This window comes from Ixodes scapularis, unplaced genomic scaffold (assembly GCF_016920785.2).
Source record: "Ixodes scapularis isolate PalLabHiFi unplaced genomic scaffold, ASM1692078v2 PGA_scaffold1__304_contigs__length_218370807, whole genome shotgun sequence".
Taxonomy (NCBI): Eukaryota; Metazoa; Arthropoda; class Arachnida; order Ixodida; family Ixodidae; genus Ixodes; species Ixodes scapularis.
The window spans coordinates 108,937,047-109,225,404 of NW_024609846.1; the positions used below are offsets into that span (position 1 = coordinate 108,937,047).

At 45.3% G+C, this 288,358-nt stretch overlaps 1 protein-coding gene across 1 annotated transcript; it reads right to left on the reverse strand.

The window, feature by feature from the left end:
- Positions 1–42,365: 42,365 nt before the first annotated feature.
- Positions 42,366–230,578, reverse strand: LOC120837655 (neprilysin-4-like). The gene is made up of 21 exons (XM_042290885.1): positions 230,549–230,578; positions 218,745–218,879; positions 218,518–218,565; positions 199,888–200,049; positions 199,401–199,490; positions 195,294–195,490; positions 168,889–169,083; positions 166,900–166,986; positions 132,403–132,533; positions 127,938–128,163; positions 97,094–97,192; positions 96,962–97,039; positions 93,455–93,567; positions 93,303–93,361; positions 80,935–80,986; positions 74,303–74,370; positions 68,031–68,161; positions 54,689–54,754; positions 54,505–54,591; positions 52,924–53,000; positions 42,366–42,531 (listed from the first exon to the last, which is right to left on the reverse strand). The coding sequence occupies exons 2-21, from the start codon at positions 218,872–218,874 to the stop codon at positions 42,432–42,434; spliced, it is 2,196 nt and encodes a 731-aa protein (XP_042146819.1). The 5' UTR covers positions 218,875–218,879; positions 230,549–230,578; the 3' UTR covers positions 42,366–42,431.
- Between the last annotated feature and the right edge of the window lie 57,780 nt (positions 230,579–288,358).

The window sequence follows — 288,358 nt, forward strand, 5'->3', positions numbered from 1 at the left end:
AGGAAAATTCCTACCCTTGACAGCTATTTCAAAATAAACTGTACAGGCCACAACTATTGTCGATTAACGTTTTATTATAAATTTTGGGACAAGGCCGCTATCAGGGCGATTCCTCATTCCACGCTGCACGAAAGAAAAATATAACTCGGTGCTGGAGGCAAATAGCACTTGCAAAGCGGCAGACCAGATGGTAGAAATCTGGCCTCTCGGCGACTTATAAATAAAAATCAAGGAGGAACTGAAATATGCACTTCGTCAATGCGCACAATCTTGCACGAAAAGTATGTCTAAAAAAGGAAAAAAAAAAAAAAAAGCTTTGCGTGTAAAATGGGTTCGAACCACGGCCACCGAGACGTGAATAACACCAGACCAGCGCCTTCTACCACTCGTCCACGAAACGCGCGGAGTAACACTTTTTTTATTTTTTCATGCGCACCACTTTAGTACCTTTGACAGCGTTGCACGCTAAGTATGAAACAGAGTATAAGACACCCTACTGTCTGGTACAGAGACCATTTATGAACGCTTGGGTGTTTAAACGATGTACTACATATTTTACAAAAAGAAAAAAGAAATCATTGGGTGTTTCAACATTGTACTACCCTTTTTTCAATAAAAAAAAGCAACAATAAAAAAAACACATTTCAGAAGAAAAAGTTAAGGAAACGGAATGTACCATTATGTTCAGTGAAGTTTGGTGACAAGACTCGGGACTCGAGCAGGAATGCAGTTATCCTTGGTGTGACCCCATGAGACTGTCTTGCTGCCTTTGCTGGGGTTTATGTAACTGAAGCACCTGTACGAAAAGTAGAACACATGTGCATAACACTCATTATTCACAAGAACATTTGTCAATGTCCAAAATGATCCATGAAGAAAATTATGCCAGGAACTTTCAGGCTGCGTTGGCCGAGTCACCTCTCGTGGCCAATGTTTCATAGCAACTTTAATTGTAGTGAACAGTTATAGGGTATATTACGAACAAAGTGCAATTTAGTTTTGTAGGAAACTATAATACAGAAAACGACACTTGAATACAGTATGTTGAGGTACCTCTAAACAAACTCCAGGGTTTCATGGCGCCTCCTTCAGATACCCGATGTTGAACATGAAATATGTGCACCAAGGAGTGAGCAAACAGCGACTTCAGATTTGTCTCTAACACCAGCGACATGTCGACAAGGAGTGCAACGTGTAGAAGGTCGTCTGGAAGTGTGCCAAGATTAAAAAGCAAGATGTAACGATATCAGAATAAGATCACACCAACGAGGCACCATTGTGGTGAGACAATCTATGTGTAGAGACGGTAATCGGGAGTCAACCGACGTACGGCCGCGATTTACTTTGCGGCGACTGAAATGAAACATGGCAAAAAAAATTAAAAATGAGAAAACGTGTGTTTTTTTTTTTTACCTTATTCGTTGAGCGCAGTCGGTGGCAGAGCAGTTGGGCGGCGTCACGAAAATCTGACAGACTCGCTAGCTTTTCTCAACTTCGTACGGCGCCAGTCGGCACCACAGATGAATGGTCGGCACTCTTAGTCTACCAGAGAAGAAAAAAGTACGAGCTCAGAGCCCAGCGTCGATCGCGACTTTCGTAAAGAGAAGCTCCAGTAACACTTCGGCGACTCGTGAACGTTAAACAACGCCTCTTCGAACGAGCCCACAAATCCAACACGTCGAACGGTTTGCGCCGGTAAGCACGCTGGGAGCCAGGGGGCTGGAGGTTGAATATCCGAAAGAGACGAGGCGCTGGTTTCTACGTCTATTTCGCACATGAGATAACAAGCCGAGTGATAGCTAGCCGGTGCAAACACTGACTGACGTTACATCAGAGTACACGCAGTCGAAATGACGTCTGCAACAGAGCACAGCCAGACGCTTTCAGCAGGGGACGCGTGCGTTCAAATAAGCTGCGATTTCAAAACATCATGTCTCCCTTCTGTCCTTCAGTGTTCACTTTGATCTGTGTATACCAAAGCACTCAATGCTGCAAGTAATAAAGTCGTCTATACGTACCTTTCGAAGCGATTGAAAGTGCGTTGGTTTCACTTGGAACCCAGAGGCAAAGTGCGCGACGAACTTGACGAGCTGTTATCCGTCGGTCCCGCCATCGCCGCCGTGTCACCGGGATGGCCCGGTCGCGGTCGCTGCGCAATGGCGCAATCTCGGCGGCTCGGCTAGGCTTGGCAGGATCGGCGGATTCAGCCACTCGGCGGCTCGCTCAGCCGCTCGTCTGGCTCGATGGGCTACTCGCGGCTCGCTCAGCCAATACGCTCAGCCAATACCACCTAGAAGACAAGGCCTAGCTCGCTCGGCCCGCCTCCCTTCGGAGTTCGAACTGCCTTCGAAGCTCGAGCGCTCGAGCTTTAGCGCGCGCGGGTTGACGATGCAAACTTTCCTCATAAAACGAGTCTGTAACGTATCGTTTAATGGCGCAAATGCACGTATTTTTCCTGTCGTTTTTTACAGTGTGTGAATCTTGCGAAACAGGCGAAGAAGTGTGGTGGGTGAAATGTTCTCGTGTGTGGTTGTGGATTTTGTGTACGACGTAGGATTACCCAGAAAGGTGGGTCAATATTGATAAATGTGCGGGTAAGAAGCAGGTGACCTGTCAAGCCCATTAATCCTCATTATTTTATCGTGCGAACTGACATTGTCACGCATCGCGTTCGATTTGGGTTCCAACATCGGTAACCTAACTTTTGTTGCATTAAAACTGCAATAAACATTTGTTTGAAAACGATCACTCCAATGAGCACGTCGTTATTGGGCTTTCTCATTGAAAGGTAGGCCGCGGGTGTCCCAGCTAGTTATTCTGAATGGTTTGGTGGTTGTCCAGCATTTCAAGCGCTCGAGGCTGCACTCTAAGAAAAAAGGGAGGAGAAAGGTAACAAAAGCGACTGTTCCTCCTTGCTGCGGACAAGTTGCCCAGAGAAGGGAGGAACGGCAGTTCAGATGAAAGGAGGAGGGCGAGTTCCTCCTTGTTCAGTTGGCGCAGGGGTAGAACATCGCGCTACTGACCAAGTGATCAACGGTTCGATCCCCCGGAAAGTAAGTTTTTTTTTTTTTTTTTTTTGCAAAGTTTTTTTGTTATTTTTGTTTACCAAAACACATATAAACAAACCCAGACCGATGAAAGGAAAATTAAAGTCCTTATTATTCTCCGAGACGTTTTCCTCCTTTAGGCAGACCGGAGAAAGCTTCCGCCCTCCCGACCAATCTTCTTTCGGTTTCGTTTTTCGAGCACATCGCGCACGTTGTTTAATAAATTAATGTTCAGTTGATTGAGCTTCAGCGGCAGCGAAGGCCGCCTGTAATTCCGTCTTCTAGTCCAAACGTGCAGAACATTTCGGTTGCATTGACGTTTTTACCACTAATTTTATCAAACGAGCTAACGAAGCCGCTAGAAACAGCGAAGTTCCGGAGCAGTGCCAGCAGCGCTACATACACTGGGTAAGACGGCCGTCTCCAATTTCCGGGACACACGCGGAACTACAGCAGCGAAACCACGAGGAACTATGTCGACGTTTTCGACGTTATGGAAATCGCGGGAACTGCGTCCAAGGAAGGCAGGTTTTCCTGCCGGCTGCCTGGGTGCCTTCCGTGCTGAGTTCGGTTCCGTTGTCCCGTGCCGAGTGCCAACCGGCGTTCAACGTGATTCTTCTGCGTGTCAGCAACATCGTCAACGTGGTTCTGTATTTCTTCGTGTCAGCGACATCGTGATGGCAGTGTTGTGGGTTGTGAACAGAAGACTGGAATTATCGCCGATGTGACCGTGTGTTCGCGTATCAGTGGTGTAACAACAAGATGAGATGACGTAAACTGTCGGGCATTGATGCCGCTGGTCGGGCCGTTATCGGAGGGGCCGGGGTGTCGCAGGATGACATTCCGCTTTACATTAAAGAGTTTAAAACCACTTGTGGGATTAGGTGCAGTCGATCGACGTGTGGATAGTCATGTTGGAACGCTGGTCTGAACGGTAAGCTCCTATCGTGCAGTGGCCAATGTGACTGTCGGTCCCCGAGAGCGATTGCGCTCTGGGGAAAAGACAACACTACGAAAGTATGACGGAAAGTAAGTATATTTATAATGGAAGTTTAGCATAAAAAAAAGACGCTATCCTTTATTTTACTGTTTAAATATATTACGGTTCCAGTAGAAACTGCCCTCTAAGTGGCGCGCTGGGATGAGCGCTAGAAGTTTTCGAGCTCGCAACGGCGCAGCTCCGTACACTTAACAGTTGTCGGAAGTCGCGGCTTTGACTGCATTCAAGTTGATCGAAAAGCGATTTCTGTGCCCGTGAAGCATCACTTCCAGCTGAGTGGATATCCGCTCTACAGAGATTAATTCAAGACGGCAATTGCAGCTTTGCGCGAACAGCACAAATAGAAAAACGAACACTACAATATAAATACTGGCTACGAAGGGCCATGCGGGAAAACAAACTCATGGCTTGGAACCACATTGGAGCGGCTCGATTTATTGGCTTTCAAATAATTATGGCATGATCGAGCGTCTTCTTTTTAATAAGAGATTCATCCCATGAGCCATTACAAATAGCCTCAGATGCATGACATTGCTGGAAAAAAAATGAACATGTTCGGAATATTTTTTTTTTTTTTGCTTAGGGAGTCACCGAAAAATTCCGTACGTTCAAAACGACCACTATAAAAGACGGAAACGCAGGGCTCGGTAGTAGTGATCGGGGTAGTGTGCTGTTGTATTGATGTTTGTATGTGCGATGCCTGTGTATGCGTTCAATATATGTTGACCTGATGTCTGTAGTGTGCGCAACGTGTCTGCATGTGTTAGAGATTCCGAAGAAAAGGAAACGCAATTGTGGCGTAAGGAAATAAAAATATTTTTTTGTAAAACATGAATTGGGCGGTACCTAGCGCCACCTAGCCTAGCTACTTGCGATGGATGGATGGATGGATGGATCTGGCTAAACCCTGTGAATCGGGCGGTGGCTTGCGCCACCTAGCCAACATTATAAATCTAATTATATGTTTTGAATTCCAAGATTAAATCTCACCCCTGCCTCGATTTTAGCCACCAGTCTGATAACCTCCGCTTGGTTATTTCTACCCGTGTAAAGTCTATTTTTCCTTCACTGTCTTTAAAACCCAATTAATGCTTTGATTAAATCCGCCCGGTCACTGTTAACTGTTGGGTGAAGCCCTTTACAGAAAAGTATTAAGTGTTCAGCCGTTTCCTCCTGCTCCCCACACACACTACATAAAGTGTCCATCTCCTGGTACTTAACCCGGTACGTCTTAGTCCGCAATACTCCTGTCCTGGCCTCAAACAACAAAGAGCTTCCCCTAGAATTATCGTAGATATTTTCTTTGCAAATTTCCTGTTTGAACATTCTGTACGTCTCCAGTGCTGGTTTTGTCTGCATACCCGTTTCCCACAGACCCTTCTCTGTTTCTTTTATCCTTTTCTTAACCCGTAATTCCTGGTTGGCGCCCCCACTGCCGCCCAAATATTTGCTTGATAATTTTCTAGTTCGCTTTCTCTATTTGGTATCTACATTCCTCATGTACAAATAACTGAAAACTTTCCTAGCCCACTGCTCTTCCTCCATTTCCCTCAAACGCTCCTCAAATTCTATCTTGCTGCTAGCTTCCCTGCCCTCGAATGACGTCCATCCCATGTCGCCTTGTACCCCCTGATTCGGCGTATTTCCATGAGCTCCCAAAGCAAGCGTACCTACGCCCCGCTGTTTAATTTCTAACTTGGCTTGAATATCTGGTCTCATGCACAGGACCGCATTGCCGAAGGTCAGGCCGGGAACCATGACCCCTTTCCAAATCCCCCTCACCACTTCATACCTACTGTAATTCCACAGAGCCCTATGTTTCATGACGGCTGCATTCCTGCTACCTTTCATCGCTACATGTTTTTCATGCTCCGTTAGATACTCAACACCATTATTTATCCATACCCCAAGATACCTGTACTTATCCACTACCTCCAACATGACCTCTTGTATCCTATGCTCGCCACCATCTTTATCATTAAAAATCATCACTGCCGATTTTTCTTGACTAAATTTAAGACCTAGTTTATCTCCCTCTGTACCACAGAGGGAGATGGCAGGGTCAAGCGATTACTCTGCTTGACCCTGCCATCTGGTGGCAAGCGATTTAACATCCTTTTACGCTACGCGGCTACGCCATAATTTCGTGTTACCGTGCTGAGATAAGCCAAGAGGTTGCTTCGGATTTGCTTTTTTTTTTTTTAGAGCGGCTTTTGGTTTTGCGGGCGAATGATTTTCACTCCTCCGTGATGTGCGGTTGACGCAACGGTTGACGAAGGAATTGTGGCTCGAGGAATTGCAAAGGTAGGACATAAAGTGCGCGAACTGAGTGCCGGTTGTCTCCGTTGAACATCGCAGTGCTGACGATGAGAAGACTGAGTGACTGCATGCTTTCGAAACGTAAGTTTCTTTACCTGCAGGGGTAAAGAAACTTCGGAAATAAATACAGTTCGCGGAAAGCTCGTGTTACGTTTTTATTTCCTGCTCCTCTCGCTTCGTGCAATAGACTTAGTGTTCTCGTTAAGCCTTACCGAGCTCGATTTGCTCGATTCGTGGCCGCCATAATGAGATGCAGTCGACGGAGGAACTTTTCCTCCCCTGCTTAAGGGACGAAAGTTTCTTCCTTTCTGAAGGAACATATGTGTCAAAAGCGTTCCTCCCTTTAGGGAGGACTATACTGACCCTTTTTTCTAAGAGTGTGTGTGTACTGTGTGCCGTACGTACACTTGCGCTTTCGATCAATGTGAATGTGTTTGCAACGCGGAACGTTTGTGTTCTGTGTGTATCCACCTCCAATATCGTTCTCTCTCGTATTGCCGTATGGTAACTCCTGCTGTTCTACGATATCATTCACGCGATGTCGTATATGTGGGCGTACCGATATCCACATGTTGCTTCACGGGCGATCAATACTGTGTTCCGTATCCTCTCAGTCCGCGGTATATGCCGACGTAATTCATGCTGGTAACTTGGAATTCGTTCTGAGATTTATCCACGCGATATTGTATTCTCCTTTGGGCCCGTGATCGACGACCGATATTTATATATCGTGTGGCCGCACAGTATGTCCATGTCGGTCACCAATATGCACGCGGTGTCGTATTCTATTCCAATAACCATAAGTTCTGTCGGGATATTGTGCTTCGATATCGTGTTGTATACCAATAACCGCAAGTTATATCGGGATATTGTGCTCCAATATCCTGTTGTATACCAATTACCGCATACTATATCGGGATATTGTGCTCCGATATGAATTCCCATCGTGCGTATTGGGCTAATCGGATAACAATAAGTTTTATTGGTTTCCATCAACTTCATTGGAATACAATATTTCCAATAATCCGAGTTCATATTGGCCTTTTTCAATAGGGTAGACAAATAAAATCATCAAGCTCGGCTGAAAGCTGAAACTCATTTTTTTCCTTTCAATATTTTGGAGTGTTTATGCTACTGTTTTCTGCTCGCTCCGCAGACGGCGCCACATGGCGCTGTTGAGGTAGACTCCAAAATGGATTGTCAGTGTAAGCAATAAAACAAGAAACAACGCAATACTATTTTTTTTTGTGCCCGTATGTGCGTTAGGCCGCTTGTGCGAGCGCTGAGGCTTTCAGAAAGGTCCCGACGGCTCCACAAAGTCTTGTAAAAGTAATTGTAATTGTGCCTGAAATGTTGCAATTAGTGACGCCAAAAACTAATTAAATTACAATTAGAATTCCCTTTAGCCTAAAGTAATTATTACAATTACAAATTACCACGAAAAGTAATTAAATTACAGTAATTCAATTACTGTAATTGAATTACTACCCAAGTATAATGGATACCCACTGACCTCGGCTTTGAATCTTTATATAGTGTGAAGCTGCCAACCCATTGCACTTTGGCTCGGCATCTGGATGCGCTGGTGCGCTTGGTGACAATACTTGGACAACTCGGATACCGCTTGCCCGCCGGAACTTCCCGACGCACTCAACACTGGATACTGTGCTTGTGCGTGCTGTGTTTGTGTTCCGGGCACTGTTTACTGACGACGCGACGACGCCTGGACGACCGTGTATGCCGCCTTAATTACCGCTGCGCTCACCACTGGACTCTACAGAAGTCTTTTGTGCGATGCCCTTAGCTGTTACAAGCGAGAGATCGTCGCGATTTGAGACCCAGTCCGCCTGGGTCTGAAATCGCGACGATCTCTCGGTTGTAACGGCTAAGGGCATAACACGAAATTCTTTTGTAGAGTCCAGTGGTGAGCGCAGCGCGAATTCGGCGGTGGACCGCCTGGGTTTAAAATTAGGGCTGGAAATTCGCGGTTCCAGGCTGGATACAAACTGGTGCCCAAATTTTGGGTCTAGGCGGAACCGGCATTTTTCATTCCGGCCTGAATCTGACATTTTCGCACGGGTTCCTCCAAAAAATAAATGTCGCTATTGCTGCGTGAAAGACTGTCACAGTCACGAAGGCGACTCAAGCGTCAAACTATACCGCTTCCCCTCGAGATCCTCGGAAATGACACGGCGACAAAAGTGGATCACTGCAGTGCGACGTATCAGGTAAGTAAATTCTACAGTAATTGTTGCTGTTGAAGTGAACGAAAATAGATGTACAGGCTTGGAAAGTGGCCTGACGAACTCGTTTTGCAGACTACTCAGCAAAATAACAATTTTATACAAGTTCTACGAGTCACTAGACACCCCATAAGGAAATACGATAGGAACAATTTCGCCGATTGTTGCTTCGCTGTGACGTCCAGAATTAGGTGATCAGGTCTTCAAGGAGCATGAGGCCCGTCCCGGCAGTCGTAGTTGTATGTGCGCATAGCCGTTCGGCACACGCGCGGTCGTAACCAAAACCTTCCAAACCTGCGAGTTCTCAAATAGTAAATTTTCGTAGCACTTAAATCTTTGTTTGTTTTGGCAACCAAATTTAATGCTAAATCTGGTAACAAATGTGAAGGCATGCAGAAATTAGGATGCGTAAGTTTTTCTTTAGAAAAAGCTCAAGTGAAGCGTAAATATTCTTCTCACATGTGCACTTTGTTGCCTGTCACCTTTTCACACCAGGCTTGCATATCACAGTACAGCCATTGTAACGTGCATACTGTTCTCTAGCATGCAGAGTATGTTTCTAATTACTCACATTTTTTAGCCGGGGGCGAGCTCGAGGAAACAGGAAGCCCTTACAAAAAATTTATATCTGGCCAGATCTGAAGATTTCAGATATGGCCATATCAAAAATTGGCCACATATAACCTGATATGGTATATCTGCCAGATATAGCCTCATAATGCCAGATATAGCCTGATAACCCTGGTCAGGTATGGAAATCACAGATCTGGCTAAGTAAGGAAATTCCAGATCTGACCAGGCATTTCAAAAGGACACAAGCCTGAAATCAGCACTTTATAACTTTTCATTGTCTACAATTTTCCCAAGTGCCCCCGCCCGCACTCGAGGAGTTATGGAAACGGTGATCCTTCCTTAGTGATCGCTAGTTTTGACCAATTCCATGGTTACACAGTTTCGAGTGTAATTCGTAGTCACCCTGAACATGCGTCCCATAGGGCTCAAGTACCTGTCATATCACTTTTAAATTTTCTCGCCAATGGCAGCGTTTATGATACTGTGCATTCTGTCCAACCTTCAAACAGGCTGTGCCGCCGAAATCTCTACCATATTATCATTCTCGTGATTGTTGTTTTAGCTGGAATTACTTAAAAGCCGAGAAATTACAACAACCAAAACCGGGATTTAGCTCGGATTCAGCGGAGCTGTTTATGACATTTTTAGCGTTTCTAACTTAATATAAGCGTCTTTGAAGCTGTACGAGAATGATAATAATATAAGAGATATGTCTGCAACTCATCCAGGTTGAAGGTTGGACAGAATGCACAGTACTGACACTGGCGGTACTTGGGTTCTGTACCGCACGTGTTCAGGGTGACTCCGAATTACACTCAAATCTGTGTAACCATAGAATTGCTCGAAATTTTGGATCACTAGGAAGCTGAAGAAACACCGTCCCCATGATTCCTCGAGTACGGGTCGAAGCGCTTGGGGGATTTAGCAAATCGTCTATTCGGGCGTAATGTTAACACTTTGAAATAATTAAGCTACATTGAAATCCTCGTGAAAACTAGCACAAATAATCTCAAACTTAAGCTCGTCAAAGCTGAAGTTTGGGATTATTTGTGTTAATATTTAGCTCGCGAACAATGAGTCATTCAGAGTTTGCTAACAAAAAAATTATTTTTTTACTTTTTTTTACTTTTTGTTATATTGAAAACCGGCCGGCCAGATAAGTCTGTATATACGGCATATCAGGCTGTATATACGCCAGATAAGTCTGTATATACGCCAGATATGTCTGTATATACACCATAACAGGCTGTATATACGCCAGATAAGTCTGTATATACGCCAGATAAGGTTGTATATAGGCCGTATATAATCATATAATGTTTGATATGGCCAGATATGGCCCAGATATAAAATTTCCATACGGGAGAGCATGCCGCACCAGGCTGGGGACGCGCAGGAACGATGGAGCCCTTGTGGCTGGTCTGGCTCATGGCGACTCCTGGAGCGTTCCGCCAGCGAGGTTCGGATCAGGACCGGCGGAAACGGCGAGCCCTGGCCATACCGGCCTAGGCCATGACGATCCCGGAGTGGTTCCGCAGCGAGACTCGGGCTGTGATGGCCTGGAACAGCTTGCCTACGCAGCGCTGGCGTGGGGAGGACGATCCGCAGACCTGGACACGGACTGCGACGGCGAGCTCTGAATAACGGGCGACAACCTGGCTCGGCGGGCTGGAGTGCCGGCTCTCGAAGACGGACAACTGGGAAGTATAGTAAACCGATTCGGGATCTTCTCGTTGTATTGCGTCACTCCCTGGGAGACGAGCGAAGCACATGCCGATCGCGCGGCGATTATAACAGAGCGACCCCACAAGTGGTGAAGACAACTAAAACTGGTGTCCAAATGACAACTCTAGAATATGCTTGCGGGCTAGCAATGCTGGGTAACAAAAACTTTCGAACTGATAGCCGCCCGGAAATTTTTCTTCTGTAAAGCTATACATTCAGGCTATAATCGTTCACTGAAAATAAAGCTAAAGTGTCTCAGCAGACCTAATAATGGGAAATCCCAAAATCGTAATGCAGCAAGCACAAAAAGAAACAAAGAAATATCCTTAATCCTTACCTTTTCTCCGATGATCGTTTTTTCCTTCGCGCTCAGCAGCTCGCTGCCGGGGCAAGTTGCCCAATGTGCACAGACGCCGCCGACGATTCCTAGCACTTCTAGCAACATAAAAGTTGTCCTTTCGTTTTTATTTTATTAACCCTTTAAAGTACCTTAAAGGGTTAAAAAATGTGTGTGTATTTTTAGAATATATTCAATATAAAAATAGCGTTTTTTAACGTATCTTAGGAAATACAATTTCTGGTTTCGGTTTCGCGGTCTCGAATTTTCGCCGCGAGGGGTTTCCAGTAGGGATGCCGCGAACTTTTCTCGAATCGAAGTTTCAATGATCGATTCAAGCGGTTTCGAAAGGTTTAACATGTTCCAATTTTCGATCTTTCCATATCGAGAAATTCGACGAAAGTCGAATTGTCGAACTTATTAAACTAAGAAGTTCGACGCGTTTCGAATTTTCGAATTTATTACGCTGCGAATTTCGATGCTTTTCGAACTTTCAAACTTGATAGACTAAAAAATTCTATGATTTTCGGACTTTCGACCTTTTTGCACTAAAAATTAAGCTTTTCAAGCTTTCGAACTTCCTACGCTAAGAAATTCGATAACTTTCGAACTTTCGAACTTATGAATCTAAAAAATTCGAAGATTATCGAACTCTCGATTCCTGAAAAGTGAAAAATTCGACGAACGTCGAACGTTTATGGTAAAAGTTCGAAGTTTGTCGAACCTCGAAAGAACGACGGGCGGTTTCATTCGGATTCAAAAAGTAAGGTACATTAGTAATTTTTTTTTTCGCAATTTTACTTGGGATGCCGCACTCCTTGCGAAAGAAAATGCCGTTTATTTCAATCATCTGTCATGCTCGGTTTTAGAAAAATAGATTCCCGAAGGAGCGAGGAAGGACGACGGGTTTTTGACAATTGTCGTTTGTGCCATATTTGAAGCGCGCTACAGCCGAAGCTATTTATGGGAGAGATGTTAAACGTTTTTTAGAATTATCTATATATAGCCTAAGTGAGTGTCGTCTTAAGATATGATTATTGTTGTTCAAGACGAGTTTGGAATAAATATCCAAAAGATGTACCTACGGACAATTATGCCTTAAACATGATAATTTTTTTCGCCTACACTGCTTGGGTGTCGCATTTAAATTAACACCAGAGACAGCACATATCATTACCATCTGCAGAATACAAAATAATGTATTTATCGTTTTTTTTCACGTTTAGGAATAAATTTACTCATGGGGGAAGATTTCTAAAATTGTTCAAGTTCAGCGCGCCACAAAAAAAAATTTTTTTTTTCTCATTTTACGTTCTTGGGACGTGTTTCTTTTGGCCTGTACACATTTTGTTAGGAGAAACTTGTTTCATAGTTCTGGGCCTCTGAATATGCAAGAATACAACACTTCCGGCGGGTTCTTGATATTTTTTTTTCTCTCCAGCTATTTATTTTTGCATTTATTGTTATGTTTATTTATTGATTATTTTTTTTTCCAATCTGACAGTTATTTAGGTCGAAAAGACATAGCTTTGAACTTTCGAGCCACCGAGCATGTGACGAGTAGTGCCTCCTGACAACGAGTTTCTAAAGGCTTCTTCACACATGCAGCGGTGCGCTACAAGCATAGCGCTGACCTCGTGCTAAGCACGTGCCAACGGGAGCGTTCACCAGATTTGTATCGCACCGTCAAAACTGTTGCTCATGGCATACGATAACTACCTGACGGCACGTGAACAGCGTTACATCAGCGCTTCGCTGCATGTGAGAACCGGCCTTAACAATAACCATCTACGCAATCTTTTATGCAGTGAAGAGCGACAGTAGCTATACATATGCATAAATAATCTAAGATTAAAATAAGCTCGACCATGCTCTCTTTCCCCGTATTGTTTTCTTTAAAGTCCGAAATATCTGGGAGGGGGCCGAGAAGGACACTGGAGCCCCCCCCCCCTTCCCTTCCCCCCCCCCCCCCCCCCCCCCCCCCGCTTTTCCTCTTCCGAGGCCACTGGTATGGTATAACGCTCCTCGACCTCAAGTTGCGTCAGCTTCTGTGCTCTTTGCTCGGCGGTTCTTCCGCCCCAGAAAATAAACCTCCAAAGCAATTACAAACAAAAAAAAATGTCAAGGTGCAGGCGAGTTGGTGTATGTTGATCATGATGAAAAATCCCGAGACTGGGAATGAAATTCGAAAGAAATGGTGCAAGAAGAAAGAAAAAAAGGGGACAGGACAAAGTCTCAAACTCAGTTGAGTTGAGTTTGAGACTTTATTCCTAAACTGAGTTTTCAGCTGACTTGAGTTTGAGACGTTGTCCTGAGCTGAGTTTGAAACGTTGTCCTGTCCCTTTTTTTCTGTCTTCTTACACTTTTTCTTTCGAATTTAATTCCCAGTCTCAGGGTTTTGCATCATGTACAAACTAAACTTACTATATGCCAGCGTCACTTGGGCGGAGTTCGATCGGATTACTACCAGCGTGCAAGGGGGTAGGTTGGCAGTTTGCCAGATCACTTCAAGGTTTTCTGAACCTCAATCACCTGCCTGCCCCTGGCCGTTTCGAACTGGATGAGTATAGTTAAACAGTGCGTTCGTAGGATCACTACTTCGTAATGCACGCTAATGAACCACCCCGGGCTGCCGGTCACAATTACTGATCTATTGTTACACGTCACTGCACTTGCAAATATTCCAGCACATCCGGGGAACTCGTCGTCTCATTCAATTGCCTGACCAACTTCGCGCAGTCTAAATATCACACCCGAACTTTTCTAAACCTGATATCGTGAAAACGTTATTTGAAACTGAAACTGTGGCGGAACATGAAAACCGGACTTTGAACTTTGCGCACTTGGACTTAAAGAAATCAAAAACCTTCCAAGTTTCTTTTTTTTTTTTTTTTTTTTTCGATGTTAGCATTAAAAGAGAATCGAAACCTTCGAACTTTTCGACCTTTATGTAGAAAGAAATTCGAAATCTTCAAATTTATCAACCTTTATGTCTTTAAAAATTCGAAACGTTCGAATTTTTCGATTTTAAATTAGGGAAGGTCGAAATCTTCGAATTTATCGAACCTCAAGTAAACAAATATTCGAAATAATCGAACCCGAACTTTTAGAAACCGTGAAAGCTTCGATCTTTTCGAATTTGAAACCGCACGATTTTGGAAAGTTGCGAATTTTTCAAATTCGAACTTCCCTACGGTCGAAAATATCGAAACTTTTCGAAATCGAACATCAGTTTGGTTAAAAAATATCGAAAGCTTTCGAATTCGAACCTAGGGTGGTTCGCGGCATCCCTAGTTTCCAGATACTCCGTCGCTCCGTCGGGTCCGATGTGCATGGCGACGCCCAGGACGGGTATCGTCCGCGCCGTGCTACGCACTTCGACCTGCTGTTAAAAAGGTAAGCAGTAGTTTGCTCTGAAACGTATGAAAGTTGGGGAAAAAAAGTACATAGAAGGTATGCGAGGGCTCTTTCACATGCTGCGGTTCTCGCCCGAAATCGGTGAGATTTCTAGTAAATGTGCGATTAAAATCGCAGTCGCACTGTCGCAGCGGCTCTGCAACTGGTTTCCACCAAGTTGGTATTTTGCCGCAGAGCCGGTGCGATCGCTTTCTCGTCAAAGCCGTTCATTAGCAGCTTTCATCCGCGAAAATAAATGTAGGCACATAAAAGCTTCTGGTTTAAAGCTTCATTATTAGAAATTTCTGGTTACATATTGCATTCCTAAAACATGTATGCATATTAAGACGTTTTTGCTGTATTTTAGACAAAGTAAAGTCAAACGCGTCGCGTCCGTGTCCGAAGCGGCGGCCGCTCCGACAGAAATCGCGCGGTTGTTGGAGCATGTGAAACCAAACATTGCGATCGCACTCGCCGCGTCGGCTGTCGCACCGATTTTTTTTTTTTCGCACAGTCGCTGCATGTGAAACTGGCTTAAGATAGGAGTCGCATAGTAGCTCTGTGATTTCTGTGGTGTTCCCTTCCGTGCTTAGATTTGGCAGTGTTTCAGTAGTTTAAAGCCGATACATGTCTAGCCAGGTAAATAGGTTGGGAGATACTTTAGGGGCGGGCGTTTACTCTGAATTTTACATACCTGTGCACGAGGAATCGGCTGTAATTGTCGAGAGAATGCTTCCTGTTTGGCGTGGTTTAGTACATCCCTGTGGCCCTGTTTACTGATAGAATCTGACGTGGTGCTCTTTTCTTTTAGGCTTCGTATTCTACTGCTGCCTGAAGGAAATTCCAACAGGATCTTTCTATCAGACACAGTGTCGCGATCGTCCCTGTGTGGTTTTGATTTCAGAAAGTGGAACAGTGTCCGATGAGGGATCTAGCGATAGTGAAGTGAGTGACAGTGACCAGGACAACCTGCCAACGAAGGGCCTTACAACAGAACGTCCAAGCGATAACGAAACTGAAGGCAGAACGCCCGGCTGTCCACTTGTATCAACGTCAAGAAAGAAGCAAACGTCACCGCCGCAGGTTTTTGACTGGGGAAAAGAAGACCGGTGTTTTTTGGAGCCTGCGGAACCCATGTTTACGGCCTCTGATGATAGCAAATGCCGACTGAAATATTTTCAAGTTTCCATTGATGACACGCTGCTGACGATTGTTGACGAGACAAACCTTTTTTTTTAATCAGGCTGTTGCGTATAGGTAAACGTTTGTTACACTTTGCCAACATGTTTACGCAAAGTACATATTAGTCGAACTGAATCGTTGCATCGCCCCTTCTATTACGCACCTTATAAAATAAAATGTGGTGTTTGAGCTCTATACACCTTATTAAGTTTTACAAGAAAACATGTTTTTATTCAACACCAGACATATATCCGTGATGTGTGCTCATTAGAGGCACCCTGTTGTGCGTGTCAAGCCAATTAAGTGTACCGTGGTGGGCACATTAGACTGGTCTGGTGTGGAATAGTGTGCACATCAAGCCATTCTAGTGTGCTGTAGTGTGTACATCAGACCAGCCGAGTGTGTTTTGGTGTGCACAACAGACCACAATAGGATGATGTGACGGGCGCACCAAACCAGCCTAACTTGTTCTGGTGGGGTCACCAGAACACATTAGGCTGGTCTAATGTGCGCACCGGAATACACCAGGCCGCTCTGATGTTTACAACCGAAAACACTAGGACACACCAAACCGGTCCGGTAGATTTTTCAATGGGGCGTCGACTTTACGCTGTGTCGAAAAAAGGCGTGTACTCACTTCCGCGTACTGACGACACATAGGACCGGCTGGGCCACTCACGGTAATTTTTGTCAAGATACCTGAAAAGTGTCTAATGTGTGATCGAAGTCGTCTAACGGGGTTGCGAGAAAACTGCCCTGGTTCCACCGGATAGACTATACGCGTATAAGGTGATGCCTTTTGGATTATGTACAGCACCAGCGACGTTCCAGCGGGTCATGGACACCTTGCTGGCAGGTCTCAAATGGCAAGGTGTCCTTGTATACCTCGACGGCGTCCTAGGTTTTTCGCACAAATTAGACGACATTTCGAAACGACTTCGGAACTTGTATCAGGCCGTCAAGACCGCTGTGCGCGCTCCAATACCTACGAAATGGCGGTTCGCCTATTGGTGAATTGAAGTTTCTCGGCCACGTGGTGAGCAACGAAGGCGTTCGTCAGGACCTTGAGAAAATGCGCGCCGTAGCTGCATGTTTACCGCTGCTGGACAAGAAGGCTGTAAGAAGATTCCTGGTATTTTGTGCCTGCCATAGGAGAGAGCTTTGTCCGGAATTTCGCCAAGCTGTAAGCGCCACTGACGCACTTCACGAAGGATGCCGTAAGATTCGAGTGAACAGAAGAGCAACAGTGGACATTCGACCAAATGAAACCACACCTTCAAAGCCCTCCTGTCCTTGGCCTTTTTGATCAGTTTGCAGAAACAGGAATCCGCACCGACGCCAGTAATACCGGACTTGGTACCGTACGGATCCAAAGGGAGGAATGCATACACCTGTAGGTCGCTCTCCAGGGCAGAGAGCAATTTCTCAACGACGGCGAAGGAATGCCTTGCCGTCATCAGGACGATAACAAAGTTCATCCCGTATTTGTACGCGAGTCCGTTTCGGTTCCGTCAATTGGGATAACCGGTTGTGAGTATATAAAAATATATAAATTTGTTATATTACAACGAAACTATAGCCATAATAATGTTTGACTATTGTATCTCAAAATGTTACTGACGTTTCTTATTCGTCAGATAGAGGGGTAACTCACCTTAAAACAAAACATTTCGAAAATTTCAGTGCAATATAACAACATTAAGACCAGACTAGAACGTAAACCGTTAAGATAACGAAATTAGTTGTAGTCCGGTACATTTGTCAGTAATTCTGAAAGTTAATATTTATATATTTTTCACAGTCACTGTAACGTAATTTCTTTACTTATTAAAATAAAATAATTATTTTAACTCGTTACATTTCGTTTTTATCTACAGAGGAACAAAACGAGAATTGCAAAAACCAAAAAAAAATCGAGATTTTTTTTTGTATGATGAGTTTAATTGGAATCATAGCGACCTGCACTTATGAAACGCAGTGCCTGGCAGTTCTCTTGAAATGCGCAAAGCCTTTCTTCACGACGCCTAACACTTCAATTATTTCTTTTTTGTGATCTGGTTGTTTGCTAAATGCAGCTTGCTCGCCCACACCGATGGGAGAAGCACACTTATAGAAGGAATTGGACTCTCGGTGGAAAAAATATAAGACAAGCTCGCAAGGTCAAGATGTTTACTTCTAACAAGAACAAAAAAAAAAAAACGAAAAAATGTCGAAGTGCATGCTCCTTGGTCTATCAGATGGGTGCGCGCCTGATTTTCTTATTTGTGTTTTGTTTCTTCGTTCACTCTTTTTTTTTTTTGCTTTCTTAGATACGAGGACGAGAACACCAAAAAAATTGCGCGCCTTGCAAGAGCACGAGATAGTTAACAATGCCCTTTTTGGTTGTAGTGACTATGGCAGGTAGTATAATGTCTCAACAGGACAGGACATTTCCGTCTTCCGCTGAAATAAAATTTGACGCAAAAATTGACTGAAAACAATGTGACAATAACTGGAATGCAGCTCAAAAATTATAAAAAACAGCTCTTATCATTTGGAAATAGAAATATTTATTTTAATTCTGTGTTTTTCTCCACCTATTCCTCTAAAAGCTCGGGGGTGCCCACATTGCTCTCACCCTTTTCGTGCACCAGCTTTTTGTGAGCAGATAAAAATGGCGAGGTTCTTTATTCTTGACGCTTTTCTAGAAATTAGAGCGCGGTGTCGGTAAAACGAGCAGTTTGACGGGGAACAATTTCCTTGTATTTTATTATCTTTAATAAAACTAAAAAGATTATATATATATATGACGTCAGCTTTTGAAAATGTTTAGCAACAATGTTACGTAGTAGATTCCAGACTTGGCTGTCGTTGGCTGTTACCGCGTCGCAGCGCGTTGCCGTTGCCTCACCTGACATTTACCTAAAGAGCACGGAGCTGTAGTGCGGTCGACCCGTGCTATATACGTTTTGCACTGCGCGCTGGCATTCGATTTTTGTTTACCCTAGGACGTAAGGTTAAAGTAATATCCCGAAGGCAGGGGGTCGCTTTTTGAAGTAACGGTTACTTACTTTTATGGGAGAGTAATTGTAACAGCAACGAGTTAAAATTTAGCCTTAGGTAATTTTAAATCTAATTCCCTAGTTTTATTTAGTAACCTGTACAAGTCTGATTAAGACAAAAAAACAACAAACAACCAGAGCAGGATCACCAAATCAACCGTGTCTTCGGCATTATACGAAAAATTAAGTACGGTTGCATTACCAGTCTGTGACGAGACTCTAAAACCTGTGCTCAAGTAGTCGTTATTGTGATATTTGAGCGGCGCGGCTACTGAGGCGTTCGTGACCGATTTAGCATCACACGAGTTTGAAAGGTGGTACGTTATTTAAATTCCGGTGGTTTAGTTTTTTTTTTTTTTTTTTTTTTGGTTTTACGAGACGTTTCATCTGGAAGGTTAAGGCTAGCGCATATATAAAAAGGAGCGTAGCGCTTTGTTTCGGGTCAGTCTCCCTTGTCTCGCAAGATTTAGGTGCACGTTTTGTATTGGTTACTGTGACGAGTTCATGTTTTTGTTGAATTTTGCATTCATGTACATATTTTTAGTGACGATAGGTTATTGAATGCCAACATTTGTTTCCTTCTGCACGCGTTTTGCACTATATTGCGCATGAGTGAATCTCGCATCTCCTAAGGGCAATTGTGGTTTAGCAATTTTTATATAATCTAATGTAAACCAATGCACGGACATAAAAACACTTGTTATTTTTACAAGTCTAGCTTAATTCACCTTATTTCTACTAGATATTTATGATTGTACGAACATTAAATTTTTATTGGGCATGTAATCACAAACCTCACCACGGATATTCCACGATCTGGTTGAAATCTTTTGCTCCACTACGCTGTCTTCACGACGTGAATAATTCTTAAAACACAGCGAACAAACAAAACGGTCATTTTTGTTGAGAAGGTACGACACCCGACCTTTTCAAGAACAAAGCTTCAGAGGAAACAATGGAAACGCTGGCCCACTGACATTATCTTGAGCGTTGCATTTCTCTACATTCGTGTAAGCGTATGTAGGCTGACGATGTGCTGGCCTGGGCTATAGCTGCATGTTACCTTATGCCGCCAGATCCGTGAGCGATCCTGTACCATGTTCCTTGTCTTCATTTTGTTGAAGGCAAAAAATGACAAGAAGGATGATGTCCGGCGCTGCGTTTCTGCTAGGGTGGCTACATTGTCTGTTTGCTATTTTTGACTCAAAGGTGCAATAGGCCATTTGTGAAAACTACAAGATGCCTCGCGTGATGTCCAGCACGGGTCTCTTTATTTGTCTGTGCGCATATTCCACCTGGCACTGTGGGGAGCGAGAGAAATAAAGAAGGTAGCTCAGGATAGGAAGGGAGAGATTCAAAATACCGAAATAAAACGACGAATTATCGAAATGCCAAAAATCTGAACATCGTAAAATTTAAGAAAAAAACAGAAAAAAGCAACACAAAATTAATTTACAGAAAGTTAAAAAAAATTAATTTAATTGTCCGAACAGTACAGCACAAAATATTAAAAATAGCAAAATATGACGTTGAATACCAACCCCCCCCGGTTCACTTGAGAAGCCAGAAGACACATTTTTTTCCTGTCACATAAGATTGGAATTGGTTGTTTATTGCGGTTCAAACTGATAGATTGCGTGTCATTCCTCGCCGAAAGAGCCAGGACGTCTACTTTGTGAAAGTTTTCGTTGATCGTTTCCCAGCTTAGTTGTGTCTTGTGAAAAGGGTGGTTTCAAAAATGTGTACACCTCTCGCGCTCGCACTCTAATTGGCAGGACCGAAAAAGTGACAAGCTGCTTCACCGTGATAGCAAAACTATCCACATCACCTTTTTAGTGCGCTGACACTCCTAACTTCTGTACTCTACTCCATAATGAAAGGCATTGGTGGAACATGCGACCATGCACTTTCGACGACGGCAGATGTGTCTGAGCTGCGTTGATTGCTGCAAATTCAAAGTCCGTTATCGAAATCTTCGAGTTTAATGAAATCCTAGGCCTTCAGAGGAATTAAGCACTCCTTTCAAGAGGACCTCGTGAGCCACTTAGGTTCGTATCGTCATGAGGAAGTAGACAAAAGAAGTCACGCGGCAGTCAAAAAAAGAAAAAAATGCGGTGGCTTAGCTCGGCTATGCCAGTATATACGTAGCCTGAGCTTATGCGAACAAAATGAGAGGCGCAAATCAAGAGGCTCCGCTGCAGCGTCATACTACTCCGCAACGGAGGCGCACAGTTGGGCACCCGGCGGTGCCAGTGCGTCTGCCGCGGCTATGATGTCACTCCTCTGGAATGCGCAGATCAGCGAGGCGCGCTTTGCAGCGGCGGCTCCGGCGCGCCAGCTGTGCGCCGTGGGACATCACTGCTCCTTGCACATGCGCAGCACGGCTCTTTGGGAGCCACGCGAACCTGCTCAACCTGGGCCAGCCTAGCTCACGGTACAAAACATGAATTGTGTGCCTCTGTTTCATGAGTGGCGATGTGATTTTAACATCCATCAACCACATTGTAGCCCCGCAGGGGGCACCTGTGAAAGTAGGTGTTTGATAGGTGACGTCACCACGGGCCCGGACCCATGCGGGCTCGATCACCCACGTTTGCCTGTGCGTGGCTTTCTCGTGTCCGGGGAAAAGGGCACCCTGGTGGTTGAGTCGAGCCCGGGGTAGGTTAGGACGCTTCGGGGCCCCCCGGGTGAGGCAATACACCACTTTGGCCACCGGTTCCCGTAAACGGGTGTCCTGGCTGAATCCCGGAGAAAAGCTCACCGGAGAAAAGCTCACCGGAGAAAAGCTCACCGGAGATAAGCTCACCGGAGAAAAGCTCACCGCAAAACCGGCGGATGCGGAGAAAAGCTCACCGATTTTTTTTTCTTTTTATATGGAGGCTGTTGAATCATGCGTAACATATATCAATTTATTATCACTAAAGTTCGTCAGCTTTGTCAAAAAGAAAATGTCCTTTTTTGTATTATTCGCCAAGCTTATTAAGTATATTGCTCCCAAATTAATAATGGCGGGCCAGTGTTTTTTGCGGCTTACTCTCTGGGCAACTAAAGCCTAACTGAAAATTTTATGAAATTGATTAACATAAAAAAGTTCGAAAACTTATGTCTCCCTAAAACCTAAAAATCAAAACTAAAAACCGAAAATCCGAAAGTGCACGCGCAACAACGCGGTGCCTGAAATTCTCTTTGAAGCTTTTGTTAACCTTTGAAAACAGGATAAAACAGTCAATAGGATATCGAGGCTTCTTTTTTCCAAGGAGATGCACGTTTTCTAGCCGTTCGTGGCGTGCTGGTGTTTCCGCACGTTGCCTTTGTGTGATAGTGCCCTTCTAAGGTGAGCCACTCATGACTTTCAGAGCTGCACACTGGCACGTTGTTACTTGTGACCTATAGAAGAACTAGTCTTCTGTAAGGTAGCGAATAGGGCGAGCTGAAAACCGCTCAAACGACGACGACGGAGGGAAGACAACAAACACGACAGGACGAAGCTGTTCTTGCAACCAAAGTTTTTTTAGTGAAATTAACAGAAAGAAAACAGCGTAGCCGACACTGATTGCATCAACAAATACCTACTTAACCATTAGGCACTACAGAATATTTGGAGCTGAAACGGTTCACACACCGCTATTCATATTAGCTCACAAAGAACAAACCTCTTTATTTGACAGAGCTACCCTTAGTTGTCAATAAATTGTTGTCTTTTTTTACCGGTGTACAACGTCCTGATATAATTTTTCCGGCTTCATTAATATACAGAATGGGTGATTACTAATTTCTGAAGAATTAGGAAATATGCGCAATGACCTTCAAGAATATTACAAGAAAGAGGACTTTTTTTTTTTAATGAAGTGGCGAATGCGAATTGTGTTAAATGCCACGTTTAACGCAAAATCCGCTAAGTTAAAAAAAAAAAAAATCGGTGAGCTTTTCTCCACATTTGCCGGTTTTGCGGTGAGCTTTTCTCCGGTGAGCTTATCTCCGGTGAGCTTTTCTCCGGTGAGCTTTTCTCCGGTGAGCTTTTCTCCGCCGCCCGTCCTGGCTTGGCCCGATTAGGATGATTCATTCAGTCGCCATATCTTCTACTATCCCCTCTTATCGTTCTCTTTCCTCTGCTCCTCTTTCACACATATTCACCATCTTTGGCAGCAAGGGTTAACCTTGGGGGGCGATAGACCCCTTGTCTGAACCCACGTTAGGTTATAGTGTCTTGGCAGCACTGATAGCGTAATATCGCCTGCAAAACCGTTATTGCTAAGGCCATGTTGGGCTCGGTGGTGGGTGGTAAGGTAGAGATGCCGAATGCCTTCCCACTTCTCATGGGTTACAAACTTTATAAAAAGCCTGATCGGGCCCTGAAAAGGGTCTGGACAGAAGTACACATTACAGAAGCATTTGTACCTGTGGAGAAGTTTCCTCGATTTCTGGTCATTCAATCCGAAACAGAAAAACCTTTATCCAAGCTATCCCCTTTCCTGGTTTCTAAGACTCTTGAATCTGTAATCAAGGAGAATTCATAGCATGAAAAAAAGAAAAACATCTGGAGATCTCTTTGTTGCAGTCGCAACCTTTCACCAAAGCTCAGACCTGCTGGCGCTCAACTCGGTTTCTGAGCAGAGGGTTACTGTATCACCCCACCACACTTTGAACAAGATTAAAGGCGTAATATTTGAAGATGACCTTCTGAAATACCCCGAAGATGAAATTGTCGATGACCTTCATGACCAAGGAGTCATTGCTGCAAAACGAATTTCTTTTCGCCTGGACGGTCGAGATATGAAGACAAAGCATGTCATTCTTACTTTTGACGTGAGGGCGCTTTCGGAATCAGTCAAAGCAGGGTATCTAAACTGTAGAGTGCGGCCGTATGTGCAAAACCCTCAGCGTTGCTTTCACTGACAGAGGTGTGGCCATAGCGCCCAGAGCTGCCGTGGAAAGACAACATGTGCCAAATGTGGTAAAAATGACCACCCTGCAGAGAATCGCTCAAATCCACCTTGCTGCATCAACTGCAATGAACCTCACCCTGCTTATTCCCGATCTTGCGAAAAATGGAAAGAAGATAAATAAATTATAACACCCAAAGTGAAAGAGAACATTTTATTCCCCGAAGCCAGGAAGCGATTCTCTTTCCTGCAGAAGGGTCCTTATACTTTGGTGACACGTGCAAGGGGTGTGCCATCAAAGTCTTCGGTAGGAACCCAGGTCTGTCCTAATGGTTTGGTAATTCCACCACCTCCCCCTGTCTCACAAGGATTCACTCCACGATTCCGCTTGTCGTTGGAACCAAAGAAGCCACAGGGCCCACCATATGGTTCTGAGGCAAGGGATGCCTCTGTGTTAACGGAGGGGAGACAAGAGGAGAGGTAGCAACACCAGCCTCAGAAAGAAGGCACTTGTGCTTCCTCAATTTCAAAAGACGGGACATCGAACGATGTGCCTGCCTTAGTTACTCGGACTCCTCCCAGGAAGAAGGAGGGTGTGTTTCGTTTTAAGTCTTTAGGAGATGCCTCGACATCTAAGGAGGTGCCCGCACTCAGCCGGTCAGCCTGGGGAGGAGCGCATGGAAGTTGGTAACCCTCCTCCCCTCGTTGTGTCCCACCTGATGACGCAAGCCTTAAAAGTCATCTCAGAAAAAGCTCAATCTGCGAGTAACCCCACCCAAACCGCCCAGGGAACCTAGGGCAGGTTTTGCTTTTGTTGTTGTTGTTGTTACTTTAAACCATTTTTAACACGAAGGCGTATAGTTTTATGCAGTTGAACTGTAGATGTCTCCTGCAAAATATATATGACATTAATTTCTTCCTAGATGAGCTTCAGCCATCGCTGTGTGCTTGCAGGAGACACATCTTGACAACACCCATACAACATCTTTAAACCGTCACCGCGTTTCGAGAAAAGATCGTGATTCAGATCACTCTTCTGGTGGTGTTGCCATGGTTACATGGAGTGGCATAGAGTGTGTAGAAGTGCCTCTGTGTACATCACTAGAAGCAGTTGCGGAACGCGTTCTTACTGATCGCCTCATTACGGTTGTGTCCCGGTATTTACCACCTCATCATCAACCGCATCTTCATGAACTTCAAGAAATTATTCAGTAACTTCCATCGCCTCCTTTAGTTTGTGGGGATTTTAATACTCAAAGTCTCATGCGGGGCAGTAAGCGCCTTGACTATCGTGGCGCTGTTGTAGAAAGGTTTTTACTGTCTTCAGACGTATGTCTTTTAAACAAGAAAGAACCAACGTCTTATAGTTTCACTCATAATTGCTTCACATCCATCGACCTCTTCATTTCATCACCATCATTACTTCCTTGTTTTTCTTGGAAGGTTTTATACAATCCTTTTGGGAGTGATCATTTCCCGGTTGTAATTGAAAGCCTCGTTCGTCTGCCGACTCTTTTAAAACGAATTCTTAGGTGGAAATTGGACAAAGCCTACTGGGCACTCTTTACACTTGATGCAGTGCTTGACCCACCAGTTCTAGCGAATATGTCACCCGAAGAAGCGACAATGGATGTTACCGAGCAAATCATAAGTGCCGCCCAAGACGCCATCCCTCGCACCTCTGAAAATTTACCCAAGAGGTGTAGGCCTTGGTGGAATGAAGACTGTGCCACTACAAGAACAAATCAGAATAGGGCATGGGATACCTTTCGGAGGTACCCTACTTCTTCAAATAGGATAGAATTAAAAAAAAAAACTAAACGGAAAAGCGCGATGAACTAGGAGAAAAGCTACGCGGGGGTTCTGGACTAAGTACATTTCCAGTTTTGTCTCGGAGAAGGAAGTTTGGGATAGGTACAAAAAGATCAAAGGTGATTACCGTTGTTTTGTTATTCCGCTTTTTATCTCTCCTGCTAATTTCCTGAAAGATGTTGCTAATGCACTTAAAGAGCACTTCGAGAGTGTCTCCAGCTCACAAAATTATCGAAAGGAATTTAAAAGTTTTAAAGCAAGTGCGGAGTGTCACCGTATACCCATGTCCGGTTGTAGTTCTCAGCCGTACAACACTCCTTTAACAATGCAAGGACTAGAGGTGGCTCTTGGCACCAAGAAGGGCTTGGCTCCGGGTCCTGATGGAATTCACTATGAAATGCTGCGTCAGTTGTCTCGGGAATCACTGAACACACAACTAGGTTTTTTTCAACTATCTGTGGGAAGCAGCTTACTTTCCTGAAATTTGGAAATAGGCGCATGTAATTCCTTTTCTGAACGCTGGGAAGGACCCTTCGGACCCACGTAGTTATCGTTCAATCGCATTGACGAGTTGCCTTGGCAAAGCATTCAAACGCCTCATTAATGGGCGGTTGATATATATTTTGGAGTGTAACCACTTCTTCGCTAATAACCAGTGTGGCTTTCGAGAAGGGCGGTCTACTTTGGACCACATAGTCCGTCTGAAACCAACAATACGTTAATCTCTTGTAGATAGGCAACATTGTGTCTATGTTTTCTTCGACCTGGAAAAAGGATATGATACGACATGGCGGTATGGTGTCCTCCATGATTTGTATGCTTGTGGTGTGCGTGGTCGCAAGTTGCGTTGTATAGGCAGTTTTCTTACAGGTCGATCTTTTCAAGTTAGACTTGGCACCACACTCTCCGACCAGTACGTCCAGGAAAACAGTTTTCCATAGGAAGGTGTATTAAGTGTCACCCTTTTCTCTGTACAGATTAACTCGTTGTCAAAGGTAATTCTACCTTCCGTTGCATATTCCTTCTATGTGGATAATATTCACATTTCGATTTTTTCTTGTAATCTGTCTAGCTGCGAGCGGCAACTGCAGCTTACCATCAACAAAATTAGTAAGTGGGCTGACGAAAATCGTGTAGGGATCGCTTGAGGATTTGATCCTTTCCTGGAAACTGAGGTAATCGACCTTGAACCGTTTGGATGGGGGCACCCCGACGGCTCGCCCCGAGGATAGGGAGATGAGCAGCTTGAGCCCTTTTTAATCTTTGGCCCGGGAACGAGACAGACATTCTTGCCTGTCGCCGCGAGGTAGTGGCGCCCTCCCCGGCCTCGTTGTCACGGCGCGTTTTCAGTGACGGCTTGTCCAGTCGGGAAACTGCTACAATGAGGTTTTAACAATGAGGGGCGCCGGTCTGGGTCCACTTGGACTCCATTACGCTTCGCTCGCTAACTTCAAAGAACACGGCGCCAATCTGTTTTTACGCGGCGAAGTGGGGGGTGTTTTCCCCGTAAAGTAGTAAAGTGTCGCCCCGATTGGAGAGTTCCCCCAAGGGGTTAGCATTGTTTCTCTTCTTAGAAAAGGGAAATAACTAATTCCGTGACCTCTCTGTGATTGGTGGAGGACCCGCTGGCACTGGGGCCAATAGAATTGTGTAATCGTCCTGATTGGACAGGCTCTGTGTCAGCGGGTAGTTTTCTCGACCGCGCTGGCGAGGAAACGTTGAGTTTGAACAAGCCCATGCGCGGAGCAAGTTATCTCCCGCGGTCCGCCGGTCCGCGTAGCTTTGTCGCGAGCGACGAGCAGTTTCTTTGAGCCTCATCGTGCGCGGTGGGCACTTTGCGCCGAGGCGTGTTTTTCGCATTTCTACCACCGTGAGCGGACAGTAGAGTCCTGTAACCAAGTTTGCAGTTGTCGTTCTAATATATTAGTTTTTATCAATCGTTGCTCCCGACTTTGAGCGTCTTTCTTCGAGGCTCCGACACCACCAAGGAGCAAGAAGCGACCATCCAGCGTGGCTGTCCACGATCGCCCTGCCCTGGCCTACAACTTCTAGGAAGGACCGGGACAAAACAACCCATGACCCTCAGGGAGGGCATTCTATACTATGCCCTCATCGTTAACACCTCATTGTAGCAGTCTCCCGACTGGGCAAGCCGTCACTCGAAACGCGCCGTGACAACGAGGCCGGGGAGGGCGCCACTACCTCGCGGCGACAGGCAAGAATGTCTGTCTCCTTCCCGGGCCAAAGATTGAAAAGGGCTCAAGCTGCTCCTCTCCCTATCCTCGGGACGAAACGTCGCGGTGCCCCCATTCAAACGGTTCAAGGTCGATACCTCAGCTTCCAGGAAACGATGAAATCCTCAAGCGGTCCCTACGAATGGGTTTAAGTTTTCGCCTGAAAAGACTATCTGTGTGCCATTTTCTCTGCGTAGGGGCCTGTTTCTAGATACAGAACTGACGTTAAAAATGATTAATATTAGTGTCAGGCGGATCATAAATTGCTGGGGATAACGTTTGATAAAAAGTTAAACTTCGTTTCAAACCTGAAGGACCGGAAAAAGCAGTGCCTTAAAACAGCCAATATTCTTAAAGTCTTAGCGCACAAGTCACGGCGATCCGATAGAATATGTCTGCTACACCTACACAACTCCCTTATCCGGTCACGTCTTGACTATGGTGTTCTAGTTTACGACACAGCGAGGCCTTTTGCACTCAAAATGTTGAATCCTGTGCATCATCTCGGTTTAATGCTTGCTACAGGTGCCTTCCAAACATCGCCCATTCCTAGCTTGTACGCTGAATCTAATCAGATGTCACTCAGCCACAGACGTGGCTGAGTGACATCTTGCTGTGACTTCTGCTTCCACAATTTTGCCCTATACAAATCACCCAACTTTTGGTGCTTTGCAACATTCTCGGTTTGCTCGTCTTTTCGAACATAAGACCAGGGTTGTACCACTTTAAGTCTTCGCCTTGAGGGCATTTTTACATCTCTGGACCTCAATATCAGTGAGACCAACCTTTTGCAGAGGGGTGAAAATGAAGCTCCGTGGAGTATGTTTCCCGACTTTTGTGATTGGTATTTTACTAGCTTTAACAAACATAATATCCACCCAGTGGTGATTCAGCAAGAATTTCTTGAGGTGCAGAAAAGTATGCTAACTACTCCCAATTTTATACCGATGGTCCCAAATCATTGCATTTTGTAGGATCAGCCGTTTACTCTGAAGGATTCAGTAAGGTTCAGCGTCTCAAGGAACGTGCAAATATTTACACGGCTGAGCTCTAGGCGGTGGTGATGGCCTCGGCGTATATTCTCACCAGCAAGACGACGAAATCTGTTTTATTCGTGGATTCCCAAAGTGTGCTCACCACACTTTGCTCAACGAAGGGAACTGAAGTCAGACTGGCACAACTTGTCCGATCTAAGGTACAATGTAATCTGCGGCTTGGCCGAGACATACAATTTTGCTGGGTGCCTAGCCATATGGGGATCTTAAGTAACGAAAGAGCGGACGAATTGGCCACTAGCTCAAAGCACGTAACTATTGCCAAATACCTCACAGATACCTTTTCAAGACATGAATCACTTAGTAAAATCCTCAGTCTTCCAACTATGGCAATCTGAGTTGAGTCTGGAACGCGAAAACAAACTTCACAGGATAAAGCCATCTCTTGGTATGTGGGAGAGTGCATCTCACAGAGCCGGCTGCCATGAAGTTCTTTTGTGTCGTCTTAGAATTGGACACTTCTACGTTACCCACAAACATCTGCTCAGGGGGGAAGCCCCACCCCTGTCTGGTGACTGAGGCGAGCGTTTAACTATTTTACACATTTTGTAGCTGTGCTCAGGGCTTGAGCAAAAACAACGTACACATTTCCCCGAGTTTTTCTCACACCAGATTCCTTTTCAGCCAGCGCTGGTGATTGGGGAGACCTATAGTGCCGTTTGATCGTGCCATAAATTATTTAATAATAAAAACTGTCTTCCTTCTGGAGTTCTAATTTTAATTCTGCGACTTTTACCCTTGTCACATAAACCTTTTTTTTTAGATAATTTGTATTATCGAGTTCTGAACATGCCCATATGAAAATGGTGTATTTCACGTCTATGAAACATCCTATGTTGTGCAATCACTATCTATGGCCCTCTATGGCCAGCCATAAGAAACCATAAAGCACGTACGCTAAAGCCACCTATAGAAAATTCGATGTCTTCAGAGTTATACAACCTCGAGCATTCCGATTTCTATAGCTGTCTATAAAATAATTTATGGCTATGCAGCTATAGACCTGCGACAATTCAATATTCTTTAGAGAGCAATAGAAAAATGTATGTCCTTAATGCTATAGATTCGCGACTATTGAACGTGCTTTAGCCGGCTTTAAAGTGGTGTATTGCCCTAAATCTATAGACTCGCGACCGTTGAATTTTCTTTAGCCTATTTATAGCGTTTTGTGTCTCCAAAGCTATAGGCTTTCGACCTTTCAATGTGCTTTTGCCGGCTATAGAGTGGTGTATTCCCCTAAATCTACAGACTCGCGTCCATTGAATTTTTTTTAGCCGACTCAATATTCTTCTGTCACCAAATCTACAGCCTCCGTCCTTTCAATGTGCCTCAGCCGGCTATAGAGGGATGTATGTCTCTCGAGCTATAGACTCGCGAACATCTAACTTTTTCTTTGGCCGGCTCAATGATGTTTTGTATTGCTTAGGCTGTAGACTCGCGACCTTTATTCCACAACAGAGGCAAGAAAGTGGAAGAGAGTCATTCAAGCGCTCGCTCGGGGCGAGAATTGTTTTAGCCAGGTTAGTGGGGTGCATGTCGCCGCGGCTATATCCCCGCGATCACAAAAACGTCCTTAGCTGCCTATAGGAATATTGCAGTTTTGCCGGATGCCTCCCCTTCGCATTGGATTGTTTTATCGGTGATGTCATCTCAATCTTCCTTTTTTAGCCCGAATTATTTGTCTTTTTAAGTGTATTTTGTAAGTATATGTATTTCAGAACGCGCCTTCTACTTTGTCCATGACCCTGCCGTGTTTGTATTTCTTTCTGCCTGCTGAATTAAATATATTTAATGTTTTTTGTGTATATTTCGTCACTACAGAGGTGAGGTCTACTCTTGTCACGACTGTCTATCGCGCTACAAAGTTGTCTATTGGACTCGAATGAAGTCTCGAGGGGGCTGTTTCGAATGCCGGTGCATACGTCATCAGTGGAGGCTGAGCAACGACGTAGCAATCGCGACGCGGGAGCTGAGAGCGCCTTGATCTTGCCGGCCGCGCTCACTCTGTGGAAATGTAAGCTTGGGACTCTCCAGCAGCGTTAGCTTACCGAAGATGCAAGGCGCTAGTTTATCGTAGCGAATCCTATGCCCTTCGAATGGCTGCGAAGCCGTTCCAGCTCCCGGCGCACCCTAGGCAGCGTCTTTTAACAACCGTTCGCCCAGCGTCTCAACCTTCCGTCGGCGAGCGCCGGTGGTTCGTCGTCGCGGGGTTATGCTCGCGGGGTTTCAGGTTGCGGGGGGAGGGGGGGGGGGGGGGGTTCATAAGATGCTCAAATTCAAGTCGCGACAATGAATCGCCGGCGCTCGCAGACTGCCAGTAGGCACCAGAAAGTTTGCGATAATGCGCGGGTGGTCGCTGACAGGCGCTGCTGCCTAGGGTACGCCAAGCACTGCAATATTTTTCCGGCGGTCGCAGGGCAAAGATTCTCAACGACAAAGCAGCGTCTTGCATCATTAGCGAGCTAACGCTGTTCACGAGTCCCACGCTCACACTTTATCCGAGCGAACGCGAACAGCCAGATCGAGGCGCAGTGGTCTCTCGCTTCGCGATTGCTGCGTCGTTGCTCTGACTAAGCAATTGACATGTGCACTGGCATTCCACACAGTTCTCTCGAGACTTCATAAGCGTCAATTACACGTGTCTATAGCGCGATAGATAGTCGTGACAAAACAAAAGTTACCCCGGCAGGGGCTTAAGCAGCGGTGCAATGTCCGTCGACACCCGCGTAGAGGACAGCAAAATATACACAAAAAAAACAAGTTATGAACCTAAAAAAATTTAATATAGTTAAGCACGCGCTACCCTTGGTACCTCCTATTATCTCTATTTTCTGTGAATTTCACAAACTAGCAAACACTGTTGCTAATTGTTCTTTTTTTAATTATGAAACAAAAAATTCTTTGGAGCTTCTTGGAGCGCACAGCCCCACCATGTGTAATCCTGGTGCGCAGATATTGTAACTGATGACACTGCTATAGACTGAACTCACAGGTGAAAAAGGTATTACGGATGTCTTAAGCCATTTATTCATAAATGCCACTGCGATGCAAAGGTTCCCAACATTGATGTTTAAAATTACGAAACTAACAGTGTACAGATAATTATAAATATCATAATAAAATAATATTATATATATATATAACGGGCATGGTGGCGGGAGGCCGAAGGCGTGGGTATATAACTGAGAAGAAAAAACCCTTAGTGAAAACAGCAACAACGGACGATTTAATCTTCGACGTTTCGGCCGTAGGGCAGTGGCAAACTGCCCTACGCTTCTCTCTCACGAAAGCTACAACCGTCACCCCGCCGAAATTTGGACTCGACCGTAGCACTGTATAAATACCACCCGCGTTCATCTGTAAAAGTTCTTCCTGACGAAGGCCGGACTCCGGCCGAAACGTCGAAGATTAAATCGCCCGTTGTTGCTGTTTTCACTAAGGGTTTTTTCTTCTCAGTTATATATATATATATATATATATATATATATATATATATTAACGAATATGTGCAGATGAATGAACCGTACTTAATCCAATGAATCAAAGAATCAAAGTTTCCAGGAACCCGCCGAAAGCCAAAAATTTGCGGAGCCAGGATTTGAACTCTGGGCCTCCCAATGTTCGGTCGGGTGTGCTAACCACTACACACCCGACCGGACATTGGGAGGCCCAGAGTTCAAATCCTGGCTCCGCAAATTTTTGGCTTTCGGCGGGTTCCTGGAAACTTTGATTCTTTGATTCATTGGAGTAAGTACGGTTCATTCATCTGCACATATTCGTTCATATCCTCCTCGGAGACCACGTACGATGGTGTGAAGTGCCCGTGTTGTATATTTATATATATATCTATATATATATATATATATATATATATATATATATATATATATATATATATATATATATATATATATTGTTAGGAAGGTGAAGACGACGATGGGGCAGTGGCGCGCACGACCGTCTCGCGCCAGGCCCCACGGGCCGGCTCGGCCTCCATAAATCATATGTGTGTCCTATCATCGTGTACTGTCCTGTCTCTTCTGCTGCCGACAGCATCACCTTAACAGTATGGTGGAGGTGCGGAGCCATACTCATCTCCTTCATTGAACATCGGCGCCGCTATGATCCTGTGAACCCGCCTCGTTGAGGCAGTCATCCGCAGCAGCAGACCAAACATCAGCCCATGGCTCCGTCGCCCAGCCCCCGTCCAGACGCCATGACAAGCCGCACCAGACGAAGCCGACAGACGGTCCCCCGCCCCTATCCCCAGCCCCCGACGTTCCGACGCTTCTCAGTGACGTGAGTCCCCCAGCCCGGACCGTGCCGTCGTGTGGCTGGTGCAGAGGTCTGTGACGCTGCGGAAGAGGCCGAAATTCAACGTATCCATCTTCATCCTCACCCTCGCTGTCGGCAGCTGTCCTTTCTTCTTCTGTTTGTGTGGCGTTGTACGTGTGCTTCATGTGTTCATTTATTCACCGGCCGGGTCGGCCGTTTTCGTCGGGGGGAGTACTGTTAGGAAGGTGAAGACGACGATGGGGCAGTGGCGCGCACGACCATCTCGCGCTAGGCCCCACGGGCCGGCTCGGCCTCCATAAATCGTATGTGTGTTCTATCATCGTGTACTGTCCTGTCTGTTCTGCTGCCGACAGCATCACCTTAACAATATATGTATATATATTCAATTCCCGGCTCCGCTGTTTATTTTGGCTTTCGGCGGGTTCGTAAAAACTTTGATTCTTTGATATATTCATCGTGCGCAAAAACATATTCACCGTTAATCCTTCATTTGAAATTATAATGTGGGTAACACGGCTTAAAACATGACATCTTCGAACTCGCCCAGTTTTGGTTCACTTCTGGGGAGGGCAGCTTTGAATACCCTTCATAAAGCTGTCCTGTTCACACGGTATTGACATCAAAGTAGACGCTACACGTGTTTTAGGCCAATCGATTCTCCGATTAAGGTCACGTGAATACAGTCTCGAAGCTGGTGATAACGCAGAACACGGCACTTGCCTAAAGCCGAAGGTCACACATAGCATCCACTTCACTATGAACCTTGGGTCGAACATTCTAGAGCATACAAGTGGCACATCCTTTCGTTGTGTTTATTGTTGGGATGCCCCTGAAGATTAGTCTTTGTAATCGCACCCCCGTTCAGGCCTTGAAGGGGCTCTGCTTTCTAACTGCTCTTTTTTTCACTCTCTCCTAAGCTGAAAGCGTTGTAGAAGGTATGCACTCGCCGGACCAATAAACCGTAGACTTTTTATCACTTGACTCCGCTCTCTGTGCACAGGTAACGGAAGGAGCGTGATCACGTTGTTCGACGTATGACGCATTAGCCGTCGCCAATCCCGGAATGCCTGCTTGCGAACCTAGTTTCGCGTGTCGTGCGGCCCACGGGGCTGCTGTGGATTTCGCTTTATGGTAAAAGGTATCTCGATCGAAAAGTCCTACCCATAGGTCGGCAAGAAGCAATTTCGTCAAAACCTAAGACATTATTGTGATGCGTTCAGTGCTCGGTTCGGACAACAACTGCTTGTGCTACATCGTGGTGAATCTTAACGTATCCTTACCTTCTCGGTTTGTGTTTTAGTGGTTGTCCTGCAGTGCGCGTGTCGACATATAGCACGGATTACATCTTTCAAGTCCGGTTTTTTCAACGTAAGTGCGCTGCAACTTATTCGGCGACAATTGACCGTTCTGCAGTGTCTATCGTCTGGGAGCAGGAAAAATGATTTTCCCGAAATTCTACAGCAGTCACCTGCAATTAGCTGCCTGAAATCATGTGAAAACTGCAGTTAGAATACTGACTTTCTAATTCTCCCTGCGTTTTGTGAAAACACGTTTGATGGACACCTTTGTTGTGGATACACGTTCCTGGACACACGTCTAATCGACACTAACGTTTCATCGACACTCGTTACACGAATTGCGCGTTGCAGGGATATTTCATCGCGCCTACATTCCTGAGGTGCGTGCTGACCGACCCAGCACACCCGTTCACACCACTTTTTGGGAAGTCTGCAGGAACTCATTACAAAAAAAAAAATTATTTTGAGTTGTTTATAAAAATCTGATGTTGATAAAACGATCTGTCGATGTAACATCGTTCGTTGAACTGATTGCAGCCCCAATGAGTGGCGACTGCCAGAAGAATTTCGGGGAAAAAATTCGGTCGGCAGCCTTAAAACTTCATACTATCTAGGAATTATACTTGGTTCTTGTTTTCAGCGCAATCTTCTCAATTCTAGAACAGTTTAGTAGTACCTTTTGATATTTTACCAATTGCTTATTTTGTAGTTTTTTACTGAATGGGCTGTGTGTAATAAACTTCTAGGAGATTTGAAAACAATTTCTTGTGTTTCTTTACCGGACGTTTTTGTGAACACCTGGGTGAGTGAAGTTTTTAAGGGTTTCCTTTATGTTTTAAGTGGCTTGATAAAGTTTGACACGCCTTAAATGAGTTTCAGATGTTCATTCTTCTTTTACATCTAAATACAAGGTTTCGTTTCTCTTTTAAGATGTTCAGTGACAAACACTTGTTTGTTTCACCTTTCATAAGATTGCGGTAAAAATGAAAAACTACAGGCAGCTATAGGGTAAAAGGACCCCTAGGACGCGCTTTACAAGAAGCTATAGCGGACCATACAGAGAGCAATTGACGGCTAATGAAACCATAGAAAAAGCCGTAGGTTGCTATAGCAGGGTGTCTAAAAAGATTCATAGAGATCTCTATAGCAGATCATACAAGAAGCTATAGGCGGCTGAGGGAAACGAAAGAAAAGCTATAGGCGGCTATAGCATCCTTTTTATAGAGACCCATAGATTAAACCTTAGCTTCCGTTGAAAAAGCTGTAGACCTCCATAGGCGAGACCAAAGGACAAGCTACAGAAAGCCATCAAAGTGGCTATAGCTAATTGGTCCAGTTCTTTATAGCCGGCCATACAGGGAGTTTTCTATAGCCGACCATACACCATTTTTGTATGGGTGTTCCAGCTAAACAAGCTTGGCGCAGTATGGCCATCGAAGCTTTGCGCCATAAAGCCCGTAATCAACCAACCAACCACAATGTAGCGTTGGTCAGTCGCTTCAGGTTGCAATCCTTATAAAAAGATTAGAAAACGAGTTCCATCTCCTCATGTAGAGTAGCAACGCAGGTAGTCCTGTCCAACTAGGTCCTGAACTCACATTCGATGTTGAGGTGCCGTGATGGTTCGCGTGGACAGTCCGCGTTTCTCGCCCGTCTCACCAACTGGCGCAAGGCTTCGTTGCTTAGATACGGGGTACTTCGAAGACGCTGCTACACTACACTCTTAGAAAAAAGGGTACCAAAAGGAGGTAACAGACCGCCTTTAGTACCCTCCTCCCGGCCAGGGGAGAAGCGCTTCGCTTGTTACCTCCTCAGGCGCAGCAGACACTAAGAATGCGTTGCTATAAGGTGAAGTTGGCCGCGAAGGAGCAGCAACGAGGTAAGTATTATCTTCCAGAGGGTGCATCTGTTTCGGCGCTGCCAGAGCCTGGGCGCTACGATTGGCTGTGGGAAGGCGCAAACGAGTTCGCTTATTGGTCCTCGTATGACACGTCATTCTTCGCGCATGCGTGGATAGCCTGTCTCCCTTGTGTCGCAGGGAAAACTAAGCGCGGCAACGCCTGGAGGTGGCGTTGCCGAAGACGACTGAAGAGCCTCCAAGAACGCCGGAGCACTCACACTCACTCGCCGCTACGCACCACAACGACGTCCCTGGATCGGTGTCTAACAACCTAAACATTATTATCGACGGCTACGACGCATCGGCACTCGTGGACACCGTAGCAGACTACTGAGTATTGAGTGGGAAGCTCTCTCGCTGCCTGCGAAGAGTGACAACGCTGTGAGAACGCCCTCAAATACGAACCGCCGGTGGGCACCTCATCACACCAGTCGGGCCATGCACTGCTCGCGTCAAGATCCACGGTGAGATGTGCCCTGTAAAGTTCGTCGTTCTGCAAGACTGTCCAAGGGACGTTATCCTCGGTATGGACTTCCTCTGCGAGTATGGCGCCGTCATCGACCTCGGAACGAACCGGTTGACGCAACGAAAGCCTGTTTCACCACCGGAGGAACCCAAAGCGACGATGTCTGCGGTGCGAGCCCTCGCAAGTCACGTGAACTTACAGGCGCGGTCGAGTGTTTTCGTAATCGTCGAAATTCCCAAAGCTTTCTGCGGCGAAGTTTTGCTCGAAGGAAGCCTCCAGTTGCTTCTTGGAAGAGGAATAGGCGTCGCAAGAGTAGCTGCTCAAATTCAGGATGGCCACACTGTGGCCCTCGTGACAAAGTTCCGAAATGAAGCGCAACACCTAGCAAAAGGTGCAGCCTTGGGCCAGGTCGAGGAACTCCGAAACTCCGCCGCTATCGCCGCCATTACTGACGAATCCTCGCCTCCTCAGCAAGACAGTACGTCGCCAGCGCAGCTCGACATTGACCCTAAGCTTCTGGGCCCGAAACGACGATAGCTGATTAACCTACTCGCCGAATACCGCGATTGCTTTGCCACATCGTCGAAAGTGCTGCAAAGCAACGTTGCAAAGCACCACAAAAGAGATTCCAGGAATGACAAAAATCATTGTATGAACCCAAATTAGAATTTGAGCGGACTCTCCGAAACTGTGCGAGTTTGCCAGGCGATAATTTTATATGTTTACTGAATTTTTAACTCAAACCCACTTCTCACTTTTTTACCAGTTGGTTTTACATATAACGCCAGAGTAGTTCGATATGGTCGTGCGTTACGCCGGTGCTGTGCAATATTTATTTGGCGAACGCTGGTTCAAACCTAGATAACCAGTTTGACGACAACAATGATGTGAAAGCTTTTACGTACCTTTGCGATGTTTAAAAGTATTCTGAAAAATCAACTTGGTGTACGTTTTGACGGCTCTGCAGATGTAATTTTAAGCGCCTTTCTAGTGTCAGGGGTTGGGCTTGTCCATTACACATGAGCTACCGTCTCATGACTGGCTCCAGTTGTTAGATACCAGACTAATTATAAGAGAAAAAAATATGTGCTAGAGTTTCAACGCTCGCGTGCAGAAGGGTATGTTGCCGTTTGACTCGGCCTATTCAATAACTGTAAAGCGAGCTAAAGGCAGCGTCTGCGTAGGATCTGCTGTCAGGAAGTCGTGCTCACACACAACGCAGAGCAACTATGATAATCAGGTGGCCAGACTGACGTCGGCCGGTTTCCTGCTCCAGAAAATCAAGGGGACTCGGAGAAGCCGAGACGAGCCGCTGCAAAGACCGTGCCAACCATAAGTGCTGCCCTATATACATGAAGTCTCCCACACCCTGAATAGGTAGTGAGCAGGTAGAATCTGTCTATCATGTTTTCCGCGCCACGCAAGCTTGCGGGCGCGTAAAACACGATAGGCACGATAGGTTCGAGGATTTTGTCTGAAAAATAAAAAGAGAAGGCAGATGGCCCCAACAAAAAGCATGTCAGTCCGTGTGTGGAGTTTTCTACCGCAGTCGTTTCGCTTTCCCACGTGTGGAAAAGACGAACGGGAAATTTCGCCGATGACCGGCACAAGAGCATGAGCAATCGAGAAAAGATGTAGGAAATGCGCACTTGCCCATGCATTGTGGGACATGTATGTGTACCCTGCGACTTCACGAGACTAGGATCCTCGGCAGGAGTACCGCAAGAAAGCTCATAGAAGCGTTTTATACACAGAAGCGTTTTATACACCATACCGCAAGAAAGCTCATAGAAGCGTTTTATACACAGAATAAGGGAAATGCCCGAGTGAGCGACACTCTAGTTTCCTTGTTTGATACTGAATTTCAGTTCTTATCTTGGTTGATACAGTGATTTTGGCACGCCGGGGATCACTCTTGTTTCGAATGTTTTCTTACTCACTTTCTTCCTTTGTAGCATGCCTAGCATGCTCGCTCCGAACACTTCGCAGTCGCTTGGAGGCGAATAAATCTAGTTAAAAATTGCGCTTGTCCTTGTCCACTTATTCGTGTTCGTTCTTTGTGTTTGCGCAACAAGTATATCCAGTGCCTTGTATAGTCCGCACATCTAGATAATACGGAAAGTATAATAGTTGAGTTTGGGATGTCCTTGTGGAAACCTTTCCTAGCCTCTGCTCACGTCTTGAACAAAACATTTCCAGCTTCATTCCGTTCTTATTGATTACCACTAGTATCGGTTACAGGTGGAAATACGCCAGTTCAATATGGCTTGTTGATTAGATAGTTCATATATGCTACACTTGGCACGCCGTGCATGTATCCAATCTACAATTTGCATTGGTTGTTTTTTGGGGGAGTCAGCTGAAATAGGTTTGGCACATGATCGTACGTACCTCATACACGAGGAAATACGTAATAACAATTTTACTATGCCTCCGGCGTTTCATCGGCATTTCACTGAAACTTTCGCAGACGCACCGCACAACCTTGTCTGGATCGTGAGACCTGGGCAACTTGTCTCGGTTGTGACCTCGGGGAGCCGTCCACCTCGGAGGGCCGACCTCGGAGAGCTAAGCTGGTTTGAAAATGTGTCCTTCGTACTGTCCGGTATTGGTTTGGATATTGGTTTGGAATCACCATAACCATGAAGTGCATATCTTTCTAATCCACGTAAACCACTCTCTTGTCGGAAACTGGGTTCCATTATTCCTTCGTGAGAAGCTTGTACAAAGAACTGCGTTAGAATGGAGAGGGGAAGGTAGTAACGGTTACAAGTCATTTTGGTGGTAATCTGATTAGGCTTCGGATTACTTTTTAATAAATTTATTCTGATGATTACAAAATTACTCTAAGAAGTAATCGATTACAATTAATTTGATTACTTGAATCGAGTAGCGTACAGGTCTCCGTCTGGATAAGGCCCAGAGAGAGAGCAACGGCAGCTGTAACGTCGCCGCTTGTTGAAAGTGTCGGGAGTTGCATTGAGCCGCAAGTTCCATGCGTGTGGTGTTAAAAAAAATGATAAACAACGTTTACTATGTTATCTTGATTGTGGCATAGAAATGCGACGCCCCAACCATTCATGGTGATCAGTATGCATCAGACTCAAAACCAATGCCAAGGGCACAGACGCTGGCTTCTTGAACTCTGAAAAAAAATCTACACGCTTACTTCTCCGCACAGCACTCCATTAGACAATCAACGCGGCTTACATAGGCAGTTCGGCGAATGACGGTGCCGGTACATAGGACTAGACCAAAAAAGCGGTTTGAGTGGCGACATTAAGCAATGCAAGCGTGACGTTTTGCGTTGCTTAATGTCACAACTCAGACTGCGTTTTTTTGGTCTAATTATATTTTCGACATAGTCATTCGCTAAGCTGCTTCCTTAAGTTGCGATGAATAGCTCTCCGAGTGTTCTGCGGGAAAGACGACACACGGGCTTTTTTTTAGAGTGTGCATCACTCGTCTAGTATTTCAATAAAACAGAATCGAAAATTCGCCTTATAGTGAAACGTGAGATAGAGTAAAATGACGCTACATCAACGCACACGAAATCTATTTAAAGGTGATAAATCTAAAAATGCAAGAAAGCAACCCATTGTTTCATTATTGCAGCGTTCACAAAAACTGCGAGATGCTGTCCTGACTGATCAAACTGAGCATTATCGACGTCTGTTATGGCCCGCAAAGTGGGAACCTCTCTTCCCTTTTGCTTTACTTAGAGTTTTTCCTCAATATCACGAATTAAATACAACGTAGCCATTGGAGGCGATTTTAATCTCAACATGCTAATTGGAACATGTAAATTATAATACAATTTCATGCGCTCATTAAAGCGAATGGATGTGAGATTATGGAAATACTGCAAGAAAAACTACTACTGAATCATCGAAAAAGTTGGATTTATTTAATACAAGCTCGTATATCAAATCTGGCGTGGTGATGGCTTATATAAGCGATCACTTGGGTATATTGTTGTGTATAAAGAAAAAGCAAACTGGGAACATAAAACATAATAATCAGTTCGCCATACACTTTCAGATTACAACGCCTGGTAACTTATACAACTTCAGAGATAAATTATGTTGTTTGGATTGGGATGATGTCCTTTATAAAATTAATGCAGAGGACGCATGATATTTTTCTTAAACAAAACAGGAAAAAAGTATATGAAAGCTGCTTTCCGAAAAAAAAATAGGCACTAATATAAAAGGTTGGAAACCATTGATTACAAAAGAATTACGTATAAATCTTCGCACAAAAAATGTGTTACAAAAAAAAGCTTATGAAAACAAAATCAATCGAACAACTAACAGTTTTCATGCGTCATCGAAACCAATAAACAAAAAATTCTGAAATGCAAAAGAAATCTATTTTGTTTTGTTACTTTTTCTTTTGTGTAATGACAGAGTCAACGTTGTTTAAAAAACACAAAAAAAAACAACTAAAAACTGTCTTGGGTGATTCATGTTGCACAAAACAAGTGGAAGAGATCAGCCACAATGGGTTAAGAGCTCTGAAGACAAACATTGTCAAATGACTTTAATGAGTACTTTATAAATCTAATTAAAAACGTGCCGAGTAAGATGATTGCAAATATTCAATGCTCGAAATAATCAATCCATGTTTTTTAGCCTGTTAATTGTACAATTCCTTTTGGTACCTGCATCACGACTGCTAGCTTAGATTGCTCGGGGGTCAAAAATGAGGCAAAAATATTATTACTATTTAATATTCTTCTTCCTATCTATTATTATTATTATATTATTAATACTATTATATTTAATATGTAACAAATTCCACCTAAAAGGTTAAGTCACAGAATACCTTGTCGGCTTTGACGAACCAGACTGCTTCGTCATGAGTATAGTCCTGGAAAGTAAATGGTGTATTGTGTTGTATTATTATTATTATTAATATTATGTCGCAGCGAGACTTGTGATTCCGATAACGGAAACGTGGATTATGATTTTATATGCTTACAAGTTTGAGATGACCAGAGTAGTGCCTATGTTTTGCTTGGTACATCAAATTGAGAGTTGGTATCGTATAGCCAATGTTTATATCAGTTCTTAAGTACCTTATACCCTGGAGTATTGTCCAGGGACTCTACACGTTTGAAATCTGACAAATTACGCGGTGTGGACTATCTACGGGTGCGGACTATTGAAGCACTTGTATTTTAATGTTGTTCAAAATCACGAGGTATTCCAGATTTCGTACTTGTCAGGTCATGTTAATGATGAGTTCTGTATCATAGAAGTTATTTTTTTGTTTGTAATGATTAAACTTGCCCTTTTCAGGATGCGTGGCTAATGAGAATTCCACGTGCGAACTATGCGGACTATAATATAAAAAATAACAAGTCGCAAGAAAATATTGAACAATATAAAAAAGCGTTTAAAACAAAATGAGCTGCGTAATTCTGTCGACAAAAACCGATGTGCAAAGTAAGAATTACACAAATTTATGCACTACGTGTTTTCTTAGTTTTTTGTTTTTTACATACTTAAAGTTTTTATATCTATATCGTCAGTGCGCATGCGCGCCATGAGAGATCCAAAGTTAAAAATGTGGAATTTTATTCAAATCGATTTTTAAATTGAGTTGTTGCCTGCTTTTGGTCACCACATTGTGCACTTGTTTGTAATAGTCATAGACGAGTTAGGACTGCAGGAGAACACACGTAAGAAATCTGGAGAAGTTCCCATTGGAAGGTTCACCCTGGAAGGAAAAATTAATTAAAACGGTAACTCTTTTGTAAATATCTGGATGGGTGACTTATTAGAACTGTGCTTCACATAAAAGTATGAGAGCATACTTATAGAAAAATCAAGGCAGTAATTTTTCATCAAAGAAAATATTCCAAAACAGAAAGCTTAAGGAACTGATTTATCTCATTGTACAAAAAAAACGCTTTCATTTCAAAAGGACATGGTTTAAAACAACAGCAGGTTTTCCGTTGACTGAATACAATGTCAACGTGAAAATTGTTACCTTCTTGTAGCCTACGCTGAAATGTAAACCGAACTCCTGTCATGAAAATTTTACATCATATCATTTCGTAGGTATTCACTCATATTCACTTATCAATGATTGTGTTAAGATGCTTTGACCGTTTTCATTTAACAATAAAATGAAGCACTCTTCCGTTCTAGTAGTTTTAACGCTATTGCCACCGAGGTTGCAACTCCAAGTAACTAAAAATGTTATAAAAGTTCATATACAAAAAAAAAAAATCAGGCCAGAATATTGAACACAACAAGAATTTAAATGACCTCGTTGTGCACATTTTCGTGCTCTATTATCCTGGGAAGTATATTTTTTTGTGTCTAGTTTTTTATTTTCAAATTCTCCAACGTTTCTTGTTAATCATAACTTCGCCTTTGTACACCCTGTTTGGCCAACGCCACCGAAACTGTATTTATTGTTTACCTAAGCTAACAGGGTTCATAAAGACACATGCTTGCGGTACTGTCAGTGGAATGTCTTTTATCGTTTTCTGCTCACAATTTTTCTCCGTGAATACCCCCGGATACCATGATCACGATGTGCAAGACGGACGGTTGATTGGTCTAACTAGCACGCCGATTCCAACGTCCTGACGGGTTAGAGGTATAGGGGAGATGGTAAGGCCAGTTCGCTCAAATTTTAACGCCCTCAAGAACGATCAAGCACTCACACAGAGTGAATACAAGTGCTGCGTCGGCGCGCTGCCGCAGCTCGTGTTTAATCAGTGTTTCAGTTGACCCTAGGGGTCCAAATCGTTGAGTTGATGCTGTCGTTGTGTGATTATGATTCTTAATGAGGAGCCAGTGAACAGGGATTAAGGATACTTAGTAACAACTTGCTGCGGTAGTTAGGAATACGGGACGAGCTTTCGTAGTGGCAGCAATGCTAAAAATATTAGACATACATTCTCAAGATCGACGCGATTTATAATCTCACCCGCCAACCTTTACTTCCTTTAAAGAAAATCTTTTATTTAATATTGTAATTATTTAGTGCATGCAACTCATTTAACTTTAAAAACGCAAACACGTACTTTCCGCACAAATTCATCTGATTGCTATTGAGAAGTTGAGAATCAACTTGTTCCACCGAAGCGCTACTTTAGGGGTCTGATCCTGCGTGTATTGCGGCTTACTCTATAAATATTTTGCAAAATTATTCTGATCTATGAGCTTCGTAATATTTTTAAATATCTATAAACTCCGTACTTCTGCTAGTGAGGCGTGTGTTTACTAAAAATCGTAGGGGTGCAGGCGAGCTGGTGAATATTAACCGTGTTGAAATTAACCTGAGGCTGGGGTAGACAAGAAACATGAAAACGTAGAAGGGACAAAAATAGACAGGAGGATATCTTGAGACGTCGTCCTGTCTATTTTCTGCCCCTTCTACTTTTTGGTGTTTCTTCTCTACCCGATCCTCAGGTTAATTTCAACATGGTGTGTTTAGTGCATATGACCCATACATAACGCTAGTAAAAGCAAGCCTTTAGATACTGACTTTATTGTGGCTAAGCAATGAGGATTTTTTGAGGTCCTCGTTTAGCTGTCGCAGTCGAGAGAGCGCCTTTAGAGCGCGCAACACTAGAGCGCCGACATTACAGCGCGCGACATTAGGGCGCTGCGACAGTAGCGCGCTTGACTCTAGAGCACACGTCACGACAGCGCACGGCCAGTTGAGCGCGCGACACCAGAGCGCATGACCAGACGAGCGCGCGACACTAAAGCGCACAACCAGTGTAGCGTGCGACACCAGAGCGCACCCGAGTTGAGCGAACATCGCAAAATGTGCGATGAACCCGCGGCTCCACAGACAGAACAAAATTGGGCGACTCATCGGATCGGAGCATTGGTAGTTTTCGATTGATTAAATATTCCTTTAATGAAAAAAAAAAAATAAAACGGGTACGACTCTTTCTAACCAATTGTTTATACTGACATCGGAGAGAAACGGGGGCAAGGGAGTGGGGCATATTGGTACGGGGCATGCCTGCATTTGGGTAGAGCAGCGAGTCTAAGATTTCTTCACTATGCCCGCGGTGCGCCTCTGAGATATACTATAAATAGTATACTTTTTGCTATATTTGGTCTATTCTTGATAAGCCTTTGGGCTTTAATCTATTTGGTTGCTATTTAGACGTCCCTCACATGGCTTTAAATAGTATTGTGACGTCCATGACCGTAATAGAGAAAGCTCAGCGCTAAAAGCTATCAGCAAAAAACACACCGAAGGAAAGCTCAGCGCAATTTTATCGGATGCAAAGCTTTCCAGCCTTTTGATGGATACAGGGAAACGTCCCCTGGAAATCTGTGAAATATATTTGTGCATATTTTTTTCCAAAATCTTCATTCGTTGACGCGTTGCTTACGGTGACGTCACCTTCTGTTGTTCATAGAACACAACCTGAAGGCAACGCCCCTTCTGCATGTCCCAGAAAAGCTTACAAAGAAAAAAAAAACAGAAGAAAAAAACCGAAAAACAACCGCATCTCCACGTGGTGAATGATGTTGATTGGGGCGAAGCTCTGGTGGTGCTTGTCTGCGTAGACGCTGAGCCGCAGCATGCCGAGCCTTTCGTTCGCTTTCATCCATGTCACGCTGCGGTCAAATGCTCAAGAGCGTATATAACCACGTTCCGTACCACACATTCTCTTTCTAACATGGATGAAAACGAACGAAAGGCTCTGCATGCTGCGGCTCAGCGTCTACGCTGACAAGCACTACCAGAGCTTCGCCCAAATCAACATCATTCACCACGTGGAGATGTGTTTTTTTTTGTACTTTTTTGCCCTACACGAGCACGGGAGCACGTGCTCACGTGCTCGAGAGCACCAGCACCCAGCGCTGGACATCGGACGGACATACGGACATGTCTAGCCGCTAAGGAGCTTGGCCCCTAAAAAATACTTGTTTATCACTTTGTCTGTTCTTTGCATTCTACACAACCGTGGCTTCTCCACCTTTGTTCTTAGAAAGTAGTTCAATCTTCTGAGGCTGAAATAGAGTGCTTTGATTCAGAAAAATACGGAGACCAAAGATTTCAGAAATATACCAATATCGAAGAAAAAACCGCTGCAGAAACAGAAATAAAAGTTCGAGCTGAAACGTTTAGGGATGAATAGAGATCAAACTTGTACACAAGGATAGTGCCAAGGTAGTAAATCTAAAGGATTCATTGTAAAATTCGGAGGTAAGATTTTTTTCCGACAAAAACGTCTCCAGAGACAGAACCTATGCGTCAAGATCTCTAGCGGCCAGATTCCGGAAAGCGCGTAAGAAATGGTGTCTGCCCCACCGGATGCTGTGGGTCTCGCCCCAGCGCTCCATCCCTCCACTACGCAGACATCAATGCATATTTCATTTTTATATTCGGTACAGGTTCCCAGATTAAGCGTTTAGTACAATTGTCATCTCTGACAATATGAATGGTTGGCGTATGAAACTTGGCATGAGAGCTCCTTTCCCGAAAATGATCTTGAAAACTCCGTAATACGATTAAGCATTTTACATGTTGCTTCTTAACTTCTGGACGTTTTAAAATAATTTAAAATAAAAATTAGTCAGAACGGCGGTGAACTTTATCAATTAAAATCAAAGAGCTAATGAAGCTACGTCAGATGCGATGGGTTTTACTGCAAAAATGAAAGGTACTTATATTCTTTCCCTTTTTGTTCCGTTGTCAGCATTTTGTAACACTCGTTGGTTTGTCACGCGCAAAAATTTCGACGACTCATTCGTAATAACATTGCTGAATTCCGCGGGATTAATCACAGCGGGTTTTAAATAAAGTCGGGCCACTCGGGTCGGCCCACTCACGCAGGACATGTTGTGCGCTCTGATGACGGGCGCTCTAATGACACGTGCGCTACTGTCGCTGCGCTCTCGAGTCGCGCGTGCTAACGTCGCGGCGCTCTCGAGTCATGCGCTCAAACGTCGTGGCGCTCTACTGTCGGCGCTCTAATGTCGGCGCTCTTGTGTCGTGCGCTCTAGAGTTGTACAGCCGTCGCAGTCACCCTTTCTAAAGTAAGCTGTAATACGATATAAGGAAATCCAGTTTAACTTTCGCGGGAGGTCTGCAGGCAAGAACTCAAAAAGACGTTTGCCAGCCAGCACCGACGCGAGAGGGCCGAAGAGCTGCTTCGAACAAGGAGTCAAGGCCTAGATGAGAGACACACCAGCTTAGTCTAGGATGCTCTGCACCTGAACGCTCGCGCCGACCCTCAAGCCAGCAACAAAAAGAAGCTGAGGATCCTCATGTGAGGTGTAAAGGATGATATTTTCTTTGGTCTTGTTCGCAACCGCACTTCTACCATCGAATATTTTATCACTGAGCCCATAAATATAAGACGTGCCACTCTCGCAAGAGCCAGCCACTACCATCAACACTCGAGTGTAGCTGCTTCTTCGCTTCCCTGCTACGACATCAGTTTCAGCTTCACTGGCATCCACAACATCATTCGTGAAGTCGTCCAGAAATAGCTGAAGAAGCTGCTGCCCGCTGCCACTGGCCCGGCCCCATTTTTCGTCGCCAAAGTAGTAAGAGAGAAGGTTCAGCGAGCCATCCAGCCAGAGGCTCCCGTCATCGTGGCCCCACCCGAAGGGACATTGGTGACATACACTGCAGTAGCCCGACGGTCGCCGCCGGTTGCTCCCCTCAACCTGGCGCGACTTTGACGAGACGACCCTTCTACGCAGTATCTCCGACGCCAGGAAGATCGAGCGCGCGTGCTTGGTGAACCAGTTGTGCCAAGAAAGACATACGTCTGGCGAACAGCTGACCGACGACCTGTGTGCTTCCACTGCGTTGAAGCTGGCCACGAATGTCGACAATATGCTTAGCGTAAAATTGGACTTGTACGGTTCGCGGGAGACTACCTGTGTCTGAGGTACGGTGTGCGACCGAGGGATATTAATTAGTTCTCGCGCCGGCCACCATTCCCTGGGCAAGCTCCTCACCGAGGATCCCGCTCGCAGTCCCCGCGCCGTCCCGTGTCACCTCCTTGTCAATCCCGTCGAAAGAGGCGTTTGCCCGTTTCCCGCAGGGAAAACTAAGTGTGGCAAAGCCCGGAGGTGGCGTGGCCGGGGACGACCGAAGGACGCCGGAGCGCTCCCACTCTTTTGACTCCACGCATGGCAACGACGACTCTTCTGCAACCGTGCCAAACAACCTAGACATTGTAATCGACGGCCGCGAAGCATCAGCACTTTTGAAGATTGGGGCAGACAACTCAGACCTGAATGGGAGGCTCTTTCGATGCAGAAGGCTATGACGCACGACGGTGGACCACAAAGTCGAACCGCCGGAGGACACCTTTTTAAACCCGTCGGAAAGTGCACTGCCCTAGCCGAGATCCATGGCGAGACGTACCCTGTAAATTTCTCGTTCCACAAGACTCTGCCAGAGATGTCATTTTTGGCATGGACTTACTGTGTTAATACCGCGCCGTCATGGGACATGAACAGAATAAATTGATGCTGCGGACACTGGTTTCGCCTCCAGAGAAACTCCAAACCCTGAGTCCTAGTCGCTGCCAACCACGTGAACATTCTGCCGCAATCAAGTGTTGTTGTACCCGTCGTAACCGATGCAGCTACCTGCGGCGAAGTTCTAAGGGAAGACAACCTTCAATTGCTCCTGAGAAAAGGTATCGGCGTCGCAAGAGGAGTAGCTGAACTTTAAAATGGGCGCACTGGGGTCGTCGTGATGAACTTCCGACAAGAAACGCAACAGCTCACGAAAGAGCAGCTATCGGTCACGTCGAGGAGCTCCGAAGCTCCGCCGAAATTGGCGCAATTACAGAAGAATCCTCGCCACTTCAGCAAGACTGTACACCACCAGCGCTGCCCGGCAATGACCCTAAGCTTCCAGGTCCGAAACGACGGCAGCGTATTAACCTCCTCTCCGAATAGAGCCACTGCTTTACGACGTCGGTGAAGGGACGCCACACCGCCGCTGCTAACCACCGCATCGTTGCCAAGGACGACGTGCTTCCTGTGTATTGATCGCCGTACCGCGTCTGCGCAAAAAAAAGAGAGGTCATCCAGGAGCAACTTTATGAGATGCTGAACGACGACCTAATCAAGCATTCAAGCAGTCCGTGGGCCACTCCAGTCGTACTAGTTAAGAAGAAGGACGGAAAGCTTAGGTTCTGCGTGGTCTAGCGGAAACTGAAGGCAGCGACGAACAAAAAGATGGTACCCACTCCACCGCATCGACGACACGGTAGACCGGCTACGTCACTTTCAATACTTTTTATCGATGAACCTGAAGAGCAGCTATTGGCAGATCGAAGTGGAAGAACGGGACTGAGAGAAGACAGCTTTCTTCAGGGCGGATGGACTGTACGAGTTCAAGCTCTTCCGCTGGCTGGCAAGTTGCTGGCGCCGTGCATAGCCCTTCGGACTACGCACGGCGCCAGAAGCGTTTTAGCGTGTCATGGACACCGTACTGGCAGAACTGAATTGGCAGAGCTGCCTTGTCTAGCTGAACGATGTCGAAGTGTTTTCCGGCGACTACGAGAAGCACTTACGACGACTCCGAGCTATTCTCCAAGCCATACGTACCGCCGGAGTCTTCCTCAATCCGTCGAAGTCTCGGTTCGCCTATGACGAACTGAAATTCCTAAGTCGCGTGTTTAGTAACGAAGGCGTTTGCCCAGACCCAGAGAAGACTCGCGCCGTCGCAGAATTTACAGCGCCCGAAGACGAGAAGGCTGTGCAAAGATTCTTTGGACCATGTGCCTACGCTTAGCGCTTCGTTCAAGGTTCGCAAGGATTTACGCACCGCTCACAAACCTCAGGATGGGCGCCGAGAAGTTCATTTGGGTCGAGGGGCAGCAGCAGGCACTCGACGAGCTGAAGCGAAGGCTCCAGACTCATCCTGTTTTTCGACACTTCGATCAGGATGCGGAAACCGAGATTCACACGGACGCTAGAAACGCAGGACTTGAAGCGATACTGGTTGAAGTGCAAGGAGGCACCGAGTGAGTCATTGCCTGCATAAGTCGGACACTGTCCAAGGCGGAGATAATTTACTCCACGACTGAAGAAGAATGTCTTGCGGTCGTCTGGTTAATCACGAAGTTTCGTAGGTACTTGTACGGGAGCCCGTTCCGCGTAGTCAAGGACCACCAGTTGCTCTGCTGGCTTGCGAACTTCAAGGACGACCCGTCAGGATGCCTCGCTGGATGGGATCTCATATTACAAGAGGTCAACATGACTGGCCTACAAGTGAGGTCGCAATCACGACGATCGCGACTGCCTGTCAAGAGCCCCGTCGAAACGCCTTCCAGTAGCAGCGACGAGGATGACAACGAGTGCGTCATAGGCGCAGTGAATACCGATGACATGGCACGACGTCAACGAGACGGTCCTGAAAGGAGCGCACTAATAGAGCATATAGAAGGGCAAGGGAGTACCATGCCACGCAGTTTCTCATGAGCCGTGTCGACATTCGCATTTGAAAAAGTGTACTCTACAAGGAGAACTTCGGGGACAACAACCCGGCGTGGATGCTGGTAATCTCTACCGATCTTCGAGAGAATATCTTTCAAGCCTGCCACGACGACCCGAAGTCCGGACACCTCGGTTGCAGCCGGGTACTGGCCCGTAGTTGTGAAAAGTATTACTGCCCCACGCTTCCTAAAACCGTCTACATCTACACACGATTATGGTACGAGTGCTAGCGACGCAGGAAACCGCCGACGAAGCCGGCTGATCTGCTGCAGTCAATTCCTCCGACAACTGCACCACTCCAGCAGATCCGAGTGAATCTACTTGGTTGTTTTCTGCAGTCAATCCTGGGAAACCGTTGGATAATCGTAATCATTGATTATCTAACACGATACGCCGAGACAAAAGCCCTTCTGTCGGGGTCTGCTGTGGAACTCGCCAAGTTTTTCGTCGAGTCCGTCGTTTTACGACATTGCGCCCTCAAGTCCTTATTACAGTTCGGGGATCATCACTCATGCTGCAGCTGACGCAAGAAATTCTTCACCTCAGCCGGACTTGCCATCGTCGCACCACGGCCTACCACCCGCAGAACAACAAGCTGACGGAGCGGCTTAACAAACTGTCACATGATCTTCTCGTACATCGACATAGAGCGCAAGACGTGAGAGAATGTGTTGCCCTACGTCACGTTCGCCTACAACGCTCCGCTTCAAGAGACCAGCGGAGGTATACATTTACAGCTGGTACATGGTCGGAAATTAACAACAATGTTGTGCGCTTTGCTGCCCCACGAGTCAACTAACGATGGGAGCGACGACGCTCAGGTGGTAGCGCAACGGGCCGAAGGAGTCTGCCAGCTCGCCCTGCTCCGGATTTAAAACCAGCAACGCTACAACCTTCGTCGTCGTGACGTCCACTTTAAGCGCGGAGACGAGGTGTGGGTGTGGGCACGTATTCGGCCGCCGCGGTCTCAACACGAAGCTGTTCAAACGCTACTTCGTACCCTACAAAGTGCTTCGCCGCTTCGGGGATCTAAACTACGTGTTGATGCCGGACAGAACATTGACTACATCATGCCGTTCTGCGGGACCGGGAGCCGTCCATGTCGTGCGTCTCAAACCGTACTACAGTCAATAGGACTTTGAATTGCATTCTTGTACTACGCTCGATAGGGCCGTGTTTTACAAGCTTCCGTAGTGCCCCACTACTTTTTTTTTTTTGTTTTGCTGTTTTGTTTTCTGGCAAGTTGCATCGAGACGATGCGCTTTTAAAAGGGGGTAGTAATGCCACACTCGCCGCCGAACGAGCGCGTACGTGGCCGAATGGTTACCGCGCTTGGCTATCGCTCGGAGGCTCCAGATTCGATTACAGGGAGCGGATTTCACTTTTATTTATTCTTTCAACTTGACATTCTCGTAAGTTCAAGAGCCTCGTCATCTTATAGAGTTACGAATGTTCTACGCGCTTAACGTTCTGCGCCGAATGTTCCAGAACCCCACGCTGGTACAAAAGATGCTCTGCGTGGCGGTCCGGAGTCAGTGTCACTACTGCGATCGTTTGTGCTACTCCGCCGACCTTCGATATCTGTGACGCTACTTCTTTGTATGTTTTGTTTTCGGCACAAGTTCGCCAAATTAAATGTTTGATTTCTGTACATTTGTCACCTCGTCATCAGTTATTCGTGATAATATGAGCCATACAGAAGGCTAATAAGAGCAAGCCTTGAGATACAGATTTTATTGTGGCTAAGCAATGAGGATTCATTAGGCCCTTGTTAAGCTGGCTCAGTCATACCTTTTAAATTAAGCTATATATAAATAAAACCAAACACAATTAAAAAAGGGATTTGGTAAAGTGGTTAGATGGGCGAGTTGGTAATTATTGCACATGGTTAAAATTGCGAACAAATAGAAAGGAACAGTGAAGAGGGAAGAGAAAGGAACAAGTACTTGTCTCTTCTTTCTTCCCTATTTACAGTTGCTTTCTATTTTTGCGCAATTTTAACCATGTTCAAAAAGGATTTGTTTGAGTACATTATGCAGATTAAACGTTCAAAACACAGATGTTTCAAAACTTGAAGAAACATAACTACATGAATACCGCTTGGAAAGCGGGTGAAAAGGGAACATTTCCCAAAAGACTAACTATGCGATTTTATGAAACTTCGGCTGTACTATAACTATGAGTGTCTTTTCTAATAGACGTATATAAGAATGATTGTACACTACGAAATACAGAATTTACGGGTGTCCCTCTGCTATGTCTGAAGTATAAAGCTTTTGCAATAAGGTTCAGGCAAAACTGACTTCAAACATTGAGAAGTAGGGATTATTGAGCAGTGAAGCTCGTGAGTGAACATACTGGAAAGATATGGAAACGAGGAGACGCCAAAAATGGAAAAAAAATCAAAATATGATTTGGTGCTTGTTACACTTTTTGCGTCCCCTCGTCGCCAGGGTTTTTCAGTCTGTTCCAACTTCCAATATGTCTTGTTTTACATCTTCCCGTTTGTGAAAAACTTCAGTCGTACGATAAACAAAACTGAATAAACTTTTGCAAACGCAACGGAGAATTTCGTGTCATTACAGTGCTTGTTATAGTGACATGTGGAATTATCTATGAGGATCTCGTTTCACTCCAACAAACATTGACTCACCGATACTTGGCAGGGCTGTGGGGGTCATATTGTATATCATATCGCAGCCTTTCTGCACTAATATTTTCGCACCGGACCTAAAAAAAGACAAAAAATATAGACGTTTGCAAATCTTTTTAACGCCGTATTAAAGCTCAGCTTTTGAGGAAAAGGAGGGAAGGGTTCGGAAGGGAGTGTGTGCACCTCCTCCTCCCCCTCCGTACCTCCCCTCTTCCTGGCCTTCAGACCTCTTAGTTAGCGGGAAGTCCTTTGCTATATTTCGCGCTAGTGTTAGCGGACAAATTCAGGAAAAAGTATTCCGCTAAATCTAGCGCGGAAATTGAATGGGTGTCGAGGTCACGTGACGTGAATTTCCCCGCTAAATTTAGGGGAGAAATATTTCCGCTAAGTTTGACAGGAAAAAATTTCCGTTAAACTTAGCGGGAAACTGAAATGATGATGAGGTCTCGCGACGAAAAGTTCTCCGCTAAATTTAGCGGAAAAATTTTACCGGGAGATTTAGTGGAAATGTTTCCAAAATGCAACCCGCGCAATTACGCAGACGCCGACACCGACACTGAAGCCGACGCCAACGGCGACGGAAACGCCGCTCAAACCGGATGCGGGCGCCTAAGAGCTGTGCTCTGAAACGTAGCGAAAAACATACAGCTAATCGAAGGCTATCTTCTTCAATATATTGCGATTATTTAGTTTTTGTTGGCTGTAAAATTTACTTTTGAGTCTTGAATTCCCATGAGGGTGAATGCTTCTATTGCATCTGGTATAAGTTTGTTCTAGAAGGTATACTAGACAATCCACAAGAAGAGATCAGCTGTATGTTCAATACATCACATCTTCTCAGTCATCGGTATGTGTATAATGTTTTTTATAGACCAGCAGATATAGTACTCTAAAAAAATAATTTTGTACTTGCATTAAAAAGGTATAATAAAAAGTATATACTTGGTTTATATGTGGAGTTAAATAATACTATATTATAATATACTTTGTATGCGATAGTGGCCAAACTGGGTAAAGGACCGCGGCAGAGTTCAACAGACTATTAAACGAAAAGTACACTTAATATGTGCTAAACGTGTTCTTAAGGTGCTTGGAGTATTCCACGGTCTACTTTTTATATATTTGAAGTTTCGTTGGTGTATTGCTCTTTGCCAAGAAACAAAAAAATCACATGAAATTCGCTTTTTATTTGTTGTCACATGGCCAAAAGGGACATGACAAAAGGGAACTCAGGCAGATAGCTCTTCATGAGCAGCCTGACAAAGGACCCATATCCCCATGCAGTTTGTAACAGCATTCTACACATATGTCCTTAATTATGAAAGGAAACAGAGTGCGTCAGAATATCTGGCCTTCATATGGAAGTATGAAATGGTTTCTCTTGTGGTAATAGATATGTGTTTTTATCTTTTGACTTAAGTGTAATGCCAAGGAGTTGTGCTAAAAGTAACCTTCTTCCAAGGAGTGGATATTGAAATGTGCAACTGGACCTGGCACCAAATCCTGCCGCCGAGATTAATATTATCGACATTTGTTAAATACTATGCACTAAATGTATGAAGCATATCAAAATAAACTTACCATAGCATTTGAAAGGAAAAACAGCTGGTCTCCTGTTAAGTTTAACCCAGGAAGCACCTCGTCAGTGTCATTGAACTTTCTGAACGCCTTAAAGTAAAGGGAGAGCAAAGATCGATAAATTAATCTTAAGCTAGATATATTGACTGCACAGCAAGGCTTAATTTAACTCCTCTAACTTTCTTACCAGATACGCCGCTCTTAGGCCAGAATTGTCGGCAATATTTTCACCCTGAGTATTTATTCCGTTTAGCTGAAAAAACAAAAACAAAACACAAACAAATTTACGTTACATTATTGGAAAGAGCGTAAAATACTATAAATAATCGCTCATACTTCCAGAATCAGAATGCACATTTCTCCATAACTTCAATCTATTCGCTTTACCTCGAAAGTGTAAGTACTGATCAACGAGAGCTAGGGTGCACATGAGATGAGTAAGGCAGCGATTTTCCCGAAACATTACTGGCTCACTTTGTCATACTATATTAAATGGTATGTGAATTGAAGAAAGGCATGAGCTACAGGGGAGTCAAGAAGCAGTGGGACATGGATTCACTACTTTACTCTTCCGTTGCTTTTAAATATATCATAAAACTTTCAGTATCTTTTATTTATAATAACGTCACCTCTCATTCTCTCTCTATATATATATCTCGAAACTCTCTTATACATTGAGTATGGTGATCTATGTTCACATTGCTAATGAACTAGACTGTTTCAAGCATGTGCTTGACGAGATTGGGGAAGTGCGGGTTAGTGGTGCAAAAAACACAATCTTGTGAAATGTTCACCACTTTTTACGAGACAATTAATTTAACACACAAACCATCTAAACGTGTCAAGTATTTTTTCAGAACTTTTGTTCCAAGAACGTTAATTATGCAGTTGTTTTCAGGTAAAGGGGAATATTTTTCAACTTGTTCAACTAGTCGAAGATTTTGTGTAATGAAGCGGTTCATCTGAGTGGTGATGTAATCATGGGCGTTGGAATGTAATCTCAAGAGAGAGAGGAAGAAAGAAATCAGTTTCCCTCATAGTTTACGGACCAATAAAGATTGGCTTTTGGGAACATTTGGCCTTGAGGCACTGACATTTTTCCTGTGCTTAAAACATGTGCGGTATTATAAAATAACACCAAGTGTACTTTCGGCTCGATTTTTTTTTGTTATAGTAACTTTCTTTATATATAGTTTTTTAATCAGTGACCACACACAGCTACTTGAATCAAGCTCTGGCTTCTGCCACAAAGCAATGGTTTAGTACAGCACAGGTAGCGTTTTTATTCTTTTGGAGTAACGAGGCGTTTGACCTCGTGTCTCAGCACATTGTTCCCTATTGTAGTTTACTGTCCCAAGACACTAATTGCTGAAGAATATCATATTTCTGAAACCGGGTGGCGAATTTTACCATATAGCAACACTTTTGCTCACAAACTTCATTCATTTTGTTTGTCCTTTTTTTTAAACGGAATGTAATTTAACGATGCGAATGTTTCGATATCAGTGAGCACGAGATCTGCCAGACCATGCAGACCACTCATTGCGCCCTCTTGTTAGTTCAGATTACTGCTTGCCTCTAGTCTACGGCCCTCGTCCCTTGGCCCGGTGTTTACAGTTCAACTTTGAATCACGATTACTTCAGTCTTCACGATGAGGCGTATCAACACCGAAATGACACAACTTATCTGCCGGGTAACCTGTTATTGAAAACTTCCCTTGAAACAACTGGAGCGCCGTCAACGGCAACATCAGCGGCTTCGACGGCACCGTCTGCGAACGCCCTATATATGGCTGTCATCGCTGTCCAGCCTTGAGTGAGCACGGGATCTGCGAGGCCATGCAGACTACTCATTGCGTCTTTTTTCGTTCAGGCTCGTTGAAGACTCGTGTTTAACGCGAAAAAGAAGCAATTTGTGCTTACTGGTGTCTTTGTGCTGACATGGATTTTGTAAAGCTATGTGTGACTGTGCTATGTTGTGGGCCTCCTTAAGGTTTTGGAAGAGGTTGAGTCAACCCCGGTCCGATGAGTGAAGCTGAACTTAAAAAACAAATTGAAATGCATGATATGCTAAAAGTAGCCTGTGAACGCTCTCTCGTAAACGCTGAAACTAAGTTGGAAAGTGTGACGTCGCTTAATGAAGTCAAACAAAGCCAATAGTCAATGAAAACTGCCAGAACTCATGTTATAGAGAGATTGGCTGAGGTCCAAACTAAAACTTCTGCGTGGCGATGCTTAACGAAGTGGTTTGCATGACACGAAGTTTGATTGAAGTTCTTCAAAAAGTTAGCTGGGATCTATGTAGGCACAAACGAAGATCGTTCCCCTCGTGATAATTTAGTTTTCTACAGGATTGCTGATACGCTATCTGAAACCCGGCCACAAACGGACGATACGGTATTAAACTTATTTAGATGATCTCTAAAGCTCCAAGTAACGGATGAAGCGATTGTAGGTACCCACAGAATTGGTACTTACTGTCAGAGTAAGTGCATACCTGTTATGGTAATGTTTGCATCATCGTAACTAAAATAAAATACATGTTACTCTCCAGATCATTGCTAAAATTTAGTCGTGTCAGCATGAGTGAAAATTTTCGCATAGTGCGCGTCACGCAAGTAAAAAGCTAATATAATTTGCGAAAGTAGTAAATGTCGTTTTGAAGCTTAGATACCATAAAATGTACATTAACAATTAATGCTTCATTTACGATCCGGTGATCGATACGACTGTTAAGAATGGTCCCACTACAGCATACGTACTTGCAGACGCACATATTTCTCTCCTTTTAGTAAACCATCAGAGGCGTTGGGATCGGAATCACAAACCGCGAAGCGTAGTGCTTGTGTTGTATTCATGTCAAATGTATCAGTCCTTTTCACTAATATTCGACGCTTTTTTAAAGAAACGAGGTGAGTTGTGTTCAATTGTTGATTTTTTAAAGTCGATGTTATTCTTCTGGCAGAAACTTGGTTTTGTGTGAAGGTGCTTGACTGTGAACTATTTTATGGAGTAATAAAATATAATATTTAGAGAAACGACAGATGGAATTGGAGTGGTGGCAGTGTATTTATTGCAGTCGCAATTCATGTAAAATATTTGTTTTGTAAATGCGACTAGCTCTTTAGAAATAATTTGGATGTGTGTTGGTCCTAACCGCAACAAAGGAATTTTGGGATAGTTTAAGACAAACCCTAGAGACTGGGGAAAGACGAAAGACAACACAACACACCCTAATTCTGCAAGATGCAGGCTTCGTCCCCTTCACGTTTTCCTCTCCTGTGTTGTGTTGTTCTTCGCCTTTCCTCAGACTCGGGGGTTTGTCTACACGTTAAACCTTCACCAGCTCGATCTGTTCGTGGAATTTGTGAGTTTGCTTTAGATCACCATTTAGCTTGTCCACATTCATTAAAGCTCTGCATGACTCATTCAGCACCTCATTTACAAGATTTCCCAGTTCTCCGAATTTCCTCTGGCTGACTTTAATTATCCTTCGATTGTGTGGACAAGGAGTAATCCATCTACGACCACGTATTCATCCGAATGTAATGACTTTCTTAAACTTTGCTTAGAAATTAACTTAATGTCACTGAACCTACGAAAATTACCCCGTCATCAACAAATGTTTTGGATCTTGTATTGTCAAACCATTCATATCTTGTTTCTCCAATTTACATCTACCAGGACTTAGGGATTATTGTTTTAGGCCTTTAAAGTTTAAAGCTTTAGTGCCCAAACCATCCGCTCGCACAAAACTAATTCGAGATTATACGAAAGCTGGCTTTGAGAATATCAAAAATGAACTAGCAACATTTCTAGATAATTTCATGGTGGGGTTCCCACACAGATTAGCTGAAAAAAAGTGGCAGTGGTTTTAAAACAATGTCAAATCACTAACCAATCGTTACATTTCCGTAAGGACAGTTTTTGAGAATTCCCAGTCACCGTGGTTTAATAGCGCCTTCACACGTCTCTCAAATAAAAATAAACGATTATTTAGTGCTGCTAACTTCACAACGTGTAAACAATTAACTTTGCACAAAATATCGCACAGCCGCTGAGGCATGCAAAAAAGACATTGACAATGAAAAGGTTTATTATTTTCACGCGCAAACTACCGAAAATGTTATTAACAAACCCATAAAATTTTGAAATATTATGGAAAAAGATCTAATTCTTCAGTCGTGCTTAAAACTGAGAGCGGCACTAGTATGCTGTTGACAGCGAGTGCTAATGCTTTGAATACAGATTTTGCTAAATCTTTCTCACGTGATGATAGCCAATAATTCCCCGTACTGCGCAGTTCCGAGTTTTTGCGAATGGACCACTCTGCCATATTGTGCTGGAGTTTAACATCATGGTCATAGGTTAACGTTATCTCGTTTTAAAAGAGTGGATTGTATAAATTCTAAATAAAAAAAATACTAACGTAAATTCGTTAATTATACTAGACACACTTTGTCAGCATTCAATGCAAAAGTCTATATTTCATTTAGAGTGGGAAGTATCAAAAGTGGCTCCCATATAGAAAACAGGTGACAAACATTCCCATCTCAATTATCGGGTGATTTTCAATACTAGTGCTTTCTGCAAAATTCTTGATCATATAATATTTTCCTACCTTGTCAGTTTCTTGGAATATATTTTAACCCATTTCAACATGGTTTCAAAAGAGATTTTCATGCGAAACTCAAATTGCATCACTCACTCATGATTGTCATTCAATGTTAAACCTAGGATCCCAGGATGCCTACACATTTTTGGTCTTTGCCAGAGCTTTCGATAACGTCGATCACAACCTTCTCATTCGTAGACTATCGAAACTTATGAGCCACTGAACAAAAAGAAATCAATTTTTTTTTTCAGAAAGTAAACAAACTTTCCTGATAGTTTGAATTACTTTCAACAGTGTGGTTGGGACACGCGTGTCGAAAAGTTCACTTTAAGCAAAAAAATATGTTTTGTGTGTGTAATATTGACGGCGCAAGATTTATTTTAAATTCTCCGCGCAATGTTCTTGACGTCACGAAATGGTCATACACTCTCTCCACATCAACGTGATGGCAAAGCCAATCCACCTCTTCTCCACGCGCCCCAAATTCCGTGAGAGAAAACAAGTGGAAAGGAAATGTCTACCGACTAAATCGCGTCTCCCGCCGTCAATGTTGCTCAATTTTCGTTTTTCGTGTTAAATTTATTCTTTACACGCGTGTCTCAACGATAGGTCGGCATTTTGAGCAGTCCTCAGTCAAACTCACGATCACCCTATTTTCCAAAATTAGAACTGACGCCCACTCACGATCACGCTTTATTCAAAATAGAGTCATCACCCGGACCCACCCTCACCGTTCAACTCAAAACCAAAACTCACTCGACGTCATCATCATGGTCGTCACGCTGACAAATCATCACGGTTATCACGCTCACAGGTCATCACGAAACATCAGACTCACAGGTAATCACTGTCCTCACGGCACTCATACTCAGAGGTCCTCACGGTCCTCATGGTCCTCACGACACTCACCCTCACAGCTTCTCACGGTCCTCACACTCACAGGTCATGCTGCTCATTACGATCACAGGTCATCACGGTCCTCACACTCACAGTTCCTCAAAGTCCTCACACTTACACAGGTCCTCACACTCAGCACACTCACAGGTTCTTACACTCACAGCTCATCACGGTTACAGGTTGCTTTCTTTGTGATATTCTTTTGTTCCTCGCAAGCCGTTGGTTTGTCTTCGCCGTGAGTCGTGTGGCGGGGAAACTATCCCAAAACAGTGAACTTCTGAACAGCCTATCCGATTTAAAAGAAATATACTAGGTTTATGTTCCGCACATTTCTACCAAATGCGGTTAACTTGGATTAATTACGAGAGAAACTAAATGCAAGCTGACGAACGTGCGTGTCTTGAACTTTCGCCTGTTGACAAGGGCGACGGTAAAACAAAAACGCGTCTTCCGACTGGTTACGCAGAAAACATCGCAGTGATTAGAGCAGCGCCTCGCTGTGCATACCTCGCTTATTGCACACAAACAATTACTACATATATCACCCCCGTTTCTTTTTTATCTTGTGCCACCCACACGTGCTTCTAAGGAAGTTTATGCAGCATATATACGTATATGCATCGACCAAAGTTTTTTCTGTTTTGAGAGGGCGGTAATATTAAGTATAGGGTGGTTTCACGTGACGTACTTCTGGTTTGAAACCCACCATCACCCGTGTTGGCAGTGGTGTCCTTCAATCGTATGCTGCTCTACGAGCAGAGGCCGCGGAGGCTGAGTTTTCCTTCTCAGTTCAGTTGCTTCTGCTTTTGTTGTTCGACCGTGCTTGCCGGAGTAGGCTGCGATTTAAGGAATCGTCGGCAGGCATTGTTTTGCAGTCCTCCCGGCCTTTATAAAATTTCAGCATTTATTTCCGTGATACATGCAACCGTCCTTGAATTGGTTTCGTTTTGATTGATTTGGCATGGCTTTGCTTGGCTTGGTTTGGAGTGGTTTGGGGGTTCGGCGTCGTCTCCGTGTGTCTCTTTGTCGCTCTGTCGGTCACGTAGGGCGCGCCACTTTTCATGTGGCTAGCCGCGTCATTCTTGGCGCGCAGTTCTATAATGGGCAGTCATGCAGTTTATCGAACAAGGTTTCATTGACAGATCGTTTCAGCGACACTGCGATGTTTCATCGGGAGATCATTTCTTCGACATTTGTTTCATTGATGTGCCATCCGCAGATCGTTTCTTCGACATTCCATACTCGACAGCGCTTACTACATTCGTCGACATTTTTTTTACTCGGACATCTAGACGACATTTCTCTTTCTCTCTCTTTCATCGACGCGGCGTTGGCTTATTGACGTTTCGGGCTCTTCCCGTGTTCACAGCGCACAACGGTGTCCGCTACGGACAGGGCGGAGGGGGTGCAAGCGCAAATGCTCCTCACTCTTTGTACACAGTGCGCTGTGCGCTTACGTTGCTGGAGGGGTGCGTGCAACGTGGCGGCCTTTTGGATACGTTTGGCCGTTTGGGCGCGTGCTCGCCCTCTCTAGCGGATATTTGTTTACGTAAGGAGCGTGCCTTAAGCAGCTTAGGCTCGGCGCTCGGCAGCCAGACGGCTAGGCGTAATTGTTACTTTCTGTCGAGCTTTTTGCTGCGTGCACACTCAAAGCTCGCGAGAAGCTGAATCGTTCTAAACTTTTTCTAAAAATGGGTTGAGGCTTACTTTGAACCCAGTAATGCACGCGAAATACTAAAACTGACGTTTTGCATTCTCGTCTGGCATGTCTTCCGATATATGTAGTCATGTAGACGTTAACCTGCCGGTTTCAGTAGTCTTTAAAAGTAAATGAGCGAGGTATTTACATTGCTGCAGCTTCTAAAGTCGGAGCTGGCGGAGATACATCGTCTACGTCGTCGTCTTTGCTATCGGGCAGCTGACCGATTCTAAGTGCTCGAGCTCTCGCTGGAAGCGTAATCTTATTTGTATAGTATTCAAAAGTGCGCATCCGTGTGTGCTGTAGTGAACATTTCAGGTCCGTCCTATCAATAGTTTATTGTTATCAACCAGGATAACGCAATATCTGTAAACACCTCCAGACAAAGAAAACGAGAGCTCGCCGTTCACTTTGACCAATAGACCGATCACACCAACCGTCTGGAGCGTACGTGACGCAGCCATAGTTGTACTTCACAGGAGGCAGCGGAATTGCACGAGACGGCTCGTGATCGACAAGCGCAAGCCTACAGCGGCGTTCACCTCTCGTGCGGAAAGACTGCAGTTCCCGCAATGCATTGCGCCAGAGCAGGCGTAGCGAAATTGGCGGTGAGGTGGGCCTATTACATCAAGCCAGGTTCACACATCAGTGTTCCGAGTGACAGAAATGACAGAAACAGCACGAACGACATTGCACCGGGACGATTCTGTTCGCATTACAGAGCGTGACGGATAACGCAATGAGCAGCTTTATCAAGCAATCATTAGTCATGGTTGTCCCGGTGTCATCCCGTTCGTGTCGTTTTTAACGTTCCTGTAGCTTGAAAGCAGATGTGTGAACCAGCCTTTACGAGACTACTCTGATGTTACGCTTGAACGTCACGGAAAATCGGTCTTCCCGCTTTTTCGAGGTGTCGCTACGGGTAGGAATACTAGCGGGGTCTATATAAGTGAATTCTTCGGCACACAAGCGTCAGTGCAGGTTATGACTTTGTCAACATTGCCTGAAGCCTATTACAATTATAAAATAAAATATTGAAGGTCTCTCCATGGTTCTTTTAAGTGTGGGTGTTTGCGCGACATGAAATGTCACAGCTTTGCGACCGCAACACCTCACACGGGCACAATGTCCGTCCATATCAAAATTGAACCGGGCGGTGTTTTCAAATACAATATTTATCATTATTTCGCGCATTCAGTTCCCGAAAATTAGCAGCACATTCGGGAAGTTTAAGTTGAGTGGTATGTTTTTTTTATAATGCGCAAAATTTATGACAAACGGTCTCTCTAGTCATTTAGTCGCACATTCACAAAAATATTAAAATTTATGTTACACAATTATCAAACCAGCGGCGTTTTTGTGACCATCATATTGAGACAGATATTCTGTCGCTCGGTTAACAAGTACTCATTCACCACAGTACCACACTTCATCGACCCACTGATCAAACTTGCCCTCTGCTACACCATTGTAAAATTTTATTACGGGCTTGAATCATCGCGCTATGTGTCCTGGTGTGCTACTGCGTTCAAGCGATAAGAAGTGTTTCAGAATTGAATTGTAAAATGTCGGTTATCATATATATCCTTTTTGTTTTACAAGAAATTCTTTACTCGACTTTAGTACCTATGCATTCAACCATAATAACGTAAAAATGCAGCATGAGTATATAACGGCCAAAGGGAGCACAGCGTCATGCACAAAGCCCAAGAAGCCCGGGCAATTGTCGCGTCACAGTCCCGTCCAGCCGGCGCGCGGGCAACTCGGCCGTGCCGTGGCCCGTGGGGCAGGCGCCACGACGTTCCGGCGCCGGCGTCACCTACATCTCAGTGTACGCAGGCACACGGCACACGACAAATTCTACGAATCCCGCTGAGTCCATAAAATCATTCGAATGAGACATGTGACAGCATCTCACAGGCGTTCATTCTAGATGCCACCTGTCTTTATGCGACGCTATAAATGGCCCAATGAGTCTTAACTTCCACAGTTTGCTAAGTGATACCGAAACGGGCTTATTGGTGTGCCCATAGGCAACCAGCAATGCAGTTTGTCACTACACTTCGCACCATCTAGCGGCTGCAAAATAAAACAAATTGGGTAGGCCATGGTGGCACGGGTAGGGGACTGCAGGCGGGCGCATTTATATAGAAACCTCGTGTAAACGTGGCATTTCGGATAGGTGTGAGCCTTTTTGGAACAGTGTTTCGTAAAAGTAATCTCAACTTCACGTCTCTATGACCTCACCGGGTTCCTGTGACATTTCGTCTGCTCCTAGAGTTTGCCCCCAAAATAAAAGTCGCTACTGCTGCATGAAAGACTGCCACTGTCGCGAAGGTGACTCAAGCGTTAAACTTTAGCGCTTACCTTTAAGATCTTGGGTAACGAAATGACGACAAAGTAGATTACTGCAGTGCGACGCATCATGTAAGTGAATTTTACATTAATTCTTGAAGTGAACGAAGATAGATCTGCAGTTTTAGAAAGTGGTCTGACAAACTCGTTTTGCAAACTACTCGGCAAAATATCATAATTATTTAAGTTGTTTTACGAGTCTCTGTGACAACCACGTCAAGAAATATAGTAGACAAAATCAGTCCGATTGTTTTGTCGCTGTGTTGTCGAGAATCAGGCGATGAGGTCTTCAAGCGTGAGGCCCGTCGGCCCGTTGTGGCACTCGTAGTTGCAAGCGCGCATTTAATCGCGACCGCGCGCGCCCTTCGGCACGCGCGGTCGCAACCAAAAACTTGCGAGTTTTCAAATAGTGGATTTTCATAGAAGAAATCTTCGTTTGTTTCGGCTACCAAATCTAATCCTGAGTATGGTAACAAATGTGACGGCGTGCAGAAAACAGGATGCAAAAGTTTTTATTCGGGAAAAGCTCATACGAATCGGAAATATCCTTCGCACACGTACACTATGTTGCCTGACGCCCTTTTACACCAGGCTTGTGTACAGCATAAAGAGTTTGGTTCTAATTATCCACATTTTATTCTAGTGTCGTGGGGGTGTCCGCAGAAGAAGAAGACGGTTGAGCGAGGCGCAAGCGGAGGCCAGCCGGCGAGGAAAGAGGAAGAGCGTGCTACACTAGGCTGGGGCCGGGCAAGCACGATAGAGCCCTCTGGCTGCTCTGCCCCATCGTGATCCCCGGATCATTCCAACAGCGAGGTTTCGATCAAGATTGGCGGAAACAGCGAGCCTTGGCCATACCGGCCCAGGCCCTGACGGTCCACGAGTGGTTCCGCAGCGAGTTTCGGGCTAAGATAGCCCGGAACACCTAGCCTACATAGCGCTGGCGTGGAAAGGACGATCCGCAGGGGTGTACACGGACTCCGACTGCGAGCTTTGAACGACAGGCGACAACTAGGGTCGGCGGGTCCGAACTGCCACCTCTCTAAAACGGGCAATTATTCCATTCGCTACCTTCTTGTTGTGTTGTGTCACTTCCCGGGAGAGGAGCGAACCACAGACCGATCGGGAGGCGATTATTATAGATGACCCCACAAGCGGTAAAGACACCTTAAACTGGTGTCTAAATGCCAACTCTAGAATATGCTTTAAACACTTCGGCCTTTCAGGGCTGCGACGGTTTGAAAAAAACGCATAAAACAACCAGGAACATGACGCGTACGTGCACACGTGGACTGTAGAAATTGGGGTCGGCGCCGCTCGCCACGGCCCGACTGGCAGATTGTCCTCCCCGTTATTAGAGACCAGAGACAGCTCCGCTTGTGGCGCTGAATGCAGCACAATGTGGCGCCGGCTGGCTATCATGCACTCGCGCCAACTTGCCACGAACGACACACAAAGGCATGATATCGCACAATGCGAAAGATCTCACTCGAAGCTTTGATCGATCATGACGCCGCCTTTTTTGCACTTTCTGAGTGATGACTCATTTGCGAAAGGTACAGTGAGGTGCGCGGAAAGATAAAACGGTTTGTGTGTCTGAGTGCTGATAAGGATTATGTAAGTAACTCAATTATATCGCAGCTGTGTGAAAGTTGTAGTTGACGCAATCATAAAATGCTATGCCCACCGGCCCCAACTTGGCAACGGGAGCCGAAATCCACGCGATCCTTTCCATGCCACAGAGAGAGGAGCGCTAACCGTTTGGAGCGCTTCCCCAACTCCGACCTTACCGCGCCGCCTCGAGACGCCATCAGTACGTCGGCGTCTCGCCGTCTGCCGTGTAACGAAATGTGAACGCCGAAGAGAAGCGAAAGCAACCCCCTTCCCTGTCCCCTCTGCCGTCCACAGCTGGATGAGACACTGCGGTGGGCGCTGGGAAGGAGGCGGCTGCAAGTACAAGCACCCCCTTCCCCCCCTCCTCCGCCCTCCACAGGACCCAGCGCGTTTACATGGCCGAGGAGCAGGCGAGCGACACCCAAACCCACCCTGATCCCCACGCAGCAGTAGTGAAGCGCGAGTCTCCTCGCCCGCTAAAATTGCCCGGGAGCTCACCTGACCAACCCATCCAAGATAATGCCAGATCTCATGGTGACTCGTGATGGCCATGGTCATCAGACTCACGTCATCACGCAGACTAATGCCATCACCGGACTCAAATCCACCTTAACCCAACATCTTGATTCAGGCTCATGCTCATGAGCCTCGAAGCTCGCAATCACACTCAAGAGATCTCAAAACTCACCCTGATGGGTCCTCAGAACTCAGGCTCACGCTCACGCTCTTCAGTTTTCAGAACTCACACTCAAGCTCATGAGCTCTCGGGACTCAAACTCACACTCAAGAGTTTTCTGAACTCACGATCACACTCACTACCAAACTCACGCTCATTAGTTCGCAGGACTCACACACACACTCATGAGTTCTTAAAACTCACGATCACACTCACGGTCAGACTCACGCTCGTGAGTTCTCAGGACTTAGAGTCACACTCACATTCATGAGTTCAAGTAACTCACTATCAAACTCACAATCACACTTGCAATTTTCCGAGATTCGAGGCCTCACCTTGATCACCTCAACTCTGACGGTGAGCGTGAGTGATCGTGAGTGATCGCGCTCATGAGTGAGAATGCCGAGGTAACTCAATCAGACCGTTTTTCCTCCTTTAACATAGATTTTAACAATCTTACATGAATTCAATCTTCCTTAAACAACAGCTCCGAATTCGTAACTGTCAATAATTTGAGCCCTTCTCTCGCTACCGTTGGTTCTGGTGTTCTGCAGCGATCTGTCTTAGGACGATAGTCATTCCTAATTTATGTTAAGAATCGTCCAATTCACATCCCCTCACCTATCTGTTTACTTGCTGATGACTGTTTGATTTATTGGAAAATAATGGATCATAGTGACGGCTATGTGCTCTAGTCTTATATTAACAATATTGTCCAGTGGCTTGACATGTTTTATGGGCCATAATTCTAACAATTGTAAATCTATGTGCGTATAGCTTGTCCTACGAAAATTTTAGTTAGATTCCTAATACAGCGAACGTAGAAGCTGTTACATTGTACGAATATTTAGACATGCACTAAACTTACAACTTCTCCTGGAAAGCTAATATTCAGTACACCACATACAATGCTAATACCATGTTAGGTCATATTAGGCGTAATTTTTCAGTAACGCCTGTACCTTCCCAGTTAATTTTGCAGAAGACCCCAATTCGACCCAAATTAGAATATGCAGCATCTATCTGAGATCCTGTTATGCCTTTCTCATTGATGCATTGAAAGCCATCCAAAACAGATCTGCTCGTTTCATAGTCACTAATTATGACTATACAAGTAGTGCCATAAATATATCAAACCTTATCGCTCCCTCCCTTTGTTCTATGTCATAAAATTCCACTCCCCTCCTCATTTCGCAAAGTGTACTTTTATAATTCTATACCACGGAAAAAATTAATTGTACGCCCAATTTAAGTTTCCTCTTGTCTTGCTCATCAACAGAAGTTTGGCATCCCCAGCGTTAACACAAATTTCATTTCATTCATCCTTTCTTCCTCGTACATTTCAAAAATGGAATCACCTTCCCGGCTCAATTGCTTTCATAATGGACTTGGTTCATTTTAAAATCTTCGTTACCTAATTGTTAACTGGCGTTGGTAACATGCCCGCGTAGTCACTGGGAACATCGTCGCAAACAGAATAAACGTGGCTGGGCGCCGCCTATGCCGTACCGACCATTTTCGTCTTGTGGGGAGTTGCCGGTCCCGGCCCAGTAGGACCGTGGCGGCAGACCCGCACAGCCCCTACCACAACCAGCTGTTATGTGCTACTTCGGTTGTTCAGAAAAAAATCCACAATTATTTTGTTTAACGATCACGTATGTTAGGACGTCACTTACCGTCAAGTTCACTTCCTTTACGGTAACGTTGCTGTACTGGTCTATAAAGCATTGAGCTCTCTTTACAAATTCTTCCGCTGAGCTCTCGGTCCACCAGTTTCGCAGCTCTCCATCACCATCAAATTGACTTCCTGGTGGCAGAAGTGGACAGAGCATAAAGGTAAGCATTACAATTTTATTTGATTTGTAGCTTAGCCCAACATTGCCGTATTAAAAACAGCTTAGACTTAATTGCGAGTTAAAAGCATGTTTTTTTCTTCTACAGCTCGTTAAAAAAGCACAGGCAGGAAACATGAAGATATCTTAATCATCATAATTTCGAAATTTCCTTGTTAGCGTTTGCCATGTTAAAAAGAAAAAATATTTGGCCAAAGAGCCCAAACACGTACTTGAAAAAATAGAGTGCAGGCGAGCTGGTGTAAGTTGAACATGATTGTAAACCTGAGATTGGGGCAGGAAGGGAACACAACAGAAGGTAGTAAAAGAGGAGGCGACGTCTCAAACTCAGCTGCAAAGTTTATTTCGTACACACAAAAAAAAAAGAAAACATGACAAGAGGACGATGACATTCCTCATAGTGCAGCGAATGATCAGTGTGTTTGATCGGAAGAAGAGGTCGCCTTCCGAATGGATCTCATCAAGGTACGGCCAGTAGGCTCGGATTTGTTCAGAGATTACGTTTTTGTCCTCTGGCCACTTCGTGCTTGCATACTCCCCCAGGATACGGAGATCCTCATCTTGGTTCGTTGCCCGCTTGATCCGTGGAAGTCTTTCTGCAGGAATTGAAAGCTCTTGGATTACGTTCACTTGGAAGTGTTCTTCCTCTGGTACCTTCCCTTTCAATGGAAACCAATACAGGGCGTGTGTGATGAGCATCTCGTTTCCCAGCTTGTATTTATCTTAAGTGAATATTCCTGGAGAATCAGGCGCATTCTTTGCAGACGTAGCGGACACTGGTGAAGCGGTCTCCTGATCATCGCCTCGAGAGGGCAGTGGTCACTTTCCACCAGGATGCACGGCTGAGCGAAGAAGTAGTCGTGAAAGCGTGAGCAGCCATGCAAAATGGCTAGCATCTCCTTTTAAATTTTTGCATATCTCTCTTGACTTCAGTCAGTGAGAAAGAAGAGTAGGCCAGGGAACATCCATTCTGCAGGATGACCGCTCCTAGTCCTCGTTGGCTAGCATCTACCTGCAACACAAGGGGCTGCGTCTTGTCGTAGTGTGCCAGAACCAGTGCCAGTGATAGGGCTGTCCGAAGACGCTCAAAGATCTCTTGTTGGGAGTCGGCCCAGACCCAAGCGTTGCCCTTCTTTAGCAGGTCTCGTTGAGGTGCACTTATGTCCGACGTGTTCGGAATAAACCTGGCAACGAAGTTCACCATTCTCAGAAATGTGTTCAGTTTCTTTGAATATTGTTTTCATTTCTGTCTGCAAATACTTGGAATCTGAACTGCAAGTATGTCCTCCGCTCTGTTCGAGTCGATCGAGAGTCCTTTGTCGGTTAGCACAAAGCCTAGGTAGCGTACCTCCGCTTTCAAGAAGTGGCACTTGACCAGGTTCAGCTTGAGGTTCACCTCTTGGCACCATTGCAGGACACTTTATAGACGTCTGTCGTGCTCTTCTTTTGTGGAACTCCACACGAGTATGTCGTCCATGACCACTTCCAGGTCGTCGAGACCTTGGAGGACCTGGTGCATTGCTCTATAGAAGTCGTCTGGGGCAGCCGCAATTTCGAACGGACCGGAGGATATTTTATCTTCCGCAATGAGTGCTCATGGTGCACAAATACGAGCAGGCCTCTTGTCAAATTCAATCAGTCAAAATCCTGTGGCAGCGTCTAATGTAGAAAAGTACTTGGCACCCTCGATGTTCGTGACGATGTCCTCGAGTGTTGGCATACGGCAATGCTCCCTCCTGAGCGCTTTGTTGCGGCCAAATGAGTCCAAGCATATTCTTATATGGGCCTTCTTGACCACAACTAACATCTGGCTGGCCCATTCAGTCAGTTCGGTGCTTCTATTTGGTCGAGTTCAGCCTTGACCTTGTCACGGTGTGCCAGTGCGACGCTACGGGCTGGTTTAACTACACCTTGCGATCCTTGGCGCAGTTTCATGTGGAACACTACCCCACGTAGTTCACCTAGACCCTTGAAGGTCTGTTCAAACGGTCGTGCCGCTTCGTAGAGTTGGCCCTCTTCTGCCACTAAAGCCACAAGTGTGATGAGCCCTATCTCGTGGGGCAGTTCACCGCTGAAAATTTGCTTGCACCGGCTCCCGCACAACGCAAAACGGTGCCCGAGCAGCTCCGTGTTTGCTGGACACTTGCAGAGTCACCTTTCCGGCTGCTTTCTTTTTCTGACCGAAAAATGTGTTCAGTAGTGCGCTGCTTGGCTCCAACTCCTTGTGTGTTATCGCCTTCAGTTGCTTGAGTGAAATCACTGAACTGTTTGCTCGTGTATCCAAGTTGCGAAACCACTGGCTTTCCTTCAATGTGGATCTCGGCTTTCCGGATTCCACCCTTTTTCCGTGTAGCTCGACGAGACAGCACGGAGAAAGCAGCTTCCTTCGCATTCCACGCTGTCAACTTTCCGGGTCTTCATCTGCCCGGCGCCTCTCTTGTTAGGCTTCTTTGATCGGCACACGGTCGCGAAGTAGTTGAGCTTTCCGGACTGCTTGCATTTCTTGCCTTCTGTGGGGCAGGCTTAGTTCTTCTGGTACGCGTAACCACACTTCGCTCACGCCTTGTTAATCTGTACGAAGTTGCCCTCTTCAGTGCCGTCCTGGTGCTTGTCGGCGTTGCCGCGGCCTACTTCGGTCGTTTTCTGTATCTCTTGTACCTGCTTGGTCGTCTCTCGCGTGCGACAAATTTTCCCAAGCTTGCGGAAATCTGGGTTCTCGTTGATCAGATGCCTTTGCAACCGCTTCTCATTTATGCCTTGGAAGATGCTGCTCTTCAACATCCTCTCTTCGAGCTGCCCGTACTCGCAGTTCCGGATGAGCGTACGAAGCTCCGCCAGCCATTCATCGAAGCGTTCTCCCGACTTTCTTTGTCTCGTGCCGAAAATGAAGTCGTGGTACGCGAGGTTAACGACGGGCTTGCAGTGCTCCTCAAATCTTTCAAATAGCTTGTCTACGTCGTCGCGATCCGCTTCCGTTTCGAAATTGAACGTGCGGAAGTTCCTCCGTCCCTCTTTACCGATTAGGACCAAAAACGTCGCCGCATGAAATTCTTTAGCCTTCTTTGCGAGCCCGGTCGTAGTCGCGTAGAGCTTGTACTCACTCGGCTAAAGTTTCCCTGCCACCGAAAGATCTTGAGACATATCCAGGGGCTTCGGGACTGGTAGCAAGTATGTCGCGTTTCCCGCTATCGCTGCTGTAGCCATTGCAGCAGCAGGGTTGCGCGGCTGTTCGGCGAAGGCTCAGCGTTAGGTCTTTTGAGATTAGGCCTACTTCGCCAGGTTCTTTGTGTCTTCTCACACCATGTAGACCGCGCGTAGGGACACACCCGAACGCAGTGATTGCTGAGAGACAAAGACGTTTATTCGTGCGAATTTGGTTGCGACTACAGGGGGCTGGCGGCGCTACTTGTGCCAGTAATGCGTATAACGATGCCGCTTGCCACAGTTTTTAGGACCACTGAGTTGGGAAACTAACATAGAGCCCGCCCTGAAAAAGTGGTGCCGATCCGTACTCGAGAACCAAGCTAATGAGGATCACACCGCCGCCATTTCTCCCGCAGCGGCAACACGAGGAACTCCATGGAGTACCGCATTCTACAGCGTCCGCTGTGACTTCTATGTTTGGTTTACTCGGCCATTTCGGTGCCGAAACAGATACGGGGGAAGGGGTTTCAGGGGTGCCACCCCCGTCTCCCAAGCGGGCGCGCCGCGAATTACTACCGAAGTTAGGATGCGCCAAGGTCATGACACGCAGCCTGAAATCACCGCGGACACATGGGTGTATAAAAACAATATTAATAGTGCCGGAAAAACTTGCGAACAAACATTTTGTGCTCAACTCTAATAAAAGTTACTACAAAAATAGTTTTCTTCCGATTGTTTCTTACGCAAACAGATGCTTTCTGAAAGCGTAAGGTGACCACAGAAAAGTAAAGGATTAGGAGCGGTGCTGTTGTCGTATTTACCTCGGCCTCGGTGGATGCCAGCGGCCAAGGTTTCAACGGTGAGTTCCCCAACTTAGTGTCTTAGTGACGTTGGTCTGAGTTAAGGACCTAGGGGAAGGCTAATGCTTCGATGAGTTTTACTCCAAAAACATGTTCTTGGCTATCTCGCGGCCGCTTCTGTTTACTTAAACGTAGGGCTAAAGTATCAAACTTATGTGCGTACTCTGCGAGTGTGTGTGTGTGTTTCTCTCGTAACGCTCGGAAATCGTTAAAAAGAAAAACATCGACAACGACAAGATGTACAAGCACATGCTCGGAGATAGAGAAATTTCCGAGCTGGTCGAGAACCAGATACTCAAGAGTGCTTCTAGGAGGGGAAAACGTTCAAGCTGTTCCTGCATGAATTGCACATCAAGATGCAGGTAGTCGAGGAGTAAAACCTCATGAAGATCGCGTCCGCGTAGAACAACCTTTTTTTTAAGAAACTTTGGGTGTGATCAATTTCCGCCGATAGCTTTGCAACTTTGTAAAGGTCCTATCAAAAGGTTATCACTGTAAAGGCAACTATAATAAGGCGTGCCCGGAGCACGGGTTTCTCCAGAAATTGAAATTAGAGTTGGTGTTTAAATTTCTAGTGTAGGCGGTTAGGGATGGGGCATTGAGAACAAAAGAGTTGCGAATTAGGGGGGTGCCTTCTGAAAAACAAGGGTAGCGTAAGACCCCCCCCCCCCTCCCCTAGGGGGTGTGTAGGGAAACCACTGGTCTGGACCATCTTGATTCAAGAAGTTGACTAAATCAAGGCAGTCATCAAACGTGTTTGACACACATGCGGGGGCTCATTCGGAGTAATTTAACATATGTGTGACGCAGGCTTATAGAGATAAAGATGTGATCTTGCCACCCTTGACTTACCGCCATAAATACTTGTAGCGGGTTAAGCTGCATTAAACTGCATCGCAATAAGATGTCGTGTCCTGCGTTACTTGAACATAACGCCGCTTCGCCGAAACGGTGCAATATTTCTGTTTGTCTGAGCGATATTCTTTATAACCCCGTATGCCGGCAAGAATTATGGTCGAAAAATTAAAACAATCAAAATAATTGAAACAACTAATGTTCATATGCTCCGCTTTTTTTTTTAACAAGGCTTGTTTGGAGGGGGGGGGGGGAGGGGGCGGCTTTCTTAGCTGAGGTAAATCCTGTTTGATAGCTGTCAATAAGCGTATGAGATTTTTTTCGTACAAACGTTATTGGTGTAAAGGTTTTCAAAACTCGCCTTATCGAGGTATGAGCTAGATATAAGAAACATACTGAACTATACTACCGTATTTAGTGGTCTATAGCCCGCCCCTGCTAAATCGTCCGCAAAGGCCGATTTCAGACGAAAAAAAAGCTTTTCCTTAGATGGTCCACACACCGTGCATAGTCCGCACTTGGTGCCCAACCAGAATGTAAAATTGATAATTCACAGCAGATCGTGACAAACGCGAGCTGTATTAGTGTTCACAAAGGAGCTGCTATCATGCATAAATCACCATTACTATACCACGCGCGTCCAAAAAACATTTTTTAAGAAGAGGGAAACCCCATTCTTACGTTTGGGGGGGGGGGGGGTAAGTGGAAGTTCATTTCCAGATGCGCCGCTAGTCTTAGTAGAATGGGAGTACTTGAATAGTAATAATATTATTTTATCGAGGGAAATAAGAGTAACGCATACTCTAAAAAATGCCCGTGCGCCTATACTATCCCGCGCAACACTCGGAGAACCTATCACCGACTTACGGAGCCAGCTCGGCGAATGACGATGCCGAAACATATCTTTACACCAAGAAACGAAGTCTCCGTTGTGACATTAAGCAATGCAAGCCTGACGTTTTGCATTGCTTAATGTCACAACTCAGAATGAGTTTTTTGCTCTAAACATATGTTTCGGCATCGTCATACACTGAGCTGCCTCCGTAAGTTGCGGTGATGGCCTCTCCGAGTGTTCTGCAAGAAACTAGACGCACGGCTTCTTTTAGAGTGTATAGTTCGTCCCTTTGGATAGCACGCACCGGGTAAAATAGCATCTTTTAAACATGTATAGTCCGCGGACTATACACCAGAAAAAACCGTGCCTTAAATATTAAAACAAATATAATTACAACTTACCACCATTATCAAACCCATGTGTAATTTCATGACCTATAAACATCCCAATAGCTCCCATGTTGATTGATCTGAAGAATACAAATAAAAAAACATTAGGCACAATCTGGAAACACACTTAAACTTTGTTATAAAAGATTGACATCATGCAGAGTTTTAGGATGTGACATTGAAGTAAATATGTTTTTGTAACTATCTAACTTCAAGAACTTTTCAGGGGGCCCTTACAGGCATGGTGTTTCGAAGAATGGTTTGAAATCCAATGCTCTAACAGTACATAAGAAGAAGACCGTTCTCACAATTACTTCCGAAGACGCTGCCTCGGTGGCTCCCAACAGGCATTTGAGTAGGTGCCGCTTCGTAGAATTTTTGTATTATAAATTTAAGGTTATTTTCACGCGAATACAATAGTGTAAAACCCTTAATGTTCGCGAGCCCTTAATGTTCGGGAAATTGAAAATTTTGCGATATTTAAGGCCACGCGAAAATTTCGGGCCTTAACAGTTTCAACGCAAGCGTCTGGAATTCGCGAAATTTAGTTGCCGCGTTTATGTCCTTTTTAACAGATTGGCAAAAAGGAGGGGACGCAAATATAAAGAGTTTTACAGTACACGGTACGCGTCAAAGGCATAAAGTATATTGGGGTTGTGACGTTGTAAGGTCCCCGTCTTATTGTTAAACTACATAAAAAAAGCTACAGGACACGTGATTTATGTGAACTGTTCTTTAAATGTCTTTGTTTCGGCGCTTACTGTTTGCAATGTTTTAGCTAACTTGTCTCAATTATTTGGATAAAGCCGTTATACATATTGAGAAAATGCAGTGTTGTTCACAGTCCCATTGAGCAAGTCAATCTATTTCTATAGTGTGCCAAACTGGCTATTTAATACAAATGAATTAACTAGTTTCTAAGTAATAATTCGCCTGCGGACCTTTCCATACGAAAGTTGTAGAGATCGTCGAGAAAGATATCATTGTGTGATTTACATAAAAGTAGCATTTGTGTATATAATTTTTGTAGTTTTAAGAAAAAGTGAGGCACGCAACATTTAAAAACTATATTAGGTGACTGTTACCTCTAGCAAACAGCGATATTAGTGCTCTTAGACACGTGAAGATTTTCAAATCTCGCGCGCTTTCTTAAAGGCTAAAGGAGAAATAGACGCCCCAGGGCCACGTTGGTGGATACGACACAATGGGGTTGTGAGAATCAGCCGCGCTATCTCGTGGAGGGAAACAAGAATAAGTCCCACAGTCGTGCTCGTTGGCTTATGTATTTTTTTTTGCCCGTGTGCCCCGGTGTACGTGTGAACTGATGGTGCTCGTACTGGCTAGCGCGAGATTCATGTATTAAGGCCACAGTGGAAGAAATACATTTATGTTGCAGCGGTTTGGCCTTGCTGCTGCCCGTAGGGAGGTACGACCCTGGAAATCCAATTCAACAAGACAAGCGTTTATTACCTTTCTGGTTCCCAGCGGCGACATCCGCTGGGCAGAGTTGGCCTGACTTTTAAAGCGGGATATGCGGTGCTTTCACGACCCCCTCCCGCTTGAGCGCGCGAGCGCCCCCACAAGGTTACGACTCTCTGTCCGATGCGGCGACCACATTATGTTCAGCACGCCGAGCGTGCTTCACTCGCACGGGGATAGATGGCGCTCAACTATAAAGGGGCTTGGGAAGGCTTGTATAGAGGGTTTGTGAAGGAAATTATGTATTCTTTACTCTCTTCCTGTGTACTGTAAGATGAAATGATGAATGTTTATCGGCGCATTAGCACTGATTGCCATTTCCCTTGTGCGATTGCTGTTTTTAAACGAGAACATTCCGATGATGAATCAACTTGACAAAATACTGGTATAAATATAAAGCTTCCGGACACAATCTGCTGCGTTTTCAATAATTTAGAGTAACTTAATACAATTTCGCTAAACAGTTGGGCCGTGCTCGCATATTTTGCCCGACAATGCTTGGTAACAGTTCCGTAAATTTTCCACGCACATTGCGTGGCTTTATCGGGGTCGGGCGATTTTTACCACCCTGCTCCTGCCTTCTTATTGAAAAACAAATTCTAATGATGTTACATAGTGGGACCTAAATAAATATTTACATCTCCAGAAAGGCATTACAAATGATTTGTACATACGATGTAAACTGGTACTATGGTAATAGGAACCACGTCAGTAGAAAACATTTTTATTCTGATGACATCGAGATTGAAATGAGGACACTGTGACTGAAAGTCAAACAGTAGTAGCGGTTATAGGATATAGATCACTTTTCATCTATGCACTCAGAGTATGGTGTAACCCCGTCTTACACGTATAAAAAAATACCCGAGAAAAAGTTTTGCTTTAAAATAGATAAAAAGCTGAATTCACTGCATAATACCAAATTACGCCATTTCCTACATCCCGTGTTTCTCGCCCACGCTCTTAAACTTAAACGAGCACTGCTTTGCTGATTTCTTATTTTCTTGAGCTTGTTTGTTCCTACTCATGGTAATATGGTTACAGTGTTGTCGCATTCGCATGCTGATGTAGTGGTGGAGGAACTGGGCCATTGTTTCTTTGCGTTCAGCGCATGCAAACGTTATTGCGAATGTGTCGAGAACACCGCCGATTGTGCCTCTGTAGATAGTCTAGTGGGGCTTTATTTTCCACGAATAACTGTTCCGCTTTCTTTTTTGTAGCTGGAAAAGTTTCCTGTTCGGGTGCATAAGGCCTGCTTTGTTCGTCACGTATGTCAGTGCTGCTTCAGCAGAAGTGTTCTTGGCGATGCTGAAACCGGATCGGCATGCCGGGCAGCCTCTAGACTTTTCAGTTTCACACTCATAAACCCAGTTACATAACATAGTATGCAGCCCACAGACTTGGTTCCTTCAGCATTTTCTGTCCAGACATCTTCGGATTCCCAGTTTTGACAGAAATTCGACTGTCAAGCTTGGTCTTCACTTAATCAACGAAATGAGGAGACAACGGGCTTTTGTACGTTCTGATCAGGGCTCTGAGATCTGACACGTCGAGCAGGAACGTAGCCACGGGGGGGGGGGGGGCATGGGGACAGGTCCCTCCTCCCCTCGAAATTTTTTATTTTGCTGGGACCTCCTCTCCGCCCTCCCCCTCATACACCATTTTGTCACGGGCGCCCCCCCCCCCCCCACCCCCCATACAAAGATCCTGGCTACGTGCTTGACGTCAAGTAATGACCTCTCCCCTTCGACTACTCAACAGTTGCCGAACTTCGGAGGCTTTAGGATAGAGTAAATGCACAAGGTGGAAGAATACCCCGAATTGCAGTTGCGACCGAAGCACGTCTTTCCCATTCTTATAGCATAACTTCTTCTTCGGGTCAAGGCTCACCTTCGCGCACGATGGTGGCACCTGTCATCGACAGAGCAACAAAGCAAAACGCGAGGCCAGCCGCTGGCCGAACACCACCACCACACCGCGAAAAACTGAGCTCGCTACGCCGCCGACACCGTGGTCGCCGAAGAGGGACCTCATACTCATGGTGCTCATAGCTCAGCGCACTCCGCGGCGGCGGGGAACTAACTACTCCTGGTTCGAGGCTACCGCCGAACACGATTTGGTCGCTCGCTCCCCGCGTGAAGAGCGGCCAGAGACATCACCTAAATGTAATTCTTCCGCCATGGTTAAGTATAGCCTCCTCTATACTGACAAAGCCTGGCAGATCGGCACGAGACACTGCCGCCAAAATTGAGAACTTAGAGCGGCAGCCAACTGATGAGAGGAGAGCCACGTGACAGGCGCCCCGGTGGGGCGAGACGCCGAAACACACTTCTCCCGAGCGATGGAATGTCAGCTCGTGCTCCTCGGGTTCTTCGCGCTGCTGCTTCTTTTCTTGTCGGGTTTGAAACGCATGTTTCGGGTCCTCGTTGCTGCAAAAGTTGTTCGCTGACGATTAGGTTCCCCGAGAAATTCTCTGCGCTACCAGATCCTCGCGCTCCAAATCTGCGACCGGGCACTCTATGGCTCCGTCGTCGAACTGCCATGCATTGTGAGTATAAAGGAGGCTATGGTTAAGGAAGTTGAGATGATGGGTCGGTCACGGGAGGTTTTTTTGCTTAGGCAGCTCGGAAGATACCTCGATTGTGAATAGAGGACTTCTCTTGGTCAAATCTTGTCCACTATTTTCGAGTGGTGATTATCTACAACCATCGTCACTGGGTCCTGATCACGCAATCCTTAGTAAAAATAACCTTCTTCACTGGGGTGTCTTTCAAAACGCTCAAAAGGTTTTGTGTTAAATGGTTAGCGCGCTAATTAATGTTTAAAACAGTTAGCTGATTAATTTTCGTTAATTAGCCAGTTTGACTTAACACAATATATATCTTCACTTGCTTCATAGGACTGCAAAAAATACTGCGTTGGTTCGACACGCGTAGCGGGGATAAATTTTTTTTTAAGCCTTGGGACAAGCCGGTTGAAACACCCTGCATATAAAGAATTAAGCTAAGATCCATGGTCCATTTTCATCTTAACGGCTGTCACGCACTGGACGAACTCCTTTCTCGCGCTGCGCTCTCTCGCGCAACTGCTGTATCGTCTGACAGAAACAATAAAATTATATACATTTCCCACGACGATTCAAAGAAGAGCCGTCGCAAGGCGCATGGACTAAATCAAGAGTGCCCAGTGTGGCATGGAGTTGAAGCTGCAGACGAAATTACAAAAGTTCAGAGAGCCGCAGAAAAGAAATGGGAAAGAGGGGCTCCTTTTAATAATAAACGATACCGAAGTAACTGCCATTTCCCCAAGGGGAAAAGTACAATTCTCGACTACAACAAATGGAACAATGAGTGCATGGTTCGCCGGTCAGCCGCTGCCCCTGATGCCGGTTATGCGTATGCAGCTCGAAATTATTTACAAAGAAATAAACGAAACACAGTCACAGGACACATCTCTGTGTCAAAAAGCAGTCCACCTAGTGTGTACGTCGGATAGTACAGAGCTGCCAAGATTAAGCTCTTTTTTAATTCCAGAACTCCCGTCTTGTGGACACAGGAGGGGAAGATGGCCCCGTTTACCAGGGAGCCGGGAGCAGCACTTGGCTCCCGGCTCCCTATGAACGAGTAGTTTTTACTTACTCTTCCGTGTTTTCGACGTAAACCGATAAATACAAATATTTACCCCCGAGGCGGATTCCTCCGAATCGGTGAAAACCGAAAAAGGCCAAATTTGAATTGTCTTTGAAGGAAAAAAAAAGCCAGCTTTTCGGGGAGAAACGTTTACCTTAATTTTTTTAATTTTTTTTCTTCTTATTGACCCTGAACACAGACGCACTGAACTGTTAGTATATATAATTTATATTAACGTTATATAATTTATAGTAACTTTATATACTTTATACTAATGTTATAAAATTTATACCATAATATATAATTTATACTAACGTATAAATTATACTATATTCTCTAGTAATTAGAAAGTCGCTTTACAACACAAGACAGATAAACATCGATATTTCTCCGGCATTGAAATTAGACACCCAAAAACACCAACTCAAAGGAAAGATACTGTACCGGTACGTTCCCGGCGGGACCGCCGAATGTTTTTACCAGACATGTTCATCTAAAGGTTATGAATACCACGAAAACCGAAAAACCATTGGTTAAAAAAAATAATAAAGAAAGAACGAAAAAAATGAGGCGCTCGAGCAGAGAAGGAACGACCGCAGCTACGAGCTAGGGAGCTAATCAGCACCGGTTCTAGGTTCAGACTCTTCCGATAAATTTAAATGTTTTAGTTACGTATCTTGGGTGTTTTGTACAGTACTTCACCCGAACGCGGGATAAACAGTCAGAAACGTCAGAACATACACACCGATAAAAAAAAAAATTAATTTCAAGAAAATTAAGTACCGAACGCACGGAACCTTATTTATAGTTTAGATACTAAGATAAAAGTTGCCATTATGGAATGTTGGTGTCGCATCTCCTCAATCCGGGGCAAATTAGCTGGATTTAGCAATTTCGCTGGATGAGCAAGGATTGACAGAACTGAAGTTCAAAATTCTTCCATATCCACCACACTTGCTTGAGTTGGCTTTCTCGTACTTAAACCTGGCCCCGAGATTTATAACATTTCTGACTGGTGAAAACATTGGGCCAAATGAAAGAGGCCATCGAGGCTGCCGAGTATTTTTTTGGGAACCTAGAAGAAAGTCACTTCTCAAAGAGAATGGAGAAACTGGAGGAACATTGGCCCGAGTATGTTGTGATTCGAGGGATATACGACGAAAAACGAAGTATAAATTAATTAAGATTTAGTTTCCTTCCATACTAATTTCGGATACCTTACATATATACGCTCAAATTGTTTCTATGCATTTTTTGGTTATTTTGGATTTATGCTGCTGTGTGCGGTGCTCTGCGTATTATGTACCCATTGCACTGCAATGCGCACTACCCACTCAAGTCGCGAGGAAAACAAGGGCCAAAAAACGCCGCCACCCTTAAAAGCGTCAACATCAATATTTGTTTTACCAATCTCGTATAGTTGTCTTTTCAGTTATAATTACATTTACCACACTGCTGGTGCAGTGGCCGATACGTTTTCGTATTGTAGGAAATCATTTTGAGAACACACTCGATTAAATTTTTGAAACCACTCACGAAGGCACACCGTCTTGAAAATATGGCGGCTGAAGTATTGCAGCAGGGAAGACTGAAATATAGGAGGTATGTCTGACCTAAGTATTCAGCAAGAACAACCACTGATGCACTAAGTAAATAGTGTTCGTTAACATTTTCACAAATACTAAGGTATGAACATTTCTGGAAAGAAAATATGCAAATGATCTGTAGTGAATTTAGGAGATTAATACAAAACAATGTGTTGTGAATTTAGAAGATAGTGATTAAAGGCATTCAGAAAGGTCACGCAATTACTACATGCATTATTAGGTGTCTAGAACTCTCCGTTATGTACGTCTTTTTTTTCTGATTTCAATTCTGTTTTATAGGAAAATTTTCTGTTCCAGTTGAGCTCAGGCACGAAGAAATAATGGTCAGTAACGGTTCCTAACAGTTTGTGTTCTGGTGCAAAAAAAAAAGAATCATAATCAAAATTAAGAAAAGAAACATTTTTTTATATATAACGTAGATCGCCAAAATGCTTTAGCAAGTGCTCAGTTATTACAAAATGTTAAATTGAAAAATGCGGGGGAAAAATACCGCGAGGAAGAATGACTCAAGCAGCTGTGAAGGATCTCAGAAGGAGAACGTCATTAAGTGTACTCGGTGAAATGAAATACCTCCGTTCAAATCAAGTAAATTTCAGCGCCGAGAACGCCTGCTCCACATTGACCTGTATAGCTTGTACTCAACAGCCACATATGCTCACGCTTACAGTTCCGGTTGGTATTTCATTTGTTTTTCCTTAGATGTAAATACATTCGTGCTTCTTCGAAGGTGTCGCACCTTATTCAGCACTTCCAGCAAGCATTCCATGTCCAGTCGGCCTAGCTCGCTTGTCGAATAAAGCTGATCGTCAGTAAAACTTTGTTTGGGGCTAGCTGGTTCATATCGATTGAAAGGTTAAAAGGCGCGAACAAACAGGACAAAAAAAGAGACAAGAGAAAAAGAGAAAAAAAAGGTGCCTGTCCATGTCGTACGTGTCTTCTTTTTCGTCCTGTTTGTTCGCGCTTTTTAACCTTTATCTGATCGTCAGCCTCGGTTTTTTTTTTCTTTTTGAAAATCGCTTTGAGAGCATATTCTGTTTCCTCTGACGTCTGCCACCTACCGACGGCTGTCACATTCCTCGTTGTGTGGAGCAAATACTGAAGTAACTAAACATTTTCTTTAAACCAGAAACAAAGCAAAGTTTTTGGTTTGACTCCGGAACAAGATATTAACCCTTTCAGACGCCAATCGTTATTTCCGGAAATATTTTTTTTTTGTGTCTGAAATATCAATTTACAACCAAATGAGACGAAATCACGTGCAACTTACAAGAACATCGTTATAATAACGTTTCGATCATATTTTATTTCCGTCCAAAAATATTGTTTTTTGTTCTTTTTTGACACACTGTTATTAATGTAACACAAGGAATGAGGGAATTAAGAACATAATTTATAGCCAACTTTTATTTGAAAAACTTAGAAGCAAAAGTTAAATGAACATTTAAAGGTTGAAAGTAAACAACTTGCAAATAATGGTTGAGCACAAAATTGCATTTAACATTTGAAAGGATACCTGTAGTCTCCAGTGCTGCAAATTATTGTTGGGGTGAATAATAACTAAATTACACTTTCCGTTTCGTGAGCAAAATAGAACATAGTAAATATATATTACACCTTATAGAGCCAAAGTTAATTGCTTTTGTGAACGGATAGTGTTTAACGGAACTACAACTTCTCAGGTATCAAATGTGAAAAAAATCCCCTTTTGTTTTTGCATAATATTTCCGACGCACGAAGAGCCTTTTGGAGCTTCGCTGACTGTTTGTTCCAAGTCACAAGTGAACATTTAACCTAATTGGGTAGATTGGATAAGCAAAAGGTTATGAACCCTTATGTTACCCATATTTTAATAATAAAGTTATTCGAATCAATTAAGTGTAACGTTTATAACTACTGAAACCTCGAAAACGCGTTAATCTAAGAAACGCTTATCGGCAGTCCCGGGCAGTGATTCAACCAAAGAGATTCCCGGAATCTCCTAGTGTCATTCAAGAAGAACCAGTAATTTGCTTTGCCGGTCGAGTTTGTCTACAATCCTTCAACTGGCTAAAACCAGTAATTTATTATTGCATCCACAGTAACTCAAAGAAAGACAAGTCAATGTCACGGGCACAAGCTGTGCAAGTTGGCTCATTGCTTATGAATGGGGCTTCCTCGTACTTACACCACGTCTAAAAGACCTAAAACTATGCCTATCAGACCTACGCTAAGGAATGAGAACATTCCGACAGCAAAAAGGTGAATGTGTTGCAGGAAAAGAAATTCCGAATTCGGTTTGTCGTCCGCGATAAAGGAAAGTACGGAGAAAGAGCCGATCAAGTCATCCCAGAAAATTTTATTCCAGTCGTTCAAAAAAGAACTGCATCAATAAAAAAAGCCATCCTGAAGATACTAGAAAACAACCAGCTAGGCACTCTTGTCATAAATATCAAAGCATCGAAGAATAACCATATGTTGGTCTTGTTCTCTGCTAAGACACACAAAGAGGGAGTTCCGTCCTGGCCCATTGTATCAGAAATAAATACTTGGCAAGCACAAGTGTCAACATTTCTGGCCAAACAACTGTCCCAAGTGCAGGTACAAGACACTTTCAAGATTTCTAACTTAGAAAGTGTGATCTCCTTTCTGCAGGAAAATGGTTCTAGCATTGCATCTGGATTTTCTCTTGATATAAATGATATGCATAATTCTATCCCCCATAGAGGCCTCCTAAACATACTTCGAGAAACAATTGGACAGCAAGGTCTTACATGATTCCAAAGTGCGACTGGCATGGCCCTCGACAGCTTTTTGGAATTCCTAAGTGTTTACCTGAAGGGTGACGGTGGTTTCCTATCAAGATCAGCAGTATGTGCAGAAAAGGAGTGTATGCATCGGGTCTCGAGCGGCTCCTTACTTCAGCGATGTGCTTCTCGCAACATGCGGACTTGCTATCCAACGAAGCATGATAGATCCCCGGATTGCAGTCATCTTCCGCTACGTTGATGATTTCTTAATACTTTGTAGCACGGAGTTAGTAGAACAAAACAACGGTTACCGCGAGTATGTCATGAGATGCTTTCAACAGAGCTGCTCAGGACTTGAGTTCACTCATGAACTATACGAAAACAAATCTATCAGATTCCTTGATCTTGCCTTAGACTTTAAAGATGGCCACGTCCGCTGGCGATACCAAGCTCGGTCCTGCAAAGGGTGTCTTCCGTTCGAGTCCGGACACTCAAAGAACGTGAAAAGTGGTAATGTAGTGATTGCGCAGGCGAGCTGGTGGATGTTAACCATTTTGTTCTTAGCCCGAGACTGAGGCAGGAAAAGAGGAAAGTTTCGAAGTAGAAGAAAAATGAACAGTCGAAGACACGTCTCTAACACAGCTAAAGACAAGTTTATTTCGTCACCTTCTTATATACACTCCACAAACTTCACCACAGCACCTTCCCGATCTCGAAAGCCAAAAGATAACATAGGTCTCACATCTTTCCACCACAATTGTCAAACGACCTTGACGTTTTCCACAAAGCAATGAACAATAGCTTCCCTCATCCGGAAGACACTTGTCTGAATCCTTTGCGTACACAGTACACTCTCTCCCTCTACTCTCCGACCCATAATCACAAAGCATCCCGGTAACAGAAGATATCAATCCACGTGATACACAAAGGAAGAAACCACTTACACCTTCACATTCAACAAGCACTTCACAAAACTTTCAAATCCGCAAGAATGATTTTGCGCTGCTGCTAAGCTGTAACGACACCTGACTAATGCAGTTGCCCATTGATTTCATTCTTATTGTTTCTTTTACAACCCTTTTGATGTCGTTTAACTCCCTGTGTATTATCTCTGTTTCAGACCAGTGGGGTATACAATTATTACATTCTTGAACATGTTTCGCTATTTCCGAATTGGCAACGTTGTTTTTGACATTCCTTTTGTGTTCAGTCAATCTGTCATTTATACACCTTGACGTCTGCCCCACATATTTAAAGCCACATTCCAGGGGGATTTCATATACCACTCCATTACCACACGGAATAGACTTTTCTCGGTGCGTTTTTGCGCATTCCCTTACACTTTTGTGGAAGGGTGTGAGCTTACTTAACTTATAATCCGAACTAAAAACCAGATCTACATTGAACTTCTTGGCACAAGCCTTTAAGTTGTGAGAAATTTTGTGATAAAATGGAATTACAATAGTTCTATTTTTTGGCCTTTGCTTTGGTTCTCCTGTACATTTGTTTGCGAATTTTACGGATAACTGCTTCCTTACGAATTCATCCTCATAACCAGCACCGTTTAGCCTTCTCCACTGTCTTTCTACCGATTCATCCGAGAAATGTGTACATGATCTTTCCATTGCATTTGTGATTAAAGACTTTACAATACCCGCTTTCACTGTTTTTGAATGGCAACTCTTTTTTGACAGCAGCGGTTTTGCGTTTTCTTTTCCATATTCCCAACATAGCCCTTTTTCATTGTGAATCATAAGTTCTAAGAACTGCAGTCTACCATTCGTAGGTCGTTCGACCGTAAACTTCAGTTCCGGGGCTGCCGATCTGATCAATGCTTCCAGAGTGTCAGATAATCCCTCCCGAAAAGAACAGATCAAAATGTCATCGACATATCTTTTCACAAAACAGGACTCCGACGTCATCTCCTGCAATCTATCGGATACAATACAATCCAAAGAATTAAGGTAAATTTCCGCTAACGCCGGTGCGACACTCGACCCAATGCATACTCCCTCTTTCTGTAAATACTTTTTCCCTTCATACTTCACTATCGTTGACTGCAAGTAATAATCAAGAATGGCAAGAAAACTCATACAAAACTTGAAAGTATAAAACAGAGAGGACGAGGACGAGAACAGGACATCTTTCATTTAGCAACAACATAGAATGGCACAACGATAAAAAACCGCCTCCAAGGGTCTCAGCGTTCTCAAAGAGGGAAAGGAGATACTAGTTATGAAGGAAAGGGAATACACTAAAAAAAAAAAAGTTTGAAAAGCGCATCAGTAATCAAGTTATTTTCGATTAGTTAGAATTAACCTTGGTCATTGTCAGTGATAATGCAGAATTATTCTTGTTTGCAGTCCAAAAAGAGAATTGTACTATAAATATAAGAGTTTAAAAATCTGTAGCGTCACGACGAGGTGTCAATATTCTAGTTATCTCTGGTGTTAAGAATTCGACCTCTGTCTTTGTCAATGATAATGACGGTGCAGAAATGTTGTTGTTAACAGTCCCCATGGCAAATGACTCGATGATTTCTCTCCCAAATCTGTTGTTGTGCCCTCCCAGTATCTTAGTATTAGAAAAATGAGGAGTACAGTCATCGCATGTGCGGCTGTGAACGACAATGGGGTGATACGACTCAGTTGAAGCCTTTGATGCTTCCAAGCTATGTTCTCTGAGTCGGTGGTTGACGCATCTCCCAGTCTGTCCAATGTACTGACTGCCACAACTTAGTGGAATCGAATACACCTTCCTTTCTTCGCATTCTACGAACTTTTTTGCATGTTTTACATTGCACCCTCGGGGACTGTCGCTCCCATTAACCTTTTTGCACATCTGTTTGAGGCGCATACGACAAGAAAAAACCACACTCGTGTCGAACTTGGACGCAATAGACCTTAGACGGTGCGCGGAATTGTGCATGTAGGGAATCACGGCGAAACGACCTTTCTTTTTTAAAACAACTTGCGGAAGTTGTGGTTTGATAATGAACCTCTCAAGGGTGGAGCGAAGTAGGTCAGCAGGAAAGCCTGCTTTTTCTAACCTCTGCTGCTGCAACTTGAGGCTACTTTCGGAGAAATGCGTGCATGGCTTGGAGAATGAGGACTTGAAAAGTGACCTTACTATTCCATGCTTAACGGACTTGGAGTGAGCACTGGTGAAAGGGAGGACTGGCTTCTCCGACCTCTGCTGGAAGGCCCAACAAACACCTGAGGAATGAGGATGCAATCGTAAATCCAGAAATTGTAATCCTTCCACTGAAGGATTTTCCCGGGTAAAAGTAAGCCCTGCCGCACAGTCTTTGAAAACTTCAAAGATGCTGTCAGCGGACGCAGCATCTGGATAAATGACCAAGTAATCGTCAACATACCTAAAAACTAGGCAACCCTGGAAGGACTTTTTCAACTGATCACAAGTATGGAGTTCCCTTCAGGAGCATAATTTCAGAAATTGGGTGTTGGCAAAAGCCCCTGGGTCGTTATCTGCAAAAACATTTGTCTAATATCATCCTCCCTCAGCCTTTCAGAGTCCAAAACTCCCTTGAATTAATCCCCCGCTTCGATTCGCTTCATTTTTGTTCCATCCCGCAATCAGTTATGTCCTTCGACATTGAAGATATGTATTACAGCCTAGAACCAAAACTCATCTTAGATTCTGTGACTAATGCAATCCACGAACACGGAATTTGCGACTTTCAAAATTCCTCCGGTGTTTCGGTTGAGGGCTTCATCGACCTGATAGATACTTATTTACAGTCCACTTTGGTAGAATACGAAGGAAATATTTACAGACAAAAGAAAGGAGTATGTATAGGCTCTTGCCTCGCAACTGTCCTTAGCGAAATATTTCTTCTTTTTGTTGACAGGGCTATCAACGATCAGTTGAAAAAGACCTTCCAGGGTTGCCTAGTTTTTAGGTATGTTGACGATTACTTGGTCATTTATCCAGATGCTGCGTCCGCTGACAGCATCTTTGAAGTTTTCAAACACTGTGCGGCAGGGCTTACTTTTACCCGGGAAAATCCTTCAGTGGAAGGATTACAATTTCTGGATTTACGATTGCATCCTCATTCCTCAGGTGTTTGTTGGGCCTTCCAGCAGAGGTCGGAGAAGCCAGTCCTCCCTTTCACCAGTGCTCACTCCAAGTCCGTTAAGCATGGAATAGTAAGGTCACTTTTCAAGTCCTCATTCTCCAAGTCATGCACGCATTTCTCCGAAAGTAGCCTCAAGTTGCAGCAGCAGAGGTTAGAAAAAGCAGGCTTTCCTGCTGACCTACTTCGCTCCACCCTTGAGAGGTTCATTATCAAACCACAACTTCCGCAAGTTGTTTTAAAAAAGAAAGGTCGTTTCGCCGTGATTCCCTACATGCACAATTCCGCGCACCGTCTAAGGTCTATTGCGTCCAAGTTCGACACGAGTGTGGTTTTTTCTTGTCGTATGCGCCTCAAACAGATGTGCAAAAAGGTTAATGGGAGCGACAGTCCCCGAGGGTGCAATGTAAAACATGCAAAAAAGTTTGTAGAATGCGAAGAAAGGAAGGTGTATTCGATTCCACTAAGTTGTGGCAGTCAGTACATTGGACAGACTGGGAGATGCGTCAACCACCGACTCAGAGAACATAACTTGGAAGCATCAAAGGCTTCAGCTGAGTCGTATCACCCCATTGTCGTTCACAGCCGCACATGCGATGACTGTACTCCTCATTTTTCTAATACTAAGATACTGGGAGGGCACAACAACAGATTTGGGAGAGAAATCATCGAGTCATTTGCTATGGGGACTGTTAACAACAACATTTCTGCACCGTCATTATCATTGACAAAGACAGAGGTCGAATTCTTAACACCAGAGATAACTAGAATATTGACACCTCGTCGTGACGCTACAGATTTTTAAACTCTTATATTTATAGTACAATTCTCTTTTTGGGCTGCAAACAAGAATAATTCTGCATTATCACTGACAATGACCAAGGTTAATTCTAACTAATCGAAAATAACTTGATTACTGATGCGCTTTTCAAACTTTTTTTTTTAGTGTAGTCCCTTTCCTTCATAACTAGTATCTCCTTTCCCTCTTTGAGAACGCTGAGACCCTTGGAGGCGGTTTTTTATCGTTGTGCCATTCTATGTTGTTGCTAAATGAAAGATGTCCTGTTCTCGTCCTCGTCCTCTCTGTTTTATACTTTCAAGTTTTGTATGAGTTTTCTTGCCATTCTTGATTATTACTTGCAGTCAACGATAGTGAAGTATGAAGGGAAAAAGTATTTACAGAAAGAGGGAGTATGCATTGGGTCGAGTGTCGCACCGGCGTTAGCGGAAATTTACCTTAATTCTTTGGATTGTATTGTATCTGATAGATTGCAGGAGATGACGTCGGAGTCCTGTTTTGTGAAAAGATATGTCGATGACATTTTGATCTGTTCTTTTCGGGAGGGATTATCTGACACTCTGGAAGCATTGATCAGATCGGCAGCCCCGGAACTGAAGTTTACGGTCGAACGACCTACGAATGGTAGACTGCAGTTCTTAGAACTTATGATTCACAATGAAAAAGGGCTATGTTGGGAATATGGAAAAGAAAACGCAAAACCGCTGCTGTCAAAAAAGAGTTGCCATTCAAAAACAGTGAAAGCGGGTATTGTAAAGTCTTTAATCACAAATGCAATGGAAAGATCATGTACACATTTCTTGGATGAATCGGTAGAAAGACAGTGGAGAAGGCTAAACGGTGCTGGTTATGAGGATGAATTCGTAAGGAAGCAGTTATCCGTAAAATTCGCAAACAAATGTGCAGGAGAACCAAAGCAAAGGCCAAAAAATAGAACTATTGTAATTCCATTTTATCACAAAATTTCTCACAACTTAAAGGCTTGTGCCAAGAAGTTCAATGTAGATCTGGTTTTTAGTTCGGATTATAAGTTAAGTAAGCTCACACCCTTCCACAAAAGTGTAAGGGAATGCGCAAAAACGCACCGAGAAAAGTCTATTCCGTGTGGTAATGGAGTGGTATATGAAATCCCCCTGGAATGTGGCTTTAAATATGTGGGGCAGACGTCAAGGTGTATAAATGACAGATTGACTGAACACAAAAGGAATGTCAAAAACAACGTTGCCAATTCGGAAATAGCGAAACATGTTCAAGAATGTAATAATTGTATACCCCACTGGTCTGAAACAGAGATAATACACTGGAGTTAAACGACATCAAAAGGGTTGTAAAAGAAACAATAAGAATGAAATCAATGGGCAACTGCATTAGTCAGGTGTCGTTACAGCTTAGCAGCAGCGCAAAATCATTCTTGCGGATTTGAAAGTTTTGTGAAGTGCTTGTTGAATGTGAAGGTGTAAGTGGTTTCTTCCTTTGTGTATCACGTGGATTGATATCTTCTGTTACCGGGATGCTTTGTGATTATGGGTCGGAGAGTAGAGGGAGAGAGTGTACTGTGTACGCAAAGGATTCAGACAAGTGTCTTCCGGATGAGGGGAGCTATTGTTCATTGCTTTGTGGAAAACGTCAAGGTCGTTTGACAATTGTGGTGGAAAGATGTGAGACCTATGTTATCTTTTGGCTTTCGAGATCGGGAAGGTGCTGTGGTGAAGTTTGTGGAGTGTATATAAGAAGGTGACGAAATAAACTTGTCTTTAGCTCTGTTAGAGACGTGTCTTCGACTGTTCATTTTTCTTCTACTTCGAAACTTTCCTCTTTTCCTGCCTCAGTCTCGGGCTAAGAACAAAATGTGTGAAAAGTGGGTTCGCCACCACGGCACTAACATCTGCCTTAAACAAGTCATGTAAACACCAGATCAAGAAGAATTTTGACACTCAGATATCTAGGCTCCGTCCGGAAACACTACCGGTAAAAATAAGTGAAACAAATCTCCCAGAAGTTGAAGCGCGGACAGGAAGGCACCGAGCGAACAAGAAAGAAAAATACTGGAAATCCCGTAGTGGTAGCACCATACCTTGATGGCATCACTCATCGACTGAAAAAGATCGCAGGATAGCAAGGGGTTCAGGTGATAAGCTCTGCGCCGAACAAGGGGTATTCTACGTGCGGCAGGGTAAGCGAAAACCAAGGTAGGCACCGAGAAGCACGTAACATCGCACACAAAACACGGTACGTCCAATGTCAAAAAGAAGTCATTTATAACATCCCATTAACATCTGGAAGGAGTTATATTGAGCAGACAGGGCGCTGTTTTAATGATAGAACCAGGGAACACGCCACATCTCTGCGAAACTTGACAGCAACAGTACACCTTGCAGCCCATTGTCGCGCCTGCCAATGCGAGGCAGTGTTGTGCAACGTGAACATCGTGGTGCGACATAAACATCAACTCGCCCGTGAACTGCTGGAAGACCTAGCCATCGAAGAAAAAGGCGAGGACTGTGTTAGTGTACCTTCCGTTGCACTACACAACCCAGAGAAGATTTTTCTGCGGAGTAACATGAGTTCCAGGCAAAGGTAGAAAAAGAGGAGGATCGCTTAGAGAAGACAGAAGAGAAGAAATAAGAACATTCCGACAGCAAAAACGTCAATGCGTTGCAGGAAGAGAAATTCCGAATTAAGTGTAAAGAAAACGAAGACCTAAATCAGTTGTGAAGAATTAAAACGTTTTAAGTTATTGTAAAGTAAAAGAAAACCATCACCAAGGATTAGCAGAAAAGAAAAAGAGGCATTATTAAATGTTGCTGGTCCAGCGGTGCCAATTTTATCATATTTTCTCTGTGTGTTTTTTGTGTTCAGCTCGCCCCATTCACATGTTGATATCGTCGGCATACATTTTTATAAAGCGTTTATTAGGCTAACACACGGAAAACTATCAAAATCAAATTGCTTTGGACTACATCAGATTATTATTAACAGCGTTCAATCTTACTATATTAAACCAGGGGTCTTCACACTTTTTGACTAAGGGGCCGGTTAGGCATCTTGCACAGTCATAAGGATGGGGAGGAAAAAGTGATTATAAACGAACAAAAGCTATCTCAATAAACCCAACTAAGAATTTAAACACAAAAATGAATGGTAAAGCAAGTACAGGAAATAAAAACCTAAGTTGGATGAATAGATTTATTTCAGTTTGAAATTTAATATTTAGTTCACTATGAAGTTACGCAACAATTATGACCACGAAAAGTCGCCAAACATAAACCAAAACGCGAGGAAACTTCGGCAAATTCGCGCAGCGCAAAAGACTATTGAAATAAATAAAACTAATGCTGACACGATGTACATAAGTACAAAACGGCATTTTTACATAGTTACAAAATTGAAGCATAAATCCTTAGACTAAGAATGGTGATACTGGCTATGAACAATTTTAGTCATGTCGAAAAAACCCCGTTGAAATGCAGTTACTTTCAGGTCAGACGTTGTCAGGACGATTGTACTACCTGTTCAACAGTAAGTTCTCCGCCACAACTAACATCACTAAATGTATGTCTTGACAGTATAGAGGAATCGTGCTACACGTGAAATATAAAAGTACATTTTGTAAAGTTTTTATGTGCCCATATTACTAAGAATCGGACCTTCCTTTTTTTCGATAATTCTGTGGCGACAAAGAACTGGGAATAGTGTAAGACTTCAAGTATCTCGGGGTTACCCTCCCAAAACATCTGACGCGGAGAAAACGCATTGATACTGCCTGCTTAGCACATAGAGGAATATATTCTAGCTAATAAACAAATTAAGGCAAGCAACCTGACAAGTTAAAACTGGCTCGTATGGAACATACATAAACCCCACGTTAGAAGACAATTGTGATATATGATACCCTTAGAACAAAATATTGATAAATTGATAAACGAAGGTGCAAAGGCAAGCTTCTGGCTTTATTCACTCCAACTACCGAAAATGACATCTCTAACGGAAATACTCCAATGAGCAATCTACAACAATTTCAGACAAGGCGAGAAATCCAAAGCTTAAAATGACTTTTTTTTTTAATTATTAACAGCAAGTTTAGTTGTACCCCAAATACATATATTCGCCCAGCAGGTAAGAAGGGTGAGGCAGATTACTCCAATCCAAAACAATCCAAACGTCCTACAGTCGAACCGATCTTTTCAAGCAATACTACTTTTTTCTTATAAGACCGATTGAAGCCAGGAGCCGACTGCCGCACAAAATCGTGTGTGTAGAAACGGCAGCCCAGCCTTTGTACATTAATCAATCAGCTGGTAACCTCTTAGAGTCACAAACTTGTGCTGCGTAGGTGTTAATATGTGTTAATTGTCAGCCGCTCCCTGCATTGATTTGTGCATATTTGTAACGGATACCCTTTGTGTAATGCCACTCAAGAGAGTGTTCATAGTATTTTCAAATAAATCAACAAAAACAAAATATCGAGCTTCTCTAAGATGCTCCTGCATATTTTAAGTCTCGTTTCGATTGGTTTACTAGGCAAACCCACAGCGCAATAAAATATTAATTTAAGAGATTCTTTAACAACGCGATCTAGTGCACCGGGATGATTGTTTTGAGCCTAAGGAAGGAAAAGGGAAAATTTAAAATGGATCTCGACTGCTCTAAAATTTATTTTTCGTTTGGGTACTTACGGATGTCGTTAGTCAAACGACCGTAAAACGCATTTGTCTCTGTCGCACCTGTGAACCACCTGCACAGTTTCATAAAAAAGTGTAACTCTACACATGAGTGATATCTATATGAAACAAATAAATTCGAGAAAGCAGCCATTGACAATACTCACTCATCTTCTTTCTTATATCGTTTTCGTAAAGTCAGAAGTTCTTGAATGTAGATATTTAAATTCAGGCCGTGCCGAACAATCAGATATGAATAGTTCAAAAATATTGCAGGCGCCTATAAAAATCAAAACAAAAAAAAAACACACACTCACACACACATATGTTCATAATTTGCATGTATCGTGGTTTTTTCTTCTTAAAATATAAACCATATTTTAGGACTATGGAGAACAAAGTATAGCTTGTTATTGTAAATGTTACGCGGTGCGGACCATCGTATAAGTACGGACTACGCAAGAATTTGTTTCTCCTTGATCTTGCTTTCTGACGATACAGGACGGATTTTTTGAATGGAAGAATAGTTTAATGATGATTTCTGTATGATGCAAGATACTTCTTGAGCTTAAAAAGGAGGCATTTGTGAAATGTGTACTGTGTTTGAAATTATGTTTTCCCGTTTACTTGGGATCAGGTGCGAACTGTGAACCGGGTGTGAATTATGCAGCAGGTGCTTATAATCGAAGGGAAACCTTTTTTTTTTTAACCAGAATTTGTCTTGAGCGGACTATGCACTGACAGCCTAGTCAAGTCTGAAGATGGGGTGCTCACATATAGCACATCTAATGATAATTACGTTAAATTCACTTTGCCTTCGAGTCGAGCACTTATTTATTTCAACTGTACTTTTTGAAATATTCAGAGTTTTGATGAACACCCTCTATATCCGGCCAGCCGCATGTACAGGGTGCTTGGTTTTTAACTCAAACATATATTTTTTGGTAAAAAGGAGGTGAGGGTTAGGCGAGTGCCGGTCTTCGCCCTGTTTTTATCAAGCAGAACAAAAACTATATGAGAGAATAATCGCCATGATACGTTAGCTCTTTATTTATATTGTTTAATTAATTCTAAATGTTGATTTTAGGGAATACGTTTAAATTGCAGTACTGACAGAAATTATTATTACAGGACAGAACGAACGACAAGTGTAGCAATACTACATAAGTTATTAGGATTTAATTTTTATCAACTTTTACATTTTTATTCCAATTTAAAAATGGCCCGCAAAAAGGGTGTCGCAGCTCTGCCGACAATGTCGCTTGGAAGAGTGACGCAGTCGTTTCAGTCACGTTTTCACTATCTCGGCAGTCTGTTCTTGGTCGGTGCGCCGACGACACGTGTCGACGTGACCGAAACGACCACGTCACTCTACTAAGCGTCAATGTGGGCAGGGCTAACGCCCATTTTCCTATTGCACCTTCCCATTTTTTATTGGTCTTTCCTTTGGCAGCAATTGCCGTCAATAGGATATATACGTAAAGCCCCTCGATGTGTTTGCGTTTGTCTTGCAAGTAGCGTGAAACACGCCAGTGCACAAGGCTCGTTTCTCAAGCCGCCCTAGGAGGCGAATGGCGGCGGAGCACCCGCTCGTGGTACGTGTCTTGTGCGTTTCCACAACGATTATTGGCGGTACTGGTAAAAACGCCTTTATCAAGGAGCATATATGAAATGCGCAGAGTCATCTACTAGGCGCGAGAAGATCTAGATCCGCCATCTTAGTTAGGTCCAGAAAAGCTGCTGGACAGGTTAGTGCGCCCTGGTCTGTGCTCCACCATTTTCTTGTTCTACCGGTTAGACGTCGTGAAATTGCTGTGTCCCTCCCTGCAAGCAACACGGCGCCCACGAAAGCAATGGGAACAATGTATGTGTCACAACTGTATCGTTTATTCGTTTATTATTCCTATTCGAGCCCTTGAGCAGTTAGCACGAGGAAACCGCCGTCGGGTTTTCCTTTTTTATTTTGACAGTTGAAATCATACCTCTAAAAACTACGTATGTCTTGAAAATAACTCTTTGGGGGAACTGAAATGGGTGCTGAAACTTTGCGTTTTTTAATTTTCTGTTCGAAAATAACGCAAAAAGCGCCGGTGTCATGTTTGCACTAACAGTCTCGCGATGTGTACACTTAGAGTGAACAAAAGGATGCTATCTATCGCTAATGTAATGTACTGTAGAAAAGGCCACGGCTGATTTCAACCTACAGGATTTATGTATATCGGGGACTGCAACCTTTCAAGATATAACTGTAATGGAGCAAACCTTTTGATTTCCTTCTCTACCGCGATGCATTCGTGACGTGTGCTTTAAATCTCGGTGAATTTCTAAGAGTGAATCACTCTATTGCTTGTAAGCTTCTTTGGTACACTTCGGTGGCTGTAAGTGCTAAAAACCCACACCGCGAAGATACTGCTCTAACCTACATAAAGCCTCACTCACAGCAAGGTGCAAGCCCGTTGTGAGCCTATGTTTCCTAATGATTTTACCGTTTCGCGTCTTTTCAACTTGTTAGTTCACTGAAGTGCCACTATGACGTCACAAGTGCAAATAAACTACAACGGCGTCTACAGCACCGCCTTTGCAGCGAGCGCGACGCTTTTGAGTGTCTTCTCTGCGCGAGTTTTCATGTACAAAACGAATTATGCGTGTCAGCCACATCGCCATCGCGGGCACCTAATTTGTAGCAACTAGGTGTCCGTGATGGCGATGTGGCTCACATGCGAAGCCAAGTTCTCAAAATCGTCCTTTCGTGTGCGCAGAACACAATTTGTGAGATGGGATGTGCAGGGAAATGGTGTCGGCGTGCCTCAGAAGTAAATGTGGCGACTGAAATCAGAAGTAGGTTGCTCCCGATTTTAAATACGCACGAATAGACGCGATCTGTTCGTAGATCCTGCGTTGTTTCTAAAACACACTTTTAGCAAGAGTAACTTCCTTGGTCCATGTTCATATGCAACAGTACTTGCATACCTTGAATCGCGGATCTGTGTCGACACTGATGAGGGCCGCGTGTACGCTCCGACGGCAAAACGCGTACGACTTGCTCTGCTGGTGAGACGACGTCGGTGTCGACGCGCAAAAGTTGCGAGCGTGTCTTCAGAAAGGCCATGTAAAGCTTGTAAATTGTTTCGCCGCATGCTATGGTTTGACTTCGGAAAATTTCCTTGTTGCGTCAATCCTCCGGCGGCCTACATGGTTCATGAACGCGCTGAAGCGGCTCTCCGACTTTCCAAGTTCGACTTAACAAAGATGGCCGATATGAAGCTTGCACTGAATGTTGCGAGACGTGCTAGAAATTCGTACATCTCCTCTAATGCCGTTGCAGCATGACCCTAAAAAGTAATAACTAAAAAGTTCACGAACGGATTTTAGTTTAAATAGCCTGTTTCTTATGACGACTTTCTCCTCAACTAATGTCATCCAAGCTTTAAAAATAAATTGTAAAGATGGCATTCGTCTAACTCACACTCAGTTTAACGAGACAGATGAAATTGTAATGAAACACCTTGTATATAAAATATCACAAAAAAATGCAACCTATAGGCTGTAGTGCCATATTTATGCAACCTTGGTGGATATCAAGTCTAGAACGCCTATAAATCTCTGCAACATAGAAACAAATGTTACCACATTATGAAATATTATTATTCTGTAATTGACGTAATATAACTTACGTATTCGTAAAGGCCATTAAGGTACGTGTCGTTCAGAATCCAAGGAGGGTAACCGATTTTCGCTACCATTTTTTGAAGCTGAAATGAATGACCTCATTAGTACATGCTCACAAAACGGATAAGGGTCAGTACCTTCTCCCTTGCTTCCTTACGTGTAGAGTTATCCATCCATGTATTGTTTTCAATCATCTCTCCATAAGTACTGTTAAGCACACCCACTAATTCGTCCATCTGATTAAAACAAAAAATCGTCTTAAAAGAATTTTTAATATCTTATCGCAGGAATTTTGACCTGTACAATTTATATCTTCACCACATATTTTGTGAAATATCCCAAGATACAAAATACAAGTAATGTACTGTTTTTATCACAAAACAATTGGTCACTTACGCAAAACGCCAGCTCCATACATTTTTTTCTTCTTTGTACTATATTTGGCATAGCCGGGCCCCTGCTCCCATGGATTTCGACATATAGCAAAATGAACAAGGCAGCAAAATTCTAAAGCGTTGTAAGCAGCTTACAAAGCTATACATTCCAACGTTGATCACATTACACAAGTTGAAGTGACCGCTAAGGCGATCGTCGTCGTCGTCGCCGCAACTCGAGCTGATGGAATGAGCTCGAGCACATCAATCTGCGAGGTGATTAGCTAGAATCTAGCAATGTCTCTTCGGCCTGTCATACTGTAATAAACAGTTAAATAGTAACCGACCCACGGAATCACTACACTGGCGAGGAGGGTCAAGACAAGAGCGGACTGAACAGGAGTAGATCACATTCATGCAACGAGGATGGTGGAGAATTCTACCCATCGCTTATATGGTCCCGAGACATTCCGCCCGACGAGGAGCGATTGAGACTGTATCATGTAAAGTTCCATGCTTGTCTTGATGTCGATAAAGTTATGGTGGGCGCGGACAAGAACTTATTGATCGCGTCAGTTCGTGCCGACACATTCAAGATGCTGAATAGCTTCTCGAATAAAGCGTATCAGGAGCTAGTAAAGAAACTAAAAAAACACATAACACCTAAGTAATAGAAAGAATTTGATCGGGCGAAACTGTTTTCGGCTCGTCAGGAAAGAAAAATGAAATCCTGCTTGCAGAGCTCTCACATTTTGTTAGCACCTGTTCACCTGTCTCGATATTTCTGATCTTTAAATTTGCATCGAATGACCTTTCATTGAATGACCTTGAATTTGCATTTTTCTATTTTTATAATTCTGCTGCGCAAAAAGCGGTTTTGTATTCTTTATTTTCTTTCCCTTTTCATGAACACCATTTGATATATTTCGTTCATTGACCCTAGTACAAACTTGTCTAAAAATCATGTGTTTTAGACTATTCGACTATTCCGTAAAAATATCTATAATTCTTATGTTTTAGTTTGTCTTTGCTATTGAATAATAATCATTTGGTAGTTTCCAATTTGATTAGATTTGGCTATTGAATTTATTTGAAAATTTTGTGTAGTGTGTCTTTTTTCGTCTTAATGTTTATGTGGCCCGCTGAACACCCAGAAAGGGCTAATCCTTGTCAGGCACTTGCTCAGTTTGCCTTAGGCCCTTCTGTAGAAGAATCCGCAAACACAAATATACATTAAAAAGGAAGAAGTATAAATGGGTCAAATACTTCATAGCACTGCTTCGAACAATCGTCACCAACTGCGAGTATGAACCTGAAGCGACTGCCCAATGTTGCACGCTTTTGAAAGCATTCATCGTCAGTCTCCGTGACACAGCCGTCCGTGCACGCCTGCTACTCGAGACTCCAGACGGATCTCAGTCTTGACGGTGCCCTCCGCTTGGCTGAGTCCTACCCCAAAGCCGAAGCGGAGTCACAACGCCTAGACGGAGGAGACCACTCTGCGCTGCTCGTCGAATAGGTTTAGCAGTTTACTTCTGCACAGTGTTGGTAAAGTACAACTAAAGGGCACTTCAAGTAAGGTACAAATTAATGAGACATGGTGTACTTCAAGTAAAGTAGTAAGTATACTGGATGCAATGTACTTGAAGTAAAGTTATATAAATACAATGTACTTTCAAAGTAAAGTTCAAATATTTTAACACAATCATTGATGATGAACTTTCAGTCACCTATACTGTGATTTTTTAACTGGTATGCATCGCTCAAGGGTAATCAGGGGTGCATGACCTATTTTCAAAAACAGCGGCGAATATTTGATAAAGTGAAGTGACCACAGTATTTTTTTTTCAATAACTTAGCCAAATTGAGAAGTTCCTCTTCTGAAGTAGGCGCAGCTTGCTCTGGTTTGTTGCACTCAGGGTGGCTGGATTGTTGCACCCAAGGTGGTTACACCAGGAGAGAGCATGACGTCCGCCCCTAGGTTTCGCAAACAATTTTTTCACGCAGGAATGTCCTCGCAAGCAAACGGTTATATTTTATCATAATGCGACACCTGAGATTGAGGTGCGAAAAAATTAAGTAACTTTCAAGTCGAGGGAAAAGACAAAAAAGAATCTGTCTAAACATCGTGAAGTTCTCCATGTGTTGTCTTTTTGTTCGACTTGAAAGTTTAACTTTTTCTCACCGCAGTTTCAGGCGCTACATTGTGATCAATTTTGCTCTCATAATATTTTACACCTTTTTGCTTGCGCTGACCGAACGAAGAATAGCGAGATAAGAAAGGCTACGGGAAAGCCGCCCAGAACAAACAGAGCGATGCGTAGTCTGCTCACGTTTCTGGTGAGAGTAGTATATTCCTCCCAGTATTTCATCGGAATTTACAAAACATCATTTCGTATTACAAATTTAACAAAACCATATTTAGGAAATGTACTTTGAAGTCTGAAATTCTGCTTTCCTCAGAAAGTACAAGAAAAAAAATACTTTAGGTAAAGTACATGTCCATACTCAGAGAATGTACTTCAAGTAAAGGTCAAGTTTCCTAAACCTACTTGAAGTAGTACTTGAAGTACGATGTACTTGAAGTACTTCCCAACACTGCTTCTTCACTACTCAAATGTTTCCGATGCCGCAATACCAACCACACAGAATGCGCCTGACGCTTCCGAGATGAGTTATGCATCAGATCATGATGTTTCAACCCTGAGACTCTCAAGGGAGCTTGAAGACAAATAAAAGAAACAGCATAAAGGTGAGACAAGCATCTGAAACTCAGCTAATAAAATTTATTTCATGAAACGTTTTATATCCTTCTCCAAAGTCGTCCACAGCGTAGAAAAAAAGAGCACACCAATTTGTTTACAATTTCACTAAATTTTAAGTCAGCTTTTATGTTGTAGACGACCTCGGCAGAAGGTTATAAAAGCGTTGTTTTAAATAAATTTTGTTAGATGATACACATAGCAGAGCGCGTTGGATAGAGTACAGTTCACACTGAAAGTATAAAAACACAGAAAATACACGAGGGACAGACACACACAGTTCTTTCAACGAGCAACTACATTTTAAATGTAGTTGCTCGTTGAAAGAGCTGTGTGTGTCTGTCCCTCGTGTATTTTCTGTGTTTTTACTCTTTCAGTGTGAATTTGTTAGATGAGTTTAAGTCGTTTGTCTACCACCTCTCTTCAGTTTGTTCTAAGTTATCTTCAAGTTTCCTCTCAGTCTCGTGGTTTAGAAATAATGATTAATACGCACGAGCTCGCCTGCACGTTGACCATTTTTTCATGAGTGATGCAATGCCTGTGTTAAAGGGTGACTGCAAAAAAACGTTTTTTTTTAAGCAGACTAAATGCGAACAAGCATGTCCCAAAACAAATCTTCCGCGAATAATTTCTTTTTGGAATATTTACGTTGTAGGACGTAGTTTAGTCGGAGCCAGAACCTCTTCACATTTCAAACTCCCGCTCTGTCGACCCCCGCGGAGAAGTACGCCCCGCCCCTAACTCTTGGTTTTGCTCTTGGATTGACGTAGCTGCGGAGTTGAACGACGTACGCAGCGTCTCGACTTCCGGTGCGTCTTGTCGAAGATACTCCTGGGATCAGCGGGGGGGGGGGGGGGGGGGGGGGGGGTGGAAGAGGTGCCGCCGATGTATTCTGAAAGCTAGAGCGGGTTTCCGTTCGTAGTTTTTCTTTGGTCGGAGCAAATCTGGTAACAACGTGCGTTCAACAAGGCGCCGGTATTCTTTTTGTTTGACGGAAATTGATCAGCTCTGCGGTTTGCGAGCATATATAGCGAAGTCTTGACCATAGAAGTTCCCCCGTGATGTTTCCGAAAGACGAAAAGTATCCTGCGTAATCGTCGTGTGTGCTTTAAAAGCGAAGGGCGTCACAGGGTCCAACGTTCATGACAGCGCTGCTTTGACTTCGGAGATCTCGTTGTGTTAGGTGCAACACCTCGATGCGACAAAGAACTGAAACGTTCGTGGTGTGTGGTGCGAAGCTTGGAAGTAGAAACCCACACTAACAAGGAGCGCAAATTGGCTGTTGCGGGGTTGAGGTTCAACGTGTTCACACTTGGTTCAGTCCCGTCGTCGTCAGATGATTCGGTCCAGCTGGTCCGCGATGACGTAGCGGGCGTCTTTAAAAGTAAATCTTTCAATTCGTTCCGTTTCAAATTGTGGAAGATTTCCGACGCATACCGTCAGTAGAAAGCTGCGCGTGGTTTTAACAAAAATTACGTCATTTTAAACGAACAATGGACTCCGCATTTTTGTCCTACATCTGCCTTTTCATGCTTTGTGTTGTTGGACTGCGTTTGCACAGCGACGTGTTTGCACAGCGACGCACACCGCTCGAGTAGATGATTCGGTGCTGCAACCGACCGGCTATACAGAATTTGAGGGAGACATAAGTCACCAACGATATTTTAATCGAAATGTCTTGCCATTTTTTTTTGCACATCATCTGGTGTGAATAAACTTGGGCATGATTTGCTACCTGCCCACAGATTCATGAACTGAGACCAGTTTTTACATAGCAAACTTGGTGCGTCTTTAAATTCGGTAGAGGTGTTGGTGCATTTATTATGGCACAATCACTTGAGAGTTCAGAAATTCGGGAGGGCGAGCAAGCTTTCCCAACTTTGTCTCTTTTCTCTCTGGCACTGCTCTAGTTCCAGGTTTCATTTTCAGTAGGCATATCTACTAGCAGGTACAACTGCTCTAAAGCAGGTAAAGGACTAGGGATTCAGGACGCTGCGGACTCCTTGTTTTGCGTTTTTCTCAAGGGGACTGGGAAAGTGCTTTTGCGAGTAATGCGGAATATGCAAACAATTTTGTTATGTCCGTCGTTTGCGTCTGTCCAGCAAACCGAATAGGATGATCTACAAAGGCGCAATCACAAGCCAAGATTTAAGATAACATTACACATTCAATTCAGACAACTGAACGTAAGGTGGCTCGGAAGCCGAGAAAAAAAAAATCTGCGGTCTAACGCAGAATTCGGACGTCCGAAGGCTTTTGCGGACAGCAGTTACGTAACAACTAGGCGCAGGTTTTTTACGTAACCGCTGTGTCTCAGTCGTGGACGTTCGGTGCACCCTGTGCGAATCTCGAAGGCGTCTGGAGCAGAATGACGAGAACATACCTGGACACGTTTGTCGCTAGGCTAACGCCCGGTTGCCTCTAGCAAAATGGCATTCAGATTGTCATCTTTCGGGGCGACATGGCTGCTAGAAGACTCGCTGTCGCGATCACTCCTCTGGCAGCACTTTACACAGCAACAGCGCCGTTCTAGAGGAATTAACATCTCCAAAACGACAACATTTGCACGCGCAAGCAAAAGAAGAAAAAAAAAGCACGCTAAGAAAAAAAAGGAGAACGAAGTAACTAACCGCGCTCTGAAAGCCAAAACCCCGTGTCGCTTCAAATCACTAACATCTGCGACAGCTGCTAAACACACACAACTTCCCTTCGGGAAGTCTCTTTCATGCACGTGGGTAAACACGAAACACTGATCACTTCGGCGAAACGACTAGTCGGGATAGACGAGACAGGTGGAAGCAAAGACTTCGGCGGCCATTAAAGAATGGCGAAGCTTTTGTTTGTTATGGTATGAATCCGAACGTGAGTGCTCGTCTTGTAAACCTTTCGTAAAGAATAATAACTTTCATTACATGGGTCAATCTTTAAGCGTGAAAATGTGCCACTCAAAGAGAAATTACAGCATATCACAAAGGTTTAACAACCAAGATTTAAGCTGCCAATCAATCTTTAGCCAATGAAAAGAATCGCTATTGCACGTCGTTCCGCTACGTATAGCAGCCAGTACGTGACGTATAGCAGCCAGTCCGTGACGTCCAGTCCGTGACGATTCAAAACAGTCGAAATAGCCACAAACTAAAATCAGTCTCGCGCACTAAATATCGCTGTAATTTGTTTTTCGCAGAAACCTTGCTTTGAGATATGCTTGTCCCAATTAGGATGTTTAAAAAACACTTTTTTTCTTCGCAGTTACGTTTTAAACGAGGCCAAATCGCAAAGGTATGCCGATGAAGAGACCTTCAGGACACAGCTGGCAAACAAAAGGAAAAGGTGAAAATGATCATAATGTTTTCGACACTGAAGAACCTTTTAGAAAAATTGTCAACTGCAGTATACAAGGCACACTCGTGAAATTGCAGGTTGACAGAGGTACAAAGCTTAAAGTTCTTCACACGAAATCATAACAAATTATTGGACGTCCCAGCCTACAAAAATGTGATGATAATGTCTTTTGCTTCAATCGGGGAACGATTACGCATCAGCAACACCCTGAGGAGCTCGAAGCGTTGGTAACTGATATGCGACAGATCACCCTGCTTCCAAAGACTTGGACCGACAAGCTGAAGCTGGGCCTCAACAAAATATTTGTGTGATCTGTGAAACTGGAAGATGAAACCCCGCTCCAGAGAATGCTGGCAAGGTTTCCGAGCTTGTTCACTGATGCCTTGGGTTGTTGCACTTAAGTCGAAGTTGATCTTGGTTCAAGCCTGACGGAAACCCAAGGTTCGTCAAACTTCGCCTAATGACGTTAGCTTCGCAAGAAGCGGTAAAAAGATACTTGTACAAGCAAGTCAAGAATAGAGTTTCTTCACTCGTGAACTTCTAGTGGGCAACTCCGATTCTTGTTATTCGAAAGTCGGATGGATCAGTTCAGTTACGCGGTGAATTCTGTGTTACTGTAAGCTCGCAGCTCGACATTGCCCAGCGCCCACTGCTACATCGATACGAACTCTTTGCCAAGCTCACCGAAGGCAATAAATTAAGAAAACGGATTTGTGAGAGGTGTACTTTCAGTGGGTGCTCGACTGGGACGTAAGAAGAGTGGTTGTTTGGGCGAGTTGGTTTGACATCTTATACAATCGTGTGCGCAACAAAGACGAGGACAAAAGCAGAGAAGAGGACACAACAAGGCGCAACTTTCAACTGAATTTTATTGAAAACGTGTTCCGGTGTATATATAGTCTCAACCATCGTTACAATGATGATGTTGTGTCCTCTTCTCTGCTTTTGTCCTCGTCTTTGTTGCGCACACGATTGTATAAGATGGGACGTAAGGACAGCACTTTTGATGAAAACTCACAAAGGCCGATTAAAATTCAACAGGATGCCTTTTGAGGACGGATCCGCCCCAGCAGTTTTCCTGCGCATAATAAACAAGTTAACTGTTGCACTGGACGGTGTCGCTTGCTGCCTCGGCGACATCACCGTGACCGGAAAAACATTGCTCAGCATTTACGGAACCTAGAACGAGTTCTCCAGCATCTCCTACATTACGGCTTCATTATCAAGAAAGAAAATTGCGCCTTACTCCAAGAAAAGTTCGAATACATCGGGCTAGTTTCGTCTCAGAACGCTTGACACCATCAAGGAAAACGATGTCGTCAAATCTACATATTCCTAAGCCCAAGAGCATCGAAAAGTTAAGATCTCTGCTCGGCAAGGTGCAGTACCCTGTTAGCAAAAATAAGACATCCAGACGTGTAAACCGTTGTCCCATAGCGGACACGTCAAAACGTGTTCGTTTTACACGCAGCCCTCTGTGTTATTTGTCTACATATGAGGGGCCGTGTAAACTTTGACAGATAAACCGTCTATGCCTTCCGCGGAAAAGGGCGGAGCGTGTTTTTCTATAAAACATGGCGGCCAGCAGCCGGGAACAGGCGATAGACGAGCCCAGCGAGCCGCGCGCCGTTCCGCCTAATTGAGAGCACTCAGGACGCGTTTGTTCTCGTTCGATGTCTCTTATGGACAGTAAACAGTCTCCAAGCGGCGGACGTAGCTACGCGCAAAGGTACGTACGTACTTGCGTTGTCGTCGGTCGTCGGCGTCGGTAGCTACGACGGCGCCGCTAGACAGAAAAACGAATGGCGAACTAACGTTGATAAGTAACTCAAGCAACTATTTGGAATCGGGCGGTAACTTTCGCCATCTAGCGAGATTTCTAACAGCCTATATAAAAAACGAGTCCGTTAATACGCTGCGAGCGATCACGAGTAGACAGCAGCCCAACATACACCTCAAACAACACAAGGACTACGCATTACACGGCACCGACATATACACAAACACAACAACGACACTGCGCCCGACACGTGCTTTTCTACCCGCGGCGTATATGAGCTTGACATGTGCGAGTGAGCTCTTTGGTCGCTGAGCGTTACAGATTTATAGAAGACGCAAACCACGGCGCAAGAGACAGCCGTATATAGGATCTGTTTGAATTGAAAAAAAGTATGTAGCCACAATGTATAATGTTAGTCCGTTGAGAAAAATAACGATATATTAACAGTAAATCTTAAACCGGTCATTAAAAAGTTCAAAACTTGGTTATTTTTATGATCGAGCAGTGTTATGAGCAATCCGACTAGCTTGAATTAGATAGAATAACAAATTATTGGGTTTTTATCACTATGTATTCAATGTCACATGGAAATCATCCTTGCGCAAATCATTTTCTATTTACTCTTGTGAAGGACATCCGCCCAACCTTTCACTTCCGCTAGTTGCAGTACAGGAGCAGACGCCTTCACTTTTAGGGCGCTTTGATGAAGTTTGTTGTCGACTGTCGTGTGGGTGTCAAGTGGAGCGGTGGGGCTTGGGAGTTTGTGACCGGTGTTAATCGTGATCACTAATGTAACGCTGATGCATTTTTTTCTCTGCTTTTTTTATACGTTATTATTCAGAACCTTCAAGATTTACGGGCCCGTGGCACTCGATTAGGCTGAATCGCGAGCTCCTTCTCTGTTGACGTCGTCTTCCTGGTACCTCTCGTGGATACTGCAAGCGTTTAAACAGTTTGCACCGTCTCACCTACATTCCCGGTAACGTACTCGATTTGTTGAAACTTATTGCTTCCCTCATTTTGGAGTACGCAAGGCAGTTATCTCGCTGTTCTGGTTTCGGTTATAAAAGAAAGGCAAAACGCTCGCAGCTGCAGCCCTTAGTACACGTTGGACATCTTCCGCACATTGATATCGGGTAACTAGGTGCACGAGAATTTACGTTTACTTTAGAGGTCACTCTCGCCGCCTCCTCACCGTCGAGCAGCAGGATCAGCTGGCGACAAGCCGCGGATGAAAGGCTTCAGCATCAACAGCCCAAGTGCAATCGGTGCCGATGTGGGCGATGCGGGTTTCTGTCAACCGGTAGGCCAGCACAAACTGTGACCGTTCCAGCTCTTTGTCATGACACGGAGTTGCAGAGAGCAGGGTAAAATACAACTACATGGACCACCGAAGCAAACGCAGTTATTGTAAATCTTGGCTTGTGATTGTGTCTTATTCATTTTGGTGAAAAGACGCGAAGGACGGGCATAACAAAATCGTTTGCATATTCCACATACCTCGCAAAAGCATTTACCCAGTCACCTTGCGAAAAGCGCCAAACACGGAGTCCGCACCGCCCTGACTTCCCCTGTCTTTTACCTGCTTTAGAGCAGTTTGTACCTGCTAGTAGGCATGCCTACAGAAACTGAAATTTGAAACTAGGGGCAGTGCCAGAGAGAAAAAAGACAAAGTTGGGGAAGCTTGCTCGCTCTCCCCGATTTCTGAACTCTTAAGTGATTGTACTATAAATGCACCGACGCCTCTTCCCAACATAAAGAAAAGGCACTATGTTCAGTACATAAAAAAATGGTCTCAGCTCATGCATCTGTGGGCAGGTAGGAAATCTTGCCTTAATTTATTCACACTGCATGATTAGCTCAACAAACTTACACGAGGCTTACAGGAAAAGCTCGGTGGTGACTTAAATTTTCTTGAAATTCTATATAGTCGATCGTTTACAGAACCGAATATTTTCGAACGGTATGCTTCGCTGTGCAAACACGTCGCTGTGCAAACATAGCCCAACAACACGAAGCATAAAACCAGCAGATTTCGGACAACAATCCGGAGTCTATTGTTCAATCAAAACTACGTAATTTTGTTGAAAACGCCCACAGCTCTTTGCTCACAGTATGCATCGGGAATCTTCCCCATTAGGAAACGGAACGTATAAAGATTTCTCTTTCTACGTTCCGTGTCCTCTGATCCGGTCCAGCTGGTCCGGGAGGACGCTCGCTGCGTCCTCCCGGACCAGCTGGACCGGATCAGCTGACGACGACGGGGCTGAACCCGTTGAACCTCAATTATACAAGAGCTAATTTGCGCTCTATGTTATCATAGCGAAGTCTGCTATGATGACACATAGCAGACTTCGCCGCGTACTCAAATAAAATCCGAATAGAAATGTTTAACGAGCTTACACTTTTTAATATACTTATTAAGTCTTGAAAAGCACATATGAAAATTTTGTATTCGAAACTTAGTTGAAGGCAAAAATAGGAGGTTATCGCAGACGATCGTAGAAAAAAAAAATAACAATAACAAGAAAGTTGCAGACGACCCTACAAATCTCCTGGTCTAGAGTACTAGACGAACCGACGGGAGTAGCGAAGAAAAGAAAGTAAAAACTAAGCCAAACAAGCAAAGCAAAACACGCGATAGTTCGACCGTAAAGTAAACAACAGAAAAAAAAAAAGCGAAAGCAACAACATGAAAGCAGGAGGGAGAATGAACGCGGAGGCGCAGCGTCACCCTTAACATAAAAAGAAAATAGACTGAAAAATAAAAGGAGTTCCAGAGCCGTAGAACGGGTGTCGGCCTTTATAGTAAAAGTCGCGGGAGACGTTAGTCATCCCGCCGCTAACAAGCGCAATTTGTGCACCGTATATAACGTGACCGAAATCACCTTTATCAGCGGTACGGCCTTTTCTATTTTTCTTTTGCACGCGTGAGAAGTCCACTTTTTTATAGGTCCTTTTTTTTATTAATTTCAGTGTTAGCGCCATATTTGCATGCAAACAGTGGACTTCTTCCAAAGCATACTGACATCGCAGTAACGTACGTGGTTCAAAAATGCCTTTTGCTTCTTCACCCGGAGACAATCTTAAGGGGAATAGCCAGCTCGCCTACTCGTCAAAACAATTTTAAGCAATACATTCATGAGAGGTTGGAATAGCAACAACAAAACGAATTGATCGATAAGAACAGTAAAGTTGAAACGTAGCTATGTTCTGTTTTTCTTTGTTCAATGCCCTTTTCAAGAAACAGGGCGAAGGCACATTCGTGTTTTGCCTGGATAACATAAGTTCTGACAGAGGCTTTTCTTCAGGAGAGCACTAAACTTTCACCCTGAAAGCTCTGACATCTTTCCCAAGCGAAGAAAATGTACTCATGAGGTGGCACCTACTATTTAACATTCAAAGCAGCGAACACCCGTGAAATTTTTTTTCATTGGTCCCCTCGCAAGGAGATAATGAAAACCAACCTGTTGTGGAGAATTCGTCTGCTAGCGAAAACTTCTAGCTCGCTATGGGCGCTGTGATCACTTTTTGCCCATGCATCGCGGGAGTTGCCAGTATTGGCTTGCATGGTATTTGGTCAAACGGTGCATGCTGGCCGCAGACACCCCTCACAACACTCCGCTTGCTTGGCGAAAACTTTAATATACTCTAAGACCCTTACGTGCGGGGTTCCTCGTCATAACCGCCAAGGGTTCGCCAAGCGACCACTTTCCGCTCTCAGTGTCGACCTACACAACGGCACTTTTGAATTAGACTAGCGTTGCGGCATTCACATGAGCGGACGACTTTCTGAAGAATCTATGGTGTTGCCTGCTGCTGACTTCAGACACCGCGTTTTCGCGTTACTCTATAAACAAGAGGTGTTGCTGATAATAGCAGACGGACCTTATCGTGCGGAAGGAGACAATGAAATGACGAGATCAGTTGCGTACTTGGCCTCTTACGCTGTGCTTTTCAATTGGCGGAACGTGGCAAATCGGGTTTGAAATAAAAACTTGACGCAGATGAGTGATCTTCTCAAGCACCTAACATTTTTACGATCTTTACACGAAAAAATTTTTTACGTCGCACTTTGTGTGAAGTTTTCCCTAGTGAAAAATACGCCAGGCAATACTCGTGTGACATCAGAGAATACTGGTGTGACACCAGAATGTCTGGTGTGCCCGGCAGCAATGCTAGTGCATCGAGCACACCAGCCTGTTATGCCCATTAGAAATGCTCGTGTACCCTCACACCATCCTGGAGAACACACCGAGAGACTTTGATGTCACGCCACACGGACTTATGTGCCCACCAGGCAGCCTGGTGTGCCCACCACGCAGTTTGATGTGACACCAGTGTTGTATCTTTGTCGAGTTTTCCCCCCGTCCGCGAGCGTGTTTTTGATTAGTTTGTGTGACGCCCCTTCTGCCGACGCGGTGCCTCATTTCCTCCCGTCTTAAGGCCCGTTCACACTCTTTGCGACCTCTTAAACCTTGGGTTCCTTAAAACTTTTTAAACCAAAAAACACACTGGCGCCATCTATTGGGAAGCAGTGTAACCTCGGCGGTCCGGCATATTTTTTTTTATTTCTCGCGCATTATCCTTTCTTTCTTGGCTCGAACAACTTTTGGCAATGTTATAAACGAGCCTTTCTATGGGTATTACGCACATTTGACCTCGGAAATCACGCAAAGCCATCGCTCTTGTGAAATGCAGTTCCAGGGTCACCGCATAGATGGCGCCACAATGCCAGTGTGTTCCCTCATTCTAAAAACATTTAAGAAGTTTTAAGAGATCTCGTCTCTCTCAGTCGTACTCGGTCGCAAGAGTGTGAACGGGCCTTTAGTGGTCTGTGGAGACCCCGCGGCGGGCTCCTTCGTGCTCAAGAAGTGTCCCCCTCATCCCCAGCCCTTTTCCGGGCGGCCTTGAAGAGCTTGAGGCGCTCGCCTCTTCGGGGGTTTCCCTTTCCTTTCCGCCAGTAGTCTTGTTGAAGTTTGAAAAAAATAAAGGATTCTTCTCTGTGAGTCGAAGCCGAAATAGTGTGTGTTGGTGGGCTTTCCTGACACCTGACGCGTTTGGTCTGGTAGCAAAATAACAAAACAAGATAGTAATTATTACAGTTTTTGGTGCCGAAACCCGGGAATTAACGGCCAGATCATACCTACTACGAGCCAGGAGGGCGGCGACTGCCTGAATCGAAAGAGGACTCCGCTTTCGATTCAGGCAGTCGCCTGAGCTCACCGATGTCGGATCCATCCGACATCAGTGAGCTCACAGAGAAATTTGCTATTCTTTTACTTAAGGTTGCTTTCCTGAAATAGCTGGACAAGGAAATCGAACCATCTGTCAAATATGATGCCTTAGAAGAGGAGATAACTGGTGCGGAGGTGTACGCGGAACGGATCAGCGTAACTGAGACACTAGTCAACCGCAAGTGAAAAGGCCAAGAATTGAGGAACGCCAGGGCGCCCGGTTCTTCAACGCAAGGCAGTGGCTCCGGGAAAGCTCCTAGTTGATCACGGCCAACTGCCTACAAGAGTAAAGCTTCCAAAGCTTTACTTTTGTGCTTTTTTGAATAAAGTAATTATGACAGCAGCGTTGTTGTCAAACTTATCATTATACACTTTTTTGTGAGTAAAGCAACACCCAGTCAACAGGGGCTCTGGTATCACACCACAATAAAACCTGATGTCACGCCAGAACACCAGACTGCTGGTGTCACATCAGCACACAACATTTCTGGTGTTACACTAGAACACCAGATTGCTGGTGTGAAAATCTCCCAAATCACATCTGTGAAAAGTCTGGTGTCACATCAAGTCACACCAGCCCTCCGCCTGGTGTGTTTTTCACTAGAGTTGTACTGAGAGTGGGACTAAGCTACCGATGTGCCCACAAAACAAACAAAAATATCTGTAGAACTTCAATACCATATACTTGTTTAGACGATTATTTTGGCAATTGTGCTTGCTAAAATGTGAGCATGGCTATGCTCCGCGAACAGTAGGCATAAAAACTCTATCGAAAGCTAGTTGCATGATGAAGGCTATAAACTATTTCAATGTTTGACAATCAATGCTTACCTGACCGTGCAATTACAGGTTATACATTCTGAACAAAAACTAAAACTTAATTTATGTTTTAAGTATTTATACTGCGAGAGCCCAGTCTGGGCTTAGAATAGGACGAAGCAGATTCGGCTTTGTGGGGTCTTTAACGTGAATCACAGAGTCGTGGTATATCTACCGCACACCGGAATGATGCACATTCACATTGAAACAGGCAAGACAGGGAGGAAGCTAGTCGGGTTCTGCAACAAGAACGTTCGGGTCATAAGCTCTTTGCTGCTGGGCGCTGCTCTAACATACTTGACCGCAGGGTGGACGTATGAACTAATGTTAGTTTCAATGGAATTCAGCGCTTCATGTCTTAGCAAGATGTTTTGTACATCTGTGGCGAAGAGGTGCCCTTAGTCTAGCTTGATGTACTGAATCAATTCGTTCATCCATTCAACTCTTTATTTCTGTGCTAAGGACCGATGCCTGAATAAAAATTGAAAACCACATTTTCTGTGCCAATAATGTCTACACAACTTGTATGGGTAACGAAACTGGCGAAAAGTGTATTTAACAAAACAATTGCAATAACGCTAAATAACGAGCGATACTTTCGTACTTGTATTAGTACGAAAGTAGCAAAGAACACTGTCGGCATATTTTGATAAGTTCAGATATAACATGTTTAGTACTCACAGGAAATAGTGAAATATTTGTAAAAGGACGCTTGAACATTTGCATACAGGAGTTGAAAATGCCGATGCTGATTGTACAGAACGTGTAATAAAAATGTTGTAATAGGTTCATCGGTCTGATTAGATTTATCTTTAAAACCGATAAAGTGGAAGTAACTCTTAATATTACCCTCGGTACATAGAGGTCGATATCTGACGCCAGGCTCGGATTGTCTACTAAGCTGTGCAAACATTAATGCAAAAAATGAGATCGCTCTAGTTTTCTGGTGTTTAGTGCCAGACAACCGTATCGTCGCCAAAGACTCGCATAATTGAAAGGAACAATGCGACCAAAGTGGTGGAGTAAACAATAAAAAATAAAATCACTTTACTTTGATGCCATTGATTGGTTACTATAACCATTGAAGTTCCAAACGGCCGAATTAGACTCAAGTTTCACAGGCATGAACAAAAGGTACAAACTGAATATACAAATTCGCAATAATAGTTCTTGCGAAATACTATAAATAATGCCTAACGCTCGAAAGGCAGCATTTTGTAATATTCCAAATACCTTAATTTAACGACAACGTTTAGTTAACATGTACTCCTAAATCTCTCTGGCACTCAGCCGTACGTAGAGGGGACAAAACTACTGTTTTATTGGGATTTAGAGTTATATTGCGGTCGCACCAATGATGCACCACATTAACATTATTCATTAGTAATACACAGTCGTGACTAGATGAAACCTTTCGAAACAAAATTATGTCTTCAAGATACGGTAAAAAATATATGAATGCATTGAAAATAATTGGCCATATTATTTGAAGCTTGCGGCACACTCGCGTATGATAGATAAGGTATTCGCCTCGAGATCGAACTGTGTCGCCACTGTGCGGCCGACATTGGAAGCATGCGAAAGCGGGGATACCGCTGCGCGTCGTCTGCTACGGGCGCACATTCAGAAGCATGAATCTGGACGATGCAAGCCCGTTTCCGGCCGACCTGAACCCGCCTTATTAAATGTTTATGTTTTTGTTGTTGTTTATTCTTACTGGACGTCCCGTTGTATTGTTTCACACGAGTTGAAATTCAGCAAAGTGATAAATATATTAATTCGGATGCTTCGGCAATCATAGTGCTGTGGTTTGTAGAAACTTTTCTCACATATATTTTTGTTATCTCGCACAATCCATAGCTTTCATAAAACGTTGAACCTTGATTTAAGCTGGGGGTTCTTTAATAATTAATCCCACTGATCATAACACTTTCATAAACTAATAAATCCATCGATTCGTTAAATGATTATTATCCAGTCATATTACATGAAAGACGTCAGAACTACTCATTTTTAACTATTTTTACTTTCTGATAAATGACATATTGCATTCCCATTTCAAACTTCACGTTGCGACGCCTACAGAAATATGAACACGGGATGGGGAGGTTTTTTAAACTGAAGTAATTTTTTAAGTTATTGTTTAAGCAGTATAATCAGCCTCGATGGCATTCACAAGCCTGCTGGAGAGGTTTACCGTGCAAGCCTGTGTCCTAAAACAAAAAAATATGCCAGATAAATCAAAGCGGACATATTTTACTTATTCCCCGCTTTTTCCAGCACAAGATTCCAGTTAAACGGCAAAAACAAATATCGCAATTAAAGCATCACTCGAATAATCTGAACTGTAATCGACGAACTGCCCTGTCCTGATATGCGTTTAGTGAGGGCGGAGGGTGATCTGAAAATCTCGTGAGAGTCGCTAGTCCTCATCAGTAAAATTGTGTCTTTGCGGCCGATGCTGTTTGTGTCGTGGTGCGGGTCGTTTGTTGGAGTTGCAGAGTCCACTATATTTTAATAGAAGATTATTTAGCCATAAATTTATGATATTAGCCTCTAGACAGCCACTGCCCTGAACGAGAAAATTGAAGCGGGTCATCCCACACTACAAATAAAAGCATCTAATAACACGCTCGGAAGTGTTTCTCGGTTACACTCGTTTCTTCCACTCACGGCAGATATATTAGAATAGTTTGTTTCATATAGAAGAGGCACTTCCTCCTTTTTGCAACATAATAGAATAGTTCCGACTCCGAAAAACTTACCCACACCACGGCACAGCAAAGGAAAGCATTAACTGCAGGGGAACTTAGTAGCACAAAAATTTACAATACAGCACTGACCTCTCTTTAATGCGAAATATTTATATTACTGCAAAAGCCAATAGAAAAAAATGCATAGAACCTGCGATTTCACAGCTCACAGTAGAAGTAATATGGTATCCGTGTTGAAATTCATTGCTTTGTTGAATGGACTTCTTCCAAAACCGACGCGCCCCATCGCGGCAAAATACCACGCAGTGCACTCTGGGAACTAGTTGGCCACTCAGTTTCGGTTTCGACTGAGCAGCTTCATCTCATGCTATCACGCCGCGACTGAACGCGCTGCTTGCGTTTTCGATTATCTGACTTTTCACAAACGTACAATACACTAATTCTCGTGCGATACAAAACGAAGACCGAGGCACTTTCCTTGGTTCCCGAAACACCGGATATTGTGCGTGCGTATGCGAACGTAGTAAGTCGTGGCTTAGTCACCTCACCCCACGAGTGTATCTTTGAGCTCATTGTCAGCAATCCCGTCTAGTACCAGTGAACTACAACTGAAATTTGTTCGTCTTAAGCCTTACACGCATTTTGTTTGCCAAACGTCCGCTTCTTGTTACTTCATTGGGCTAAAAGCAAGCCGCATCCTCACAGCGTATCAAAGTTGAGGCCAGCGTTTACGCATGAACTTTTAAGGAAACGCAGTAAATTTGACCTCACTACTGCACAAAAGTTAGTATGATGTCTTCCTCGTGTCATCATATATCTCCCACTCAAATTTTATGCTGATAGAAGATTAACTTTTCGCAAACGCTGAGATCGGCTAGCTATGACGGAGGCCCTAACAAGCTTCCCCTACTCCTCGCTAAGCCTTTTTGGACGAGTTTTTACTGACGCCCGAGATCTGTGCCGGGAACGGTGTGTCTGAAATTATCTCGGCATACTCAGGCAGGAAGAAAGCAAACACATAACAAATATTATGGCCATTAGCAACCGTCAAATGCGCTTTGAATTCGTTCGAGCACTTGTGTGAAGAATGTCGCACCGTGCGCCGGACGGGCATGAACACCAATGCGGTGCGCATAGGGGTTCATGCCCGTCTGACGCACTTCCGGCAAACGGTGCGACATTCTTCACATAAGTGCTTGACTTTAGCATTCTTAAAACGGTCTGCATGCGCGAATTTGTCTATATGATTCCAGGATAACTTTATGTGCATACGCGATGTTGAATATTAGTGGAATGCAAGCGGGTGGGGACTTCACTTCGTGCAGTGCTGCGGGTCAGTACAGATAAGAGATAAGAAGTGTGTTAAAATTGAGCTTTTCAGTGGCACCTCCGAGTTTTACCTCGCATACTCAGGCACATTAAGAAAAACAGTAATTGCAAAAAGTAATATTTCGTCTATGGACGCACGAAGCAAACAAACTTCCTGATCAACAACACTAATGTCAAGGCGCGAGCTCGATGTATGCATACTTATTGTTTGCTACAGCTTGTTGATTCGGACACAAGCAAGATCCCCGAGCACCCGAGCTTCGCAGCGTCGAGACTCCCAGCACTGTCTCGTCCACATACCTCGATTGGAACGCTAACAGGAAGGCTCAAGTACAAAAATACAACAAGCATGTGTTAAGACAAGCTATACGTCTCGGGATTGTGCTAAAACTTCAAGTTATGACCATTTAGGTTAGTTTAGAGACCACAAATGACGCTCTCGGGACCAGAAAACAATCTCTTGTCGACATGTCAATCGAAACCGAAACCATGCCACCCTCCTCCCTGGCCAACTAGTTCCCAGAGTGCAACGCGCGACGTGTTGCATGCAGGGCTTTATGGAAGTAGACTATTCTCACGCTGGTGAACCGATACGTCTATTTTAAAAGCAACAGATATTTGACATAAATAGTGAAGTTCACCTGGAGACAGGCATCCGTCGTGGTGGTCCGTGCCTTCCGACGTCTGCCTAGAGCAGACAACACATGCACGCGAGCGATTGTTTTTTTTAAAATTCAGGCAGTGCGCTGGTAACACGATTCGATTTTCACTGAAGCATCGAACACTAGCGCACCAATTCGCGGTAAAATTGTTTTCCCACCGATACTACGCGACGAAATAAACACAAGACTCCACACCACTTCGCGCGCGAACGTGGAGAGCCTCTGGGGCTGCCATACTTCTATCCCCGCTTTGATGATGATGATAGCGCGGTAGTAGCGCCACCTCTAGGTCGATCTCGAGTCCAATATATTGGTATCCCAACATTTAAACAAATTGTATCTTTCTGAAAAATAACTAATAAGTAAATAGAAACTTTTTTACTCCCTCCATATGACCTTAATTTATGTAAAACCATTGAATGATCAACCAAGTCAAAACATTTCTAAAAATAAAAGTACAGGGCATTTTTCTGCCCGCGCTCACTGCCAATCGGTGGCACTAAGGAATGACACCAGATTGGTCTCTACAGCTATAGCAGTGAGAAAACCATGTTGTGAAACGCTTTCTTTTCTTTTAACATGATTGCATTTCCCGGTCATGGCTGCACATGCCCGTGAGTGGGAATGCTCTGAGACATTTTAATGATTACAATACAAAAAAAAATATTTATGATAATAACTAAAATTTGAAGCGATTGAGCCAGATGATAGACAAAAAGCAGGGAGTGTTCATGCGAGTTGGTGGATGTTAATCATGTTGAAAATTTCACAAGACTGCGGAAAAATTTTGCATACATTTTTTATAATAATAATAATAAATATTTATCAATGATACTATATAGATGAAGAAGGCCGACCAAAAAAGCTGTTCATAGACAGCTTGACGAGCTCTCTTCCCCCTTATCAGACAAAAAGTATTTAAAAGGGAACAAAAAGGCAAAAAAGGAATTATCTAGTCCTAATATAAAAACTCAAGAAAAAGCACTAACAGCTTACACACACCCACTATCGTTGAAGAAATAAAAACATGCGACGTAGTTCAGAAAACCAAATTGTTTCTATAGTTTCCGTCTTGTCTACATAATTCAAAAACCTTAGGGAGCGTAAACTTGAGCGTTTGATAGCCATATAGGTTGTTTTAGATCTAGGAACTTTAGAGCATTCGGCAAACGAGTGGAGTAAACAGGCGTAGAACACTCTAAAGGGGCTAATTCAGGCAATAAACTTGATTTTCTTATGTGTCCAAGCTTGTAATTGTATAATGTTTAAATATCAAGCACTTGAAAACGTTCAAATAGTTGTTCAGTATGACAATTTTATAGAACACCTGAAATAATTCTTCAGAAGTTTTCTGTAATGTATACAGTTTTTTTTAAGTTTGTGACAGTAGCAGTGTCCCAATCCACATGGCAGTATGTTAAGAAGGAATAAAATAACGAATTATAAATTAATACTTTCACAGAGCTTGGGAGCACAGATTCATGACGATCTATTAACCCTTTAACACCTGGAAACTTAGAGTTAACATGTTCAGTCCGGGGTAGTTTGGAGTTTGCTTTGATCTGGGGTAGCTCGGAGTTTGCGTTCCCGTACCCGAGTGGGCACGGGAACGCTAAGGCAGCACGGTCACTCACACATGAAATGCTTCCTCTCGTACAGGTTTGTAAACGTGTCTCGTTGCATGCTAAGAGTACGAACAATGTGAACATTTTACTATTCCCGTGCCCCAAAGTGTTACTTTGTCTCGCTTGTGATTGTGCGTACGTAATTGGTAATCTGCTACTCTTGTCCGGTAACATTGAAACAAATCCTGGTCCCGCGCTTACCAAGGCTGAATTGGAAGCGCAGATGAAACAACTTGGTAGCATGCAGGGATGGGCAAAATACATGCAAATATGTACCAAAACACAAATACAAATATTTCGTCAAAAATGTATTTAACTACAAATCTAATTACATTTCCAAAAAAGAATTTAAGCACAAGATACAAATAAAACCAAATGTATTTGGTCTCCTCCAAATACTTTTTCAAATACATTCCTCAAAATTTGAATCAGCGACTTCAGGGCACCTGCAACGGGTTCCTAGGTATCTCATTTTAATTTTGCATCGCACACTCGGGAGTTAGTGTGCGAGGCTCTAGTAACGTAATAGAAATATAATCACAAAACATGTAATCAGCTTGGACGTAATAGGTGAAAAAGTAGAGAGCTGCAAGCAGCTTTTTTGTCGATTACATTTTGGTTTAGACCAACAAAGAACCAAGATGAACAAGACGCGGAGCACTAGCTAGAGATTTTTTTATTGTTGCAACTCGCACCAGTTACGAAAATCCGGACGACCCGCGCATTTAGAATGTTCCAGGCAAAAATATGAATGAAAATAAGGCTGGAAAGCATCACAAGTTCTCACAGGCACTTATATAGCCAGTCTGCCTGAGAACGTCGATTTCGTCGCTATTCTTGCCCTGGACTAGCACCGTAATCACAAAGTCACTAAACGATTGTGCTTGATTGAGAGACACTGCATTCGGTGCAGAACGTAGTTTTCTTCCTGCCCTGGACAGTGCCTTTAAAATAAAGGCGGAGGAGAAAAAGAAATAGCCCCATGGTCGAATAAAGGATGGAGACTATATCTAACAACCACATGCATAAAAAGAATTCTCGTGATAATAAATTTGCGGGGTGTATTTTCGCCCACAAAATTGTATTTAATTACAATTGTATTTGAAATCCCCTTGTTTTAGTATTTAAATAAACACGTCATATATATTACCCAATTTGTAATTAAATATAAATGCAAAGTACAAAAACTGTTTAGAATACGTATTTCAAATACTTGTATTTGAAATACTGCCCATCCCTGGCAGTATGTACGAGCGAATGCAAAAACTCGATGCTAATGTAACCGGCCTTGCGGCGGGACAACCGGCCCTAAAAGCCGATGTCGAGGCGATACTTGGCAAACAGGCTCAACTTGAGACTTCGGTGGCGCCGCTAAATGCAAAACTTGTTTCATTCGAAAAAGAAATCTGTCTATCATGCAGGCGAAGGCAAATATCTGTAATCTCCAACATTCCGTCGCTGTACAACCCACTGCAACTAAAGTTATGCTATCTCGACTTGATGATTTTGAAAACCGCTCGCAACGGTGAAATTTTATATTTTATGGCATACCCAATGCTGCCGGCTAGTCATCGCATTTGTCTGAACAAAAAGTTTTAGAATTTGCAAATGAGAAACTTGGTGTCACTCTTGATAACTCTCAGATCGAATGTGCAAATAGATTGGGAACCCCATCTCGGGAAAATAACAGGCCTATTATTGTAAGTTTTTCTTCATACAAAACAAAAAATCAGTTACTTTGTGTGAACCGAAGCTGCGCGGCCTCCCTTTTTCTATGTCTGAAGATTTCTCAAAAAAAGTTCGCGTTGCGCGTCAGAGACTTCTTGCATTCGCCAAGTCACAGGGAGGTCCGCATAAGCTGCGTTGTGATAAACTACATATGGATTCAAATGCCTTCCTTTACGACTCCGTTTTCGAATCTTTGGTTAGTGCTTCCGCATAGGCACACGCTGGGAGTGGAAACAAACGCGTTGCTTCCTCCACCTCCAACTGACTTCTCGGTGTTTTATACTTAAATGCGCGCAGTTTAATACCAAAGCGTAACGAATTGTGTTCTCGTATTTCAACCTGTGATACTAAGATAGTACTGATCACTGAGACCCGGCTTCATCCTGATACAAACGACAATGAAATACTGCCGAATCATTCAAACTTTACATTTTATTGACGCGATCGGAAGGATCGTCCTGGTGGTGGCGTTTTAATATGCATTGATAAAAGTATCATACGCACACTTCTTTTCGTTTCCACGTCAATTGAGGCCATCTGGGTCTCTGTCACGCGCCTGTGACGATTATTACGGGTGGAAGAAGAAAAAAAGCGGAAGGGAACGAGCGCGTTCCAGAGAACGGCGAGCGCGAGAAGGGAACGGCGAGCGCGAGAGGAGAAGCAGCGGTGAAAGCCAGGGTCGGGCCGCGACGCACGGTGACGACCAGAGCTCGGAGGGAGGACCAGCCGCTACGGTCGGCGACGACTGCTACGTGCCACTTCAGGGGGAGTACGAGACACCGGCTTCTGCATCATCACATCAAGCGGCGATGCTCCGCAATGCACCGAGGGGAAAGGCTTGATCTTAAGGCAAGGACGGTAGCGGGAACGGGCTATGAGTGTGTTGACGTGACTTTATCTGCCTTCACTGTTTTGCGTTTCTTATTGCTAATTCTTTTCCTATTGTATCGCTTCTGGCACGTTCCTATCCTCATTCTTGGAAATTTACAATTTCTTTTGTTTATCCTCTCATGGATGTCGTTTCTCTCTTCTCGCGATTGACGATGACAATTAGGCGAGCTTGCCAGGATTCCCTTAACCCACTAGCCTGATCTCGTTGGTCCGGAGGAGAGAGTTCGTGACCATGACTGGGTCCGGAGTTGTAGAGATTGATAAATTGATGGCGGCTGGGAGGGAACTAGGATACACTGGAGAGGAGCTGAAGGTCTGGTTTGAGAGGGAGAAAAATATTCAAAGAGAGGAAAGGTTGCAGGCACGGGAGGCGGCAAAAGAAGAGCACGCGGCTCAAGAACGCGCATGTCAAGCGGAATGTGTCCGACTAGATAAGGAGCGGGAAGTTCTACAACTCAGAATCGCGGCCCATGAAAGAGGAAATCGCGAAGCGCGAGGGGAAGGAGGAGAAGGCGGTTCGACTGGACCAAGCCATAGGGCCAGTCCACACAAACTGATACCGCAGTATAATGAGACGCGCGACGATCTCGACGCGTATTTGCAGAGGTTTGAGCGTACGGCCACAGGCCTCGGATGGCCACAAGACAAGTGGGCAACCACTTTAAGTCTTTGTCTCACAGGAGAAGCCCTGACGGTGGTCGGTCGCATGACCCCTGCGGATGCGATGAATTATACAAAGATGAAACTGGCGCTGCTTCAAACATTCCGGTATACAAAAGAAGGTTATCGCGAAAGATTTCGTGAGGCGAAGCTCGAAGATGGGGAAACAAGAAAACAGTTTGCAGCCAGGTTGACGGGTTATTTCGATAGGTGGATCGAAGTTGCAGGTGTCGAGAAGACTTTCGAGGCGCTCCGGGACAGAATGCTAATAGAGCAGTTCATGACAATTTGAGCTAGTAAGTTGATGGTCTTTCTCAAAGAAAGAGACTGCTTGACCCTAGATGATTTGGCTGAAAAAGCCGACGTCTTTCTGGAAGCACAGACTCAGCTGAGCGCTTTAAAAGCGAAGGTAGAGGGACCAGACCCGAAAACCAGTGAAAGTACAGTCCCTAAAGCTTTCAGAGAGGACACACAGAGGATCCTCCGATGCTTTTTATGCAATGAGGTAGGACAGAAAGCCGAGAATTGCAAGGGTCGCAATCAACAATATAAACCATCGACATATTGGCACTGCGGCCGGATGGGACACAAGGGCGACAAATGCACTATGAGGGCTGGCGATAAACCACAAGCTTCTTGCCGGTGGACAGCCTCCGACGAAACGGCAGGTGAACCAGATGAGACCTACCTTAGGTTAAAGAAGGGCGACAAAATACCAGTGGTTTACACATCTGCAGAGAGGCCACCCAAGTTTCTGGTGGAGAATATGCCTGTCGTCGAAGGCCGCATTGGCGAGAAAAAAGTTACGCTGCTTCGGGACATCGGTTGCAATACAGTAGTCGTAAAAAAGAACTTAGTGCTCGTTGGGTGCTACACTGGAAACTGTAGTCCCGTATATTTACTGGACCGAACAGTGAAATACTTACCTGAGGCGGAAATTGTGATCAACACACCCTTTCTGGCAGGAAAAGTCGTGGCGAAGTGCATTGACGATCCTCTATACGACTTAGTGCTTGGCAACGTTCCACAAGTCAGAGATCCCAACGATCCGAATCCATCTTGGGATTCCGACCAACAGCGAAGTGACGAGATGAAGAAACCTACTCTCCAGGGAGTTGGCCACCAGCTGGACAAGAGAGCCGAGGTACCAGAGAGGAAGGACCACAAAGAGGCCTCTCCGTACGACTCGGAAAACACGGACTTGGGACTGATAACTCCACTTTCAAGTACCGCGGGACGGGGAGGGTCGAGGAAGAATAAGAGCGGGAACAAAACGGAACCTCCACTGAATGTGCCACAGGTACCGATTCTCGAAACAACAGTCGAGAAGCTTGCGACGGAACAGAGGAACGATGCGTCCTTAAGGAAATGTTTCGACAACGTCGGAAAGGTGGTAAAGAAACAGAAGTGTCGTACGAAGTATGAAATGGTTATAAAGAACAACCTGCTCTTTCGGAGCTGTATATTTTCCACCGGGAGGAGAATAGAGGATCTGGCTCTCCCAGGCAAGATTTCGAACAACTGTTATGGCCATGGCACACGATGGTATCATGTCAGGCCACCAAGGCATGAAGAACGCGCTCGCGCTAACGGCTAAAGAGTTCTTTTGGCCGGGCATGCAGAGTGACATCAAGAGGTACGTGCGTTCCTGCGATGTATGCCAGCGCACGGTGCCAAAAGGCAGAGTAGGCAAAGCGCCTCTTGGGACAATGCCGGCCATCGAGACACCATTCAAGAGAGTGTCGATCGACATCATCGGACCGATCAACCCAACAGCGAGTTCGGGCGACCGAAGAGCCTTTGCGAATAAGGCAACATGCGTTGCCAATTTCCGTCTAAGAGACACTCGAAAAGGAGATTTTGGAAATGCTGCGACTGGGCATTATAGAACGGTGCACGTCACCGTTTAATGCGCCGGTTGTAATTGTTCGAAAGAAAGACGGTTCTGACAGGTTTTGCATTGATTACAGGAAGTTAAACGACGTGCTTAAGGATGACCCAGAGCCGATTCCAAGGGCGGACGTCACCTTCGCCAAGGTGGGCTGTAAGAACTTTTTCTCCAAGCTGGATCTAGCGAAGGGATACTGGCAGATCCCGATGGAGGATTTGGCCAAAGAGAAGACAGCGTTCTCGTCGAGGAGCGGACTTTACCAGTTTAGGTTCATGCCTTTCGGGCTCAAGACTGCCTCTGCTACCTTCACCAGACTGATGAAAAAGTTGCTTCATGGAATTCCAGAGGCTCATCACTACATCGATGACATTCTCATCGCCTCGGATACGTGGACGCAACACATGAGGCCGTTTCAGACAGTTTTTGATCGGTTGCAAGAAGCCAATATCACGGCTCGGCCGAAAAAATGCGAGATCGCATCTACAAAGACGACCTTCCTCGGTCATGAGTTGGGTGGAGGACGAATCGCGCCCCACGCGGAGATCCTTGGAAGGATACAAGACGCTCCAAGGCCGGTGACAAAACGTCAAGTGAAGTCGTTTCTTGGGCTGACCGGCTATTACCGCCATTTCGTCCCAAACTACGCGGATCTTGCCACACCACTGCTGGAGCTCACGAAGAAAGGAGAACGAAATCAAGGTAAATGGGGGTCAGCACAGGAGGAATCGTTCGAGAGACTGAAGGACTGCTTATCAAGACCACCTATCCTGTTGGCGCTAGATCCCGACAAGGAATTCGTTTTGAGGACGGGTGCATCTGATGCATTCCTGGGCGCAGTATTGCTCCAGGAAAGTGAAGGACTGCTGCATTCAGTGGGATATGCGAGCAGAACACTGGGAAAATCGGAAAAGAGTTATGCCACAGTAGAGAAAGAGTGTCTTGCGATTGTTTGGGCCGTGGAGTGATTTAGGCTGTTCTCATATGGCAGAAAATTTTGCATACAAACGGATCACCGAGCTTTGGAGTTTTTGAACAAAGCGAAGCACTCTAACAGTCGCATAATGCGATGGAGTGTATAATTGCAGGAACAGGACTTTCACATCGAATACATTAAGGGGAAAGACAATGTGGGAGCAGACTTCTTAAGTCGTCTAGAGAGCTAAGCCGTAGGGGGATATTTGTTCGTAAAGGCAGGACGCAGGGTTAATGAGGCCCATTAGGATTTTTTTTTGTTGTTGTTGAGTTAGGTCAGGACAAGAGTGTGTGGCCCATGTGATTTGTGCGTGCAAATAGGGACGCGAGAGCGTAACCATTGTTTGTTTTCTTGATTTGGACGATACTAATTTTTGGGATGTGGAAACGGCATACGTGCGTGAGTCCTAAGGACCAAGAGTGGTGGTATTTCTGAATGTGCCGCGGTCACTACAACAAGCCATAGAGGAGGTCGCCTTCATGAAGAAACTTTATATTGTGAAGTTCTCGAAGTGAGGGGGGGTGTCACGTGCCTGTGACGATTATTACGGGTGGAAGAAGAAAAGAAACGGAAGGGAACGAGCGCGTTCCAGAGAACAACGAGCGCGAGAAGGGTACGGCGAGCGCGAGAGGAGAAGCAGCGGTGAAAGCCAGGGTCGGGCCGCGACACACGGTGACGACCAGAGCTCGGAGGGAGGACCAGTCGCTACGGTCGGCGACGCCTGCTACGAGCAACTCCAGGGGGAGTGCGAGACACCGGCTTCTGCATCATCACATCAAGCGGCGACGCTCCGCCAAACAACGAGTGGAAAGACTTGAACCTAAGGCAAGGACGGTAGCGGGAACGGGCTATGAGTGTGTTGACGTGACTTTAACTGCCTTGAGTGCTTTGCTTTTCTTATTGCTAATTATTTTTCTAATGTATCGCTTCTGGCACGTTCCTATCCTCCTTCTTGCAAATAAATCATTTATTTTGTTGATCCTCTCACGGATGTCGTTTCACTCTTTTCCCGATTGACGATGACAGTCTCAGTGAAATGTGGTTTTAAGTCAATCCTGGTTGGCGTGTGTCATCGACCACTAGATGCGTCACCTAGTTTTGTCACTGCTTTGCATGATGAGCTGTCAATTTTGTGTACAGTATATACTGGTCATTCTTTTTATCTTAAAAGGCGATTTTAACTTCCGTGAGATAAATTGGAATTTATCTGTTCTTGTTGGTGGTGGAAGTTCTGGTGAGTGCTGCGATTTTATCAGTCTCTGCCTGGATTTTAACCTTTCCCAGGTGATTTGTTTTTCTACCCGTGTGACCACCACATGTTCAAATATATTAGACGTTCTTTTGAATATCCCTCCGAGATTTATTACCTCTCTTACCGGTTTTGAAGGCATCAGTGACCACAAAGCACTGTTCTTTTAACCTAGGATTTCAAGCACCAGAACTAGTCAGGTTGACCAAGCAAATGAGGCTATATAACAAGGGGAACTATGAGCAGCTTAAACAGGACCTCTCAAGCTATTTCTCAATCTTCCTGGAGCGTTTTGACGATAGGCATATCAATGAAAATTGGTGCCATTTTAAAAACAAATTACAGCAACACATTGAAGCTCATGTTCCAACTTTTAACATCAGTTCCCGGTCTTTTAATCCTTGGTATTCGCGCTCACTGAAAACCCTTAACAATAAGAAAAAAACGACGTTTTTGACTAGCCAAAAAACAAGACACTGTTTTATCCAGGTCTAAATATCATGAATGCGCCACTGATTATAAAATTATGTTAGAACAACAGAAGCGTATATTTTACCAGAAGACCCTTCCATCTATGCTACTAAACAACTCACGCCAATTTTGGAATGTTGTAAATTATGCACCATACTCCCCACTAGCGCATATTGATGATTCTGAGAACATTATTGAGAATAATCGGTGTGCCACAGTTCTTAATCATATATTTTTTTTCCCCATTTTACCGCCCACTGTCTCTTAACACTGTCCTTAGCTATTACTAGCAACGTTTTACTTATGGATCCAATTTGTATTGATTACGAAGGTATTGTTAATATTATTCAGTCCCTAAAAAGGTCCTCTTCCTGTGGTGTCGACGGCATAAATTCTAAGGTCTTACAAAACACTAAATATTCCTCAAGCCTATTTCCAACAAATAATTTTCAACAATCATTAGGTACGGCGGCGGTTCCTGAGGATTGGAGAATCGGCAAGGTCAACCCGGTCCACAAAAGCGGTGATAAATCTTCTCCTTTAAAATATAGGCCAATATCTCTAACTTCTGTACCTTCTAATATACTCGAGCATGTAATTCACAAGCAACTATCTATTCACCTTGATTCTATCTCCTCTTTTAACAAAGCGCAGCACGGCTTCCGTTGAAACTACTCCTGCGAAACCCAACTTCTCTGTTTAACAGATCACCTGTTCGCAAACCTTGATTCTGGCTACCCCACTGACGCTGTATTTCTCGAGTTCACTAAAGCTTTTGACAAAGTTCTGCACAACAGACTGCTTCTTAAACTATCGTCATTAAACCTCGATAATAATGTTCTCTCATGGATTGAATCTTTTCTCTCTCAACGTCATCAGTTTGTTCATGTTAATAATTGTTCTTCTAATTTAGCCCCCGTAACATCTGGCGTGCCTCAGGGAACGGTGCTTGGTCGGTTACTTTTCCTCATCTATATCAACGACTTTCCTTTTCAGGTATCCTCACCCATGAGCCTATTTGTCCACGACTGTGTCCTTTACCGAAAAATACCATCCCCTCATGACTCTTTAACCCTACAAAATGACCTCGACCTAGATCAGAGCTGGTGTACTAACTGGCAGATGACGCTTAACATCAGCAAATGTAAATGCATGCGCTTCTCTCGTTCCTTCTTTCAAACCTCTCTTGTTAATTTTCTCAATGGCATCCCTCTTCAACCCACGGATATGTATAAATACCTCGGCGTTCTTCTAACTTCAAACCTCTTCTGGGAAAACCATATTAATTCAGTTGTGAGTTCCGCTAACAAAAGCAATTTCATATCCGCCCCTCCTCAACTAAAACAGCTCCTCTATCTTGCCCTAGTCCGGTCTCAATTAGAATACGCATCTTCAATCTGTCACTCTCATCAAGCTACATTAACAGAGTACATTGAATATGTTCAAAACCGTGCTGCGCGTTTTATTCGGTCTGATTACTCTAGTTTTTCTAGTGTTTCCCTCATTAAATCAAATATCTCTCTCTCCCATTGCTTTTCACCCGTCGAAAAATATCCCGTCTCTGCCTTCTGCATAAAGTTTTTTATTCACCACTTTTATATCAGTCTCTTCTTTTCCCACCGACTTATCTTTTGCCCAGACTCGATCATTGCAATAAAATAGCCCGGCCAATGTGTTTTTCCACAGCACATCAGCACGCCCCTCTTCCTGATGCAATTGTGGAATGGAATGACCTTCAGGAAGACATCTTTTACCACAGAATAAGTTCATTTTCAATAAGATTAGAATATAGGTGGTCCTACTAGCTCTACTATATACACTTTTGAATTACACTAGTCCTACAAATTGCAAGAAAGTCCACTACAGTAAAATAACTGGCATGTCCGCTGTACCATTACATGACCGGCAGTTTTCAGCAATTACCCATATCTTTAGCTTCGAACATACTGCCTAATGTTAGAGCACACGTCGTAATGCTTTCTGTAGAACAAATTCTGAGTCTCATAAGAATGCGAATGTTCGTTTGCAGGCTGAATCAATCATAAACTATTATTTAGTGGAAATATTCCAGGCCAAGTAAACGATTACGTTTCTTGTTTTTAGCATTTGCTCGAATGGCACTACCAAATTCTTATATATTACGTTGGATAGCACTGATAACATTTAGGTTCAAACTTTGGTTTCGCCTATTTTTGGCTTTTTACGAATAATATTAAATAGATAACGTGCGCCTTAAATACATATATTAGAATCGTTTTATTTATTATTAAAACTAAGAATGGATATTCGCAATTATTATGATTTAAATCCGGGATACACTATAAAACAAAGTATCGGACAAAGCATTTACATACTTTTAGAAAGGGCAGGCCTTCTGAGTGCAGATGAACTTTTTTTTTAAAGAACTAATTATACTGTTCCGAAGGTTTAGTTAACGAGACGCATTTATCGGGAACTTGAAAAGTTTTGCTTACAGTTTTCTTGGCTTTGGGATCAAACATTTTGTCCACATAAAGACGACTTATTGCGTGTGTCATTAAGTCTGATATACCGGAAAGACACTGCATCCACAGTGGTTTTTCTTTCTTTACGCCTGTTGCCTCTTTATCAAAGTTAAGGAAGAGCTTGTCAAGCTCTTTGGACCCATCAGCACCATAAGTCCGAATTGTAATCCAGTGCACAAAATTGTACAGCGTAGATCTGCGGAAAAAATGCACCCGATCACATACATATTAGAATGACATTTGTGATTAGGTCCCTACATTCATCCAGCATAAGAGTTCACCTCTATGTCTAAAGTTTTACTGACCGGCGCTCGTCCAAATAAGCAGTAATTGTAGAACAATTCCATATATACACCCAAAATATTGCCACTCGAAACTCCTAACAAGCGCGCCCATGTTTTGCGTGTTTGATTCCAACGCTAATGGTCCCAGGTTCGATGCCTGGGAGCCGACGCACCTTTTTGTTATTCCTGTGAATGTCGCGTTCCTGTAAATGTGCGTTGTCGTAAATGCGAGAACCCCTTTGCTATTTTGAGGACCGAGTGTGCTCCGCACCGAACCTTCTACGCCGTTTGTTCCAGAAGCCCGCGCGAGTACTGTCGGGATCAAAGGTTTGGATAAGACCGGTGCGCCTACCGAATTGCATCGCCGCGCTTCCTCACTGCACGCTGCCTGCTGCCGAGACCGGCACAGTACGCACGCGTGTCCTTTCTTATCTGCTGGCTTGCTTGTTTGCTCGCTTCAGCGCGAGGCGCTCCGGTTTGAATGAAACTAGGGTGCCTACATGCCTGTCTGTCTCAGGGTGAAGACATCCATTGTTGCCCTGAATGTGCCAGCGCGTGACGCTCTCACGCTCCCGGTGCGTGACTAGGGCGGTAAAATGGCGTCTATGCATTAGCCAAAGCTAAGCGCTCGAGCTGAGTGACAGCGGATTGCACGCACTTCAAAATGCATAAACAAACGATTGGGCGGAAAAATGGCTGAGATGTCACCACTCAAGCAAAAGCGCGCGTGTGTATGAAGGCACTCTAAATGAAACGGCGATAGATGCTGCTCCAGCAGCCGTGATTAAACACACTCGCTCTGAACAGCGGCTGATCGACCGACCTCGCGTGCACTGCGGCACGGGCAGTTCACGCGACTCTTTCGAGTGATTAGGCGACGTGTTGAAAACAATCGATTCGTTTTTTTTGTGTGTTTTTTTTTTAATTTTTTATAATTTATTGAACAATTTTACTTCACCAGCCAGTTTTCTTATACCACCGAAGCCTTCATGGATTGCGGGACTAGTCTTTTTGCACGGAGGCCAGAACTGCTGTGGTTCTGTGGGCCTGAGACCCCTAGGATGCAGGGGGCAATGCATGAGACAGCTTGTGCAATTTGGTGCTCTGCTCGTGCCGACTAGCAGCGGTGTCATCGCGCGTTCCGAAAGACTGCAGCTCACACGATGCATGCCGGCAGTGGCATGCATCGTGAGAGCTGCATGACGGAAAAACCCTTGTCGTCGGGACGTTCACTTACAACCCGGAGACAGGGTGTGGGTGTGGACAGGCATTCGTCCCCGCGGCTTAAGCGAGAAAATCCTGAAACGATACTTCGGATCTTAAAATGTAGTTCGTCGACTGGGAGATCTGAACTACGGGGTAATGCCAGACCGAAGAACACTATCACGCCAGAACCACGACATGAAGTCGTCCACGTCGTGCGCCTCAAGCCGTACGCTCGATAATTCTGTAAGCTGTTATTCCGTGCAGAGGTTGAGACCACTAGGATTTACCAGCCACCGTATTTTCCAATTCTTTTGTTTGTTTTGCACTGCATTGCTTCCTTGCAGGTTGTGATGACACGAGCGTCTCCGAGCGAGCGCGCCCGTGGCCGTTTAGTTATCGTTTATGACTCCGACAAAAATGGGCTAAAGTTCGATGCCTGAGAGCGGACGCACCTTTTTATTTCTGTAATATGTAGCGTTGTGGTAAATTTGTTAACCCTGTTGCATGTTCGAGGACCCAAATCTCTATGAACCGAACCTTCTACGCTAATTGTTCAAGTAGCCCACGAGTGTACACAAGGGGCTCCGCGTGGCTAGCCGGAGTTTGTTTCGCCCCAGCGTTCGATCCAACTCTTACGCCACCAGCGACACCTGTGACGCTCGCCTTATTCTATTTTGTTTCAGGCACAAGTTCGCCCCATTAAACGTCGATTTTCTGTCAGGCATTCGTCGCCTCATCAATTGTCATTCGTGAAAATATACCCTTGACCTGTACTGCTAGTGTGGGTTGTGAATCTGAAATTAACAGCTATATTGTTTTGAAGTATGACCGCCCGCAATTCTATCCGGCGAGGAGCATCCAGTTGTAATATACGGTGCATCTTTGTTAACTCAATCGGAATTAACATTTTTTTCGGGTTTTCTGCTCACTTTTCTTTCTCTTTGTAAGGGCTTTGGTTTTTGTATATACGATGTGTTTTTTTCTCAGCGACGTTATGTTTTTGTGCATTTAGTTTGATGCAGATGAGTATGATCGCCGTTTTTTTTTTTTATGGCATTGCCTTCGCTTACGACCCGTGTACCACTAATAGGGTCAGCTGACTCTTTGTTTGTACCATATGTGTTTATAAACTCATATCGCAAGTTTTCGGAGCGGTTCGCACGAAAGCTGCTTTTATAGCATGATTGACCTTCTTTCAAACAAGGACGACATCAAGCTGCGAAAGCCTGACCTGCGTTTCCCGTCCGGACCTGGAGTTGCGCTTCCTCTTCTGCTCCTCCACGACTTCTCTGAGTCGCCAACAAGATTGGTGAGGAAGCGCAACTGCCCTTTCGGAATCGGGACCAACCCGCAGTTCGAACTTTTGACGCTTCGTGAGAAGCACTTGTACAACCGCTCTTCTGGAAAAACTTGGCAGCGACCTTTATCTTCAAAATCCTATAATGCATGAAATGCAGTATTTATGGTGCGAACGTTTAAAGTCATTTAGCAGCCACCAAACTTCGGAGAGTGAAGAGCCTTGATTTTTATCAAATATCCCGCTACACTGAGAGGGGAAAATTGATACATAGGTCAAGTGGCGTCAATTTCTGCGCTTAATTTAGTTGGAAAACTAAATTGAGGTGTAGGCCACGTGACGTTAATTTTCCTGCTATATTTACAGGGGAAATTGTATGGACGCATTGGGCACGTTTCGTCAGGTAATGTGTCGTCAATATTACCCTAAATTTACTGGGGAAACGGAAGGTGCTTAGATCACGTGACATGAATGTTTGCGCCAAATTAAGCAGGGAAGCTTATTTGGACTATAGGCCACGTGACCCCAGCGACGCGGCGCTCACCAATCGCACCGGGCTGCGATCTCCCGGGCGCCCAGCCCCGGTTAGTCCCACCGTGTAGATTAGACCACCAGGTCACGTGACGTCATTTTTTTCGCTGAATGTAGTGGCGAGACATATTTGGGGTATAGGTCTCTAGACATCAGGTCACGTGCTGTTAAGTTTCCCTCTAAATTTAGCAGGGAAAGGGAATTGGTGTATATGTCATGCGACGTCAGGCTACGGGAAGGCAATTTTCCCGCAAAATTCAGGGGGAAAACTGATTTGGTGTATAGGTCGCTTGACGCGACAGGTCCCGTGACACCAATTTCCCTGCCGAATTTGATGGGAAAACTTAATTGGTGTATATATCGCGAGACATCAGCTCACTGGACCTCAATAGACATCACGTGATTTAATCACCGATTCAGTTTCGCCCTCTCAATTTAGCGATGAAATTGACGCCACGTCATCTGATATTCCATGACCTAAATGACAATTTAGTTTCTCTTCTAAGTATAGCGGGAAAAATAATGTCACGCGACTTACACAGCAGTTCAGTTTCTCCACTAAATTTAGCAGGGATATCGACATGACGTGTCCTGATGTAATGTGACCTATACTCCGATTCTGCTTCTCCGCCAAGTTTAGCGAAACATGTAACTTAGGTGTCAGCGATTACATACCTCTGTCACATAGACAAACTCGGATTGCAAATTATGTCACTCAGCACGATCGCTCGCCCCGAAGAAGAAACGGCGGGCCCGTCTAGGAACAACTATTAAATATAGGCATGCCACGCGTTAAATTATCAGATGTAGGGGTTGTAAACACTGGCGTCTGAAAACTCGGAGCATCGCTAAACGTTCGTGATGGAAGAACGTCTTGTTTTTGTCTTGACTTTTTTACATCACGGTGTAACGTCGTCTAAAGAAATTTAAGCGATGCCACCTGAAGCACTGCATTCCATGCACTGTAAGGCCTCAAAGGTAAAGGATTCTGATATTTTTAATTGTCGCACACCTTACAAGGTTTATAAACCTAGGCCGAACGTGAATACAAATTGTTTTGCACGTAGGTTTGTGATATCTAAACTTCATAATAGTGTAATCGTATGTGTTGACTTACATATTTTCTTCTTCCAGAATTTTCTGAATATCTTTAACATAATCAGGCTCCAATACAATCACACGTTCGCTCTCATTGAGTGTCATATTGGCCACTGCAAACTCATGATTTAATAGTTTCAGCCATTCAATCTGTAATGTCACAAGCGAAAATAAAACATCAAAATACAGTGAGGATTCCATTTCTGCCACAAGGATCGAAATTATATCCACAAGGATCGAAATTATATAACTATATATATAAAAATAAACAATATATATGTTCGCAACTTATGCTAGCCTGTGTCCTTTTCATTTAATTTCATGTTATTACCCTTAATGACCCTCGAAGGGTCATTATATAACGGGTGGGTACATAAATGGGATATACATTGATGCCAAACAATTTTAAAGCTACACATGTCCAGTTACATTTTTCATGAATGTGAATGGGCAATTCATTGCAACAGCGTAAGAAATGCAGTCCCAGCTCAGAGCTGCTGGGGGGAAAAATGAAGCAAAAAATGCGACAGTGCGGGTGCATGGGCGGGAATTTGGTGCGAATGAGCGTAAAAGATAAGATGGGTAAAAGATAAGGTGGTTGACGAAGCGAAGAATGAACAAAACGCGTATTAAACAAACAGACACCGGTGTTACGTCGACGACTGGAGAGAGGCCGAAGCCCTGATTCAGCTTTTATGCTGATATGCTGATATTAAATGAACATAAAAAATGAATGAACCGAGTAGCGCGATTTTGGGCAGCTTCAAGTGCGTTGATTAGATATATTTGGTGTACGTTCCAGGTTGCAGACGCATGTACTTGCTTTGATCAAAAAATATTTTTTTTGGCAAATCGCTGAAATCATGGTAACTTTGAAAAGCTTTGTAGGTTTTTCGAAGTTTCTAAGAGACCAAATATTTTGTTAGATTAAATGCTTCAAACCTGTGCAAAGTTTCAGAATAGTGTGAAGGGCGATTCCTTTTGAAGTTTCGCTGAAGTCGACACTTAGATCGTCTTATTTAGAATATTGGACCGATTGGAAACTATATCTTTAATACTATTATAAAAGGAAAGGATGTCACCGCTAGTAATATTTTAATGCATCCTCGCAATTTAGTTTGCAAAAGGTTGGCAAGACAGGAAATTGATCTCTACATTTTTTTCTAAGTTCTATCACCATTTAAAGACTCTTAAGATATGTAAGCACTTCCACTACACTGCAAGTGCCTTCCGAGCTTCACCTGATCTGTCACACAGGTAGCACAAGAGGTGGGGATTATGTGGGCGCACATGGGCCATGAACGCTCGGGCAGGCCATACGAAACCCACGCTGGTCCCACGTGGCCGCAGAGGGGGCATACCCAATATGGTGTGCTAGTGCAATACGCTCGTGGTCTCCGCTACGCGAGGGCACGCCCAGCGCCGTCGTTCCCACTTCAGCTATGCGGGGGCAGAGTTAGCGCAAATAGGTTCTTCAGAGGGCCAAAATATGGCCGTGCCCAGCTTTGGCTGCAGGTTCAATACAGCCGTGGATCCCACCTCGCCCATACGGAGGCAGATTTTGCAAAGGTACGGGCAAAGCGTGCGCATGAGGGAGTTGGGCTACACATGTAAAAACCCCGTCTGTCCCACATCGGCTGTACGGGAACCAAGCTGCGGTGATTAAAGCTCCACGACCGCGAAGCGTCGGCAGGCCTGACTTGGGCTGCTCATGTATAACCCACGTGGGATCCACCTCGGATTTGCGGGGGGCCGAATGCGATGATGTGGGCTCACTCCGGCAAAGTTTGGTCAAGCCCAACTTGGGCTGCCCATGTAAAACCCCTTTTGGGTTTCATGTCGGTTGTGGGGGACGAAGTTTGCGAAAAAACGGGGATCCACGGCAGCAAAGCGCGGGCATGCCCAACTAGGGTTGACCATTTAAGATCCTCGTGGGTACCACCTTGGCCATGCCGGGACCAAGTTGTGATGATATGGGCTCAACAGCAGTGAAGCTTTGGCATGCCCGACTTGGGTTGCGCATGTAAAACCTCCAGTGGACCCACCTCGCCTCTACCGGGGCCAAATGAGATACGAGGTCTTCACGGCGGCAAAGCGTGGGCATGCCCGAGTTCAGCTACCAATGTAAAACCCCCGTGCGTCCCACCTCGGCTCTGCAGGAACCAATTTTAGGAAGACGAGGGCACCAAGGGTGAAAAGCGTGGGCATGCCCAACTTCGACTACCTGTGCAACTATAACACTGGCACTGTCCACTGATATTAAGAATATGTACTAGACGTTCTGGAAATTCAACAATAGATATCAGTTTATTTTAATATTAAATAATCCACGACTTCAAATGGAAGCTTGATACAAAAAGTGTTAGGCTCGCAAAATATTCTAACTTGCTACTCAACTAGTAAGTTGAGGTCGTATTACATGGAGCGTAACTTTTTACAAAGAGCACTTTATTTGAAGGTGAACTCCAAGCACTCTCGTCGGAGTGTAATGTGTCTCTAGCTGGCCCAAGCTTGTTATGCACTTTTTCTGCTTGTCAGCCAGGATTTTATAAAGAAGAGTGCAGAGGTTTTTATGCATTTCGTACAATTAAAACGGCCAATGTGCATTGTCTTGCTCAAAACGTGTTATTGATCTATCAAAAGCTTATTACTTTCAGTATGCACATGAAAAATGTAAGGAATGTTGAATTTAGATTGCACTGTAATACCCCACATCGCAGGAAAAGAGGGAATTACTCTGTCAAAATTAGGTTTACCCGGGGGGGGGGGGGGGGGGCCTGTTGGATTGCCAACGTAGGCTTAGTGCGAACCCCACAAGAGGGGGGGGGGAGACACATGTGGGCTCCCATCTACGTCCCCTTTGGCCCCGCGATGGGGGCCCTTGTGGGCTGCCCAAGTAAACCCACGGAGGGTCCCACAAGGGAAGCCAATGTGAGCTGCCCCATATAGGACCCCTCTGGGTCCCCCGAGGGAGCCCAAATGGGCTGCCCAAGTGGACGCCACTTTGGCCGGAGTTGCAAAACCGACGTGGGACCCCCGTTGGCACCCTTTCTGATTCTCACTTTGTGGTATTTGGGCAGCTTCACATTGCCAAGTTCCAGAGCTTACCTTTGATAATACGTCGATTTCCTAATTTAGGCTATGGTGGCTGTCTAGAATAAAGGCAACAGGGGACGACTTCTCGTGCTCTCGGCCACCAATTATATTATCAGGCACGAAGCCTCTTAAAATGAAAACGATCAAACAAACTATAATATTCACAAGGAAGCGCTGATAACAGCTGTTTGCGCCGTATAGCAACTACACGAAAATGCTGCACAGAGCAGTATATTATTCTGCACTCGGCGATTATAGGGAGTTTCAGTAGATCGTTTTCAAAGGCACGTTACAGCTGCGTGCTCGCGCTTCAGAGCATGCATCGAATCGGCAGTGCGAGCTCCCATTCCAAATATAGTGGCACAAAAACACGAACTACTAAAGCTCTCTCATGTTTATGTGCTGCATTGTCGAAACTAGCGTCGTTTCTACGATACTCCCTATTAAAAAAGTTTACCTTAGTGCACGCAAATGTTTTACTTTTATTGAACAGTTCGCGAAATATAACACATAATATAGTAAGATTAATACACAACAAATAATATAATAAAACTGAGAAATGAGCAAATAACAAACTAGAAAAGCTTAATATATATTTGTATTTTGCTTATATGGACACCTTATTCGCCAGAAAGTGTCCAAGCATGCACCTTATACACTAAAATCCGAAGTAAAATAGAAGTAAATTTGATGTATGCTGATGTATACCAAGAATCCACCTGAGGCGAATTTTTGTTTTTGTTTTATAAGTGTGGAGAAACTGTATACGTAATTTGTGTCACTTTTTATCAAGAGCTCCGAAGTTGCCAAAGCGTTTTGCGTGGATTTGTTTAGCGTCCTTTTTCTCAAAAAAGCGCATGCGAATGAGTCGCGGGAGGAAGCGTGCTCTCGGAATAGTACTGTGCTTCTGCACGGTAGATGATATACTGACTTTGACAGCGTGGAAGGAATAAGGTTGCGCCGAGCTTAGGTAGGGACTTCCAACTGCGAGACGTCTGACTCTTTTTTTTTTGGTAGACCACATACCTCTTAAAAGTGCTTCGACAACTCCGATTTTTTTTTTTTGCCTCAAACAATTCCAGAAGGCGTGGCATAAAAATATTGAATACACAGATACATATATAGCACGCATTTTCGGCGCTTTTTTTTCTGCCTATCTATATCAGAAAGAAAAGCCTGTAATTCATTCGCCATGTGCGTCAACGCATTTATGCCTTGACTCATATTGCCTCGAGCGTCGGCGAGCGAGCACGTGCGTGGCCGAGTGGTTACCGCGCTCGACTTACGTGCGGAGGCTCAGGGTTCAATTCCCGGGAGTTACGCGTATTTTATTTATTCTCTCAGTTTAATGCTGTGGTAAGTTCGAGAACCCCGTTGCTTATTCGAAGCCCGAATGTTCTACACGCCGAACCTTCTACGCCAACCGTTCCAGAAGCCAACGCGTGTACATAAAGAAATCCGCGTGGCGAACCGCAGTCAAGCCTGGTTCAGACAGTTGCGTTTGACTGCGTTTGACTGCGTTGCGGCAGCGAGAAACCAGGACATCCCTGCTGCTTATATCGCGTGCCAAGATGATTTCTTGGATTGGATTCCATGCTTCATACGAAGCACAGATGTGCCGGTGACTAGCTTTCCGCACTCGACGCAACGCAGTCAAACGCACTCAAACGCAAGTGTCTGAACCGGCCTTCAGTCTCGCCCGTGCGTATATACGATCCTGCTGTTACGCCAACTCCGACGCCCGAGACGCTCTATTGTTCTATTTTGTTTCTTTTCTTTTTTATTTTGCACAAGTTCCTCCATTAAACGTTTAGTTTATTTCAGTTTTTGTCGCTTCATCAATCGTCATTCGGGCCAGTATGGCGAATAAATTAGAGAATTCCCAAGTAACATACATGTGATAAGCAGTAATGGCATTATTGAAACATATTTTTTGTTCTTCCAAATGCATCAGGCCACTTTTCTTTTCAAAATATCAAAATATCCATAGCCTTCAAGTAGCAGAGACAAGCACTCCGACCATTTCTTGTCTCGTGCAACTGTTCCAACAATGGCGACTTTCGACTGCTTATACAGCTGTACTGCGGGTGGGCGGGAAATAAGCGGTGGCACTCCTCTTTCGTTGTTTTCGTGGCAGCTTACATAAATACTTTTGGGAATGCGTTACTCGGTGCCCGGTGAAGAGTTTTGTGAAATGCAATGATGTGTGATCGCAATAATTATTTCGGAAAGAGATGTAGACGGTGGGAGAACGAGAAAAATCGCGTACGCTATGGTGTTACGACACTTCCGGCTCCGTGCAACAAGAGGCAGCAGAGACCCGTTTCGGAAATCATTACATTTTATGGCACTGAAGCAATTTCCATAATTTCTATATAAATGATAATGCCTAGGGATTAGCTCCCGTCGTTTGGAGCAATACAAATAAAATGTGGGGTGTCTGTGCCCCTTTAAGAAAACCACTTGAGTTTCTTTGGCCACGTAGGTATGCCATGTGAATGTAAGCGAAGTTTGTCGGCGAGATTCCTCAAAACTTTGAAATACACAAGAGTCAGTATACTGACTCTGGTTTATTTCAAAAAGGGTGAAGAGAAGCAAGGACAAATTTATGAAGCTCTTGCACAGTGGTCTGAAAATCAAGTATCTTTTGTGTTGGGTGTCTCCACGCCTGTTCGTGCAATGATGGTCCCGGTCATTTTCTTTTACATTTATGCAAACAAAAATATATGTTAAATTCCTGTTATTCGGAGGAACATTCCGCTATATGCGAACGCTGCAGGTAATTTTATTCCGGACATATATAATTTTGAACTTCTTTGCGTAGAGATTGCCAAGTTTTCGCTATGGTAATTTGCACAGCCATCAATTTCACACCAAAGCATGCACGAAATTATTTGTTCTACTTATTGTATGAAAGGTTTACCACGTCTGCATTAAATATTAAATATTAAAATAAACAATTTCTATGAAAGAAAACTATAAAATACGTGTGAAATAAACATGTTTTAGTGACACATTCACAAATTACTTACCAAGGAACTACTTCAAAAAACACAAAACATATCGAAATTATCATCTTTAAATACCTTTAGCCATTTATTGTCACAAATGACAAATGATAAGGCGGTGAATAACTGAATAAACTGAGCGTTTAATGGGGCGAACTTGTGCCTAAAACAAAACAAAAAAATGTTGGGGTCGCAGGCGTCGATGTCAGTGAAACAGCAGTATCGAGCGCCGGGGTGAAGCTGACCATGCCACGCCACACGGATCCCCTATGTACACGCTTTGGCTTCTAGAACAATCGGCGTAGAAGGTCTGGCGCTTAGAACATTCGGACCTCGAACAAGCAACAGAGTGTTGAACTTTTCTAGAACATTAAACTGAAAGAATGATTAAAAGACGCGGAACCTCCAGCAATAGGGCCCTGGGCCTCCGCATGAAAGTGAAGCGCGATAACCACTCGGCCACCCACGCGCTCGCTCGCCGACGCGCGTGGCATTACTCCCCTCTTTAAAAAGACCATAGTCTCGATGCCAGTGAAAGAAAAAAAACAGAGCAAGGCAAACAAAATAATAGGAAAATACGGAGCCTGGCAATACACAGTCCTATCAAGCGTTGGCGCGGGATCAAGCGTTCAAAGTATTATCGTGCGTAGTACGACTTGAGGCACACGACGTGACGACTTCAGATCGTGGTTGGCGGCGTAATGCTGTTCTTGTTCAGTCGAGCATCACCTCATAGTTCAGCTCCCCGAGGCGAGGAAGTACCTTGTATGGTCCAAAATATTAATTCATCTGTCTCTCACTGAGGCCGCGGCGACGGATGGGTGTTCACATCAACACCCTGTCTTTGAGCTGGAAGTGGACGTCTTTGTGACGAAAGTTGTCGCGGCCCGCGTCGACGCGTTGCTGGTCTTGAACCAGGAGTCGGGCGAACTGGTGGACTTCTTTAGCCCGATAAACAACCACCTGGTCATTCCATGCCAAAGGAGACGGCAAGTTTCGTCATATTTTGGATATGCTTGAAAAAAATAATATGAATAAAGACACATTTGAAAGTTAGAATGGCTAAGTTTGAGGGCTGAATTATGTTTATTTTTGCTGACGTCATGCTCCAAAGTGCCGGGAATTTGAGAAAACCTCCTCTATTTCAAAAAATTGCTGAAAAAAAGCTATTCTTACCACATAATTTTACGTTTGCATGCAATCAAGCATAAATATATTCTATCTTACCTTGAAAGGGAACACACCTTACGCCGAGATTTTGGGTCCAGACAGGCACTCCAAACAGAAGCAAATTTTTAAGATTTCTTGATTTTTTTTAGACAACTTGAAATTAAAATTTGACTAAAAAATGTTTCTACTTATTTTTATAAAACTTATACTCGACTAGGTTGCATTACAACAGTAAAAAATTATTCGGACAGTTTTTAATTAAATGGTGAATATGGCACTTCCTTCAAAAACTGTCCTATAGAGGGTAAAAAAAAGCCATGTGGGCGACGGTGCTCGCATTTTCTGAAATAGCCAAAAGTTTAACCGACCCCATCTGTTCAACATATAAAAAAATTAGAAAAGTACTTTTTGATATTTTGGAGAAATTATTTTTTTTAAATATGAGGCAGAACAACATCGCCTCCAGGTGTCCACCTCGTCGGCAACGCACGCCGTCGTCTGGTACGGTCGAGCGAAACACTGCACGGGGAACTTAATTTCGTTAACTATATTTGTATAGCTGACGCTAAGAATCTTGACATTATGACATGTCTATATATAGTGACTAGAAAGGGGATATTTTTATTGGTCTAAACAATATGTTTGGGTGCGCTTGCAAGTTGAATAGCGAAAATTCGAATACTGTTTGGGATACTTTTTATCAAAGCCGAAACAAAGCACATTTGTAGTTCATCGACATTTCTTTTTTTCTTATGTACATGAATGTAATATATAGACCACAAATACTATGTACAGATGTCACTCAGATAAGATATCAATATACCAGAAAGGGCAGGCGAATACTCATATTTAGGGGTTTTCGATAGGAGCACACAACAGAACTTTTTTTCATATAGGGGAGACATATATTTTACAAGTGGTAAACACGCAACATGCTTTTGTTTTGTTATAACCTTCGAATGGCAGTTGGCCTGAATATCCACTCTTAATGTTCTGTTTCTTTTAATGTTTCACTATGTATTTCAGTTGCACTATGTATTTGTACCCCAATACCTTTTCGTTGAAAAGGAGGAAAATCACCGTTATCGCTCAGCATGGTTGACGATCTCCAGCGTTCACTATTTCATTTTTTACAAGTAAACGCAGTATGACCAAAAAGGGAACTAACCAATTTTGATGAACCGTCTGCGTTCACAAACTCGGTTAGTAGACGACGGCTTTGTGTCCAGTCACCTGAGCGCATGTAAAGTGGAATTAAAACCTTCAAATTAGCGTGCCAAAAGAATATTATTACGTGGTGGCTAAAATAACACACACGTCCATCGTGCAGGAAGAGTTTTCCATGCGAATTTAAGACATCGCGGCAGACGGTTCACACCCGTGACGTTCCAGACGTGCGCAGTGTTCTAGCCTATGAGATGAACTGAAAGCTAATGAAACACTGATATTCTAAATGTGATATAGTATTTCTTGACTATAATTTATATTTATCTACATAATAAACAAAAACGTCGGTGCGCTGCAAATGTGCTTCGCTCCGGCTTTGATAAAAAGTATCCCAAACAATATTTCGAGTTGTCGCTATTCAACTTGCAAGCGCACCCGGACATATAGTTTAGAGAAAAAAAATATGCAGTCTCTAGTCACTACAAATAGACATGCCATAATGTCAAGATCCTCAGCTTTAGCTATAAAAATATGATTAATTAAAGTAAGTACCCAGTGCAGTGTTTCACTCGACCGTAGCAGACGACGGCGTGCGTTCCCGACGAAATGAACGCCTGGAGGTGATGCCGTTCTGCCTAATATTTAAAAAATAATTTCTCCAAAATAACAAAAAGTACTTTTCCAATTTTTTGATATGTTGAACAGATGGGGTCGGTTAAACTTTTGACTATTTCAGAAAATGCGAGCACCGTTGCCCACATGGCTTTTTTTTACCCTCTATAGGGCTGTTTTTGAAGAAAGTGTCATATTCACCATTTAATTAAAAACTGTCCGAATGATTTTTTACTGTTGTAATGCAACCTAGTCGAGTATAAGGTTTATAAAAATAAGTAGAAAAATTTTCTTAGTCAAATTTTAATTTCAAGTTGTCTAAAAAAATCAAGAAATCTTAAACATTTGCTTCTGTTTGGAGTGCCGGTCTGGACCCAAAATGGCGGCGTAAGGTGTTTTCCTTTCAAGGTAAGATAGGATATATTTATGCTTGATTGCATGCAAACGTAAAATTATGTGGTAAGAATAGCTTTTTTTCAGCAATTTTTTTAAATAGAGGAGGTTTTCTCAAATTCCCGGCACTTTGGAGCATGACGTCAGCAAAAATAAACATCATTCAGCCTTCAAACTTAGCCATCCTTACTTTCAAATGTGTCTTTATTCATATTATTTTTTTCAAGCATATCCAATATATGACGAAAATTGCCGTCTCCTTTGGCATGGAATGACCCATTGGGCAGCATCGCGTCGAGCATGGTCATTAGATTCCGACCATGTACCAGCTGGAAAGGTGTAAATCCGGTGGTCTCTCGAACTGCCGTGTTGTAGGCGCCTCGTCCCACGTCTTCTGCACTACGTCGACGCACATATAAATCATGTCGGCGATTGTCTTGGGTCGCTCGTCAGCCCGTTGGTCTGCGGGCGGTACGTAGTGGTACCACGGTGGCTGGTGTGACTGAGCCGAGGGATATCTTGGGTCAGCTGTACCATGAACGATGATCCGCGATCTTTTATAAGAACTTCGTGAGCGCCGTGCCGGAGGGAGTCGCTGAAAAATTTCGCGGCTTTAACTGCACTGCCTGAAGGAAGGGCTTTCGTTCATGTGTACCGTGTAAGATAAGTGGCGACAATTATTCAACGGTTTCCCAGGGTCGACGGGGAAAAGGACCAAGTAGATCGATTCCGATCTGCTGGAACGATGCAGTTAGCGGAGGAGTTGACTTCTAGAGGCCTGCCGGCTTCGTCGGCGGTTTCTTGCTTCGCTGGAACTTATGGCATGGTCCGGTGTAGAGGTGGACGGGTTTGGGGAACTTGGGCCAGTAATATTTTTCACGAATACGGGTCAGTATCCGGCAGTAACCAAGGTGTCCGGACGTCGGGTCGTCATGACGTGCTTGAAATATCTGCCCTCTAATGTCGGTAGGGATAACGAGCAGCCACGGCGAGTTGTTGTCCCCAAAGTTTTCCTTGAAGAGTACACCTTGTCATTTGGCAAAAATCGGCAGGCCTCGTGAGAAAACACGTACCACGGTACTCCCGTTCCCTTTCAGGTGCTCGATTAATGCACGCAGCTCGCGATCGTTTCATTGACGTCGTGCCATGTCGTCGGTGCTCACTGCTCCTAGGAAGAGCTTGTCGTCATTGTCGTCGCTGCTGCCGGAAGTTCTTTCGATGGGGGCCTGGACAGGCAGTCGGCGTGCTGTGCCTGGGGCCTGACTTGTACACTGCAGTCATGTTGATCTCTTGTAGCCGAAGGCTCCATTGAGTGAGGTGTCGTGATGAGTCCTTGAGGTTCTCAAGCTAAAAGAGCGAGTGATGGTCTGTGACTGAGCTGAACAGGCTCCCGTAAAAGTACGGCAGAACTTCGTGTTTGCCCACACGAGCGCAAGAGATTCTTTTTTCAGTTGCGGAGTAATTTTTCTCCGCCTTGGGCAGTGTCGGACTTACGTAGGCGATGAATCGCTCGGTGCCTTGTTGCACTTAAACAAGTATCGCTTCAAGTCCTGCGTTGCTAGCGTCCGTGTGAATCTCGGTTTTCGCATCCTGATCGAAGGGTCCAAGAACAAGATGAGTCGGGAGCCTTCGCTTCAACTTGTCGATAGCCTGCTGCTGCTCCTCGACCCAATCGAACTTCTCGGCGTCCTTCCTGAGGTTTGTGAGCTGTGCGGAAATACTTGCAAAATCCCGTACGACGTGTCGATAGTACGAACAAAGTCCAAAGAATCTTCGCACGGCCTTCTTGTCTGTCGTCACAGGAAATGCCGCAGCGGCGCGAGTCGTCCCGGGGTCTGGGCCGACGCCTTCGTTACTAACCACGTGACCTAGGAACATCAGTTCGTCATAGGCGAACTGACACTTTGGCGGCTTGAGAGTGAGTCCGGCGGTTTGTATGGCTTGGAGAACAGCTCAAAGTCGTCGCAAGTCCTCGCCAAAGTTGCTTGAAAACACTACGACGTCGTCAAGGTAGACGAGAACGCTCTGCCATTTCAGTACTGCCAGTACAGTGTCCTCGACGCGGTGGAAAGGTGCTTCTGACGTGCATAGTGCAAAAACATCACCTTGCACTCGTACAGTTCATCCGGCGTGACGAACTCTGTCTTCCCTCTGCCCATTCGTCGACTTCGATCTGCCAGTAGCCGCTCTTCAGGTCAATCAATGAAATATATCGAGAGTGGCACAGCCGGTCTAGCGCGTCGTTTATGCAGGGAAGTACAGGTTGTCACAAAAGAAAGTTTACACGGTCTTTTTTACCGCAAAAATAAACAAGGCTTCCGCGAACACTCATTCTGCGCCCAAAGGTAGCGCCAGAGGTCACAACCAGATGCCAACGTTTCAGTCCGATTCGATAACTTAAACGTTATAAGTGAGTTTCTAAAAATTTCTAAGGGAAAACGGCGGCCGACGGAGTTTTTGAATACATGGCACTCTACGGGAACAGAAACAAAAAACCGGCAAAAATGGGCTCCATTTTCCCATCGAAAATTTTAGAAAATCACTTATAACTTTTAATTAGGATATCAGATCGGGCTGAAAGTTTGGAATCTGGTTCTGACCTCTAGCGCTACCTTTGGGCGGAGAATAAGCTTTAGGCGATGCCTAGTTTATTTTTGCGGCGACAAAACCCTGTAAATTTTCTTTTGTGACACCCTGTAGTTAGACGTCTTTCGACGTCCCTGGGTTCAACTGCCGGTAGCACACGCAGAACCTAAGCGTTCCGTATTTCTTCTTAACCAGCAGGACTGGAGAGGCCCACTGTCTGCTTGAGAGCTGGGTATGTCGTCGTTCAGCATTTCTTTCACCTGCTCCTGGTTGACCTCCCTTTCTTTTACTGATACTCTCTGCATGGTGATCAATGCCAAGTAACGCGTCGTCCTCGGTAACGATGTGGTGCTTCGCAACCCTTGTTTTTTTTGCACCTTCGATGACGTCACGAAACTGTCGTTGTATTCGGCGAGGAGGTCACTCAGCTGTCGTCGTTTCAGGCCTGCAAGCTTGGGGTCAATGTCGAGCTGCGCTGTAGACGTGATGTACGACGGAGTTCAGGACTTTCTCGGCGTGGCTCACAGCGGCACCTTTCGTGAGGAATTGCGTTTCTTGTCGGAATTACGTCACGAGGACCACAGTGCGTCTATTCTGAAGTTCAGTTACCCCCCTTACGACAAATAATCCTTTTCGCAGGAGCAGTTGTGCGCTGGCTTCCAGAACAACTTCACCTCAGGTAGCGACATCGGTTGTGACGGGCACAACACCTCTTGATCGCGTCGGCAGTTTCACGTGGTCAGCAGCGACTTGGACGGCGACTGACGTTGTTTTGGGCTCCTCTGGAGGCTGAAGAGGTGTACGCAGTGTAAATTTGTTCTCGATGACGGCGCTGTATTCACACAAAAAGTCCATGCCGAGAATAACGTCTGTGAAAGAGTCTTGTAGAACGACGAATTCCACAGGGTACGTCTCGCAGTGATTCTCGACTCGGGCAGTGCACCTTCCGACGGGCGTAATAAGGTGTCTTCCAGCGGTTTGAATTCGTGGTTAACCCGAGGACGTCGTAACCTTTCGCAGGCGGCGAGAGAGCCTCCCACTTAAGACTGAGTAGTCCGCTCCGGTGTCGAGGAGGGCCGATGCGTCGTGGTCGTCGATAACAAATTTTCGCTTGTTGGGCGCCGCTGAAGGGGGTCGTTGCCATGTGTGGCGTCTGGAGAGTGGGAGCGCACAGCGTTCCTGGATGCTTTTTACTTTATTTGGCAACGCCACCTCCAGGCGTTGCCGCACCGCACTTAGTTTTCCTGTTGACGCAGGGGAGACAGGCTCTATGTGCGTGTTCGTGGCGCCGTAGACGCTGAACGTCGTGGCGATGGGGAGCGGGATTCACGGCGGAAAGTCGGCGCTGAGGAGGGCGAGCGTGGAGGTACTCTTCGATGCCTCAAGGGCGTTCGCCGTACCTCAGGTGAATCGTTTCGGTGGAAATCACGCAGCCCAAGTCGACTGTAGAGGCATCAGTGCTAGATGTGGTTGGTTTTTTCGCAGTGGTAGAAGAGGGGGCGCCCCTCGGCCGTTTGCCATACGTCGCGCGGTCTTTCTTGGCGAGGGCACGCGGCATTGGGGTGTCTGATCGGGGTGGCACCAGAACCTGGCGGGCAGCTTGCGGCGGTCGTCGGGTCATGGTGGCGTAGCTCACCGTCGGTTCTCCTGGCGTCGTCATGTCGATGGGAATTTCAAGTCGGACCGCCTGTTTGACTTCCTCGCGGTTAACCCCGGCGATGGAGAGTGTCTTTGGACGACTCGAGGCTGGCAGCAACCTGTTAAGTTCCTCCCGGACGACGTCCCGGACAATTTCGTGGACGTCCGGGTTTACACAGGCTGTTTTGCCGCTAAACAGGGTGGATGCAATGATTCCTGGATGTCGTTGCGAGAGGAAAAAGCCTGCTTGGAGGGCGCACTCGATGTTGGTTGCCTCCGTGACGAAAGCTTCGACGGCGGTCGACGGGTTGCGGACGAGGTCTCCTAAGAAACCTTGTCTCATCCCGCGCATAAGAACCCGCAGGTTCTTGTCGCCTGCGGCTTGTGGGTTTGAAGGGCTTCTCAGGCGCAAGACGCCTTGTACAAAGCTTGTGACAACTCGTTTGGCCCCTGGGCTTGCGTTCGAAGAAGGTTCTCTGCATTCTCCTGTGGGTCTTAAGTGGTGAACGCCCGCAAACCTCGCTCCTGCAGACATCCCACGATGTTAACGTTGGCTCGTGGTTCTGGAACCAGCGCTTAGCGGTGCCGGTTCTGCAGGCGCTGTTCTGGTGTCCAGTTGTTGTGTCGTGCCATTCGGTCCTACTGCTTGAGCCAGTCTTCAACATCCTTATGAATCTCGCCGTGCCAATTCGCCGGTGTCCGAGGCGCAAATGGCAGGCATACGATGGAAGGGTCAGTTAGCGGCCGCTGCTACTCGGTCCCCATTGTCGGCGTTTTCGTCTTCCTCGGCTGCTCTGAGAGTTGAACGAACTCCAGAGTGTGGACTTGGCTGCGGCGGCTGGCTCAGGTCGCGGGTTCGTCGACGGGGACTACATTTCCTGGACTTGAGAAAGATCGGGTTCGAGAGATCCTCTGATAGGTACGCTTCAAGGGCATGAAACGTGATACCCATTCCCTCCACCAAAATGTCACGAGTGACGAATGATGAGGCGGCGAATAACTGAATAAACGGAATGTTTAATGGTGCGAACTTGTGCCCAAAACAAAAGAAAGGGGAAGCGAGTTAGTGTCGTGAGTGTCGACGTCGGCCATACAGCAGGATCGAGAGCTGGGGCGAAACTGACTGTGCACGTGGCTCGCCACACGGAGTTCCCATTTGCACGCGTTGGCTTCTGGAACAATCGGAGTAGAAGGTCCTACGCGTAGAAAGTTTGCACCACGAACAAGGGATAGGGTTCTCGAATTTACTAGAACAGTGGTTCTCAACCATTGATATTTAGCGGACTTTTTGTGGATCGGCGGTGATACTGGAGGACCCCGTTCCGTGGCCAGGGGAAGGAGAAGGCATAGGGTAATTATAATAATGATTTATTAGATAGATATAATTCAGGGCTACTGTGATGTAGACTTTTCTCATTGAGATACACACGAAAAAGCTCACCCCAAAACTGAAACATTTATTCTCAATATGAAAAAAAAAAAAAAAAATACAACTTTTATTCTCGGGCTTGACTGGCGAGGCAGGGGGTCCGTGATTGCGGACCCCCTGCCTCGCCAGTCTCGCCTCGCTGCCTGCCTCGCTGCCTGCCTCGATAGAGGGCCCCATAGGGTCTGCCGTCCCCATTTTTGAACCACTGTACTAGAACATTAAATGGAAAGAATAAATAAAAAACGCGAATTTCCCAGGAATCGAACCCTTGGCCTCCGCACGCTTCCCGAAGGCTTGTGCTATGGAAAGGGATACAACTTTTACTGTGATTAGAAATGGGAAAATATTCGTCAGTCAAAAAGCGCGAGTGGCAGCAATTGAAATCAGGAGTGAACGAGAACTAGATAAAATTAGGTAAACATGGACTCGTGTTTTGATTTGTTCTGCAAGTCGCGCGCATACATCGAGGGTTCGAATGTAGAAGGCCACCTTGACGCTAAGTTAAATTTATTTCACATAAATGTTTGAAGTATTCATAAAAATTGGGATCAGTTATTGGAATTATTAGGCGAGCCAATTCTAGTTTTAAATGTGCTTATTTTGAGACATGCAAATGTTGACGAGGCAGCTTGCGCTATGTTTTGCTTACAAGGCTTTCTTTTGTATAACTTATGTCGAAATGGCAGAAAAGGGGGTGTTATTATTATGTATATAAATGACCATTTCTTGTCTGGAAATATTTGTGTATATCCAACAAGCAGAGATCTGCGTTGCGACCGTTAATAAAGTGAATGTTTCGCACGTCATTTGAGTGTTCTACAGGCCACCTAGTTCGAAAATAAATATATGCTGTGATAAATGGAGACAATTACTTCACAATTTCAATAACCACTAATACAGAGTTCTTGTTGTAGATTTAATATTGAGATTTTAAGCGAGACAAAGGAAGATGTATCGTATATACTTGACAGCTTCCCGCATTTTGTCGTTGCAAATGTAATTAATAACTATACCCAGGAGGAATACAATAAAAATAAAATTACGAAATCATGTATAGATTACATAGTTACGAGAATCAGTAATTTACTATATTATCTGGAGTTGTTAACAAAAAGGTAGCTGATGATCGCATTACTATACTTTTACCCTGCAGGGGACACCTGTGAAAGCAGGTGTTTGGAGAGTGGCGTCTCCATGGACCCCGAGCCCTGCGGGTTCGCCCGCCCACGTCTGGCTGTGCGTGGCTTTCCCGTGTCCGGGGAAAAGGGCATCCTGGTGGTTGAGCCGAGTCCGGGGTAAGTTCAGACCCTTCGGGGCTCCCGGACGAGGCAATACACCACTTCGGCCCCCGCTTCCCGTAGACGGGAGTCCTGGCTTGGCCCGACCAGAATGATTCAGTCAGTCGCCACTTCTACTATCCCCTCCCTTCTTTCGCCCTTATCTTCTCATACTTTTCACTCTCCTCATTTCTCTTTTTTCCTTTTTCAACTCCATTGGCGGCAAGGGCTAACCTTGGGCGGCGACAGACCCTTTGTCCAAAACCACACTTGGTTATAGTACCTGGGCAGTGCTAATAGTCTCACGGTTCCAGCAAAGCCCTTTTTGTTATGGTCCATTAACTTTTTCCTTGTTGGGCTCCGTGGTGGGCGGCACACCACAGGTTCTGAACACTTTCCGCCTCTTATGGCTGCCCCTCCTCCTAAACCCAGATCAGGACAGCCCTGGAAAAGGTGCTGCCTTGAGCACAAAACCATGGAAAAAGACCCTCCTGTGGAACACTTTACGAAGTTCTTTGTTGTTCATTCTTTAGATGAACAAAAACCCGTTGCAAAGATATCTTTTTATTGTGTCGAAGGTTCCGGAACACCTTATCGGGTTCTCGTATAAAGCCAAGAAACTGCACTCGGGAGACCTCCTTGTTGAGATAGATACAAAACTTCATAGCGAAGCATTATGTGAGCTCACAAACATTGTAGACGTGAAAGTGTCGGTGAGTCCTCACCGCACACTCAACACCAACCGTGGAGTTCTTTCCAAGGACGACCTTCTCGAAACAAGTGAAGAAGAACTCCTTGAAGGACTTAAAGGCGCCGGTGTTGTCGCTGTAAAACGCATAATGTTCCGAGAAGATGGCAGATAAACCCCATCAAGACACGTCATCCTGACCTTCGAGAAACATGCTGTTCCCGCAACAATCAAAGCAGCCTACCTGAACTGCCGCATTCGTCCCTACATCCCCAACCCGCAACAATGTTTCCGCTGCCAACGATTTGGCCACAGTTCACGGAGTTGCAGAGGAAAAGAGACTTGTGCGAAGTGCGGAGGGCAGGACCACGTCGCTGACATCTGCGACGCAGTGGCCCGCTGCAGTAACTGCAGTGGACCACACCCAGCCTACTCTCGCACCTGTCCTCTGTGGAAACAAGAAAACAAAATTCTTTCACTAAAAGCCAAGGAAAATATCACATATCCAGAGGCTAAGAAAAGGTTGTCGTTCCTCCCAAAGGGAGGCTATGCCGAGGTGGTGCGCAGGGGCCCTGCACCACGCTCAGAGTCAAGGGCCACCCAGGTCTCGCCAGAGATGCTGGCAGTGGCCCTCAAGGCCCCAACTCCTGAACGCAGGCAGCTGCCCCCTCAGACACCTCGAGGGAGCACGCAAGCTGCCCTCTCACAGAGTGGGACGGCGGCAGCCGTGCCCACTGTCTCTCCTGGACCCTCCCTGAAGGAGAAGGAGCGAAGCCCTCGCTCCAACTCGCTTGGGAGGGCCTTTTCTTCTAGGGAGCGGCGCGACTCTCGCACCGCCCCTGGCTCTAGTGGAGTGGAACCGATGGAGCAGGACAATTTGCCCAGCTCCTCCTCCACTCCTCCCTGTGGATCGAGCCGAGGGTGGCAACCGCCCTCTCGAACACCCGATCAACCGAAGCCTGCAGGCAAACCTGCCTGTGAAACTAGGGAGATGGAAGTAGCAGCTGAGGCTACTGATGCATCCAAAAACCTGTCTGACTTCGAAAACACGGATTGGCAGACCCCAAAACCCAAGAACAAAGCAAAAACGCTTGTTAAGCCTCCGAAATGAACCCTCTACCCAAGGCGTTTAATTTCACCCCACGCTTTTTTTTTTCATGTATATACCCCATATATGTTAATTCTGGAGCTCTCCAATTTCACATTGTCTACTTTTTTATGTGTATTGCATTGTGATAAATATTTTAAAATCACAAGAACCTTTCTTCTTAATATTAATTTTATTATTCATTTTTAGCGATTTTAAAATTTGGCCCACATTCCTAACGCCCCTTTTAGCTTAACACATTTTTATGGCAGGAGGCTTTTCACAGTGGAATTGCAGAGGACTTTTTCACAACCTGGATGATGTTTACTCCTTGCTTCAGGAGTACACACCCTCTGCAGTATGTCTCCAGGAGACATATTTGGGACCATCGAATAGTAATTTCCTGCGATCAAAGTCTTTCGCAAAGATCGCATAACAACGTCTGGCAGTTCCGGAGGAGTAGCCATTGTTGTGGACGGAACGGTACCAGCTGTTGAAATTTCTTTGAACACTTCTCTGGAGGCTGTCGCAGTACGGTTGATGTTAGATCGCCTTGTTAGCATATGCTCCCTCTACATAACCCCTTCATCTTCTCTGACGCCGACCGATCTTGAACGCCTTGCAGACCAGCTTCCAGAACCCTATGTTCTCCTAGGAAATTTTAATGCCCACAATCCGCTCTGGGGAAGTGAACGGGTCGATAGCCGAGGATCTGTTCCAGAAAGGTTTCTCTCCCGAAGAGCTGCGAATCTCCTAAATACTGGTGAGGCCACATATTTCAGCTCGACTCACTACTCCTTTTTCTGCATTGACCTATGCATTGTTTCTTCATCCATGTTCACAAAATTTACCTGGACTGTCCTGAACAACCTACGTGGCAGTGACCACTTCCCTATCCGTCTCATCCCCACAAAGCCCCCACCTATTCTCCCCTGTTGCCTTCCTCGATGGAAACTTTCTATAGCAAACTGGGAACTTTTCCAGGAATCTGTAACATCTTCTGTCCTGCCTGTAGCACACTCTATTGACGAAGAAAATGAAATCATCACAACTGCCATTGTTGACGCAGCTCTTGCTGCTATTCCACAAACCTCGGGTAAGCTACCCAGGTGCCCAAAGCCTTGTTGGGATAGGGAGTGCCGAAAGTTCAGAAATCGCCAGAATTGCTCTTGGGCAAAGTTTCGGCAGTATCCCACCCCCACCAACCTTCTCGCATTCGAGCGCCTGCGAGCAGAAGCCCGACGCGTCAGGAGACAAGTGAAACGCCGTTTCTTTCACTTGAAAACTTCTTCCATTAATAGTTTTCATCCAGCCAAAATTGTATGGGACAGGGTAAGGCGAATGGATGGTGATTACGCCCACTTTTCAATCCCCCTGCTATCAGCCGACGATGGAGAGGCGTTTTCATCTTTGCAGGAACAGGCTGATGCACTGGGTAGACATTTTGCGCAGGTCTCCAGCTCTAAGAATTATACGGAAACGTTTTTACGCTTTAAAACCAAAGCTGAGAAGGTCCCAATCCGCCGATCTAATTGCTGTGCCGAAGAATATGACCGGCATTTTGCTCTTACTGAGCTTCGTCAAGTCAATGCCACAGCAAAAGCAACATCTCCTGGGGTTCATGACATTCATTACACTATGATTTCCCATCTGCCTGAAGCATTCATCGTCATTCTCCTCCAGTTTTTCAATAGAGTGCGGGCAGAGGGGAAGCTGCCGAGCGTGTGGAAAAAGGCTATTGTCATCCCTATCTTCAAACCGGGAAAAGACAGAAGTAAGGCCTTTAGCTATAGGCCTATAGCCCTGACTAGCTGCCTGGGAAAGACATTCGAGCGGCTGGTTAACAATAGGCTGATCTTCATTCTTGAACGGAACTCGCTTTTAAGCAATTTACAGTGTGGCTTGCGTGCCGCCAGGTCCAATGCCGACCACCTCGTACGATTGGAAACGGGCATCTGAGAGGCCTTTATAAACACGCAGTTCTGCCTTTCAGTATTTTTTGACCTTGAAAAGGCTTACGATACCACTTGTCGGTACGGTATCCTTCAAGACATTATCAAGATGAATATTGGCGGGAATATGTTTAATTGCATCGCAGACTTTTTGCAGGATCGCACCTTTCAGGTGCGATTGGGAACAACCCTTTCGTCATGTTTCATCCAGGAGAATGGAGTCCCCCAAGGATGTGCCCTGAGCGTTGCCCTCTTTCTTATTAAAATCAACTCTCGGTCCCCAGCAATACCACCTTCGGTCTCCTACTCGCTTTATGTTGATGACGTCCAGGTCTGCTTTTCGGCATGTAATTTAGCTATCTGCGAGCGCCAAATCCAAGTAACCATTAATAAAATGAGTAAATGGGCTGATGAGAATGGTTTCAAGTTTTTTTGCTGAAAAGACCGAGGCTGTTTGCTTCTCCCGGGCAAGGGGAATGTTTCCCGAACCATCGCTTCACATAAATGGCACACCCCTTCCCGCCCGACCGGAACACAGGTTCCTCGGTGTGACTTTTGACAGCAAGCTTACTTTCGGCCCCCATATCAAGGCACTGAAACTGAAATGCCAGCAGAAACTAAACATTTTAAAAGTCCTTTCACATCGCACCTGGGGTGCGGACAGGGTATGTCTTTTACGAATTTACAGGGCTGTAGTGCGCTCTGCCCTGGATTATGGAAGCTTTGTTTACAGATCTGCGAAACCATCCACCCTCAAGATGCTTGATCCTATTCACCACCAGGGGATCCGTTTGGCAACGGGGGCATTCCGTATGTCGCCGGTACTTAGCCTGTACGCTGAATCGCACGAGTGCTCGCTCGAGAGACGTAGACTTTTTCTCGCTGTTCAGTACTTTCTAAGACTCCGTTCTTTTCCGCAAAATCCTGGTTATGAAATGATTAAAAATTTAAACTATGAGCGCTTATTTCAGAACAAACCATCTATAACCCCTCCCTTTGCACTACCTGTAAGAATTGCAACAGAACAATACGATTTTGATACTCTCTCTCCTGTCCTCGGAATTCAACAAAGAACTGCACCCTGGAAAGTTGCTGTGATGAGCGATCCCGCGACCAGCCGAAGAGGACGAGGAGGAAGAAGACGAGGGGGGGGGCATGCGAAGAGCGCGAGAGGGGATTCGGGCGGTTGACAAAGGACGGAGCAGACGCGACCCGACCGGACCTCCGTCGGCGTGAGCAGACGTCAAGAGGCCCGACCCACAACCGACTTCTCACGCAGTCCGGGCGCCAACCTTCCGGAGGTAGACAAGACTGCATGCGTGGCGCAGTTGAACACCCGCTGCAACTCCGTGCCACAGACGTTCTGGGCCTGACTCAAGCCTTCGGTCAACGCCCAACTGCCTCGTCGGTACGTCCTCCGGCCCAGACCTTGGCGGACACCTGGTCATAGGCTGCCACCGGCGTACGGGGCCTGATTCAAGCCTTCGGCCATCGGTCAACTGCCTCGTCACTACGTCTGGACCTAGGCCCTGACGTCGTAGACTCCTGATCATCGGCTACCACGGGTGCTACACCGCAAGGACTGAAAAGTCGTGAGCGAGGGACTTTTTAGGAGACACTCGAACCTTAACATTTGTTTAAGTGGTGTAAATAGTTGTGTAAGTTAGGGATGTCGCGAACCACCCTAGGTTCGATTTCGAAAGGTTTCGATATTTGCGAAGCGAACTGAGGTTCGATTTCGAAAAAATTCGAGATTTTCGTACCGACCGAGGTTCGATTTCGAAAAATTCGCAACTTTTGACCACAGCGGAGTTTCGAATTCGAAAATTTCGAAGCTTTCACGGTTTCCAAAATTTCGAATTCGAATATATCGAATATTTTTTTACTTCAGGTTCGATAAATTCGAAGATCTCGAAATTCTTTGTAAAAAAATTCAAAAACTTCGAACGCTTCGAATTTTTATAGACAGGAAGTTCGAACAATTTGAAGATTTCGAATTTCCTTTTGCATAAAGTTCGAAAAGTTCGAAGGTTTCGATTCTCTTTTAACGCTAAATTAAAAAAAAAAAATTTTTTTTGAAGATTTTGAATTTCTTTCTAATCCAAGTTTTCAAAGTTAGTCCGATTTTCAAGTTTTTCCACAGTTTCAGTTTCAAATAATGTTTTCACGACTCACTGGTTTTCACGAAATCAAGTTTAGAAAAGTTAGGGTGTGATATCTAGATTCTGCGAAGTTGGTCAGGCAATTAAATGAGACGACGAGTGTCCCGGACGTGCTAGAATATTTGCCAGTGCAGAATTGTGACCGCCCCTTGCACGACCTGGCAAACTACCTCGCCACCCCTTGCACGCTGGTAGTAATCCGATCCGGTGAAGTTTATAATTGTCCTGGAGGTTTATTTTCTGGGACGGAGGAATCGCCTCGCAAAAAGCACAAAAGCCGACACAACTCGAGGTCGAGGAGCGTTCTACCATACAAGTGGCGTCGGAAGAGGAAAAACGGGGGAAAGAGGGTAGCGGGGGGGGGGGGGGGGGGGGGGGGGTCTTCAGCCTCCTTATCCCCCTTGCAGGTATTTCGAACTGTTAAAGAAAACAATACGGGGAAAGAGGGCGTGGTCGAGCTTATTTTAATCTGAAATTATTTATGCATATGTATAGCTACTGTCGCTCTTCACTGCATAAAAGGTTGCGTAGATGGTCATTGTTAGAAACTCGTTGTCAGAAGGCACTGCTCGTCACATGCTTAGTGGTTCGGAAGTTCAAAGCTGTCTTTTCGACCTAAACACTTGTGCCGATAGTAACAAAAAAAAAAATAATAAATGCGGGAATAAAAAGCAGGAGAAAAAAGAAAAACTATCAAGAATTCGTCGGAAGTGTTCTATTCTTGCATATTCAGAGGTTCAGAACTTCGAAACAAGTTTCTTTTACCAAAATGTGTACAGGCTAAAAGAAACACGTCCCAGGAACGTGAAGCGAAAAAAAAAAGTTCTCTTTTAATGACGTGCTGAACTTGAACACTATTAGAAATCTTCTCCCATGAGCTAATTTATTCCTTAACGTGAAAAAAACAATAAATATATTATTTCGTATTCTGCAGATGGCAATGATATGTACTGTCTGTGGTGTTAATTTAAATGCGATACCTCAAACAACTTAGACGAAAATAAATATCAAGTTTAGGTTATAATTGCATGCAGATACATGTTTGGACATTTCTTCGAAACTCACGTTGTATAACGATAATCACATCTTAAGACGGCACTTACCTAGGCTATACATAGATCATAGATCAAGTATAACATATCTACCATAAAGCAGCGTGCTTCAAATCTGGCACAAACGATAATCGTCAAAAACCCGTCGTCCTTCCTCGCCCCTTCGGGGATTTATTTCTTTAAACCTAAGCATGCCAGAACATTGAAATAAACGACATTGTCTTTCGTAAGGAACGCAGCACCGCGTGTAAAAGTTGGAGAAAAAAAAATTACGAAGGCACCCCACTACTTGAAATCAAATGAAACCGTCCGCCGGTCTTTCGAAGTTCGACGAACGTCGAACTTTTACCCTTAAAGTTCGAAGTTCGTCGAACTTCTGACTTTTCAGAATCCGAAAGTTCGAAACTTTTCAAATTCTCTTGATAAATAAGTTCGAAAGTTCGAAATTCATCGAATTTTTTGGTCAGTGAAGTTCGAAAGTTCGACAAGCATCGAACCTTGCAGCACAATAAATTCGAAAGTTCGAAAAAGATCGAATTTTTTAGCGTAATAAGTTCGACGGTTCAAAAAGCGTCGAACTTCTTAGCTTAACAAGTTCGAAAATTCGACCTCCGTCGAATTTTGCGATATAGACAATTCAAAAAATCGAAATCTTTCGAACCTTTCGAACTGCTTGATTCGATCATCGAAACTTCGATTCGAAAAAAGTTCGCGGCATCCCTAGTGTAAATATATTTTTTTTTTCTATATTTCTACAGTGCAATGTGAATTATCCCATAACGCATCCTCGTGTCTTCTGTCATTTCTTTACCACATCACGAACCTCACGACAGTTGCCAATACTTGTAATCTTTCTGTGACCAAGCACAAAAAAGATACAGTTGACCCTAGTGTTCTCGGGCAAGAATTCCTAGAGCTTTGTACCTCGTACAATGGCTACAAGTACTTCTTTACTGATGGATCAAAAAGCCAGAGACTACGTTGGCTGCGCTGCTATCGGCGAGGGCTACAGATCTGTAAAAAGTTAAACGAAAATGCCTCAATTTTTACTGCCGAACTTTATGGTATGATAACTGCAGTTGACCACATTCTGAGACATCGATATACACTCCGTGCGAGAACTATAGGGGGCGCTTTGAAAAACGCGTGCAGCGCCGCTAGCGGAGGAGCTGGCGTTCGACTGTGAGGCGCGTTCAGCAAAGTGCGGCGCCCTTTCACATGCCAAGCAGTGGCGGCGGAAGCGCGCACGGACGAAACTTTTGCTTTTTGAGACAATACGTTGAGGGTGACGTTGCATGAGTGCTGGGGCAGAAGGGCATTTAGCTGTTCTCCACTTGTATATTCAGTTTGAGTCGTTATTAGGGGTAATTTCTCTAGTTTCGGCCGAAAAAGGAGTTGCAGAAATTTTCCGAAAAGCAAGACGGCCGCCACCATAATTTCTCTGAGTGGGAAATTTATTTCGCTCATCGCTGTAAACGTAGGACTGCTGGAACGATGATATTTGGAGGTGAGTGAAATGTTCACTAAGTTTGTGCACGAAGTGTGCCACATTTCAATAAGACAGGAGGTGTGAAAGCTATGTTTCTGACGAATAAAGAAATGGAGCTGTACGGTATATCCAATATTAGACCCAAAATGTTGTGTTATAGCGGGCTGTGCAAAGTGCATATTTGGGCACACAGGTGCTTGAACTTGACAGTAACATGTCACAGCACTTATTATACCAAAAAGAGGTGACATATTGAAATCACTTGGAAAATTGGTTTGGGCGGCGGAACTCAATGGGAACCGGTTTTGACCATGAAAGGGCTGTCAAGAGAATGCCACTCGTCGTGGGAGGTGGAGACTTTACGTGTAGGAATAAACTGGTGGACTGTACTTCCAATTGAAACAACTTTACGAAAGGTGGTTGCAAAGCCGAGAAAACAAAGCTGTTGGCCAACACACAGTTTGGCCGTCAAGGGCTTTTGCGGTCAGCTGTTGTGTAATAACCTGTTGTGCGAGGTGCTGATTTTCGGCGCACAGGTACTTTGACATGACCGTAACTTGACACAACACTAATTATACCAAAAAGAGTTGGCATAGCAAGACTAGATGGAAATTTAGTTTGGGCGGCGTAACTAAATGGGAACTGGTTTTGACAGTCAAAGGCTGTCAAGACCCCCGCAGGGGGCACCTGTGAAAGCAGGTGTTTGGAGAGTGGCGTCTCCACGGACCCCGAGCCATGCGGGCTCGCCCGCCCACGTCTGGCTGTGCGTGGCTTTCCCGTGTCCGGGGAAAAGGGCATCCTGGTGGTTGAGCCGAGCCCGGGGTAGGTTTGGACCCTTCGGGGCCCACCGGGCGAGGCAATACACCACTTCGGCCCCCGCTTCCCGTAGACGGGAATCCTGGCTTGGCCCGACCAGGATGATTCAGCCTAGTCGCCACTTCTACTATCCCCTCCCTTCTTTTGCCCTTGTCTTCTCATACTTTTCACTCTTCTCATTTCTCTTCTTTCCTTTTTCAACCCCTTTGGCGGCAAGGGCTAACCTTGGGTGGCGACAGACCCCTTGTCCAAAACCACACTTGGTTATAGTACCTGGGCAGTGCTAATAGTCTCACGGTTCCAGCAAAGCCCTTTTTGTTATGGTCCGTTAACTATTCCCTTGTTGGGCTCCGTGGTGGGCGGCACACCACAGGTTCTGAACACTCTCCGCCTCTTATGGCTGCCCCTCCTCCTAAACCCAGCTCACGACAGCCCTGGAAAAGGCGCTGCCTTGAGCACGAAACCATCGAAAAAGACCCTCCTGTGGAAACTTTTACCAAGTTCTTGGTTGTTCATTCTTTAGATGAAAAAAAACCCGTTGCAAAGATATCTCCTTTTATTGTGTCGAAGGTTCTGGAACACCTTATCGGGTTCTCGCATAAGGCCAAGAAACTGCACTCTGGAGACCTCCTTGTTGAGGTGGATACAAAACTTCATAGCGAAGCATTATGTAAGCTCACAAACATTGTAGATGTGAAAGTGTCGGTGAGTCCTTACCGCACACTCAACACCATCCATGGAGTTCTTTCCGAGGACGACCTTCTGGAAGCAAGTGAAGAAGAACTCCTTGAAGGACTTAAAGGCGCCGGAGTTGTCGCCGCAAAACGCATAATGTTTCGAAAAGATGGCAGAGGAACCCCATCAAGACACGTCATCCTGACCTTTGAGAAACATGCTCTTCCCGCAACAATCAAAGCAGGCTAGCTGAACTGCCGCATTCGTCCCTACATCCCCAACCCGCAACGATGTTTCCGCTGCCAACGATTTGGCCACAGTTCATGGAGTTGCAGAGGAAAAGAGACTTGTGCGAAGTGCGGAGGGCAGGACCACGTCGCTGACATCTGCGACGCAGTGGCCCGCTGCAGTAACTGCAGTGGACCACACCCAGCGTACTCTCGCACCTGCCCTCTGTGGAAACAGGAAAAAGAAATTCTTTCACTAAAAGCCAAGGAAAATATCCCATATCCTGAGGCTAAGAAAAGGTTGTCGTTTCTCTCAAAGGGAGGCTATGCCGAGGTGGTGCGCAGGGGCCCTGCACCACGCTCAGAGTCGAGGGCCACCCAGGTCTCGCCAGAGATGCTGGCAGTGGCCCTCAAGGCCCCAACTCCTGAACGCAGGCAGCTGCCCCCTCAGACACCTCGAGGGAGCACGCAAGCTGCCCTCTCGCAGAGTGGGACGGCGGCAGCCGTGCCCACTATCCCTCCTGGACCCTCCCTGAGGGAGAAGGAGCGAAGCCATCGCTCCAACTCGCTTGGGAGGGGCTTTCCTTCTGGGGAGCGGCGCGACTCTCGCACCGCCCCTGGCTCTAATGGAGTGGAACCAATGGAGCAGGATAATTTGCCCAGCTCCTCCCCCACTCCTCCCTGTGGATCGGGCCGAGGGCGGCAACCGCCCTCTCGAACACCCGATCAAGCGAAGCCTGCAGGCAAACCTGCCTGCGAAACTAGGGAGATGGAAGTAGCAGCTGAGGCTGCTGATCCATCCACAAACCTGTCGGACTTCAAAGACACGGATTGGCAGACCCCAATACCCAAGAACAAAGCAAAAATGCTTGTTAAGCCTCCGAAATTAACCCTCTACCCAAGGCATTTAATTTCAACCCATGCATTTTTCTTCATGTATATACCCCATATATTTTAATTCTGGAGCTCTCCAATTTCACATTGTCTACTTTTTTATGTGTAGTGCATTGTGATAAATATTTTGAGATCAGAATGAACTTGCTTTTTATATTAATTTTATTATTCAGTTTTAGCGATTTTAAAATTTGGTCCACATTCCTAAAGCCCCTTTTAGCTTAGCACATTTTTATGGCAGAAGGCTTTTTACAGTGGAATTGCAGAGGACTTTTTCACAACCTGGATGATGTTTACTCCTTGCTTCAGGAGTACACACCCTCTGCAGTATGTCTCCAGGAGACATATTTGGGACCATCGAATAGTAATTTCCTGCGATCATTTCAAGTCTTTCGCAAAGATCGCATAACAACGTCTGGCAGTTCCGGAGGAGTTGCGATTGTTGTGGACGGAACGGTACCAGCTGTTGAAATTTCTTTGAACACTTCTCTGGAGGCTGTCGCAGTACGGTTGATGTTAGATCGCCTTGTTAGCATATGCTCCCTCTACATACCCCCTTCATCTTCCCTGACGCTGACCGATCTTGAACGCCTTGCAGACCAGCTTCCAGAACCCTATGTTCTCCTAGGAGATTTTAATGCCCACAATCCGCTCTGGGGAAGTCAACGGGTCGACAGCCGAGGATCTGTTATAGAAAGGTTTCTCTCCCGAAGAGCTGCCAGTCTCCTAAATACTGGTGAGGCCACATATTTCAGCTCAACTCACCACTCCTTTTCCTGCATTGACCTATCCATTGTTTCTTCATCCATGTTTACAAATATTACCTGGACTGTCCTGAACAACCCACGTGGCAGTGACCACTTCCCTATCCGTCTCATCCCCACAGAGCCCCCACCTATTCTCCCCTGTTGCCCTCCTCGATGGAAACTTTCTATAGCAAACTGGGAACTTTTCCAGGAATGTGTAACGTCTTCTGTCCTGCCTGTAGCACACTCTATTGAAGAAGAAAATGAAATCATCACTACCGCCATTGTTGATGCAGCTCTTGCTGCTATTCCACAAACCTCGGGTAAGCTACCCAAGCGCCCAAAGCCTTGGTGGGATAGGGAGTGCCGAAAGTCCAGAAATCGCCAGAATTGCGCTTAGGCAAAGTTTCGGCGGTATCCCACCCCACAAACCTTCTCGCATTCAAGCGCCTGCGAGCAGAAGCCCGACGCGTCAGGAGACAAGCGAAACGCCGTTCCTTTCACTCGTATACTTCCTCCATTAATAGTTTTGCTCCAGCCAAAATTGTATGGGACAGGGTAAGGCGAATGGATGGTGATTACGCCCACTTTTCAATCCCCCTGCTATCAGCCGACGATGGAGAGGCGTTTTCATCTTTGCAGGAACAGGCTGATGCACTGGGTAGACATTTACCGCAGGTCTCCAGCTCTAAGAATTATACGGAAAAGTTTTTACGCTTTAAAACCAAAGCTGAGAAGGTCCCAATCCGCCGATCTGATAGCTGTGCCGAAGAATATGACCGGCCTTTTACACTTACTGAGCTGCGTCGAGTCATTGCCACAGCAAAAGCAACATCTCCCGGGGTTGATGACATTCATTAGACTATGATTTCCCATCTGCCTGAAGCATTCCTCGTCATTCTCCTCCAGTTTTTCAATGGAGTGTAAGCAGAGGGGAAGCTGCCGAGCGTGTGGAAAAAGGCTATTGTCATCCCTATCTTCAAACCGGGAAAAGACAGAACTAAAGCCTCCAGCTATAGGCCTATAGCCCTGACTAGCTGCCTCGGAAAGACATTCGAGCGGCTGGTTAACAATAGGCTTATCTTCATTCTTGAACGGAACTCGCTTTTAAGCAATTTACAGTGTGGCTTTCATGCCGCCAGGTCCACTGCCGACCACCTCGTACGATTGGAAACGACCATCCGAGAGGCCTTTATAAACAAGCAGTTCTGCCTTTCAGTATTTTTTGACCTTGGAAAGGCTTACGATACCACTTGGCGGTACGGTATCCTTCAAGACCTTATCAAGATGAATATTGGCGGAAATATGTTTAATTGCATTCCAGACTTTTTGCAGGATCGCACCTTTCAGGTACGATTGGGAACAACCCTTTCGTCATGTTTCATCCAGGAGAATGGAGTCCCACAAGGATGTGTCCTGAGCGTTACCCTCTTTCTTATTAAAATCAACTCTTTGTCCCGAGCAATACCACCTTTGGTCTCCTACTCGCTTTATGTTGATGACGTCCAGGTCTGCTTTTCGTCATGTAATTTAGCTATCTGTGAGCGCCAAATCCAAGTAACCATTAATAAAATGAGTAAATGGGCTGATGAGAACGGTTTCAAGTTTTCTGCTGAGAAAACCGAGGCTGTTTGCTTCTCCCGGAGAAGGGGAATGTTTCCCGAACCATCGCTTCACATAAATGGCACATCCCTTCCCGTCCGACCGGAACACAGGTTCCTCGGTGTGACGTTTGACAGCAAGCTTACTTTCGGCCCCCATATCAAGGCACTGAAACTGAAATGCCAGCAGAAACTAAACATTTTAAAAGTTCTTTCACATCGCACCTGGGGCGCGGACAGGGTATGTCTTTTACGAATTTACAGGGCTGTAGTGCGCTCTACCCTGGATTATGGAAGCCTTGTTTACGGATCTGCGAAACCATCCACCCTCAAGATGCTTGATCCTATTCACCACCAGGGGATCCGTTTGGCAACGGGGGCATTCCGTACGTCGCCGGTACTTAGCCTGTACGCTGAATCGCATGAGTGCTCGCTCGAGAGACGTAGACTTTTTCTCGCTGTTCAGTACTTTCTAAGACTCCGTTCTTTTCCGCAAAATCCTGTAGCAATTTTTACACTACGTGTAAAAATTGCTACAGAACAATACAATTTTGATACTCTCTCTCCTCTCCTTGAAATTCAACAAAAGAACTGCACCCTGGAAAGTTGCCAATACTTGTTGTAATCTTTCTTTGACCAAGCACAAAAAAGATACAGTTGACCCTAGTGTTCTCAGGCAAGAATTCATAGAGCTGTGTACCTCGTACAATGGCTACAAGCACTTCTTTACTGATGGATCAAAAACCACAGACTACGTTGGCTGTGCTGCTATCGGCGAGGGCTACAGATCTGTAAAAAGGTTAAACAAAAATGCCTCAATTTTTACTGCTGAGCTTTATGGTCTGATAACTGCAGTTGACCACATTGTCAGACATCGATATAGAAAGTCTGTCATTTTCTCCGACTCTCTCAGCTCACTGAAAGCACTCAACTCTCCAACATCTTGGAAGCACCCTCTGCTTGTGCAACTTTGTAATACACTAACACAAGCACTGGCAAAGAAAATACAGATAGAATTCTGCTGGGTCCCTGGCCATATTGGCATTGAAGGCAATGAGCTAGCTGACCGTGCAGCTTCTGCGTGTGTAGATAAAACAGTTGACCATAACAGCATCCCTGCTACTCATTACCGAGTACCACTAAAAAGGCAAATAAAATATGCCTGGCAGAGGGAATGGGATTCCCAGCTGCAAAACAAACTCCATATGATTAAGCCCATCCTGAGCGAGTGGCGCAGTGCCAGACACCGAGAGCGTTTTTATGAGATTGAGAATAGGACATACCCAACTTAGCCATAGCTACCTCTTGCCTAGGGAGAGTGAACCGACCTGTGACTTCTGTTCTGAACCATTAGGTATACTTCACATTTTGATAGTTTGTCCACACTTTGAAGAGAACCGTCGAACCTGTTTTTCTATATTCTATCGGGAACATGTACCATTTCACTTGGCACTTTTACTGGGTGACGAGCCTCTTGTCCCAGACTCGCAAGTTTTCAATTTTTTGGAAGAAACTAATATTCTGCGGAAATTATAAGTATAGTGGCTTGTAAGGTCCGCTTTGAGGCTTTAGTCAGTCCTTAAAGAATGTAGGCTTTCTTTACACAATGTTTCTGGCGCACTATGGCCCCGATGCTGCTGCGCCAATAAAAAAACCCAAAACCAACCAACTATACTTTTAACCCTAGAAAAGGTTCGTGAATATCCGGATACAGAAATGAGGTACAAGGTGATGCAGGGTAAGACAGAAATTGATAAATCAAATCATACCTATAACTGGAATTCTCTGTTACAGTACTGACAAACTTATGACAAAGTTATGAAAACCTTTCAGAACATTTATTATATTAGTACCAGAAGAGTAAAGTTGACAAAACGGAGGCCCCCGAATACAGAGATCAACGAAGGAATTTTCCAATTGCGTTAGGATATTAGGACCAGCTTTTGAATCATGGAAACACCAAGCTAAGAAATGAAATTCGTGAAATTCGTAAACAAATGTGAATGAAATACGCCTAGCGAAAAGGAAACATATTTTAAATCGGTTCATTCAATCAAGAACAAATTCAAAGGAGACATGGAACTTAGTAAACAGGTTAATTTGCCAAAAAGTTAAAATAGCATGGATGATACGATTCAGAAACATTTCCATGGGTCAAGTTCTTATGCGGCGTTGTCAGTGTCTTAAAAAAGTCTTCATCGACGCCGAGCTAAAAAATTCACTCCACTGTTAGTATCATTCCTATCACTCCACATGTCAAGTGCTCTAACTGGGTGTATTTGCCTTACATAACACAACAGTATATTTCAAAATTATAACTTCTATGCTGAAAACTAAGCCACCAGGGTTTGACAACATAAGAATCCGAAATATTAAGTATATTTTGGAAGACTGAAGCTGATCTCACAAATAATTATTATTGACATCCTCTATAGCGGAAGTAGTCCGAAGAGCCTAAAGGTCTTGATTATATGTGACACATATGAACATGGAAAACATCAAGTGTTTGAGATCTACCAACCAATTCCTCTTCTACTTATATTTACTCGTATAATATTCAAAATTTGTACAACTTGCCATGACTAGCTTCCGTGACATAAATTTTTTTATTAAGTAATACTAATATGGTTTCCGACAACAAAAACGTACTATTACACAATTAGAAGATGGTGCATATTACGTTATCGAAGCACCGGAGAACTCGTTCAAATATCGTTTACTCGTTCAAACATCGGTGCTACATTTTATAAGAAAATGGGTACTATGATTAGAACAGATCAGAGACACGCCACATAGACCCTCATGGCTGTGTATATATAGCTGCCACCTGCGAGTCGCTTTTCGGAAGCTATCGGGAACCTTTGTCAATTCCGTCCTCCCAGCAACGGTTCGCGTTTGCGTTTCGCTGCTTCCCCATTTTCGTTGTTTCACAGCTATACATGCGTCGCCCTTTCAATATGAAAAATGCTCGTTACGTTGGCATGGGTCCTTCTGAACCGTACAAAGACGCACAATCACTAGATCGGCGTGCACTCTATCGTGCAACTGCGGCGCCGTACGAACCTGTAAAAACTTAAGTGGAACGGATTTGCTGTCAGGCCGCGTTCTTTTTCAAGTGCTTTTTCAAATCGGTGCGCTGCTTTTATAAATAAATGGGTATCTTCTAATAGCGCTGACAAAAGCCGTCAAGAAAACCTCCGTGGTTCCCTATCGGCGGTCGCGAACCGAGGTGTGGAACGGACATGTTTCATGCTTCTCCCACAGAAGTTCGGCGTGCCGGATGTAAACAAGCGTGAGGCGTACCTCTCGGCACTTTTGATGCGCCGTTGATTGGTTCAGCCGCCACGCGACTGGGCGCCCGGTCGCAAAAATCGGCCTGAAAACGACTGCTTCAAACCTGTCGCCTTCGTGACTTGCGATTATCGCTGTTGCGACAAAAGTTCTCGCGTGACAGCTGCGACTTCCCAGTGCGAACGCTCCTTTACAGCAAACGTTGTGCCGCAAAGCCCCTGTAACGAGGGCAAGCTAGTACGGTTGTGCAAGGTTCGACTCGAATAGCGCTGCGTCATTGATAGCCTTCACAGTGTATGGGAACGCGAAGACGAATAGTTCATTCAACAGTGCAGAAGCTAGGGATGACGTTGGCCTACTCAATTCGAACCACTATTCGCACAACCTTACAAGCCAGCTCAATTGTACTAAAGGTTTGTTGTCGTTTTTTTCTTAAAGAGATCATATGTTACTCGTTTTTTTTTCCATCACAAGTTAGTTCAAATCACTCTGAACGAATAAGCAGAGTTTCAAGAAAATAAAAATTGGAGTTTTTTTTTAAATATTGACGTGCAGTTGTGCCACATTTAGTAGAATGTGCATGGTTTCTGCATTACTAAAATAACTACAATAATGAATAAGCCTAATCTTTGATATATTCGTAATACTCACTTAAAGTTGATCATTCCGATATATTTTGCCTTATATTTAGTAACTCGATGGTGAATAATTGTGAATGTCTTTAAAACGTGCTTGTTAGATGGGTTTCGAAAATATGTTGGCATAGAAATCTTTTATTGTTATTTGTAGTATTCCGCATACATGTTGCATACCTCTCATAAAATAAAAAGAACAGAAATCATTACTAAGTGCATGCTTCGGCGTGAAATTGGCCGCTGTGAAATTCACCATAGCGAAACCTCAGCATTTACCACGCCTGGAGCTGCGAAATTTTGTATCTCCGGAATACAATTAGTTACAGCGTTCGCATAAAACTGAATGCTCCTTCCAGGAATATGGTTTTAATATATTTTGACATAACTACAAAAAATATTACCTGGGAGGCTATGTTCGACAAAAGTTTCGTTTCTTTTCAAAAGAAACGGAAGTAACGGAACTGACAATATCGCGTCTGATCGGTCAGAGGCTAAAATGACGAAAAGTTCCCACTTTCGTTATTTGAGCCTCTAGCCAATCAGACGCTATATCGTCAGTTCCGTCACTTCCGCTTCATTTTCGAAGAAACGAAACAGTTGTCGGACATAGCTCGCCTGGACTATCATTTTACGATCTGACCTGGAAACACCCTGAAGTCAAGTACACGTTGCTCTGCTACATCGATATTCAGGTCAATAATTGAATTGTACGAGTACTATATAGTTTCTTAAGACTCAGAGGAGCATTGTAGTGTAGCCTAATATTACATAGATTGAGACAGCGTTAGCTCAAATAAAGGTTGTGAAAGTTCGCGGTCCGCTTACCTTGGGATACTTTTCAGACAAGGTGGAGATATTCATTTCGTTGTACATTGAGGATAAGTTACGCCTGTCTTCACCAGCCTTAGTGTGCTTAGAAAAAGAAAAAGAAAACAACCGAATAACGGTCGTAATTTTTATCTCTCAAAACCTTCCCGATATTTTTTTTTGCTAGTTATGTTTTATTGCGAGTCCTTTTTCTTTTTGGGATTCCATGCAAAAGGAACTAGTACCGTGTTTGTCAAGGGTGCCCAGACGTTATAGTCTAGCTAAATTAATAGGCCCGCTCGAACGTTTTGATACCAAACTGAAATCGCAGTGCGGCGGTATAATTTCCCAGACCACTCACACACACGGGGATGATTGGAGTAAGGCAAAACCCCGTTAGGATATCCTACGTAAGCCGATCTATAATATTTTTTTTTCGCCACAGTTTTGTCCATCGGGATGGTTTGTCGGCAGTACCCATTTGAGTATCAAAGCGAATTGAAAACTGCTTTTTCCTGGGAATTTTACTATCTGTGATACTGTGTTCCAGGTCATTGAAAGGGATCCTAAGCTTTATGTGATCACCGTACTTAGCTGGTGTTTTGTAACCTGATGAATGCTCCCTTCTACTTATCAATACACTGACTTTAAGGCCATTGAGAAATCTCGAAAGTGATGAAAGTTTGATGATGCAGTGAAAAATAGTGCATGTGAAAATAAGTGAACAATATCTTAGATTGTGAGTAAAATGATTCATAAAATACCCTTCACAGAAGAGCTTTATAATTGAGGCATAAATATAAATTTTACATTACATAGAAAAATCTCTAAATTATATTGGCACCTCTATTAACATGTTAAGTGGGAGCGGTGAGGAATTTCATATTTGATGACTAGTTATTTTTAACACTGCGCGCCACTGCTTTCACCTACACAACAACCACGTTTCGGTGTATTTTACTTAGGCACAGCGTGAGCAGTACCAACCTTTGTAACTGAGAATACTACCCTAGATTACAGCTATTTGTTTTAAAATTGAAAATCAAATTTGAAGAGAAATCGAGTCAGATTGTGAATAGCTTGTTCCCGCTAAAATGCATCGCGTTGGGTACTTGGTACTAAAACTTCAGCAATTGCACAGAAGTGAGCATTTCGTGAAATATCTCGAACACAGTAACAAATATTAAAAGCATAGAATCCACCTGAAGTCTATGGAACCTGTAAACATTTTTTCAGTAATGCATAAATTCGCTTTAGCGGGAGATAAAATATGTATGGGTGTTCGAAATACTCAGGTTCGATCTAAAATGGGTCATAAATATCGGCGTGTTCAAGAAGCAATCTAAATGTTTCGTCAAGAGGGTATTTCACAGGTTGGTTTTATCTTCTAAGAATCTAAAGCGTAGCTCCCATTCTGTAAAAGATATGGCGAAAATGCTTGCCAGGATCAACAGTGGCCGGCGACGCAGAATACCGGGAGCAGCGACGGAAGGTGTAGCTTACCAGCGAAAGCAAACGACACGCAGATGAAATCCGTCGGCAGCGAGAACGCCGTCATTATGCAGCCGTGTTTTTTTTTTTCGTCTTACTTCGTTTTGCTTTTATTGTCCGCATTTATTTTTTAACCAAACGTACCTTAAAATTATTGTGTTAGTTTAAATTGACCACCGTCGTCGCGAGCACTCTCTAATGAAGTCCCTATTAGTCCCGATAAGCACGTAGAGCCATCTTTCAAGACGTGCGCGTAACGGGCCCCGCGTCACACGACTGGTTTTCTGCATCGCCATCCGCCGTTGAGCATGGCAAGTATTTTGGCCCGCTTTTTTACAGAAAGGAAGCTACGCTTTGAATTTCTACAAGATAAAAACGATTTCTGAAATACACCTTTGACAAAAAGTTTAGATTGCCACGTGCAGAGGCCGGTTTTTACGGACCATTTTAGATATAGCCTGGTTATTTCAGACACCCAATACTTTAGATATACTGTTGGAATGCGTTATATATTACCTTTGCCAGTTTGACCTCAAACTGTAACATATCCTCAGAAAATTGCTCTGCCTCCTCTTCAGTTAAGTTGGGTCTGAAGACTTTCGCAGTTGACGCAATAACCTTCTTGAAGGCAACGATTATTTTTTTATTTTCTTCTGCCATGTGGTTAATCAGTTCGTTTCGACCAACCCAGTCAAACGTAATTTGGTCAAGCTTGAAAAATAGTGCATGATAATGAACTTGTTAATATTTAGTATATCACACATATACGTTTATATACTGCATATTTCATAGTTAATGAAACACTTGACATAAGCAATTGTTAGGCATGCAGCTGAGAACTATTATGAGGAGAAGTAGCTCTTCTCTTTCCACCTGAATCATAATATCTACATCTAAGTTTTGAAACTGAAAACCATTCGAGCCATCTTTTAAGCAAGTTAATAATGTTTTCATAATATGTTCTCTTTTGAAGTTGTGAGATTACGATACAACCATATTAGCCAAAATAATAACCGTCCGTCTTTAGAATAAAGATGTCTAGTGGCTGGATAAATTCAAGAATATATCCAAACGGGAACTAAAATTAATCTCACGTCTTTTAATTCAAAACCCGGTCTTAGCGGCTGAAAATTGCGCCAGTTTTTCAAGGAATAACAGTGAGTGTGCAGACAAGCTGGCAATATTTACTCATAATGTAACACCTGAGATTGTGGGGCAAAAACATTAGGGAACTTTCAAGTCAGAGAAAAAAATAACACTAGGAGAAGTGTTCTATACTATATGTTCGTTGATTTGAAGGTTTTTTCCCCACATTACAATAAGGTATTGCATTATGATTGCTTTCATATTAAAAAAAAACGTTCCTTTGACTTAGGTTGTTGACTCCCACGCCCCGATTTAGTGGTCGCTTGAATGCCAGCACAAAGACATGCTTTTTTCTACAGCTTATGCAACAAGCGTATGCCGCCTCACTGGCTTCGTCAATAATAATAATAATAATAAAAAGTATCGGTTGCTCTAAGCAAAAAGCTCCGGCCTACGGATCCGGAAGTGGCAGGTTCGAATCCCGGCCGAGGTGCCCCCATTTGGCCGAGGTGTCCGTAGTCAACTGGCATATATGCATAAAGTTGAATCAGGTTTCGAGGACCGCGGATCGGGTGCGGTTGCCAGAGGCTGCGGATGCGTATAGCATTCGGATATCTCTGAGTGTGACTCTGGATTGTTACCGAGCCCGCCGGTCAACGTGTGCGACACCAGACGCTAGAGTTAATAAATGAGAATAATTAAGGTGCATCGTCAAATGTTTTGGAGAAACAAATAAAAAATAATAATAATACTTTTTTTACGCCAGGATTTGATTTTTAATACAGATTGATTTAGACTGTTCAATCTCGCAAAGGAAAGTGTGTTCTTCTTGTTTGGCAGGAAAAGAGTGGAAACGTTCTTCGCTCGAATGAAATTCGAACACGTTCAAGCCACAAAAAAGGAGAAGGCTCCTCGACAAGTCAAACGTGACGTGTGTGCGCGTTTTCATTCTGGACAGTTGGCGTGTTGCTGCTAAGTATGTGGTTCAGAGAACACAGTTGCAGAATCGTGTTTAAAACTGAAACCAGTATGACGTGTTGTCATAGATGAATGTTGTCATAAATGAATAATGTCATATTTTCACATTGGTGTACCAGCGTTTTACCACGTATATACGAGTACGCTCCGGTGAGTGGCCGCGTTTTTTACTGCTTTTTAGTATTTAACATAAATAAATTAGCACAATGCTATTAGCTTTACCCTAATATATGTTGGCGATTAGAAAATACCTCTCTGCTTAAAGTAAGTGTTTAAAATAAATTTTAAAAAGTATTATTATTTTTTTATCGCATTTCCTTACTAGAATGTTGCAGTTTCCAGGACCGTCTCATAACTTTCCAAGGACGCGGGGTGTATCCTGGAAGGATGATTGCTTATTTATAAATGGGAAAAAATTGGAATACCATCAAATGTCTTTCACCGTATTCTGACTCGAAGAGTTCTTTGTACAAAGATATGCAAAACTTGTAGAGTACCATCCAGACGTTTTTTTTTTTTTTTTTTACTTTATGATTCAACGTGAATGCGAGGATTCCGGGTTGGACGTGGTTCCGAGTTTTGCAAATGCAGTTTGAGTACGAACGCAAAGTCCTCAGATAGCGGTCGGATGCGGGTGACCAAACTGTTATTCGCAAAGGGCTCTAGCTATCGGGACCACAGCGCGGCATAAAATATTTTACTTCGGCTAGTACAGATTTACAACATATTCGACTCCATGACTCCAATCTAATAGAATTAGAAAGTATACTTTTCCCCAAAGCAATTGGAAGAAAACATTACTGCAAGTTATGGAGAACGCTCGGCCATTGTCAAAAATTGATAAGAATAAAAACAAGCTTTTGCCTTGATCATTCTAATAAACCATGGGAGCATAGAATGTGTCGTTTGTGTATTATGATTTTCTGGGCTTCGTGGTGGGGAACTTAGAGCGCTTTCGAATGCCCAGCAGACGCGACACACTTTTGTAATCTCCGGCCTCATCAGGCTGATCAAGACCATTTTTATTTTATTTTTTATTTATTCATTTCATTGCCCTTAGGGTCCATCGGGCGTTACAGAGGGGGTGGGTACAGTGGGTTTACAAAGTACAAATGATCAATTCATAGTACAAAAGGTAGACAACTACAACAAAACAAAAGAAAAAGTATAAATCAGCAGATCAACAAATTGCAGAGTTATATAAGTAATCAATTAGGGCCGCCTTGAAAGCAGAAACATCTTCGATCGCTGCGATGTGGGGGGAAGGTGGTTTCATTCTGAATATGTTTTTGGCAATAAAGAATAAAAAATTATGTTAGTGCTGCAATGAGGTATAGCAAATTTGTACAGGTGATCAAGCCGGGATGAAACGTATGAAGGCCGTTAAAGCAGTTCCTGTTTGAGCACTGGTTTATGAAAAACTATTTTATAAAAATCAGAAAGACGCGCAATTTTTCTTCGAAACATTAGTTCAGGAATGCCTGCATTAGACTTCATTAGTGACACGCTAGCAAAGCCGTAATAATTAGAGTTAGGCGGGAATAATTAGAGAACTTATTCGGGAGTAGAGTGGTGTCACGAGTATGTCTTAATAAAAACTCTCCGGGGGTTGTGCTTCTTTGTGGATTTGTGTAGGGCCTTGAAATATTAGTGCTCATGGTTTGTGAGAAGCCCCTTGTTGTAACTTTTGTAATTGCGATGGGAGGAAGCCTATCGCACACTTTACTCTATCAAATGACTTTTGCATGAAGTTCTGACGTCATACCACCACTGCATTATCCTTAATACGTTATGATTCACCTCGTGATACGGTGAATGTACGTGGGGACCTATGTTCTGTCTGGAACCAGATGCGCGCAGCGACGGTATCCTGCTGACTAAACATGCTGGGCAATGTATCAATCGCCACCAAAGGTCGCTTGCGGACAATACTACAGCGTGGGCGAAATGGATTGAACGCACTTTAGACTGGCCGCATATATCGGGCTCAACTTTATCGCGCTCGGATTTACTACAGAGAAGCCTGAGGTTGGTGGAAGCTTTCGCTAAAATTGTGAAAAAATCGGTTCACATGAGTAAATCAATAAAAATCAAAAACAATATTTTCTCTGTACTTCGTATGCAAATTAGACATATGTGTTACTGTGGCGCTCATTTGAGCCGAATGAAGTAAACAATAGGTAACCCAATTCTATTTTTTTTTCAATTTTACAAACTTTTCAGTCGTAGGAAACGCCAGGATGGTCAAGAAGGATTTTATGATGATTTTAAGATAAAAGTTTTACCGGTAAATGCTCTTAGACAAAACCAGTTTTAAACCGCAGCTCTTAGGCGCCCGTTTGAGGCTTGAGCGCCGTCGCCGTCGCCGTAACCGCGCGGTGCATTATGGAGCGCGTGACGTCACTGACGAGGTTATCAGTGACGTAACTGATGACGTCATCGGCATCCGCATTGTCATTTTCATTGTCCCTGATGACGTCATTAGTGACGTCACTGATGAAATCGGCATCCCCATCGTCATCATCCCTGATGACGTCATAATTGACGTCACTGATGTCGTCATCGGCGTCCGCATCGTCATTGTCACGTGACCTCATAGGGGTGACGTGTCCCCCGTGAGGTCACGTGACCCCGGTGACGTCACGTGACCCCCCTGAGGTCACATGCCCCTCGTGTGGCGACGGCGACGCCGCTCGGAGGGCGGAGTAGCAGACAGGATGAGTAAGGTGAGGAGGAGGGAGGAAGAATAAACCTTCCCTTCGGTGCCCTTTCCCTCCTCCTCCTCAAGAGCCGCGCTCTAATTCGTTGTTATAGGGTGTTGTCAACGGCTTTCATTTTTTTATTTTCTTTCTTTTAACCCCGGAGGTTTTATGTATTCACATTTTCAAGAAATGTACACCAGCTCCAAGCGCCTCCGTAGTAAATAACAAAGCACCAAGTTAAGAAACCGATTTATTCGCTCCGCGGTCAGTTCAAACTGCGTTCAAACCGTTTCGCCCACGCTGTATTTATCACCCAACGCCCGAATGCAGTCGACACTACAATTTGTCGGAACAAATCAATAAGTGGCAAAAGTGCATCGTCAGGATGTTCATCCTCTTCGTACGAAGGGTGTGCGAACAGAAGTTTCTAGACATGAGGTTCCTAAAAGTAGCGGTATTTTTTGAAGCGCCGACTGCGTAACGGTGCAATAGGCAACCTGCAATGCTGTTTGGTTTGGCGCCATCTAGCGACTAAAGCAAGAAATATTGGGTACCCCTGGGAGTGCGGCTGCATTGTTCAAATGTGAGCTTTTGCTCTGGTGGCGCCGCTGAGCCTAGTGTCTGAAGCAAGAAATACTGGGTATCCCAGGAAGCCGTGATCGCGTAACGTGCCAGTAGAGCGGAAGCTCCGGCCCTGGCGGGCCAATCGGAACGTGACTGCGTATCACCGGAGCGCTCCTCAACTCCGAAGAAGTATCAGGCTTTTCGCTGCGTCATGCTCCAATATGTGTGCGTTGCTCTCGTATACGTCACGCATTTCGAAGCCTTCGGAACGCAATGTGGGGCTTATCGTTCGCCGTTTGCCAAGTTACAACGAGACAGGGTAGACCTGTGCGCTCTCACCCTGCTGGCGCCGCCTGGCCGTTGCCAGCTGCCTATTTTAGGAAGCGAATGGCGGCGCACAGCAGAAGAGTGAGCTGAAAGACGCTTTTTGTTCCTACGGAATGTGCTTCGTTATTCGTCTGGTTTCTGTTGCTTGGAAAAAGAAGCAACAACGGACTTTACGAATACTGGTTCGAACTAAATTGCGTTGCGTCATTTATAGCTTTCGCAGCGGTAGGGAAAACCCAGACCTACCGGTTCCCTGCAGCGTCGATGATGAGAATGACGCGGCGCTATTCGATTCGAACCACTATTGGCACACCCTCAGTTCGTACGTTTGCTATCATCGACTCAATCAATCGCGCACGGTGAGGCCCCGTGACGCCGCGCTTTTTTCTTGCATGATTGGTTGACCCGAGGATAGCGAACCAACAATGAAAACAATCGAGTACCGTGACGATGCACTTTCTGCATTGTTTGATTGGGTAGTTTTCTTAGATGGTTCTTACCGTCCCGCAATGCTCTCCGCAGCCCGCTAGGATACACGGAATTCTACAGTCAAGGCCATGGGCGCGCATTCGCAGTAGCGGCTTCTTCCTTGCGGAGGTCTTAGCGGAGGGGGAAACGCGGTCTACGAAAACTCCTTATTAGGAAGCTTTCGTAGACCGTCCTCGTCGTCCCCCAAAGCTCCCCTCAACCCGCTACGATACCCGAAACTAAAGCCAAGGCCATCGGCGCGTAAGCGCAGTAGCAGATTCTTTGTTTCGGAGGGTTTAGCGGAGAGGGAAACGCGGTCTACGGAAACTCCCTATAGACTCCATCGGACCGTAGCGTTTGCTGCGATCGGATTTAGGTATAATTATGTCTCCGTGCCGACGAATGCCTCCAGACTACGAATAGTGGACAAAATATGACTCACCGTCGACGGTCGCCTGCAGACTAAGAATGCTGGACTAAGTATGGCTTGCCACCAACTAGACGGCGTGTTTCACAGCGTTTGCCACACTAAATTTACGCGCTATTATTGGCGAATGATCGATTAGAATATTCTTACACATAATTCACTCTCATAGTGAAATAATGGAGCGTAAAAATTGAGAAAATATTCCCAAACCACAAGTGTGCCAGGGCTATCGAGTGCATGGCGGCACTCAGTTTGTTGCAGAACATAAAAAAGGGCGAATACCTAGCAACGGGTGCTGGCTTCGATACGTCACTGTGACGTAAACCCGTCGCGGCACAGCGCCGCTCGTATCTGGTCGGTCCAGAATGATCCAGGCCAGGTGATGATGACGAACGGTTTAATGGCGCAAAAGCGACGAAGGCCATGCTGTGCCAGACTACAAGACTAATGCGACTCACAGTAGCGGTAATTGAGAGCACACATGAAGCTGATGTTTTATATATTTATGGTGAACAAAACTGCAGTACTTGAGTTTTGTGTAGAAGGTCACTTGCTTGCAAAACGTTGAGGACCCGATTGGATAGAATTATGGGATGCTCGCCTAACAAAAGTGTTGAATGGAAAGTAATCTGATATGTAAAAAGCTCTGGAAAACAGGCAAGCCGGTTCTGCTCAAAGCCTGGACAGGCACACAAAATATGCAAAATTGTCAAAGGTTCACTGCAATGCTCGCAGCTTGTAGCGTCTTCTCCACAAAGATGTCCGTGAGTCAGGAAGGTGTGGCCGATTCTAAGACTGCACAAGAGAACCTCATGAAAACGGTTTTTACGAGATGAATTCTCCCTCAACCCCAAAACTGGCTTAATAGCAAGCAGCTTATTTGCACTCTCTAGGTTCCACTCAGATTGCCAAGCATCGAGGAGAGTTTTCCTAAGGAGGGGTTTGATATCTTGAAAGGGTATGCCCCGTCGGATTTCTAGAAGATTGTTTGCGGAGGTAGCCAGCTGGTCTGCTTTCTCATTGCCTTTGATCCCAACATGGCTTGGGATCCAGCAGAATTCGATAACGAACCCACGCTCTAAGCAACGATTGATTGTATAGCGTATTAGCTTAGCGAGCATGTTTTTCGTGTCTCTTACAGAGCAGAGGGCAACGATGACACTTTGGGAGTCTACAAAAAGAATTGCCTTCATTGTTTTGCTGGTGTTGATATACTCGATTGCAAAGAGAACACCGTATAGCTCCGCAGTAAAAATACTAGCCATGCAGCTACGCCGCTAGGCCTTTATAAAAACCTCAGAATAAACAGCCTATCCCACTGCAGAAAAAGTCTTGGGTCCATCTCTATAAAATTGAGTATAGTCGTCATATGTATTCTGTAAGCCAAGAAATTCTTGTTGAATAAGCTGAGGGGAGACATTACGCTTGCTATACCGTGTGAATGACCAGTCGCATGATACTGGAAAATTTTTCAAGGGGGAATACTCTCGGCCTTTTCGAGAAGGTTAATGCCATAAACGTCGAAACCGAGAGATGACTGATCACTGTGAACACGAAAGCTCAATGGCCTCACAATGCTTGGTTTATTTTCAAAAAGGCGAGCAAATTGAGATTTCTGGAGAGCAAAAAAGGGTTGGATGGTGAGGATCACACAAAATCCTGGAAGTATAGCTCAAGCCCAGGTACTGCCGTCGCTTGGAAAGGGGCATCTAGTGAGAGTCCGAGTGGAAGCTTAAAACAGGCGATGTCCGAAATGCACCCGTAGCGAGGCGCAAGCCAAGGTAGTGTAGCGGGTCCAACATCTTCAGAGAAGATGTCGCGCTGAGTTGTACACGACAGCACCATAATCAAGACGGGATCGTACCAAAACGTTATACAAGCGTAGCAGGCATAGTCTGTCAGAGCCCCACGTTTTATGTGACAAAATGTTCAGGATGTTTAGGGATTTCAGGCACTTTTGTTTCAGTTCCTTTAACTCAGAGATAAAATTCAACTTCTTATCAAATATGACTGCCAGAAACTTATGCTCGGCTTTAACTGGTATAGGTGCTCTGTTCAATTCCAACACTGGCTTAAGGGACAGCCCTCGTCAAAGAGAAAATGGAACGCACACCGTTTTTTCCGGATGAAAACCTGAAGCCATTTTTGTCGGCCCACTTACTGATCTTATTAATTGCTAGCTGCAGCTGGCGTTCACAGCTCGACAAATTACAAGAGGAAAATGATATCTGTAGGTCGTCGACATACAATGAATGTTCAATGGAAGGTGGCAGTAATTCAGCTAGGGTGATAATCTTTAAAACAAATAATATGACACTCAGTATGCCCCCCTGAGAAACCCCATTTTTTTTAACAAATGAGTCCGATAATGTGGTGCCAAGTCGAACCTGAAAGGTCCACCCAGTCAGAAAAGCTTCTATACAACGTAACATGCGGCCCCGTACTCCGCAGGCCATAAAGGTCTTGCATGATTCCATATCTCCAGGTCGTGTCGTTCGCCTTCTCCAGGTCAAAAAACGGAGACACACAGTGCTGCCTCTTCACAAAAGCCTCCCGGATCCTCGTCTCGAGGCGCTCGAGGTGCTCTAAAGTAGACCGGCCTTGGCGGAAACCGCACTAATTGTTATCAAATAGGTTTTATTCTTCAAGAAAAAACACCAGCCGTTTGTTGATAAGTCTTTCGTACGTCTTACCAAGATAGCTCCTAAGGGCAATTGGGCGGTAGCTCAAGCAAAGAGAGGGGTCTTCGACAGCTTTCAAGACGGGTATAACATGTGCTTTTTTCCAGCATTCAGGGAAGTAAGCTTTCTCGAAGAGAAGGTTGAAAAAAACTAAGCAGATGTTGTAGGGGCAGCTTACCAAGCATCTCATAGTGGATGAAATCAGGACCTGGGGCAGGCTGTTTCACGATGTCAAGAGCCAACTCCAGTTCACGGAGCGTAAAGGGCTGGTTGTATGGTGTAGAGGTTGCCCCCGACATAACTATTCGCTCGCATTCTGCTTCCATTTTAAACTGTTTAAAAGTGGCACTGTAGTTTTCAGAACTCGAAACGCTCTGGGAGTGAACGCCAAGAGTATTGCCCAAGTCTTTCAGTGATGTGGGAACAGTGTTGAACAATGGAGGGATAATACAACAGCGGTGGTCCCCCTTGATTTTGCGATAACGGTCCCACACCTCCTTTCCGGGGACAAAGCTGTTCGTTCAGTGAGGAGACATATTTCGTCCACGATTTCTTTTTTGCTTTCCTTCTAGTCCAGCGAGCTTGAGCTTTTCGCCTTTTAAATTCGATCTTGTTATTTACGGTGGGGTATTGTCGAAATACGCCCCAAGCTTTGTATTGTTTCTTGATTGTCGTGAAACATTCTTCAGTCCACCATGGCCTGCACTTTCTTGGTGATTTCCCAGAGGTGCGAGGAATAGATTGTTTTGCAGCCTCAATTATCTTCTCAGTAACATAGGCTGTAGCATCATCTGGAGACAAGACTGATAATAAAGAAATATCAAATGTTGCAGATTAGCAAAAGAGTTCCCAATCCGCTTTGTCAAGGCGCCATCTCGGCGCACGTTCTAAAAAAGCACTAACAGCAGCAAGGCTCTCTACGACAATCGGGAAGTGGTCGCTCCCGAATGGGTTTCTAAAACCTTCCAAGAAAAACAAGGAAGCAGAGATGGCGATGATAAAGATAAATCGATGCAGTTGAAGGAGTAATGTGCGTCACTAAAGAAGGTTGGAGATTTCGTGTTTGAAAGACAAAATTCTATGACAATAAAAGTCGTTCTATGAGTTCTCCACGCGAATCAACTCGTGCCCTGCCCCATATGGTGGGATGAGCATTAAAATCTCCTAATATTAAAAAGGGTTGTGGTAGTTGGGCAATGAGCTTTTGAAGCTCACGCATGTGCACTCTGATCTGTGGCGGAAGGTACGATGAAACAACGGTGTTTAAACGGTCGGTCAGAACCCTCACAGCCACTGCCTCGAGCGGAGTGTCCAGGGGCACCTCGGCACATGCCACCCCTCTCTGCACAACAATTGCCACAACACCGGCTGAATGAGATGATGGGCGGTCTTTACGAAAAGTGTAACAGGACCGTAAAACATTTGAATGACTGGAATTCAAATGAGTCTCCTGCAAAGCCAGAGCTATCGGTCGTAGCTCACTAAGGAAAAAACTAATGTCATCAATGTTGCGTACGACACCTCGAGAGTTCCATTGCATAAAAGAGAAATGACCCATAAAGTTAATTAAAATGATAAAAAGTCGTGGACAAAAGTGCATAAAAATATCGGTGTGGCTTCCTTTTAGTGAAATCCCCTAAAACGCATAAAAAAGTTAAAAAGATACCTATATATAGTTCAGCTAATTTTCTGTCGGAACTAAAAAGTGTAGGAATATTTCTTTTTTTTCTAGCATTGTCCTTCTGTCGTTCTGCGAGCTCACCCGCGGAAGACGACAAGGGCTCCACTCCTTACGGAAGCAAGTCGTCATCTGAAGCTGGACTGGCCTCTTCCATTTTTTCTTCCGTTGGTACCTCTGGGCCCTTCAACGAGACTGCCTCGTCAGAGTGACCCGGCTTTCTCGGATTGTCGGTCAGGCGAGTGGGCTCTGCCCGGCCTCTACCTGATGGGCCGGCAGGCACCTGGGATGCCTGCGCTGTTTTTTTTAGGGGTGCAGAGGAAACGCTGCCTGCCTTCGAGCATGAGGGCACAGGGGTGGCAGTTTCCATGCTACCCTCGGTGGATGGGACATTAACCTCCATGGCCTCCTCCTCCCCCTGTGTAGAGGAAGGAGGGGATCCCTTTCGGACTTGGGAACGGGTGGAGTCAAGCACCACCCGAAACTTTGGGGCCAGGCGTTGCGGAAACGCCCTGGACTTTGTGAGCTCCTGTGGGGCCTCAGGCGTCTGAGATCCAACAGAAGTCTCTGTAGGGGTGAGGGGACTGGGTGGGCACCCAGTGTCTCGAAGACTATACTGGGTACCCACTGATGCCTTTGACAGGACCTAGTCCCCCTGACGGCCGCCTCGGCGTACGTTCCTCCTTGAAGGAACGAAAAGCGTTTTCGTGCTTCATGGTAGCTCAAGTTTTCCTCTGTTTTTAAGGTTAAAATTTCTTTCTCCTCTTTAGACTTTGGACACGATCGCGAGTAAGCAGGATCGGCACCAGTGCAATTGGTGCACTTAGGGGTTGAGCTGCCACACGTATCTGTTGGGTGGTCTGTGCATGCACACTTTGCACAGGTTGTTTTTCCGCGGCAGGCGGCAGAGCAATGACCAAACCGTTGACACTTGAAGCAGCGTTTCGGGTTCGGGACGTATGGGCTCACCTTACAGTGGAGATCAAGTATCAGAGTATCAAGGCGGGCTGCCTTGATACTTTGTGGCAGCACCGTGGAAGAGAATGTAAGTATTATATGTTTTGTTGGTCGCTCGTTTCCGTCTCTACGAAGCAGGATTCGTCGTACTGCCGTTGCTCCTTGACTAGAAAGACCTTCTAAAATCTCCTCGTTACTTGACTCTAGCAAATCATCCTCGAAAATTACTCCTTGGCAACTATTTAATGTTCGATTCGGAGTGGCGGAGACTCTGTACTCAGAAATCTTGTTTAGGTCCAAGAGGACAGCACTCTGTGTGCCATTTTCCACTTCAATAAGCAAGTCACCAGATACTAGCTTCTTTGCTTTGATGTTTTTGCCTACAAGGGTTTATAGGGTTTTTGCGATCAGAAAAGGTGACAACTTTGCAAGAGGTTTTTCTTCTTGTTCAGAGCGCATAACCAGGAATCGGCTAAAAGTGTTCTTTACCGGGGAAGACTTATTATTCAGTTTTACTTCGGTCCGACCCCTTTTCAGGGGCCGATCCGAGGGTTTAGTACGGAGGGGTGCCATAAGAGGGCAAAGAATGTTCAGAATCCGCGGTGCACCGCCCAACACCGAGCCCAACGAGGGGTTAGGTAACGCACCATAACAAGAAGGGCTTGGCTGGAGACGTTACGCTAACGGTGCTGCCGGGAAACTATATCCAAGTGTGGGTCCAGACAGAGGTCTATTGCCACCCAAGGTTAGCCCTTGCTGCCAAAGAGGAGTGAAAAAGGAGTAAGAAAAATGAGAGGGGGAGAAATAAAAGAAGCAGGAAAGGTAAAGGTAAAAGATTGGAGGGGATAGTAGAAGAAAAGGCGACTAGACTGAATTATCCTGGCCGGGCCTTACCAGGGCTGCGGTCTACAGGAAGAAAGGCCAAAGTGGTGCGTTGCCTCAGCCGGGGGGCCCCGAAGGGTCCAAACCTACCCCAGGCTCGGGTTAACCACCAGAACGCACTTTTCCCTGGACACGGGCTCGCCACGCACAGCCAGACGTGGGTGGGTCTTACCCACTTTTTACCCAGGGTCCGTAATGTAGCCAATGTGGCTGGGGTCCGTGGTGACGCTACTCACCAAGCACCTAGCACCTAAGGCGCAGGCGCCCCCTGCGGGGCTCAGGGTCCGTGGAGACGCCACTCTCCAAACACCTGCTTTCAAAGGTGCGCCCTGCGAAGATCCAGGCCAGGGTTGGGTAGTATTTAAATACAAGTATTTAAAATACGTATTTCAAATACTTTGTGTATTTTGCATTTGTATTTAATCACAAATTGGGTAATGTATTTGACGTGTGTATTTAAATACTAAAACGTGGGTATTTCAAATACAAATGTAATTAAATACAATTTTGTGGGCGAAAATACATCCCTCAAATTTATTGTCAGTGTTCAGATCAGGAAAAAAACTACGTTCTGCGCCGAATGCAGTGTCTCTCAATCAAGCACAAGCGTTTAGTGACTTTGTGATTACGGTGCTAGTCCAGGGCAAGAATAGTGACGAAATCGACGTTCACAGGCAGACTGGCTAAATAAGTGCCTGTGACAACTTGTGATGCTTTCCAGCCTGATTTCCATTCATATTTTTGCTGGAACATTCTAAATGCGCGAGCCGTCCAGATTTTCGTAACCGGTGCGAGTCGCAAAAATAAAAAATTAACTAGTGCTGCGTTTCTTGGTCGTCTCGGTTCTTTGTTGGTCTCTACCAAAATGTAAACGACAAAAAAAGCTGCTTGAGTCTCTGTACTTTTTTCACCTACTACGTCCAAGCTGATTACATTTTTTTTTGTGATTATATTTCTATCACGTTACTAAAGCCACGCACACTAACTCCCGAGTCTGCGATGCAAAATTAAAATGAGATACCCAGAAACCCGTTGCAGGTGCCCTGAAGTCGCTGACGCAAATTTTGAGGAATGTATTTGGAAAAGTATTTGGATGAGACAAAATGCTTTTTTGGAAATGTGATTAGATTTGTAATAAATACACTTTTGGACGAAGTATTTTGTCTTTGTATTTCAATACATTTTTACATGTATTTTGCCCATCCCTAAACCAGGCCTTTGCGCGCGGCGAGCCTTACGTCTAGCGCCGAGCTGCGCAAAAGCAAATATGACAACCGTTCGCTTGGTTTGTGTGGTTTGGGTTCGGCGCTGTGTTGTGCTGTGTGCACCTCCAACGCTCTCGTGAAAATGTTCTAGTCATCTGCGAAGTTATTCGAAGTCCCATGAGTGACACGGATGGTGTTTTGAAATCACTATCTTATCTAGCAACAGGCGGGTCTTCACCAACTGCAACGACAGAGCCGAAAAGTAGGAGTATGACGATAAGCGAGATTGGTTTGGTGGTTTGAGGGCAAGGTGGGAAATTTGTTTGGCGAAATGTTACTCTCACAGCCTATGAAGTGGTTAACACGAGGGGTTTAGAAACGATGCCGAGACGGTGCATTTTGTATAGAAGATACCTTTAGCGTCGCTAGGTTTGTCGAGCCAGTCATTGGATGGCGCCTGGGGATGAGGAAGCGTGTTGTGTGTTTAGAAATTTCTTTGCTGGGTTAGTATTTTGAACTGCGTTGGATGGTATTGACTCGCGTGCATATTATTTTTATGTTGCTCGGGGAGAACACTTTGTCATTGCTCATTAAAATCTTTGGGTCATAAGACCTGATAATTATTTCATTCGGTGCGACTTACTTGGCGTAAAGTGAATAAAATATCTCGGAGCACTTTCGAATGAAAGCGCCAATTGTCTCATGTAAACTGGACGTGTCCCACACATAGAGTTACTATAATGTACGCTAGAGGTTCAACTGGCGCTAGTATGCTGCTGCAAATTGAAGCAGACGACACCAACCAGTCCAAAATTGACTTGCGGTAATGCATTGCTATGGAAAAAAGCGAGTGCATTTTCTTTCTGCGCTCGATTAGAGCAAATACCACGAATAATTCGTACGTACTAGGCACATTGAAACATTTTTTCAGTGAGGCAGATGAAATACTTGGCCAGTTACGGCGTATTTATTTTAAATTTGTGGCATAAAAAACGGTGCTAAAACTGCTTCTTATATGTATTTATGTGCACTGTCGGCCACTGTTAGCGCGAACACGGCGTCGGCGCTTTTTAGCATGGAGGATATACGTGCCAAACGAACTAAAAACATCTGGAAAACTAAGAGAGACGGTAAGAACTACGCAGTAACACGGGATAAGTGACTCCTTGTGCATGCAGACGATCAAAATAAATTGAAAGCCACGTAATATAATCCCATATACAATAAATAAGTACTGCTTTATTCTTTCTGCTTATGAATATGTTCTGGGTTCAAATATCACCCGCACGCTCCAAATCTTTGTAAATAGGGAGAAGCCAGAAAACAGGTGCCCGATAAAAACTGCAGGACATAGGAAATAATAAAAATACACAACTTTTGTAGCCCACATACATTATTTTTTCACGTTCGAATGTTTTTTTAACCTATATCGTAAAGATGCGCACGACGGAGTCATTTTCATATAATGACAGGACGGGCATATCAGCAATATATAAGCGCCACCGGAATGGTAGGTAACCTTGAACACACTCTACATTCCTTTCGATCGTAATTTTGCTTAGAATCCCCGCTCGTTTTAGAGCGCAGCTCTTAGGGGCCCGTTTCCAGCCTGAGCGGCGTCAGCGTAACCGGGAGGGGGGTCACGTGACCCCCCCCCCCCCCTCCGAGGTCACGTGACCCCCCGGGGTCACGTGACTACCGGAAGGTGTCGTGACCCCCCTCAGTACCCTTCCCTACTCCTCCTCAAGAGCTGCGCTCCAATTCGGCGTTACAGGGATTTGTAAACGGCTTTCATTTTTTTTACGTACCTGCCATGGTACAGAGGTTTGGGCCTGAAATACAGCGAAGTTTGACATCGTTCAGTGGTAAAGAAAAATTCTGTGCTGTAACTAAAACAATTACACTCTCGCAGTATTAATAAAGGTACATACTATACGGTAAAACTGAAATAACAAAAGTTATAAATGTTGATTTCCGGCAAAGAGACAAAATCTGCGCGCGTTTTCCCTTAGAAATGCACAGGAGCACCGCAAAAGTAGACTGGTTCCTGTCTGCTTCAATTTGGCTCCCGGAAGTCGCATAGACACTAGCGCCAGTTGCACCTCTAGCGTACATTATAATAACTCTATGGTCTCACACAAGTAATTTGTGCTAGCCTTTTCTGTTCAGCCTGGGAAAGGAGGTTATAATGGGCAGGAGGTGGCGTCCATATCCTTCATATGTAGAGCGAAGGGTAACGGGAGGATGGCGTTGTCAAGAAATATATTTTTATTATCTCGGCTATTGGGACAATCCATTTCCTGTGCTTTTCTACTTTTACAAATTTCTCAATATTTTTCTATAGTTTGGGTAATTTTCATAATGATTAATATACGCATTTGACGGACGCCGTCATGAAAATATGGGGCCAATATCCGCGTTGCCTTGGCATTGCCGTGGCAACGTGGTTGTTTGCCCCATAATTCTATAGCGGCGTCCGCTGAATTCGTGTCGAACAGGCGAGATTTGGAGTTCAGCACTTGCATGAACAGTAGAAAGTCAACGTGTAGCGGACGCTCTTGACACCGCGCCGGTGGCGTCGTCTAGAGAGAGTCGTCATAGCGCGGCATTTAAAAGCGAAGTTGTCCGTCGTCGTACCGACTCGTACGCATGAACGCTGAAAATGGCACCGCGGGTTGAGAATGCCGTACAGGCCCTGCTTCCAGAAGGTGTTGGTTTCCCTCGGCCATGATGAGGATGCGGGTTCGCATTGAAACTTTTTTTGGTGCGCCGACCTTATCGAATACCATGGCCGTGACAGCGAGCAGACGAAGCAGACCGCAGGCACGGAGCAGACGTGGCTAAGGGTAAAGCAGTCGACCGAGCGGCAAGCAGTCGATGAAAGCTTGATTGGATTTACGTTAGACGAGACTCCGTGGGTGCGCAATGGCCATCTGAGATTGGGTTCTTTTTCTGGCGTCGGTGGCACGACGTCATGCCTGGCCCTGCCCTATTTAAACGTCGTTGAGTCTGGGCCTCTTTGTCAACGAGGCAGAGGGGTATTATGTAGCGGTTGGCAAGCTGGCGTCCATCGGCTCGTGGCCATCGGCTGTGCTCGCACCTAGCCCTTGAGAGCCGCGGGGCGCGAACAGCCAAACGCCAGGCTTGGAACGTGGCGCCAGGCTCCATCGGCGGCTCCATCGAAATAAACCGATTAGGCAGCCAACTAATGTCTACATCTCATATTTAACATTGGCAACGAGGGCAGACGAATACTCCCACAGCGGTTCAAGAATGACTACAACACAACGAAAGCTCGAGGAATTCCAAGGGACAAGATGGTCAGCCTGGGGGGAGCGGTTGGAATTTTTCTTCCAGGCAAACGACTTAACGGACCACGGGAAGAAGAAAGCCCTGCTACTGACCCTTTTTGGCGCGGCAACCTACAACACTCTGGAAGCGCTAACGGCCCCGAGGAAGCCTGGCGAAGTTGCCTTTGAAAGCATCATGTCCATGCTCAAAGAGCATTACGATCCACGGCCTTCGGAACTATTCAGCCGAAGCAAATTCCAGCGCCCCGGCCAGGCGAGTCAATCGCTGCCTATGTGGCGAAATTAAAAAAAAAATATATTAGCCGCCAACTGCGATTTGGGCGTGTTGACACTTCTCTCGGTGGCCACAACTAGCGCCGGAGCATCAACCGCTTCAACCAGCGCTGAAGGACAAGCGGCTGCTGCTCCTTTGACATTGAAGCCAATCATGCTGCCGCTGGATGTAATGCTGAGAGACCGTTTGGTGTGCGGTGTGTAAGATGAGTGTCTGCAGCAACGACTTTTCGCAGAGCAAAGGCCCACGTTCAAGCAAGAATGCGACATGGCAACAGGACTGAAAAGTACAGTAAAACAGCAGCAGGAGTTTAAAACTCCCAAGAGGGAACTGCATAGGGTCACGCAACCACAGGCTAAGAAACAGACCTCGGATCGAGATCAAACTCAACTGCATCTACGATGTTATTGCTGCCATGGACGGCACCGGCAAGACAGTTGCCCATTCATCGGGTTAGCTTGCCGTGTCTGTAAAAAAATAGGACTCATCGAAAAAGCTTGTCGAAACAATATGAGGAGTGGCACACTTCGCTCAACCCATCAGATAGAATTCGGGGCAGAAGAGGACGCCCTAGAATCACAAAGTGGAGCTACTGTTAAAAGCTACGGGTGGGACATGCAAGAGCTGGACGCACAACGTGCAGCCAGTTTCGTTCCAAAGTACCTGGGGAGACTCAAGGTCGACGGAAAGTTACTAGGATTCGAGGTGGACTCAGGAGGAGCATTTAAGGTAACTAGTGAGGCCACCTACCGGAAGGTGTGGGCGACCAGACCTCCGCACCTGCGGAAAGAGAACGTCACCGTTCGGACATGAACCGGCGAAGGCTTGAGTGTCCTAGGCTCAGCTGAGGTGCACGTGAGACATAAGTCCAAGGACTACGTTCTACCGCTGGTTATAACAAGTGGAACAGAATGCAACTTGATAGGGCAGAAATTAGTTCCCAGCGCTTACGGCCCAGGTCAGCGGGACACACCATCGTTCGCTAGACAACAAAGAAGTCCAGAAGGTTTTCAGTGCACACAAAGCGGCGATTAAGTCCGACATCATAGGGTACAACGGCCCACCTGTTCAGTTGGAAATCAAGGAGTCAGCAACGCCAAGATTCCTCAAGGCATGCCAGGTACCTTTCGCCCTGCGTGCTCTCGTGGAATGCGAACTGATGGCACTGCAATAGCAGGGCATCCTGGAAAAGGTCCAACATTCAACATGGGCCAGGCCCGTTGTGGTGGTTAGAAAGGCGGATGGTTCTGTGGAGGCTCTGGAGGGACTACCGCAGCATGGTGAACAATACAGCGAAGCCGGTGGCTTAACCGCTGCCGACACCCACGGAAGCCTTGTCTAATCTCCGGGGTGACACAGTTTTCTGGACGCTGGACCTTGCGCAGGCTTAACAACTACAGGTGAAAAATGACACGGCCGAGGTACTGACAATGAATGCCATCAAGAGGCTGTATCGAGTGAAGCGACTTTCTTTCGGAGTGGCGGCAGCTCTTGCAATCTTCCGAAAGTCACGGACACAACATTAGCGAGCATCTCAGGAGTCAGTGCGTACCTAGACGGCAATATCATCAGCGGGGAGACTGCAGAGGAACATACCTATCGACTCGATTAGGTACTGACGAAACTAGAAGATGCAGGACTAAAGCTAAAGGAAGCCAAATGCCGCTTCGGGGTGAGTGAAGTAAAATGTCTGTGCCACCTCATCAATGCGGACGGTATACATCCCACGCAGGACAAGATTCAGGCCGTAGTACAGGCTCCTGAGCCAAGGAACAAGACAGAGCTGCAATCCTTTCTAGGAGTGTTAGCGTTTTATGACAGATTTTTAGAGAATAGCGCAACGATTCCGAAAGAGCTCTATCCCCTACTGGAACGGAAAACAGAGTGGCGGTGGGAGGAAAACCACCGCGAGGCTTTTCAGAAGTTGAAGGATCTGGTGCTGCAGTATACAGTACTGGTAGACTATGACGAAAGAAAACCACTGCTGTTGTCCGGCGACGGTGTGGGTGCCGTACTATCACAGTTGGACTCTGACAGCCGAGAAGCTCCGATTGCGTTTGCGTTCAGGACACTCCATGGGAACCGCTGAACGCAACTACTCACTACTTGACTCAGAGGGCCTAGCCAATGTGTATAGAGTATTCCATTTGTATCAGTATGTCGCGGGGCGAAGCATGATAATCTACACAGATCATCAACCTTTTCTTGGCATCCTATGAGCTGACAAGCCCGTTCCACAAGTGTTGTCACCACGGATAACCAGATTGTGCGTAAAATTGACCGCTTATTAGTATGAGCTGATGTACAGGCCAGGAAACCGCCATCAGAACGCGGAAGCTCTAAGCCTACCCTTTATGCCAACCACAGAGGACGAACCAGGAGTACCAGGAGACATCCTGATGTTCGAGGCCTTGACCCGCCCTCCGCTCTGCGCAGACGAAGTAGCCAGGAAGACTGCACGTGACGTCATCTTGGTAACCATATATACCAGGCAGTGCAAGTAGGCACTCTGCGTCGGTGTCAGCCCCAGCGCACTCGTCGTAAAGAAGTAAAGCGGCAGAGTTGTCCAGACACTGAGGATGCGTAAGCTGGGGAACACGATTCGTGATTCCTAACAACTTGAGAAGATGGCCCTCATTCACTCGGGACATCGCGGAATTGTCGCGATGAAAGCTTGCGCTCGCAGCTCCGTTTGGTGGCCTGGGATTGACGCCGATATTGAAGCATGCGTCGCTGCATGTAGTACCTGCCAGATGCAAAGGAAGTCACCTGCGAAGGAACTTATCCCTGTGTGAAATAGGCAACCGAGCCGTGGGACACTGTTCACCTGGACTTCGTAGGTCTTGTCACGGGTCATGTTCTTGTGGTTTTGGTGGACGCGTCCACGAAGTGGCTGCAAGTGCGCGTGGTCCGCAACATGAAGTCTGCCGCTATCAGTAAAGAATCACGGACCATTTTTGCAACGTTTCGTCTACCAAGGAAGATTGTGACGGACAATGGCACGGCGCTAGTTTTTGAGGAGATTAAATCATTTTCCTGGGGGAAACAACGGGATCATCGCTGTAACAAGTGCACCGTACCATCCCGCGACTAATGGCCAGGCGGAGCGCATGGTACAGAAGCTAAAACTGGCACTCGGGAAGAAAGGAAGGAAGGAGCTGAATCGTGTGCTGGCCAGGTTTTTATTTAAACGGCACACTAGCATTCACGTTGCAACGAGAGAAACGCCCGCATGGTTGCTTTATGGCAGGGAACTTCCATCAGTTCTGGAACGATTAAAAACGGTAACTTCTGAAGAGCCAGCCAGCACGGAAAGCGTCACTAACGCACGAAAACGGAGCGTGGGACAGTCGGTCTGGGCTAAGAAGTTTCCATACGGCAAAGGCTGGCTTCCTGGCATAATTTGAACGTCAGATGGGCCTCTTTTCATGGATGGTGAACATAGATGAAGGTTCCGTACGCCGGCACACAAACCACATACGTCAGTGATAGACAACAGCCAACACTCAACAAGAAGCGAAGACTCCGTCTCCTGTGTGGGACCTCAAGATTGACCAGAGCCCTCCTCCAACACGGGCACCATCTCCCGGTAAACATAGTGCAGCTTGACTACACGCATCACCCCAGTGATACAGTAGCAGACCGGAGTTCGCGAACCAGCGTCAGCTTCTTCGACGGCAGACGCTGGCACGTTCATTGGTACCCGGAGGGGCACTCGAGCGCGACGACAAACGTAACGCTATAAGAGCCACGACTAGTTGGAGGGGGTGTTACGTAGGGGCTGGCAAGCTGGCGCCCATCAGCTTGTGACCATCGGCTGCGCTCGCACCGAGCGTTTGAGAGCCGCGTGGAGCGAGCAGACAAACGCCAGGCTCTGGAACGTAGCGCCAGGCTCCATCGGAAGCTCCATCGGCATAAACCGATTAGGCGACTTCTTAATGTCTACATCTCACATTTAACAAGGGGCTTTGGGCGACAAACTGATATTCCGGTCACTAGGCAAAAGTGGCCATCATTTGGCTGTCGCCACGCTGTACAACAATTACCACTAGCCACGTTACGGTACCAAATACTGAGGCTTTCACGCAAAAGTGAACCGAGATTTGTATTGCGATCTCTGTAAAAAACATGAACTATTTTTTTTTTCTTAATACAGTTAGCCCCAGAGCTTCAGTGTCTAGCTCCGATAAAAGCCAAAATACAACAAACCGGCTGACAGTCTCTAGCGGGGCCATTGCGAATCTGCCCGGGTTTTTGTCGTAAAAACACATTTTGGACTCAAAACAAACGTAACATAACTAAACACGTCAATACTGTTATTAAGGATCAGTGACTAATTATTAGTGCATGGTACTTCGTTAATATCTAGACGCGATACTATAATTTCACGTGTGAAGTGGTAAAAAATGTGCAACATGGTGGCGGCCAATTTGGGTTCACTTACAGATGTCAGTTTATCACCCTAAAGCCCTTTACCTCGTTGCTCCGTGTCTACAACTTCGTAGCGTCGTTCAGGGGTCCATATATGTTCTCCGGTATCTTTTCTTCTGTCTATATAATTATTGATTAAAAAAACGATCCTTTTTTATTTCAGCTTGATTGGGTAGAAAAGAAAAGCAAACATTGCGTTGCTAGTGCTGTGAACGTACCTTTCGCGGTAATGATTTCATCGACATTAATACATTAATAGTACTATATAGGTAGCACAAGAACATATGCGCCGGTTTTACTTATTTTTGATTTTATTTTGAATACTTAATTTACATTTTTGGCATAAATTGTGCGTTTTAATGCGAAGTACTGCCATTCGCTTTACGTTCGTTGCCAATGATGGCCCAGCTACTACCTGCTTCGCGCGACCCCTGATTTTTTTATAAGAATTTCGTTACCGCGCTTCCCCCCTCCGCGACTGCGGTCACCGGACGGCCATCTTGCATGCAAAAAAAAAACGCATTTCTGGAGAGTTGCACAGGCTGGCGGCAGCAAGCTGAATGCGTGGTTTCTGCTTGTCTGAAGTCATTCGCCGACGAAGTTTTTAAAACATTTCTGTGAAGTGTGAGAACGGCCTTTCAGAACACGTGGAGGCTTTTACGGAAGCACTGCACCGCAAGAAAGAAAAAACAACCGCATCTCCACGTGGTGAATAATGTTGATTGGGGCGAAGCTCTGGTGGTGCTTGTCTACGTAGACGCTGAGGCGCAGCATGCCGAGCGTTTTGTTCGTTTTCATCCATGTCACGCTGCGGTCAAATGCTGAAATGCGCATATAACCACGTTCCATACCACACATTCTCTTTCTGACATTGATGAAAACGAACGAAAGGCTCTGCATGCTGCGGCTCACCGTCTTCGTAGACAAGCACCACCAGAGCTTCTCCCAATCAACATCATTCACCACGTGAAGATGCGGTTCTTTTTTTTTTTTTTTTTTTTTTTTGCCCTGCACGAGCACGGGGCACGTGCTCACGAGCTCGTGACCCGACGGCGGACGGACATACGGACATGGCTAGCCCCTAAATAGCTTCGCCCCTAAAAGGCACAAGTCGTCGAAAGCAAGTTTCACAGCTCTCGCGGAGTGATCAAAGCTTCGTTGGCACGCCGAAGTGCTGCGTCTCTGTGCCTGATAATAATTGACGCAACGGCAAAGTTTGAAGGTCTGTCGAGCGTAAATGTCTTTGCAGCATATAACGGCCACGGAATTCTGGACCGTCCAGCTCTTCCTGTGAAAATTCCTATCAATAAAGGGGAAAAAATCCGTGATTGCTATTATTCACTATTAACCATGGCTGTGCTCCAAATTCATTTGAATCAATCACATGGCAGAACAAATACAGCAACGCTTCGGCGCAAGGTACGTTTTCGAACACAAAAGTAAGAAACTGCGAGATAGAAAAGTACTTGAAACGTGGCCCATATGCAGTCTTGGGTAAGTTACTTTTAAAAAGTAATTCGTTACAGTTACAGTTACCTTCAGAAAAAAGTAGCGAAGTTACCGTTACAGGTACCACAACGAAAGAGTACCTCGTTACAGTTAGTTTCAAAAAGTAACGACGTTACGTTTCAGTTACTTTTTGATAACACAAAAAGTTAGGAAAAACTAGTGTCTGAAAGAAAAAAATTTGGACACGAATCAGTCAGGCTTCAACCATAGCGGTAAATTCGAACTTTATAGTATAGCTGGAAAATTAGTCAATATTATAAAAATAATAAAGTCCAAAATCAATTAAATGTGTTTTTTCAGATTTGAACACAAAGACTTGTTGTCGGAGTGCTCCTTGTTGCAAAGTTTGCATACAGCAGTAAAATTGTTAGCAACCCCCTTCACCACAGCAAACTACTGTCTGTACCCCGTTCATGCTTGATCTTTGTTCTCATCAATATTCCTATCCGTGGTAGCACTAGCACATTGCTTGCTCGTTGATGATTGCGCTTGGTTCATGAAGTCCTTGGACCTATTTCAGTACTGTCGTGAGCAAAAGTCTGGATAACACGGGAGCGCCGACCGAATTGCATCGCCGCGCTCCCTGACGGCGCGGCGCCTGGTGCCGAGACCCGCGCAATGCGCACGCGCGTCCTTTCTTATCTGCTGGCCCACTCGTTCGCTCGCTTCAACGCGATGCGCTCTTGAGCGATTAAATGGGCGCTAGGTGCCGCCCCGGGAACCAACATTTCGAAAGCCTCGCTCACGGCTCTGGACGAGCTCGCGTGCTCCGCGCCACGCGCCGTTCGCGGATATCTTTCCCGCGACTCGGCGACGTGTTAAAAACTGTCGCTTCCCTCCATTCGTTATTTTTAAGCTTCTCATCCTAAATTTTCCCCGGCTACAATGCAAACAGCTGCTGCTCAATTTATTATGCACGCGTTGTAAAGGGTCAAGAAGTCAATAAAACAACGAGAAAAAATACATGGTACTGGCCACAAATTCTCAGCATAGTTGTTCGCGAAGTGACCTTATAATGTTCAGTTGGACATCAGCTGTGATGACTTGTACCGGAAGCCATAAAATAAAGCGGCTATGCAACGATTTCCGGACAATGGCCAAATAATTATCGGAGTTGTTCTCCGACACTTCTAAAGTAAAGAACAGAAAAGCAATTTAGTCTGTGTGCCCCAAATTATAATTTTAAACAATAGCAAAGATTCAAGTTTCCGGCACCCCTCAATTCTCTAAATAACGTGCTCAGTGGCGTGCTCAGTGACGCCGACGTAAGGATGCACCGGTTTCCGTGCGCTCTCCCCCAAGGATGTTTACTCTTTCTCTCGCTACTGCTTTTCGTGAGGCGTTGAGCTGCAGCGATCCCCGCGTCGCCGTCACGGCGCGTTTCCTGTGGCCGCCGCGCACGGCTGCAGAGGGGGAAATATTTCCATTCCTGCTTTGCGATTACACAACAGAATTGCAAAATTTTGCAGGAAAGTGATGCTTTTTCGCTTGTTTCTGACGCTATCAACAATATAAAAATTACAAGCCACCCAAACTCAACCAGCGCCTCTTTTTCCTTCCGTTTTGTTTCTTGTGTTTTCTTGGCAGGGGGGTTCAATAAAGATTTCTTTCTTATTTGGCGTTTTCCTTTGCTCGTCATTCACCACTTTACCACGCGTGCATGATAACTCGAAAGGAAGCCCAAGGCTGCCTCGAGTACGCGAATACAAGTTCTACAATTCATTGCGGCTGCATCAACGGACAGTTTTTAACGCGCCGCCGAGTCGCGGGAAAGATATGCGCGAACGGCGCGTGCCGCGGAGCACCCGAGCTCGTCCAGAGCGGTGAGCGAGGCTTTCGGAATCTTGGTTCCTGGGGCGGCACCTAGCGCCCATTTAATCACACAGAAGCGCATCGCGTTGAAGCGAGCAAACGAGTGGGCCCGCAGATAAGAAAGGACGCGCGTGCGCATTGCGCGGGTCTCGGCACCAGGCGCCACGCCATCAGGGAGCGCGGCGATGCAATTCGGTCGGCGCTCCCGTGTTATCCAGACTTTTGCTCACGACAGTACGTACACGGCAAGCCAAAACAAACTCCGCGCCAACAACAGTAAATTTTGCCTCCATGTTGACTCCACGCCGGCGTAGGGGCGCAAATCAAAATACGAAACATACGCAGTGCCCTCCGCGTGTATAGTTGTTTCACGGCTGATTCACCCAATTAAAAGCGTGCGCAGAAAAAAAAAACCGCAATAGAGATAGTGCTTTAAGATACTAAGATGTAAGTGCTCAGTCATTAAGTACAAGCACGTGCGTAAAGATAATTAGATTCTTCTTTTCTTCTTTTCTTCAATCAAATCTACACGTGGCTATATTCGGGTCGTGACTCGCGAGGAAGAACGTATTCCCAAGTTTGTGCAAGGCCAACTGACACTCGAAATGTCGGAACAGACGATCTGGAAAGTGCAAGGAATAGCTAGATTATACCCGTTCAATGATATATTATTCGTAAAGAACTGAAAAGTAACGACAAAAGTAACGTTGTTACTTTTATCGTTACCTCAGAAAAAGTAATAGAACTACAGTTACAAGCTACATTCTTAAAAAGTAACTCGTTACAGTTACAAGTTACCGAAAAAGTAACGAAGTTACAGTAACGTGTTAGTAGTAACGCGTTACTACCCAAGACTGCCCATATGCTCGTGTGCACTCTGACGCTGTCACCACCCACCGCACCCATTTCCCCTCTTCCGCCGCCACTGGATCAAGCTCCTTTCTGGACCGCGCGTGCCGCGAGTTACTAATACATTCGTCATAGTAAAGTAGGTAAGTAAAAAAGCTTGGATCACGCCGCGAGACCGGCGAAACGTTCTTTCGGTGAGTTGTGCCTTTTTCTTGTTGCGCTGCGCTTTCGTAAACAGTTTGGATTGCAGCAAATGTCACTTTTGCACACTTTTCAGAAATCCGGAGGCCCTCCGGATTTCTTAACAGTGTAACAGACTTCTTTGCGAAGAATCATGTACTTTAATACTTTTTTGAGTAGGCCGGACCTGGAAAATGACGCATATGTCACTTCTGCTAACAAAACTAATAGCTGCATTTATTTCTACAGTCAGACATGCGCAATTCGCAAGGTGCTTGTGAAATACTTTAACGAGTAAAAAAACTATCAATGAAATGATGCGATGGTATGCAGTTCGTTGTAAGAAAATGTTGAAGAGAGCGAAAAAACTGCCTTTGCAATCTGTTAGCCACCAGAGAGGACTGACTATCTCACAGATCCCGGCCCGGAGGTTGGGGACGCTCTGCCAAGTGAATGGGTACTGTTAGAAACCGTCTGTTTTGCTCCCGTCGTTAGTAACTGAGGGGCCGCGCGGCTGCATTAATATCGGGCAACACTGCCCGCGTGCTAAGAAATTGTGAGGAATAAAAAGGGTTTTGAAAGAGGCTGTTTGATACTTACGTAAATCGCGTTTGAATGAGGATTCTTATAGTCCTGGGATACATAGAAACTAACAAATGGAAGAAACGTTGATTGGTTGAGTAGTTGAGTGTAGTTTTCATAAGGTGATTCTCCTTTATTCAGTAGTGGCCACTTGGTAAAGCCATCTTCCTTAAGTAGCTGCAGCAGGTCATTAAATTTTGCTGTTTCGTTGAGAGCTGTTTGACATACAAAACAATCAAATGTGATAAGGTACATGTAAAATGTTGACAATGCTTCGTTTAAATGCAAGATCATTTCTACGGTCTCAAAACCGCGAGATCGTGTACGGCCGTTCACCGTCGCGTCTAGATATATCAAAGACTAGCCGGAAAACCTAAAATGGTGTGTAATTATACACCAATTCAATTTACAAGCTTTGTGTAGCGGGGACGTTTTCCCGATAAATATAGAGACAAAACCTAAATTGGTTTTCTGGCACTGAGGTACTCCGATAGCACCGTGCTATGATAGCCCTACATCGCCGAGATTTACCAATGCGGGAAAAGAAGCAAATGATCTCAGCTTATATCGCATTACTGCTCGTTTGGCAGCACCCAGAGAGAATGCCCATATTCGGAAACCCGAAACTGCAACAAATTGAAACATTTGGTCGGTGCATAGGCGTACTATGCTGCAATAATTTCTCTAGAACTACGGGGGGGGGGGGGTGGCAGGAAAAATGAGAGGGGTTGGGGTGAATGTAAGAAAGCCGTCCTTTGTCCACTCATTCCATATGTGCTTTTGTGGCAGCTGGAGATACGTCCAGGGACTCCTGCCGCATGACTATGGTGGGTGCGCCAGACGCAACTTTGGCAAGATGTGAATGCCCGTGGCTCGGCGTCTCGTTGAAGCAATCTTACAGCACCCCGCGGCGTCGTCTCCGATTCGTATTTTCAGAATGGCGTGCGAAGTAAGTCGACGGACAAAATATGGGCGTGCTATTGGGCCATTTAAAACACATGTTATTTTTTGGGGGGAAAAGCACACGAGGATAAAAAGAGTTGTCGGCGCCCCCGTGGCGCACGCGATAGCATGTTCGCCGAATCATTGGTGTACCATGGTGCGAGGAGTGCGTCGTCACGCATGAGAGACCGCACGATCGATCTTTTTGTTTTTTCACTTTCGCGTTCAAAATAACTTCAAATTTATTTTGACACTCATGTCGTCACTTCTGTGACCAAGTTTTCGTGACATTCCTTGACCAGGTTTTCGTCTCATCGTCTTCTAAACCCTGCACCCCCTTCAAAATTTATTTTACGTGCGGGATATCACTTCCCTGACCAAGGTTTCGTGAGATCGACTTCCCTAATTTGCACCCCCTTCCAAGCGCGCAAAAAAAGCCGCAGTTCTGCGAAAAAAAGAAAGAAACAAACAACACAACCCAGTCAAGTATTCCCATAATGGGGCCCATTATTTGGAGCTTGTTTACCATCTTGCATGTGTATTTTTACTTTCAGGGAGAGGGCGTGGATATAATTTGTAAAAATATAAAGTTGCTTAATTAGAATATACATTCTTGACCAAATCGGTTAAGGAGCTGTCTACCGTATAGCTTCTGCTTCAGTTTAACATTAAGGCCTATATACGTTATTTACAAATATTAAAAAAATTGACATGGAAGACTGTTCCATCGAGCTTTAAATTAAAGTATATCAAAATTAACTGAAGTATGGTTGATAGACGAAAGGTAGGCATATCAGCTTCCACTAAATTTTTTTAGTTGACGCCTGTCTTTTATGACGACCATCAGTGTCCTTAGGATGAATAACCTCGCTAGATATGATTAATAATAAAGCAATGTGTGTGTATTCTTTCAATGGTAAAATGTCTGTTTCCACCGGGTTCTACCAGCTTCAGCATGTTTACAGTTTGCGCTTACATTTCTGTCGCTTCTTAGCAAAGTAAAAAAAGATAAAAACTGGACATTTATTGTATTAAAAGCAGATTAATTTGATTTCAGTGAGAGTAGCTAAGAATAGTGATTTTGTCACTAACGATATATATTTAAACATGGAACACTGATTGATTAATTAGTCAGACTAATAACAATGCAGAACAAGTAATTACTGTAAATTTAAAGTACAGGTTAATTAATAACTCTTTATTGATGTAAACTGCGCCATACTAGAACACTAAACGATTTGTCTTTTTGCGGCAGCAAAAACCCTCTAGATGCACTTTTTTCGAATTCTCGCTCGCTTGCGATCGAACATAACTTCCCTGTTTTCGTTTCCTTTCTTCTTTCTTTCGTGTTTTGATTTTCTTTCAATACGACACTACGCAACAGAAGAATAGTGGAAGATCGGAAGAAAGCTCAGTGCTCCAAGTTGCTCAGACGAGAACTGCTTTCTGCTCGTGTTCAGCATGATATGAATCGTTCTTGCTTGATCGATACTGTGATTTCAGTACAAAACAGTGCACACAGAAAACATCACATGATAGATGAACGGTAAATCACACATATTTGCAGGATTATTTCTGCAGGGAAAGCTTGATTTAAATTGTCGTCGTACAACTTGTCTGACTTTAAATCACGATTTAACCCACTCTGATTTTTATTTTCCGAACTGCTTGTCCAGTCTAAACCTTCTATTAAAACCCTAAACACCAAACAAAACACAAAAAAGCCTAGTTTTATATATACATTTCAAAAACAAAACACATAACGGCACCAATATGAGATTTTCCCTTACGTCCATGAGAACGTGAATTCGTTGCTTTATGGGCGAGTACAAAATATAAAATCTCATTTGTGCATGTTTTGAAAGGGCACGTTTTAGATCAATCCATCGGTGTGGACAATTTACTTGTTTGGAATTGACCCACAAAGCATGTGTATGTTACTAACGAATCATTTAAATTTACGGCAGTTAAACCATTTTGCTAAATTCAGTGTGGGCACAAAATATTATGTGGGAGGTTTTGAAGTGCGGAATCCTTATTTGTGAAAGTGTTAAGATATTGTACGATAAGTTTGGTAATCATATATTCATAAAGAAATTAATGCAACCACCGTTCAAAGAACCACCCTTTGTGAATGACAGCAGGAAAAACGCGCAAAGTGTATATTGAGGGATTTAGGGTTGCTTGAAATGCTTTTGGGTTTTTATTGCTGCCGATGTCACGCATAACGTAGAGGTCTATGGATTAAGGCGCACTGACGTGAACTCGGGTGGGAAAGCAGACTCTTGCAGATCTGTAAATTCTCACCGTCACAATGTAGCGCGAAGTGGAAACAGCATAAAAAAAACACATTAGACTCTTGTGTCGCCGTACAGAATAAAGCGCTAAACGAATTCGGAAAAGGAAAGAATGCGGTTTATTTTCATCAGATGTGTATAGCCAAGTCGTAGTCTTTCCGGCGTATATTTAAAAGACAAAATTGTGGATGATTTTCGGTGTGTATTATTTTCAACTATGTATGTATATTGACAAAATCTTCCCAAAGGACACAAAAAAGCGGTGATTCTCGGTGAAGAACTAATTGAATATGAAGTTTTATTCTTGATCGGAAGGTTATTGACAAAAACAGTCTGAGCTAATACAAATGATGTCTAGAAATTGATGTTTCTTAGTTTCTATAGATTTTGCGTTTATGACACAAACGGTTGTTCAGAGGTGCTTTTTCCGTTTTTACAGGGAATGTAGTCTTGACACCGACAGATATTAATTGGTGGTTTTTATAATAAAACTGCAAAGTCTATGGGCTATTTATATTTGGGCATCCCTGTTAAGGGGTTTATCTTTCTTCAAATTGGAGGGGGGGGGGGGGGGGGGGGTATCTGAGTTTACCTTCCCACTAATTTGGTTTCGTTCAGTAACAGTTTCTGGTGTCGTACGAACAAAAAAGTGCGGTTGATTCAGGCTAATGTTGAAATTTCAGACATGGGCTTGCATTCCCAACGTCCAGGAAGCAGGTAACCCTTTCTCTCAACAGCGCAGGCTTGTCCACCCCGCAGGCGCTTTGGATCATTTCGTGAATCTTGCCACTTCGCCGCCGATGAGGACTCGGCATTGAAAAAAAGGGAATGCGATACTCTGGCTTCGCCATTTAGTTATTTTACCTTGAACAAGAAACTTACGTACTCTCACAAAGGCAGACTCTGTAGGCCAGGATAGCCTTATTAGTAGCGTTCTGCGGCTCTTCTTCCTTAAGTGTAGCGTTCAATAAAATATCTAGATATAAGAAAAATATTCAAGATTATTTCAATGTCAACCCTGTATGTTGTAAAGAAGAATGTAACTTCCTTCAAATTAAGCTGTAACCACACTAAATTATTTAGTAGTCTAATCACGTTTTCAAATTTTTTCCCGTGCCACAAATCACGATTGATGGCATATATTTGCCAACAGGTTCACCAGATGGCGTAGCCAGCATATTGGAAGACGCACCAATAAGTCTTCATTTTTTCTATTTTTTACGTAATGTTTTTATGTGTTGTATAAAATTGGCACCGGCCGCAGCAAAGTTTTGGCACAATATTTCGCTTTTTCTATGCCGCTACTCAAGCGGTACAGTCATTTTTTAAGACAAGATAAATGTTTTCAGTTGACAGCCTTGATCAAAACATACTTTTTAGGCCCATCTGAAGTTTAGTATGAAGAATATGCCGATATCCGAATTTGGTCCAGTGGTCAGGTATTTTGTGTGTTTTTTTCCAGTTTCCACAGGCGTATTCATAGAAGTTAGTACAAGGATCCACGGTCTGGTTCATGCTGTCCAACATTATTTTAGCTGCAAAAAAAATCAACAATATGATTGTACCAATTATATAAACTGCGGTAATAAAAGGAACACAAAACTCCTTTATGGGGTGCACTTGGTCTGCACCCTGATCTATAGCAGAACAACAAGTATTATGCTACATAATTACGTCACTAACGAGAGAAACACAGCACGAGGTAATCAATTAAGATAACCAAAAGGTAACAAACATAACGGAATATACTTTTTACGTATTCAATTCTTAACGTTTCCTTGCGAACTGTGAGTGACTTCGGAGGGCGGGGCGAGAAAGGGGGGGGGGGGGGGAACAAATCACTTCATTTGAGAAAAAAAAACGTATAAACAATATAGAGGGATAAAATAAAACTATCGCTCTTCTCCCCACACCTCCACCGTCACCACCCTTCCCGTTCACCTTCTCCCGAACCCAACGCCTCTGATTTTCACTAATTCCAACCCCACGTGCGATCCTGACATAATCCACAAATACCTTGAGCACAACAACCACTTTTTATGATGAAAATATTAGTTTACAAAGCGAAATTAACAGTAAACAAGGCAGTAGTAACGCCAGTAGTTTAATATGCACTCAGAAAAGAAACAAACAGAATAAATTATATAAAACTATCCTTTTAGAAGAAGGCAGAATGAACTGTACTTAATAGGTACGGCAGGTGGGGTTTCACCTTTCACTTGTGCAAACATTCAAACATCACGGCCTTAATTTCTTTATTTATTCAGGGGCAATGTTCAACCGAGAGACAGGCGGGCAGCAAGCATGATAAAGGCCTAATATGTGACAAAGCAAAACATCATTTGTTACTTCCTCATATATATAGAATAAGATATTAACATTCGATACGATAATAAGATATAAGATATCGTCTAATAAGTTATATATATATATAACTTATTAGGCGATATCTTATACATATATATATATATATACAGGGTGTTTCAGAAAACTCAGGCCAAATCACTCCTGCGAAAACTAATCACGGCAACGAAAAAAAGCTTTGGTCCTGGGCCAGGGGCTCATTTAGAAAAATTATTAAAGTCCGACATGATTAAGTTATTATTTTTTTGCGTAATTAACTTTTTAATAATGTGTTTCATGCCATGGTTTCAATTATAAAATGGCTCAGCATCGTCGAAAAACACAAAATCAACAAATTGCAGAAAGTTAGAATGCACGCGAAACATTTTACGGCTTTGTGAAAAACCGCACAAATTTGACGGGTTTTTAAGTTTCGGTTTGTTATTGGAGCGCATCTGGGCCCAGGCGGTACCGCGCCCCGTGGAGAGATAGTGCAACCAACCTCTGCTGCGCTGTCGTCGCGCGACGCAGCAGAGGCTGGTTTCACTATCATTCCACAGGGCGCGGTGCCGCCAGGGCCCAGATGCGCTCCGATAGCAAGCCGAAACTTAAAAACCCGTCAAATTTGTACATATTTACGTATACAAAATTATATATACAATATATACATAAAATATGTATATATTATATAATATATATATAAAGGAACGGGCATATATATAGACAGATATATATGCCCCTAACCTTTCCCTAACTGTAATGCAATAAATTCAATAATCACCTCCCTTCTTATATATATGGGTGGTTTCATCTCAAATCGTGCAGGCAAAAAGGGTCGAATTTTTAATTTCGATGAAAAAAATATATGTTATGGCGCCGTTTCTCAAACCGCAGTCGACACAAACCGCAAGTTCGTCGGATTTTTTGTTCTCGACTTATGAATTTTTAAAGAGGCCGCGGCGAAAAGCAGTGTTTTTCACACCCGTCGTGGGTCGGATGTTTCGCTTGATCTCCCGCCATGGATTTTCAGTCCACATTATATTAACTTTGTTCAAGCACTCTGTGGACACGTTTAAAAGGCTCCAATACCATGAAATAATTTTAGGCCTTTTGCTTTTTTTCTGTAAAAATGTCAAAAACGCCTCCTCGGTCAATTGTTGACGAACTTTGACAATTAATTACTGGCGATCTACTTGGGTTACACCGATATATTTTATGTCCACGGAGAGCCCAAAACATGCTCTTTATATTTATTTTAAAATGCCTTGGCTGTATAAAATATCATTTGCGGTACGTTTACGTTAATATTATGCAAACACCAAAAAGTACCATATTTGAAATTGATTTTCTCAAAAAACCCATTTTTTATTTTTTTTATTTTTTGTTCAAATGTAGATATGATAGTTGTCTACACGAAAATCAAGCCTAGAAAGTGTATATTTTGTTTGCATGTTTTATATTTAGGCCTCAATATCGGAAAAAGACGTCTTTGTTTTGCAAGACCTAAGTTAGACATAGCGACCTATGCGTCTCTATGAATTGTGAAAAAGTTTTCTTGAATTTTCTTCTGCATTTTGTAATCAATTATAAACGGATTTTGTGGTATTGAATATTTATGTATGCTTTGATAAGAGCGGGAACCATGTGATACATATCTAACCAAATCAGCAGGCCTAGTAGACTTTCAATAACCAAAAGGCACAGACGTTGTATTGTTTCGATTTATAAACCTTTGAAAGTAAACTAGCACGACTAGCTATTAGCTGTCATTTTACTAAGACAAAGAAAGTCACCACATTGTCGATATATTATATACAATTCTTTACGAAAACAAACGCTGGGGCTTGTTCACCGCACATCGCACAGGTCACCAGGGAATGTCCTTTCACTTCCGTAATACACGAAAGTGGTGACACAGGAACGGTCCGAAACACACAGAGAGTGTGTCATGGAGAGGGGTAGGAAATAAAAATAAATAAATAGGAATTAAATTGCCCAACTCCGATCTTAACGAAAATTGCGTTAAAAAAATAAATAAAGTATTTAGGTTCGAGCGGTGGCAAGGCGATAGGTCCACGCCTGGTGGAGAGTCAGACAAAGAAGTCGACGGCACGTAAAGGTAAAACAAAAAAAAATCAATAATTTAATAAAGACAGGAAAACTCAGCCGCACATGGCAAGAACAAAAACCAACTCCCCCGGGCACTCCCTAAACGGGACGCAACTAAATGCGTGCGAACACGCTCTCTACATCACCGCCAGGCCGCTACGCCATGACGAAATAAACCCAACAACTGAACAGTGCTAACAAACAGTTAGCAAGAAAACATTGTAAAAAAAAAAAAAAAAACGTTCAGGAAAAACCGCACCCGAGAAACAAAGTTCAGCGGGGCGAAGAAACACACACGAGTCGGCCCCACGACATTGAAGTATGGCAGGATGACGGCGTCCAGATGATGCTCGAATCTGTTCCTCCCTCTATTAAGCACATCCACGACGGCTGTGCGGAACAGTGGCTGTACGAAAGAAAGTGAAGAATAGATTCGAGCAGGCGATGCGCGAGAAGGTAACCGAGACTGTGCTTCAAGCTTCATATCGGGAGAGACGCTTTCGAGGTAGTTTCTGCAGTTACTCAAACTTTCTCTTTCCCCTTCCCTTTTTCAAAAGAGCAGGTCAGCCGGCGCTAACGTTTCATCTCGGGAGAAGCCCACTCTTCACAAACGGTTATAGTTGACAAGGAGGCTGACTTCGACCCAACTAGTCTCCGGGCACAATACAAACACAAGTATATTTACACACACGCTCGTTTCATTGTCAGTCTCCGGGCTTTGCTGTTTCCAAAAGAAATAACCCTTTATAAGGACAGAACGAGCGGGTTGGTGGGGATAATTAAACTTAAACACTTCCTTCTCGTTTTCTTCCTCAAGTTTAATAGATAACCCTTCGGTGCTATCGGATCTCCCCGGAGAGAGAGAGAGAAAGCACGGTCGTTTCAAGGTAAGGATAGGGCGCTCGAAGCTAGGGCAAACAGGCGGCATCGTTTCACGCATGCACGGATGGCTGGTTTCAAATTTCCCCACATCCTTAACGAAACCGGCCCATCTTCGTGTGTGCGTCTGCGGGATTTCTGTCCCGCGCCGCCGGTTTTAGCGCGCACGCGGCGTTGTTTTGGCTGGCAGAACAGTTGTTGACCGTCGACATTGTAAGGCCGTGGTGTCCTCATCCTTTAAGGCAACGATTCCTTTGCTTTCCCTTGTGCAATACTCTGACAGACTCCTCCTGGGTGGCTGTGACTGTTCGCCGCGTCAACGACACAATCGTACAATTTCACTCCTCGTGACACAGGGTGCGCTGCTCGCTTTACTCTCACGGGCCGTCCCATCTAACACAACGAGCGCGAAAGGTCGTGGTCATCTGCTGGCTCCGAAAGGGCGGGACGTTCATGCAGGCCAATGAGGGCCCCGATTCAATAAGACGTCTGCCGACTCCTACACGTTAAAAATTTACGACACCTGCTGGTCTGTTGAGAAGTGTTGCTTTCTCTTTTTGGAACTCCTCCGATGTAGCTTGCCGCCTATAATAAAATTTAAATAATCAATAAATATATTAGGGTGGAAATACTGTATTTCATTTTTATGTGGGAACGTTGAAAAAAAGAAAAAACTATTTCCAAGCTTGTGAAGACGCGCAATTCGCAAGTCCATTTCGAGCCGTAAAAACACGTTTTTGTACGATATTGATCAGTAAATGTAGAACATACAAACAAAATATACACTTTCTAGGCTTGATTTTCGTGTAGACAACTATCATATCTACATTTGAACAAAAAATAAAAAAAATAAAAAATGGTTTTTTTGAGAAAATCAATTTCAATAATGGTACTTTTTGGTTTTTGCATAATATTAACGTAAACGTACCGCAAAGGATAGTTTATACAGCCAGGGAATTTTATAATAAATATAAAAAAGCGTGTTTTGGGCTCTCCGTGGACATAACAAATATCGGTGTAACCCAAGTAGATCGCCAGTAATTAATTGTCAAATTTTGTCAACAATTGACCGAGGAGGCGTTTTTGACATTTTTACAGAAAAAAAGCAAAAGGCCTAAAATTATTTCATTGTATTGGAGCCTTTTAAACGTGTCCACAGAGTGCTTGAAAAAAGTTAATATAACGTGGACTGAAAATCCATGGCGGGAGATCAAGCGAAACATCCGACCCACGATGGGTGTGAAAAACACTGCTTTTCGCCGCGGCCTCTTTAAAAATTCATAAGTCGGGAACAAAAAATCCGACGAACTTGCGGTTTGTGTCGACTGCGGTTTGAGAAACGGCGCCATAACATATATTTTTTTCATCGAAATTAAAAATTCGACCCTTTTTGCCTGCACGATTTGAGATGAAACCACCCATATATATATAAACGAACATATCAGATGGATGAACCGTACTTAATCCAATTAATCAAAGAAATAAAGTTTTCAGGAACCCCTGAATGCCAAAGTAACGGCGGAGCCAGGATTTGAACTCTGGGCCTCCCAATGTCCGGTCGGGTGTGCTAACCTTAACACCACTCCACCTTGACTTTCTCTCGTTTCCTATCTGTCTTATTAATGCAGAAGAAACGAAATGTATCCAATCGAAGGTGTTTTGGAAACACACGCCGCCGCGTGGAACGCGGTACGAAGCTTGGTGTCACGTGGTACGTGCTCGTTTCTGCTCCAGGAATCCTCCTACTGTTCTGTCTCGTCCCGTCTACATGTAGTATTCTTTGTTTATGAGCTTTTAGAGACACGGTATCATCATCATCATCAGCGAGAATCAAGAGCCACGTCATTGAAATACAACACGAACACTTCACACCATCGTACGTCGCCTCCGAGGAGGATATAAGCGAACATATGCAGATGATTGAACTGCCCGTTGTTTCTGTTTTCACCAAGGATTTTTTCTTTTATATACTATAACTATATAGTTATATATAACTATATAGTTATATATAACTATATATAACTATATAGTTATATACATATATATATTTATAACTATATATATATATATTGTGGACGAAGGAGGGAGAAGATGATTATTGAATTTATTGCAATAAAGTTAGGGAAAGGGAAAGGGAGAGAGAGCTGGCGAAAAAATGAGCGAGGAGCGGGGATTGAACCCGCAACCTTCGCCGGTCCGGGGCGACGCCTTAAACGATTAGACCATTCCGGCCACTGGTTTCGGCGTACACAATTTCTGACCAGCTCTCTGCGTACAGTTTAGTTTCGAATTCGCTTAACTTGGTAGACAACAACCGTTGCTGATTTAAGGCCCGTGGTATTTCCGACATGCGGCAGTGACGTGGCACGTCATCTCAGCCTGCAAATGTCGGAAAGGGCCCATCTTCCAAGATATCTAGGGGACCACTCCTCTCTATAGGGACAGGCTGCACCGTGTATATATTGCGAATGAGTGAGGATCGACAAGTGCGGCGTGTGTTTCCATGAATATTGCGAACGAAGAAGGGAGAAGGTGATTATTGAATTTATTGTACTAAAGTTAGGGAAAGAGAAAGGAAGAGAGAACTGGCGAAAAATCGGGCCAGGAGCGGGGATTGAACCCGCAACCTTCACCTGTCCGGGGCGATGCCTTAACCGATTAGACCATCCCGGCCACTAGCTTCGGCGGACTCAATTTCTGACCAGCTGTTTAGTTTCGAATTCACTTAACTTGGTAGACGAGAACCGTTGCTGATTTAAGGTCCGCTCTATATCCGACATGGGGTAGTGACATGGCACGTCATCTCAGCTTGCAAATGTCGGAAAGGGCCCGTCTTCCAAGATATATATATATATATATATATATATATCTTGGAAGACGGGCCCTTTCCGACATTTGCAAGCTGAGATGACGTGCCATGTCACTGCCCCATATATATATCTATATATCTATACAGTCGGTGGCGAACTGTAGTGCAGTGAATGACACTGTATTCTTCTTTGTACAGTTCCTGATACGCTGCGATCCACCAAGCAACTGCGATTCAGCGGGTAGCCAAGATCGTCCATCTGTAATCTACGTTCGACGGAACTGCACGGCTGGCCCTATCGATAGTAATCCCTAGTCGGGGCTTCAGCTTCAACTACGCACCGCAAGGTTCCGTGGTGATCGGCGCTCTCCTGGCTCCCTGACAGAAGATAAAGGACGTTGCAGCACGACCATCTTCGCAGTCGGTGGCGAACTGTAGTGCAGTGAATGACACTGTATTCTTCTTTGTACAGTTCCTGATACGCTGCGATCCACCAAGCAACTGCGATTCAGCGGGTAGCCAAGATCGTCCATCTGTAATCTACGTTCGACGGAACTGCACGGCTGGCCCTATCGATAGTAATCCCTAGTCGGGGCTTCAGCTTCAACTACGCACCGCAAGGTTCCGTGGTGATCGGCGCTCTCCTGGCTCCCTGACAGAAGATAAAGGACGTTGCAGCACGACCATCTTCGCAGTCGGTGGCGAACTGTAGTGCAGTGAATGACACTGTATTCTTCTTTGTACAGTTCCTGATACGCTGCGATCCACCAAGCAACTGCGATTCAGCGGGTAGCCAAGATCGTCCATCTGTAATCTACGTTCGACGGAACTGCACGGCTGGCCCTATCGATAGTAATCCCTAGTCGGGGCTTCAGCTTCAACTACGCACCGCAAGGTTCCGTGGTGATCGGCGCTCTCCTGGCTCCCTGACAGAAGATAAAGGACGTTGCAGCACGACCATCTTCGCAGTCGGTGGCGAACTGTAGTGCAGTGAATGACACTGTATTCTTCTTTGTACAGTTCCTGATACGCTGCGATCCACCAAGCAACTGCGATTCAGCGGGTAGCCAAGATCGTCCATCTGTAATCTACGTTCGACGGAACTGCACGGCTGGCCCTATCGATAGTAATCCCTAGTCGGGGCTTCAGCTTCAACTACGCACCGCAAGGTTCCGTGGTGATCGGCGCTCTCCTGGCTCCCTGACAGAAGATAAAGGACGTTGCAGCACGACCATCTTCGCAGTCGGTGGCGAACTGTAGTGCAGTGAATGACACTGTATTCTTCTTTGTACAGTTCCTGATACGCTGCGATCCACCAAGCAACTGCGATTCAGCGGGTAGCCAAGATCGTCCATCTGTAATCTACGTTCGACGGAACTGCACGGCTGGCCCTATCGATAGTAATCCCTAGTCGGGGCTTCAGCTTCAACTACGCACCGCAAGGTTCCGTGGTGATCGGCGCTCTCCTGGCTCCCTGACAGAAGATAAAGGACGTTGCAGCACGACCATCTTCGCAGTCGGTGGCGAACTGTAGTGCAGTGAATGACACTGTATTCTTCTTTGTACAGGTGAGCGTTAATTTTGCTCTACGTTTCCGTATATTCCTGTACATCTGCCACCGGCTGCAACTGTTGGCATTTCTTTCTTTTTTGCGAATGCACGGCTTATGATGTCCGAAAAGGAGTGCTTAGCGTGCTTGCAGTCAATGCCCGACGATGGTCGTTTTCTGACGTGTTCAGAATGTTTGCTCCCTTACCATATAGGTAACACTTGTTCGGGTGTGGCGGAGGCTACGTTTTCGGGTATGGGGTCAAAAAAGCGTAGAAAGTGGCGCTGTCGGACATGTAGGGCTGGGGGGGGGGAGTGGCCGCGTCAATGTCGAGTGCGGACTACCAACAGCCGGAGGATGCAAGTTTTTCAGCAGATTTTTCTACTGTGCATGAAAAACTGGACCAGCTACTCTCTCTTAGAGACAAAGTGGACAGTCTGCTTCCACTTCCAGCAAAGGTAGATGACCTGCTGACCTTGAAGACTACATTCGCAGAGTTAAAAGTGACTGTGGAGGAGTTAAAAAGCTCTCTTGAATTTACCTCTCGCCAATATAACGAGTTACTTGCCGAGTTGACTACAAATAAGAGGGAAACAAAAGACCTCAGGACGGAGGTGACCGAGCTGAAAAACACAATATCTGAGCATGCTGCACATATCGGCCGGCTGCAGTTGGACCTGAATGAGGCTGAGCAGTACAACCGGTTACCTAATCTAGAGGTCCATGGAATTCCGGAGAGTGTTGGTGAAGATCTCCAACAATACGTCTGCGATCTTGCGGCAAAGCTGGAAATCGCATCTTTCCAGACCTTGCATGTTCTTGCGGTACACAGACTTCCCGGTAAAAAGGACAAGATTGCCCCGGTTTTAGTTAAGTTTTCTTCTGCGGCGGTGCGAGAGACATGGATGAGGGCACGTGGCAGGCTGCGCGCGCTCGCGCAAAGTAAGGACTTACCTGAGCTTTACTTCAACGAGAACCTAACCCAGATAAACCGAAACTTGTTTTGGAAGGCCCGTACAAGGGGAAAGGAAAAGAACTTCAAGTTCGTGTGGGTCCGAAATGGGAAGATATTTGCAAAGCGGCAAGAACAAGCCCCCTCTGTTAGAATAAGTTGCGAATTCGATCTTGGTCTGATAAACTGAGACGTCGTTGGATCCCGACAGAATTAAGGCATGGATTGTGATTTTCGCACTTGTGCTTCCTTTACGGAAGTTAACAGTTTTTTTACAGGTACTAGAAGTAATGGGTTCCGTATTACCCATGTGAACATTCGTAGTATACGCAAACACTGGGATCATTTTCTTGCTTTAATATCCCCTTTTGTACTTTTTTTATGTTTTTGTACTGACTGAGATTAATGTTGGTTCGGATTGTTTGTCTAAATACACGATACCAGGCTATCGGCTGTTCTCTTACACCCGTTCAATGGGAAGAGGAGGGGGTGTGGCTGTGTTTGTTAAAGATATCTGGTCTGTGACAGAGCTTTTTTTTCCTTTCAACCAAGCGGAAGTGGTTGTGTTGCGCGTAAGCGTTCCTTCGTTATCGCTTGTTCTCTTTTCAATTTATCGTCCCCCATGTTGCAACGGGCGGCTGTTTTTAGTTGAGCTTGACTCAGCTTTGTCTTCCCTGTCATGTGATCATCTAATATGTATAAATGGCGATATAAACATTAATATTCTTCGGCCTACAATGACTATGGTTGCAGACTATCTGGACGTCTTGTCTAAATGGGGAATCAAAACTACAATCAACAAAGCCACGCGTGAAGAAATCTTATCTGGACAGCTGGTGATATCCAGTATCGACCATATAAATGTTCGAGCACAGAACTTTATAGTACAATCGGCGATCATAGAAACTAAACTTGCCGATCATTATTTTGTTTGTTGCTCGTTAACACAACCGCAAACGTCGACTACTATCACCTCGGAGAAAGGATTTTCAATTGTTGAGCCTAGGCTCTTTGATAAACTTATAGCGGAGCATGACTGGAATTCTTTTTTACTAGCTGTGTCTCCAGGTGATATTTACGAGCAGTTTGTAGCTCAGATGAATCTTTTTAAACGGGCGGCTACTCGTATGGTAAAAATTAAGCAGCGGAAAACAAGACCAGAAATGGATGTCGTCCGAGATTTTCGTAGCAATAAAAGAAAAAGACTTGCTCTGGGCCCATTCAAAGCGATCTCCCGGTTGTGTTTCGCTGCGGTTGAACTTCAAGCAATCTAGGAACAAGGTGAATGCTATGATTCGTCTAACTAAACGAAAGTACTTTAGAAATAAATTTAGAGACGCTCGTTTTGACATCAAGAAAACTTGGTCGCTTGTTAATAGCCTTAGTGGTGCAAAGACATATGTTACTAATAAAGATAGTTCTGCTCTCTCAAACTTTACTACTGATGGGCAGACTGCAGTCGAAGATTTCAACAAGTTTTTTTCTGAAGTATCAGGGGTCGAGAGGCAGCATGCAGACTATTGTACATTACAGGACAGTGTATTGGGCTCGGCCTACCTACCTTTTCTTACTGAAAACGATCTTAAATCGCTGCTTTTTAGTCTGAAACCCAACAAATCCCCTGGGATCGACGGCATCTCAGTTAATGATTTGCGCAGAAATTACGAAATAATTAAAACGGTTTTGCTCTCTCTCTTGAATAATGTGATCTCTAATGGCATCATCCCATTAAAGATGAAAACTGCGCTGGTCATTCCGTTGTTCAAGGGTGGAGCGCGAAATAATGTAGAAAATTACCGTCCAATTTCGATCTTACCTTGTCTTGCTAAGATATTAGAAAAACATCAGTGGGGAGTCATGACAAGCTTTTTAGATAAACACAATATTCTCTCACCCTATCAGTACGGATTTTTACAAGGTCGAGGTGCCAAATGCTCCTGGAAGATTTTTCTGATGAGGTTAATTCATCTTTTGAGCACAATCAAGTGGCCTGTGCGCTTTTTTTGGACGTTAGCAAGGCATTTGATGGGGTTTGCCACCGTATTTTACTGACAAAGCTTTCAATGTTAGGTTTCCGGGGTTCTTTCCTACGCCTGTTGGAGAACTTTCTGCGAGATAGGCGTCAGTGTGTATCTGTTGGACAGTTTCAAAGCGACTTTTCTCTTATCAAAGCTGGTGTCCCACAGGGTTCAATCTTGAGTCCGCTTTTATTTAATATTTACGTTAATGACCTATATAAAGCTGTGCCAATTTCTTTATTTCAGTATGCCGATGATACTGTCCTGTTAGCCAAAGCGTCCAACTCTTTAGAAGTTATCTCTATTTTACAGTCTGCAGCTATTAAAGCTATGGACTGGTTTGCAGCTAATTTAATTTTAATTAATGCTTCTAAAACTCAACTCATTTGTTTCCACAACCCTCTAAAGAAAGTTTCTCTAACTTATCCTTTATTGTTGCATACGACAGATTGTTTGCATTGTGATTGTATACCTGTAAAATATTCATCTTCTGTGAAATACCTTGGCGTGTTTTTTGACAGCGACCTAGCGTGGAATTCTCATCTTTTTCATATTTGTAAGAAACTTCGTGCAGTAGGTTGTATATTGTATAATATCCGATATTTTATGCCCCTTTCGGTGCGGAAAGTTGTTGTTCATGCCCTTGTATATAGTGTGCTTCGGTATGGTGTGACTGTTTACGGTCATTGTGCTCTTCGCTGGCAAGATAGAATTAACTGCCTTTTACGTTCTCTGTTAAAAACTATTTCATATGACCTGTGTCTAGAGAATGATGTCGATGTATTTAAAATATTGGGTTTTCCTAACTTCAGCTCGCTTCTGATAGAAACTATTGTTCATAGGCACTATTGGGCTGCCCAATTTAAAACCCCGTACATTCCGTCGCGTTATCTTAGACCCAAATACCTTTATTGTATACCTCGATGCTCAACAAAATTTGGAAAACGAATTCGTAAGTATTACGTGCCAGCAATTTTCAACAAACTTCCTTCTGAAATTCATAATATAAAAACAAAATACAAGCTTAAAAAAGCCTTAAGAAGTATTAGTTTTTAATACTGTTTAAGGGATGTTATGTTTTGTTTGTGTTTCATTTTTTTGCTGATTATATTTGTGCAGTTTCGTTTCGCTGACTGCCAGGCGCTGCCAGACAAGCCCGATGTGGCTTTGGCAGGCCTGATTCTGTACCTTTTTTCTTGTCATGCAATAAAAATATTATTATTATTATTATTAATATTATATATATATATATACATGACCACTATATATATATAAATATATAGTGGTCATGGTGGCATATAGGAGCCAAGAGGGCGAAGGCGTATATATAACGAAGTGAAAAACTCACGGTGAGATGGATAGAGACAAAAAACAGCGGAAGATTAATCGACACTTTCGCCGTGAGACTCGGCTTCGTCAGGAGATGAGTTGCAAGTTATCTCCTGACGAAGCCGAGTCTCTCGGCGAAGCTGTCGATTCAACTTCCGCTGTTTGTTGTCTCTCACCGTGAGTTTTTCACTTCGCTATATATATATATATATATATATATATATATATAATAAATAGAATAGTTCGCACTTAAACGTGATCTCCAAGTTTTCACCTTTTTATAATAGCATTCACGAACAATTTTGTGCAGTATATTGACTTTTGCTTTTGTCTTATACGTCCCATCTTAGTACTGTGAATTGTATCGTGTTAAATATTTATAATATTTTTTACACCTTCCTTTCAGCGGTACTTTATTAAGCGTTAAACGCACCCAGTCTTCCCCTGGATGCGATATAGGAGGCCGACCACATTGTAAATAAATAAATATAAAAGATCCCACTTGATCTGAAAATTATTTCGCACCCCTCATTGGCGACCTTTTATTATATAGAAAAAGACCAAAGCCCCCGGATTGGAATAATAAATATATTTATTGTGCACTCAATCCCCAAACATTAATCTTCGTCAGCAATGGTTAGGAAGTTGAATTCTCAAACTTCCGAACTTATACATGCCCGTGGGAGTAGCCCTTTAGCTTCGTTTTGCAACTACGAACAAGCGCTACCGTTCTAAATGCTCATGTTATGGAAGAAAATATAAGCGAAAACTACGTAATTTGTAAAAAAGTATGTGTTTTTTTAGAATAAATTGACCCAACGCCACTGTGTTGCTACAGACCTTGATTCTGTTCCTCTTTTTGTGGTTTGGAAATGACACATTCACGGTGCGGTGGATTTTCGCCGGGAGTCTTATCTTCTTTTCTAAGCAGTCATTCGATGCTTATGTCTGGTGCCTAATTTCTTGCAATCTGTTTTTCACAAGCATTATAGTTATCATATAACCATATTTCACGTATATTGAGCCACGGCATTACTACTTACAACAACCGGAGCGTTACCATGAGGTGAACGTAGAGATACTCTCTGATCTTAAAGGGGTACTCCGGCGATTTTTGTAATTACCCCAACTAGCTATATTGTCGGAATCACCTGCCTTTGGTATCGCGAAATTCAGAATAGTTCTTGCGAAATCGGTCAGTAAAAATGATGCGAAAACTAACATTCAAATATTCCCGCGCTTTTTAATGTCGTGACGTAAGGGGAAGGCAGGCTTGCAGGTCGAGAGGGCAGCGTAAATATGGACTATGCCGAGCATTCCCTTCCTGCTGCGGCGCGGGTGCTGGCGCGAGCTTCCAAAGCATTCATTGGACACCATGAAACAGCCTGTAGTCAGCTGGAAAAAAAGTCTACAGTCCAAAGACTGAATTTCTGCCTTCCAGCTACGTCACTTTTTTCTTGCTTCCAGTAGAAATTTTCACTTCGAAAAACACGGTCAGGGCCGAAGTTTGCTGATATGTTTAGGAAAACTTAAGGCAAATCTAGTACTACGAAGAAAATGCCTAAGTACCCCTTTAGCAGAGGCACCAAAGTTAAACTGTAGGCTTGTTAAGATAGCGCGGTCTCCTCAGGGGTGCTTGCTCATTATTCGTAACATAAAGAGCAAGGGACCATGCAATTCTGATTTTATTGATTACCTAAACAAAATTTAGAAGGCATCAGCAAACAGCGTAAGGAATACCTATATGACTCCCGGAATGTGTGGTATTTCTAATCTATACAAGGAACGCGCTTCTTTTTTGTTAGTAATTAATTATTAAAAATTCGTATAGTAATTAAACTCTTTAAATTAAAATATTATTAACGTCAGTGAATATTTTTGTTCAAAGCTTACACTTATAAGTGTCAGACAACATTACTATTTTATGATATTAACATATTTATTGACTTATGTATAGACGAAAGAAAAAAAGTGAAAGCCGTTTACAACTCCCTGTAACACCGAATTAGAGCGCAGCTCTTGAGGAGGAGGAGGGAAGGGTACTGGGGGGTGAAGTGACCTGGGGGGGGGGGTCACGTGACCTTGGGGAGTCATCAGTGACGATGACGATGCGGACTCCGATGACGTCATCTGTGATGATGACGATGACGATGCGGATGCCCCCCGAAGTCACGTGACACCCCCAGGTCACGTGACCCCCGCCGAGGTCACGTGACCTCCCCGATGACGTCATCGTCACTGATGACGTCACCGGCATCCGCATCGTCATCGTCATCATCACAGATGACGTCATCAGTGACGTCACTGATGACCTCACCGGCATCCGCATCGTCATCGTCATCATCACTGATGACGTCATCAGTGACGTCACTGATGACGTCACCGGCATCCACATCGTCATCGTCATCATCACTGATGACGTCATCAGTGACGTCACCGGCATCCGCATCGTCATCGTCATCATCACTGATGACGTCACCAGTGACGTCACTGATCACGTCATCAGTGATGATGACGATGACGATGCGGATGCCGGTGACGTCATCGATGACGTCATCGGGGAGGTCACGTGACCTCGGGGGGGTCACGTGACCCTGGGGGTGGTCACGTGACCTGGGGGTGTCACGTGACCGGAAGGGGGTCACGTGACCTCGGGGGGGGTCACGTGACCTTGGGGTGACCTTGGGGGTCACGTGACCTTGGGATGACCTTGGGGACCACGTGACCTTGGGATGACCTTGGTTACGCCGACGCCGACGGCGACGCCGCTCAAGCCGGGAACGGGCCCCTAAGAGCTGCGCTCTAAAAAGTGCTCAATTACACGTTTCAAGTTATTCAAGTAGCTAAAGTAGGGTATAAAAGAGAATCACCTAGGTGCAATGGTTGATTAGAAATTTATTTATACCCGGCGACAAGGAAGTTAATTAAGTAAATACATTAAAATAAAAAAAAAAACGCTTATCCACATGTCTTCTTTCCTCGTCAACGAGTTTTAGTCGAGTTTTCTATGGGTAATCAGAAACAAATCTTCGAGACGCCAGCAGCAAAAAAGGAGTCTCATACAAAGCACAAGAATACAGCTTATACTGGTTAGAGACCGCGTGTGCCTCCCCCTTCTTCTGCGTCGTTTTTTACTTTTAAGCAAGAGTAACTTCCTGAGCACTGCGTCAGGGAATGGTAGCTCTCGGCAGCAGGTTGTCGACTATCAGTTTTAATTAAAAAAAAAAAAAACCTAAAGTACGTCGCGAGCATCAATCGTACATCCTTAGAGCATTCTTTAAAAAACAATCTGATGCCAAGCTTATAGTGCGCGACATTATCCTACTTAGATGAGAATGAAGGGGTGGAGTAGTCTTTTAATAGATGATTTCTGAATCTAGTGAAAGGGATGACAGATTTCTAAAACATTTGGAACATTAAATGTGGGAACATTTCTGACTTGTGTAGTTCAGAAAGATTAGGTAGGTTCTCGTATACTTTAAACCGTGCAAAGTTACGTCGTTTCATCGTTTATTTAGTTTGATTCAGTAACGATTACTAAAAACTTTGGTCTGGTATTCATTTTGGAGAAATTTGTGTATCTAGCCGTCATTTTATATATTGCGAGCCTCTTGTGATAATTGGCGAAAACGAAAATATTTGTAGTTTGGAGCTTTCTGTTTTTTCGCACCGAAAAAAGGGAATGGGCAGATAATTAAGTCTTGACATCATTTAATAGTTTCTTCATTTGATCGTATCTTTTCTAGAAATGAATTAATTGCATTGCAATTTAAGCGACCACAGTATAACACACTGTTATCTTGCAGGTTGAAAGTAGCAGGCTAAAAGACCATTCTAGAAAGCTCCCCCCCCCCCCTTCCTTTCCACTCTAGAAGAGCGGATGCTGAAGAAGAGGAAGCCACAAATGATGGCGAGCAGAAAGCATTTCAGGGAGTGGCTTGTCCTGCTATTCTAAACTTGCAACAGGCTATAGAGTACAAATACCTAGTCGGCAAGAGCGAAGCCCTCCAAATTGAAGATACGCACTGCGAGCGGGTCTGCGGTAGCCCTATATACAAAAGTCACGTCAAACAACAAAAAACTTCATTATTTATACCCCTGTTTGCATTTTACTTGAAATTTTAATAAACTACACCCGCCTTACTGTGCTGAAATTATCAATGAAATGTGCACCATGCCTTTTTTTTTTTTTTTGTTACCATAGTCGAAGAATGCATGCATGCGTTTCAAACGGAAAATTTTGTAGCGAAGTAAAAGGTCACAACGAGTACTTAGACCCATTCTTGCTTAACCATCTGCAGCTATGAGTTCTATGTGTTTCCTGCACTGAGACTTAGTTCCAATGTGTAACATATAGTTGGATGGCTACCTTAGCTTTTCTAAAATACTTCGAGTTTAACTGAAGTGATTTCAGGTATATTCATTTGTTGGATTCAATAACCCTTACGGGCAAAATAAAAAAATACAAATAAAAAAAACGGGAGTTTGACTGGTGGTTAGAGGGGCTTTTTAATCCTAGCCTCAAAGCATATACGAGCTTAAGTTGTTCCAGCTGCTCCAGCTTCTTGTTTCCGCTCGTGCTAATGTAGTCATGACTACTAAATTATTGAAGCGTGAATGAAGGAGAAAATATTATGTCTACAAAGACGTGATAGTCGCGTCGTCGGCACTGCGCTAGTGCCGAACGCTAACCGCGTTTTGCACTTTGCGGGCGCTATTCGAGCGTACGTTATTTTTTTTTTTTTTGGAAAGTTCGTGTGTACGCAAAGTGTATGTACGCTAGACTAAAGGCGAATTCGTGATAAGCGAGAAGTTGGCTAAAGCCCAGACGAGCACAGTTAGAAAATAACGGCTCCCAGGACTGCGGTGGTGGCCGCTTTGGTGGTCGTCTTCAACGCGACGTCGGCCGTATCCTCTCGACTCTAATTTTCAGTACAGGACGACATTGTACAACTACGGGAGCTGCACGTCATGGACACGACTCGACGGGGGCATGCGGCGAGGGTGCGCTCTGCCATCAGCAAGAAAACACCTAGCATGGGAGTGTTCCATGTACTTCGAAGCCCGGCAACGAGCTCTTAAAGAAATACCGCAAGACCAGTGGCCTTCTAGCTACGAGGAGTGGATTTTTCCACCGAACGCGATGCCCAGAACGGTGCACCTCCTGTGGCGTCAACTCTACCTCTACATCAACGTCGCCGGAGATCTGGAGGCCTTACTACCACACGTTTAATCTTAGTTGCTGATGCCTTAAAACGTACGCAGCCTTAACATGGCAAAAAACAAACAAACAAAAAAAAAAACATTTGGGACAGGACAAAAAACACGTTATGAACGGTTTGGAAGACCCAGCAAGGTGCGCAACGATCGCTGGCCACTTGCAGCTCGAACGTTTCTCGGTAAACGTAAGGTGTTCGAACGTGGTGAATGTTGGAGAAAGTTGCCGAGACGACGGAAGCGGACACGACCTGTCGACCGCCCGCGTCGCATTCTCATACTTGAGCAAATCTAAAGTGTTGGTCAGGACCAAAAAAATTTTTTTTTCTCAAGTTACATTATTTTGTGTGTGAAATAAAAATTGTTACTGTGTCTTAAAGGCGGTGCAAGCACACGATATTTTGGTGCTTTGGTCGCGTTGGGGAAAAGCTATTCTAAAATTGTCTTGCGTGGTGTACCTTAACGCAATCGCTAAATTTAGCGCTAAGGTGAGCTTAAACTGCGCGCGTTATTCTAAATAACTTTCAATTAGGACGCATGTTGATATATTACGGACGTCCTATCAATCAGAAAATTGTTCACACACAAACGCTAAGTACTTTTACGAGTGCTTCACGTAGGTGACTTCATCACTACTTTGTATAAAGCACCCAACGCGTGATCTGCTGCTCCAATAAATTGTCAGTTACGTCGTTGTACTGTTGAAAATTTGGCGAGTTGGTCATGCATTAAGGAACTAGAAACAGTTCGAAGACGGACGATGGACGATAGGTGCCAGTCGCATCTAAGCATTCTCACCTCTTTCTTTGCAGGCTTCTGTTTCACACATATTTTTTGGGGGCAAATCTGGTACAATTTGAAAGGAAATGGAATTATTCATGTTGATATAAGATATGAATGATTTTGTTACTAATATTTTTAATTATTTAGGTTTACTCGTAACACGTTTGAGGTTGACAGGCCTGATTTTGTTTACATTATACGATACAAAAGGCTTCAAAGAATACTCTGAATGTATTACTCACCCAATACTGATTTTGCAGCGCTGAGTTCAGCTAACAGCAAAATCAAGTAGAATCCCCAGATTGCCACCAGCTGCCGAGCATGAGGAAGCATGTACTTCTGCCTCGATGACCAAGGTGTACTCCTTTTCATGCTTTCTGAAGATCACAAAATATGTTTGTTATTCGCATATGAAAAAGAGCTCCCCTCAACGTGAATAAGTTTTTATTTAATTACTCTTTGAAAGTATTACCATGTAAAAGGTGCTCTTATCGTAGTGCTCTTACATTATCGTGGTGGTCTTACATTTGTATAGTGTTGTATAACACTTTCCGAACACTGATAAAGCCGTTATAGTCCTCATTTCTCGTGGGTGGCACTAAAACACTCGCCAGACACAATATGGAATGTCGATTTTAAGCAAGGTTATAAGTTTAGTTGTGTATCAGCGTGACGTGGGGAGCCAAAATTAAAACACGAACTTTTCGAATGAGGCTTCATTGATGATCTTTAGCAGTATACTTTAGAGTAAAGACCAAACATGCTCCTTCTTTAGTTGAAAGACCTAAAAACTACCTAAAAGTGCAGTGAAGCAATCGATCACAAGTCAAAATCAACGAAACGCTGGCCAAAAGCAGATCAATGTGAAAATCATAATCGACAGTTTTCGTGTGAATTCAAGTCATTACTTATATACTAGTTTATCCGCGTAAAACCAACAGGATCAGCAATATATAACATGGAGGTGGTAAGTAAATCAAGGGTTGTTCTAATAAATTGCCACTAACACGTAGAAAGCAAGACTGATTCCTTCAGCAACGTGCCGGCTCTCCCAAACGTGTCTATGGAGCGAAATTTCAATAAAAAAAACAAACAGGAAAGTTGTTTTTCCTCGTCCGCAGTCTTTCGGACTATTACCCTCTTGTGCTTTGTTCCACAATATAATAATTTCATAGAGCAAGAGTACGCCTTGGTGGCTGAGACCAGAGACAAGATAGGGGAGGTACAAAGAGACATGTCAAGTTTCACAGGTAATTTCATATGGACCCAATTGCACTAGTAACATCGAGCGATGCCAAGGATATCACAACATCATAATAGTAGTCAAATTTATTGTAGCCCGGAATCCTTGTGATTATTTCTGCTTATATTTGACAACAGAATTTAGACCTTCAGGTAGAAGCATATCAGAAAATATACGCTTCTAACAAATTGCACATAGGTAATTGGTAAGAATCAGTGTTTGGGAAGCTTGGTAACGATTATAATCTGGAAAAAGACGCAACAATTTGCAACCTCTTGTGATTGCTCTTTCACTTCGTCAGCACTTACTCGCCAATATGGGAAAAGTCATCGCTTACGCTCGATCATATTATCAAGTTACTGTAAGTTGAGGAAGGCTTTTTTTAGGCTGAGGTATCTGGCTATCTTATGAAACCAGTCAATAGAACCGCCCGAAATTTAAGAGCTCGTGCGGCCGCAGTTTTTCGAAACCAAGCCTAATTATACTTCACAACGGCCGCTGAAATACATACATTAACGTAGATAAATATAACGAGATATATGACGTAGTCTGTTAGAGTTAATATTGTAGTTGCTTTGTGAAAAGACCAGGAAACGTACCTAAGATGTCCCAGGTAAATATAAAACCCTATTATTTTTAATTTCTAGTACCCGCCCTCTAAGGGGGAAAAAAAAGGAGGAAAGGGTAGGAACGGCGCGTTTTCCTCCATTCTACTGACGCGCCCTCAAGCGAACACGAGAACAAGGGAGGAACAAGGCGTTTTTCTCCTTCTCCAGGGAGGCGAATTAAGGGTTTCGCCCTACCGCCTCTCCTTCTTTCAAATTCGTTCTTCGAGCATATCGCGCTCGTTGTTTAATAAATGTTGGTAGTTCACTGTGCTTCAGCGCCAGTGAAGCACAGTGAAAACGGAACTGAACTGAGCCTGTGCTGAGTTCAGTTCAGTTTTCCGATGCCGAGTGCGAACCGGCAGTCAAGGCGGTTCTGTATTTCTGCGTGTCAGCAACATAGTAGCAACATCGCGATTGCTGTGTTGTGCGTTTTGAACAGAATACTGGAATTCTCGTCTATGTGACCCTTTGTTCGCGTATCAGTAATGTAACAACAAGATGGGATGACGTAAACTGTCGGGCATTGATGCCGCTGGTCGGGCTGTGATCAGAGGGGGCGGTGTGTTGCAGGTTGACATTCCGCTTTACATTAACGAGCTTTAACACCCCTTGAGGGATTACGTTTCACTGTATTGACCTGCGGATAGTCATGCTGGAACGCTGGTCTGAAACATAGCTCCTGTCGTACCGCGGCTAATGTGGCTGCCGTCTCCAATGTTGTGTTGTCTCCAACCCGAGAGCGATTCCGCTCTGTGGAAAGGGCTGAAAAATATGGAAATGTGACGGAAAGTACGTTTATTTACAGTTTGGAAATTTAGGATTCAGAAAATATGGTTGGTAAAATCGCCCCCCCCCCCCCGCCCCCCAGAAAAAAAAAGCTATTCTTTATTTTCTTTTTTAAAGGGACACTGACAGGGTATTTATGCTCGCCGAAGTTTTTAGTTGTACGTGACATGTGAGAGCTCAACTACCCAGAACAGAATTTTCGGCTCGAAATTCGGTTTCTTTCCGCTCGGAAACCGCCGATCAAGAACTGGCCGGTTCGAGTCTCGCTCACTCTCTTTTCCGCGGTCACGGGCCGTTTTCTAAGGTATCGATGCGACCACGAAATTTAATCAAAGTCGTGGGTCACTGAAGACACACACTCAATATTAAAAATAGAAAAAAATATGAAACCCATTTTTTGTGGCTTCTAAAAAGCTGCATATACGTTGATTGCAAAAAAAAAAAAAAAAAAAAGTTCCACAGACAACCGAAAGCATTGTGTGCGTTCGTCGTTTCGCGTATCGTGGGACTCGCGGGGACGGCGTGGGACCTCTATTTCAGAACTGTTGTTCGCGGTACCGGCGAATTCTGTCTACCTTTAAAAGAGGAATTCGGGACTGATCAAAGGATTAGTATTCATCCCGTACGGCACGCCCGAGCACCAAGCCGATTTGCACGAAGACGTCGCCGAGCCGTCGCTCCCTTCTCGTAGCTGAAGACATCGCTCGCGGAAACGTAAAGCACCACGTGTCTACTTCGAGTTGAATATGCACGCGTACGATTTCTTTACTAGGTGGGAATGTCGCCGATGCGTGGTGCTTTCCGACTTCGACCCGGAAGTGCTTGTGGTAGAAGAAAATCGGCATCAAACTTTCCAACTTAGTTTACATGCTGAATTATTACTAAGGAAAGAGATCCACCAGTAGAGAGTTGCCCCAGTAGCTCTGTGGAAAAGACGTCCGCTTTTTTCGCGGTAGGACCGGGTTCGATCCCCCCGTGGAACCTCTTTTTTTTCCAAACATTTTCGGATGTTTACATATCTTTTTTTTTTTTTTTACAATTATCACTGAAGAAACAAACAAAAACATAACAAACAAATGTTGTGGACGACACTTCGCTGAATTAAATGATATGGGATTTCCTTTTTGACGCCTGGGAACTCAATCACTTTCCACAAAATGCAAGGAGCATATAAATCAGGTAGCATCCGCTTTCCGAGGAATTGCAGCCAGCCATTGGTCCCGATCCCGCTGATCTTTCGGAAACTCTTTCACACAATGCCCCTTTTTTTTCGGACGCAGGACATGTGAGCCAGCTCTTCACGCAACATATTGGGTGTATTCTTTTCGGAGCCGATCATGGAAATTCACCGCGGGGACTCACTACTCATCTCCAACTCCTCAATGTACAAAACAACTCATCTTGGAGTACAGAACAACGAGCAGAACAAACATAACTGCAAAAGAATCGCACGGCAAACAGTTCCCGTACGCCGCATGTCGTGTCGTCTGCTACGGAGAGGAGAAAAAAAAACGCACGGTCGGGTGTAGCCACGTGACTTCCGCCACTCGCTCTCTTCTCTCCACTTCTCCGACCCCCGTCGGGTTTCGGTTTCGGTTTCGAGCAGTTGCGTCTTTTGGCTTTATTAAAAAAAATACGCTACTCTGTTGCAAAATATTAAGTGGGTAGTCCTCCGATACCACAATGAAGCGCCTGGCAAAAAATGAAAAAAACTTTTTGGGGGGTGTTAGTGTCCCTTTAAATATAATGTGGTTCCTGGAAAAACTGCCTTCCCCGTGGAGCGCTGGGATGAGCGATAGAAGTTTTTGATCTCACCACAGCGTAGCTCCGTACACTTAATACCCACAGCAAGTCGTGGCTTTGACTGCATTCAAGTTGATCGAAAGCGATTTTTCTGTCCGTAAAGCATCGCTTGCAGCTGAGTGAATACCTTCTCTAGAGGGGTTAATTCAAGACGACGACTGCAGCCGCACGGGAACAACACAAATAAAGAACTAAATAATGCAGTAGAAAAATTGGCTACGACATGCCGTGCGGGGAACCAGCCACACGGCTTGGAACCGGATTGGAGCGGCTTGTTTTATTTGCTTTCAAATATTTGCGGTATGAGGGTTTACTTTTTAAAAAGAGTTTCATCCCATGAGAAACTCAATAGAATCTCAGAATTATGACATTACTGACAAAAAAAAACTTTTAGCCTTTCTATTCTGGTGAAGAAGGAAGAGCAGAGGAGCTGTAGCTTCTGTTCTCTGCGGCGGCTTTCGAGGCGAGTGATGTTCTCTTCTTTCGCAAGAGAATCTGAAGCGTTTGAAACAGTGGAACCCGAGGCAACAGCGGCTTCGCGGCGGTTGCGGACCCACTCGCGCTGCTGCGTACGTCGCCGCTCCTTCCGCACCCGGTCTTCTTTCCCCGAAGAAAGGGCACGCGGCCGACCCATCGTGAGTCCAAATAGCAAGTGACAAGAACGTAGAAAACAGTGTGCAAAACAGACGAGGACGAGGAATAAACACATGGGAGGAGCTCTGCGCATGTCACGTGTGCTTCTTCTTAGTCTTCGTCTGCTTTTCGCGCCGTTTCCTACGATGAATTCCCAACAACTTACCCAACTATCCACTCTTCTATGATAGCTAGAAAGGTTGCCGCAACCTATGAGCGACGGCGGTAACCAGACTGGTTGTCTGGCTGCCACCATTGCTCATAGATGTCGGTAACTGTACAGAGTTTTGTGTAGTTTTGTGAAATTTGTTTGGTACCGGACACGATCCTGGGGAACCTAGCCCTTAACAGCTCCCCTGTTAAAATCAATATGCTGGGAATATTGACCATTGCTACGGTGGCCACCGAGAAATTCCGTACCTTCCATACGACGAGTATAAAAATTAAAAAAAAAGTGAAAGCCATTTACAACTCCCTGTAACACCGAATTAGAGCGCAGCTCTTGAGGAGGAGGAGCGAAGGGTACTGGGGGGGGGGGGGGTGAAGTGACCTGGGGGGGGTCACGTGACGATGCCGATGATGTCATCAGTGACCTCACTGATGACGTCATCAGTGACGATGACGATGCGGACTCCGATGACGTCATCAGCGATGACGACGATGACGATGCGGATGTCGGTGACGTCATTAGTGACGTCACCGATGACGTCATTTATGATGATGACGATGACGATGCGGATGCCGGTGACGTCATCAGTGACGTCACTGATGACGTCATCAGTGATGATGACTATGACGATGCGGATGCCGGTGAGGTCATCAGTGACGTCACTGATGACGTCATCAGTGATGATGACGATGACGATGCGGATGCCGGTGACGTCATCAGTGACGATGTCATCGGGGAGGTCACGTGACCTCGGCGGGCGTCACGTGACCTTGGGGGTCACGTGGCCCTGGGGGAGGGGTCACGTGACCTTGGGGGTCACGGGACCTTGGGGGCCACGTGACCTTGGGATGACCTTAGTTACGCTGACGCCGACGGCGACGCCGACGCCGCTCAAGCCGGGAACGGGCCCCTAAGAGCTGCGCTCTAAAAATGAAGAGCCCGGAAGTAGTTATTGGGTGAGTGTCATGTTGTATTGACGTTATTATGTGGAGTGGATGTATGCGCTTCAAATACAGACGTACATTGAGCATGCGCTCAATGCATATGTTAAACTGATGCTTGTAGTGTGCGCAATATATCCAACACTGTGTAGAACAAAGGTGCCCGAAGGGCTCAAAGCGCAATGATGGCGTGAAAAAATAAAAATATTTTTTTAGCACATGAATTGGGTGGTACCTAGCACCACCTAGCCTAGCTACTTGCAATTACTCTGCTTGATCCTGCCATCTGGTGGCGAGCGATTTAACCTTCTTTCCCACTTCTCAATAATTTCTGGTTACCCTACAACAATGATCCACGCTACTTCGAATTTGCTGCTTTGAGAGCGGCTTTTGGTTTCTCCAATGGCGGGTTGTCTCCGTTTAACATCCCGGTGCTGACGATGACAATACTGAAGGGGTATCTACGAAAGGCCAGTTTCTTTACCTGGGAGTGGGCGAATTGGCTTTGGAAATAAATACAGCCCGCGGCAAGCTCGTGTTACACTTTTATGTGGTGCTCCTCTCGCCCCGTGCAATAGACGTAGCGTCCTCGTTAATCCTTACTGAGCTTGATTTGCCCTATTCGGGGCTGCCATAATGAGATACAGTGACGGCTGATCTGTTCTTCTCTGCTTTCAGGCAATTGACCAAAATAATAATTGGTCTACTATGAACTCGTCGGCATATTTCTGTATCAATTTTAAGCAACAATTATTGATCGATGCTATGCCATAGCTATACGCTTGGTGTAAAACGTTTTAGAACGAAGTTATTTCAATTTTATGCCCGAAACATCGGTAGACTGTCAACAGCTTCACGCTTTGACTGGTAACATCACTGATATTGCCTTGTTTGAAAATATGTTCAGCAATATGTGCGCTTTATGGTTACTTTTTTATCGCTTTCGATCTACAATACACTTACCTTAAGGAGTATTTGAAATAAATAAATTCAAAAATAAATTAAGAAACTAATGTTGTGACTACCCGAAGGAAAAATCCATCAATGTAACCCTGTTTGGCAGTCAATGTTTTCTAGTGGACCGCTGACTGTGCCTGTCTGTACGTCAAACATGTCTGATTGGCCGACAAGTTACTCTGACCGACAGTCAAACTCCAGTCAGACTCCACTTGTCGGCTTTCTGATGGTTTCCCGGTGGCAGTCGGCCGCCGCGAAATTCCATCAAGATGTCTTGGTGGCGATTCTGATTGTACATCGATTGGCTCTGACTGTACGTCAAAAAGCTTTGACGTGCAGACAGACGTACGGTCGAAGAACGTAAAGTTCGTTCGGAACCACTATTCCGTCAAATCTATGAATACGAAAAATAATCTATGCACAAGAAAACGATTTCGGGACGTGAACCCATAAAACCGCTGATGTAAGAGATATGACACGCAGCCGACGGACAACCTTGATCAGAAGCCCGCCGAAACACCGAAAACGCCACTTCGCTTCGCCCATAGAGGCTTCGCCGAGCTTTCATGAACGATCGCTCTCGACTCGTTTTGTTTGCCCGCTTGCTCCAACCTGTCGATCCTGCGCTCGCTCTACAGTGTTTCATGTTTTAGTAGAATTTTTACTCGACAAGACACAGCCAGTTGTGAGTTCCGACGATGTAAGAGACTTCAGAGGTGTAGTTGAAGACGACAAGGTGTACCAGGTCTACTGGGCCGGAGACGCACGAACAAAAGGATCGTTCTACGGCGCGAAAGTACTCTACATGGCCGGTGAGTAGAACTGAAGTACGGCGAGTGATGTAAGAGTGCTTTGTATAACATTCTAAAGTCTTAACTGCATTTGCAACCGAAGCATCTCGTATAAAAAGAATGGTGAAATCGAGTTTTCTAACCAACGGCGCAGCACAGGGGTTAAGGTGTCCGATTCGTACGCAAGTGTTCGATCCGCGGTGGTCCTGCTTTTTTTTTTCTTTTTCTTTCTCGAACATTTTGTTTTATCGAGGCATTTGGCGATATTTATGAGTGCGTATAGCTTTACTCTTATATAAATGCTGCCCTTGTTGATGAAAATTACTTGGCAGTCGCAGTCAGACGTCATCTAATGAACCATCAGATGACGTCTGATGGTCCATCACGTTCCATCAAGGCTGCTGACTGGCAGTCAGTGTCCCAAATTACGTATCTTGATGGAATTTTCAATAGTGTAGTGTCGCTCCCACTAGTACTCGTAGGAACCATCCAATTGAAGTTAAATTGTAAATCCATATCTCATGACTGTTATATTGCCAAATATCCCGGGTACAGCAAATCGGCTTGCCAAAGCATCCAAACAAGGGATGTGACTGTCTTTCGTCTCACCTTAAGTTCGAGAGAAGCAATCGCCACGAGGCGAAAAGGCTAATCAAGCAATGCAAAAGCGCAACGCCATGACATTCGTCATTTTTCGTGCATGTATTATCATCAGCCGAACCTCTCAAGTGTAGTAAATGTGCCGGGACTATGTTCTTCAAGTCTACGCGCCGGTGTTTGAGTATTCCCTGTTCCTGAATTGCGCACGGTCTTTAATCTCTCATTTAATATGGTGGGAGGGAATTCACCGATTGCTTTCTTAAGATGAGATAGTGTAAAATTAATTGCATGAAGAAATGAAGCACTTAATTTTGCCCCTCTCCCTCTTAGTTGTGGACTAAACACTTTGTGAGAGCAGTATTGTATCCTATTCTGAACCAGATAATATATTAGAATGTCGAGGTTATACAGAGCCCCACAAATTTAAGCAAACGATCACAAAAATAGCTGCTAAAGTGAATAGCTGCAACTAAAAGAGGGGAGTGGTCGTTTTTTTTTTATATCAGTAGGTGGACACAGTGAATTATGTTCATAAAAGGATTAATCGTTACATTTCATTATTCTGTGTTTTTATTCGTAAAACATTGAAGACTGACTCAAACTAGAATAAATGTTGAAAGGCGTCAAAAACCTGTATGAAGTATAAACATCATCCTTGACCTTCACTATCACAAAGAATAAAGGCAAAACATTTTTTGAACTTCGAAACAGAAGTGCATGCACGACAGGCGGTGACTGACGCGGTTGGTCAGATGTACATACGGTGGGACAAGGCTGCCAGAGTGAAAGTTGTTTATTATTTTTTACAGTCATGTCGCGTCAACATGGACGCTTTCATTCTTTAGAAAAAATTGCCTATAATGTGGCTCGTCCACAATAAGTAATCAAAGCCAAAACGCACTTATGAACAAGCTCAGCCATGGCAATAATTTTGTAAAAAATGGTTCATGAAAATCACGTTTAAAAAACGGGGACGAAGAAAGCAACAAGTACGAGAAAACGTGATTTCATAATCATAATCAGGCAAAACGTGATTTCACGTTCTGTCAATATTATACCGGACACTTCAGTGAAGATTTTAGAAACGTCAGTTCTTTTGGGAAAACGCGTCAGATAGATCGCTCAAACACCTGGCAGTTAAATATGAAATGTAAAGAGCCTCGATAATTTCTCTTGTGACCTTCTTCCTGCGCCCTCACAAGATCCTAAAATCATTGAAGGTGGTATGGCACAAACAGTCCCTAAAACGAAAAGTTAGAAAGGCACCCACCGTTGCTTTGAGCAAATACGTATACTCCCGGAGTATGTCGTTCAGGCTCCTTGACCTATATATCTGTCCAACGAAACACTTTCCACTAGACAGGGGGATGCTTTACGCAACATTCGAAAGGCATGACAAAAACGGTTTTGCATGTTTTTTGGTGCACCTCATCTTCTCACAATTTTGAGCTCTTTCACCGAGTCTAGCACAAATTTGGTTAATTTGTTGTGGGGCTAAAAAACCATAGGAACTCGATACCGACTTCTAATCTTTTTCAGGTTGTGGAGAACACCGTAGTTGTGCAGGACCACTGCCGTTCGCTTTTGTCAAAATTAACACATCTTCTCTCAATACCTTTGGCCTTTTTAAGAAGAGAGCTCGCCACCACCGTCAACAATGCTTGCGGGAACCCTTTTGCCATGAGTCTCTTCACCCAAGACAAGAAAACGAAGTTCATCAAATGTTGGCATGAATTCGCCAGTGCCAATCCAAGAAACGAAACGGCGATGGCCTTCTTCACCGGTTTTGAATCGGCTGACATAAAGTCCAGGTCTGGTTTCTTCGACCAGTGACTAAAACACCAACATGCGTGCTCATCCCCCAGGCACAAGGACAGATCCCAGACCGGCAGAACCCTTACTTTTTGATTTCTCGAGTGTAAAACTGAGGCCACTCCCAAGCTTATTTAGTACATCCAAGACTAAAACACGCGCTCTATCTCCCTCCACTTTTGTACGAACCTCAAAAATCATCCACGCACCGAAACACCGTTTCAAAAAATAAGTTTATTCGCGAGTTCACTTTTGTCCTGTCATTTTTCTAACCTTCTTCGGCACCTTATTTAAACCCGTTTTTCATCAACCATGCTTAATTATTGTTGCAATGATTGCGTGGTTCGTGTAGCTAAAAATTACAATACGTAGGGTTGTAGCGAGTTTTGAGCCTACTTTTTTTGTGCAGCAAGTGCAACACGTCCGCTTCATAAAGTGCAGGTTCTCCCCGTTCTTCGAGTTGAACGTAAGTGATGGCTGTTTTAAAGCGGCGGCGAGCTGCACGTTGAGTTATACGGTTGGTTTCTCGTCTTCTTCGTAAGCTTCTTCTGTCGGAGCAAAGTTGTCTACGAATTGACGTTTTTGAGGAGGGCATCTGCTAGAAGCTCAAGGATCTGCTCATCAATCCACGGCTCCGAGGGGATGGCGTCATCTAGGTCCAAGAGTGCCTATGCGTCTTCACTGTTGTATTTTCACTTCCTATTTCACTTCTCTTCGCGAACGACTGCTCTAAGACAAAACCTTAACGTTCGAGCGCGTCGTCGACGTCGCTTTTCTTCTAGAGAAGGCCGCACAAGTAGCTAGCGCGATGCGATCACAGCCATATGCCGACAAACCTTCAATAGCATGCGAGGTCACTGCAGAACGTCGTAGACCCTCCCATCGACTGCAGCGAGGTAACAAAGGACGTCCTTCCTCGCGCCAGGTGTCATGGCGTAGCCCACGTTGGAACGACCGACTACCTCCCATGCACCACTGCATGACCAGCCTCTGTCTCGTCAAGCCTCAAATCGGAGTCTCTCCCGGACGTCCAATTATGACTAATAAGTGTCAGTACCACGCAATAACCGGGAGTTGGTCCAATACAAGAGGCTCACAGCCGGGCCTCCCTACTGAAAAAACCCGTATAAAAATTCATACTGGTTGACCCGTATATCTCATACGGTGTTATGAGATACGGCTCTCCCGTATGCTACTTGGAACCCGTACCTGTACAGGTTGACCCAATCAGATACAGGAACCCGTTCGGATACGGGGCCCGTACCGGTACGGGCTGACCCGTTAAGGTAAGGGAAACCGTGCCTGTACGGGTTGACCAGTTTAGATATAGGAACCCGTACCTTACAGGTTGACCCATTCAGATATAGGAACCAATATGTATACAGATTCACCTGTTCAGATAGAGAAACCTCTATCTTTACAGGTTTACCCGTTCTGACACAGTAATAGGAATCAACATGGTGTTGAACGTTTGCACACGGACGTACGGATCTTACCAGGTTTAACAATTTGCACGCATTTGTTATGCAAAGAATGAGCATGAGCCAGGTCATTTCAGGTTATATGTGTATTTAGTGAAGGCAAATTGGCATACTGCAGAACATCAACAAAAACCTTAACCTCTAAGCAAGCTTAGAAGTCAAGCTTCTTGTTAATATCCTGCAGTAGAATATTAACAAATTGGCATACTGCAGTAGGTGTACCCGAGCTGTCCTCTTCCCTGGAGAGGCCTCTCGAGGATGCCTCCATATGTACTCGTTGAAGGCATCTGCAGGGGAAAATAATACAACAATAAGTCATGTATATCTACAGTTTCTCGAAAAATATAATATTTTACTTCTTGCAATTATAAGCAAGCAATTTCCACTACAGTTTATGCTTTGTTACAATCTTGCGATACCATGTAGACTCCAAGAGCAACTTCTTACGAATACGCAGTCTGCTGAAAACAGCCGGTATGCATGATTCGACCAGAAAGTTTTGAACCAGTTCAGACCGAGTTCGGAGGAGCGCAGAAGCAGTGCCCAAGTCGGGCTGCGGCTGCGTGTAGTTAAGCTGCAGCGTTACAAACGACCCTGTAATTGGTTTCCGAAAGACCGAGGGGTTGCCACCTGTTACTGCAGGAACGCTGAACTGATTTCAGCCAGCGCAAGATTCTGTGGAACTGAGGCTGAACTCGTGCAGCACTGGGATAAATCGAACTGGCCAGTTCAGCTTCCAAGCAACTTCCGATTGAATCTAATGCATCAGTTCTTACACTACTTGAACTATATCGGCTGGTTCAAGCAAATCGAAAAGACGTAGTGTGACTTCCCACAACTATGCACTTGAAGTTTGCTTTCAACTGTGTATTCCTTGCATTTCAGTGTCTATAAAAATTATAGACCCGGTAGCAGGGAGACAAAAAGGAACGGAAAGACACGAAGCTCGGGAGCTTTATGTCTGTCTGTCCCTTTTTGTCCCCACGCCCCCGGGTTACTACGTCTATCCTTAACCAGCTCGCCTGCCTGTTAACTAAAATGAAAGTATTTTGTATGAATCCAAATATGTATTTTCAATTCTGAACATGGGCCTCCGATTGCATAGAGCCTCGAACACATTTCATGCCCAACAATGTCACCATGGAAACGAGTGAAAGGAACATTGAACACACAATTCTCGGCCGGCGGTTTTTGTGCGAAAGAAAGATTTCGAGCCGCACATGTTGTTCTGGGCATGTATATAAATTAACAACACAGATTTGACATCAAGAATCATTTAACAAATATAATATCCGAGTCACCTCCGTTCAATGGTTCATTCATACTTGATAGGAGGGATACCCGCGATGAGAAGGTAGTTTAGAAAAATGGGCAGTACTCAAAGGACAGAGCCAAACATAGTTCGGTTGCAGCAGCTCTAGTGGACAAACAGACTCGTTTCACAACTTTGCTAGAGCCAGCTTTTCGTTCAAAAGAAAAAATAAGTGCCTCACAGCTCCGCCGGGGAGCCAGCAGAACGTCCTGAGAGCAGGCCACTGATATCATGGACCTCCCCCAAAGCTTGCAAGGATTAGCAGATATTTGCGACGCGGAGCATGTTGCTGTAAAACCTCCATAGTGTGAATGCTTCAGAAAGCGCCTAGCGACCTAGATGACCGTGACAAGGTCACTTTATTTTTCTTCATATATTAAAAACAAAGAAGGAGATAGGGCTTCTTCATTTCGGTTCTGCGCTCGGAGCTTCACGTTCCTAAAGCTTGAGCTAGTCGAACTGTGACCCTTCAACAGTCTGAAACACTGAAAGTTCTGAAAGCCTTGGAATATTTTATCCCATTCATTTTGCCGTAGCAGATTACAACTTCGGAAGCCATAAGGTTTGAATGTCTCACCAAGTATGAGACATCTCTGAGAAGTGGGCACTTACTGCTGACTTCTGCCAACGTGACTGGAGTCAGGGCCCTCTTGGCCATGGCGTCCTTAAAGCGCCGGCATGGCACCCCTCACACTCGGCCCATGCAACTCCTCCCTGCCGAAGATCAACTTCGTGGCCTCTTTAACGAAGAGGGAGTCTCCCCGGGCTCCCCTGACGTAGGACAGTTTGTACTTTTGCACCAAGACACCGTGGCCAAGGTGAACCTAGAAATAGATAGAAATGCTCTACAGGAAATGCAGCCAGCCATTGGTCCCAATCTCGATCTTTCGGAAACTTGTGCAGACGTCTGCCGCACAATGACACTTTTTTCGGACGCAGGACATGCGAGGCAGCTTTTCACGCAATATCTTGGTGGTATTCTCTTCGAAGCCGAACACGGAAATTCACCACGGGAACTCACTACTCATCTCCAGCTTCTCAATGTACAGAACAACTTATCTTGAAGTGCAGAACAGAGAGCGGAACAAACATAACTGCAAAGGTATCGCGTAGCAAACAGTTCCAGCCATGCATGTTGTCTGCTGTACACACAAAAAAAGGACACGAAAAGGAAAACAAGAAGCTCACAATCGGGTGTAGCCACGTGACCTTTCCCACTCACTATCTCCTCTCCACTTTTTCGACCTCCGTGCACGGGTTTCAGTTTCGGTTCTGAGCAGTTGCGTTTTCTGGCTTTAATAAAAATATATGTGACTCTGTTGCAAAATATTAATTATGTAGTCGTTTCGACACCATAATAAATCGCCTGGAAAAAAATGAAACATTGGGGGGGGGGGGGGGGTGTAAGTGTCCGTTTAAGTGAGCTTTAAGTAAAGAGAATGAGCGAAAGAAGGGTATTAATTATAACAGAATTTTAATCTGGGCTCGTGGTACACGATTTATGAAAAAGCTTGAAATAAAACGAGGACACTAGATAGAAAACGTTTCAGAAAAGCGCCAATTAATTGGGAAGAAATATCTTATCAATGCCAGGTTCTACTCTTTACATTCATCAGCATTTTGAAACAGGACGATGGTTCAATTTAAGGAAGCATACAAATAACCTCATTCAAGGAGCTCTGGAAACCATAAAATGTAGTCACTTGCCCAATATATGAAATGAATATTCAATGAAATTCTGAACTTACCTCCTCATCGACCTCTGCAAGCACTGGCACACACTCGGGAGGTGCCTCCGGTGGGCCTGCTACAAGAACCGCTGCTGGAACAGCAGCACCAGCGGCCGGTACGGGTTGAGTGTAATCTACACCAGCTCGCACAACGTGAACTGGAGCAGGAGCACCAGCTGCAGGAACTTCTGTTGGGCAAGCTGTAGGAGCTGACCCAACACCGCCAGACAGGACATTGTCCACTGCAATATAATAAAACACTGTTTAGAAACAAGACACGGTACAGGAGTCGACAGATTTTTCGGACGCCAAAAATTCAGAGATGCTTGGTTATTCGGACTTCAGCACTTTCCTGGTCCGCAAAACACATCCACACGGCGTCAATTCTTGGTCGGTATCCAAGCGTGCGAAGGCACAGAGACACGGCACTTCGGCGTGCCAAGGAAGCTTTGAACACGCCGCCAGCCCTTCCTTTCGACGAGTTGTGCCTTTTTCCTGCGACATTGCACTTTCGTAAAATTTTCCACGTGTTCACGACGGCAAGTCTCAACAATACACAGAGTCTTCAAAAAACTTCTTCGGCGAATAACGACGAACGAGTAGAAAACGTGTCCACAGCACGCTGGAAAACCGCAGCAAAGGCTAGCAAAAACGGCAAATCGTATCCCAAGCGAGTGAAGTCCGGTGGCTTCACTTGCGGGAGTGGCAAGCGCGATCCAGCAATTGTCATTGAGATCAGTGAGCGGCGCGGATACATAAGGATTGAATTGGATTGAAGAAATAATCTGCCTTAGATTATATTTGTACTATTATTACTCAAAATAGTTTTAATACATTTAAAATCATAAAAACTTACCATGTTAAGTTTCTTTCTTGTTAAGAAAAACATTGTTTGTCCGTCGTTGGTTGTTTTTCTGCAGTCTGGCTTGCAGCTACAAAATCCAATCAAATCCGATGTCAATAAACCGAAACCGAAACTACCGCGGTACAGGGTTCAAAGCTATGAAGCAAACTCGTTTATCTCGGCCTCGCTTCCCATGAATTTGGTTTTCGCATTTTATGGCTTTAAATATGCATGTCATAAAATGGTTCGGTTTGATAGCTGAAACTGTTAAATCGAACTGACCTAATATTTGATATTCTGATCCAAATTCTTTATTGACAAAAATATCACAGTTTAGTTTCGCGGTGCGCGCGTTCCCGTCGAGGTCTGATAAGTTCTGGTCGCCTAAATAGACCGATCTCACCGGCCAGTTTGACTACGCCACCGCTGCCGCAATGCAGCGAGGGAACTTTAGTCTTTGGGTACGTGCGACAACCTCCCTGGAGCTCTTCGAGTGTAGAGCACGAGAAGGCACGAGCCCTCGCGTGCACGGCCGTCTGCCTCCCGTGAACTAAAGTTATGGCGGCTTTACGCATGCGCCCAACGCTTAGTGAGATCGGTCTATTGTATATACCGGTAGAGCCTGTACAAGGTTACCGACCGCCGGTTTAAGTGCCGGCGCCGGTAAGGCGTTACCGGTCGCTCCGACACGTGGTTGCTGTTAGCCGCGCATCGATTACTGGCCACCGGTACGTTATTACGGCCTACCAGTGTGGCGTACCGGCTTCGCCTGTACGTGTTCACTCGCCGTATGTACATGATATGGGCAACCGGTACGGCGTATCGACTTCGCCGGTACATGGTTACCGGTTACCGGTGTGGCCTACCGGCGGTGCAACTACGTGTTCACCGGCCGCCTGTACATTGTATGGGCAGCCGGTACGGCGTATCGGCTTCGCCAGTACGTGGTTACAGGTCGCCGGTACAGAGCTACCGGTTACCGATAGGAGAATACAGGACTCCGGTGTGAACCGGTATAGGCCGGTATACATTTGTACAGGTTTTTTCAGTAGGGCTTGGGCACCTAGTCGCACCACGAGACATGAATGCCGAAACTGTGGTTTGCACAAATATCTAACCGCCGCGGCCTGCCCAGCGAAAAATGGCACGTGTTATGGGTGCGGTAAGCGGGGAGATTACACGGGTGTCTGCAGGAGGTCCAACCGTCAACAGAACTCCGTTCATAACCAAGGGATATTTTACGACGACGACGAAGACGATTATGGGGTTGTGACGAACGTTACTCCTGGTGGTCATCGATCAGCCATTTACATAGACGTCATCGTCTTCCACCTTGTTGTCCACTTTTTCGTGGACACCAGTTCGTCCGTTTCCATCGTTTCGGACGCCGTTTTCAAGAGCCCCAAAGAGAAAGAGGACCATCGAGCTTTTCTCACCACTAACGGCTCTCCTGAGCTATTCACACGAGAAAATAAGTCCTGAGAGCATTTTACGCAGGTGTTTCCTACCAGGAAAACACGTTGTTTATATTATTTTATGTTACAAACATTGGGCACGTCTCTCCTGGGTGTTGATACTATACAAGCCCTAGATCTTCGCAACCTAGGGACAGCGTTGCGCTGTCTCCACGCTCAGGTCAAAGGACTAGATTCCCCATTGGGGCGAGATGTATCGACAAACGATGTACTGCATAATGCCGGTGTAGCGCACAGCCCTCTAGAAAAAGTCCAGCAGCGGCCCTCGTCGTGGGAGGAGAGTCTACGTGCTGCTGTAGGGGAACCAAGTTCCGCATCACGGATCTCTCCGAAGAGTGGTCCTCCTCATATCGGAGATCGACAAGTTGCTGCTGGAATAGCCACACTTCAAACATATTCCAAGATCACTGATCGCTGACTAGAAGCATCTTTTTGTTTCCGAGCTTGATCACGCCAAAGGTTACATACACAAGGTAAAAGTCCGTCTCTCTGTTACACCAACCAGTACAATGCAAATTGCGACGTCTTCAGTTTACGCTTCGCAAGGAAGTTTCAGACGAGCTTAAACGCCTTGAAGCAAATGACGTGATTGAACGTATTGACGCGTCTGAATGGGTGTTGCCAATCGTCGTAGTCAAGAAAAAGGATGGAAAAATTAGGATGTGCATAGATCTCAGGGAGCCAAACAAGGCAGATGTTATTGACAGCTTTCCTCTACCACACACAGATGAACTGCTTAACTTCCTGGTTGGTGCAACCCACTTTTAAAAACTAGATCCGGCTTCTGCATACCGTCAGGTAGAACTACACCCAGGTAGCAGAGACGTGACAGACTTTGTAACACATGAAGGCCTGTTGCGATTTAAGAGAGTATGTTTTGGCCTGGGCTTCTGCTTCGGCCACATTCCAACAAATGATGTCTAGAATTTTACATGGCTGTGAAGGAGTGCTGTTCTACATAGGCGACCTCATTGTCTTTGGCAGATTGAGAGAGGAGCATCTTGCTAATCTCCAAGCCGTTCTTCAGCGCATCTCCCATGCGGGGCTACGCTTGAATAACAAGTGCGTCTTTGATGTCAGAGAACTCGCTTTCTTGGGTCATCAAGTTAGCAGCCAGGGAATCGCTCCTCTCAAATAAGAAGTCGACACCATCAACCAGACACCAGTGCCAATGGACTGGTGGAATACTATACTGGGACTGGTGGAATACTATTCAAGATTTATTCCCAGACTTGCGACCGAAATGGAACCACTTCGCCGGTTCCTGCCAGCTGACACGGAAGGTGGGATATCATTTGAAGAGGAGAGTGTGTCGTTCGTCTCTGCTTGCGTTACAAAAGAACAGCTGCAGAAAGCCACGACAGATGATGTCATCCTAAGTCAAGGGATTGACTCTGTAGTTTCATCCTGGCCGTCGCAGAAGTTTTTGTCCAACGACATTGTTTTTTTTCTCATGTTCGGGACGAACTCTCAATTGTAGATAACTTCCTGATTAAAGGAAAAAATGTCCTAATTCCTACGACACTGAGAAATACACTGATTGAGATTGCTCATGAAGGCCATCCAGGAATGTCAGGACCAAGAGCCGGCTCCGAGACCTCTAGTGGTGGCCTGCCAGGGATCGTCAAACCGAAAGTGTGATAAGAAGCTGCCCGATGTGCCAAGCGACACACAAACCTGTCAAAGCTTCACCAACACCCTTGCAGCCAGTTCCACATCAGGAGCGGCCATGGGCCAAAGCCGCCATCGACATTGTCGGTTCATTTGAACAAGCAGAGCCAGCATGCCGGTATGCCAACCAGTCTTGTTTAATATTTTTCTAAATGGCCAGAGGTTAAGTTCTGCCACGACGTGACAACCTTCGAATGATGGCATTTATGTCATCAGTCTTCACTCGGGAGGGTCATCCAGGTTGCCTCGTGTCAGACAACGGGCCACAGTTCACGTCACTACAGTTTAATGACTTCCTAAAAGACCGAGGCATAAACCACGTCTACTTGTCGGAAAAATATTCGCAAGCCAATGGGCTCGTCAAAAGTTTCAATCGAGTACTGAAAAACTTCATTCAGCTCGCTGCCACTGAGAAGCGCCGTTTACAGGACGCAGTCACCGACTACCTATGGGTGTACCGGTGTACCCCACATGCCACAACACGTCTGTCACCAGCGCGCCTCCTCCACGGAAAGAAACTGAAGACGCGTCTCCATATCCTGGGTCTGTCACCTCGATAATTTCTTCGCAACCCAGTGAAGGAGATGAAACGTCTACGAGAACGAGTATGCCAACGGAAACAGTCAAGCAAGAAATACACTGACCAGCGACGAGGAGCCAACCGACCGACATTTGTTGTTGGTCAATTCGTTGGCTACCGGCTTCCAAAGAAAACGTGCTACGATTAGTGCACGTTCAGCGAGCCGTTGAAAATAGTCGAACAAGTTGGACGTTAGACCTTCCGCCTAGAGGACAGAGGAGCGTGGAACGTATCCAAGTTGACCGTTGCCGTTCCACCCGAGAAACAGTCGACGCCATCAAACACGTTTCAGCGTCGGCCATCCGGAAGCCTGACAGTTCGCTGGGTTCCTGAATCGCCTCCTGTCGCGTAGGACAGTCAGGTACCCGCCCAGTGTACGCCCTCAGGCGTTGTGTCAGGGGATTCAGCGGTCCAGCCTTACGGTGATCCGGACACTTCCGGTCGAAGATCCACCGGTCACAGGAATGCGCAGTGGAACGAAGGTGCAGCGGTTGCATCTAACACCGCCGCAACAGCGCCAGCAAATGAGACTGTTAGACGCTAGACGAGAGCGGCGGAAACCTGCGAGGTTCGGAGATTCTGAGTGAATGTTATGCATTTTAATGTTTTCTGTCACTGTATGTGATTATTTCTTGCTATTGGTCACACTCGTATCCAATAGATTCTTAGAACCGGCCCTGAATTTATTTTTGATAGTAATATTTAAAAATGCCTAATGTTTATAACGTTCCGTATCTTTTGTATATGTCAATTGTTCTACAAAGCTTGCAATTACTGTGTTATATTATTCTGTACAAATCATAATTCCAGTTGAGGTTATTGTACATTTATTCATTCTTGTCTATCGTACTTTGTGTATTGCATTGAGTCCTATGTAATTTGAATTGCGTTTGTTTTGTGTCTACTGTTTTCTTTTCTCTCTCTCTTTTTCTTCTTCTCTTAACGGGAGGGGGGGGGGGGGTATGTTGTTTTCTCACTTCTTATTTCATTGCCACATCTTTGCCACATCTAAATTCTCGGCCACTAGATGCCCCTTCGTCTTTCTCTTCTTCTGGAGCTCGTTCCTTGCGCCCTGAATAAACATCATTGTTCTGATGACGGCTGTTGAGTCACGACGTCCCTGGCGTTGTCTTCCGCTGGGACACGACATTCACCACGGTTCATTTTGCCCAGCTGTTATAGATATGCAAACGTTTTCGACGGAGATCCCTCTGGTTAGGAATGATTTAAAAAACTTCAACTTGAAACTCTAACCAAGCTTTATTAAAAGCAAATATCCCAATGTTTTAAGACCAACTCGGTCCCTTGATCACGGACGACTGTCTTTGTCCCGCGGAACGACCTGCCCACGAACCCGAACACACCCGGATGCTCCCCGGATTATACTTCTTAATTCCGAAACGTATCTGCTGAGAAGGTTCTCCATCGACCGGTTTACGTTTGCCACGTGTGCATTAAATATGCCAGGACCCTAACAGAAGGCGCTTTCGCCAGTTTCTCTCCATTCCGATGATGGAGCTGTTGTCGAGGTCGATGGAGCGGTTTGTCTTCTCGACGTGTTCAGCCAGCGCGCGTCCCTCCACATTCTTCTTCACGATGTCGTAGCGGTGGCGCCGCAGGCGCTCTGAAGAGTTCTTCGTTTCCCCAACGTACGGCGCGGAGCAGTCAGCGCAGGGAATTTCGTAAACCAGTCCCTGTGTCCTCTCCCTCGGGGGGCGATCATTTGGTAGAAGGAGATGGCCGCCGATGGTCGAGACTCGCTTTTGTGAGACCGCTATGCCGTACTGTCGTAGTACTCGCCTTTCATGTGCCTTTCATGTAGGGTACACACAAGCGGGTGGGGGAGGGGCCGCGTCTTGGGTTGAAGGGGTGCGTCGAAGTTTCTTGATTGTGCTGTTTACAAATCTAGCTGGTTAGCCATTCTTCCGCAGGTCTTGTTAAACTGTTTCGATCTCTTTTCGGATGGTCTCCTTTGAGGAGCAGACCGTAATCGACCGTCTCACGAGTGTCGAAGTCACGGAAGACTTATGTATCCCAGGGTTGCTCGATGAAAACTCCAGGTATCGGCATGTGTCTGTCGGCTTCCTATATACATGGAAGCCAGGCGGCCGGACTTTCTTACTGCACAGTCGCCTGGGAATGGGAGACATCCGCCTGACTCGTGTTCAATCGTGAATTGAATCGGTGGCTCGATAAAGTTTAGATGTGTGTGGAGACGGTCGATCTCACTTGTCTTTACAACACGAAACCAGTCACCGACATACCACAGGAAACACACGGGTCCTGGGGAGAAAGTGTCCAGGGCTTTTCTTTCGATCGCCTTCATTGTGTGGTTTGCCACAGTGAAGGAGACCGCAGCACCCATAGCCGTACCTCTGGTGCGTCTGTACACGCGGTCAGAAAAAGAAAAATAGGTGGTGATTAGACAGATTTCTAGTGGACGTCAAATCTCGTCCATTTCAAGGCACGTTCTTTCGGAGAGTGTCATGTCACACGAGAGGGCCGTCCGCGTAACAGACACAGCCACAGGCACAGGCACACTTGTAAAACGCGACACGACGTCGAAGGAGATAAGGCTCTCGTCGTCCCGCAGTTGGAGGCCCGATGTGAGCTCGATGAAGTGTCCAGAATTTAGGACGCAAGTGTCGGTTTTCCCAGTTAGTGGTGACAGCAGTCGGTGGAGATGGTTGGAAAACGCACGTAACGGAGACGTTGTGAAATCCACTATGGGTCGGAGGGGGATATCTGGCTTGTGCACCTTCGGCAGGCCATAAAAGGTCAGCACTGACAAGTTCCGGCAAATGAGAGGGAAGTGAAGGCCTTGGGACTCGGGATACCTATCAAAAATCGCAGAGACCTTTTTGTTTAGACTTGCCTAAATCTTGGCAGTCGGGTCCTTTGGCAGAATCATGTATGCGTCAGTGTTAAGAAGCTGGAGCGCCTTCTCATCGTAGTCTGCGCGTTCGACCAGCACAGTTGTGTACCCCTTCTCGGCAGGGAGGACGACGAAGCTCTTTTCTACTCGCAACCTCTGAATGGCTGCTTTCACTTCCGGCGTGTGATTTAACTGCTCCCGTCGGTGCGCCTAAGACAGCACGCCGATGGCTTTGAGGCTGGCTTCTTCACGAATACAGGGGTCTAACTCACGCAGGCCATATTCGAAAGCAGCTGCCATCGAAGCTATAGCCGGCGTTGTTTTGGTTAGGTTGGACTTTTTTTCCCTCGCCAAAACACTAGTCTTGGTATCAGAGATTTCTCATAAAGACAGATTTTTGACGAACCTCTTGTTGGTCTCTTGTGAAACGCCGGGACGCAATTGGAGAGATACCTGCTTTTTCTGGGGTCCGAACCCCTTCTCTCAGCGGCCGACGTGGGAGCAGATCTGGCAAAGTCGTCGATGGCAGGAAAAAGGCTCCGGAGCACGGTATTTCAGTTGTCTCCGCAAAAAGAAAAGATCAAAATCCTTCTTCCTGGGAGTTTCCCGGCATTCTTGAATCCTAGAGTCGAGCAAACGACGTTCGGCCTGCTCGATGTTCCTGTGACCCACGGTGGTGTGAACCAGGCGTTTCAGGCGGAGACTCTTCCGAATTAGCCGTAGTTCCTTGCAAGTCTTGCTGAACGTGTGGGGGGTTTTGACGGTAGAAATATAGCTGTAGAGGTGAACATAACGCCTGGCAAGCCGCACCACAACAGAACCGTAGTCATTAGAAAGAGACTTAAATGTAAACATTTTCGACGGACATCCGTCTGGTTAAAAATGATTTAAAAAAACTTAAACTTGAAACTCTAAGCAAGCTTTGTTAAAAGCTAAAATCTCAACGTTTCGGGACACTCGGTCCCTTGATCATGGGCGTCTGTTTTTTGCTTCTCAAAGTGCTTCTCAAAGTGCTTCTCAAAGTGCCACGACTGGAAGATCATCAGTCTGGTCTTCTTTTTCCATTGCACTGTTGCAGACAAGAATCGCTGCTTGCCGCCAACAGTTCACTATAATCTGAGGCGTCACCGAGCCGGACGCCCTCTTCAGCTTCTGGAGACACTACTTCGAATCCAATGCTTGTGTTTCCGTATCTTCAGCACAAACGATTTCGTGTCGTACATGTTACTTCTGTGGTGGGCTTTAACCAACCGAATGATGCCTGTGTCCAAGGGCCGTATGTTGGCTATCACGTTGAGCGGAAGGGAGATCACTTTCAGGTCCTCACTTCGCCGGTATAAAGTGGCATGATGCATTACCAACTAAAGAAACGTCTGTCCTCTTTTCAGGTTTCAAGAAAGGGTAAAATTCTGTCAAGAAGCTTTTAAATATCTTGCTTGTCATCCATGATTTCTTGTTTTCAATGTAGAAGCAGGAACAGTTTAAGTTAAACTTCTCCCCAAAACACCATGGTCGCTCCGCGTTCGCCAGAACAATCGGCCTCCACTTCCTTATGAATTTCGCTTGTGTTGCATAGTAATCGCGCCGGGATTATTTCTTTGCTTCGTTTCGCTCTAGACACATATACAGATTCAAAGGTTAATGGAGAGCTTATCTTGTGGAAAAGCCACTTTCATCAATGTATAAATGCCCCTGGAGAAGGCTTAGCGAATGCTTCTGCATGATAGTTCCAAACATCGGCAACGGCGGTTCGATCCTAGCTCTCAACTCCATGAATACGGTGGCTTGAAATTCGATTTATTCCCTTGAACCTGTTGAACCTTTCCCTCGAGTAGTTCAAGTCTAGAATGCCTGTATGAGGTCGGGAAGATGATGGATATTAAAATAACGTAAATTGAAGGGCATACGTAAAGGTGTTTTACTTTTGCTGCTGAATTCCCTAAGCACGATTACAACGAAAGTTTATCGTATAAGACGTTATAGAGACACAGCTAGGGTGTTAAGTGAAACACTGATGACTCTATGTTTTAAAAGCTAATAGAAAATAGGTCCAGTAGGCGCCAAACTGTTTTGCCTTGTCTCGCAGCACCTCGTCGCTCACAACAGCACCCATAGAAAGCATTTTTATAAAGCATATGTTGACGGCTTTCTCCGGCTATTCGAACTCGGGTACACGCTTTCGGCAAGAGTTGCCACTGGCTGTCACCAGGCTCATCCACTTCAATCGCATGAACTGTCAATGTCGCAAAATCAAAGCAAGTTTTTTTTTTGTTTTTTTGGCTTTAGTATTTTATTTAGCGCAAACTTGCGGAAAGTGCCTCAATTTTGATTTTCAATATGTTTGTTTAATTCAGCAGAAATGTATTTTGTTTGGGTTTGACACTTGGAATAATCTCTCATGGCTTTCGCTTCTCGCCTGACAATGTGTGCTCTGCCTTCCAAGTGATCAGGGGGATCTATAGAGGATATTGCTGTGAATCACTTCAATGACAAAAACTCCCCTTTTCCCCGTCATTTCTTTATCTAGGAAAAAATAGCTTTGTGAGGTAGAGCTTCTGTCCCGTTCCCCAAACAGTGGCGAGGTCTAAGGTGAGGTGGCCCTGCAGCTTTAGAGTTCATTCTTTTTTGTTCCAGGTTGTAGGTCAGACGCAATCTCATACATGAAAGACAAAAAAAAATTTTTTTTGGTACACAATTGCTTTTGCAAGACCGGAAACACGCATACGGGTACACACTGTGACTTCTAGGATTCAATGATATCTTGGAGCCGTTCTTGGTTCTGTGGCGGGGCGGAAATGCCTGTATTTACCGAATTTGATCCCAAAATAGTCCTACATAAACCGGACTGCGGCATTGCATATAAACGTGGCAGAATTGCATGGTGAAAAATCGACCGCCACAAATTTCGTCCTTAAAAAAGGGTGGGGTTTATATCAACGAAACATTACGATATCTATTCTTATTGTGGGCAGGGGGAGGGGGTGCCAGGGTGTAACGCTCACTAGAAACCGCAAGTCGCGCTTGGACTTGCTTCGGAGCCGCACGCGGCTCCAGAGCGGCTCCTCTGCCGCCCTTTAACACAAAAATATGCTGCCCTATCTACGTCACCATCCATTTGTTGTTTACACTTGCAAAGGGGTTTTGCTAGCCGAGCTGCTGTTGTCGTGTTCCAATTCGGTTTTATAAACGTCGTGACAACGAGGGTGGAATCTCATAGATCACTCTTGTCAGACGTGTGGGTTCCCAATGAATTCAAATTAGAGCTTGTCTCATTATCTCTCAAAATGGTTTAAGGACCGTTCAGTAATTATGATCATAGACCTACTAATAAAAAGGCAAGGTTCAGTACGGGTCTTTGACAAAAGGGGGAATTTCCAGTGAGATTATGCCAGGTGAAATTTTGTCCGGTATTCGACCACACAATAAAAACAAGAACAACTACAACGTACAACCTCCATATTTTATAACATTATCGTGCGTATGCCAACTGGCCGGTAGATCAGAGCCTTATCGCGGTGTGAAACCGCAGGTCAGCGAGATTATTTGCATGTGGCAGAAGGCACACGCCCAAACTTGCTGAGTTGCTGTTTCACGCAGCGATAAGACGCTGATCTATCGATCGATCGGCATTAGCGTGATATTGTAAAAACAACTTGAAGCTGCACGTCGCAACTACGGGGCGCCCCGATCTCCAAGATTGTGGCCCCGGTGGATGTCCCAGCCGCTGCTCCGCCGCGTCATTTCGGTGGAGCACCGTTGACCCTTTGCATACTCTATTTTTTTTCTTCAAGAAATATTCAAATTTTTTTTAATTTAATGCAGGCAATTTGCATTAAAGTAAGACGAACATATTTCCTCGAATTCCAGGTTCGGTATCTTGCTCTAAATCAAGACATAAAAATATTGTCAAATAAAAAAAAAAAAAAAAAAAAACATAGAGGCCGTAGGATTCGTCGTCAGATATGCCTTAGCATAAAACCAATGAAAAAAATTTCAGCCCTACCACTCTGGTTAAGAACGAAGAGCAGCGGAGCTGCAGCTTCTGTTCTCGGTGGTGGCGTTCCAGGCGAACGATCGGCTCTTTTTTCGCAAGGGAATCTGCTGCGCTCAACGGCATTGTCACTTTAGGCGATAGCGACCTCGCGGCGGTTGCGGAAACAACCGCGCTGCTGCGCACATTGCCGCTCGTTCCGTTCCCGCTCTTCTTCCTCCCCCAAAAAATGTTGCCGACATCTATGAGCGACGGCAGCAACCAGTTGTCTGGTTGCCGAGACTGGAAAGCTTGTCGCAATCCATGAGCGACGGCGGCAAGCAGACAACCGGCAAACACAAAACTCTGGACAGCTACCGCAATCTATGAGCGACGCCGCCGGCAACCAGAGTGTTCTGTCGAGCTCAGGTGTTGACATTTTTTGGTACCGGACACGATCCTGGGGAAGTTAGGCCTTAGCAGCTCCTCTGTAAACAAAATGTTTTCTATCTTTTCTTCGGCCAAAGGGGACCTCCGCGACAAACCGATGTTGATTTAGAGAACGCTCACAAGCGACTGCTTTTTCTTTCTTCGCTCAATAAAGCGTTCTTCTTCTGTCAAATGGCAAAGACAATCGAGCAAACTGCCCAAGGTACATGAAGCAACAGGGTTGTTTTAGAATCTGCCGGAGGGCGCGCTAAACAAGCATCGAAACCAAAACCCGAGTGACGCTCGTGCTCGGGCTTTAGTGTCCATAAAAGGAGGCACTACGGACACTCGTTATAAGTAGGAAAGTTGTTAAGAGCGACGCTGAGGAGAGTAGAGACGCCGAGCAGGGTCTTGGTGAGTGCCGAGATCATATAAGACGACTTTGGGAAGGTCATGCGAGGCGTCAACCTTTTCCTATTGTGATTCGCCTGTACAGTGCTCCGGTCTTGCTCCTCCAGTCATACTTGCGGCGCATGAGCCCAGGAGTTTGGATAGGCTATAGAGCGCAAGCATGTGAACTGCGGTTTAATATATTTTAAAGCGATAATGTCGACGGTTTTGTTTGTTCAAGAGTGCAGCTCTTAGGCGCCCGCTTCCGGCTTGAACGCGTCACCGTCGGCGTCGCCCTAACCGCGCGGTTAATACTGGGAAACGTCCCATAATGCACCGCGCCACGCGAAGTTTCGGCGCTGGGGTGAAATGTCACCGTGCCGAACGTCATGGTGATGTTTCGGTGGAAGTCACGTACCGAAACGTCGAGTGACGTCTCGGCTCCGCGCCGAAATGTCGCGTGACGTCGCGCGTTTTTCGCGTGAAAGAAGGAGGAGGGGAGAAGGAGGGAGTACGGAGGAGGAGGAGGGGCATACCCTCCCCTTACTTCCCTCCCCTCCTCCTCCTCAGGAGCTGCGCCCTAAATCGACGTTACAGGGAGTTGTATTCATCTTTCTTTCTTTTTTTCTCTTTTCATCCGAGCTAGTTGTAGTGCATCTGGAAAACTTTTTAAGTTTAGCGGCTCTAGTGATCCTGCTCGGTTTGGGGGGGAGAGTAAACCGGTCAGAAAGCAGGCATATCGTTTATTCTCACTTTTTAGTGCGCAGTTCTCTGGCTCCCGTTTCCGGCTTGAGTGCGTCGCCGTCGGCGTAACCGCGCGTTGCATTATGGGGAACGTTCCATGATGCAACGCGCGGGTGACAAGTTTCCCATGATGGCAGGTTTCCTCCCTCTCCTCTACTTCTCCTCGCCCCTCCTCCTTCCTCTGATCCTCCTCCCGTCCGCTCCTCCGAAAAAAAATGCATTGCTCAACGAAGGAGGAGGGAGGAGGAGGGAGGAGGGGAGATGCCAGCTACCCGTTGTGCAGGCAAACAATATCTCTATTGAAAAATTCGGCAAAAACTTCCAGTGACATTTCAGGGAAACGGGCTAATTTCCACTCATTTTTACCAGAACCCAGCGTCGTTTACCAGTCTTTGGTGGAAATATTACCGGCCGCCACTTCCAGTAACCAGATTTCGCTGTACCTTGTACCGGAGCCACTTATGGTTGAAATCCGGCAAAAACTTCCCGCGACATTCGCCGAAAACGGGTTAATGTCCACTCATTCTCACCAGAAACCAGCGTAGCCACTTTCCGTGGAAGTTATACCAGAACCACTTTCAATAACCCGCCACTGGAATCTTACCGGAAACCACTTTCGTCTGCCGGACACCGAACATCACTGGAAGCCGACGCAAGGGGAAGGGCTAAAGTCAAGGAAGCCAAGACGAGCAGAGGGACTGCGTTTGTAATGGCGGCCGCCAAATGCAGAGGCATTCTCGTGAGTGCGTGTTTTAGCTCGAAACGACGTTGCAATTCTGCAAAAAGTGCGTGCAGTGAACTGTTTTGACGATCCCAAAATGGTGGGCAGCGATTACCGGCAACTTGATATTTGCGACAGGCAAAAGCCTTGGTTAGAGCAGGTACGAGACCACTCGAGCGGCATTCTCGTGAGTGCGAGTTTTAGTTCGGGACGACGTTGCAATCCTCAAGAAGTGGGTGCAGTGAACTGTTTTGACGATCCAAAAAGGAGGGCACTTTGACCCGTTTTCATCCGCAACCCGTTTGCCTGACTTTGGTAGATTATTTGCCGGCAGACATATATCACTGGAATGTCACCGGCAGTCCCTTTCGTGTACCAGACGACCCGGTTTTCCCAGAAATCTTACCCGAAACAGGTGACTCGCTTCCTTGTTTACAGACCTTCACTCGAAGCCAACTCGAGGGGAGGGGGAAGCCGAGACGAGCCGGGGACTGGGTGTGGAATTATGGTGCTTCGCGCCAAGGACGAGTCCCCACGCACCCTCACTCCCTCGCATTCGGTTCGTGGGGAAAATGCAAGGAAGTCGTTTTGCTGACTTCTTATTACTTTTTTTTTTCTTTTTGAAGAGAACCGGTTTCTTTGTCCGTCAAACGAGCAACGGCCGGCCAGAAGCGAACGCTCAGTCTCGGAACCTTGTTCCATCTGTACGACCTGTATCTTCCAAAGCAGCTTGGTGTGCAGATGAAAAGAATATATTTTTCAGTGACCTCTTTCTTACGCCTCTTTGTCCGTCCGTCTTCAGATGCATCCAGCGAGCGAAAAAGAGTGTGCCCAAGATTTCTCAACGTCGGCGGATGATCGTTTCGCGCGGTCGAGGTTTTCGCTAAGCGTGCTACTGCCGTCTGGTGCACCCGCGGCGACGGCATCAAGGACGACATCGTGAGTGTGCCCGGGATTTCTCAACGGCGGCGGATGTTCGCTCCGCGCGGTCGTGGTTTTCGCTAAGCGTGCTACTGACGTCTGGTGCACCCGCGGCGACGGCATCAAGGACGACATCGTGAGTGTGCCCGGGATTTCTCAAAGGCGGCGGATGTTCCCTCCGCGCGGTCGTGGTTTTCGCTAAGCGTGCTACTGACGTCTGGTGCACCCGCGGCGACGGCATCAAGGACGACATTGTGAGTGTGCCCGGGATTTCTCAACGGCGGCGGATGTTCGCTCCGCGCGGTCGTGGTTTTCGCTAAGCGTGCTACTGACGTCTGGTGCACCCGCGGCGACGGCATCAAGGACGACATTGTGAGTGTGCCCGGGATTTCTCAACGGCGGCGGATGTTCGCTCTGCGCGGTCGTGGTTTTCGCTAAGCGTGCTACTGACGTCTGGTGCACCCGCGGCGACGGCATCATTGACGACATTGTGAGTGTGCCCGGGATTTCTCAACGGCGGCGGATGTTCGCTCCGCGCGGTCGTGGTTTTCGCTAAGCGTGCTACTGACGTCTGGTGCACCCGCGGCGACGGCATCAAGGACGACATTGTGAGTGTGCCCGGGATTTCTCAACGGCGGCGGATGTTCGCTCCGCGCGGTCGTGGTTTTCGCTAAGCGTGCTACTGACGTCTGGTGCACCCGCGGCGACGGCATCATTGACGACATTGTGAGTGTGCCCGGGATTTCTCAACGGCGGCGGATGTTCGCTCCGCGCGGTCGTGGTTTTCGCTAAGCGTGCTACTGACGTCTGGTGCACCCGCGGCGACGGCATCAAGGACGACATTGTGAGTGTGCCCGGGATTTCTCAACGGCGGCGGATGTTCGCTCCGCGCGGTCGTGGTTTTCGCTTAGCGTGCTACTGACGTCTGGTGCACCCGCGGCGACGGCATCATTGACGACATTGTGAGTGTGCCCGGGATTTCTCAACGGCGGCGGATGTTCGCTCTGCGCGGTCGTGGTTTTCGCTTAGCGTGCTACTGACGTCTGGTGCACCCGCGGCGACGGCATCATTGACGACATTGTGAGTGTGCCCGGGATTTCTCAACGGCGGCGGATGTTCGCTCCGCGCGGTCGTGGTTTTCGCTAAGCGTGCTACTGACGTCTGGTGCACTCGCGGCGACGGCATCATTGACGACATTGTGAGTGTGCCCGGGATTTCTCAACGGCGGCGGATGTTCGCTCCGCGCGGTCGTGGTTTTCGCTTAGCGTGCTACTGACGTCTGGTGCACCCGCGGCGACGGCATCATTGACGACATTGTGAGTGTGCCCGGGATTTCTCAACGGCGGCGGATGTTCGCTCTGCGCGGTCGTGGTTTTCGCTAAGCGTGCTACTGACGTCTGGTGCACCCGCGGCGACGGCATCATTGACGACATTGTGAGTGTGCCCGGGATTTCTCAACGGCGGCGGATGTTCGCTCCGCGCGGTCGTGGTTTTCGCTAAGCGTGCTACTGACGTCTGGTGCACCCGCGGCGACGGCATCATTGACGACATTGTGAGTGTGCCCGGGATTTCTCAACGGCGGCGGATGTTCGCTCCGCGCGGTCGTGGTTTTCGCTAAGCGTGCTACTGACGTCTGGTGCACCCGCGGCGACGGCATCAAGGACGACATTGTGAGTGTGCCCGGGATTTCTCAACGGCGGCGGATGTTCGCTCCGCGCGGTCGTGGTTTTCGCTTAGCGTGCTACTGACGTCTGGTGCACCCGCGGCGACGGCATCATTGACGACATTGTGAGTGTGCCCGGGATTTCTCAACGGCGGCGGATGTTCGCTCTGCGCGGTCGTGGTTTTCGCTAAGCGTGCTACTGACGTCTGGTGCACCCGCAGCTACGGCATCAAGAAAGACATCGTGAGTGTGCCCGGGATTTCTCAACGGCGGCGGATGTTCGCTCCGCGCGGTCGTGGTTTTCGCTAAGCGTGCTACTGACGTCTGGTGCACCCGCAGCTACGGCATCAAGAAAGACATCGTGAGTGTGCCCGGGATTTCTCAACGGCGGCGGATGTTCGCTCTGCGCGGTCGTGGTTTTCGCTAAGCGTGCTACTGACGCCTGGTGCAACCGTGGCGACGGCATCATGGACGACATCGTCTGTGTGCCCGGGATTTCTGAATGGCGGCGGATGTTCGTTCCGCGTGGTTTTCGCTAAGCGTGCTACTGACGTCTGGTGCACCCGCAGCTACGGCATCAAGGACGACATCGTGAGTGTGCCCGGGATTTCTCAACGGCGGCGGATGTTCGCTCCGCGCGGTCGTGGTTTTCGCTAAGCGTGCTACTGACGCCTGGTGCAACCGTGGCGACGGCATAATGGACGACATCGTCTGTGTGCCCGGGATTTCTGAATGGCGGCGGATGTTCGTTCCGCGTGGTCGTGGTTTTCGCTAAACGTGCTGCTGACTGTATACGTGTGTGTGTCTGTGTGGTGCACCTGCGCGGTTTTATTATTTGAACTGCCGTGCGTCTAGGAATTTACCCCGCCGCATTGTGAGTAGCTTAAAAGATATCTTTTGCGGCGAAGAACTCGGTTGCTCCTATTTGGTCTGAGTGCTTTTGTCTACAGCTGTGCAAATTGCTTCTCTGGTATCGACCCTGTTAAATAAATACATAGAACCTTCAGGTCTATATGGACCAACCACTTTAATTGTTAACGAATCGTCCAGCATCTGGTAAACATAACCAACCACGGTTCAACGGCTTCCTCCTTAGCGCCTTCCGTTGACGTACGAAAAAAGAAAGAAAAAACATGGTAAATTCCGGCCAATCTGGTGATCTTCTGGTGAATTCTGGCTTGACTGGAAGTCAAAAGAGTCCCATAATCCAGTAAAATAGATTTTTACTGAAAATGAACTCCCGGTAAAAATCCGGTGAAATTCTGGAAAAATATCTGGTGACATTCCGGTACAAATTTGGTAACATTCCTGAAAAACAACCGGTGACATTACAGTAAAACTCCGGCGACATTCCGGTAAACTACGGCTTTACTGGAAGCAAAAACCGTCCCATAATTAAGTAAAATAGACTTTTACTGAAAATGACATTTCGGTAAAAAATATTTTTTAATAGAGAACCATTTATAAATCACAAAGAGGCACGTATGAGAACGTGTTGTACTCGTTATCTAAGTGGTCATCTACATGGGTATGGATCTGTGCTGTACCCATCGGTCTCTGTGGCACGTCAGACGAAGTTGGTAAATTGTGTCCCATCAAGGTCGACAACGGCTTGCTAGTGGTAGCTCTGCATCTCTCGCCGACAAAACTCACGATATATTTCGTGCCAGACAAAGAACTTCATACCAGTCATGCAGGAAATCATCCCACTGGCCCCGAGGGACGTGCGCTCGCTTTTCTGCTGTGCCACCTCCGGGGAGCACGCTAGAGGCTAGCTGAGGAAATCACAAACGCCGAGCAGTCTTCGACAGAGCCGCCAGCAAGTAGGATGACCTGAGTGCATGAAGTACCTCGTCAAAGTGTTTACTTTAGCGCTGTCTAGTTCTCCCGCCTTGATCCTGCTGTCCTGTTTCCTGGCATCAGCAGAACTTAGAGTGGAGCTTCCATATGTCAGAACTACATTTCCTTCCTCCGCACAAGCGGTGAGCGGGAATACCGATGTATATATCTATACATTTCTTTCTCAGATTGTTTAGCACGGTATATCGCAAAATCGAAATACCTCAAGAGAGGAGGGGGAGGTGGAGCAGAGGACAAGGGGAGGAGAACGGGAGAAGACAGGGTACGAATGAGGAGGAGGGGCACACGCTCCCCTCAGTACCCTTCCCTTCTCCTCCCCAGGAACTGCGCGGTAATTCGGCATTACAGGGAGTTGTAAACGTCTTTAATTTTTTTGCTGAATTTATTGCTGTATTTATTTAAAAACGGATTTCTGTCAGCTCTGATATGCGTTCTCTCTCTTGAGCCGAACGAATCGGGGCGTGAGCTGGAAGACTTTTTTGAAGTTAAGTGGCGCTATTGATGATTCTCGGTCGCAGAAAAAACCGGTCGGAAAGCGGAACAATATTTTTTTTTCTTTTTCACTTTTTATTTATATTAGGTTGTGGACCCACTTTTTGGCGACGGGAGGGTAATCATTTTTGTGAGGTTATCTGTCCCGCCAGAGGGTTTGGTGAAACGGCTGCAGTAATTAACCATGCCTGCTGATATTTTGGAACATGACCAATCCAATAAAAGGGAGGGGGGGGGGTGGAGATGTAGGTTGGTTACCGAGAGGTTGGACGACGATGCACCGGGCGTGCACGGAGCGAGCACGGGGCCAAGGCACGAGGCGCGAGGCGTGAGGCTAGGGTAGAGTACAGTTCAGCCATGGTGGCGCAAGCCGCCGAAAACCGGGTTCGAAGGTTGAACATTTCTCGATTATGACTTGGCCCCTTTCTCCGGAAAGCGGTGAGCGAGGATTCCAGAGGTCAGTGTGAAATGAACGCACCTTTTCTAGCAAGTATCAAGTATATCAAATCATTTTATTTAAATCAAATTTATTTGATTTAAAGCAAATTTATTTTATTTATTTGATATTAATATGATTTAAATCACTGACTAGAAGAAGTGGGTCTTTGACGCTATACGTATGTAGTATTGTATACTATACTGTAAAGGACCCAATTTTCGCGAATCGCCTAAAATTCGCGAAAAGTAGGTCCTGCGAACAATTCCGGTAAAATGTAAACACATTGGAGTCTATATTGAGATCCCACGGCGTCGCGAATAGTACAACCCCCGAATTATTCTAAAACTTCAACTTTCACCTAAATCACAAAATACTGATCATGCGAAAAATAAGCCGTTTTCAGTATCTATTAGTGGTACATTTATACAGCCTCGAAGATGCCGCGGCCTTGTCGAGTCTGGCTATATAATATATACATATATATGTAATATTTGAATATATAAAACAAGCATGCCAAATTGCTTGATCAAACCTTCCTGTCATTGAAAACAGTGCGGAAGAAAGGATTAGTGTAAATTTAAGCTTTTATGCATAGCTTATTTACCATAATTTACAGGCTTAAGCCCCAGCATATTAGGACGCAACTTGACTTCTCAGCTTCCGGAACATATTTACATGCAATTTATTTCATGTTTGGGTTTCTTTGCCATAGGACGTTGCATTTTAGTTTTCTTTTTTTTTTTATGTTACTTTTGGGTTCTGATTTTATTGGAGTAGGACAATATGTAACTGATAAATGCAGTTCAAAAGTGAAAAAGATAACTCAAAGTTCTGATTTGTTTATATGAGCGCTGCTTTTTATTTATCATCTGTCTGCACTAAGTTTTCTTGTTTGATGAATCTTTGACTTAAGTACTAAACAAATGCCCATTCAAACCACAAAAGGTTATAGAAACGGTGAAGAAATTGTATTCCGAAGCAATATTTTAGGGGTAAAGGTTTATTTAAGTGACCACGACAAATTGAGGGTGATTTAAATCCGGATTCAAATTGTGATTTATCTTTTGATTTGAGTCAATTTTATTTCGATTTTGCACGCTGGATTTTCCGAACCTCAATTATGAAGTAAATGTTGTGAATTTTGTCTACAGCGCTCCACACAACAAGTTTATCCTCGAGAAAAAAAAAGGCACGGGCCTTTCACCAGATAATTGCTCTCCAAAATAGTTTTATTGCGTCAGTTCTTCTCTAGATGTTAACAAAAAAGGCTTGCGACTCAGACAGCTTTGTACCCTACTCCGGCCTGAAATGTCGTCCGTCAATACGTTTCTACGCATGAACCTAAAGGTACGTTGCTGTCGAGCGGTGATGTGTTAATTTTTTTTTCACATTTTTGAAGTTTTATATATATATATATAAAATATATATATATAAATGCTCACTAGACAAGGAGGTTACAATACCAGGTGGGTATGTGACGTAAGACCCCGAAGCTTCTCTCAGCCATTTTTCTTGAAGCTTCACCCTACTCCGGAGGAGAAGAACGGTGAAGCTTGAAGCTTCACAGTTCTCATCCTAAAAAACCCTTCCCCAATAAGAACTTTTTGTCATACCTCAAATTAATAATGCTTATGTGCACGCAGCAAATAACACTCTTGTTGGTTCTACGATTCTACCGTTAACACAAGAAGATCGGTGTAACCGGACCATCGGCGGAGAACTGTGATTCCCCTTCCTTCCTTCGTTCGGGATCATCGCCGCTATAAAGCCAAAATATTCCGTTCTTGGCAGATGGTTACCCCCGTGCAAGTAACCGCGTCTTGCGTGACATTTAGGAACGCGGTTTTGTAGCCGAGTCGGCTGCGCGCTGGGCTCACTCGTGGGTGGCTCGGTCTGAACTCCCGGCACAGCATGCCGCTTTTCCATCCTTCATGTTAGCTTGCTTATGTTTAGAATGTATAGATCGAGTTGGATCGACGCAGATTATTCTACAGGGTGATTAAGGAGAGGCCAGGCTCTTTAAATCGACCGCAAAATTTGGTTTCTTAACCCATCGCGCTTCGACTTTGTGCAGCGTTGCCAACAGATGGTGCATTTTTTTTGTAAGATTTGCAAAGAGCGAATTTACCTGAGGGAAAAGTAAAGAAAGAAGAAGGCTTAGCTCGTATGGAAACGCAGCGACGCCACCGGTCTCCAAACAACACGGTGCCGTTTCGCACGGGAGACAAAGCGGTAACGCAAGCGGTCGCGACGCCAACTGCCGCCAACGAACGAGGATACGACGCCGAAAGCCTTGCGTCTTTAGCAGACAAGGAACTGCTGTTTCTCGTTGTTACCGCGCCTGTTTCTTTCTTCTTTTTTTTTTTTGCGACTTTCGCCGCCTGCGGAACGCGCACCGCTTTTGAGTTGAAAAGATCGTCTGCTAATAACGCCGGCTCTCGGTGCCGTATGCTCGTTCGTTGCCGACGTTCGTTGCATCATCTCTTGTCTCCCGTGCGAAACGGCGCCCTGTTGTTTGAAGACCGGTGGCGTCGCTGCGTTTTCATAGGAGCTAAGCCTTTTTCTTTCTTTACTTTTTCCTCAGGTAAGTTCGCTCTTTGCAAATTTCACAAAAACAAATGCACCAGCTGTGTGCAACGCTGCACAAAGTCGTAGCGCAATAGGTTAAGAAACCGAATTTTGCGGTCGATTTAAAGAGCCTGGCCTCTCCTTGTACCACCCTGTAGGTTTCCAGGAAAGGCTTAAAAGCAGCTGCACTACAACGTATAAGTAGGTCTCGCCCCAACGCTCGATCCTGCTGTTACGGCGCCATCGATGCCTCTGACGCTATCTTTCTTTTATATTCTTTTGGGCACGTTTTCGCTCCATTATTCGCTTAGTTTCCTTGGGCCATTCGTCGCCTCAATTCTCATTCGTGGCTTTTTGTGGGAGGTGCGGAGTACCACATCCCATTCCCGTGAAACATACCCCTCAGAAGATCTGTCGGGATAGATATTTTTCAAGTCCCGAATAGCTAATCCACTTTGACGAACCCAAACCACGAGCCAGCCACCGCAGCCAAGGACAACCCCCTGGGTTTGGCCTTCTATCAGAGAAGCCGAATAACAAGACGACGATATCCCAGCAGACCCCGGCAGCACCTTCCATCGTCTACCTGCCCCTCGCTCCTCGAACCCCGACGCCTTGCACTGCGAGATCCACAGGGACGTCGAGGACTGGGTTCAACACTACGAGAGCGTGGCACACCACAACTTATGGATTTCTTAGGAGTACCTGCAGGTCCTCTATTTTTCACGGGAGGTTATTGCGACGCACTGGTTTGAGAACCACGAGGCTTCGCTTATACGTGGTGGGACATCTGCGTGGCCGAGTTGAAGTGGATCTTTACGAGACAACAGCGACGGCAGCGTGAGGGCTATCTGCTTTAAACACGTATTGAGGCCCCCAACGAAAGTGTAACCAGTTTTGTTGAAGATGTATTACGACTAAGTGCACGCGCCGATTCGGAAGCTACTGAAAGGTTGAGGGTTCACTTTCTCATCAAAGGCGTGAAGAGCGAAATCTTCGGCGGACTTGTCCGCAAGCCCCTGACTGCCATTATGAAATTTACGACTGAGGCAGCCAACATGAAGTGAGAGCTGTCGGCAAGATCTGGTCATTATCAGTCTCACCGCCATAGCGAGTGTTTCAGCCCCCTTAACGTCTCCTTTTGACGTCGACGGTGTCGGTACGGAAAGGAAAACCTGCGCCAGATCACCCATATCCTAACTGCCCGGCGTTTCTCTCGATCGCGGAGGTGGTTCGAAAAGTACAGGGAGCTTTCCAACCGGAGGATCACGTCGACGTGCCAGTTCCCCAGAAACCGACGCTGAACTACGCGGCAATTGCTGAGCCCTCCCCCCCTCCCTCTCCCTTTGGCTGCCCGTATACGGCGCCACCACGACGTGAACCTCCGGCGCCACAGTACGTCCGGCCAAAGCAATATTCGCCTAGGAAGCCGGACGTTTCAAACACTACCGACCGACCCGTACTGTGTGACCACTGCGGGGAAGCCGACCACGTGTACCAGCGATGCCGATAACGGCAGCTCGGGCCTCGTCGGTTTGCACCAAATGCCCCCCCCCCCCCCCCCTCCACCGCTCAACGTCCTGAGAATGACGGAGGGACTTCGGGGGATTTCTGCGGCGTCCACCATCCCCTCGGCTCGCTCATCCGCGAGGATCCCGCTCGCCATCCCAGCCCCGTGACGTGTCGCCTCTTCGTCGGTCCTGTTGATGCAGCCAGCATCCCATTTCTGGCCGGGAAAACTAAACACGGCAACACTTGGTGGTCAAGTTGCTGTAAACGGACGACGTCAATAGCCTCTGCGAACACCGGAGGGCTCTCACTCTAGCGATGTCACGCATCGGAAGGCCACTTTACCAATACTGCCCAACAACCTTTCTGTAGCATCGATGGCCACGACGCGTCAGCACTCGTGGGCACCGGAGCAGACTACTCAGTTCTGCGCGTGAGACTCTTTCGCCGTCTGCAACAAGTGACGACGCAATAGGACGACCCTCATATACAAACCGCTGGAGGACACCTGATCACACGTGTCGGAAGATGTACCGCTCGCGTCGAAATTCATGGTGAAACCTGTCTTGTTAAGTTCGTCGTTTTACAGCACTGTGCGAGGGACGTTATCCCCATAATTGAGCTCCTGTGTGAATACGGTGCCATTATATACTTTAGAACCAAAACGGCTGACACTAACGAAACCTGTTCTACTGTCGGAGGAACCCCTAGTGACATCAGCCACGGTCCGAGACTTCGCTCACTATGTGAACTTGCCGCCGCGATTGGACGTGTTTGTACACGTCGGAACCAACGCAGACACAAACGGTGAAGGTCTACTGGAAGAAAGCGTACAACTGCTCCTATGAAGAGGAATTGGCGTCGGAAAAGGTGTAACCGACCTCCAAAGCGGCCGCACCGGGGTCCTCGCGATCAACGTCAAACGTGAGACGCATTACTTTAGTAAGGGTGTGGCCGTGGGCCACGTCGAAGAGCTCCGAGACTTAAAAGCGATTCAAACACACCCGTTGAGTTCGTCCCAGTGCGAGGGTTGCTATGGCAACAGCTGCGTCGTCTCCAACGTCGTGATTCAAGAGAAATTGCAAAATATGCTCCACGACGACGACATCACCAAGCCTTTAAGCAGTCCTTGAGCATCGCCAGCTTTGCTCGTTACGAAGGATGAAACCCTGCGTTTTAACGCAGATTACCGTCGAATTTACGCTGTGACGAACAGGACGTGTACCCACTTCCGCGTACTGACGACGCATAGGAGCGGCTGCGCCACTCACGGTACTTTTTGTCAAGAAACCTGAAAAGTGTCGAATGTGTGATCGAAGTCGTCTAACGGGATTGCGAGAAAACTGCCCTTGTTCCACCGGATAGAGTATACGCGTTTAAGGTGATGCCTTTTGGACTATATACAGCACCAGCGACGTTCCAGCGTGTCATGGACACCTTGCTGGCAGGTCTGAAATGTCAAGGTTGCCTTGTATACCTCGACGGCGTCGTAGGTTTTTCGTACAAATTAGACGAGCATTCCAAACGACTTCGAGACTTGTACCAGGCCGTCAAGACCGCTGGACGCGCTTCAGAACCGACGAAATGGCGGTTCGCCTATTGGTGAATTGAAGTTTCTAGGCCACGTGGTGAGCAACGAAGGCGTTCGTCTGGACCTTGAGAAGATGCGCGCCGTAGCTGCATTTTCACCGCCGCTGGACAACAAGGCTGTAAGAAGATTCCTGATATTTTTGGCATGCCATAGGAGAGAGCTTTGTCCGGAATTTCGCCAAGCTGTAAGCGCCACTGAGGCACTTCATCAAGGACGCCGTAAGATTCGAGTGAACAGAACAGCAACAGTGGACATTCGACCAAATGAAACGACACCTTCAAACCCCTCCATTTCTTGGCCTTTTCGATCAGTTTGTAGAAACAGAAATCCGCACCGACGCCAGTAATACCGGACTTGGTACCGTACTGATCCAAAGGGAGGAATGCATACTGCCGCGCGCAAGGCTGAGAAAGCAACGCTCGGTCACGGTTCTCCAGAAAGTTCCCGTTTATTCATGTACCGCACGTAACTTCTATCATTTATCCCTGCATTTGTTTTCTAGAAAGTGCGTGTTCATTCTCGCCCCGATCACGCGACGCTCGAACCGCTTTCGCCGAATCTTCGAGATAGCGACGCACTCTAGATAAGAGGCCGACCGCGACCTTGTCGAGTCAGTCTCGCCCCAGTGCTCGATCCTGTTGTTTCGCCGAATTCGACGCCCGCGACGCTCTGTTATTATTCTGTGTACCCCTTTTATTTTTGGCACAAGTTCGCCACATTAAACGTTTATTTTTTTCTGTTTATTTATTGTTTTTGGCCACCACCCTGTAGGTCGCTCTCCAGGGCAGAGAGCAATTTCTCAACGACCGCGAAGGAATGCCTTGCCGTCATCTGGACGATAACAAAGTTCACACCGCACTTGTAGGCGAGTCCGTTTCGGTTCCGTCAATTGGGATACGCGGTTGTGAGTATATAAAAATATATATATTGTTTACATTACAACGATACTATAGCCATAATAATGTTTGACTATTATATATAAAAATGTTACTGACGTTTATTTAGTCGTCAGATAGAGGGGTAACTCACCTTAAAACAAAACATTTCGAAAATTTCAGTGCAATATAACAACATTAAGACCAGACTAGTGCGTAAACTGTTACAGATAACGAAATTAGTTGTAGTCCGGTACATTTGTCAGTAGTTTTGAAAGTTGATATTTATATATTTTTCAAGGTCACTGTAACGTAATTTTTTTAATTATTAAAAATAAAATAATTATTGTAACTCGTTACATTTAGTTTTAATCCACAGAGGAACGAAAACGAGAATTGTAAAACCAAAGAAAAATCGAGATTCTTTTTTTTGTATGATGAGCTTAATTGGATTCACATAGCGACCTGCACTTATGAAACGCAGTGCCTGACAGTTTTCTTCAAATGCGCAAAGCCTTTTTTCAAGTTGCCTAACACTTCCATCATTTCTTTTTTGTGATCTGGTTGTTTGCTAAATGCAGCTTGCTCGCCCACATCAATGGGAGAAGCACACTTATCGAAGGAATTGGACTCCTAGTGTGTAAGACAAGCTCGCAAGAGCAAGAACAAAAAAAAATGTACAAGTGCATGCTCTTTGATCTATCAGATGGGTGCGCGCCTGTTTTTGTTTTTATTTTTGTTTTGTTTCTTCGTTCACTCTTTTTTTTTTTGCTTTCTTAGATACGGAGACGAGAACACCAAACAATAGCGCGCCCTGCAAGAGCTCGAGATAGTTAACAATGCCCTTTTTGGTTGTAGTGACTACGGCAGTTAGTATAATGTCACAACAGGAGAGGACGGCTCCGTCTTCCGCTGAAATAAAATTTGACACCAAAATTGACTGAAAACGATGTGACCGTAACTGCCATGATGCTAAAAAAATATAAAAAACAGCTCCTATCGTTTGGGAATAGGAATATTTATTCTAATTATGTGTTCTTCTCCACCTATTCCTCTAAAAGCTTGGGGGTGCCCACATTGCTGTCACCCTTTTCGTGCGCCAGCTTTTTGTGAGCAGATAAAAATGGAGATGTTCTTTATTGTTGACGCTTTTCCAGAAATTAGAGCGCGGTGTCGGTAAAACGAGCAGTTTGACGAGGAACAATTCGTCGTCAAACTTCAACAAGACAATTCCCTTGTATTTTATTCTCTTTAAACAAACTAAAGAGATATTACATATATATATATATATATATATATATAATGACGTCAGCTTTTGAAAATGTTTAGCAACAGCGTTACATAGTAGATTCTAGACTTGGCTGTCGTTGGCTGTTGCCGCGTCGCAGCGCGTTGCCGTTGCCTCACCTGACATTTACCTAAACAGCACAGAGCTGTAGTGCCGCCGACCTGTGCTACATCCGTTTTGGACTGCGAGTTGGCACTGGGTTTTTGTTTACACAAGGACGTAAGGTTAAACCAATGCCCAGAAAGCAGGGGGTTGCTTTTTGAAGCTACGGTTACTTATTTTTATGAGAGAGTAATTGTAACAGTAACGAGCTAAAATTTAGCCTTGTGTAATTTTAAATGTAAATCCCTACTTGGATTTAGTAACCTCTACAAGTCTGACTAAGAAAAAAGAACAACAAACAACCAGCGCAAGGATCACCACATGAACCGTGTCTTCGGCATTATACGAAAAATTAAGTACGGTCGCATTACCAGTCTGTGACGACACTCTAAAACCTGTGTTCAAATATTCGTTATTGTGATATTTGAGCGGCGCATGTACTGACGCTTTCGTGACCGATTTAGCATCACATGAGTTTGAAAGGTGGTACGTTATTTAAATTCCGGTGGCTTAATTTTTTTTCTTTTTTTTGCGAGACGTCTTATTTGGAAGGTTAAGGCTAGCGCATTAATAAAAAGGAGCGTAGGGCCCTCTTTCGGGTCAGTCTCTCTTCTGTTGCAAGATTTAGGTACACGTTTTGTATGAGTTAAGTGACGAGTTTATGCTTTTGAAGAATTTTTCATTCGTGCACATTTTTTAGTCACAATTGGTTTTTGAACGCCAACATTTGTTTCCCTCTCGACGCGTTTTGCACTATATTACGCATGAGTGAATCTCGCATCTCCAAAGAGCAATTGTGGCTTAGCAAATTTTATATAATTTAATTTGAACCAATGAACGGACATACAAACGCTTGTTATTTTTACTAGTCTAGCTCAATTCACCTTATTTCTGCTATATATTTATGATTGTACTAACATGAAATTTTTGTTGGGCAAGTAACCACAGCACTTACCACGGATCTTCCACGATCTGGTTGAATTCTTCTGCTCCACGTCACTGTCTTCACAACGTGAAGAATGCTTAGAACAACAACGAACAAACAAAACTGTCATTTTTGTTGAAAGGCACGACACCCGACCTTTTCAAGAACAAATCTCCAGAAAAAAACAATGGAAACGCTCGCCCACTGACATTATCTTGGGCGTCGAATTTCTCTACGTACCGGTAAGCGTATGTAGGCTGACGATGTGCTGGCCTAGGCTATAGCTGCGTGTTGCCTTATGCCGCCAGATGAGTGAGCGATCCTGTCCCATGTTCCTTGCCTTCATTTTGTTAAAGGCCAAAAATGACAAGAAGGATGATATCCGCCGCTGCGTTTCTGCTAGAGTGGCTACATGGTCTGTTTGCTATTTTTGAATCAAAGGCGCAATTGGCCTTTTGTGAAAAATACAAGATGCCTCGCGTGATCTCTAGCACGCGTCTCTTTATTTGTCTGTGCGCATATTCTACCTGGCACTGTGAAGAGCGAGAGGAATAAAAAAATAGTTTAGGAAAGAAGAAAGATATTCGAAATACCGAAAATAAAACGGCAGATTATCGAAACGCCAAAAATCTAAACATTGTAAAATTAAGAGAAGGCAGAAGGCACATTTTATTTTGAGAAGGCAGAAGGCACATTCTATGTTCTGTCACATAGGATAGCAATTGCTTGTTTATTGCTGTTCCAGCCGATAGATTAATTGCGTGTCATTCCTCGCCAAAAAGTCCAAGACGTCTACTTTGTGAAAGTTTTTGTTTATCATTTCCCAGGTTAGTTGTGTCTTGTGAGAAGAGTAGTTTAAAAAATGTGTAATATGTACACCTTTCGTATTTGCACTTCAATGGGCAGGACCTAAAAGCGGCAAGTTGCTTTACCTTGATAGCGAAACTATCTAAATTACCTTTGCAGTGCGCTGACAATCCTAACTTCTGTACTCTACTCCATAATGAATGGCATTGGTGGAACATGCAACCATGCACTTTCGACGACGGTAGAAGTGTGTGAGCTGCGTTGATTGCTGCATTCAAAGTCCGTGCTCAGAATCTTCGAATTTAATGCAAGTCATAAGTGTGCAGCAAAATTAAGCACTTCTTTGAAGAGGACTTCGTGAGCCACTTAAGTTCTTCTCGTCAGGAGGCTGTAGAGAAGAGGAGTCACGCGGCAGTGATCAAAAAAACATGAATTGTGTGCATCTGTTCGATGAGCGGCGGATCCATCAACCACAATGTAGCGCTGGTTAATCGCTTCAGGTTGTCGTCTTTAAAAAAAAAAAGAGTAGTAAACGAGTTCTATCTCCTCATTTGCAGTAGCATCTAGGTCCTGAACTCACATTTGATGTTGAGCTGCTGTGATGGTTCGCGTTTACAGTCCACTTTTCTCGTCGGTCTCATCAACTGGCGCAAGGCTTCGGTGCTTGGATACGTGCTACCTCGAGAACGCTGCTACACTAGCCGAGACTTGGTGTACAATCTACACGGGATCCTCGCTTTGAACATGTCGTAGGATCCTTCATATCTCTCTTCTCGCACAAGAAGATCCGTAACACTGCAGACATCCGGGCGTACCGTCAATGAGGCATTGTTTTCAAAAGGAATGTGTGAATATCCTTTGTGTCATGGTCGGCAATCAGTCGGGCTTAGCACTCATTTTGTTTTTCACACCTCCAGTAGGGCCATGTACCCATTTTTTTGTCAAGCATATACAGAAAACCATCAAATTCCCAGCTAAAATTGTTTTTTTTTGGTAACATAAGACAACCACGGCGGCGTTCATTCCGTTCGTACGCGGCCAAGAAAACTAATGTCGCGCAGAGCTCTTGCATTTTTTTGTATGCACTGTGCAGTGCTGCGTTCTTTTCCGGCAACCAGAACTCTCTTGCGTAGCTGATGCGCACTATTGATAGCAAAAATAAAACTTCCGTTTGACCTGCGGTGCTTTGATGCACTACGCGATGAAAGCCTCGTGGCACTGTAATGTGCTTTGTATAACACAATCACGAATATGTGATGGCAACAAAACGTTTCACTATAATAAAATTCCTTACTGAGTTTTGTTTGAAAGAATACAGATTACACAAAACGCATAAAAGCACACAAACTAAGCTGACACATGTCTGATCGGCCAAAATAGGCGATCAGACATGCAACTATTCACACTTTTCCGCGTTTGTCCTTCGGCGATTTGAGGTTGCGGCATTTTGACTTTTGGGAGTTTTAATTTCTCGGGGTTTTGATTTTTAGGCGGTTCAATGTACGGCCGTTTCACATTTCGGCGTTTTGATTGTGGAGGTTTTGATATGAACCCTGATAGGAAGCTGTAGTAATGAATTTCGCACGTCACCTACACTGTTAGCAAAAATAACATGCCCAGACGTGTAAACCGCTGTCCCATAGCGGACACGTCGAAACGTGTTCGTTTTACACGAGGTCATCTGTGTTTTTCGTCTACACATGATGTGCTGTGTAAAGTTAACACGCTACACCATGTCTGCCTTCCGCAAAACCGTTTCGAGCGTGTTCCTTATGAAACATGGCGGCCAGCGGCCGAGAACAGGCGAGAGACGAGCCCAGCGAGCCGCGCGCCTTTCAGCCGAATTGAAAGCACACAGGGCGCGTTAGTTCTCGTTCGATGTCTTTTATACACAGTAAAGTCTCCAAGCGGCGGACGTAGCTACTTGCAAAGGTACGTACGTGCGTTGTCGGCGGTCGACGGCGTCGGTAGCTTCAAGCCGCTAGACAAAAAAAAAAAAAAAAAAAAACGAATGCCGGACTTACATGGATAAATAACTTGAGCAAACTATTTAGAATCGGGCGGTAACTTGCGCCACCTATCAAGGTTTCTAGCACCCTGTTTTTAAAAAAAAAGACGAGTCTGTTAACACTACGAACGACCACGACTACACAGCAACCCTACATACAACGCACGCAACACAGCACACAGCACCGACATGTACACAAACACAACAACCGACACTTCCTACTCGATGTCCATTTCTCCCCGCGGCGCATATAAGCTTGACATGTGCGGGTGAGCTCTTTGGTCGCTGACCATTACAGATTTATAGAAGAATACACGAAACACGGCGCAATGGACAGCCGTGTGTTAGAACTGTTTGCATTTAAAAAGTATGGAGGCAAAATCTATAATGTTAGTCCGTTGCAATAAATAACGATATGTTAACAATAAATCTTAAACCGGTCATGAAAAAGTTCAAATTTATGTTATTTTCTTGCTTGACCAGTGTTATGAGCAGTCCGACTAGCTTGAATCAAATAGGAAAACAAATTATAGGGATTTTGTCATTACGTATACAATTATAAATGAAAATGATCCTTGCGCAAAGCATTTTTTATATATTTTTGTGAAGGACATCCGGACATCCGCCCAACACTTCACTTCCGCTAGTTTCAGCAGTTGCAGTACGGGAGCAGACGCCTTCACTTTTGGGGCGTTTTGATGCAGTTTGTTGTCGTATGTCGTGTCGCTGTCGAGAAGAGCGGTAAGGCTTGGGAGTTTGTGACCGGTGTTATTCGTGAACACTGGTGTGGGGCGCTGATGCGTCTTTTTTTTTTTTTTATACTGCCACCACCCGAACTTTGAAGATACACGGGCCCGTAGCAGTGCACTATGCTGAATCGCGAGCTCCTTCTCTGTTGACGTCGCTTTCCTGGTACCACTCGTGGATACTGCAAGCGTTTAAACAGTGTGCACCGTCTCGCCTACATCCCCGGTGACGTACTCGAGCTGTTGAAACTTATTGCTTCCGTCATTTTAGAGTACGCAAGGCAGTTATCTCGTTGGTCTGGTTTCGGTTATAAAAGCAAGGCAAAACGCTCGTAGTTCCCGTCCTCAGTACACGTTGGACGTCTTCCACACTTTGACACCGGATAACTGAATGAACGAGGATTTACATTCGCTTCCGAGGTTGCTCTCGCCGCTTCCTCACCGTTGAGCAGCAGGATGAGCTGGCGACAAGCCGCGGATGAAAGGCTTGAGCATCAACAGCCCAAGCGCACTCGGTGCCGACGCGGGCGACGCGCGTTTCTGTCAACCGGGAGGCCAGCACAAACCCTGACCATTCCAGCTCTTCGTCATGACACGGTGTTGCAGAGAGCAGGGTAAAATACAGCTACACAGATCACCGAAGCAAACGACTGCTATCTTAAATCTTGGTTTGTGATTGCGCCTTTTTAGATCATCATATTCGTTTTGCTGAAAAGACGCGAACGACGGGCATAACAAAATTGTTTGCATATTCCACATACCTCGCAAAAGTATTTACCCAGCCACCTTGCGAAAAGCGCGAAACACGGAGTCCGCACCGTCGTGACTTCCCCAGTCTTTCACCTGCTTTAGAGCAGTTTGTACCTGCTAGGTAGGCATGCCTACTGAAGCTGAAACTTGAATCTAGGGGCAGTGCCAGGGAGAAAAGGGACAAAGAAAGCTTGCTCGCTCTCGCCAATTTCTCAACTCTTAAATGATTACACCATAATAAATGCACCAAAGCCTCTTCCCAACATAAAGAAAAAGCACTACACTACATAAATATTGGTCTCAGCTCATGCATCTGTGGGTAGGTAAGAAATCTTGCCTTAATTTATTCACACCGCATGATTGGCGCAACACACTCGTTGCAGGACCGAATCATCTACTCGAGCGGTGTGCGTCGCTATGCAAACGCAGTCCAACACGAAGCATAAAAAACGGCAGATTTAAGACAACAATCCGGAGTCCATTATTCAATTAAAACGACGTAATTTTGTTGAAAACGCCCGCTGCTTCTTACTCGCGGTATGTGTCGGGATACTTCCATAGTTTGAAACGGAACGAAGGAAGATTTACTTTTAAAAACGCTCGCTGCGCCCTCCCGGATCAGCTGATGACGACGGGACTGTAGCCGTTGAACCTCCACCACGCAACAAACAATTTGCGCTCCGTGTTAAAAGCGTGGTTCAAACAGACCCGGAATACAAAGCACCGCACCACACACGACGAATGTTTCAGCTCTTTTTCGCATCGCCGGGTTGCACCAAACACACCGAGATCGCCGAAGTCAACGCCGCGCTGTCGTAAACCTTGGCTTGTGGTTGCGAACTCGTGGACCCTGTGACTCCCTTCGCTTTCAAAGCACGCACGACGATTACGAATGCTACTTTCCGTCTTCCAGGAACATCACAGGGGCACTTCTCCGGTCACGCCTTCACTATGTGCTCGCAAACTCCGAAGCTCTATGCGAAGCTTCTCGCGTCCCGTCAAACCAAAACAGTGGCGGCGCCATGCGTACTTGCTAGATTTTCTCCGGTCAAACAAAAACAACGAAAGCCAACCGGCGCTTGCTTCCAGCGTACATCGGCGTTGCGCTCGCGCCGTGGCCAGAGATCGCTTGCAGTTGAAGGTTGAAGCAAAAACGAAACCAACTGCAATGTCACGTGTTCACATCGAGGACACGCTTTTTATATCCATTTTAACTATTTGGACCGAATAATTAGACCTATGACTTTATTTGTGGTGTCTAAGAAACTGTTATCAGGACCCCTAAACTAAATGCAAACATGGGCGACATGAGGGAAGCCGCATTGCCATCGACCAGAAGATGGCGGCGAGCACGGTAAGTACGGGTTTCGCCAACGTCCTGCGACATGGCGCAATTGCTTTTGGTGCATATCTGTCTCCGAGACATGTTTTTTTCCGCGAAATTTGTCTCGACGGTCCTTTCTAAGTGTGTCCCCAAGCATTCCGGTGCTTCGATAGCCGGCAATGCCGCGGTCGTCACCGGGGACGATGCGTGTTATCGAGGTCGGCTACACGGTTATGCGTGTATGACCGAACCAAAACACGTTTTTTACAACCTCGCATGATTTCTGAACGAATTAGCCGTTACTCATCGTGTAAATTTATGGTAATTTGTGTAAATAGCGTGTTTTTCACCCCAAATATTCGCCAAATACAGGGGACTTGCTAACAGTGTACCGAAGGTCAGTTAAGTGCACATATTGGACACGAATGCTCAGTCAGCGTTCGAGTGGAACTCTCGTTCGAGCAGTCAGAACAAGAGTCCTAGCCGAACACTGCCGGAACACTCGTGTGAGTACAATGTATCACCCGCGCGACGTGGAAGATTCAGCACTACCCCAAATTAATAGACCTGTTGCAAAACGCAAAGCAGCTTCAGCGGCGCCACAGTGCAGGTGCCAGACGACGTGGGAACGAAACAGACGCAGGGAAGCGGGCGAGGGCAGGAGAGCAACTGCACCACTGCAATACCATGTGTTTCTTTCTCACTGTCTTCAGTATCGCGTGGTAGATATTGCGTGAGAAACAAAGGAGCACACAGGACTTCGCTCTGTTTTTCGGCATTTGTGCAAACAAATTTTGCTCGCCAGCCCTTGCCTTTTCGCCGGGGTATCGTCCGTCGCGTCTAAGGTCGTCTGATTTTTTATTTGCCTGCTACAACCGGTTGTACTGACCGTTTCCGACATCCCTTTTGACACCGAGGTCACCGCTGCTCATTTTCGCCACACGACTATTGTACAGACACAATTCTGCTCCGAAGGGTTTCTTGGAAATACACCACAAAAAATATTAGAGTAAATTTCTATCTGCTTATCAACTGTAAAGGGCCAGCTGTGTGTAGATTTTGTTGTGCCAAGTATGAGTTTCCAAAGGCAATTCGTTTGAGGCTTCAGACCGCAAGATGTCCAAGTTGCCTTCCGGACATTCGACCTGCTGAAGCATCAGTCAAATTAGCAAGATCGGAACCTGGAATGATGTGTCCCCTCAAGAAAGAGCCCTTCGGTAATAGGTGTGCGGGTAGAGCGTCGACCGTCCAAGAACGAAAGCGCAAACTCTGGAAGAGAAACTGTGGGTCATATCAACCAAGATACTTCTATATAAGCATTGGGTGACAGAATGACACCGGAGTACCAAAGGAAGCTTGGTGACGTGCTCTCACGAGCGATAAATTCTATTGCAACATCTTTGTCAGTCACGGAAAACAGATACTGCCAAGAAGCGTTCGGGCTTCTCAGTCCTGCAGGCGCACCGCCCTCCGAGCCCTCGTTATTCGGTTGACTACTCGAGGTGGAGTAAGCATAAGTGATGACAATGGTAGAAGACATAATCAACTCTGCACTTGGTGTCACTATACTCACGGACGGATGGACGAACGTACGAGGGGAAAGCATGTTGAACTTCGCGGTGGCCACGCCAAAGTCCATTTTTTACAACGCCGTAAATTCGGCAGTTCACAGGCACACCGGATAAGACATCGCAAGAGAACCTTCGAACGTTATAGAAAAGCTTGGAATAAAAAAGGTTTTTGCGCTTGTTACTGGCGAGGCAAGCAACAAGAAGGCCGGATGAACGATCGTAAGACAACACTTTCTGCGGATCACTACATTGGAATGCTGTGCTCATGGACTAAACTTGCTGTTATCGGACTTGTTGAAGTTGGTGACGTTGCAGGAAATCATAAGAACTCCAATTCGTAATCAAGTGCTTTAAGACTGTCACGCGGTTGCCGTCCACTTTGCAAAGACGCAAGAAGAGTGCTATGCTGGAAATCAAGCAACACCTAAGTTACCAGCTGGAACTCGCTAGGTGGGTATCATGATGCCCCTGGAGCAGGGGGCGTTACTAGGGTAAGCGGCGACGAGGGCGGTGTCCCGCCGCACCCCGCTCCCCCCACTCCCCTTTTACTGCCCAGCTGCTCCAAACTGAGCGCTGCACCAGGGGCGGTCCTCCTCCCTCCCCCTTGTGACTCCACTGCACTGGAGTGTCTTTTGAAGAACGAAAAATCTTTACAAAAAAGGCTGTCAGCACTGCTCTTCAAGTGAGTAGAATATTGAGAACCACCGTGTCAGACGAAGATTACTTTTGGCGAGAGGTGCAGAGGGCTCTCCGCGTGTTGGAGCCAGTTCATTGCGGTATTTTCGAGGCTGATTCAGACAATGCTTTTCTGAGAAATGTTCATGAACTACTCTTGAAACTAATAAGAGAGGTTAAAGAGGCCCTTGCAGACTTTGACTTGGTAACCAACAAAATGAAAAGAACAGGAGATCGTGCTTCAGCGACGCAACTTGATTTGTCGTCCAGCGCACGCCGCCGCAAATCTGCTTGACCCAAAGTACAGATGAATGTGCTTGAGGAAATAAGATATATTCTATGCTATGGATTACATCAAAGAAGTGGCAGGGAGGTTACGTCTTGATGCAAGAAAAGTTCTGTCCAATCTCCCTAAACACGGAACCCCGTCAAGTGCGTGGTCAAGGAAGGAACTAGACTTCGGCCAACGTAACCTCTCATTTACGTGGTGGAAAAAATTGTGTGCGTCTGAGCTCCTTACACCCATTGACTGTCGCCTACTTCAAGTTCCACCAACCTCCGCTGTGTGCGAACGAAACCGGCTGAAGTTTGGCACTGTCCACACCAAAAGTAGAAACAAACTGAAGGAACACAGAGTGCAGAAGTTGGTGTTCGTATATTCCAAACTCCATCTGAAGGGTGAAGAAACTAAACGCTGGAGAAGGGGACCAAGAGGGACAAAGGACAAACACAAATCTCCGAACACAGCTAGGTGACTGCTGCGCGGCTGACAAAATCTGCCTGGTCCCAGTATCACCCAGCACCCATTACCTCTAACTTCGAAGTGATCTCGGCGCTTTGAGACGCTCTGCCAAATCAGACCATCCTGTAATTCAGAGTTTTTTACTGCAGCAACGAGGCTGGTCGTAATCATAAAGCTTTTTTCAAAGTGGCAGACAGCCGGCTTGCCCCCTACAAGGACCAAGAGGTGATCTGTGCGGGATTTTTATATGGCATGCAACTGGAACAGAGCAAGTACTTCATAACATTTACTGTCGGGGCCAGTGCCGAATTCAAGAAATTTTGAACTGTGCCAGTCCATGTACAGATCCATCTGCAGTTTAGAGCGTAAGTCTGCCCAGAGCAGTTCTGCGTTTGGGCAAAAAATTAATACATGCTGGAGAGTCTCCGGCGTTCGACACAGTGCGCAGTTCAAATTCCACGAAACAAAAAATAATTTTTTCTCCCGCTACGTCTTCAATGGTAGTACCTCGGTGTGAAAGCCAATAAAAAAGTCCAATGCGTCCTTTTCGGACGGGATAATTCCGGAGGCGCGTAAAGACTATAGATTCCTCACTGGTCTCTTTGAAGGAGTGATGAAGTGGGGGTGGAAAGGGACGTGTCTATAGTGTCCCAATATAGCGCTTTTCTTTTCACTTTGCTCAGGTATTGCTGAGAGAAGCGCACTTCAAAACATTTAATGGCAACAGCGGTTTCTTTATAAAACTTCAAGACTGCACCTGACGTCGCTTCTTCTAGGGTTACAACAAACGAAGGGGCTAGAATCCGTCCGTCAAGTTTTACCAGTGATCGCACTATGACTGAGTTGCGCTGGTCACGAAAAAATTAAAACCTTTGAACTTTCAGCCTGATCTCAAGATGCATGACTCCGAAACTTTCTTTGGCTTGACCGTTAAATATGTTTGCGTGTCTGATGCGCTAAAATCTAGAATTCCAAACGATGTAGCACAATAACGATGCGTTTTATGAACTTCACTCGCATGGCACGGCAACACCTGAGCTGCATACTGTACGGTAGAGAAAACAAAGGAGTTGCAAACAAAGGCGCGGTTTAGCATAAAAAGGTTTCTGCCGCGCCAGTCCAGCACTTTGGCGCTCAAACTGTTGAGATGAACTCCTCCCTCGCTAGTCCTTAGGCAGTAAGGTTCTAGGCTAGCACCGCTGTAGTTTTGGATACTTGAGCTCTAGGTAATAGTTTTAAAGCGTAGTACCCCTGTTGGGAAGTGAGCGCCACGTATGTTATTCGCTCCTCCGATTCAGCGCTACTTAGCTCCTTCATTTCGTCACCCGGGATTCACAATCAACAACAAATGATTGCTTTGTCGTCAGGACCACGGAATATCTACATATGAGCAAGTAGGTCCTCCCAAAATTTTATTTTCGGCCCTTTGAAAATCCGAACCGGGACACACCCGCTAGGCCTAACCGAAGATAGGATTGCCCAAGTCTATGCGGCGGGCCGCTCAGCCTAACCACGCCTAGGGTCAGCAACTTCAGGTCCCGTCCTGCCCTCGACGGACCCTGCGCCGCCCGAAATGACCTCTCTATCGTCTTCGGATGAATGCAGCACCGACCCAGAAGAAAATTCCGGGTCCCAAACCCCTTCTAAGACGACATGCGTCGCCCAACCCATGGAACATGACTCGGCCCCGCAAAGCTCAGGTGATTACACAAGGACCGACGTAGTCAACCGACGGGTAAAGAAGCAGAAACGTATCGCGGAACCTGCCGCGGCCACCGCCCATGCCCTGGAACAACAATCCCAACCCCCCAAACCGACTGGGAGGCCCGGACGAGCCGGCAAGACCCATCCAACACAGCGGCTGCCGCCGCTACCCGTGAATGACCACAAGGTCATTGTACGACCTAGGGACGGCCTCAATTTCACAGTATGGAGCGCCGAACAAGTCGCTATGGCCTTCATAGACGCAGCCCAGCTCACTGCAGCGGAGATCGACACGGTCAAGATCCGAATACGCCGCGACCAGAATCTCGTCGTGGTCAGCACCCCTGAGCCAGAGGTAGCGGTCAGGGTGCAAGAGCTCCCGCTATCACAATCAACGGCCGCCAATACGAAATCCTTGCTTACATCGCTTTGCCAGATAATTCATGCCGGGGAGTGATCATGGGTTTGGATTCAAGACCGACGTCCGAGATTCTTTCTACGAGAATACGAGCGCAGGGAGTCAAGGTCCTATGCACACGGATGATGGGCCAAACAAACATGGCCATTATCAACTTTGAGGGACTGAAGGTTCCCTACTACGTGTACTTCAGGGGCGCCGAATACCGGTGCCTACCACACCGACCCCGAGAACAAATATGCACTGCCTGCTTGGGCCTGGGACAAAAGTCAAAAGTCAAATTGGACGTTTGAGTGATTTATACAGCGTAAGGTTGGTCTGCCAGTAGGGGCGACACTGGTTTACACTGTAGGTAAGTGTAAACTTACCTACAGTGTTTACTAGCGCGGTGTCCCAGGTTGTTGAGTGGCCCCTGCTGTTGAGTGGCCCCTGCAAACATCCACGCGGTGTCCCAGGTTTACACCTGGGACACCGCGTGGATGTTTGCCCACATCCCGAGGAGAACAAATGCTGCAGATGCGGCAAACCCGGAACTGCGGACCAAGAGCACGACTGCAACGAAAAATGTGTCAACTGCGGTGGTTCGCATCCAGCCACCGACCCAAAGTGTCCGGCAAGACAGCAGGGGCCACTCAACAAGGCTCACGTTCGTCGCCAGCTAAACCGCCAACCTCCAGTACAACGCAGGCCTCTGACGGGACTGTTAGGACCGCGTCAGAAGCCATCTGCTGTGTCAACCAAGGTAGAGCACCCGCAACCCAGACCACGGCCGAGCCGCAACCCAATGGCGCGCGAGGAATTCCCGTCCATCACGGATCCCACACCTGCGGAAGCAGCTGCGATGGAACAAGGACCGGCGCCGAACCCTAAGAAGCGGAACCGAAATCCCCCTGAATCACCAGGTCAACCACCCGCCGTCCCGGCAGCTGAGCTCTTCGATCCCAGCGAGCCCGCGAGTAAAGTAAGGTTGACGGAGCCACACCCCTTCAAACCCACACCTTCCCTCACACCGCCACCCTCCACACCCCCTGAACCCAGCCCCCCCATCAGAATGCGAGCTTACCACCCTAAAGGCACAAGCCACGTCAGACCAAACCCTAGAAAAGCTCAGAGAAGAATCCAACGCCAAGTTGAAGGCACTCCAAGCCGAGATGATGGGTGAGCTTGACAGGCGAGTCTGTGAGCTGGCCAAGGTCATCCACAATGACGTACAAGCTCAGATGCGTAGCTTTGCGGAAGAAATCATCTCACAACAAGAGTCTCGCTTCCAGCAGATCATACAACCCCTCATCTAGCCCTTGATGAAGCAGGTGGCGGAACTCACAGTTTAGTTGCGCCAAATCGCGCAATCCAGAATCATGGTCCCCATTCCCAAAGAGTCCGTGGTCGCCATCACAAGCAACACCGCACCTACACCAACAACGGACAACGCGAAAATCCTGCCCAACCCCACGACCCAGGAGCCCCCTGGCACACCTCAGTTTTAATATGGCAAGTCAAAAACCGACAGCCCATTCATCATCAACCCTAACCCCGTCCGAGAAACACACAACAATCTGGCAATGGAATTGTAGAGGGTACAGGCGTAAGCGCGGCGCTCTCATGCATTACATCGGCACAAGAGACTTTGCACCAGATATTATAGCACTACAAGAGCCAAACTGTCCTCCGAGCCTCTCTGGATATACAATGTTCATGCAAAAGAATAGCGGCCCGGAGGCTACACTGCACAGAGCGGCAACCCTCGTCGCAAAACACATCTCCGTCATAAACCATTCCTTCGAGCAGCATAGACATATACCCCACACATTACTCGAAATCCTACCCAAGAAAAAGACGCTCCCCAGCCTCTTCGTGCTCAACGTCTACAGCTCCCCAAGCGAGAAGGCCGATGACTTCAAAGCCCTCTTCCACGACGCGATCCAAGTTGTTCAGCCCCGAACAAACTCCCTAGTGATCGTGGGCGACTTCAATGCGGCCCACCCGACCTGGGGATATGTGAAGGAGAACCCCAAGGGACGCAGGTTAGCACAAACCATCGCCAACAATCACCTTACCATCATGACAGAACCGGAACACCCCACAAGAATAGGCAACAGCGTTAGTCGCGACACGTGCCCAGACTTAACTATAGTCCGCACGCAGACCTCGTGTAGCTGGTCCAACCTGGAAGAAACGCTGGGAAGTGACCACTACATCCTGGAGACCGAGGTGTGCGATGGAGGCCGTAGAACACGAAAGCTTCGACCCGCTCGACTCACGAACTGGGACCAGTTCAGACAGCAGCGAGGGGGCACCGAGAGTGGAGACATTATCTCCATCCAGGAGTGGACCCAACGGCTCCATGAAGACATTGATCGAGCAACCAAGAAAGTCAATACTACCATCGACACCCCAGCGATAGACCCCCATCTCCTCCACATGTGGGACGCCCGGCGAGGACTCACCAAGCGATGGAAGACGCTGAGATTCAACCGCAAGCTGCGACTGCGCATCGCCGAGCTCAACCAAAAGGCGGAAGACTACGCAACCACCTTGGCGGAAAGCAATTGGAACCAACTATGCCACGGGCTGCGTGGTACGCTTGGGACCGCTAAGACTTGGGCAATCCTCCGATCCTTGCTGGACCCATCGCACTCCAAGACCGAGACATCCAAGGCCGTGACCAAACTTCTGCACGGACTGCAGCGGGACGGACCCTCTATCGTGAAGGAACTAGAATCCCGATACCTCGCAGCCGGCCCACGCCCCGACTATGCAGAGTACTCCTACACGGAAGAGCCGAGCCAGCTAGACGCGGACTTCACCGAATCGGAGATACAAGCTGTCCTCACCAAGCTTACGCGCACCACAACCCCGGGGAAAGACGGAGTCACATACAAAATGCTGCACAACCTCGACGACGCTTCCATTACGGCGCTCACCCGATATTTCAACGAGGTCTGGAGGACAGGAAGAATCCCGGAGGAATGGAAACACGCGGACATTACACTTATCCCTAAGCCTGGCAAGCCACTGGGACTTCAAAACCTACGACCCATTTCGCTTACGTCTTGTGAGGGGAAGCTCATGGAGCACATCGTCTTGTCACAACTCCAACCGTATCTTGAGGAACAAGAGTACTTTGCGGACACCATGTATGGATTCCGACCACGCCTCTCCACGCAAGATGTCCTCCTCCAACTAAAGGAAGAGGTCCTGGACTTTCAAAGCCAAGCCCAGGCGAGGGTGGTGCTAGCCATCGACCTCAACGGGGCTTTCGATAATGTCTCGCACGATGTTATTCTACGCAACCTCACCGAGACCCACTGCGGTACAAGGGCATACGACTATGTGCTATCCTTTCTTATGGATCGAACCGCCACCCTGGGGATTGGTGACATCCGCTCGGACCCTATTCGTCTAACAGGACGAGGGACACCTCAGTGATCAGTTGTATCGCCCTTGCTGTTCAACGTGGCAATGGCAAGCCTCCCGCACAAACTCAACAAAATCCCGCACTTGCGACACGCCCTCTACGCCGACGATATCACGGTGTGGACAACCACAGGGTCGGAGGGAGAAATCCAGGACAGACTGCAAGAAGCAGTCAACGTCACCCAAGACTACGCGGGAGCGGCAGGGCTAACCTGCGCAAGTGAAAAATCCGAGCTCCTGGTGATTCGAAAACGCTCAGTACTGAACAAACACGCGCAAACCATCGACCTTACGCTAGGAAATACACCCATACCCCGGGTAGAGCGCCGACAAATCCTTGGCATGCACCTCCAAAACCACGGCGGAGCACGACACACCGTGGAGCTCCTGCGCAGACAAGCCAACCAAATATCCCACCTCATCCGACGGGTGTCTAATCGGAAAGGGGGCTCAGTGAACAGGATACGCTGCGAATCTATGAAGCCCTCATTGTGAGCCGGTTCACATATCATGTGCCCTTCCACAACTTCACCATCACCGAAATGGAGTGGCTAAACACCTCGCTCCGCAAGGCGATCAAGACAGTCCTTGGTCTACCAATAAGTACGTCAACGAAGCGACTCCTGATGCTGGGGGTCCACAACACGGTGGAAGAGCTAATCGAAGCGCAAAGAACAGGACAGCTCACACGCCTCAGCGCCACACGAACGGGCCGAGCATCGCTTCGCAGACTTGGCTACACCAATCTCACGCAGGAAGAACCAGCCGCCCCAGTGCGCCTGAAACCGGATATCCTGTACCGCGTACAAGCGGCACCTATCCCTAAGAACATGCACCCAGACCTCCACAAAGGGCGGAGAGAGGCCAGGATCCGGGCCTTAGAGAAAGTCTACGGCCCAGACCCACAAACACGGTACACAGATGCTGCCCTCCACAGGGAAAGAGCTGGAGCAGCAACCATCGCAGTGACAGACAGAGACGGCACCTGCCACAGCACGGGCTCCATCTCAAACATAGCATTAATCCAGGAAGCGGAGGAGATGGCCATAGCGCTGGCCATCTCACACGCAATCCCACGCAGAGAGACCACCGACCTCAAGCATAAGATAATTATCGTCACCGACTCGCAAGCAGCGTGCAGAGCGTTTGCAAGTAAAGGTGTGCTGTCCGTGGGTAAAGGGTAACACCCTTTACCCATGGACAGCACACCTCATCAACGCCATAAGCACCGAATGGTTACAAATACCGGTCATCCGGATCATCTGGACCCCTACACATCTGGGCTTATCCGGCAACGAAAGTGCTCACGCACTAGCCCGAGCGGTAGCGACAAACGGGGCTTTGTCGGATGGGATCAGAATACAGCGGGACCCAGAGCCAAACACACCCGCGGACTCCCAGTCCCTCCGCACTCCAACCGATACACATCTTGACACCTACCACCTGGTAACAGAATACTACCGAACAACGCGCCGGGTCCTGCCCCCTCCGCATCGGGCGCTATCCCGGGCAGAGGCAGCGGACTGGCGACAACTTCAAACGTTTACGTTCCCTAACCTCCACCAGCGACATCGCTGGTTCCCCAACCGGTACCCAGGCACCTGTCCGGGATGTGGTAGCGATCACCCTAACCTGTACCACTCCATCTGGGAATGCCGTCACCCCCTCGGTGAGGGTTTCACACCCATTCCTTCCCCCACATTTTCCTCCTGGGAGGCGGCAATTTCCGGCACAGAGCTCGATGACCAGCAGCGACTGGTTGAGCGAGCCCGCCGAATCTGGGCGGCCAACGGAGCCCTGGACTAAGGGCACCGACCAGAGACCGCAAGGTCCTTTCACTTTATCAATTAATAAAGTTTACGATGATGATGATGATGACCCCTGTTGGAAAATCTCGATGATGGAAAGATGATGTAAAAACCTCATACAAGCGGTAACCGTAATATGGGACATCCTATCCCTACTAAACAAACCTGTACAAATGTGTACCGGCCTATACCGGTTCACACCGGAGTCCTGTTTTCTCATATCGGTAACCGGTAGCTCTGTACCGGCGACCTGTAGCCACGTACTGGCGAAGCCGATACGCCGTACCGGCTGCCCATACCATGTACAGGCGGCCGGTAAACACGTACGGTCACAGCCGCTAGGCCACACCGGTAACCGGTAACCACGCACCGGCGAAGCCGATACGCCGTACCGGTTGCCCATATCATGTACAGGCGGCGAGTGAACACGTACAGGCGAAGCCGGTACGCCACACTGGAGGGCCGTAATAACGTACCGGTGGTCAGTAATCGATGCGCGGCTAACAACAACCACGTATCGGAGCGACCGGTAACGCCTTACCGGCGCCGAAAACTTAAACCGGCGGTCGGTAACCTTGTACAGGCTCTACCGGTATACACAATAGACCGATCTCACTAAGCGTTGGGCGCATGCGTAAAGCCGCCATAACTTTAGAGGAGGCAGACGGCCGTGCACGCGAGGGCTCGTGCCTTCTCGTGCTCTGCACGCGAAGAGTTCCAGCGAGGTTGTCGCACGTGCCCAAAGAGTTAAAGTTCCCTCACTGCATTGAGGCAGCGGTGGCGTAGTCAAACTGGCTGGTGAGATCGGTCTATTTAACGCGACCAGAAATTATCAGACCTCGACGGGAACGCGCTCACCGCGAAACTAAACTGTGATATTTTTTTCAATAAAGAATTTTAATTAGAAAATCACATATTAGGTCATTTTAGTTTAACAGTTTCGGCTATCAAACTCAACCATTTTATGACATGCATATTTAAAGTCATAAAATGAGAAAACCAAATCCATGGGAAGCGAGGCCGAGATAAACGAGAGTTTGCTTGATAGCTTTGAGCCCTGTACCGCGGTACTTTCGGTTTCGGTTTAATGACGTCGGATTGGATTGAATTTCGTAGCTGCAAGCCAGAGTGCAGAAAAACAACCAACGACGGACAAACAATGTTTTTCTTAACAATAAATAAACTTAACATGGTATGTTTCTATGCTTCTAAATGTTCTAAAACTATTTTGATTTATATTAGTATTGATATAAACTAAGGCAGATTATTTATTTAATCCAACCCAATCCTTACATACCAGCGCCGCTGACCAGCCGGCCAGTGCCAGCCAGTGCTGTGAACCAAAGCCGCATCGACGTTATGGCTACCTCGATCGGTGTGTATCGGTGTCGGTATGTACTAAGCGTAGGTGATTTATATTGATTGCGCGAAGGCAATAGTCAGCGTGGTGAACCGTACCAAGAAGTTCAGACCGGCGAGCGTTGGCGACTTCGACCCCGACATGCCGAAAAGCGTCTACTGGGAGGCTGTTGGAGCGTGCGCCGGGCAATGGTAAGTTGTTTTCTACGCATCAGGGGCTCGAAGCACAACGTTTACTGCAAATCGTTAATAGGGAGTTTTCGCAGATCGTTTTGGCTGTCCCGCAACGCCCTCCGCAACTCGCTATATACCCGGAACTCTACAGTCAAGGCTATTGGCGGGCAGGCGCATCTTCGTTGCGGAGGGGGAAACGCATTCTATGAACACTCCCTAATGTTCGTCAGCCCCCGATTTTTTGCAAATTCCACGCTTCCAAAAATTAGCGAAATTTAAGCACACGTGGAAAGCGGAAATTTCGTGGGCCCCCGTTCCGGCGTCCCCCGTTCCGGCGTCTAAAATTCGCAAAATGTGGTGGGCACGAATATGTCCTTGCGCCCGATTTGGTCCTCGCGCCCGATTTGTGAAGAACTGGGCGGCAAGAGCAAAGGGTTTTACGTTGTTTAACTACAGGGCGCTCCAGATGGTAGTTACGACATTCAAAATAAATCACAACAAATCGGCTTTGTAAGCTCGACAAATTTACTACATAAGTTCGAGTAGGTGGTGCATTTAATGTGTAAAAATATCGATAAAAATTATTTTTGAAACAAGGGTTATAGCGCAGGCTAGCTGGTGAACGGTCATATTTATAAACCCCGATACAAGGGGGGAAAGGGAGACGAACACGACGAATTTGAGATGTAATTCAGTGTGCATGTTTTGTTTTACAGAGACACGAGCTGAGCTGGTTGCTGCTTTCAAAAAGAAGCATGTTACCATCCCTATGGTATTGAACTCAAGGTTCGAGGTTTATGTGTGCCTTTAGTCTGTTTTTCTTACCTCATCTTCGACTCTGTTCAGAAGGAGGGGGTTCGTCTTTTGTTTCCCTCTTTCAAATCAGCAGCATACTTCACCTCCGCTACCAGTGGGCAGTAATTGTGGGTAAAATTGAAGGGTTAGGCTAAAGAATATCTTACATTTTGTTCGCTTCATGAGTAATTGTTTCCATTCATTATGGCTGGTCAGGACTATTTGTACAGACACTTTTTAAATTGCTTGCTATTCTGGTACACAGATCCGGTGGATAGATACGGTCTTTGAAAGTGGACCACAAGCCGTAATTTAACACACAAAGTGCCACAGCTTGGCCACTCCTGGTCTCAACGGTGCTGTAGCCGCAGTTCTCCCTCTTCAGTTTCAAGAGACACTCTCCTGCTTGTTTCTCGACCGCATTAAATCTGAATTCGACACTCTTCAGTCTTACGAGATGTGCTCACCTGCTCTAAGTCAAGACAAAATTTCGCTGTACACGAAGTTACATCTCTTCTCCACTTTCGCAAAACGTCCTCATTTGTTTGGCGTCCTGCTTGCGTTGCAGCCGAAGTTTCCTCTCTTTAATCTTTTTATCCGCTTCAATGGTCCTCTTGTTGCTACTTGCCTCTCCAGCTTTCAACAAACATGTTTTATGTTTTCCCGAAGTACCTTACGCACTTTGCTTTCACTGTGCCTCAGCACGCTTGCGTAATGTTCCTCTGGTGAGACCTGCTTTCGCATACCGACAACGAAAGATTGGTTCACAGAGCTCTCCTCAGATGTGGCTATGTGCAACTGCGACCAGATGCGGCACACATTGCTATGGCAACAACGGCGTTGAGTCACTGACACGTGCATCAACGCAGCTCTTGCCTGTGCAGCCAGTAGCTCTTTTGCAAATGCTTACCCATGTATGCTCGTAGTGAAGCGGATACGATGCCCGGCTTAGACTCCAACAGTTGTGGGTTTGAGGCGGAGTGCCGGCGGCATGTTTTTCTTTTCTGAAATATAAGGTGCCGGCACATGCTGTTTTCAAAAGCTGTTACAAATCCTGGGACCAACAGACGCCTAAAGTGCATATGCTTTGCTTATAGATGCTATCATATTTAAAAGCGCTGAATCGCAAGTACAAAGCAACTGCGAGTTTACGTGCCTCATTGAAAGTACACTGGGTGAAAAGTAGTATAATCATAATTTACTTTCTAACCAACTTAGAAGTACCTTTTAACACAATATTTATCATATTATTTCGTTTACCTACACAGTGTTTTCTGCCAACAGGTATCGTCCTTTACACACTAGAGTATGTAAAGGACGATATGCCAATTATTTCCTGTACTGACAGTGAATACCGGATATCTTGTCAGGGGGTCTGGAAGCATTTCTTCAGGGAGGGGGGAATCACAGGTAAAGGGCTGAAGCCTGCACCCAAAAAATAAAGGGGGGGGGGGGCAATTTAATGTGAACTATGTGTGTCCCAATTATGTGTTGGAGTTTATATTAAATATTACAACACCTGGACCTTTTTCTCTTCCAGATTTTGATGTCGCCCTCCCCTGCAGTGGGTGGCAAGTACAAGAAAAAAAAAAGACAGAGGACAGGACGTCCACTGAGTCGCTTGGGGAGCATGCCCGACTGGTTGAAAAGGTGAGGTCGGCAGAGCAAAGGGTGCTGAACCTGGAGCAGGAGCCCCAGATAGAGAGGACGCTATCAAGAAGAAGCTGCTGGCACTACTAGGTAAGCGTGGAGGCACTTTCAGTTGCTTACCTCACACACTACACATTATGTGCTCACACTTTATCTGGGGGATCAAAAGTAATTTTAATTTTTTTTTGGTCGCAAACAGAAGTAAGCATGTACTACAGGGGTGCCTCAATGTATCAATGAGTTTAAGAGGTGTATATAATTCTCTTTTGTTCTCTTAGGGTGCCAATGGAGCTTTGAGAGTTTGTTTCTTGTTGCTGATGGCGATGAGCCCGTTTTGCTCGGCAGCACTTTTGCTTTGATTGAAGAAATAATTTTCTGCAGTATGTCAAACAATCATGTCATACCAAGACACCATGGTCTGTGTGCATAGATGAGGCTTGAAGTGAAAGTTTGTTCTGCCAGTCAAAACATTTTAAATATGCACTTTCTGATGAGCCCGGCCAGCACACATCCTTTCGTCCATGGGGAGAAAGGAGTTCTTTTTGTTGAGGAGGAGGGAGTGAGGAAGCTGCTCGTAGGCATGACCACAGCACCAAAAAGGCTGAACTTTAATCGGGCGGCAGATTGTGCCTAGCGACGCAACTGTGCAACTGGTTAAAAGGTGAGCAGACGATCTGCTACAGCATTGGATTTCGTCAGAAAGATTGAGCTTATATCTCGCAAACCGTTGGAAATGCTTGGCATGAACATTCGTTAGCTATTCGCCGGTATTTTTTTTTTTTTTGTAAACTAAACAACCTCTCTGCCGCGCACTGCCGGCGAACTTGAGCCCATTTCTTTTTTCCTCTTTTTCTTCTTTGGTTTTGTTTCTCATCCTTTTGTTTTGTATCGTGCTCGCGCTACTTTTCCAGCACCGGTGTGTTACGGAAAAACAAATAAGCACACTGCCCGTAGTCTTCTGTGGAATGAAGTACTATGAAGCCCTCATGCCATCAACGAACCAGGAAAGTGCTGAAGACCGAATAATCAAGCTTGTCTGAATTTTTGGCGTCCGAAAAATCGGTTGACTCCTGTACCGTGTCTTTTTTTAAGGGTGTTTTATTATGTTGCAGTGGACAATGTCCCGTCTGGCGGTGTTGGGTCAGCTCCTCCAGCTTGCCCAGCAGTGGTTCCTGCAGCTGGCGCTCCTGCTTCAGTTCACGTAGTGCAAGCTGGTGTGAATCACGCTTGACCTGAACAGGCCGCTGATGCTGCTGTTCCAGCAGCGGATCTTGTAGCAGGCCTGCCGGAGGCATTTCCCGAGTGTGTGCCAGTGCTTGCAGAGGTTGATGACGAGGTAAGTTCAGAATTTCATGGAATATTCATTTTAGATATTGGGCAAGTGGCTAAATTTTATTGTTTCCACAGCTCCTTGAATGAGGTTATTTGTATGCTTCCTTAAATTCAACCATCGGGCTGCTTCAAAATGCTGATGAATGTAAAGAGTAGGGCCGGGCATGGATACGATATTTCTTCCCAATTAATTGGCACTTTTCTGAAACGATTTCTATCTAGTGTCCTTGTCTTATTTCGAGCTTTTTCATAAATCATGTACCAAGTAGCCCAATTAAAATTGTGTTATAATTCGTACTTTTCTTTCGCTGTCTCTCTTTACTCTGAACTCACTTAAACGGTCACTTACATCCCCCAATAAAAGTTTTCATTTTTTGCCAGTCGATTTATTATGGTGTCGAAAGACTACCAAATTAATATTTTGCAACAGTCACATATATTTTTATTAAAGGCAAAAAAACGCAACTGCTCAGAACCGAAACTGAAACGCGCGCGGAGGTCGGAGAAGTGGAGAGGAGAGTGTGAGTGGGCGGAAGTCACGTGGCTACACCCGACCGTGAGCTTTTTTGTTTTCCCCCTGCGTGTGTTTTTTTTTTTTTTGTGCATAGCAGACGACATGCGTGGCTAAAACTGTTTGCTATGCGATTCCTTTGCAGTTATGTTTGTTCCACTCTGTGTTCTGTACTTCAAAATGAGTTGTTCTTTACATTGAGAAGTTGGAGACGAGTAGTGAGTGCTCGTGGTGAATTTTTGTGATTGGCTCCAAAAAGAATACCCCCAAGATGTTGCGTGAAGAGCTGCCTTGCATGTCCTGCGTCCGAAAAAAATGGTATTGTGCGGCAGACGTCTGCACAAGTTTCCGAAAGATCAATGAGATTGGGACCAATGGCTGGCTGCATTTCCTGTAGAGCATTTCTATCTATTTCTAGGTTCACCTTTGCCATGGTGTCTTGGTGGAAAAGGACAAACTGTTCTACGTGAGGGGAGCCCGGGGAGACTCCATGTTCGTTAAAGAGGCCACGAAGTTGATCTTCGGCAGGGAGAACCTGCATGGCCAGAGTGTGACTGGGGTGCCATGCCGGCACTTCAAGGGCGCCGTCGCCAAGAGGGCCCTGACTCCAGTCAAGTTGGCAGCAGTAAGTGCCCACTTCTCACAGATATCTCATACTTGGCGAGTCACTCAAACCTTATGGCTTCTGAAGTTGCAACCTGCTACGACAAAATTGATGTGATAAAATATTCCAAGGCTTTCAGAGCTTTCAGTGTTATAGGCTGTTGAGGGGTCACAGTTCGACTAGTTCGAGCTTTAGGAACGTGAAGCTCCGAGCGCAAAACCGAAATGAAGAAGCCCTTTCTCCCTCTTTGTTTTTAATATATGAAGAAAAGTAAAGTGACCTTGTCACGGTCATCTAGGTCCCTTGGTGTTTTCTGATGTATTCACACTGAGGAGGTTTTACAGTAACATGCTCCGCATTGCAAATATCTGCTAATCCCCGCAAGTTTTGGTAGAGGTCCATGATATCAGTGGCCTGCTCGCAGGACCTTCTGGTGAGGCACTTATTTTTTCTTTCTAACGAAAAGCTGGCACTAGCAAAGTTGTGAAAGTGAGTCTGTTTGTTCACTAGAACTGCTGCAACCGAACTATGGCTGGCTCTGTCCTTTGAGTACTGCCCATTTTTTCTGAACCGCCTTCTCATCGTGGGTGTTTCTCCTTTCTAGTGCTCAGTTTTCTTACCAGAGAACTATCTCGTATGAATAGACCATTCAAGGGTCGTAACACCAATATTAAATTAGTTAAATGGTTCTTGATATCAAATCTGTGTTGTCAATTTATATACATCCCCAGAACAACAATTGCAGGTCAATATCTTTCTTTCGCACTAAAACTGCCGGTCGAGAATTGTGTGTTCAGTGTTCCTTTCACTTGTTCCCATGGTGACATTGTTGGGCATGAAATAAGTTAGAGGTTGTAGGCAATCAGAGGCCCATGTTCATAATTGAAAATACATATTTAGATTTATAGAACATACTTTTATTTATGTTAATAGGCATGCGAGCTGCTTAAGGATAGACGTGGTAACCCGGGAACGTGGGGAAAAAAAGGGACAGACAGACACAAAGCTCCGGAGCTTCGTGTCTTACGTTCCTTTTTTCCCCTGCTTCAAGGTCTATAATTTTCATAAACACTGAAATGCAAGGAACACACTGTTGCAAGCAAACTTTATGTGCATGGTTGTGGAAAGTCACACCAAGTCTTTTCGATTTGCTTGAACTGGCCGATCTAGTTCAAATAGTGTAAGAACTGGTTGACCCGTATATCTCATACGGTGTTATGGGATACGGGTCTCCCGTATGCTGCTGGGAACCCGTACCTGTACAGGTTGACCCATTCAGATACAGGAACCCGTTCGGATACGGGGCCCGTACCGGTACGGGTTGACCCGTTAAGGTAAGGGAAACCGTGCCTGTATGGGTTGACCCGTTTAGATATAGCAACCCGTACCTTACAGGTTGACCTATTTAGATATAGGAACCAATATTTATGCATGTTCATTTGTTCAGATAGAGAAACCTATATCTTTAAAGGTTTACCTGTTCTGATGCAGTAATAGGAATCAACATGGTGTCCAACGTTTGCAAACGGATGGATGTATCTTTGCAGGTTTAACAATTCGCATGCATTTGTCATGCAAAGAATGAGCATGAGCCAGGTCATTTCAGGTTATATATGTATTTAGTGAACGCAAATTGGCATCTGCAAAATACCAACAAGAAGCTTAACCTCTAAGCATGCTTAGAAGTCAAACTTCTAGTTCATATCCTGCAGTAGGATATTAACAAATTTGCATACTGCAGTAGATTCACCTGAGCTGTCTTCCTTGGAGGGGCCTCTCGGGGATGCCTTCATAGGTACTCGTTGAAAGCATCTGCAGGGGAAAAGAATACAACAATAAATCATGTATATCTACAGTTTCCTGAAAAATTGAATATTTTACTTCCTGCAATTATAAGCAAGCAATTTCCACTACAATTTATGCTTTGTTAATATCTTGTGATACCATGTAGACCCCAAGAGCAGGCATGCATGATTCGGCCCGAAAGTTTTGAAGATGTAGACCCAACAGCAGGCATGCATGATCCGCCCGAAAGTTTTGAACCAGTTCAGACCGAGTTCAGAGGAGTGCAGAAGCAGTGCGCAAGTCGGGCTGCGGCTGCGCGCACTTAAGCTGCAACGTTACAAACGACCCTGTAATTGGTTTCCGAAAGACCGAAGAGTTGCCATCTGTTACTGCATGAACGCTGAACTGACTTCGGCCAGCGCAAGATTCTGTGGAACTGGGGCTGAGCTCGTGCAGCACTGGAATAACTCAAACAGTCCAGTTCAGCGTCCATGCAACTTCCGGTTGAATCTAATGAGTCAGTTCTTACACTATTTGAACTAGATCGGCCAGTTCAAGCAAATCGAAAAAACCTAGTGTGACTTTCCACAACTATGCACTTAAAGTTTGCTTGCAACAGTGTGTTCCTTGCATTTCAGTGTTTATGAAAATTATAGACCTTGGAGCAGGGGACAAAAAGGAACGGAAAGACACGAAGCTCCGGAGCTTCGTGTCTGTCTGTCCCTTTTTTTTCCCCTTGTTCCCGGGTTACCACGTCTATCCTTAACCAGCTCGCCTGCCTGTTAACTAAAATAAAAGTATGTTCTATACATCTAAATTTGTATTTTCAATTATGAACGTGGGCCTCTGATTGCCTACAACCTCTGAATTATTTCATGCCCAACAATGTCACCATGGGAACAAGTGAAAGGAACACTGAACACATAATTCTCGACCTGCAGTTTTAGTGCGAAAGAAAGATTTTGACCCGCAATGGTTGTTCTGGGCCTGTATATTAATTGACAACACAGATTTGCATCAAGAATCATTTAACTAATTTAATATCTGTGTTACGACCTTTCAATGGTCTATTCATACGAGATAGTTCCCTGGTAAGAAAACTGAGCACTAGAAAGGAGGAATACCCACGATGAGAAGGCGGTTCAGAAAAAAATGGGCAGTACTCAAAGGACAGAGCCAAACATAGTTCGGTTGCAGCAGTTATAGTGAACAAACAGACTCACTTTCACCACTTTGCTAGTGCCAGCTTTTCGTTCAAAAGAAAAAAATGAGTGCCTCAGCAGAAGGTCCTGCGAGCAGGCCACTGATATAATGGACCTCCCCCAAAACTTGCAGGGATTAGAAGATATTTGCGCTGCGGAGCAAGTTGCTGTAAAACCTCCTCAGTGTGAATACATCAGAAAGCACCAAGGGATCTAGATGACCGTGACAAGGTCACTTTAGTTTTCTTCATATATTAAAAACAAAGAGGGAGATAGGGCTTCTTCATTTCGGTTTTGCGCTCGGAGCTTCACGTTCCTAAAGCTCGAACCAGTCCAACTGTGATCTTTCAACAGCCTATAACACTGAAAGTTCCGAAAGCCTTGGAATATTTTATCACATAAATTTTGACGTAGTAGGTTGCAACTTCAGAAGCCATAAGGTTTGAGTGACTCACCAAGTATGAGACATCTGTGAGAAGTGGGCACTTACTGCTGCCAACTTGACTGGAGTCAGCGCCCTCTTGGCGACGGCGCCCTTGAAGCGCAGGCATGGCACCCCAGTCACACTCCGCCCATGCAGGTTCTCCCTGCCGAGGATCAACTTCGTGGCCTCTTTAACGAACATGGAGTCTCCCCGGGCTCCTTTCACGTAGAACAGTTTGCCCTTTTCCACCAAGACACCATGGCAAAAGTGAACCTAAAAATAGATAGAAATGCTCTACAGGAAATGCAGCCAGCCATTGGTCCCGATCTCATTGATCTTTCGGAAACTTGTGCAGACGACTGCCGCACAATGCCACTTTTTTCGGACGCAGGACATGCGAGGCAGCTCTTCACGCAACATCTTGGGGGTATTCTTTTCGGAGCCGATCACAGAAATTAATCACGGGCACTCACTACTCATCTCCAACTTCTGAATGTAAAGAACAATTCATCTTGAAGTACAGAACAGACAGTGGAAGAAACATAACTGCAAAGGAATCGCATAGCAAACAGTTTTAGCCACGCATGTCGTCTGCTATCCACAAAAAAAAAAAAAAAACACGGAGGGGAAAACAAAAAAGCTCATGGTCGGGTGTAGCCACGTGACTTCCGCCCACTCACTCTCTCCTCTCCACTTCTCCGACCTCCGTGCGCGGGTTTCAGTTTTCGTTCTGAGCAGTTGCGTTTTTTGGCTTTAATAAAAATATATGTGACTGTTGCAAAATATTAATTTGGTAGTCTTTCGAAACCATAATAAATCGGCTGGCAAAAAATGAAAACTTCCATTCGCGGGTGTAATTGTCCGTTTAAGTGAGCTCAGAGTAAAGAGAGAAAGCGAAAGAAGGGTACCAATTGTAACACAATTTTAATTGGGCTACTTGGTACATGATTTATGAAAAGCTTGAAACAAGACAAGGACACTAGATAGAAAACGTTTCAGAAAAGTGTCAATTAATTGGGAAGAAATATCTTATCAATGCCCGGCCCTACTCTTTACATTCATCAGCATTTTGAAGCAGTCCGAAGGTTCAATTTAAGGAAGCATACAAATAACCTCATTCAAAGAGCTGTGGAAACTATAAAATGTAGTCACTTGCCCAATATCTGGAATGAAGATTCCATGAAATTCTGAACTTACCTCGTCATCAACTTCTGCAAGCACTGGCACACACTCGGGAAATGCCTCCGGCGGG

Bases quoted from the DNA above. Each gene is read 5' to 3' on its own strand.
- LOC120837655 (XM_042290885.1), bottom strand. From the start codon at position 218,874: ATGAAAAGGAGTACACCTTGGTCATCGAGGCAGAAGTACATGCTTCCT. The intron at 195,491-199,400 runs GTACGTAAGTTT...TATGTCAAACAG, and splicing joins CAGAGTCTGCCTTTGTGAGA to CTCTCAACGAAACAGCAAAA. The intron at 169,084-195,293 runs GTAAGTATCAAA...CTATTTTTCAAG, and splicing joins CTCATTCAAACGCGATTTAC to CTTGACCAAATTACGTTTGA.